General features: G+C 33.1%; 2 protein-coding genes across 3 annotated transcripts; one reads left to right on the forward strand and one right to left on the reverse strand.

The window, feature by feature from the left end:
* Positions 1-9,973: 9,973 nt before the first annotated feature.
* Positions 9,974-240,709, forward strand: LOC140444936 (uncharacterized protein CG3556). Of its 2 annotated transcripts, XM_072536643.1 has the most exons (9): positions 10,044-10,100; positions 105,237-105,280; positions 159,012-159,146; positions 215,606-215,873; positions 219,444-219,691; positions 220,002-220,162; positions 220,216-220,417; positions 221,990-222,337; positions 230,734-240,709. In XM_072536643.1, exons 3-9 carry the CDS (start codon positions 159,041-159,043, stop codon positions 230,793-230,795), a joined length of 1,395 nt encoding a protein of 464 aa, XP_072392744.1. In that variant the 5' UTR covers positions 10,044-10,100; positions 105,237-105,280; positions 159,012-159,040; the 3' UTR covers positions 230,796-240,709. The 2 variants fall into 2 exon arrangements, with proteins under 2 accessions (XP_072392743.1, XP_072392744.1); XM_072536642.1 differs by lacking the exon at positions 105,237-105,280 and having other exon boundaries at positions 9,974-10,100.
* On the reverse strand, positions 90,376-91,870 carry LOC140446266 (uncharacterized). Its single transcript, XM_072538803.1, has 2 exons — positions 91,661-91,870; positions 90,376-91,600 (listed from the first exon to the last, which is right to left on the reverse strand). Exon 2 carries the CDS (start codon positions 91,498-91,500, stop codon positions 90,376-90,378), a length of 1,125 nt encoding a protein of 374 aa, XP_072394904.1. The 5' UTR covers positions 91,501-91,600; positions 91,661-91,870.
* Positions 240,710-271,351: the final 30,642 nt, after the last annotated feature.

Raw genomic sequence — 271,351 nt, forward strand, 5'->3', positions numbered from 1 at the left:
TTGACTTTTTTTATGTTCTTTTTTAATTTAATTTAAGTGTATAAAATCCAATACAATATGAGCATCACGAAAAAGTACCATTGAATTTTATTTGGAAGTTTTCATCTTAAGTGTTCATAAACAATTTGCTAGGAAATGAAAATTTGTTTTTTTCCTTAGTTCTCGATTTGTTACATTTCTCATTTGATTTAATAAAAAATTATTGTAAATAAATTTTTTTGAATAATTATATCAACGACTCACATCCGAGTCGCTTAGCACAAATAAAGAAAATATAAGCAATATGCTCACGACTCGGATCCGAGTCTTTTCTTCTTTTCGCGTAAAATATTACAAATTTATTTAAAATACCCTTTATTTAATATTTACTTTATTTATTCATACATATTTTTAAAAAAATACTAGTCAGCACGGCGGTTGATTTCCATGAAAATGCGCTGAGCAGTGATAGTGTTCGTGAAATGCTTTACAGCAATATATGACAATATTGTTCTTCACTAATTATTACTGCGCTCCATGTTGCGGCATACGTTAACTATTACTCTTTACCTCTTTAATTATAACTCTTTACTCTTTACTCTACAATTAAGTAATATTGTGGCAAATAATTTTCATTTAGAACATAATAAATTATCTGAACAATATCCTCCGATTATAAAATATATCAGTTGTATCTTTGTAACCTCTCTAAACTGGACATGAAGTGAACTAAAACTTATCACTAAGTTTACTTATTTCATTTCCGAATTAAGGACAACAAATTCCGCATCGTACAACGTTAAATGACCCCAGTTTGGGCTAAACATATAAAAAGCGCATTATCTAATTATTCTATCATATTTCCCCTAACAAGGAAATCAACTTCATGACTCATTCGTTAGACCGACGTACATATATGAGAGCAATAAGACACTTCATAAAACAGTGACGTACTACTGGGTGCTTATAATTTAACAAATTATCTCCCGATTTCATATAAATTACATATCCAAATATTATACTTCTTCTTTTGGTGTCTATTCGTTTCGAATAATGGCGATCATTCTGGCTATAATTATTTTATTAACTGATGCTTTAAATATATCAGTTGTTGTTGTGGAGAACAATTTCCTCAGGTCTTTTAACCATGATATTCTTGAAGGATTATTTTCAGTAATCTGTATTTAGTGCCGTTTTTCATTGTGTGTCCCAGATATTCTAACTTTTTCCTTTTAATCGTATAAATCACTTCTCTTTCTTTCCCCATTATTCGTAGTACAGTCTCGTTGGTTATATTGTGCGTCCATGATATCCTTATAATAATTATTCTTTGTAGCCACATCTGTATAGGTATATAATATATATATATATATATATATATATATATATATATATATATATATATATATATATATATATATATATATATACTAGCTGACCCGGCCACGCGTTGCTGTCGCTAAAGTTTTTGTTATATTACATTATAGTAAACAATCTAAGAGGAACAATAAGAGAACATCAGTCACGGAGTCCACTATGCTTTTTCACACAGATGGTATTTGTAAAAAAATATGGTGATCTCCTTATTTGACTTTCTACTACTATAACCCTTTAGTACAATGAAATTATTTACGAACAAAGACGAAAATGTTGATGTTGGTATACAAATTCACTGGATTGAGATTTGAAGGGGAAGTACGTTGAACACAATTAATTAAAATGTTCTTACACTTGATATTAAGCAGAAATCAATAGGTACAAAATAAAAATTTATCAGATTTATTATTTCCATTAAATTTTATAACAAATATAAGTATATTACAGTATAATACAGTAAATAACATGTGACGCTTAAACTCATGAATGAGGTAGGCAAGGCAGACAGTCTTAAACTTTTAAACATTAATATCTATTTTTTTGAATTATAAATACTTTCAATTTCAATTTAATTTAACACCAATCGGTGCACAATGTTTTTGGTTAACCTGTCTTTAGCTAACACAAATAGATTCGACGGTTTCCCAACACGTGAACACGCAACATATAGTTGCCCATAAGAAAAACATGGATTTTCCAAATCTAAACCACAAATGGACATTGTTTGACCTTGAGATTTATTTATAGACATGGCGAAAGCTAAACGAATTGGAAACTGTAGCCTTTTGAAGGATATGGTAGAATCTGATGGTATCATCGGAATACGTGGCAGCAGGACCACTTTTCCTTTAAACTTCCCAGCCAAAATGGTTGCTTCAAGAATGTTTCCGGTGATCTTTTTGATGACCAAACGCGTACCGTTACATAATTGAGGTGGATTCAAATTACGGAGGAGAATAATAGGGGAACCAATCTTTAATCGAAGATTATGTGGTGGCATTCCAGGGATATTCAATCTTAAATTCAAAATTAAATTCAAATTTAAAAATTCAATCGGAAAATTTACACTTTCATTTTCATCAACAACAGTATCGATTGATTTAAAAAACATCAGATCACCTGGTAACAACTGTTGTATCTGGAAGTTAATTTCGTCAACATCAACGTTTTTGGCTGCCAAAATCGCCCGTTGACTAAGCCATTCATGATTCAAATAATTATTCTGTATATCCGGGAAAATACTGTGAATCAATTCATTTTTATCCTGAACAACAGTGCAAAAATTGTCTGGTAGTTTAATGCATTGCGTATTTGGTTGCAGTTCTATTTTACCGTTCCCAATATCTAGTAGTTGTTCGGAAAATATTTGTGCTGATGGATCATTTTGCAATTGTACTCGCATATTTATGATCAATCGAAGTGTTTCAACACTTCGCCATGTTCGCCTTGAATTATACGATATTTCGTTCACTACAAAATAAATTTAATTAATTTTATAGCGTCAACAACACGTGGTAATTATGCTGTTAAAATGTAGCTTATATGACACGTTCGTAGATTTACCATAGCAGCGCCATCTATTGATTACTTACTCAACCCAGTCGAAAGGTATCGACATCTGTTAGAATCATTTGGAGTTAACAGATAATTGTGACTGTCAAATAATAACAAATAAATAATTAGAAATAAATTAAAATATAAGAAAAAAAATCTGAAAAACTTGTTATCATAGCACATTGAAATAATAAGTGCTAAATATTTTTTAATAGAGGTTAAATAAAAACAATAAAAAAAAATATTTGTACAACTATTGAAAAAGTGTAGGAAATTGTGTATCATTTTTGCATTGACATTTTAATTAAATTTTATAATTATGTGATAATACTTACATACATATATTCAAATTAAATTATAAAGTTTTGATCAATGAAGCACAAATAAGTAAAAAACAGGATTAATTTCACTGTATTATCTTCATTATAATATGAATTCAATTTACACTTCAGTCTAAGTAACACGTGGCCGGTATGCTAACACCAAAAAGTGGAAATAATTGAATTATACAGTATTTCGTTCACTACAAAATAAATTTAATTAATTTTATAGCGTCAACAACACGTGGTAATTATGCTATTAAAATGTATCTTATATGACACGTTCGTAGATTTACCATAGCAGCGCCATCTATTGATTACTTACTCAACCCAGTCGAAATGTATCGACATCTGTTAGAATCATTTGGAGTTAACAGATAATTGTGACTGCCAAATAATAACAGACAAATAATTAGCAATAAATTAAAATTGCGACTATAATTTGAGATTTAAACTATCCTATCTCTCAAGTTGGATCGAACTGCACATGGTGTGCGAATTTTATTATAATCGGTTAATTGGTTTAGGAGTCCATTGAAGACAAACATTGTGACAAGAGATTTATATACATTAAGATTAAGATATATATTATACAGCAACCACAAATTATTTTAAATTGTTAGGAACATGTTAGGTTAATATTGTTAGAATGAACTTTTAAAGCGGAGCTTCTATACTGGCGTTGTATTACTTTTTTCTCTATAATAAAACTAGAAATAGGTTACTGTAATTTTAAGGTAAGATCCATTATGTTTAATATATATTTATTATACGTCATTGAGTAAGATACACATATACACTTGCTTTTTACCAAAATAAAATAAAATTAAAACTAAATAAAATTAAATAAAGGTAAATCGAATTAAATAAAAGTAATCCAGTTAAACAGTATTAAAGAAAATTAAATGGCAATTAAAAAAAATTAAGTAAAAGCTATGCTTGTAAAAAGGCTGCTATACCGTATCGTTTCTGCTTCATTTCCCTTGTAAAATATCATAAGAAAATGTTAAGATTCATTCTGCTCATTTTTGACCGTTTTTTGGTGGGGTTGTGGGGGAGTTAGCTTTGCCAAAAGAGCATTACATCGTAGCTCCGTTGTTATTGGTCCGATTGGAGTGTGTGATACGTTAAATGTATAACAAATATATTAGGATAAATGCAACATAGCAAATAAAAAGAAAAGAAATAACGATTACATTAAGCAAGAAAAAACAAACTAGGCGACTACCAAATGGGCACTACACAGCATTTCGTTATTAATAAACGTACAGCGACATACGGGATATCACAGGACACTATGGATAAAAATAGATTTACTATAAGACAAATTTTAATTTATTGACTTAAAGAAGGCCTCTGACAGTACAATATAAACAAATCATCGAATCCTATTATGCGACATAGCAAATGAAAGTAAAGGATATAAAGAATCTATTAAGATAGAAAAAACACCCAAAAATACTACCAAAAGAGCACTTTACAGTATCTTTAGGTATTTCAAAGGCACAGGTATAGGAATTCTTTGAATACGAAAAAGAAATCTTTTGTACACACAATTTTCAAAGCAAGAAGAAAGCTTTTAGTAAAAGATTAAGGTAGATAATAATCTTGATGTTTCGTTATATTGTTATATCGAGACAAAAAGAAAGGAAATATATATAATATAAGTGGACAAAAATGTCAGCTGTGAAAATTGGAATAGACACAAAAAAAGTGGACAAAAATGTCAGCTGTGAAAATTGGAATAGACACAAAAAAACATAAAATCACAAACAATTCTCATCGATCTTCAGCTGTCAGCCTTGTTCAAGCAAAGTGTTTCTGAACAGGAGTTAATTAAATTAACGGGACACTCAAGCTCTCTAAAACCATATCTGCAGCTGGATTCCAGTCATTACCAGTTGATCGAAAATCTCAGAACAACAAATGAATCTGGACCTTCGAGTTCCCAAATACTACAGGTCAATAATTCACAAAATCATGCGTTGGTAGAAAAGAATGGGCAAACTACTATGGCTTATATTAATTGTACATTTAATATTGTTAACAAATAAATAAAGATTATGTTTCATTGATATGGTGCATTAATTGTCTCGTGATATAGTCTTGTCATATCATTCGGGAGAAATTTTGACAAAATCGCTCGACTGACGTCTCGTGATTTAATTGTCCACCACCTTGGTCAGATAAATTGGAATAGCCTGGGACTGAGGGCCATAAACTTGGTGTATCCATCATGAGGGGAGATTTGGACGTCAAACGCCGCGCTGGCTACGCGTGTGGGAGAGATTTAGAGTGTGTAGTGTGTAGTAAGATATAGTGACCTGTGTGCCCTTGGAAACCTCATAGTGTAACGAAATATTTTGCCTACCACATAAAGTATTACTATGGAAGGTAGAAAATTGGGGACAGAAATTACTAGGGTGGAGATAGCGCAAGCAAAACAAATCGAAACGATGGCGAACGGCCACTCAGGGTTTATTTGGATCTTAACTGGGTCGTGGATAAGTGAACGACAAAAATGCGTACTTACATGAGTCTTCTAAAGAAACAAAACACAAGAAGGATCTCAAAGCTATTTAAAATGGACGCCGCCTTGAATAATCTTCCTGATGGGTGAAAGAAAAAGTGTGTTTTAATACGTACGATAGGAAACAGAAATTCATGGAAAATATTTTTCGGTGTTTTAACATATACGGGGTGATTTCAATACATATCAAAGAATTTAAAAATGCTACAATAGCCATTTAGGGTCGGAAGAATCAAGAATTGGTTAAGAGAGGTTGATAAAAAAGATTAAAGACATTTCACTGAAGAGATGTTAAAAAAGATTAGAATGTTAAGGCCCTTATGATCCGAAAGGTGCTTCTCTCAAGCATATGAGTATTTATACCACTCCCAATTTTCTTTAGCCGCTCGTATTATTTGTACCCGATTTATGAAATTTTGTTGCCTATGTATCTTGTACAGCTGGTTCCTAAAAAAACTGATACGACTCTTAGTAATATTTGATCATTTTGAGCGATGTATTTGATTGGTGTGACATTATATTATATTTATTATGACAGGCAAATAATGAAATAAACAAACAAACAACCAACAATGGATTACATAATATGTTAATTAATAAATTGTAATAATTATTAAGGTCTAAATTTTGATATAATTTTGAATTATTGCATTTTATAAAGAGTATATAACTGAGAGTTTTTTCATAAAATAGGGTTGTTGTTATTATTTTTATTATTATTAAGGAATAAAACAAACGACTTAAAAATATATTAAAGCAAGAATTGTAACCAAATTAAAAGATAACTGGGCACTATTAGAGGCAGCCAAAGATAAGCAGAGCCACAGTTTTTCTATTAACAAAAAATAGAGGGAACAAGAAACTCTCGAAAGAAAGCGAGGAACTGGACGACCAAAACTATAGTAAATTTAGGTATGTAAAAATAAAATTAATATTTTGTAATATCTCCATCAGCATTGATAACAACTTGTAGTCTTCGGTCCATCTGCGTGAAGGGAACTATGAAATTGTCTTATTCAGAGAGCTTTTCCCAAACCTGTTGTATACCGTGCTACAGCTCTACAGATTTTTGAGATATAAAATTACGCCGATACAACCATTTTATAATAACCACCCACATTCTCGAATGGATTTAAATCTGGATTGTAGCTTGGCCATGGTAAGGTTTCGATGTCGTTATTTTGGAGCCACTGGTTTATTATATTTACAGTTTGAATAACACAATTATTTTGTTGGAAGAAAACTGGATATAACTGTTCTACACTAAGAAACGTAATGTTTTCTAGAATAGTCAGATGTCTGCCCAATAAACCTGCCATCAATACACCATACCATTCCCATTCCTCTAGATGAAATCCTTTCCCATACATTGGCGCTAAAATGACCAGCTCTTCGATATCTATCAACATATAGAGAATTAAATATATTATTATCTGGTCTATACACCCCAATTTTGCCATTTTTATAAGATTGAAAAACTTTTGTATGTGTAAGTATTACCCTGTCTCAAAAATCTTGATTTTGTAGCTAGCTGATGGTTTAAAGCAAATATAAGTCTTTAGTACTTCTGTTGTGGTGTAAGAGCTTGTTTTTTGCTTCAGTTTGGTACCCAAGACCCGATGATTTAATTCTGCGCCAAATTGTTGTCTTTCTTCTAGGAAACTGTGACATAATTCTTGCAGATTTCGCATCTTCAAAATAATTCTCTTCTAATCTCTCCAAAAGCGTACGATCTTCATGAGCGGTAGATATTTTTGGTCTTCCAGAACCTTGCTTATTTTTTTCGATAGTTTCTTGTTCTCTCCATCTTTTACTGATAATTAAAACTGTTTTTTTGCTTACGTCAAAATGTTTCGCCAAAGCAGATAGTGACCAACCATCTTCTAATTTCATTACAATTCTTACTCTTAGTTTTTTGCTAGCATGTGGAGCCAAGATATTTATTTAAGATAAGTATTTATCTTTCAACAAGCATATCACATATGGCTTCAATCCAAAGATCCTCAAGACAGAGAAATATACGCTAAATGGAATAGAGAAGTTAAAAAAGACGTGGATAAGGCGAAAAATATAAACTGGGAGGCTAAGTGTGATGAACTGGACAGATTTATGGGTGGAACAAAAGTGGCGCAAGCTTGGAAAACATTAAAACAGTTTAAGAAAAATGAGAAAAATGAAGACAACATTTCTCTCATAAAGTTAAATGAATGGGAAGAATATTATACGAAACTGCTGAAAGAGGATAGAGTAGAGTACAGATGGGAAAAGATAAGGGAATTAATAGACAACAGAGACGAAAGACAGGAAATCCCTATAATAACATTATCTGAATTGACGAAAACCTTAAAAGAGATTAAAAACGGAAAAGCCGCAGGGCCTGGAGACATTTCCATAGAGCTGGTTAAATATGGGCCTACTGCACTTTTAGAATTAATAGTAGACCTTTTCAATAAATGTATGTGTGGACAGGAAATTCCTAAAGATTGGAATAAATCTTATATAAGCTCCATATATAAGAGAGGGAATAAAAGAGACTGTTCCAATTATAGAGGTATTAGTGTGACGAGCTCTGTGGGCCGGTTGTACGGCAGAATATAAAAGAAGAGGGTTGAAAGACAGATACAAGATATTGAAGAACAAAGCGGCTTTCGTACCGGGAGATCCTGCCTTGATAATATATTTATCCTACGACAAATAATTGAAAAGCGTGTCGAAAGAAGTAGAGAGACCCATTTGGTATTTATAGACCTTAAGAAAGCATATGATAGTGTCCCGTTAAAGAAAATGTTTGAGGTCCTCAAAAGGTCCGGATTGGATTCGACGTATATCCGAGCGATATATAAATTGTACGAAAATGCAGTTAGTTGTGTAAAAATTGGAACCAGAACCTCAAATGAATTTAAAGTCACTAAAGGCCTAAAGCAAGGATGCTGTTTGTCACCGACACTCTTTAAAATATACGTCCAAGAAGCATTGAGGAATTGGAGAAATAAATGTAGATTTATGGGCATCGAAGTGGGACAAGAAACTTTGTATAATACATTGTTGTTTGCAGATGATCAGGTGGTGGTTGCAACCGATGAGGAAGATATAAATTATATGAATCGAAAATTATTTGAGGAATATGCCAAATGGGGGCTTACTGTAAACATAAGCAAAACAGAATATTTAAAAATTGGAGGAAATACCACAGATCTGAGGCTTGAAAACGCAGTCATAAAAGGCTGCAACCAGTATAAATATCTAGGAAGCATCATATCAGCAGATGGCAGAGTTAAGATAGATGTACAAAACCGAATAACCCAAGGGAAAAAATGCATCCGAATACTGAATTCATTACTGTGGTCTAATAAAATAAAGATGCATACCAAACTTCGCGTATACAAAGCAATTGTAGAACCAATTACCACATATGGTGCCGAATGTTGGACGATGACAAAGAATGAACGAGATAAAGTAGACGTTGTGGAAATGGATTATCTTAGAAGGTCATGTCGAGTATCGAGAATGGAAAGAATCAGGAATGAGAAAATACGAAACCGTACAGGAATTAGAGATACTCTTTCAGATAGAATACAAGGAAGGCAATTACAATGGTATGGTCACGTGATGAGAATGGAGGAGGAGCGGTGGCCAAAGAAAGCCTTAATGTATGTTCCGCCAGAAAGAAGGAAAAGGGGAAGACCACCAAATTCCTGGAGAAGAGAAATTACAAAAACAATGCAATCTAGAGGCTTAGAAGAGGGAGATTGGAGAGATAGGAAAAGATGGAGGCTGAAATGCGGGAAGCGGCAATCGCCGTAGGACCCCCGTTATATGATGATGATTTATCTTTCAAAATACTCTACTAAATTTTTTACAAAATACGCTTTAAGAGTCTTCAATTATCAATTATTTATTAATTCTTCTTCCCCCTGAATAAATATATTTTACTGATAAAAACATAGGGTTCTGTATGCTGCTAACAAAAACTATTTTAAGGATTATCGTATTATAGATTAAAAATTGTTTTTAACCACATATTTATTACCCTTGTGCAATTTATTTGCGATGAAACGATTTCTCGATTATAGCTTTTCCAAAAACAAAATGATCTCATCCAATTTCCGTCATCTTTGCCTGACTATCCCCTTCCTGTATCCCTAAAAACGGTCCGTTCATGATGTAGTAGTCGTAGAGTCTACATGGCTGAAAATGAATGGACTGAGGAAATCGATAAAATCCTGGAAAACACTCGAATCTAGGTGGCGCTTAGGGTTTTCATCTGTTTTCCATTCCAGTCTGTTTCGACCACACCACACATACAGTTCGTTCGCGGAACCCGTTGTCGTCTCTCAACTGTAAGTAGAACAATTAGTTGATTACCTACCTTTTGTTTTCATTAATGCATGACTTTGGGGGATTTATTGGACTTTAGGTCGTATTTAGAGATAAATAATTTTCGTTTTAATTCTCCAAACAGTCGGAATCAGGAATATTTCTGTATTATTTACTAATTTTGAAATTTGCTACAATATTTTATCATTTCGAATCGTTTTATAATGAATTCTTTTAGTTTTAGTTTACGTAAATATTCAAAGTAATATGTAATAAAAAATTGTATATTATAAGAATTTGAAATACTCGTTTATAATAAAATTGTTGCTTCTTTAAGTTAATTAGCCAAATTTTTAATATTTTCTTTTAATATACTTTAATAAAATCGACTTTAGGAAGTGATGGTTATTGAAAATAATTTTTTTAGTGCCAGGTGATACCAAAATAGTTTTATTGATTTAGATGGCATTGAAATAAAAGATTTTCTTGGTTTTTTGACTATAAACGTACTCTATGATTCGTTTAATCAAATGTATTACCGCTCTGTTGTCCTTCGTTCAGGCACTGCAGGTAATATAAGCTACTGAAAAAGGTTAGAGATATATTTAGATATTTTTGATGTTATACAATCCTATTTCACATAAAATTAGACCTTTTAATAATAATATATCACTGAATACTATTTTCTTTTTAGTTTTTAAAAATGTTTACTCAAATTATACCTGGTATTAGATTTTTAGCAATCCTGAACAATTTTCAGAACAGTGTCTTCAAATTTTATCGTCTCGACTCTGTCAATATGTTTGATTATCTGTCATCGAGGATTTTCACAGAAGCTTTAATTATTTTTTTAAACTTAGCAAGCGTTAATAACACCGTTTTTTTTATCTTGCACTATGAATATTCTCTAATGCCTGCTCATTATATAGATATATTAATTTTCCTATTCGTAACTTTCTCCCACCCTCTCTGTTTATATATATTGAATATTTTTATAACGTCTATGTTTTTTTACTGATTGTTTCTAATTTACACATCCTGCAGTATGTAATTACTAAGAAAGTTTTTTGATGTGTTTACAACTAATATTTCGTTATTTTTTACAATTCTTTTACGATTTTTCAACGTAAGTCAAATGCATCTAGATGGAAAATAGTTAAAGTTTTTATTTACTTCGTCTTTTTTTTATTTCTAGTCCCTACTTCCATGAAAGTAATTGGCACTGGTGTCAGAAACACTATTGTGCTTTTTTCATGTACCTATGTACCAACATGACGTGAAAAATTTGGTACTTGACTCTGACAGATGGCAGATGACAGTTGGCAGATATTTTAAAACACGAGTAGATTAGGGTCGTATCTTAAATATCTGCCAAGGTGCATTTAAAAAACAACTAAATTTATTAAATTATGATACATATTGGAAAGATTTTTGATGTCAGCCTTATTATTAATTAAATTTAGATCTTTTTTATGTGAATCATCTCCAATATGCATCTTCTGTTGTAGTTTTGTTTATTTTCCAAAATCTGTACATTATATTTTTATTTAATTTTTAAGTGTATATTTACAGTCTACTTATAAACAGTACATTACAGTACAGTAATTAGTAAATGTGATGACAATATTGACTTGATTTCAAGTGTTGCTACAGCCCCAGAGTTCTACGCCGTAAGTCCATATTAGTTTTAGTATGACTTTGTAAAACAGTATTTTGTTCTCCAATGACGGTTGTGACTTTCTGCCAAATAACCAATTCATTTGTTTTAATTTTATATTGGGTTGAGTTTTTTAGTGCTAATGTATTGCTTCCAGGTGAGCTTTTGGACCAAATGTATCCCAGATTTCACAAAGTCTCTAGCAGGAATGGGCACATTGTTTAGACTAACTTGTGGACAAGTATGTCTTCTTGTTGTAAATGTGATTTGGGCTTTTTTTTTCATTATTGCCTTGAATTTTGCAGTATGCAAGTAATGTTGCAGCTTTTCAGATGCTATGTCTGGGTCTTTGTTTAAAACTAAAACAGCTGTATCATCGGCAAAAGTCGCCACTGTGAATTCATCTCTAAATTATGTCGGCAGTGAAGATTAGGTACAGGAAGCATCGAAGACACTTCCCTGAGGAAGTGTACTTTTTTAATATAAAAAGAATGGCTATTTTCTAGAGAATGTTAGAAGTTCTAGAAAAAACTTAAATACTACTGCATAAAAGGGATTATTGAAAAATTCATCGAATACACCCTTTCATTGGTCCTAGCTTTCGTAGAATTTTGTAAAACAGCTTAATGAGACCGTTGGAAGAAAGTCGCAAAGATTATCGGTACTCCAAACTAATCGCGAATGTATACAATAATGCAACCATGACCGTAAGACGATATAAAAATACAAACTCTTTACGGCAGTTCGGAAACATGCTTTGGGAAGCCAAGAGATTTGCGGACGACATTGTTTTAATAACAAATAACTTCTTCTTCTTCTTTGTGTGCCGTGCTTGTATTCAAGCGTTGGCTATCGTCATATTGACGAGCTGATGAAATGATTCTCGGTCGGCAGCTAGATGAAACAGTTCCTCGGCTGTTCGACCTGTCCATTGTCTAATGTTACGCAGCCAGGACAATTGTTTTCTTCCGACCCAACGTTTTCCTTCGATTTTGCCCTGAATGATTAACCGGAGTAAGCGATATTTAGGTCCTCTCATTATATTACCGAAGTATTGGACCTTTCTCATTTTGATGATGTTAATCAATTCTCGCTCGTTGTGCACGGTCTCTAGCACGCGTTCGTTATATATGTGTGCTGTCCACGGGATTCTGAGCATACGACGGTAACACCATAACTCAAACGCTTCTAATTTGTTAAGATTTTTTATTTTTGTTGTCCGGGTTTCACAGTTCTGCAGTCAATCCAGCTACCCAGATATCTAAAGTGTTCCACCCTTTCCAGGATTTTGTTATCTAATCTTAGCACTGAGTCTTCGATATTAATTTTTCCGACCACCATCCATTTTGTTTTTTTTTTGCTTTGATTGTTAAGCCCTTTTCAGTGCATTCGTGGTTTACAGCATTCAACAGGGTTTGAAGATATTCTAGACTCTCTGCCATTATTGCGGTGTCATCGGGGTATCTCATGTTGTTATTAATTTCACCACCGATCTTAACAACTTCGCGGCGATTATTTAACGCTATTTCAAAAACCGGTTCAGTGTAGGCATTAAACAACATCGGTGATATAACACATCCCTGTCTGACACCACGCTTAATAGAAACTTAAGCTGAAACCTCTTGGTCCACCTTAACACAAGCGGTCTGATTGTAGTAAAGATTTTTAAGCAATCTAATGTCATACGTGTCCAGACCAACTGAGTCTAAGCATTGAAATAATAATGAGTAACAAATAACTTAACATAACAAAAAACTTGAAATAACAAAATAGATTGGATCTATGCTTACTGAGTTACTTAAATAGGATTACTTTATAAATATAAATACTATTAGGTCATATTATTCAAATTGCTAGGGACAACCAAACAGCTGAACTGCAAAAATTATCACTTTAGCATAGGCCGCAGATGGAACTCTATCAGGCATCTTCGAGAGCAACATGCCAAATTAATTGAAAAAGTCAGCGTTTGACCAACGTATGCTTCCAGTCACGACTTACAGGGCCGAAACACTTTAGGCTACAACAATGAAACTCAGAGTAGCTCAAGGAAGAATAAAATTCTCACTATATAGACAGACTCTATATAGTGAGAGATATTATTACTTGATAGGGTAAATAGCATAGGTAAAAAATATGGCCCCAAAATCAACATTTTGAAAACGAAATATATGGTCATTAGCAGAAACCCTCCAGAAAACCCGATAATATGCATAGGTAACGATCGCATAAAACGCGTGAAAACTTTTAAATACCTTGGCACCACAATCAATGACCAATCGGATCCACAACAAGAGATAAAAACCCGAATACAAATGGCAAGACAAGCTTTTGTGAAATTCAGACCGCTCCTATGTAATCAAAACCTAAATTTCGAAATACGCTACAGAATGGTCAAGTGCTACATATGGTCCATCTTGCTTTATGGCATGGAAACGTGGACTTTGAAAAAAACATCTATCAACAAACTTGAAGCAATGAAGAATGATGCGCATACCTTGGGTGGATAGAGTTCGAAAAGATGACGTCCTTAAGAGAGCCGGCGTGGAAAGAGAACTCTTTGAATTAATTAAAAAACGCAAGATTGGTTACCTTGGGCACATATTGAGAGGAGCAAAATATGAAATACCACAGTTAATCCTACAAGGGAAGATCGAAGGTAGGAGAGGAGCCGGCCGCAAACAATTATCCTGGTTAAGGAATATTAAAGAATGGACAGGAATACACAATACAGGCGAGCTGTGTCACGCCGCCAAGAACAAAATTCTAGTAATGAGATAGTCGCCTACGCACTTTGGTGTATGGCATGTTAAGAAGAAGAAGAAGACAGACTCTTAGAGACAGGGTCAAAAATGAAGAAATAAGGACAGGCATTACAGATGTCATAGCAAAGCTGAAGTGAAACTGGACGGCTATATGGCCAGAATGAACGATGGGCGGTGGACCCAAAAAATTACAGTATGGCGACGAGCAGGCAAGAGAAGCAGAGGTAAACAATCTACACGATGGACAAACAACGTCAAAAAAATCGCTTGGAATTGACTGCAGGAAGCTTATGTATCTCCTGTACCAATCATCGTGACGTGCCTGGCATTGAGATCCAACGTCCATCTCTTACTCTCAATGTCGAGCACCCACGTATTTGAGTAGTTCATTTAGTTTGCGGATCCAACGAACCAAAAACATTCTGTGAGGCTCTGTTTGGCTCACAAAAGATATTGATCAAGGACTAAGTAAGTTCTCAGGAGCTAGACGCGTTATCCAAGGTGCTAGATGCATTATCTAGGATGCACCATCGTCGTAGTGGAGAACTACGCTACTCCCTTACCAACCTAACCTAACTAAACCTACAATAAACCAATCTAAATGTAATCTAACCAAATCTACCAAAATAAGGTAATCTAACCTAACCTAACCAAACCTAATCGAATCTATCAAAACCTTACAAAACCAGACTGTCACGTTTCGTTCACTCAACCTAACCTTTATACCTTTTTGTGACCAATAAGCTGTTTTTTTATTTACAATTTGCTTCAAAGGGTTATGTGCATTGAACTGTATTTACATACAAAATAAAAGAGAAACAAAAAGATAAGTTCAAATTTGGTTACCCAGTCCTATGACACGTAAAACATTGAGAATTTTAGATGATTTATGTTCACTTAAACATTCTTTAAAGGTATTGGGTAACTGTTGTTGTTGTTCTAGTAACATAGAAAGTACACTTTATTGATATATGTTGCACTGTTAGCTCTTAATCGTACATATAACACATCAGAAGAGGATCCTTCTTTAATATAAAAACAAGGGTTATCTTTGTATATCGAAGTCTTAATCTAATATGATCACTTGGTCTCTTCTTTTAATAGAAAGTTTCCACGACAACACACTTTATTTAACCTAACTTTTTTCAAGTTTGGATATCCAATGTCCTGCTTTTTTATATTTTTATTTGAATCTTTTGAAAAAACTTTTTTGGAAAATTTCTTATTTTCAATCATTATCTTTTGTTTGTGAATTTTTTATGTATCTAGTGTTTTTTGTTTGTAGGAATTTTATTATTTTGTAAATTTTTCCCAATACGCGGTCAAATGTATTCCAGTGCTAAAAACTGCTGTTATTTATGAAAACTTAGATAGTCAAATAAGATATTTAAAAAAATAAATTCGTGTTCGAAAGGTTTGTCGAGCTTTTCCAATCAATTTTAAATGAAGTCAATAATAATTCACTTGGGTTATTATACACACATTTTTCACCTGCGTTACACCGGATTAAATAATCTTAATAAAGGATACTAACAATCTTAAGTTTAAATATTAACTTAAGAGATAATTAAATTTTTGCAACTTTATTTTTCAGTAAATATTATATTTTAATATTAGTGTTTTTAATAACATCTTCTCTAGAATAGGTAAAAACCTGAAAAATTATTGGGATATCCTTTCTAAAAAATATTTTTAACGCTATCTGTTTTCCAGATAAAGGGTGTGCTAAAAAAATTACATACTTTTCACGAGTTTGTCGAAACTACTGGCAACATATACGAGATATACATACACTACTCAACAATTGAAGTGGATAATTTTAAAATTCCTAAAATTAACATATAAAACTATTTTTAAAATAATTGCCTGTACTATACTCTAAATGCTTTAGCTTTAATGCCAATATTTTTTGCATGTGGTTTTTTCTCCTTATTCTTATCGGCCCTTACTTCGTACAAAGAGAGACATGTTGTTCCAAAAATGAATATATCATTCGTATAAAAGGGCTTACATTGGCTTTACCAGTTGTCAATAAGTCAAGAAATCTATTTATCACAAAAACATTATGCCGCAAAGACATTTAGAACTAGTGCAGCTCGAGCAATTAGTTCGTTGGATCCAACAAGGCATAACTCATCTATCATTCGTATAAAAGGGCTTACATTGGCTTTACCAGTTGTCAATAAGTCAAGAAATCTATTTATCACAAAAACATTATGCCGCAAAGACATTTAGAACTAGTGCAGCTCGAGCAATTAGTTCGTTGGATCCAACAAGGCATAACTCAACAAGAGGTTGCTATGAGGCTAAATGTGTCGCAAAGTGTGATAACTCGTGCATGCAATCGGTATGTAGTAACTGGATCTGCAACATACATGCATGGAGGAGGAAGAGAACGATCTACAACTCGTCGGCAAGACCGTTTTGTAGTTCTGACGGCAAGAAGAAACCTATTATTCACGGCTTTCAGAATTAACAGTATCTTCACGCATGCTACTGAACGAGCGATTTCCAGTCAAACTGTCAGAAGACGGTTACATGCATCCAATATAAGGGCTAGACGGCTCGCTACCCATCCACGACTAACTAGGGAGCAGCGTGCATGCAGATATCGTTGGGCGATGAAACACTGTCAGTGGAATTTCGAAAATTGGAGGAATTGTATCTTTACTGACGAGTCCAGATTTCATTTGTATATGAATGATGGCCGAATATTGGTGTGGAGGGAAAGAGGACAGCGTTACAATGAAAATCTGAGAGTCCCAACCACTCTTTTTGGAGGTGGATCCGTTTGCGTGTGGGGAGGCATATGTTTTGACGGTTGCATGGACTTAGTCGTCTTAATTAATGCGACAATTACTGCTACACGATATCGAGACAAAGTCATAGTACCAATAGTTGTTCCATTTTTTGGTGCATTAGGCGAACAATTTGTTCTGATTGATGATAATGCTCGCCCTCACCGTGTGAGAATTGTCAACGAGTGTATAGAAGCTCATGGCATTACAAGAAGAGTGGCCACCGTGTTCACCTGATATAAATTGCATTGAACATGTTTGGGCCGAAATGTCTAGCCAACAAAACAGGCTTCTTCAACCGCTCCAAACCTTATATCAGTTGGCCAATACTTAATCGCGATTTGGGAACGTATATCGCAGCAGTTCATCAATAATTTATTAACAGATCTTCCAAATAGAGGTAGAGCACCAAGGCGACACAGAGGTGGACCCACATACTATTAATTTTTCTTTTCGGGATATTAGAAATTGAGCAGGAATAGAAATTTTAGGTTATTAATTGTACAATTTTTGTTTACTTTCTATTTTTTTTTCTTAAAGAATTTCTTTCTTTCGGTTCATCTATATGAAAATACGAAGTAAAAATAAATCTTTATTTATATCACTCCATTTTTCTATTTGATCTTATGAACAAAATATAAAATACATATTTTCATAATATCTACTTCAATCGTTGAGAAGTCTATTAAAACTTTATCATTACCTACTTTATACCAGCACCGATTGTTACTTCATCATTTTTAAATCAAAATATTTCAAAAATGGTACACAGTATCGAGTTTTACCAAGAGTATCTTTTTCGTGTAAAATTTAATGATGCTTAAGTTCATTTGGAATTTTCATTAATAATTCCACCCTTAAAAACGTTATGCTGAATAATACTTGGTACAAACCTTGTAGCTAGCGCCCTCTATGAGAGTCAAATATAAAAACAAATTCATGACTTGTGTCAGCTTCCTAAACATATTCGTATAAAATTTCATCACAATCTTGCCAGTAAAAAATGTCTAACATTTTTTTTCTTCATCGTCCTTGAAAACGGATGGCGCTACAAACATTCTGTTACCAAGAAAACCCCAATTGTTTTTTAATTATTTAACCCATCTCATAGACGGTGTTCCTTTTTTTGAAACCCACTGTATAAAACCATTAGTTATTTTCCGATTCCCACGTGTTGGTATCTTTTACTATAAAAATTACCCGTTTCTCGTCTTAAGGAAATCGTAGACGTGGCAAAGAAAGTTAATAAATCATTGTAATATTGATTTTTAATAAACGTTAATTTGATCAAAGCAACATTTGCATTACAATTCGAAGAGAATTTGCAGTAACCTTAATTGTACCCTGATCAATTGTTAGCTCGTTTGATTGGAAACGGGACTGCTGATTCTCTTCGCTGAACATACAAATTCGAGCATCTGTAAAATATCTTCTTGTTTGCTAATACTATGAACTTATTGGAAAGTTAAAGGAAATTGTTTGTTTTTACTTATCAACAAGATTTAAAGTAAATTGATATTATTTATCTAACTTTATAGTAAATAAATGTTTTAATTTGGAAAATGGAAAATAACGACTGGAAAAACGGATCGAAAATTAAATAAACATTTTTATTTTAAACTGTATTCCATCATATTTTTTAATTGTTTCAGGTAAATCTATACAGGTCAGAAAATTTTTATTCGTAGAATCTGAATTTTTAAAGAAACGTAACGATAGTTGACACATCATACATATGAGAAGAATATTTTTAATAGATTATGTTTCACTGAAATACTCACTTTCTCACAAAGTTGAGTACGTTATACGTTTGCAATAAATAAAGACATGTTCCAAATATAAAGATTTATAAAAAGATTTATAAAGAATATTTTATCTTAAAAATAATTGAAAAAATTTCGTTTAAATGCCTAGTTTGTTGATCAATAGAATGGTCCCAATGAACTTTGTAAACCGTAATTATTCACCAATTATTTTGTTTAATATCATACCCCATAAGGAGGTGGTAAAAAGTTTATCTAATCCTTTAAGTAAGATTGAAATAATAGATGAGTTGATTAAGTACAGGTTTAATTATCCCAAAACAACAAACATCTCTCTCTCTTGTCGTTTCCTCATTGCTGAGGATCGTGATTTCCTACAATGCGGGCTGTCAATTCTCTCCATCTCTTGCGATTTTGGGCTGCTCTCATGGACTCGGAAAACGTCTCTCCAGTAGCTTTCTGTACTTGATCTGACCATCGGATAGGTGAGCGTCCTCTACCTCTACGTCCTTCTACGTTTCCGCACACAATTATTCTTTCTAAGTTGTCATTGTCTCTTCTTGCAATGTGACTCGACTGATTGGATCTGTGCTCCGTCCACGAGACGCGTAGCATTCGTCTCCAACACCACATTTCGAATGCGTCAATCCTTTTCCTATCCTCTGATTTTATTGTCCATGTTTCGGCACCGTAACTGAAGATTGAAAAAATGAGTGTCCGTACCAGTCTCATTTTGAGTTTTTTGGATAAAGAGCGGTCCTTCCATATTTTTGACAGTCGACTCATCGCGTTCTTGGCCATCCCTATTCTTCTGCGAATTTCCGTCTGGGAGGAGGCTGCATTGCTTAAGGAAGATCCTAGATACGTGAACTCGTCTACTTTCTCGAATTGATTTAGGGCGCCTGTTGTTTGGAGGATATTCGCGTGGTCCACAATCATGATTTTTGTTTTCTGATTATTAATCTTGAGCCCACACTTGTTGCTTTCGGTTTCTACTCTCTTTATCAGTCTCGACATCTCCTCTTCAGATGTTGCTATCAGTGTTGTATCGTCTGCGAATCTTAAGTTTGAGATCTTTTTTCCTGCAATAGAGATGCCTCCTCTCCATCCATTGAGTGGGTTCCTCATTATGTATTCTCCATATAAATTGAACAGGTCTGGTCTGGAGATAGTATGCACCCTTGTCGTACACCTCTGCTGGTTTTGAAGGTATCAGATTGCTAGTTTTCAATTCTTATTTTAACTGAGTTACCTTCGTATAAGTTTTTAATTAATACTGCCAAATGATCTGGAACTCCCATCTCATGAAGAACTGTCCAGAGAACTTCCCACTTCACACAATCAAATGCCTTTTGATATACAACAAACATACATCAAATTAAAAGAGTTAAATTAAAAACGAGAACCTATCTACTAAATTTAGGAATGTTACTAACTTAGATAAATTAAAAGTCTATTAATTATCAAATAAATTAAGTCAATTGATTATCAGATAAACCGAAAGTCTATGGATGTAAAACTCTTTGAAAATGTTTATTAAAAAGTTCTGTTATATCTTATTGTACACCAAGTATTGTACACCAGCCTTATTGTACACCAAGATGGCTGGTGATCACTGGCTATTGCTATACGAAGTCCCATTGAAATTTCTGTCATACGTCCAGAACCACAAACAACTGGTTCGGAAATCACAATATGTGTCCTTATAAGAAAATAAAATGTCATTTCATACCCTTCTAACAATCCTGCCTATAAATAAGGTTCTTGAACTCCTAAGTGGATCATAGAGCTTCAGTGGAAACGCGCCATCGGGATCTATTTTGCGCTAAGGCCCACCTTATTCCAAAACTTTCCTTGACCTCTTATCTCGTCCATGATGGATCTTCTCCAAGTTTGTACTGGGCGACCTATTTTTCTTCTTCCTTGGAAATTAGACTCTAGGGAAATCTTTGCAATACTGGAATTATTTTTTCTGGGTGTGTGACCATTACAACCCCACTTTCAGCGCTTTATTTGATGTTCTACTCTTTTTTGGTTGGTCAGGTGTAGTAGATCTTCGTTTTTGATGATGTTAGGCTAGAAAATACGTACAATTCGTCATAGACATTTATTAATGAAGACCTGCAATTTATCTGTAAGAGTTTTTCAGATAGGGTTAAGGGTTAAGCATACTGAATGCTTGTTGAGTTTTTCGTATTCTCATACGAATATCGTCCTTTGTACCTCCGCTTTCTGTTATGACACTTTTAAGATACGTAAAGTTTTCCACATTTTCAATCTGCAAGTTGTTGATAGTAAATAGCGTGTTGTTTCTTGCATTTACTCTCATGAATTAAGTTTTAGTAATATTGACTTTCAAACCTACTTTATTGGCTTCAGTGGAAAGTGTTTCCAATTGATCAGCCACATCTTGGAGCCTTTGTCCTAACAGACAGATGCCGTCGGTGTATTCCAGATCGCTGAGGCCTGTGATACCTCCATTGTATCCCTCTTGTGTTGGAGTCTAGTTTGGAGAGAACATAGGCTACTGCTATGTTAAAAAGAAACGGAGAAAGCACGAATTTCTGTCTGACTCAAGCAATTATGTCAAATTTGTCGCTGTTGATTCGATTGTGTGTCACGCTGCATTTCGCCTTAGTGTACGTTGTACGCAGTACGCACGCTAGAAGTCAACAAAAACCATGTATAGGGGTGTGTTCCATTCAACCAATTGTTCCATTATTACCCTCACAGTATTAATGTAGTCTGTGCAGGAGGATTTTGGTCTTAAGCCTGTTTGACTAGCTCGAAATTCAATCTTGTTAGTTAATCTTTTAAGTATGATGGTCGTGAAGATTTTATTTATTGCGGTAAACAAGGTTATTCCTCTCCAATTTTTGCACAGTATGAAATTGCCTTTTTTGGAAGCTTGATAATGTTACCCCTTTTCCAGCCTGCTGGAATGCGGTTTGTTTCCCACACCTCTCGGATTATGGGGAGCAAAAGTTCAGCAGTTAGATGCGGATCAGTTTAAAGTATTTTGGCAGCCGTGTTATCGATTCCCAGAGACTTGTTATTTCTCAGAGATTTGATAGCTGTTATCAAATCTTAAAGCCTCGCAAGATATACATAAGTCTACATTCTGCGGATTTTCGACAATTTCATCTGCGTTTTCCCTGGGCGTGCCTAGCATCTCCTGAAAATGCTCTTTCCATCTCTCTACTTGGTCATTTGTTGTAGTAAGTAATTCGCCTGTCTTGGATCTTTCAATGTTTGAACAGTTGGGCCCATTTTTTGTAAGTCGTCTAGTAATTTGGTATAGCTCTCTAGTTCTGTTTAGCTGTACAGCCGTTTAAGCTTTTTTTGCCAGTTTTTCAGCCCACCTTTTTTTGTCTCTTCTTGCATTTCTTTTAACTGCTTTATTTATTGTTTAATATTCTTGTTGTCGGTTCGCTCTGTCTTCTCCAGTTGTTGATTGCAAAATATCTTTCTTTTGCTATTTTCTTTCCTCGATAAGATCCCAAGTTTCATCTGACATCCATTTTTTTTATGTTTCTTATTTTTTACTCAGTTTATCTTCAGCTATTTCTGTCAAAACATCTGCCAAATCTTTCCAGCTATTTACTTCATGTTCTCTTGTTTTGAGTTGGAGTTCTTCCCTAAACATGTGTCGTCCTGGAGCCGTTTTTATCCTGCCTAAATGCCATTAAAAGAATATAGCATAAACTGACATTTTATAAACTACCAAGCCAAAATAGAACAGATTTGCAATGAATTTACTTGTTAACAGTGCAGATCCTTAGTCCAGTAAATACCCAACCGAATTCTAGCGACCATAAAGTCTAAGAGCGATGCTACTTCGTTATAAAAATAAATATTCGTTCTTTGTCTAAGCTATATAAACACGTTTAAAGGTATGACTTCCAAAGACTGTTTCTTGTTACTCATTTACTATAGGATCCTCATTAACCAACAGTTACTTAGTTTTCTCTTCGTTGATGACTAGATCGACCTGCTTCGACGCCGTTTACTATTCTAGAGAATATTTCTCAACATCTCGCTTGCTACGCACTATTATGTCAATCTCATAAACCTATACTAAGATTCGTGTCGATTTATTATAAATAGTACTGCCATATCTAATTCGTGTGTCTCGGAGTGCCTATTCCAAGCAATATTAAATAGGAGCAAATCCCTTGTCTCCTTCTCTGAGTGCCTCCTTTATCTCAAAGGATCAAGAATTCTCTCCCTGTATCCTAACACTGGCTTTTAAGTTAGACAATTTCATTGTCGTTAATCAGTAAGTTTTTTGGTATATCAAACTTACATATTGTTTGTTATAGTACTGTTCTCTTAATATGCGGCCTTGAAGTCGATGAATAAGTGATAGATTTCAATGCTAAATTCCAATGTTTTCTCGAGGATGCCCGTTTTAAGTAACGGGTATATCACGCCTTAAGACCATTCGCTGGGTATGGCCTCAACTTGCCAAACAAACAGTGAAAGTTTATAGTTAGCACTATTCTCGTAAAGCTCACTGCAAAATTGATCAGTTGTTCCTGGTAATTTAATATTTTTCAGCTTTTTACTTGCTTGGATAACCTATTTAATGGTGGGTAGTCTTTCGTTTGGGTTAAATAAATTAGATTTATTTCGATTTGCTAGGGTGTTATCTGCTTCTTCGATATGATCACCATTAAATTTGGCGTTCAGCCTCTTAATTTCCTAATCCATTTGTCTCATATACTCTCTCGTGGCAATTTATCCTTCTTTAAGTTTGATTAGGATTTTTAACATCTTGTTATACATATTTTGTAAATAAACTAGGTTTGTTTTTATCTTTTCGTTTGAAAATAAATCTTATGCTAAAATGTCTCCCGTAAAAGTCGTTCAGATTGTTTGTGAAACTTATGTAAAGACTTACGCCTCAACTCGTCATGTTTTCATTCAGAAGATGTTAAATCAAACTAGTTCCATTGTTATAAATTTCTTCCCTATTTCTGGAGAATAAAGGGGACTTTTCATATTCAAGATGAATCAGCCGTTGATTTCCTTTTACTCAGGGTTTATTTTAACATCTGCTCTAGAATTCTACAAGTGAACAGAAAAATTTATGTAACGAAGTCATAAATTAATTAGTGTAAACGTGGAAATCTAATTACCAAACAGGCAACTCCAATATTTTTTAGAACAACCATATATGCTGATAAAAATCTGCATTTTTGTTTATTTGTATTATCTCTATAAACATAAAATATTTACTTTTTTAAAAATTGGATTTCCTTGACTATTTCACTCATCTTAAAATTACTTAAAATGCACCCTCTTCACAAAAAGGGGGATATGATGGCGTGTGATAATTATAGAGGCATCACCCTACTTAACGTGGCATATAAAGTATTGTCCAACGTATTGTACAGAAGATTGATCTCTATGCTGAACAAATAGTTGAGAACTACCAGTGCGGTTTCCGACCCAATAAATCAACAACGGATCAAATCTTCACAGTCAGGCAGATTGTTCAACTAACGGAACTTACACTTACAGGCGTAGACAATGTAGTCAGAATCCAAAACGACTTTTCAAGACCCTTCCATTGTAAAAAGGACTTAGACAGGGAAATGAACTGTTGTGTCTCTTATTTAACCTTGCACTAGAAAAAGTAATTTGAGAGTGCCATATTAATACGAATGGCACCATCTTTAATAAATCTGTACAAGTGGTCGGATATGCAGATGACATAGACATTATTGCTAGGTCCACAGAATCGCTGATCGAAGCCTTTCGATCACTAAGGGCGTCTGCACTGAGAATGGGATTAAAAATAAACGCACAGAAAACCAAGTATATGTATTGTACTAGATCAGGCAACCAGATACCTAGACTATTAATTGATGATCTGGAACTGAAAGGTCTGGACACCTTCGTCTACCTGGGCTAAGTTACCATATATAAAACACTAATAAGGCCAGTGTTAACATACAGGTCAGAAACGTGGTCACTTACACAGAACGACCACGAATTGCTTAAACGTTTCGAGAGGAAAATTCTAAGAAAATATATGAAGGAGTCCAAGAACAGGGTTTGTGACGTAGGCGCTACAACTTTGAGTTATACAGAAGCTTTGGGGAACCTGACGCTATAAAATGTATTAAATTAGCACGTCTTCGATGGATAGGACATGTAATTAGGCGAGATGAAGATGCAACGATCAGAAAAGTTTTCGACCGAAGAGGACCAGTAGGAAGACGAGCCAGAGGCAGACCAAAACTTAGGTATCAATATAACATGGAGGATGATCTAAAATCCATCAAACTTAAACCATGGAGAATAGTTGCATGAGGCGGGGGCGAATGAAACATTGTTCTGAAGAAGGCTTTGGCTCATAACGAGCTGTAATGCCACTGATGATGATGAATATACAAAATAAGAACAAAAAAGAATAATATTGCTTTTTAAATTCACTAGTTTACTTTCTCAAAATATAACAATTCCACAGCTACAAAAGTATTCCTACTTCATAAGAAACTACGTATGGCTGAAAAAATAGTAATTTGTCAAATAACTACAAATAATTTTTAACCGTTCCACGTTTAATACATTTTTAACTGTTTTAACCAAATGAACCAACTCGCCAATCTCCACCAAATAAAGAGTCCACAGAGAAGTACAGACATAAAAACGTAAAGCTATAAATCAAAATTATAAAACCGTGTATTGTCTCCAACGAAAGGAAATGTTTCCGCTCTGAGGGTATATTGTTCAGTTCTGCATTTTATAGCATATTAAACAATAATGTTTGGGGCGGTTTGCTGAATTCATCGAAGAGCGGGGCTTGTAGGTTCGTTATCTTTTGATACTCGCAGTTAAGATAAAGCCTACAAAGAAAAAAGAAAATATATTGGGATTTTTATATTCAGTTTGAGTTAAACATTTTATATTTTCTACATCATTTTTTTCTTTATTGGAAAAATAACACAATAACTAAGCACTTAAAATCACACTAGCCTAACATTCAAGCACTTCAATTTTGATTTACAACTATTTGAACTTGATTTTAACCTAAAAATCTGTTTCATCCTAATTTAGCAATGAATTGAAAAAATCCAAAATAAAATTGTTCAAAAAAAACTCAAAAATAGGTCGTAGGTCGCTTCGTGAAGAACAAAGTAATTATTTTGGTCACGCTCATTCAAGTACTCAAGGTACTCAGATGAGAGAAATAACTGCAAAGAGAGGGACGCATGCGTAGTAACTTAAGTACTAATAAAATAAACTAAAATAGCAATAAAAATATAAATAAATACGTTTATTGTCATTATAATATTAACATTCAATTTTAAGATATTTCAAACTTAAAAAATTGCATCTTTATTTTTCTGATGTCCTTCATCTACACCATCTACTGCTTGGACCGCATCCTCTTCGAGTATTTAAGTACTTAATAATTCTTAATACTTAGTAATCTACTTAATAATACTTAATAATTCTCTTCGAGTATTTTAAGTACTTAATAATTCCAGGGAGATTTATATTTCAACAAGAGACCGCAATCTTGTTTTAAAATGGTTTTTAAGCAGTCCTGATCTAACCCCTATCGAGATCCTTTAGCATCAAATGAAAAATGCGCTTCGAACTACACCAGTTCGCACAGTTCCTGAATTAAAGGATAAAGTTCAGGAAATTTGGAATACCTTTTAATCAGGACATTAGTCGCCAAAGAGAATTCAAACTGTTTTCGTAAGAATGGCTCCACACCGTGGTAACGCTGACTAAATATTTGGTCCCGCAGACACCTTACATGGAGTTCCCTGAATCCGCAAATAATACAAAATAAATTTTAATAACCCAAAAGATAATGTTGTTCACCTTTGATTAATGATGTTGGGAAAAATAATGTCGTTTTAAACAGTTATTTAGAAACTGAGTTCAAGAAAGGCCAAAATGATATCACATTATTACTCAGATATTTAAATCACAATGAAATATATTGCAGAAATTTATTATTGATAAGTGACAGATGCTCAGGACAAAACAAAAATGATGTTATGGTTTTTTTCTGTACTGGTTGGTATATTCTATCGGTCTGTTTTTACTACATTTATTATATGTTTCCTATTAGATGTCATGAATATTTACCCAATGACCAAGATTTTAGTCTAAATAGTACCAACAAAAGAAAGTGTTCTGGAGAGATTCCAGGAATTTTGCAATTCAAATTCAGCTGTCCAAGAAATAATATCTGTTAATGATATTAATTCAGTAAATTTGTACTGTAAAGTGATACTGGTAGGAAAGTTTTGGGGAAGTTCTGATTTTTTCATTCCATATGAGTTTTGGGGTGCTAAATCTGAATCTGAGGTTTGCTGACAAAATTTCGTGACGCAACATTTAAAAAACCAGAAGAAATCGTTTTTTTTTGCTTTTTTCCGGTTTTTTGCTTAAAACTCGAAAACTGTTAATTTTTAGTAAATGGTCTGTTTACAGAAATTAAAGTACTTAAAGTTCTGTACAAATGTCACTATTTTGGTTATTGTACAGACGAACCGTTCGGTCTCAAGTGCAAGTTGTCACAGGATAGTTTTCTTGCAAACCCAAAAAACAAGAGCCGGTTTATATCTATGTTAATGGAGAAACTTCACGATGCAAAAATTCATTCAAAGCAAGCTGTGGAAGATGCTGATATCCTAATTATCACAACAGCTCTTGAGATGGCCCCGTCAAATGAACATGTGACAGTGGTGGGGGAAGATATCGACCTACTGGTCATTTTGATTGGCCTTTGTAGCCCTGATATAAAAAATGTATTTTTTTGAAGCCAGGAAAAAGAAAGGTTTCGCAAAGCCTCTACAACCCTCATCTGGCTGCTGAGAAAATCCTATTGGATCATATTGTATTCCTGCATGCGATGAGTGGTTGTGATACTACTTCTGCATTGTTTAATCAAGGGAAACTGAAATTTCTTAAAGTCCTGCAGAAGAACAAAGATTTGCAATCGGTAATTGAAGCTTTCAAAGACCCTAATTTCAAGTCAAGATGAGATTGCCATAGCAGGAAACATGTTTCTCACGGCTCTATATGGAAAAAAAGAGACAAAACTAAACGATTTAAGATATAAACAATACGTATCTTCATCATTCAAAAATAAGACCAACATTTCCTCATTGCCCCCAACTGAAGCTGCTGCACGAGAACATTCACTGAGAGTTTACTATCAGGTGCAGCAGTGGTTATCCGGTCAAGCCACACCTAACGAGCAACAAAAAGACCCAAGTGAGTGGGGATGGCAAAAAACTAGTAGTGGTCTTGTGCCAGTACCAACTACTTTGGACCCTGCACCAAACTCAATACTCCGGTACATTTCATGTAAATGTAAAAAGGGCTGTCAACGCAATTGTGGATGCAGGAAGGCGGGACTCCATTGTTCCCCAATATGCGCATCATGCGAAGGACTGTGTAACAATGTTGAGCCCCCAGAAGACAGCACTGACATAGACGTAGAAGAAAGAGAGAGAGGTATGTTGGATCTGACAAGTTATTTTGTAGTCATTCATCTCTCCTTGATATATGATATGTGTCTCTCCTCTTTTTATTTTCCAGGAGAACGACTCCCGATGCTGACGATGGAGCAATCAGACCATGAGCCAGGACCCGATGCCATCGAAGAACCTCAGTAGGATGCGGAAGGTATGTTTAATCTCACAATCTATTTTGCAATCTTTATCTCTTCTTGATAAATGACTTAACTTTAAACTTTTATTTTCCAGAACAAGCAGAACCAGGACTCATCATTATCAAAGAACCTCAGCCAGGGCCTTCCAAAAGACAACGGCTCATATAAATTTTGCATATTATAATTTATAATCATAATAATATATGATCATAAGTAACGAGATTTTAAGTTTTATTTTGTTACGAGTTCTACCTACGTACTGAATTTGCATAATTTTTGCCTTTTTTCTTTTTAATTGCTTGCGTGGAAAACCAGGTGACATTTATCAAATGACAGCATCCATAAAAATTAAATATTGAAATGTAAAAAGTGGGTTTTGCATAAACTGCTAAAAATTTACAATTTTCAACTGGCACTAGAAACCGAACGATTCGTCTGAAAAAAAAACTAAATACTGAGATTTGTAGAAAATTTCAAGTACTTTAATTTCTGTAAACAGACTATTTACCAAAAGTTGATAGTTTTCGAGTTTTAAGCAAAAAAACCCGAAAAAAGAAAAAAAAACGGTTTATTCTGTTTTTTTTTTTAATGTTGCGTCCCGAAATTTTGTCCGCAAACCCCAGATTCCGATTAAGCACCCCAAAAAACATATGGAATGAAAAAATCAGAACTACCCCAAAACTCTCCTAGCAAAAATACAATTTAACTGAACTATATAGGCAGTGAGGACAACACTAGTGACAAGGAAGATTAAACTTTAATACCTTTACTTACTTTAATCACTGTATATTTCATGAATAATTTTATTTTAAATTTATTATTAACGTTTTGTTTGAGGTTTTTCACAAAAAACCTCACACCCTTACATACCCTATTATTTATACCATATCTGTAAAAACACAGATATGTTGTTTTTGTAAATGAAACTTCAATTGATATCAAACAACTACTATTAAATACCATAAAAAACATAACAAAAATAACTAGACCAATGACGTAAACCACGTAAAAAAAAGGGAGAAAAGATTGTGGACAAGTCACATGTTAACAACTTTGTCAATCTATAATATTATTATTCTGCCATTAAATGCCGTCTTGTGTCGCTAGTTCCGTAACGCTACTCGTGACGACGCTATTTAGTGGCGCTAGTTCCGTGACGCTAGCCTCAGACTATAGAAAAAAAAGTAATACAACGCTAGTATAAAAGCTTTACTTCAAAAAATTAATTTGAAACAACGAAATATTAAGTCATCTCTATAGCACCACGGTTGCCTAGGTTCTCGATCAAACTAATGTCAAGCGAGTTCTCTGAGCACATAGTTAACACTTCGTCACAAGTTAATTACTGGATATTATGCTTTAGAACTCCAATATGTTAGCAGTTAATACTATATCATATAATTAATGAGCACAGTGTCTGACTACTATTACCGGATTACATATAATCAACCCGGTACGTATAGTGATATTATATTACGAGTTAATGAAGTTGATAATGAACCGGTGGACAACCGCTGTTATTAATCGACACTTTTATCAGGTACAGGTACATGTTCGATGCACTGATAGTAGTAATGTTATTCAAGATAATAGTCCAGGCACGATCTGTCGAAAAGCTGACCATAATGGACATTTTCCATAGGAGTCTATTTTTTTGCTGGAGTCACTTCAGGATGAAGCTTATATTAATAATCACGATATGCAACAGTCGTAAACCTTGGGTTTAGTTTTTTATTTAACAAAATCTGAAAAAATCGAATTTTTGTTTTTAAGGCCATATTTTTGCCCATAACACAGGAGATATTCCTCGTACAAAAAAATTTATAAAAGGTAAAAGTTTTGTTTTTCAATTATACATAATACTTGATCAGATAAAAATTGAAATTTTAATGTTTACTACATTAACATTAAAAATAGCAACAATTGGGAAAAAAGTGTATAAAAATGGAGTTTTTCCTTTAAAGTTTTTCGATATTTTATAAATAGCTAACAGCTTTTATATTTCGCCTAGAAGAACCTTATAATACGACCAAAATCGGTTAAAATCGGTTTAATAATTTTTGCATAATAATTTTGCAATCCAGGGTCTGCAAAAAAAATTGCAAATTATGCTGGGCTCAAAATATGCAATTTAAATAGTCTAAAAAAATTATAATTAATATATTACAAATAAGGGCAGAGGAGCGAGCTCCTATTATGCCCAAAAAGCAAAAAAGAACAAAAATAAAAAATATCTTTATAAAACTAATACCAAAAAGTTAAGTAAACATAAACAATTAAGTATATCATACAAAAATTGAATTGTGAGACAATAAATAAATAAATAATGCTGTCCGAGAAAAAAAAACACAATCCTATAAATAAAATAAAGCGCTATCAAGTTTATTTTTAAAGATGTTAACACTAGTTGCCGATATGGTGTCTTGATCTAAATTGTTCCAGATATTAAAGATTCTATTTGGCAAGAAATTCACCCTGGACCTTGCAGTAGTTTGTTCCCTCTTTAATTTGTATCAATGGCCTCTTAATCTTTCGTCTTGATTCAAAGTGAATATGGTGTTTGGGTTCCCAAAATTATGTTCTAAAATACGGAAGGACATAATTAGATCACCTCGAAGACGTCACTGCTCGAATGTCGTAAGATAAGCCATGGATAGTCTATCTTCATAGTTAGGTCTTACACGGCCGTATGCCAGTCTTGTGGCTTTATGCTGAACATTTTTAAGTAGGATCTTATCGCGAATGAGATCTGGATTCCACACTGGTTCAGCAAACTCAAGAATAGGTCTAACGTATATTGAGTAAAGTTTACTAACAGAAGTTAGAGATATACGTGTAAAACATTTACGGATCAAAAACAGTTTCAAGTTTGCACATTTACACACCGACACTATGTGATGAGACCAATTTAAGTCACTATTAATTATCACTTAGAGATCATTGTGGGAGGTTAAAGAGTTTAAGGGATGTCCAATAATAAAGTACATCGGCAGTAATGGGTTGTTTTTGCCGATATATAAAACAACGCATTTTTCAATGTTAAGCGGAAGTAACCATTCTAAGTACCATTTGAATATTGCGTCAAGATCTTGTTGAAGAACATGTTGGTTAATAGTTGGATTTACATATAATTTCGTGTCATCAGCGTAAATGGAAACCTTACTGGATACGATGAGCAGAAGATCACTAGTGTAGACACAAAATAGTAGCGGTCCAAGTACTGATCCTTGTGGGACTCCACTATTGACTGGCTTATCTAGTGAGTGGTCTTCCCCAACACGAACCCTGAAGTATCTGTCGGATAGAAAATCTTCAATCCAAATGTTCAACTTTCCGCGGATACCATAGTGATCCAATTTAGCTAGTAATCGACGTTTTGGAACACGGTCAAAAGCTTCAGAGAAGTCTAAGTAGACTACATCGACAAAATTTATATGACCAGATAATGACCAATCATTTACACAGTGAAGTAAGTTTGTGATCGTTGAACGACCTTTAATAAAACCATGCTGTTGGTGAGGGATGACATTTTTTTGAAGAAGAAACTCAGACATAGCTTCCAAAATAATCGATTCCATGACCTTGCCGAAAATGGGAACCAGGCTGATTGGAAGATAATTATTGCGATCAAGTTTATTTTCATTTCTTGAATATAGGAGTAACCGAAGCCAATTTCCAGGACGAGGGAAAAGAACCTTGATTAAAAGAAGCATTAATTATAAGAGATATAGAGATGGCTACAGATTCTGCACATTGTTTGAGGAAAAAAGAGGTGAGTCCGTCTAATCCAGGTGATGAATTATTTCGTAGTTTCCTTAAATGATGTGTTATTTCATCCGGTGTGAAAGATATATTGTCAAGAGTTTTAGACAAACTTGGGCACATTATTTGAGGAATGGTATCGTTAGTTTCATTTGTAAAAACCTGAGAAAAGAATTACGATAAACATTCCGAAGATTCGTTATTTGCAGAACATAAAGACCCGTCAGCTTTTTGAAGTAACGGTATGGAGACTTTAGAAGATAAAGATGTGCGAATGTACCGATAAACTTTTTTAATTTTACCATCCCAAGTGATTAACAACATTGTTAAATTGTCTTAAACCAGTAGAGCCCGCAAAACTTAAAACTACAGAAGTTTTGAAATCAGACATATCATTATCTATAAACCTTGAAACATTGAAATCGCCTAGTACTATGCAGTCATTATTTAAGTAATCAAATTGCCCTAAGCAATCGAGAAAATATTCAAAGTCTACCAAACTTAACCTATCAGGTAAATAAACAACTTAACTTTTTGAGGATTTGGAAATAGTGAAGGAAAAGAAAAACAGTCCCAATTGTGTTAATCGTCACACCAGCATTAATAGAGACTTTGTTCCACTTCATCGACAATTATTTTCCTGATCTAACTTTCTTTCTGTTAACTACACATCCAGTTTTACTTACTTCTACATTTCTTTCTATTTTCCCATAGCTTAATATCACCTTATATAATCCGCCATACTTAACTCTATTCTTGTCACCATTAATACACTAACATCCCTTTTCCAATATCCCATTTCCCATCCTCTCCAATAACTACCATCTGACTAATCACACAGGTTTTCTTATAAATACTCACACTACATCTATCAATCTCTTATCACAATCAGTTTCAGTATCCCCAGCTTACATCTTTACATTCATCTCCTACTTCCTTTTCTTTCTCTTTCTTTTATTTCTTTTTCCTCGATTCATCTTCCACAAATTTCAAACCAACTTTTATCTATATCTACTTCATACAAGGAAACAATTAGGTAATAACATTCTCTTTACCGCTTCCAAATGATTTATTAATTTCAACTACCTAACTTAAATTTTGCCTTACCCTGGTATACCAAATTTATTTTACATCACAGTCACTCATTGTTTTACATTCTACCACCTCTTTAAAATACCAAAAATTGCTATTGATTTTACTACACACAAAACACAATACTTCACTAAAAACTGCCTATTCACAAACTTTTGCACAAACAAGCACAATGACTTTTGCTCCTACTACATCATTCCACTTGACATTGATGGGTACTAACTGATTTTTCATACCATCTTTATATCAGTTAGCCCAAGACTCCAGAACAGATCAGAGGTAATGTAAGTCGAAAAAACTTCACCAGCTACAGGGGGTCATGTAAGATGCCCCCATCTTCAGTTTTTAATAATCAATAAGTTAAGTCTATTGCATTTACCTTGATAAAACCATGAGGATTACATTTTAATACGGATGTCCTTCGAAAGTTTTTTTAAGTGGCCATACAATGCTTTTTAACAACTTTTTATGTAAGTAGTAAAAAACCAACGTGTTATTTCTATATATTTAAATTTTAACTTGTGTTTTTAATATTGGTATTTTTACTCTCTCTTTTAGTTAACTGATGATGGAATGATTTAATTCCGAAAAGATCTTCTTAAAATAAAAATTTAAGCTTGTAATAAGCAATTTTTTAATACCTTAATACACACGAACACCACGTGCTTTGTAAATAAACAACAACTATATAAAAATATTTTTAACCAATCCGGCACTTGACAATAATAAGATCAATTAGTGGAAATTGTGCGTCGAGAGCCGTAATGTCCAATATTTCAGATGTTATGAAATCTTTTAACGCGAGCACTACACCACCACCCTTCACCTTGTCCACCTCATGGAATTTTCGGTCTTTTCTGTATACGACATAATTATTTGGAAAGAGTTCCATACTCGAAACATCACTGCGTAACCACGTTTCACTTAATGCTATGATGTCGAATTCACATTCACTAACGTTAGCATTAAATAATGAAATTTTGCTATTAAGGCCGCGTACATTTTGGTAATAACATGTAATTTCAACGTGTTGGGATTTACTTGATCTGGAATTGCTGGACACATTTAGTTTAAAGAGCTCTCAGTTTTACTGACTATGGTAGGTCTACCCTTTACATACTTAATGATCAGATTTTGTTCTCCATTGTCTGTTCGACGTTTCAGTTCGGTCCGGAGTTCATTTAATTCATTAATTCATTTAATATAGTGTTTAGGTATTATCTATATTTGAAACTGTATGTGGTGAGACAGCAGTAAATGTTTAATTTATTTCTCTAAATCATTTTGTTTATTTCCTATTGTTGAAAAGTACCCTAACCCCTTTTGTGTTTAAGGAAGAGCCTTTTTCCTTCATCCAACAGGAGGATCCTTCGAATCGGCGTCCATTTTAAATAGCTAGGGGTCCTTCTTGTTGTGTTTTGTCCATTTGACCAAGAGACTCATGTAAGTACCCTTCTTTTTGTTTCTTTTTTGTAGTTGCTCCTATATAATCCCATAGTTTCATTCACTTATGGACCCAGCTACTCCAAATAAACCCTGAGTGCTGTTCGTATAAGTTTCGTATATTTTGCTTGCCCTATCTCCACCCCAATAGTTTCTGTCCCCGATTTTCAACCCCCTATAATAATACCCTATGTGGTAGGCAAAATATTTCGTTACAACAGAGGGCCCAAATTATACAATTGTCTACCGAAGAATTTAAAATATATTAAAAATTTTAAAAAACATGGATATAAATATAATATTAAACAATGGATTGGAAACAAAACAACATAATTCTAAGAAGAACTGATTAATGGACAGTGGTAATAAATAGACTTTTAGGTAATAGTCTAAATAGACTTTTATTACCAACTATAATATTTCTTGAATTTACTGCAGTATATAAATGTGAGCACACATCATGGACTCACATTTACGTCACATTCTAGAATAAAATTAAAATTAATGTATTTTTGTAAGTGCGCATACATTTATATGTATATATTTACATGTATGTATTTACAACTATTTATATTTATACATTTGTTAAACATTTCTTTGTTTGAATATATATTTTTAAGTCTCACGTTGAAGGGGTGCTACTTTTATAGTAGCTCTACTTCAGTGAATTTTTATGTTTATTTAGTATTTAGTATGCTTTTTGTTTCTTGTAATTCATATTATAATGTAACTTCTTATCTAAATAAATATTACTATTATTATTGATTTGATGATTATGTTGGTCCATTTTACTGTGGCTGGTTTTTTAGTAATTTCGTCAAATAAATCTTTTTGTTTTTTTTTGGAAGCCCTTGGTTAAAAACCGATCATACTGAAACCAAATGGCTTAGCATATGAATCAACCTTAGGCACGTATAATACAAAAGGGGAAGAATTTATCATTAAATAAACATGCATAATCATTGTAAAATAGTTAATTTTACTAGAACCTTGATATGAATATTTTCAGCAGCTATGATCATTGTTAATGTTGTATTTCTTTAATCCGGTAGATGTTTTTAAAAAAATAATGAGCAACATAATGCTTTGTTTTCTTTTTTATTTCGGTAAATAAGATTATTAAAGATAATGAACGTCGTCACATTTAGCTGTAGGGTGACTTTTTATTTTCTTCAGTTATATTCAAATCCGAGAAAACGTAATAACAAAATAATTAAATCAAAGAATTAAGAAGTTAAATTACTCGTACTCTTAAAGATAATCCAGACGTAAAACAAACGAAAACAAATAGAGGCAAGATTTTCTTTTCAAGACTGATGCGAGAAACATCGTTTTAGTTTTAGCTTTTATCTCTGCAGAAATGAAATAAGACACTGTCGACGAAGCCTTAATTAAAGAAAAACAGATTTCTATAACGTAGCGAAATGTTTATTTTGCTTTTAAAAAACTTCTGAAAAGGTAGAAGGTCATCTGTTTTTTTAGGTACGGCGTCATTCGCTCTAAAGTTAAATCCTCGTAAATCGGTAAAAATTATATGTCGAGACAGTTTGCCCTAATAGCATTAAAGATTGAAAGTGGAATGTTTTAAATATGATTAAGAGTTATAATACTACATAAATCTTTTAAGTAACAAAAAATGTAATATTTTTAAGAAAAATGAAAATCTTTTTTTCTTACACGGATAACCAACGAGCATCAAAAATTACCTTCGGTCAAAAATGACAAAAACATGAAGCTGTTTTAGGAAATAAAATAATGTATTCATAATTTTATTGCTGGAATTGTATCATTAAATGATTAATAAACATTAGTAAAACACAGTCTTAACTACAACTAAACAAAAACAGAAAAGCGGCAGAGTATGGGGCACTTGAGCGAGACAATGTGACAGTCTTAAATCGGTAAACATTAAAATATGTATGTAAAAACAAGAATAATCATACAATTTCCTACCTGGTAAAAGCGAATTCAAATTTTTACCACTGTGCCTTCTACAACTTGCAAAGCAAACAGCTTGATGAATTACTCGGCAAGGTAATCTAAAATATCCATTTCACCTGCCGTTCATCATGGTCAAAATTCGTAGTGAATTCAGTTTTTTGGTACTCCAAAAAGAATAAAGAAATAAAAGATAATGACACCTGATAATGAGGTCGAAATAAGTATAAGCGGTTTGCCGCTGCCCTGTATATGAAACAAAAATCTAATACCGTCATTATGTTTTAGTAGCAATAGTCGCAGTATAGGTCGTGGAATATTCTACTACGGTTTAGAGTCTTCCACTTGAAACTAGTTAATTTCATGTCTACTATACGATCATTGGAACCTACTAATGATACTACGTGAGATGGCTATTGCTTCCCAGCACTCCTTTCATTTTGCGTTGGTGCTTAAATCTTCCTTGTTTAGTTAACTTGTCATGAAAAGTGAGGGCGATCTAGATTTGAGCTTCTTTGGCACGATTTCTTGTGTATCAGGTAATTGAGGTAATTACCTTTCTTTATTTTGTTTGGAGACTCTCTTGTCTATAAATGTAAGAAGGTATAAAATTATACAGCACAGAGAGCCAAGAAGCAGCAGTGTTTTTTGAAAATTCACTCACATCATGATGATTCTCATAGTTTAAGTTTGATGTCGATCTTTGTTACATGGCTGTTATTCAACCATAGTGGAGAACAGTATTCGGCCACCATGTAGACCAAGCTGAGGTCTGAGCTAAGAATGGTGGCATTTGCTCCCCAGGATCTTTCGCATTACTTGTAAATAATGTTATGTGAGTGTTTATTTGGGCGGCAGTATTTTTTAGTTGTTTTTGAAGTACACCATTCTGTTCATGTCTAGATATTTTGGAAGTATAGAAGTATCTAAAAGGTAATTTAAAATATCCTGGGGCTTAATATTTGTTTGCTTATTATTCAGATGAAAGCAGGTAAGCTCCGTTTTATTCGTATTTGGGATATGCATCCAGTTACTAAAGCAGTAACCTAGTACTGCCAACGACTGTGTCGTTATGAAATCCTCTAATAAAGAAGTTGTTTTTAATTATAATTACCTTAAAAATAATTTCTGCATGGTAACTTGAAGATAAAATAAGGATACATATTAAATACTGGTAATATATGCTGCTCCCTTCTTGTAGTAGGTTGATTACCTACCCAAAAATTGCGTACATAAAAAGTTGTTAGTTGAATGCCCAACATTTTAAATTAAAGTAAGCAAAATTTTATTCTACAAAGAAATTTTAAGTAAAGTCAAATATTTTTTATCCTTTAAGGACCTTTTTTACCCAAATGCTTTGTGTTTTTTAAAAATATATTCGTATTATAAGTAAATCCAAAAATCCCTAACACGTCTGTTTCGGTGTTCCACCTTTGATCCCTATAAATACGCAAAGAAATAAAATCACGTATCCGAAAAGCTGGAACACCTCGTCTTTATATGAAAATATTTCTATTCGAAACGTAGGGTCTTATAAAATTATTCCCATCAACTGTATCCGACCAGACAAGAAGAAAATTGTTTTACAATGGAAAAACTGTCAGAAACAGGAAACATGAAAATTCACGGAATCAAATAAGCTGGAAAGTGACTTTTCAGATCAAGAAATGTTCTTTATTTAAAATCCTGAAACTTAAAGATTAAATTACTGTAAAAGATTTATAATTTCAACTCGGTGAAAAATTATAGTTATATATATATATATATATATATATATATATATATATATATATATATATATATATATATATATATATATATGTGTGTATATACACACAACGCAAAAGTCTAGGGATATTTTTATAAATAGACGTATTTTGTTTATCTGTAATCAACTTAAAAAAAGTAATACAAAATTTGTAGTCTAAATTGTTGTTTAATATGTCAAAAACCATAAATTACAAAAAAAACAAAAAATTTAAGCAACAAAATATATTGCAAATCACCCATGTTTCACATACCACCATAAAATGTCAAAAATACGAAATATAAACTTAAAATAAAGTATGGCCACCACGTTGGTTAATTACAGCTCAACATCTACTATTCATGCTCCGAATCACATTGTTAATGTCTGCTTGAGGTAGTTGTGTTCACTGTTCTCTTAGAGCTCTTTTAAATGAAACTCATTGTAGATATTGCCTATATGTGGAGTTAATTTTTCGTTAGAACATGTCCCATACATTCTTAATGGGATTCAAGTCCGGTGATTGTACTGGCCACGACAACACATCCATACCTTCGTTGTCCAACCAGCGTTATCATGCATAACGGGCACACAACAGGTTCAAGAATAGTGTCCAAATATTGCTGACTTGTAAGAAAACCAGGTGAGAAAATGAGGTGAGTTCTTTCGTCAGTCATGATTCAGCCCCATACCATTAATGTACCACCTCTGTATGCATACACTTCTTGAAGATGTCTTAATCGTTCTCCATTTCCGGGTCGTCTCCAAACTCTTGTCCGACGAGAATCTGGATGAAATCTATATCTAGACTCGTCGCTAAACAAAACTGTGGCCCAGTCATTGTCAGTCCAATTCTGAAACTCTTGACACCAGGTTAACGATTCCTCACAGTACTGCTGCTAATTGTTACATTATGTGCAAGCTGTAATTCATTAACCAGCTCGGGTGCTGTGATTGTTGGCTGCCTTCTGGCATTTAAAATTAAATATCGGTCTTGAGCGACGGTTGTAGAGCGACCACGTCCTGGATGTTGCTCGACTGGACTCCCAGTGTCTCTAAACCGACGCCACAAACGACTTACGATACTTTGGGAGACACCCAGCTGGTCAATAACTTAAGTTTGTCGCATACCAGCTTGAAGGAGGCCCATGGCTCTATTCATCTCGTCCAACGTTAAATGTTGTCGTTTCATGGTAAAAAGACAATATCTTTAACTCAACTAGTAAACAAGAGTGGTATAAAGTAAGTAAAATTAAAAATAAATAAAACATAAAAATGTCGATTTTTTGTCCCTCATAAAAAACATTCTAAAACACGTATTGCTATCAGTTTAACAATTTTTTTTTTGATAAGAAGTGAGTGTCTGTATCAACAATACCACTTACACGTTGGGTTGACGACATCAGGAGTATCACCAAAAATTCGCAGCAAAGAGCACAAAATCGTAAAGAATAGAGGACTTTAAGAGAGACCTATGTCCAGCAGTGGACGTGATAAATCAAGGCTTAAATAAATTTAATTTACAGATAATGTTAATAATTAGAAATAACGTAATTTAACCTAAAACAATTTAACATGATATAAAAAGTATAGGTAATTAATTATAGTTGCGACTAACCATTTAATTTAAATATCTCCCTCGCGAAAATAATTTTGGATTGTTTGCGTTTAACAATAATTTTTTTAAAACGAAATGTACTTAATCATACATTTTACATAAACCCCAAAAAATATTAATTATCCCAGCAAACTGGGAATTATTCGTTCGCACGGAATTAATCACATTCCGTTTCATTTTCCTAATTTATGTAAATTTGTTTTGTCTATTACACGACGCTCGACTATTCAACGCCGCAAACAAATTTACATACATGAAATCGATAAACTCCACATATCCAAAATTTAAAGGGATGTACGTCGTCGATATTTACGTCAATCAGTACTTAATTCTAATTAAGTTTTATTCATATTTATTTATATACCAAGGACATATAATTGATTTGGTGAGCGAGCAAGAGAAACTATAATAGGATTTTTTTATTAGGGGAGACCTCCTCCAAGCTCCTCCATGCCTCTTGATTCTGGGCTGCCATGATCAATTTCCCAAGAACTCTTTATTTTTTTTACGTTGTCGTTCCGTGGTTGACTTTCACTACCGTTGTCTGCTCGTGGTCGCTATTCTAATATTCTTTTAGTCCATCTTTCGTTCGATGTTCTCGCTACATAACTTACTTATCTCCATTTCATTGTAGTTACATGTTTCACTTTGTCTTTGATATTTGCTCCTTGTCCGATGATATTATTAGGTATTCTGTTTCTTTTAGTGATTCCAAGCATGACCCTCTCATGGCTATCTGGGCTACTCTTAAATTTTTTGCTGCCAGTTTTGTTAATGTTAATCTCTCAGTTCCGTTATTATCGGTGACATCCATTGGTCATAGACTGCTCTCTTCAGATTTATGAGTATATTATGCTCAAATATCTTTCATAAATTTTTAAAAGCCGCCCAACCACAACCTATTCTAGGCTGTATATCTTGCATTCCCCTTCAATAATCTCTTGTCTATCCCATTTTCTTCGTTTCCTGTGTTCGTTATGGTTACTTCTAAGCATTCAAATTCTAAAACTTTTTCAAAACTATAAACAGTCTCAGCTCCTTTCATTTTCATAGATTTGTTATTATTTGTTGTCTTCTCTCATTTCCATCTAATGCGTTTTTGTTTGGTTTATTATTAATCCGTATCTTTTCGCTCCTTCTTCAAATTTCTGAAAAACTTTTTCTAAATGCTTTTTTGTTCTCGCTATTATCACCACATCATCCGCGTACGGTATGCACTGTTTCCTGCTATGGCTGCTATTGAAAATAGTCCTGTTCGTGCTTATATTTGATCTTCTTACGATTTGTTATCTTATTCATCGTGTTCCTAAGCGTCATTCATACTAGCCTTATAAGCTTTTTTGTTATTTCCAATGTTCTCATGGCATCATATAGCATTGTTCGATTTAGGGAGTCATATCTTGATTATAATCAGTAAACAGCATATGTAATCCTAAGTTTTGTTCGTAGCTATTATTTTGTATTAAGTTTAACATACTTATTTGATCAGTAGTTGTTCCTTCTGATCTGAAGAGTTTTCTTTGTCTTGTGGGCCCAATAGACTGCATCCTCAAGAATCACTACTTCTAATATTTAAACTTACAGTCAGCGATACCACTATCTTATATTGGAAGATTGTCAGAAGCATGATTGACGTGATTTACCGGCGTACGAATTACTGTGTATTGCATTAACACGAAGAGATCGTGTCCTTCAAAGACAGTAGACTGTTATTCCTTACTGAGAGTTTTATGCAGAGCTGAAGAGTAGATTTTGGTATCCTGGGCCTACATTTAGAGTTGCTAATCGAGACGCTCAGATCTAAGAGGGGAGCAGTGTAACGAACATGCTTATTTCAACGTACCCCATATAACGGTTGCATCTCGAGACGATCATCTGTGTTCTATCTACCGGCGGATAGATCGAGGCGCTTACAAGCGAAAATAGAGGTAGATTATTTCAGATTATTTTAGTATATAATATTAAATTACTATTTACCGATAGAAACGAAGACACGATATTAAATGTGACAGTGGTGTATCCATTTGCAAAACGGTACTGTTCGTTTGGTCAGGATCTCAAGGATTTTACTTGAAGTAGATGAAAATATACTATAAGCCTACATTAGGTCTGGTCGATATGGAAAGAAATTTGGACCTTTCTATATTTAAACGCTAAAGGTACACAATATCTATAAAACAAGGGTAAATATCCCTATCTTTTCGTTAATAATCTTATTAAAGTTCCCAGTTTAATTAAGCTTAACGATCTAAAAATTTAACTGTTCACTTCTTCCACCCACTAAACAATTAAAACAGTCACTAAAGGCTACTTATGAGTTGGAGTTAGTTATAACATACCAAGCATAAAGCGATTAATTTTTACGAGAGAAGCATTCACTTTGCCGGGGAAAAATTTAAATATATATTATTTGAGAAAGCAGTGACTAAAAGTACAATAAATATTTAAATTAGTTCAGTGGATCCTATAGTGTTAGTGGGAGAAATCCAAATTTTAATAAAAATGTGAAATTATTGCCAATTAATGCCAGTTTTAAAGTATGAGAAATTTATGTTTACGTCAAAAAAAAAATCACTCGGATACGTCAATTTTTCAACTTTAGTGAGCAATCATTACCTTATACATGTGATAAATAATTATTTTTCTTTCCTCTCTTTATTTGAATGATTAAATTAATTAAATAAATATATCTAATTTCATACTTACCTTTTTTTAATTTTGCATAAAATTGCAAACTAGTAAAAACTGTTCAAAATCACATAACAATTAGTTATTTATTGTACAAGACGATAAAATTGTACTTTATCTTCGAGAGCGTTTTTTAGTGTCGAGATGTCAGTCGAGACGCTAATTATGCTCGAGAAGATATTGCGGTTTTATCGTCGTGTGCAATACAACATTTTTTTCTATAGCAAGACTTTAAGTTCAGGTGAAAAATAGAATTTCAAAGAAAATTGTAGTTTTTAGCACAAAAATCACAATTGTGTTGCTCCGTTGCTAGGAATATGAATTACTCTGTCAAACAAATGTTACGTTTTGGTTTTTGTGGAGAATATTGTTGCGTTTTGTGTACAAAGTGAATAAATACGAAATGGACGGAAAAGAATTGACACAAGAAAAGAAAAACCTACCATCAGATGTAGAAAATGCAGCGTTGGAAGCAGAAAGTTTATTGTTGCCACAAAAATCTAGGATGATGTATGAGAAAGAACACCAGTCTTTTAAAAAGTGGAAAAGCATTAAGAATATCAATGGCGTGAATGAAAAAATATTTCTGACGTATTTTTCTGAAAAGTCCAAGAAAGCGATGCCATCGTCATTATGGTCATATTATTCGATGCTGAAGCGTACGTTGTTGGTGAATGAAAATTGTGACATTTCTAAATTCAGCAAGTTAACCACCTTACTAAAAAACCTAAGTGGAGGATACAAAGCTAAAAACTCCAAAATTCTGGAGTCAGGTGACATTATTAAATTTCTGACAGAAGCTCCTGATGACGTCTATTTGTTGATGAAGCTTATTGCTATTTTTGGTGTGCATGGAGCGATTAGGTCCGATGAATTGTACAAGTTAGAAGTGTTTAACGTGGACGATAGAAAATCGGTGATCATCGTTTCATTATCTAATACTAAAACCAAGCAGGAAAGGTCTTTTTGTATTACTGACAAGAAAAGTGGACTGAGTTTCTTGGAAATTGTGAGAAAAAATATTGTCTTGCGCCCCAAAAACGTACTTCACAGTAAGTTTTTTGTAAATTAGCGACAGCAAAAGTACACTATTCAACCGGTGTGGATTAACACTATATATAATATCCCCAAGAAGATTGCAGATTTTTGAAACTTGCAAATTCAGAAATGTACATTGGGGCATTGTTTCCGTCGTTCTTCAGCTACTATGTTTGCAAATTCTGGAGCTCATCTAGTAAAAGTTAAACGTTTAGGTGGATGGAAATCGTCATCTGTTGCAGAATCTTACATTGAAGAGTCAATAAGTAATAAGATTGCTGTGTCCAAGTGTATACTTGGCGGACCAGAAAATCAATCCAGTATCTCGAATCAAGTGTTTAAGCAAACGAGTACAAGTTGTGATGCACCAAAAATAGATATTTCTAATAATGTTAATTGTAAAATTTCAGTTGTTTTTAATCCTTAATGTGTTTGAATTTGTAAATTTTATTAAATAAAAAAAAGTTAAAACATTTTATCTACTCTTGCTGTTAAAGTGTCACTTTATCTACCCTTGCGGTTAAAGTGATACTTTATCTACTCAAAACAGTTATTATAGCAACACTTTAACATTAGCTATGAAAAAAAATAGTTTTAATCTTGTCAATCTTCGTTTATTGCGGCGTCAGTATCTGATGTGCTAAAAATATGGGTGTAACTACAAAAAAATGTGTTTGTAGAGAAAATGAAAAATCTTTATTCGCCATTCAAAAGAACAAAAAAAACGAGAAAAATATTTATTTAGAAGTTTGCCAAAATTTACCTACATAATCTAAAAATTTTTTGAAAATTTCAAATATTTTTCCTATTTTGTTTTTGGGCATGAAAATATTTAAATGATAATCACAAACCGAATAAAATAGGAGGAAACATTAAACGGTATTTGTCATATTTAAATGGGGTAATGTGCTTAAAAATCACCGAAAAATACAGTTTTTTCGAATTTAGAGTATATTGCTTTTAAAAAAATGCAGAAAAAATAGATAAAAAATCGTTCTTTAGTCACAAGCAGTTGAAGCTATGTGCTAAAAACATGGAAAATATCAAAAAAAAAAAGAAGTTTGTCGTATTTTGAGCATGTTCTGGTCTGAAAATGGCAAATTTTGTCGCGCTATTAGAAATAACACAAAATTATATCAAAAATCCTAACTAATTACTTACAGTTGGTTTTATATGCTAAAAGCAGGGGCTAAACACCAAAAAAAAAAAAATTGAATTTTGAGTATGTATCGAAATAAAAATCTCAACTATCTCAATTGAGAAAGGTACTCTGCCGAAACATTACGTCTAATATCGCTATACCCCCATATTTCGCATTCCTTTTAGACTCATTTTTTTATAGATAGGACAAATAAGAGCACTATTCCATTGTTTCGGCATTTCTTCCTTTTGCCCTACTGCTAATATCAAGCAAAATATTATTTCCTTTAATCTTTCGCCACCTTCCTTAAAAATCTCAGCTGGGCTACCACCACTTTCTCCTGCACTTTTGTTATTTTTTAGGTCCCTTCTTATTTATTTTACTTCGTTCAAAGTTAGTTCCTTGCACGTCTCTTCTTCATTTTCTTGTCAATTCTCATTTCTCGCGAGTTCCTCATTTCGGTCTGTATTTAATAGATCTTCAAGGCATTCCGCCCATCTTTTTATTTTTTTTTTGTTGTTTCTCCTAGAAGTAAACCTTCTTTATAGAAAAGACATGAAAGTTCTCACCTTGGTGAATCGATATGTCGTGGAATGCCATTTTAGATTCCCCATTTAGGTCCAATTCGCCGTCTTTATACCTTGAAAATCATAGAAGGCACAGATTTAGGTAATAACCTGAATTTGATTTTAAACACTTAAAAATCTTCAATTTTTTTATTTTAAATCTCATTTATTTTTGCAATACTGTAAATTATTCTTTTTAGTTTTTCTGGATTTCTTAACTTCTTGGTAGACATTTTTTACCTCTTTGTTTATGTAAGCTTCTTCTATGTTTTTTGCTGGCTTTTTTAGCTGGTCTCTTTTCTTCTCTCTTCAAATCCTCTTAACTTCTCTTTTTCTAGCCACATAGTTTTATATTAGATTTAGGGAATTTTCTTTATCAGCATTCCTACATATAATAATAGTCTCCCGTTTTATACCGCGTTCGCGGCTTTGGGAGTATAGCAGGGTAGTCTGCTATATCTAGGGCCTATGGTATTCAAGGAAGGTAACATGGCTAGTGCTACGCTTCAACCGCCTATTATTACCCCTGGTTTTACCCAAGGTACTCATTTTATTCAGGCTGAGTCGACCTGGGGCCTATAGAAATTTTTTAAAAATGTCTAGTTATTCTTGCCGGCGGTAGGATTCGAACTCCGGACCACCGGCATGCGAGGCAAGAATCCTACCGCTTGCGCTACGCAGGCATTCCTACATTCTTTGTCAAATCAGGCTTGCATATAGCACTCTTACTATACACTTTTCCGCTACTTCTGACATGGCTGTCTTTAAGGTTTACCATTCTTCTTCTGTTTACTGTTTGATTGGACTCTATATCCTTTTATTTATGTCTTCCTCCTCTAGTCTATTTAGTATCTGCTTCTCTTGAAGGCGCTCTAATTGATAATTTAATCTATATCTATATCTAACAATTTTGGAAATTATTGGTAATTCTTGTTTTAATTTTGCTATTATTCGTGTATGGTCATCATGCCTACCCCTCTGTAACTCATTTAATCGAGTATTGCCTTATCATGTTTGCTTTCTATTAGAACATAATACATAATATATCTGATTTTTTACTTTTTCGTCGGGAGATGGAAACTAAAATTCTATTAATGTTTTTTCCATTTTCATTTAATTCCGTAGGTAAACTTTGTCCCCTTGTTATTCTTCTATATATTTCCTCTTTTCCGCCTTTCGCATTTATGGCTCCAATGATCATATTTCTGTATATTCACACACGTATTACTCAACATTTATAAAAAAAAATAAGCATAAAAGAAAAATAAATTTTTATACTATTCAACTAAGTTATTTTAACGAATGTAATTCTCTCCACATCTGGTCTAAATTATCACTTTATTATCTGTATATTTCCACCCAAATGTAATATGTGCGAAAACTTCACGCCACAAACCGCAATATTTCGCCAGCATTCGCGAACAAATTTTATAGAAGTATAAAAGTATGGCTCTGGAATTCTAAAGACTGACGCGAAAAAAACATCGAGAAATTCTGAAGTTTACCATATTGAAGTCTGAAACGGCCCTTCACCCTGAAAAATTTCACCTGCATATCACCTTGTGGTAAAATTCATTAGCTTCGAATGAATCTAAAGCGGAACCTGAGAGATACGAAGTTCGGGTGAAACAAAAGGGGGAGAAATCCCCATGTAATTTTATATGACTCACAGCTCGTATTCATCAAATATTTAGGCCGACTAGACGCCATGTCTACATAGAGACAACAGAGCGGGGATGTTGGCGACGCTTGTTTTTGTTTTCTTGGAGCTGATGAACTTACAAAGAAGTAGTGCAGTTTTATGTGCGGCTATACGCAGAGAATCAAGAATGATGAATTGCCGTTATTCGAATATTCTGCGAGAGTAAAATAGTTTAAATATGACAATTGTATTTTAATGTTCTTAATATTGTTTTTTTTTTGTATCCTAACATAATTAGCGTACAGACTATTCCATAAATATACGACTCTTTTGAATTCAGTATGAAAGTATCGATTTCATTGGTCCAATGTGCTGAATTGTACAATAGTAAATTCTCCCAATTTTTAAAGTACGGTTGTGGGACTAGCCTATAGAGAATGAACGTGTAAGTATCGCTCTCTAAATTAGTGTCTATTTTTGCCATTTACTACTGCAAATACCAATTTTATTAGTACTTAATTATAGCTAGCAATAAACACACATTTTGTGTAGATTGGTTATATATTCTTCATTGAAAGCAAATAATTCTGCCAAGACCTTTAGGCTTTTGGCAAAACATTATAAACACATTCTACAATATAAGTTTTCCCCTCTCCCGATCCCGCAGAATTCTCCTTGGATTAAAACTTTACCGAAATTTAATGTGTCATTTAAAAAGTTTAGTAAGGCAGAAACCAACCAGGATTTGATTAAGAAATCCTTACTAGAAATTCTTAATTTTAAGAAATTCGATCGGGTACTCTACACTGACGCATCAAAGAGCAAAACGGGGGTTGGCTGTGCGGTTACCACTACGGAAACAGTCGTTAGTTCATATCGAATAACTGCCACATGCAGCGTTCACGCTGGTGAACTGTATGCTATTTACCAAGCCTTCAAACTCTGTACAGCACCCAATCAACGTATTGCCATCTGTACAGACTCCCTTGCCTCTATCTAATCCATCAATAATCTATTTACTAATCACCCTCTTGTAGAAAAAATCCATGACACTTACCAAAATCTTATCATCCACGACATCCATATCACTATCATATGGATTCCCTCCCACAACTAGTATAAAGAAACTCGTAGGAAATTACTGGCAGAATCATTGGAAACAATCCACTACATTTTTACACTAAATAGATCAGACGATTGAGCGGTTCGTTATCCCTGGTATAACTAGAAATGAGATGGTTGTTGCTAGAAGATTACGTATTGGTCACACTAGATTTACACATGGTCACCTAATGAATTCTACACCTAAGCCAATCTGTTACTATTGCCAATCTCCACTAAGCGTTCTACACATCCTTGTGAACTGCCCTTATTACAATAAACGACGCCAAGAACTGAGAATGAAGGACGACATCACAAATATATTATCGAACCAGAGTCAAGTCATCACAGCTATCCAGTTCCTGAAGCTAGAAAACATACTAAATAATATATAACTATAGTAATATTATAATATGTAATTGTACCTTATATATAATTGTATCCACGGTGCCTTGTGCTAATGGCCGAAGCTGTCACAAGTACATTAAATTAAATAAAAATATATATATATATATATATATATATATATATAAATATATATATATATATATATATATATATATATATATATATAAGTTTGTTATTTGCCGACATTTCAGGACAAATATAAACATTAATCTTGATCATTCCGTTGTTTTTGACTACAAAAGCAATAAAGTTATAAATAATAAATCTACAGTATACAGTCTACAGTTTTTTTTGCAAAAGGAAATATGGCGATAGGAGGTCAAAGAACGAAGGTAAATGAACTTATAGAACCAAAACACATAGAAAAGGATACGTGGATTGATTACTAAAAAAGCTTTATGCAGAATTTAATATAAATTTACAGAAAGTTCGGAAAACCTGAAGAACAGAAAAGCAGCAGGTAAAGACGGTATACCAAATGAATTACTGAAATATGGTGGAGCAGCAATGACAGAAAAATTAACAATAATTAATTAATTATAAAACACAATAAAATACCGCAAGATTGGAGAACGAGCGGACTAATTCTACTATTCAAAAAAGAGAAAAAACAGCCAGAAAACTACAGAGGACCTATGCATGAGTTAAAAGAAATGACCAGAGATAGATATCTTTGGAGACGTACAACACAAGACACCACGATGACCACTGCACTCCCTTCGGGAGGTCATGATTGAAGAGAGGGATATTGTGTAACAGCCGAAGTTAATAAATGCTGCATCCTTTATATTAAACAAATCACTTAATTTTTTAAGTAGTTTTTATTTAGAAATAAAAAACTTCCACAATTATTATAACGGTTCCATTTTGTTTTATCTATACAAATTTTTAGTTTTTTATTATTTATATGGACATATAAACGAACATATAACTAATTTTGCCATGCAGCCAGTGAACTGCCACCCGATGTTAATCCTAACATAGTACTTTTCCTTGAGGACAATCGCTGAGCTAAATTGCGAATGCATTTATAAATTACGGTTCATGGAATAAAATATCCGGCATGAGACACCCCAAATGTCTTGCTTTGAATTAATGATATCTAATTGCCTCGAATCTAAATTTATTGCTTTGCTTTCCTTGAAATGTGTATCCAAATAAATGTTCTGCTCTGGAAAATGATCAGTTGCAGTAACGTAGCTACGCTGCAGGGTAAATAACTATATTTAGATATACATCACATTGATATTGAAGCTTGAAATTATGAATACTGAAACTGACAGGTGAAATTAATTAAACATTACAGCTAATAAGTAAATAATGGGTAACTTTAATTTAGTAGAGAACATTTCAAAATAATAATCATAATAAAAAGTGTGGTACAAATCATTCAAAAAATAGCAAATGAATACCAACGGAAAAAATTGACCAAAGATAAAACATTAATTAGATTTTATAAAATTGAATAAAAATGGTTTAACCAAAAATAATTTTAAACAAAAACAACTTAGAAATACAAAATCTACTAGAATGAAAATAAAGTTTTGGGTGAAATATCACACACATCGATTATTTAGATAATTTTTGTTAAATGCCAGTTTAGGATCGTTCGATTCCATGGATTTATATATATATATATATATATATATATATATATATATATATATATATATATATATATATATATATATATATATATATATATATATTTATATTTATATATATATATATACATATATATATATATATATATATATATATTGTTATGATATGTGAATTCGATGCAAGAAAACTACAAGTTGCTCTTATTTACCGGCTAGCTTTATGAAGATAAAAATAATTTTTTTTTTAAGTTGATTAATTTGTAATATTGTTAAATTTAGAAATGCTTTTAATAAAAATTATTGAACGCCTGAAAATAAAAAAAAATTTGACAAACATTTATTCTACTCACCTTGTATTCTCTAAATCTGTATTTTGAATTTAAAATTTTTTTTACTTATTTGTCTTAGAACATGCAGACTCTTAACTCAAGCGAGTTCTGTGACCTGTACTGCTTGATAAAGCTATATAAAATTATATAAAGCAAAAATCACCACACAAGAAGTTTTATTTTTAATGTACTGTGCAATTATTCACAAGTGATCAATTAAATATTACACAACGATATCTTGTATAATATATAAAAAAAATTATTTAAGATTCTTCCAATAAATAAGCCAATACTTAACCGTTTAATACTAATATGAATGGATTTAGATTTATGACGTAATACAATATTGAAGTAAGTATATGAAATTAGTGTTTTGTGAAGTTGCAACAAGAAATACTTGATCTAAGATCTAATACGCGTTTGCCTGTCAAAGTATTTATAACCTCACTTACTATCTTTTTAGAGCGAAAACAAAGGTTTATAATCCTTCAAATTTTTTTTAGTTTAACTGTTTTGTTTAATGATTTTAGTAAGCAAAAGAAACGGTGAATTATATTTGGTTAATATTACAAAAGCGATAATAAAATTTTTGTGAACTTGACTTCAAATTATTTTGTTTTTTAACACAAAGATGATTTAGGATGATATAGGCTGTTTAAAAAAAAAAAAGGTAAGATTATTTCTAAAGAAATTTCAAAACTTGCGTTTAACTTTATTAAAGTTCACTTTCGTCTTTCAGATAATCCCTTCTCTAAAAATTTTATGGAAATCTTCAATAACAAAGATTGCATCTTTCAGTGACGTCTTCTAATGGATTAGGGCCGCAAAACTATCAGAATTATCTCTCCAATGGTTGAGAAATATTTATAAGTACCCAAAATGAATTTTAAATGATCTTCAGTCAAAAATAAACACCAAACGGTCTCTTTATTCAGCGAGAATTCAAATGAGTGGAAAAACTCACCTTTCTGGTAGCTGTGGACCTCTTTATGATGACTGCTAACAATTCCCTTATCGGAAAATATACTGTTAATCTGCAGGCTTTGCTAAAATTTAATCAGAAACGATGGTTTCTTATCGGCAAGGTAATTTGAATATACTTTGTTATAATTCAGGACTTTTTTAAGGTTTTTTTAAAATACTTTTGAAAAATTGTGACTGCTGAAAAAAATCAAAAATTTTCTGCCCCTTCGTAACTATTGATTTTCTATCTTTTATTTTTCATTGCTTACCAGATCTCCAAGCATTTTGACAATGTTTTTTAAGATCTGACAGGATTTTTGTATATTTTTGACATTTATGATTAAAATAAAAATATTTTAAATTTTCATAAATTGTTAAATCTTGAGAATTATATTGACTTTTGAAATGAATTGAAACAAATACTAGAGAATTTAAGCATTCTTTTGACATATAATTTCTACAACAAATGATAATTTAAATATTAAAATTTTTACTAACAAATTTGACATACACCAATTAGTTGCTTTTATTTTGCTTTTATTTAATTTTAAAGCTATCTGAAAGCATTTTTGATATTGAATCACTGAGAATTGTCTTCAGATTACCTGTCCATTAAAGATTATATCATTCTGAACTCTTATTTATGAGATATATCCTATTTCACCTCCTAACACGTTTTATTTTCCGAGCTCTATCCATGTTAACTGTATGTTTACTAACAAATTGAAACTTCTTACTTTGTGAATAAATGACTTAAATATTTTATCTGTTTTAGGACTGTTGAAGATTCTATTGACTTGTATATATTAGAATTTGGATTATAATAAAAATTGTAATTAATTAATAAATACAAATTTATGGTTTTTATTTCCACTCGATCCGAAGTGGTTTGATATTTGCTTTTTGTATCTTTATGTTGTGGCTATATTGGCTTATTCTGTAAGTATCTCTTACATAAATAATATAATATATATATAACGAACAATAACTTAAGTTTAAATCATAATCAATTTCATGATCAACAATTGTTTTTGGTTTAATTTTTTTTTATATATTTTTTTTTTTTTTATTGAAAAGTGTTTATCAACCAACTATAACTCAGTGGCTATAATAACTCACGTATTAAAAGAATCTTATTTCTATTATGCTAAATTTGTTTATAATAAACCAACTGGTTTTAATTATAATAATAATAAAATTATTTTGAAAACATTAATTAAATCTGGTGATACAATATAGTCCTTATTGGTTTGTTACATTATGTCTGTGAATTCTGCTTATTTTTGCTTTTAGTTTCTTTCTTATTGTTGAATCTAGTTTCAACTATTAAATTAACAACAATAATACAATTGTTTGAGTTAAATATATATGTGGTATATTCAATATTGTCATTTTGTTTTATGTTCATACTATTCATAAAAAAAAACTGTTTAGGAGCTTTAATTTCATAACAATTCTCCAAAAATTAATATTTCATATTTGACAATTTTTTTGGCAAATATCAAATATTCATTTTTCTTTGACTGGTTTTTTGCAAGTTGTGTGATTGTTTCTCTGAACGTCGACACAAGTGTATGTTTCAGTGATTTTATGAATGTGTGATGGTTAAAAACAATTAAATTTTTGATTCAGTTGCATATATATGGTATACAATTATGCTGCAGATAGTTTGAATGCTCTCTTTGAAAAAAAATAATAATTAGTTTTGTTCTTTTAATTTTGCATGTGTAAGCTTAAGTTGCTTTGGTTTGTTTTATTAATGCATGTTTTATTTTGAATATATACAAAAAAATATAGAGTTTAAGTTTTATTTAAGCACGTGTGAGCTGCATTTTGTGGTTAGAGTGTAAGCTAGTTTAAATGTGACTTTATTATCATTCGGTTATTTTTAATAAGTTTTCGTTGAGGGTTGAGTTTATATTCTACTTTTGAATCCATTTTATAGTTGTTTTTCTTCCTTGGTTTCTTAGAGTTCTGCCATCTTCGTTTTAAATTTTTCCTCTCCAATCTTTCTTCTGTAATTCCATTCCAAGTTTTATTATTATACTGCATAATTATATCATTATAATCTTTCATAATTCATCATAATTCATATTATATTATATATCATATTCATAATCATAATATCCGCAATAATTCATATTTCATCATTTTTCATAAATAGCAGCATTATTATTATTATTATTCCATCTTCTGTATCCCATTCATGTCCTTTACTTAAAAAAAATTGTTTCATTTTATAAATATAACTTAAAATTAATAATGTCTTCTTATTTCTTCACTTATTGTTCATATTTGTAAATGTCTTTTATGTTAAAAACTCCTCTAAGATACCCACTCTCAGGATATTTCAATAAATAACTATTTTCTCCATCTTCTGTTTCAACTTCATAAGGTCCCTCCAATGGTGGTAAAAGTTTGTTACAAATGTTATCTCTATAATTGCTTACCCTATGTGCTCTAATTAATACTAGTTCTCCTTTTTGAAATTTTTGGTTTGTTCTCATCTTCCTTTTGTTTTGTCTTTTCAAATATTTCTCTCCATTCTTGATGATTCTTAGTTTTACATCTTGACAAATTTGGTCATATTCAGGTTCTATTTCTATAATCCAAGGTCTTTCTGGTCTTATCCTTTTCATTAGAAATAGTGGTATCTCATTAGTCACAGTGTTTGGTAACTGATTTATGTATTGTTCTATCCTTAATAAATGTTGATCCCATACAGTGTTTGTTTTCTATTGATATTCTTAAAAATTTTATCACTTCTTGAATATATCTTTCCGAAGGATTTGATTGAGGATGTCTGATGCTTGTAAAACTTAATTTGGTTCCATTTCTTGTCATAAAATTTTTGAATCGGTCGTTTTGGAAATATGTGGCATTATCCAGTATGCATTGTTTAGGTTTTCCTATTTCTTCAAAATAATTGTTTAAATTATTTATGATAGTGTTGACTTTTGTATTTTTACTGGAATAAAGTTTGATGAATTTTGAAAATAAATCTACGATTACCATGATATGTTTATGTCCATTTCCTTCCGTTTGTATCAAGTCACTCAAAAAATCTATAGCTATTATATCTAAGGGCTCTTGTGCTATTATATTTTTGGGAGTATTCCAATTTGAAAAATTCTTCGATTTTTGTCTTTGACAAGTATGACATTTTCTAGTCAAGTTTTTGATTATGCTTGTATCCTTCTTGGTGATATAGTTTTCTCGAAACATTAACCATATTTTCTTACTACCCGCGTGTCCATTCTTTTCATGTAAATCCTTCAGTATTTCTTCGGCTAAATTTTTGCTGATGTAATATAACTCTTGCTCTCCAATTCTTTTAATGTAAATTTGATCTTTCAGTATACATCTTTCCTTTTCTTTCTGTGTTAAATTTTGCTGATCTTCTCTAATGGCTTGTTTTGAGTACATTCCCTCCTGTTCTTTTAATATATTTAATCCGATTTGAATTTTTCTCTCTTCTCTTGTTCCTTCCTCTTCGTTCCTTGTCAAGGCATCTGCAATGACATTATCTCTTCCTTTTATATGTCTAATTTCGAAGTTATATTCTTGAAGTAGTAAAGTCCCACGATGTATTCTATTATTAAGCAATTTGTTATTCATGATATTTATTAACGATAAATGGTCAGTTTCAATATAAAATTTTGATCCTAATAAATAATACCGAAATTTTGTTACACAAAATAGTATGCTAGCAAATTCCAATTCGGTGACACTATACCTCTTCTCGTAATTTCTGGTTACACGTGACACAAATGAAATAGGAACTTCTTCATTGTCCTGGACTTGTAACAACACTCCTGCAAATTTGTGCATGGAAGCATCTGTCTGTAGAATGAATGGCAAATCGTACCTGGGGTGATAAATTCTTAGATTAGTCCGAAATATGTCCTTTAAATTTTGAAAGGCCTGGTTTTGTTCTTCTTTCCATTTCCATTTTTGATCCTTCTTCAATAGTTGAATTAATGGTAATTCTTTCTCACTCAAGTCTGGAATTAATCGTTTAAAGTAGTTGATTAGGCCTATAAATCCTCGTAAATTTTTCAAATTTTTCGGTGCTGGATAGTTCATTATTTTCTCAATTCTTTCTTCGTCCATAGAAATACCACTTCTGTCTAATTTATATCCTAAATACGTGACCTCTTGTTGATAAAACTGGCATTTGTTTAAGTTAATTTTTAATCCTGCTTCATTCAATGCATTCAACAAAATATTTATGTGTGTTAAATGTTCGTGTGATGTGTGAGAATAAATGAGAATATCGTCAATGTAGTGTATAATAAAGTCTTCGTATTGATCCAAAATTTGATGTAAAGCACGTACAAGAGCTGAACATGCACTTTGCAAACCGTATGGAACTACTTTAAATCTATATATTACCCCATCTATCGAAAAGGCTGTAAAATCCCTACTATCTTTATGCAATGGTATCAACCAAAAGCTATGCTTCAGGTCAATTTTTGTAAAATAATTTGATTTAGTTATTTTTCCAAAGATTGCATCTACACTTTGTGGTGCTTCATATTGTGGTGTTGAATATTTGTTAATGTTCCTGGCATCGAGGCATAATCTTAACTCACCATTGCTCTTCTTCACTACCACTATAGGGTTTATGTACTTTGAATTGCTGTTTTCAATTATTCCGTTTTGTAACATCTTCTCTATCTCCTTTCAAACTTCTTTCCGGTATTTATAAGGAATTGGATATGTCTTCGATTTAAAATTTTCTATTCCTTTTACCTCAATTTTATGCATGTACTTTTCAGCCACTCGGTTTTCGGATTTTATCAAACCATCATATTTTTGCAACAATCTTCCTACATCTTCTTTCCATTCTTCTGCACATACTAAATTTTCTTCCAATTCCATTTTACTTTCTTCTGGTTCATTATTTATAAAATTGTAGTTTGTATGATTTTTAATATTGTTAATTTCCTTTATCTTTAATTCCTCTTGTTTTGATTCCTCGTCTTCTGTATTTCCAAATTTCAGTACTTCTTCTTGAATTTGTAAAGTTTTGTTTACATAATCGATGACCATTCCATTTCTGTCCATTTCGTCTGTCCCAATCAAAATATCATGTCTCATGTTTTCTACTATTATGAATTGCATACTATATTCGGTTGTATCAAATAATACTTTTCCCACTATTCCCTTCTTTGCTTCATATAGTTTTTTGTTGTTTGCACCCACTAGATTAACCTTTGGAATTGAATAACAATATTTTTGAAAATTTAATTCATTAATAACTTTATTGTCAATTAGTGAAACTTCAGAACCCGTGTCTATTAAAATTTTAACTTGTTTTTGAAAGAATTTACCCTGAATTAAAATTAACCCTTGCAAATTTTGATTTTTCTTTTCTTCCCCAAATGTTATGAACTCCCTTGGATGCTCTTAGTGACATACGGCCGCATTTAGCAGGTGCTTTATTGAAAATTTGGTGATTGTGAATCTGTTGTGTATTGTGTGTCAAGGGGTTGTGATGGTGATGATGTGTTGAGTGTTTCAATTGGTGACTCTTGTTGACTGACGTCGGTGTATGATTGATGGTGACTTAGAAAATTCACTTGTCTTTTTTGGTTATTTCTATTTATATCTTCTAGACTTCTAGTGTTATGGTTTCGATTGTTTGTGTAGTTTTGATTTGACTGTTGTTGTGAATTGTTTGTCTGATTCTGTTGAATGGCACTGTTTGAAAATGCATGATTCATATTGCCATTGGAGTTAAAGTTTCTGTTGTTATTATTGTAATTATTTCTGTTAAAATTTCCGTTGTTTTGATTATTGTAATTACCGTTTTGATACCGTCCATTATTTCCATAGTTATTGTTGTTAGTTTGATTGTTACGATTATAGTTTTGGCGATTAAAGTTCTGATTATTTTGGTTGCGGTAGTTATTATTATTATTCCTAAAGTTCGAGTTATTATAGTTGTTGTTACCATTATTTTGTCTATAGTTATTGTTAAAATTACGATGATTATTGAAATTATTGCCGTTCTGATTATTGTTTCTGCTGTAGTTATTGCTCCCATTGAAGTTGTTATTATTGTTATTATTTGCTTGGTCATTGTTTTGATACATGGGGTTTCGTTGCTCATGCATCATCAAAAATTGGCACAGTTTGTCTATTTCTTTAAAGTTGTATAACATCATGATATCTTCCAATGTCCGATCAAAGTGTTGCACGATACAACCCACTATGTATTCTTCGTTAAAACCACAGTCTAAGTATTGAGCTGTGCTGTAAATTTGCATGGCGTACCGGTGGTATGACATGCTACGATTTGGGTTGTATTTGCCACTTAACAGCTCGTTTTTGATTGAACGCTGTTGTGCTTGACCCCAGAAATATTCACTGAATTTGGTCGCAAAGTCTTCCAGATCCACCAACTCATTTTCTTTGTTCGAAAACCATAGTAACGCCTCATCCGTCATCTGGTTTCTGATGAATTCTTTAAAGTCTTCGAAATTTCTGTAAGATGCATATCTGTGCCTAAGGAATTTCATGAAAGGTACTGGATGCTGCTGTTTTATTCTTCCACTAAAATAGATTTTACAATCTCTTTCGACCGTTTGTACAACCGGCCTTGCATCCAATTCCTTCTGTGTCACTTCTTTAAGAGACTCTTGTACTCTCCCAATTTCTTTCTCCATTATCTCTTTGGTCTTATTCATATTTTCATCTATTTCATCTTCTTTTTTCTTCCACTGTTCATTAATGTCTCGTCGAAATATCTCTTCCTTCTGCTCAATATGATGCTCCAGCTGTACTGCCAACACTCCCATTTGTTCGTCAATATCTTCGAATTTTTTTTGGTTATTTTGTTGTTCTAGCTTCAAATTTTGTTCCATTAATTCAATCTTTTTATTTTGAGTTTCATTATTCTTTTCCAGCTGTGCCGATAACACTTCCATTTGTTCTTTGCACTGCTCTTCCATCTTGGCCATTTCTAGGGTTAACTCTTCTTTTACTTCTTCTATCTTCTTTCCCAACTTATCCTCAACCTGTTGTGCCATCTGTTGTATTTTGTCATCAAAATTTTGTGTTATTTCCCGTTTTATTTCTTTTTTTGTATCTTCAAGTTCTTTTGTCATATGTTGTTTATTTTCTTCTGCTTTCTGGTTTATATTTTGCTCAGTTTTTTTTATTTCCTGTAACAAAATTGACATCATCTTGTGAAAGTCCAATTCATCCTTCTTTACGGGCTGAGCTTGGTCTCCACTTGCCATTTGCCTTTCCATTTGTGCTTCTTCTGGCTGTCTTTTCTCCTCCATTGTCTCCTGTACTTCTTCAGTCTCTTTAATTTGTTCTTCGGTTCTGTCTGTCACTTCCTGTTCTTCTTCTACGTTCTTATGTGATCTAGTCTTTCTTTTGTCCATGTTTATTTTTATTTAATTTCAATTCACTCAATAAACTTATTATCTACACAAATTATACTCTTAACACCCTGTATATTATGTTATTAAATGTTTAAGGTACACCACTGGTTAATACTTTGTTATAATGCACTACCTGTCACCGTCCAAATACACAGCCACACGTTGGGCTCGCCAAATTGTTATGATATGTGAATTCGATGCAAGAAAACTACAAGTTGCTCTTATTTACCGGCTAGCTTTATGAAGATAAAAATAATTTTTTTTTTAAGTTGATTAATTTGTAATATTGTTAAATTTAGAAATGCTTTTAATAAAAATTATTGAACGCCTGAAAATAAAAAAAAATTTGACAAACATTTATTCTACTCACCTTGTATTCTCTAAATCTGTATTTTGAATTTAAAATTTTTTTTACTTATTTGTCTTAGAACATGCAGACTCTTAACTCAAGCGAGTTCTGTGACCTGTACTGCTTGATAAAGCTATATAAAATTATATAAAGCAAAAATCACCACACAAGAAGTTTTATTTTTAATGTACTGTGCAATTATTCACAAGTGATCAATTAAATATTACACAACGATATCTTGTATAATATATAAAAAAAATTATTTAAGATTCTTCCAATAAATAAGCCAATACTTAACCGTTTAATACTAATATGAATGGATTTAGATTTATGACGTAATACAATATTGAAGTAAGTATATGAAATTAGTGTTTTGTGAAGTTGCAACAAGAAATACTTGATCTAAGATCTAATACGCGTTTGCCTGTCAAAGTATTTATAACCTCACTTACTATCTTTTTAGAGCGAAAACAAAGGTTTATAATCCTTCAAATTTTTTTTAGTTTAACTGTTTTGTTTAATGATTTTAGTAAGCAAAAGAAACGGTGAATTATATTTGGTTAATATTACAAAAGCGATAATAAAATTTTTGTGAACTTGACTTCAAATTATTTTGTTTTTTAACACAAAGATGATTTAGGATGATATAGGCTGTTTAAAAAAAAAAAAGGTAAGATTATTTCTAAAGAAATTTCAAAACTTGCGTTTAACTTTATTAAAGTTCACTTTCGTCTTTCAGATAATCCCTTCTCTAAAAATTTTATGGAAATCTTCAATAACAAAGATTGCATCTTTCAGTGACGTCTTCTAATGGATTAGGGCCGCAAAACTATCAGAATTATCTCTCCAATGGTTGAGAAATATTTATAAGTACCCAAAATGAATTTTAAATGATCTTCAGTCAAAAATAAACACCAAACGGTCTCTTTATTCAGCGAGAATTCAAATGAGTGGAAAAACTCACCTTTCTGGTAGCTGTGGACCTCTTTATGATGACTGCTAACAATTCCCTTATCGGAAAATATACTGTTAATCTGCAGGCTTTGCTAAAATTTAATCAGAAACGATGGTTTCTTATCGGCAAGGTAATTTGAATATACTTTGTTATAATTCAGGACTTTTTTAAGGTTTTTTTAAAATACTTTTGAAAAATTGTGACTGCTGAAAAAAATCAAAAATTTTCTGCCCCTTCGTAACTATTGATTTTCTATCTTTTATTTTTCATTGCTTACCAGATCTCCAAGCATTTTGACAATGTTTTTTAAGATCTGACAGGATTTTTGTATATTTTTGACATTTATGATTAAAATAAAAATATTTTAAATTTTCATAAATTGTTAAATCTTGAGAATTATATTGACTTTTGAAATGAATTGAAACAAATACTAGAGAATTTAAGCATTCTTTTGACATATAATTTCTACAACAAATGATAATTTAAATATTAAAATTTTTACTAACAAATTTGACATACACCAATTAGTTGCTTTTATTTTGCTTTTATTTAATTTTAAAGCTATCTGAAAGCATTTTTGATATTGAATCACTGAGAATTGTCTTCAGATTACCTGTCCATTAAAGATTATATCATTCTAAACTCTTATTTATGAGATATATCCTATTTCACCTCCTAACACGTTTTATTTTCCGAGCTCTATCCATGTTAACTGTATGTTTACTAACAAATTGAAACTTCTTACTTTGTGAATAAATGACTTAAATATTTTATCTGTTTTAGGACTGTTGAAGATTCTATTGACTTGTATATATTAGAATTTGGATTATAATAAAAATTGTAATTAATTAATAAATACAAATTTATGGTTTTTATTTCCACTCGATCCGAAGTGGTTTGATATTTGCTTTTTGTATCTTTATGTTGTGGCTATATTGGCTTATTCTGTAAGTATCTCTTACATAAATAATATAATATATATAACGAACAATAACTTAAGTTTAAATCATAATCAATTTCATGATCAACAATTGTTTTTGGTTTAATTTTTTTTTATATATATTTTTTTTTTTTATTGAAAAGTGTTTATCAACCAACTATAACTCAGTGGCTATAATAACTCACGTATTAAAAGAATCTTATTTCTATTATGCTAAATTTGTTTATAATAAACCAACTGGTTTTAATTATAATAATAATAAAATTATTTTGAAAACATTAATTAAATCTGGTGATACAATATAGTCCTTATTGGTTTGTTACATTATGTCTGTGAATTCTGCTTATTTTTGCTTTTAGTTTCTTTCTTATTGTTGAATCTAGTTTCAACTATTAAATTAACAACAATAATACAATTGTTTGAGTTAAATATATATGTGGTATATTCAATATTGTCATTTTGTTTTATGTTCATACTATTCATAAAAAAAAAACTGTTTAGGAGCTTTAATTTCATAACAATATATATATATATATATATATATATATATATATATATATATATATATATATACACGAGGCATGTTTTTTAAGTAAGTACCGTTTTGCGATTCCGCCGCCGCAGCGCTACGGTCGGCGTTCCGCGCATGAGCGCTGGTTACCTACATCTCTTGTCTACGCACTGACGCCATTACAATCTGATTCTTCATTGTATACTTGTTTACTCCAGTGTTTAAGATGCCTCCAACAATTATGAGTCACGCTGATTGTGAAGTACGGGCTGTTATATGATTTCTTAGTGCTAAAGGCGTAAAACCGATAGATATTCATCGTGAGATCGTTGAAGTTTACGGACAAAACATTATGAGTGATGGAATGGTAAGGAAATGGGTGAGAGCATTTAAAGATTGCCGCACAAATGTGCATGATGAAGAATGGAGTGGGCGTCCTTCGGTCGTTAATGAAAATTTGGTGCAGAAAGTGGACGAAAAGGTGAGAGAAAACAGACGCTTTACAATTTCATCATTGTCCAACTGCTTTCCTCAATATTCTCGTAGTGTTTTGTATCGCATTGTTACCGAGAACTTGAATTACCGGAAATTGTGTTCACGCTGGGTTCCAAAAATGTTTGCACACGGATTTGCACAAAACCCAACGTTTAGGCAGTGCATTGACTTTCCTTGAGCGGTACCACAGTGAAGGTGAAGATTTTTTAGACCAAATTGTTACTGGTGACGAAACGTGGGTGGCCTACGTCACACCAGAATCAAAACAACAATCCATTGAATGGCGACATTCATCATCACCCAAAAGAGTAAAGTTTAAGCAAACAATTTCTGCCCGGAAAATCATGTGCACAGTTTTTTGGGACAGAAAAGGAGTATTGCTAGTGGAGTTTCTGCCTCGTAATGAGACAATCAATGCAGCGTCTTATTGTGAGACATTGAAAAATCTGCGTTGTGCAATCCAGAACAAAAGGCGTGGCAAGTTGAGTAAGGATATCGTTCTGCTGCATGACAATGCCCGTCTACTTGTGGCTAATCAGACCAAAGATCTCATCAAATAGTATATGACAATGCGCCCAAAAATGACATCAAGATTATAATGGGTGATCCTCCTCCTCTTCTATCCTTTATCCTTACAAAGGATGTGGTGACGTTATGGTATTTAACAAATGATTGCTATCCATTCTTCTCTCTCCTGGACGCGGTGTGCTGCCTTAGACAGAGAGTAACCGGTAGCGCACTTTATTTGGTCTGACCATCAGAGAGGCGATCTTCCTCGGGTTCTTTTACCATCTACCTTGCCTTTAACCACCAACCTCTCCATGCCTTCCATTCGTCTGGTAATGTGTCCAAAGTACCTTAATATATTTTGGCTTATGATTGTGGTAATCTTAGTATTGATGTTGAGTTCTGTCAATATTGGGACATTTGTGCGATTTGTGTAATGGGTGATATAAATGCTAAAATAGACAAGGATCCGCAGTTCTATGGCACAATAGAAAGACAGCCACTGCACAATGAAAAAAAGTGAGAAAATGGGGATATTTCACCAGATGGAACCACAACCAATCAAATCGACTATGTGCTTATGGACAAGAGGGCAGCCAGTAGTATCTCAGATGTGCGAACACGACGAGGAGCATGCTGTAAATCAGACCACCTTTTACTCCAAACCAAATTTAGGTGCAGAGTAAACAAAGAAAGAAACAAAAGACAACAAAGAACAAGAAACGTAAAAAAAGTTCTAAGAAGTATTCGCAAATTAGTTAAGGACGCTAGAACTGCACTCCATAGAGAGGAAATGAAATAATATCAAAACAGCAGTACTGACAGCGGCAGTATCTACCCAGGAAAACAAGAAAAATTGATATAAGGTTGAATGCTCGAATAAATGAACTTTAATAAAATAAAGGCAGATATCGATCACAGTTTTATTAATTAAATCTTGTCCAAGCACTTTCGCTCACTAGAGCATTTTCAGGAGCATTTCGTCAGTTTTGGGCTATCAAACAATCCCAGAATATCATAAACTTAAAATTAAACGTAAAGTTGAATGTAGTGTTATGTTCAACTAAGGTTTCGACGATGAAACCTTATGCCGATGATATTAATATTATTAGTAGAACATCAACAGGAGCACAGGAAACACACGCAGAGTTCAAAATGCAAACAAAAAGGCTGGGTCTGAAAATTAATACAGAAAAACAAAAATAATGATACAGACGAGAAGAAATATAGTTGCACAAAACAATATACATAAAGATGACATTGAAACGGTTAGAAGTGGCAGTGATCTGAAGACCTATGCTTCACTATGGCAGTAAAGCATAGGTTTTGAAAGAAACATCCAAAAGCAAACTCGATACATTCAAAAGGAAAGTACTGCGGAGAATACTAGGACCTGTAAGGGAATCTTTAGAAGTCAACAACAACGAGCCTTATAAAGAAGAACAACGAGCTTTATCAAATTTATAAGGAAGCACCACTGTCAGACTTCATTAGAATACAAAGATTGCAATGGGCCAGACATGTGATAAGAATTGGAGAGGATAGACTACCAAAAAGAGCACTGGATGCTAGAATGCAGGAAAAGAAACCGGTTGGAGAGCAAAGAAAGCGCTGGGAAGACACAGTTAACAGCAACGCACAAACGAGTCCGTGTATGGAGAAGATCAGCCACAGACATGTTAAGGTGGAGGCAAAAAATAAAGGAGGCCAAGGCTCAATTTGAGCTGTAGTGCTGTAGAAGAAGAAGGAGAAGAAAGTGGTTTTATATAAATACCTAGAATGTAGTAAATAATAAATAATTTTATTTCAAAATAACTATCTGGTTTTAAAGGTGGTTTTCTTTTACTATTGCCATATGAGTAATTTGTATAATCCAAATAGACGACAGGTTGTGTTTATGACATCGATAAAACAAGAATGCTAAAACATTTACGTATAAACAAATACTACTTTTCCTCTGCAGCAAATAAAACAACATTTGCAAAATTTTCTTTTTTGTTCGCTAAATATTTTATTAAACCAATCAAAAAATCCATTTAAAAATTGGAATACAAAAATCAGAAATAAATATGTACTTTTATTCTGTGCAAAACAATGTTTTAGTATAATATAATCACTAAAACGCATTTAGTAAACTTCCCATGACATTTTCTCTACGCTCTAATTTTGTTAAAACACCAATCTGGTCAGAATTGCCCATTACTTTTTATTCCAACGTGTACACGATATAAAAACGTTTTGAAAACTAAATGCTTTTGACACTTTTCTTTTTACCTTTCGAATTTTCTCGGTTTTCTTTCCATTCAGGTCCTTTTGTGGAAATTGAAAATGTCTTATAGAGCTTGAATGTTCTGAATGATTGTAGGGGTGTGCCTTAAACATTTATTTTCTTCAAGTAAAACGTGATCCCTTGACGCAAATCGGTAGAAAATACCTGTTATCTTTTTTGCATGACAGACGATATTATTAAAACTTTTTTAACTTAAAACTGAAAGACGTAGAAAGTTTATTTTATATTTATACCATATCTTATATTTTTAGTCTACATTAGAAAAACAAAAAAATCTACTTGTTTTACAAGCCGTCTAATCCGATAGTACTGCAGGCAACCTGATTTATGTTATTCCATCCTCCATTTATTCATGACGACCAGATTTTTGGAACCATGTACCATCTTTGACAAGTCTAGTGGATTGATACCGTACGTCTTCTTCTTAAAGTGTCCTCTCCTCAATGGAGGTTGGCTACTACAATTTTAAACTCTTCTCTATCTTCAGCTGTTCTTATTAGCTGTTTAAAATTTAGCCCTGTCCATTGTCGGATGTTTCTGAGCCACGATACTCTTTTCCTTCCTAGGCCTCTCTTTCCCTCGATTTTTCCTTTCACTATAAGGTGGGCATATTGGTACATTATTTCTCAGTATGTGGCCTAGGTATGATACCATACGAAATTACAATTTAAATGGGAATAAACCACAATTAAAAGTTATATTAATTTTATTGACGTTTAAATTTCCACTTCGGAAATCCTATAAAATTGAAAATGAAATTGAAACGTCAATAAAATTAATTTAACCAATAATTGTGACTTATTTTTATTTAAATAGTAATTACTTTAACATGCCACAAGAAAATAGCTTCAGAACAATATTATGATACCATACGTTTTTTATACCATACCATGGTTGTCTCCAAAAGTGTTTGGCACCTGACATCTATTTCCTTATAGTCATGCAAGATGTTGTTGAGTATTTTGAGTTTAGTGTTTGGATTCTGTGTTCTCAGAATACTTTCTTAGTGAAAGTTATGCTGCTTTTGGATTGAGGCTTCTTTCGGGAGTATTTTGTAGCTAACACTTTTCTGGCAATTTCATCAGCTCCCTCATTGTCATGTATTTTCCGATAACCTGGCACCCCTGACACTGTTATATGTCGTCAGTCGAACGGAATTTCTACAATAGCCTAGAGTCTACCTTAAGACTCCTAGAAGCTCTTATAGGCAGTTGCTTATATATGTGGTTATATTGATCTGCTTAAATTAAAAACCCTTTATATATATATATTAAACCTTTCCCAAGCAGTACTTGAAGATATAGTACAGCTGTACTATAATCTTCTTTGGAAGTTTCTTGAGGACGGTGTTATGTATTCCTTCTGATCCTGGGGCTTTGCTTTCTTTTAATTACCTAATGATTTTGTCGACTTCTGTTGAGTTAGCATAGTCTCCATCTACTAAAAGCTTGTTTCTTCTTTCGATCCTTTCGTATTCTGTGTTGACTTCCTCTATGGTTCTTGCATCCGACATGTTTTGGTTTTGCTTCAAACTGAAATGAAATGCAGTCTAGTATTTGGCCATTATAATTAAAATAACAGCCTGCTACGCTAGCAGCGGCATCTATACGAAATAACAAGAAGTCGAGAAACCTCTCTTTGATCGCAAATTAGGTGAACCGCAAATTCAAAGCCTCTTACTAGAGGCTTTTGAACGACGCTAGAAATAACTTTTTACTCCAACATGCATCTACGGCTCACTCTTGGAAAACACCATATTTTTTGCTCTCTACGTAGAAAAAAGACGTTTAAATAATAGTAAAAGATTGCATTTCAATTGCAGAATGCTTGTTCTCCATTTTCATGGGTAAATATTCCCATATACAACCAACCCTTCTACAGGTTTAGGTCTATCTGTGTACCGGATATAACTCCAGGGTTATGTGCGCAGGATAACGCAGCCAGGGTTGTGTGTTAACTATCCCCTACACCTCTCTTAGAAGACCTTTTTACCTAGAAGAGTAGTTTAGGTCTCTATGTGGATACCATATAGTGAGCAGTAATTATCGATACGGTATTCCAAATTTTATTTATGATAGTACTTCCCGTATAAAGATGTGCAGAGGAGAGATGTCCAACAGAGCCATTATAGCTGCTGTTGGTGTGTCAACTAGAACTGTTGTGATTTTAAAACAAACAATTGTTTACACCTTGCGTCATTTAAGGATAGCACCTTTTTGCTAAACCTTTGGCCATTTTACGACTAATGATATATTATTGGTTTTATTATCACGTTTAAATTATATAAAGTATTTTAATATGATTTTCCTTCTGCGTTTTGTTAAATACATATTAAATTGTTTAAAATGTTTCAAACGTTATTAGCGTACTGTTTTTCTCTTAGTTGCTCTAAGATCCCCGGGGTCTTCTAACGTCTACTATTGCCATAAATTGGTGGCGTTGATCTTGTAGTGTTCCTTCTCCAATTCTTTAACTATTTTTACTTATCTACACCGTACTGATAAAAATCATTAAGTCAAAATGCGTATCTACGATTGCCTTCCATCGTTTATACTTTAGTATAAATATGTATATTAGTGTTTTACGCGTTTCGTGAGATAATGAGTATCAGTAACCTTTTCGGCCGTGAACGTTAGAGGCCTTAAACGTGAGCGATCCAATGTGACTAGTTCAGAGGTTATTTTCTTATACAAGCCGGATTGTAAAAAAAAGACTTACCAGGTTGAATAACATTTTTTTTTATTTTCAGCTTTTTTCGCTCCTTTTAGGTAGTTTTAATATTCGTTTAAAATCATAGTTTTTTTTTAAATATTTATATTTTGTCTTTCGGTCAACGATTTCTTTCTACACTCAGATGCAAAAAAACGTAACAGAGAAAATTTTGGACAAATTCAAAGTATTTCAGTTTTTTTTTATTTTTAGCCCAATTTTGATAATTTTTTTTAACAAACTGTGTAAAAATTTATAAATTTTATTTAGTTTAGTGAGTTTTTTAATAAAATTTTGTATTTGACTTATTATACGGGGTGAATCGAAAGGTGGTTTTTTATCCTAATTTTGAAACATCCTGTGGAATAATTCCGTCAGCAGATTTTTATAAAACCTTAATTTTCAAATGCAACCATGTCTTTTAAATATTATTTTTTTTTTTCATGTGAAAATATGAATTGGTTCATTTTTAGGAGCGAAATGACTTTGCCACCCACAATTTAAGTACGACTTTTCCTATTATTATCATTATCGTTTGTATTAATTTTGTAGCGTTATAACTGCTACATTGCCTGCTTTCTTTCTTATGTTAATATATTTCGTTAATTCTATTCTCCAATTTCCATATCTTCTGTCATAATTCATATTCTTCTATATCCTCCATTTTATCTCTTATTTTTCTATATATTTTCTCAGATATAGATTGTATCAGAATTATGTCGTTACTTAATTGATTCATTATTCTCTTTTCATTTTTACTGATATTTGGTATAAAAACCAGTTGGCGTCCAAATCTATCTTCTTTATATATATATATATATATATATATATATATATATATATATATATATATATATATATATATATATATATATATATATATATATATCTATATATATATATATATATATATATATATATATATATATATTTCAGTATCTACCTTTCCTATTTTCTTAATAATCATCATTTTTATCTTTTACTCAAGTTTCTAAAGAATGAATTTTATTTTCATCTCTATTTCTGTTACTTTGGAACAAGAGGTGCCATCTTTATTCTCTGTTTAGTTTAATGCTAGTGACAAAAACTCCTTTTTGTTGACATTTTCCCCTTCCCGTTCGATACAAAAGTCGATATAATTGCTTTTATTTCTAAAAATGTCGATTTTCTTCATGACTTCTGTAAAAGTATAATAACCAATTGTTGTGTCGTCTCCTGAATTAGGAGTCAATCTCCGGGATACATTTCTCAGGTGCGGGTCAAATTATATTAACATCCAGAAGACCAACCGGCCTGAGAATGGCACTATTATTCCGATAGGAGAGTTGACTCCAGGGCAAGAAAATCCACAACTAATAACATGGCTTGCTAACAACCATAGCAGAAAAGACCAGGATAAAACCTAGGATTTGGTGACAAGCATTTTTCCTTACTATAATGTAACACTGTAGCAAGAAGTCGAATAATTTTTATTTAAATTCAATATAATATTTAAACATGTATTTTTCTGCCCTTTTTGTTTAATATTTTAATAAACATGTGTTAATTTAACTGTGTATTGTTTCTTCTTTTTACTTGTTTGCGTGTGCTGCTCCAGAGTAGGCCATATTCACGTCCTGAGTGAGCTAGCCAGGGAGTGTTTCGTATAACGTCTAATGTAGCAATTTTGCAATTGATACATTAGGGGTTATGACGTTAAAAATTGGTCCCAACGGGAAACGATTTGTCGCTCCAACGTTGTTAGTGATGTTAGTCAGGTTGTAGCAGCAAACTAAGGTTGGCGGTTACAAGTTGACAACAGCAGCTCAACGTTGGGATGTTACAAATTGAGCCTCGAAGGGTTACAAATTGGCACCCAATGAATGTTCGTTGGAAAGTCACAATTTGTAATACGACGATGGGAGCTTTGGTGACTGATATCGAAGGAATGTCATATCGACATCCCAGAAGCACTGTTTTTGAATATTAAGTAAAAGTGACAATATGATCTTGGTTTTAATGAACAATGATAACAATAACAAAACATAAAAAAAAACTTAAATGTAACTTAACCTAAATACACAAATAACAAAAAAAACTACTAAAATATACCTTAATACTTTGTATTGCCTTCCCTAGCCTCTATAACTGCCTGTACACGTCGGCTCATGCTGTCTATGAGGTTGCGAATATCATCTTGCTGGATATTTGCCATTCCTCTTCTATAACCAAGCGAAGTTCGTTAATTGAGGCTAGTGCGACTTCGCGACCTTTAATATTTTCAACAAGCATGTCCCAAACGTGCTCTATTGGGTTCGAATCTGGCGAACCATAATAGAAAAGCATCGCAGATATATTGAGAAAAGGGTACTATGTGATTCGCTTAAATGTCTTTTACTCTACCGGTAGTCAACAAACCCTTAATAAATACCAATTTAGTGTGCGCCTCTCGGGATATTCCTTTCCATACCATCACCAAACCCTTTCCACGGCCAACGCGGGCACTGAAAGCGCACTCCGCAAATCTCTTTCCAGTTTAACGCCATACTCGTTCTCTTCTACCTGATGAGTGAAGACAGTATCTCGACTTATCCGTAAAAAGAACATTACTCCATTGTCCTAAATTCCAATGTAAATGTTCCCTGAAAAATTGTAGTCTATTCTAGTCTATGCAGTGCAAGTAATGCAGTTATCTGCAACTTTGCAAACCAAATTCACGTAATCTTCGACTAACTCTAAATACACTTACATTATTGTCCCGAACCTCTTGAAGCTCATTTCTTATTTGCACCGCTGTTAAATGACGATCCCGTAAAGCGTTGGCTCGTATAAAACGAGCATCTAAAGCGGTAGTTTTGCGCTTCCTGCCACTTCCCGCTTTACGCTTGTTTGTTCCAGTTCGTATAAAACGTTCCGCTACCCTTTGGATAGTAGAGCGATAAGTGCGTAGTACTCTAGCCACATATTCATAATTTCGCTCATCTTCAACCAGAGCAACGGCTTTCGCACAATCTTCGACACTAAGAACCATGATCTATCATAGGTAAACAAAATGTAAGTGTCAATATGACATAATGATAATAGTCACCAAAACCACCTTGCCGTATTACAAAATAACTCCAAAATAATCATAATTTAAAAAGTCCTAAATTGTGGGTGGCAAATTCATTTAGCTCTAAAAAATAAACCAAGGTATATTTTGACATGAAACAAAAAACGCAATACTTAGGAGATATGTTTGCAACCGAAAAATAAGGTTTTATGAAAATTCGCAAACGGAACTATTCCACACGATGTTTCAAAGTTAGGATAATAAAACCACATAAAAAATTTATGTGTGCTAAAAAATCATTAAAATAGGGCTAAAAATTAAAAAAATTGAAATATTTTGAATTTGAACAAAAGTTTCTTTGTTGCGTTTTTCTACATTTGAGTTTATATAGAACTTTTTAAAGCTTCTTCGTATACAAATTAATTTTAACATGTAACATAACTAATTATTTAGTAACTTAAGCTTTGAGTTTATAAAAATTTAAGTATTTTATTTTATTTAATATGTACTACAGCCTTTTGCTGTGTACTTTAATTTTGTGTGAATTAATCAATATGTATTTTTACCAATATGTATCTTAATTTTTTACAAAGAGCCATTACATTTGTACATCTTGTAATTTTTTTTTATTGCATTCTAGAAATTCTTAAAAAAGGAAATAAAATTTTCCGAAAGCTTAAATATTCAAATGATAGTGTTCTTTATATAAGCCCCAGCTTAACTTATGTATACCCAACTAACAAGTGAAATGTATACACATAAAATATGTTCTTCCTTCTAAGGTCAAAAACAGACAACTCATCATTCTTCTCTTTCAAAATCCATCATCATCCAAAATCCCATTTCGCTCTCACTTTTTAGCCAATTATCTTTAAAAATACAATTCATTGTACGAAATTTACACACTAGTAAATTTAAAAAACCTAACAAAATAAATAACTAAAATGAAATGACTTTTATTGATATTCTTTAAAAATATATATTTGTTTTGTACTGTCACAAAAAATGAGATGAAAAACTGATACCTTAAAACTAAATTGCCCTTATAATATTTTAACATAAGAAGTATCGTATTCTAGTACAAACTAGAAACCGTTGTTAATCCACGTCTTTGAGAACGTTAATGCAATTAGTATTAAATTGCCTCTGAAGATCTGTACGATAGGCACACAGTCTTGTAACTTCCTTATCTCAATCTGTAAAGCCTCTTTAATGTAAACTCCTATTTAGAGGTTTAAGAAATGCTTTACAAAGTAAATTTGGAGATAAAAACCTAATTACGTTCTTATTTGGGATATAATCGCTCATTAAATAATTTTCGAGCTCTTTGAAACATTTTGCAGTACAAATATTTACGGGAATTTGAAAGTCAGAAGACTTTGAGAGATTTATATCATTATTTACAGAACATTTACCAACTGAATTTATTGTACTTGTATAGTAAATTGGTGTTACCTTGTATTACATGTGTAAACTACAAATAATAATGAAAATAAAATAATAATTTTTAGCTTAATCTTGTTTAATCCAGTATAGGCAGTAATTTAATAGAAACACCTATCAATTAAGTAAATAAATATTGTTTATGTTCGAGAATAAACCAGAATGAAATGTTTTCAAACGAAAATAATTTCAAAACCATGTTAAGTAGGGAAAGTATGCCTATGATGGCATACCTAACTTCACCTCTCGTTTTTTTTTATTAAAATACATGATCATATTTGTTACTATTTTTTTTTCAAGTTCAGTTGAATGTACCAATTAAGCTGGACATATAAAGGTCAAAGGGAATGTGGATTTTTATATTAAAAAATTAAAATATCAGAAATGTCAAGTGTGCCATCATAAGCACATTCCTTGCCTATGATGGCATGGCTGCACAGTTTATTAGAAAAAAATATGTTTAAGTGGAATTTTTGCATTTTATTCAAAGAGAACAATAATACAACAAATAAAAAAGTAACACACATTAAAACAATTAAGAACATAAATCACAATAAAATATCTTACATTTTTTATCGACCCCAGCGCATTCAGAGTGACACCAGGATTGGCACTCCTAAAATTTAATCCAGCATTTTTTCGACTTTGAGAGGGAATATAGGTCATTACAATACAAGCAAGCGACGTCGGAATCATCATCTTCAAAATTTTTGTTATCGCTCGCGGATTCCTGTTCCTTCTCATCATTTCTCTCTATCCCTTCTTTTGCCATTCGGTATAATGTTTGTTTTTCAGAAAAAGTGTCATCCACAGATTTTCGTTCTAATCCACTGTTGTACGTAGCTTTTCCTTTAGGTTCTATCTTCTGTTTTATCGATATCTGCCTTTTATTTGATTAAAATTCATTTATTCGAGCATTTAACCTTATCTCAAAATATATAAGTTAAAGCATTAATAAACAAAAATAATATTCACCGACACAAAAACCACAAAAACAATGAACCTCTTATTTTACATAAATATTAGTCAACATACAATATACCAGAACATACCATACAACATACCAGAATGATATGCAAGATAAAGTAAATAGGCCAAAATTGTAGTAGAAATAACACACAAATGATTTACGTACGGCATTATTTTATTGGAGTCATGTATATATACTTAAATTACTACTTTTACAAAAGTATATAAACCACCTTCATTGAATATCACTAAAATAACGGTGGTACACCAATTTTCCCTGTCATGCTACATACACATAATAGGATTAACTATTGTGTATTAGCTCGATGTTGCAAAACACTATCCATATGTACCATATTTTGATGATGTGTAGACACATGCCGGGGATAAACACGTACGGACTAACTAAATCATCGACGGGAATTAATTTGGAATTCCGGGATGACTGACGTACTACGAGGTGTGATCAATAAGGAATGTCGCAAGTGAGAAGTGAAGTGTTTTAGGTTAGACGAGGGTTTTAATTGACGCGAAGTGTTGAAGACTCGAGAACTTGCTGAGTTGTAACGACACGCAAGGGGAGAAGTAATTGTCTGGGCGATGGTATATCGAGCAGACATGAGTTATTAATGATGCTCGAAAGGCTGCGAATGGGAGAAAAAAACCAAAAATAAATCTGGAATGATAAACGAGTCAGTCGACGTTTCGGTTTATTGATGTATATTTGTTGCAACTTTTATTTTTCATTCATCATATAAATTCCTGCTATGGAAAACTCTTCCTGATATTAATTGTAGGCGTTTCCGTAGTTTTCGCTAAGGAGGATATTGGTATTAATAATGAAGATATAATAATGATAATAATAGTAATAATGTTTATTAAACCGTCTATGAGCAACATTAGTTTAAAACAATTAATAGTTGTTTTAAACTAATGTCTAATGTTGTTTAAACCATTGTACTAAGAGTACAATAACAACTTTAAAAAATAAATTACTTCGTCGTAGATAAAATATAGTATGAAACTCGTTGCGGTTAATTTTCAGCATTGAATCGTTACAGGTTTAATATACGTTGGAAAGAAGTATGTCAATGAAATCGGATATACGGTTTGGAATAACAACTGACATTTTTTTTACGAGTTTACAACTTGCGGATAAGTTATGGGAGAAGAATATAACTCTATGTGGAACTCTTCGAAAAAATAAAACGTTTATTCCAATTTCAAGGGAGCTTCTACCAGCATCATATAAAACAGATTATTCAAGTATGTTTGCCTTTAGAAAACATCGAACGTTAGTCTCTTATGTTCCAAAACCAAGAACTGCAGTCATCTTACTTTCAAGTGACCATGTCGACGACAAAGTGGCTGCCTAAAATTATTCTACATTACAACAAAACGAAAACAGCGGTCGATACAACCGATAAGTAAGCTAAAGAATATACGGTACAAAGAAAAACAAACGGTTGATCGATGGATATATTCTCTCATCTTATTGATGTCGCAGGTAATAATTTCTATAAATTGTGGCTACTAAAATATCCTGATTGGAAAAAGCACAATATGAGGAAGCGTAAAATATATATTTTGAAACTGGGCAAGGAACTTATAAAGGAATATGTTTTCAGACGTTATACAATAAGCACATCGAATAGAATAAAAAGCATCATATGGCAGATTTATTCCCAGAACTTTTGAATATTACTGAGCCCAGAGTAGAACAAACAAAAAATACAAGGGGGCGGTGCCATGTGTGTTGTAGAGGCAAAGACAGAAAAACTAGTAAAATATGTGTAAAATGTAACAATTTTGTATGTCTAGAACATGCAAAATCAGAGATAGTTTGTGTACATTATACAAATAACACAAGCCGACATGATTTTTGGTGTTTTGAGTTTGACATGTATCCTTAGCTAATACGGGTACGCTGATTCTAAATATGAATTTGGCTTAAGCCCATCACGTCAAAATTTTTCACAAAATTAAAAAAAAAACCTTGTGAGATATTATGTACTAGTGCAAACAAGTACCTTGTTGGTGCTTGTAAAGTTTGGTGATCAGGACAAATCTTGAGCTCTACACAAAGTGTGCTCTCAATGTGTCGAACTACTGAGAAAATAGACAAAAAGGTACAGGTAACTCTTTACTCTTCGGCATTCCTATGGTATGGAGAAAATTACAGTAATACAGAAAATTCAATATCCTAATTTACCTACTGCTAAACGACCTGTATCTCATGAACCAGGAATCCCTATTCCTCCAACTTTTCTTCACGGCATCCAACAGCAATCATCAGATGAAAGTTCAGACGAAAAGACCGATGAAGATGAATTCAATCCTGAGATAGACCAACCTCAAAAGTTTATCCAAACTGAACTAAATGACTTAGTGAGAGACTTGGGCCTATCGAAGAATGCTGCACAAATCTTAGGATCACGACTGAAAGATAAAAATCTATTGGTTCCAGGTACTACATTTTCGTGGTATAGGCATCGTGAAAAAGAGTTCGCGGAATATTTTTCTCAAGAGGGCTGAAGTAGAAAGAGGGATATTTCTGAAGTAGGTATAAAACTGGGAGCTGACAATTACGATTCCATATCATGGCGGTTATTTAATTATTCTTCTAAGAGAACTCTGAAGAGTGTCTTGTTGCACAATGGTAATACTTGTGCCTGTTGCTAACTCCGTGCATCTGAAAGAAACATATGAGAATCTTGAGCTGTTGCTAAATAAAATAAAGTGTAGCGAATACTGTTGGCAACTTTGTGGAGATCTCAAAATAATATCCATGCTTTTGGGTCAGCAGTCTCGATTCACAAATTATCGATGTTTCTTACACGAGTGTGATACTTGAGCACAAAATTTACATTTCGTTAAGAAAGAGTGGCTACTCAGAGAAAGACTAGTACCGAGACAAAAAAATGTGCAACGTGATACACTAGTTGACCCAAAGTTAGTTCTTTTGCCTCCTCTTCACATAAAGTTTAGATTGATTAAGTAGTTTAATAAAGCTTTAGATAAACAATTTGACTGCTTTAAATATATGTGCCAAAAATTTCCTGCACTTTCTGAAGCTAAACTTAGAAGGAATTTTTGTAGACCCTCAAATTCGAACCTTACAATCGGACAGATTGTTCCAGAATACAATGACCCAGGATGAATCTGAAGCATAAAGTTCTTTCGTAGAACTCATAGACGGTTTCCTTGGAAACACCAAGTCTCCAAACTATAAAGAAACTGTAGCTAACATGGTCGAAAATTATAAAAAAACTGGGATGCAATATGAGCGTCAAACTTCATTTTTTGCAGTCCCACGTTGCCTATTTTTTCGAAAATCTTGGAGCTGTCAGCGAGGAGCTGAATAACAGGTTCCATCAAGATATAAAGGAGATGGAGAGACGTTACCAAGGAAGATGGGATATAAGAATGATGGCTGATTACTGCTGGACCTTCAAGAGGGACTCGATCACAAAAATACATAAAAAAAAGACCACAAAATGCAGTGTTCATGGAAAACGAGAACGGTTTAATTAAAAAAAAACAAATATTGTCTATCATAGTTTATACTGAATTCTTTTTTTAAGAACAACTCAATTTTGCAGTGTAATTTTATATTAAATAAGGTTTCAATAAATATTTTCTTAGTATATTTGGCAGTTTCTATGAAAAATTTCAAACACACTTTTCTTGAAAACCTGACGTGCTGGAAGAAAACTAAGTACAGATTCGTGATCAGCACATCCTCTTTACTATAGGACACCTATTCAACTTTCATGAAAATAAAAATATAGGCCTGTGTAATCTGTAGTTGTTATTTAGTCTGTTAGCGTCAGCAGTAGAATGTATTTTGTAATAGATTGTATGCTTTAGTCTAATAAACGTTCGATACTATAAAAATAATGTGTTACTGGTACATTTTTTTTTGTATAAGCATAGTTCACCCATTTAAGAATGGGGTCCGTTCAGACCCCGGCACGTCTTTTGTGTAATATTTTGAGGTCCGTCCGATGAAAGTTAATAAAAGTTTATTTTCGGCCTTTTTATATTTCACTTAATTATTCTTGTTTTGAGAAATGTGTATTATACACTATATTCATGAATAGTTCTCGGAAATATAACTTGTTGAATCATCACTATAAGTTTTATTTTACCATCATCATTCAATCTTCGCTTATTTACTGCTGGACATAGATCTCCCTCATAATTTTCCATCTATTTCGATCTTGTGCCTCTTGCATCCAATTCCTATGACAACGTTTTAGATCGTCAGTCCAACGTGTTGGTGGACGACCTCTACTTCGGTAGGCATCATCTCTTGGTCTCCATTCCAGTATCCGCTTTGTCCATCTATTGTCTGTCATTCGAGCCACGTGACCTGCCCAGTTCCATTTTAGTGTTGCTACTCTCTCTACTGCATCAGCCACTCCTGTTCTTTGTCGTAGCTGGCGATTTGGGATCTTGTCTCGTAGTGAAACGCCCAACATAGCACGCTCCATCGCCCTTTGACACACACGGATCTTTTGAACTGTTCTCCTTGTCATGGTCAACGTTTCGGCACCGTAAGTTAACACTGGCAAAACACACTGATTAAACGTTTTTCTTTTAAGGCATATTGGTATATCAGACGATTTGAAAATATGGTTCAGCTTGCCGAAGGCTGCCCAAGCCAGTCTTATACGACGGAGAAGCTCAACGGTTTGGTTGTCTTTTCCTATGCGAATCTCATGACCTAGGTATTTATAGGCCATTACCTGGTCTATGGATCTTGTTCCTACGCATATATCTTCGCTGACTACAAGATTTGTCATCATCTGGGTTTTAGATATATTTATTTTCAATCCCCCTTCTAGCGAGGAACGGTAGAGCTGATTTAAAAGTTCTTTGGCCTCATCTATCCTATCAGCTATTAGTACAATATCATCTGCAAACCTTAGATGGCTAAGCTTTTCTCCGTTTATGTTGATGCCCTTGTCGGTCAGTTTTGCCCTTTTACATATATATTCCAAAAGCGTAGTGAACAGTTTCGGCGATATGGTGTCCCCCTGGCGTACTCCACGTTGTATCGGGAATTTCTGGGTTTGACAATCACCCACTCTAACACTGGCTGTTGCGTTTTGGTATATATGTTTAATTATATTTATATACCGATAGTCAATTCGGCATTCTGTCAAGGCTTCCAACATTTTTTGTTGATTTACGGTGTCGAATGCCTTTTCATAGTCGACAAATATTAAAGCTAGTGGTTTATTATATTCAGTGCATTTTTCTATAAGATTTTTTATTACCAGTAGGTGATCGTTTGTTCCATAGCCTTTTCTAAAACCAGCCTGTTCTATGGGCTGATAAAATTCCAATTTATTTTCTAGTCGTTTCGTAATTATTTTTGTAAATAGTTACTTTACCATATCAGACCACAAATCAGAAATGCTTATAATTTTTTGCATGTATAATTAATTGGAGTCTACGTTTCTAAGCCGTAGTATGCAATCCTTAGCATATAGTATTAAAGCACATCATAAAGTTATTTTTCTACAAGAAACAGGTTTTATTATAATAGAGAAAGATCTTATGGCTTTCTATGGCAAGGATCTTATGATTTTTGCACGAACTTGTCGTCTATCATCTCAGTTTTCGTAAATAGTACCTAGAAAGTTAAGCCCTGAATTACTTTTCTTGGTTACAAGCTTTAATTCGAGCACGCTAAACTCGTAATACTAGTTCTACAATGTACATATTAATAATTATCTATTATTTCCTTTCATATATACCAATTTGTACACATTTAGTTGAATTAACCAAGCATACCTGAATCAATATGTATATTAATAAGTATACGTTGGCTTATATAAATAATTAAGTATTTAATTTCTGGTTTGTTAATGATCTACACGTTAGAGCTTATCAAAATACTCATAAATTATTCGGTTTGGCGAAAGCAGAATCAACATGGTGTTACAAGATAGCCTACCGGAACGGTTAATTTATGTAAATCCTGGTGTAATTGGAATTTAAATGTGACCTATATTATTCCAATTGTATCTAGCACACTAAATAAACGTTATTTATACTCCTACTATGTTACATTTAAAACAAATTGTTAGCTGTATACTGTCATAACTTGGAACGTGTAGTTTACCTCTAGTTATTGTTCGAGCAAAGAACAATTGTTAGAGGGAAAGGCTTTTACATTTCAATATTTACTATAATATATAAATTGATTTTTAACATTCCTTATAAAAATCATGAATGTGTTGCTTGTGTGAGTCCATTTCAAAAGGTAAAAGAAATAATAAATTAGACTTACAATCAATTTAATTTAACTATCAGACGACCGGTTTCGCTTTCTACAATATGCAAAGCATCTTCAGGTCACGATACAAAGTTAAATAAATGTTGAAAATAATAAACCCATATTAGGGTGTTGTCTAATAAAGGTAAAACAAAGATAGGTGATATAAATTATATAAATTACAGTAATTATGCCAATATTACATGTCTGTGGTTTTTCAAAATGAATAAAATGTTTAAGCAGACAAGGTAAGACCCACAAATTGGTAAAATAGTCTATTAACACATCAAATAACTTTGATATCTAAATTTAAAATTAAAAATTTTTTGACATTTATTAATATCAGCTTATTTCATAAAACTAGATAACTTAACTTACAGCTTAACTTACAGCATTTAAAATAGAAGAAGAACTGTCACACTTTAACCTACATTTGTCAAGTTTACCTCTAAAATCTGATATATAACATAAAAAACTCATTGTCTCCAAGTGATGTAGTTCTTTTAAAATCCTCCCCTTTTTAAATTTAATGTCTGTTTCGTCCCCCCGTTTTTTTAAGTGTTTTCTGTGTGTTTTCTGTGTGTCTTAAAGTGTCTCAATTTTAATTTTTAACTTTATATATTGGACTTTACAACAATTTGCCAGATATTGCAATTAACTTTATCAAAGAAATTTGATAATTACAAGCTGATATAATTGCACACCCACACAATTTGTACATCTATTCTTATTCATTGTCTCACAACCTTCCAAAACAAAAATAAAAATCTCAATAAATAACACACATTTCATAAATATATCTCCAGAATAAATATAAATAACTTTAAAGAACTTAATGGTATAGAACATTACTTTCATCAAACAAACAATTACATTTACCTATCTCTACTTCATTGGATAAAATCTGTCTCCTCAAGAACTTCCCCGTTTACTGTTAAACAATTACAATAGTTGACTTGAGTTCTCCAATCAACAATACAAGATAGTTTGAACCATGTTCTTTCAACCATCAATTAATAGAGTACCGGCATGTAAGTAATGTTTTATTTATTTGTTTATTTATTAATTCATTACAGTTTAATAGACTATTTTACCAATTTGTGGGTCTTACCTTGTCTGCTTAAACATTTTATTCATTTTGAAAAACCACAGACATGTAATATTGGCATAATTACTGTAATTTATATAATTTATATCACCTATCTTTGTTTTACCTTTATTAGACAACACCCTAATATGGGTTTATTATTTTCAGCATTTATTTAACTTTGTATCGTGACCTGAAGATGCTTTGAATATTGTAGAAAGCGAAACCGGTCGTCTGATAGTTAAATTAAATTGATTGTGAGTAAGTCTAATTTATTATTTCTTTTACCTTAGTCTTTATAAAGTTGAGAACAACATTTTTTTAAATAAATATTTAATAATAATTATTATTATTATTAAGGTGAAAGGTGACAGAAAGAATTATAAAAACTAGCAAGGGCTTAGTGTAACCAACTCGATCTGTAGAAGATCAGAATGGCTTTCGTACAGGTCGTTTTTGTATAAACAATCTGTTCTGGCTAAAACAAACAATAGGAAAACGCTTGGAATACAATACGGAGAGAAACATAAATTTTGTAGATCTGAAAAAGGCGTAAGCTCATTAGCCAAGCTGTGACAGGTGCTAGAAGACAAAAAAATTTCTCCAACTTATATTAATGCTGTGGGATAGTTGTACGACAATATGTCAAGTTCTGTAAAGATTATACAAAAAGTGACAAAAAAGATAAAGCTGGTCAAAGGACTTCGCTAAGGGTGCTGCATTGCACTCTTCTCTTATAGATATATGTGGATGGGGTTTTGGATATTTGGAAAAGAAAATATAAACCCAAGGCTGTTTAAATTAAAGATCATAAACTGTAGAGCTTGCATTTTGGGGATGATTAAGTAATACTTCTAGAAGATCAATATGATATCCATTTCAATACGAAATCCGTTGAGAAAAATGGATGAACAGTCTACTTAATGCAGTTTATCAATGAATCCAACAAAAACAGAGTATGTAAGAGTGAGAGGTGAAGGAAAGCACTTAGAACTAAGAGGCACACAAATTAACAATACTGATAGCTGTAAATATCTCAGTAAAAGTATTACAAATGACAAAGAAAAAGCTACTAGAATTGGTCATTGTAATTTAGCAATACGTCAACGGAATAGTATACTCTGGAAAAACAAAATTAGGATATACAAATGTATCATAGAAAGTCTTGCTACATATAATTCAGAGCTTTGGGTAATAAAGAAAAAAGACGCATTCAAAATAAAAGCAATGGAACTGAATTATTAACGCAGATATTGCCAAATAACTAAAAAATGTAGAGGAAGGAATACTGAAATCAGAGAGCGTATGGGTATAGGCATTGACATCCTGGAAACTATGGAATGCAAAAGGCAAAAAGAGAGTATTACAGGAAATACAAATATTTTTTTTCATAAAAAATATCTGATATGATCTTAGCTGTACCTAGTGATATGTTAGAAGACTTACTTTTTATATTTAACAGCTATGATCCATATATACAACTCACCATCGAAGTAAAGATTAAAAACATTCATTCTCATCATTCTCTCTCTTGTTGCCGACCAGAATGTAGCTTCGACTTTTAAATAATTTTAAACTGTTTGTCCTTGTTTAGTGTAGGGTTGCAATGCAGCCTCCTCCCATACGGAAATTCGCAGAAGAATAGGGATGGCCAAGAACGCGATGAGTCGACTGTCAAAAATATGGAAGGACCGCTCTTTATCCAAAAAACTCAAAATGAGACTGGTACGGACACTCATTTTTTCAATATTCAGTTACGGTGCCGAAACATGGACAATAAAATCAGAGGATAGGAAAAGGATTGACGCATTCGAAATGTGGTGCTGGAGACGAATGCTACGCGTCTCGTGGACGGAGCACAGATCCAATCAGTCGATTCTCGAAGAGCTAAACATTCAGACCAGACTCTCCTCTCAGTGTCTTGCAAATGTTTTAAAGTTTTTTGGCCACATTGCGAGAAGAGACAATGACAACGTAGAAGGACGTAGAGGCAGAGGACGCTCACCTATCCGATGGTCAGATCAAGTACAGAAAGCGACTGGAGAGACGTTTTCCGAGTCCATGAGAGCAGCCCAAAATCGCAAGAGATGGAGAGAATTGAGAGCCCGCATTGTAGGAAATCACGATCCTCAGCAATGAGAAAACGACAAGAGAGAGAGAAAGTGTAGGGTTATGTTCAACTTTATGTTTAGTTTTATGTGTATGACATTCTGCAATTGTTGGATACCCCAAAATTGACGAAATGCTCTAGGGAGTGACAGTATTTGTTCAAGATTTAATTAATAAAACTGTGCTCGATATGTGCCTTTAATTTTCAAAGTTCATTGATTATTTGCCCACTTTCATCTGTACATAGACATGTTTGAGGTTTATACCCACTTTTAATCTTTTTTAGGTATTCGTAAGCCCCTCCAATTTCGTTGTCTTTGAAATTTTCTTCCATGTTTTCTATTTGTCCATTTTCATAGGTTTTTTTTTATTTCTACATATTTTATCTGCTTTCCGTCTTGCGACTTTAAATGAGGTTTGGCTTTTTCGTGTTTTTCTTGTAATATACATTTTGTATGCTTCATTTTTTTCCTAAATGGGTGGAAATTTCTTTCTGGGTGGAGAAGATTCGAAACTCCACAATACTAGAACGTCTCAGCAAGACTACTGAGATCATAAAAAGCTGGAGTATTTCAGACATGTAATAAGAGATCCCAAATATGGGTTGCTACAAAATATCATGCAAGGAAAAATAGCAGGCAAACGCAGTCCAGGACGAAGAAGACCCTCATGGTTGAAGAACTTGCGAGATTGGTATGGTGTTGATACAAGTATGCTATTTAGGGTGGCAGTGAATAAAATTAAGATAGCTATGATGGTAACCAATGTTCTGAAAGGACATGGTACATAAAGAAGAAGAATTTGTTTCCTCTATTGCTTGTCTGCACTCGTCATCGAACCATGCTCCTCTTCTCTCCTTTTTCTTGTTTCCTAGGATGGATGCTGCTGCTGTCAGTACTGCTGTTTTGGTATTATTCCATTTGCCCTCTATGAAGTGCAGTTCTAGCATCCCTAACTTATTTGCGAATTTTTCAATTTAATTCTTTGAAAATACCTAATTATTCATTCAATTAACGCCTCCGCTGAATCCCTTTATCTTCCTGTTGAACTATTTTTAAAAAATAATTGTCCTTAATACATTTGATTAATATTCCTTATGGAATTTTAGCTTAGTATATTAAATTGTTATTACAATATTACGTTCTGGTCCAATAATATCCATATTTCACCAAAAGTAATACATAAACCATCATGCCGTTACTTTTCAGAAACCAATTTATGTTAGATACTATCCAGTCGTTAAATATAATTGTAACAGCATATCACTAGATGGAACAAATGTTAGTCGATAATGCTTTTAGAAATTGAGAAACAATTTATCAAGCAGGTGGAGTTGTATGTGCGATCAGATCACGGATGTCGATTCTGGCAATGTTTACAACCAATCCCATTTAAGTAAAGTAATTGAACAATGAGCGTATCATGGGGCAGTAGAAACTAAAAGGAAGGAATAATGGGTTTAAGTAATATGTATACTGGTAATATAATTGTTAGTTTCATAAAATATTAACGTTTATTACACTGAATTTGATTTATTATGTTATATATATATATATATATATATATATATATATATATATATATATATATATATATATATATATATAAGAAAAAAGAAGTACTTGTGACTCGTTTGGAACAAATATATAATTGTTTTGGATGGGTTGGAGTCAATAATAGGGCTATTGGTTAACTATTTTTTTTATTCTCGAGCTTTCAATTGTGTTTACAATTATTATCAAGAGCTAAAAAAGACAAAATACTTACAAGGTTGTAATATATATATATATATATATATATATATATATATATATATATATATATATATATATATGTTCGGAAAGATTTCCGCGGTTAGTACAATTAAACCTAGAGCTAAGATTAATACTATTATAAAAATTAATATTAAACTCACCAGTCTTCCGGGTTGAACCGCGTCGATATCCATTGGGCCGAGCTTTCGATCTCCTCTCTGATGTCTTCTTCAGGGCTTCCGAGGTCCCAGTCTCCCGAGCCCCCAGACACTACTACACTCACTAGTCACTGGCTAGGCCACATGATCCAGCAGAAATATTGAGAAGGAAAAAAAATTACAACAAAAGACTATTTCTAGAAATAATTAAAACTACTCAAAACATCTTAAACAAAAGACAAGACATTGAAAATCCTAGTGTTATATACAGTTATCTTCATTTAATGAAAAAAATAACTATATAGAAGTTCTTACAATAATTACACAGATTAGAGGGATTATTCAAGTTCAAATGAAATTTTTTTTATTTGTGTTTGGTTTTTCCCTTCTTAATTAATTAGTAAAATAAACTCTGTTGTTTGTTTAATAAGTGCAAACGAAACATTTTTACATGTTATGTTAAAATTTGCGATAAAGGTATTTTGTAACACTTCCGTTAAATTTTAGAGACGTCTAAAATTTTAGCGTCCGCTAAAATTATTTTTGTATTCTGTAATATGCATCCATTAAAATCACAATCTAAACCGTTAAAATTCCCGCTAAAACAGAATATTTAGGAGGATGTCAAAACTTGTCCTCTTATTTTTAGCAGTCCTTTAAATATCTTTTGATTATTAGTTTGTTATTTATATATTATAGTGCAGATAAACAATTAAAAAAGATACATGTCTTTTTATGATATATTTGGCGAAGCTTTAGTTGATAAAATAATAAATAATAATGAAAGGTAACTCTCAGTTTACTTTATAATCCATGTGTTACACCTATAACAAAATTGAAATTTTGTATTCTTTTTGTAGAGCTTAATTCATATTACATCAAAAGATAATCCGAGATAATGATCAATCCTCTTTCATAACACATGGACTTTTCCCAATTCATTAGGATTAATTTTAATTTCTGTTAGAATTTTATTTTCTTTTAAATAACTTTCAAAATCAAAAACTCCCTTTGGGATTTTGTTGTTCGTGGATCACGAGACATAATAAAATTTTATTAAAACGAAAATAGAACCAACGCGAACACAAATAAACTGAAATATATTTTCAATAATAATAAAATAAAAAGTCCAGCAGACAGTCAACTTCTTCTTCTTTCTTTCTTTCTTAAGTTTTTGACCTCCGACACTTAGTTTTTGGTCAATTTCTACATTACAAGTAGTTTAAACATGATCAATGTGCGACGGTGCCGTATCTGATTGAAAACCTTTTAGACGATTCCTCTAAAAAAAATATTTATTTAGCGGTCCTCTACAATATTTCTTTATAGAATGTCAATGTTACCTAAAACTTTAAGAGGACCGTTAAAAGTTAAATTTTAGAGGCCTCTTAAATTTAACGGAAATGTTACAAAATACACCCCTACATAAGCATGGGCACTTCCTCTGTCCAACTAACCTATTTGAATATAAAAAATAAAAGAGATATGGAAACCATAGCATTCTGTTAATTTTATAGTAATATCTTCACAAGGGTAATTCTGTTGAAGATGCAACAACTTCATTCATCCATTTGTATTATTACTCACCTAGTCAATAAAGCCCTTTTATATCCATATATATATATATATATATATATATATATATATATATATATATATATATAAGGTAAGGTTTTTTATCAGCAAACTTTAAAATAAACTCAACTGCGTTTCTCTGTAAAAAAGTAAACTTTATTATTTTTTGTACAATAATAATTATTAACAAATACATTACCTGTAAAAAAGAAACAACATTTAAAGCTTATATTCTAATTTTACAAATTACAGGCAAAAGTAATAATGGCCAGACAATTGACAATGGTAAGATTAATGAATTGTCACTGTCAAAACACCTCACAAGTATGTCTAACATAAAAACAAAAAGAAGAACTTAATGTTTTGACAGTGGCGTAACAAAATGAGAATATAAATAGAAATATTATTAAAGGAAAATAAAACAATAGTTTTTCTTTACATCTTCCCCCCTTGGAGAAGAAATTTTAAAACAAATATTGAACGTTCACTAAATATTTGTTTTCAATACTGGAGTAAGCTTAGTGATATGAAAGAAGTTTGATTCTGTTTTCCTATGCCCAGTATCAATTTCATAAATTGAATTGGAAATCTTTAATATTTTGTATGGTCCAATCCTTAATTCATCTAACTTATTTCTATTTAGGCGGTTACCGTTCTCCACATATACTAAATCCCCAATGTTTAAATCAATTTCCTTCCTATGTAAATCGAACTGCTTTTTATTATAATTATGTGATTTTTTTGTATTTTCTAAGGCAATTGTTCTATCTAGTTCGAGATCAGCATGTGCGACTTTAGATGATAATTCATGTGGCAGGATGCTTATATTTTCTCCTTCTATTAAATATTTTGGTGCAAATTTTGTGATGGTATGTTCAGTTTCATTATATTTCTCTACACATTTTTGAGCAATTGTTGTCCATGCTGTTTTCCTGCCACCTTCATTTATTTTGCATCTAATTTTATTAACCAATGTTTGATTTAATCTTTCATTGATACCGTTTGAAAATGGTGCATCAACAGCAGTAAATATCATTTTGATATTATTGATCTGTAGGAAATCTTTGAATTCTTTTGAGTTGACTCCAGGATATTGATCAGTCATAACAGTTTTAATTTTGTGATCTTGTGTTACCATTTTAATTATCTTTATGAAGTCATCAGAGTTTTGTGTTTTTGATGTCAAACAATAGGCATATCTTGAGAAATGGTCTACTAATAGATGAAGATATTTTTTTGTTGAATGAGATCCTCCAAAACCACCAATGGTGTCAATGGAGACAATTTCAAATGGATATGTAGCTGGTCCTAATTGTGACATTAAACCATAGTTAGGTTTCCGTCTTGATTTATTTTTAATGCAGATATCACAGTTATCACATATTTTCTTAATGTTTGTAGTCATATTTTTGGCTGTATAAAATGGTGATATTTTATTTAACATCTGGTTTGTTCCTAAGTGACAGTAAGTATTGTGTACATTTTTTATCAATGTTTTACTTAGAGCTTCAGATAAAATAATTTTGTCTTTTCTGTTTGACTTTTTATAATATATATCATTTTTGAAACTGTATTTAGTTTTATTATTTTGCAAATCAATATTTGAGAGTTGGTCAATTTTTATATCTTCCAGATTGATCAGGTTTACTATTTTTAATACTTCATCTGTATTTTCTTGAGATTCTAAAACTGGATTTCTGCTTAAACAGTCTGCTTCCTGGTTATATTTTCCTGGATTATACTTTACTTTAAAATTATATTGAGATAAGTAAAATGTCAAGTCTCCCAATTCTTCATCTGTTCTAGCTTTTATGTTTAAATTTTCTAAAGGTTTGTGATCTGAATATACTATAAACTCTTTTCCAATGAGCAGATGTTGCCAATATTTTATAGCTTCTTTTATCGCTAGACATTCTAAATATATTGCCTTCTTTTTCTTTTGATTTTCCATTAATTTTTTTGAAAAATATGCCACTGGCTTGCTACATCCATGTTCATCAATTTGTTTTAATACAGCTCCTACTCCTTTTATGCTGGCATCTGTATATATATATTAATTGGTAAATCAGGGTTGAAAATCCTTAATATTGGTTCTGAACAAAGTAATGACTTTATTTTATCGAAAGATTCTTGACACTCCTTAGACCAAATAAAATCAACATCTTTTCTTAATAAGTTGTGCAGAGGGTCTAAAATTATTGCAATATCTTGGACAAACTTATGATAATAATTGATTTTTCCCAAGAATTGACGTACATTCTTTCTAGTTTCTGGAACAGGGAAATTTTTCACAGCAATCAAGTAGTCTTTTAAAGGTTTTATGGAACTATTTTCTATTATGTGTCCTAAGTATTTTACTGATTGTTCTGCAAAGGTACATTTAGAAAATTTTAGTCTGAAACCTTCATTTAATATTGCATCAAATAACTTGGACAAGTGTAATATATGTTCATCAAAGGTTTTTGAAAAAATTAGGATATCATCTATATAATTGACTGTAAAGTCTGAGAGTTTATATTTTCTTATAAGGCTGCTTAAAATCCGTTGAAAAATTGCTGGAGCCGTCTTCAAACCAAATGGGAGACAAGTCCACTGGAAATGACCTTCTTGTGTCACAAATGCTGTTTTTTCTTTATCTTGTACTCTCATTGGAATTGACCAAAATGCTGAATTTATGTCTAAAGTAGAAAAATATTTACAATTGTTAGTTTTTACCATTAGGTCCTCGATCAATGGAAAAGGTTGTGATTGAGGAACAACGATTTTATTTAGTTCCCTGAAATCTATGCACAGTCTTGTCTTTTTGTCCTCTTATTTTTTGTATGCTAGTGTCACTGGAGCTGCAAATGGACTATATGACTCTTCAATTAAATTATTCTTTAAAAGTTCTGCTATCTGACTTTCTATTTCCTTTCTATCTTCAATGGTACATCTATATGGACGTTTGGAGCAGTATTTATCTACAATTAAGTCAATATGAGCTTCATACTCTCTTATAATACCTACATCATATTTGTCTTTAGCAAATGCTGATTTATATTTATTAATCAGTTGTTCAATTTCTGATTGCTGATTTAAATCTAAATGGTTAATTGCTATTTCAAAATTGTCAGTATTTATACTCTCATTAAAATTTATTTCATATTTGTATATATCACTAATATTTTCTTTAGATGCATTTAAATATATGTTACCTGGAAACTCAGGAATACTCATATTATCAATAATTGACAAATTTTCAAATTCTTTAGAGTTGTTGTATTGTGTGATTCTTAGATCTTCATTTTGAATTAATCTGAAATTCCTAATACAATCTATCATCATCATTTTGGCTTTACAACCCTGTGTGGGTCCTAGCCTCCCCAAGAATTTTTCTCCAGTCGTCCCTATCCATCGCCTTCCTCCGCCAAGCACGTATTTCCATATTTCTCATGTCTTCATCGATGTTATCTAGGAATCTTGTTCTGGGTCTTCCTCTTCTTCTTTGACCAATAGGTCTATCAAGGAGCGTTTTTCTAGCTGGGTCGATTTGCTCCATCCGCATTACATGGCCTACCCACCTCAGACGTCCTATCTTTATGTGTTTTACGATATCTGGTTCCTGGTATATCCTATAGAGTTCGAAGTTGTATCGTCTTCTCCAGACACCATTTTCATTTACCGCTCCATAGATGCGCCTTAGTATTTTTCGTTCGAAACATCCTAACATGTTCTCATTGCCTAATACAATCTAACCCAACTAAAAAATCATAATTGAAATTTTCATTATCTACAATAAATACATCCATTTCTTTTTCAATATCATAGATTTTTATCTTAAGTGTTACTATACCATTTGTTTTTTTAACACCATTAATTGTCCTCAAGTTTACTATTTGATGGTCACCTCTATTATGTGCTTTTATCTGTAATAATTTTGCATTAATCAATGACACATTTGCTCCTGAATCATATACTCCATAGATCTCTAAAGTGTCATTCAATAGTAACTTGATTCTAATTAGTGGTGGTATTAACAGTTTTTTGGATTTGTTTCATTTAATTCTATTTCTAATTTATGGTTGTTGACAGTTCTTACCTGCTGATTTTTTGAAATATCTCTTTTGCTTCTGAACCAGCAACTTGATTCCAGGTGGTAGCGTAAACCTTTTCCTTCTTTTTCACAAATTTTGCAGGCTTGTTTTTTCTCAAAGTAACATTTTTTGTTTGTTTTTGAAGTCTTAATTTTAATTAAGTGTTCTAAACCTCTAATTTCATTGAAGAGATCTTCTGTTTCTTTCAAAGTGTCTCGATCAATTCTATCAGCTATATAATTTGGAAGTCCAATAGCTATTAAATCAATCATACTTTTTTTATCTAATGATTTGTTTATTTGTAGTATGAGTCTTTCCTTTTTAAGAGCATATTCTAATAAGGAACCATTTTTGTATTTGAACTGAAAAGCATACCTCACTGGAGTCCACCCTTTGTCTGCATATGTGTCACAAAATTTGTTTTTCCATTCATCCCAATTAGAATTTATTGAATATTTTATAAGCATTGACCTATACCAATCCACACATGATCCTTCTAAAAATAATCTTAGAAGTTCAATTTTTTCTGTATTTTGATCGATTTGTAATCTTGTGCACTCATTTTCAAATGTTTCCATCCATTGTAAAACGTTCACATTTTTACCTGTAAATTTTTCTATCACAAATTGTTCGGATATTTTGTTTTTATTAAAGGATTCAATACATTGTTTTTCATTTGATTTTGTAACTCTCTCCAAGATCTGTTCTAATGCATCTAGTGGGATACCAGTTGTGGATGTTAGAGATTCTTTCCTTTGAATATCTTGTTGTTCTAAAAGAAAATCATTGAATTGTATATTCCCATCTTTATCCATATAAACTTGTAAAATATTTTCATCTGCAATCCAAACTTTTCTTGTAGTACCCCGTTTTGTTAGAGCCCTTTTTACTTTCTGAAAAGCTGCTGTCGTCTGGATTTTTTCATGATAGGAAATATTTTGCATATCATGGGGCATTGCAAAAATTTCATTTTCTTCATTCTCAATTGTGGTTATGGTAATAATATTTGTTTTAGTATCTGTTTGCAATGATTTAACAGTAAATTCAAATCTCAGTTTTGCCATTTTGATAATTAAAAATTATTATACCTTTTTCTGTTAGCAAAAATGTTGTTTTGTAAGGTTTTTTATCAGCAAACTTTAAAATAAACTCAACTGCGTTTCTCTGTAAAAAATTAAACTTTATTATTTTTTGTACAATAATAATTATTAACAAATACATTACCTGTAAAAAAGAAACAACATTTAAAGCTTATATTCTAATTTTACAAATTACAGGCAAAAGTAATAATGGCCAGACAATTGACAATGGTAAGATTAATGAATTGTCACTGTCAAAACACCTCACAAGTATGTCTAACATAAAAACAAAAAGAAGAACTTAATGTTTTGACAGTGGCGTAACAAAATGAGAATATAAATAGAAATATTATTAAAGGAAAATAAAACAATAGTTTTTCTTTACATATATATATATATATATATATATATATATATATATATATATATATATATATATATATATATATATCTTTTAGGAATATGACCGTTTAATTTAATATAAAAAAAAGTGCACTCGTAAGTGAATGGGATGTTTTCGGTTAATTTGGAGATAAAAAAGACAAGAGTTGTGCTACTTTATCTATTTAATGAAGAGGTTTCGCCCACTGTTTACTGAGCATCATCAGTTCATCTAAAAGAGTGTTATTAGCGATACATCAATATGAGAAACAATTAAGTAAATGATCTTACCTTTAAAAGATCTGTAGCGTTAAAATGGTATTAATGTGAAGAAACAAAAAGGCAAACATCAAAATTAATCTAATAAATACATCAGCAAAAAAACACAGAACGCCGGAAGATTCCCAATTTATGTAATTTTATATTAATTTTTTAATTTAACTTTTGACAACATTGATTGATTATAAAATTTATCAAATATATATATATATATATATATATATATATATATATATATATATATATATATATATATATACCAATATTTTGTATTGTCACCTTTAGTTAAAACTACGCCCATGGAGCGGATTTAATACAGATAGAACAGGAAAGAGGGGAGATATCCGAGTGCCACCTGATGCGTACTCTGGAGGAAAAGGATAATCAAACAAAATGGCTGATTCTTTGTTTGAAAAATTGGAAAATCAACGGAACGTCTCAGGTTTGGTAGAATGGTTTCATTTGGGAATAGTTGGAGTAATACAAGGTAGAAAACGTATTCACGTAAAAAGATACCTTCCAAATGTTTGCCTGCGGGAAGAGGGAGCCGGGAGTAATTACCCCAAGGATTTATTAACGATGTCGCCTCAAATGTTTGTTTGATGGTTTGAGCCTGTTGCGTAATTACTCATTTTGAACCACAACGGGGCTTTAGATTAGATTCACAAAGCGTGTCCCTTGAAATAAAGAAAGATTATTTGCTGTAATTTAAAAATAAATAATAAGTTCGGGATTAAATGCAGTGCTAAAAATAGGAAAGTATTTTTATAGGTATATATATATATATATATATATATATATATATATATATATATATATATATATATATATATATACGTTCAAATTATCGGCTAAAGTGGTCTGTAATAAAAATCTTTCTTTTTTCTAAATTACTCAATATTTCGCCATTTATTTAAAAGCTTCCTCAGGAGTAAACTAAAAACAATTTGAACATTACAAAAAATGGCGTACAAATACATTTTAAAACACTCACAGAATTTAAAAGATTTTGCAAATAAAAACTGACATGAAGTATTTGAAATATTGAATGTCAAGATTAAATTGTCTTAAGCACGTTCGTTACAGCTATACGATAAAAAATTAAAATTATTTCAAATGTAAAAATAAAAATAACAATAAAAGAAAAGTTAGAAGAATAATATTTATTTGATGAATTATTAAGGTTAGTTGTTATTAAGATGAATGTTGGCTATTTTTAATATTTATAAATTTTGTTTATTATGTTACAATATATGTTACTTAACTGTCCAGTGTCCGTTTTATAATTTAAAGTGTTTTTATTTTTGTTAATGTAATACATTTCAAGAAATAATCTACTTTTGTAGTTATCAGTCTGTGCCAAAATATGAGCTTTGTTATAGTCTAGCATACGACCAGTGTTTTCATAGTGCTCAACCACTGCGCAAGTACTTTTTCTCAAGCGGCAATCACTTTAATGTTGTGTGATGCGTTGTTTTAGCCATTGTGATGTTTGACCAATATAGCCATTTTGACATCCTAAACACGGTATTTCATAAACGACATTACTTTTATATAAGGTTGGTACTGGGTCTTTGATTTTTGAAAATAGTTGTTTGCTGTTCATGGTATTATATTTAGCTATACTAATATTAGGAACATTTTTAAATATGGATATGACAGAATGAGTTAGACCATTAATAAAGGGAAGTTTTTTGTATTTGATTGATTTGTTATTAGAATCATGGACGGGACCGTCATAGAAATTAGTGCTGTAAATCAGTTTTTTTTTTAAATTTGTTTAGGATATCCGTTGTTACGAAAAATTTTGTATATTATGTTCAGATTTTTTTGTAAAAAGTTGTCATCAACAATGGACATTATCCTGTTTTTCATACCTAGTACGGTATTATATTTTTGACGGGTGGTATGGTTTGAATAGTAATTTATATACCTGCCTGATGCTGTCGGCTTTTGGTACCAATCCAATGTCAAAATATTGTCATTTGTTCTTATTACTCTTGTGTCTAAAAATGGTATACTAAAATCTGTCTCAGTTTCAATTGTAACAATAGTCTGTACAGGGTAAGATATGCAATGCTAACCCTATGGGAATTTCGCCAAGACGTTGCCAGGTTTATGCAGTGAGCGATGGCGTTCTCTATTGTCTATCTTTCAAAATAAACGGAAATAAACCAGTTTGTCGTTTGCTAATAATTTTACATAATACAATACATTATTTGTTTCTAATAATAACTTATCAACTTTCATCTTTTATTGGTAGCAGTAGTATAATAAAATGAGCATTAAGTAAACATTTGTTTCAAAGTTTAAAATAATTTCGGTAATTTCTACTAACTGCCAAATTTAAAATGTTATTTATGTCCCTGCGGTGCTAATTACTGCCATAATGTGTAAGGAATTTGTAATTTTGGTTGATATCAACTGCAAATACTTTCTTCTAAGTTATTCAGTAATTACGGTTTGTTTTATTGCACGCAGGATCTACCAGTGGATTTGTTGATGGAGCTGAGCTCACGTTTTTGGTAAAGAAAAATACTTAGGACTATCACGACGAAATGGATGAACCAACCTTCGAAGATTGGTTCGAAAATAACTGAATGCTAAATTTGCCAAAAAAAAACTGTTGTGGTAATGGACAATGCCTCCTATCACAGCAGAAAGTCAGAACAAATTCCCAACAGTTCAACAATAAAAAAGATATTCAAGAATGGCTTCTGTCATCCTATCACTGTGAACTCAATCCCATCGAAATGGTTTGGAGTGAAGTGAAACGGTATATAGCTGGACGCAACGCGAATTTTAAAGAAGCTGAAATGCGAAATTTAATTACAGCAGCGTACCAGGTCCTTACGCCAGATAAATGGAAAAACTACGTAAACCACGTAATAGTAACAGAAAAAAAATGTGGTAAATTGACAATTTGTTGGATGATATCGAACATATTATTATAAATATAAATAACGGAGATAGTGATGACAGTGACGATAATAATGATGATGATGATAGTGAAGCAGAAACTAAATGTGACAGCGATTGGCAGAAAAAGGAACTAAATATAATGGTGTACAATTACGGTTACTTACACGCGAAATTAAATACAATGACTTCTTTTATTTTTAACTTATTGATTAGTTTTATTTTCTGATATTTCTACGTTTTTTTACTGCCAACATATACAATGCGGTTTTTAAAAGTCCTTCCCCCTTATACATAAATAAAATGTTTCTTTATATTTTAGTTTTATTTTATTCGATTTTATTTAAATCTATAAACAAATGGTTTGTATTGCTAGCACATACTGTAGAATTAAAACCAAACTGCTTGTGTGACATAAATAAAAGGCATTTCTTAATTTCTATTTTATTTTAATTTAACCCAAGTATGTTGTACCAAATATTATTTATGTTTGAGAACCACTGACAGAAGGAAGCCAGGCAGGGTCGTTAGTGGGCAATAGTACTTAAGCTACCCTCAACACAAAAGATGGATTAGGCTAAGTAGTAAGAAGTGACGTTTATTTTGTGCATTTACCCTGTAGAGACTAGTCACTTTGAAACTATCTATAGGATCCAATTGTAATTTTAAACCCTATTGAATTATCTTAAGATTATCCTCACGCTACTAACTCTCGGATGTTAATGCGGTTAAAAAATGAAAAAATAAATATATTTTACTTAAATTAAACAATTTCTAAATTACCCCTATAAATTTCAGAAATTTGAAACATTTGGTATATTGAAAGCAGCGTGATTTAATGAATTAATAAAAACGGCCTTCCTCGGCTTTCCAAGATTCTTAGGAAACAAGAAATTAATTCTTGCATTTAGATGAGTATCTCATCATAAAAAATCAGACTTTTGAATTAATTTGCGTTGGACGATTTTTAAATTACTCACAAAATGGCCCGGCTTAAAATAAAAAAAATGTTAATCTTATTTTGTTTTATTTAGTATTTATTGTGACAAACTAAAACATTAATATTATACACAAAAAGATATTCACGCTACCACTAAAGTTTACTTAAATGTTTACAAAACCTTTTATTCTGGAAATCAAAATGCCATAAAAGATTTTTTAACAGAAGAAATCCACCGAGGCTTTCCAGAGGCAAATTATGGCGAAATGAAAGTTATTGTACTAAAATTTATTATATTAGAAATTTGATGGAAAATTTTGAACATTTTTTGTAAATCGCAAGGAAAATTCAAGTTGATTCTGATTATTTCTTTGTGCCTTTTAATTAAATGTGAGGCTGTTGTAGGGTTGTAATGAAGTATCAATATGGTTCGTATAGTTCACATTGTTATTGTGACGCCTAACACATACATTACGCTTCGCCGTTAAAAATTAATTGCTTATGTGAAATGTTATACCTTAAAAGTACGTCATGATCCTACCTACGGTTTTGACGATTTTCTAGTCCTCTGGAACTGGCTGGTTTGGAATTTTTGAGCAAGCAAGATGCACGTTCGCTTTATGTGAAATCCTATAACATCGACCTCGTGTTTAAATATTACAATATATTGTCATATATCAATTTAATCTGCATATTATTACATAAGGGTGATTCATTTAGAGGTACTTTTTTGGTGGGGATTTGATTGGAATTCGTGCATGAATACTGTCAAACTGACATTTCGCTTTTGTTCAGTATTGTTTGACATTTCATGATGGACAGACTTAGCCCTGCACAGCATCTAGAAGTTATTAAGTTGTATTTTGAAAATGGGAGTTCTGTGAAGAATGTGTTTCGTGCGCTTAGAACAATTTATGGTCCACATAATCGGCCTACCGAACGTTCAATTCGCTTTACGAGTAGTAAGTTTGAAACCCAGTTTTCATTATTGGATAACACGCAACCAAATAGACCACATTTAAGAAAATATAACGGCGGTAACGGATAGTGTACTCAAAGTTAATGAAGAATCTATTCGTCGCCGTTCTCAACAGCGTGGCTTGTCATATGCAACAACTTGACGTATTTTACTTAAGGATCTGGGTTTAAAAGAATACAAAATTCAATTAGTGTAAGAGCTGAAGCCGACCGACCTTCCGAGTCGTCACTGTTTCAGTCGATGGGCTCTTGATAAGCTTTCAGAAGATCCACTGTTTTCGAGAAAAATTTTGTTTTCAAATAAGGCCCATTTTTAGCTTAATGGGTACGTCAATAAACAAAATGTCCATATTTGGGGTGATGAACAACCCAAAGCGGTTCAAGAGTTGCCATTACACCCTAAAAAAACAAGTGTTTGGTGTGGTTTACCGGCTGGTGGAATCGTTGGTCCATATTTCTTTACAACAGAGGACGGCCAGAATGTTACTGTAAATGGAGACCGTTATCGTACCATGATAACGGACTATTTGGTACCTGAAATTAAAGTTCGTGGTCTCGGCGACATTTGGTTCCAATAAGATGGCGTTATTTGCCATACACCCCGTGAAAGCATGGCTTTACTGCGAGAGCGATTCGGTGAACAAATTATTTCACGCTTTGAACCAGTGAATTGGCCGCCTAGATCCTGTGACATCTCACCTCTAGACTCTTTCTTTTGGGGCTACCTAAAGTCCAAAGTCTACATGAATAAACCAAATACGGTTGAGGCATTGGAGGCCAATATTACTCGAGTCATTGGTGAAATACCAATCGAAATGCTGGAACGAGTCATCGAGAATTGGAATTTCAGAATGAACCAACTTAATCGTAGTCATGGCCAACATTTAAAAGAAATTATCTTTACAAACTAATTTTAAAGAATGGTTCTTTTGTATGATTTTAAATATTCTCAAATAAAATTTATTTTTTTTATTGTTTTTTTTTGGTGAAAAAAGTATCTCTAAATGAATCACTCTTTATAAACCTTTATGTGATAACCGCATATTTATAAAGATAGGCGTATCATTACATTTTACTCGTACAAAACCGAAATTTAAATTGCTCCAAATAATCAAAATTTTAGAGGTTTCTCCCCAAAATCCACTGCAAACACGTGACTGAATTCAGCGATTAATAGTATATCCCAAGAGGTGTGACTTGGCCTGTACGCCAAAGGCGACTGACCCGTTATTATATTGGATTACTTCTAGGCCCAGAAACAAGAACAGAAACTAAAAACGATCCTTTCTAATAGGGTGAATACAGGGTGTTGCAAAAAAGTTTTTCATAAATTAAATCACGTATTCCGGGGACAAAAATAAATTGATTGAATCCAACTTACCTTAGTACAAAAATGTACACAAAAAAAGTTACAGCCCTTTGAAGTTACAAAATAAAAATTGTTTTTTTGCATTATTTCCTACTTGACATTTTGTAATAAAAATGGACACTTTACTCTCTTGTTCTGAAAGCATTTTTCATACAAAAGAAACAACAAAATCTAAGCGCACAGAAAAATTTTAAGGGGGATGTCCAGCCCTAAATCCCCCCAAACTTTTGAGTACGTTCAAATCAAATGAATTTTGTGGCATCATTAGTTTAACACATTATTTTTAAATTTTTATGCCTCTTATCACTTTTTCGAAAAACTAGTTTTTTCCTAGTTTGCCATAAAATTACAATTAGTTTCTACGGATACAATAATTACAAACAGTTCCATCAATAATAGACAATAATTTGAAGCTATGTTTTATTGTGTGAATAAGATTAATATTAAAATTTTTAATATTATAATTTCCTACACATTTCAGAAAATGGCAGATATGCATTTAACTTTGGTAAGTTGGATCACATTAAATTATGATCTCAATAAACTATCGGGAATATCGTAGGTGAATGTCAAGGAAATAGTGCAGCAGCCGCAAGGCGTTATGCAGTAAAATACCCTAATCGAAATACACCCGATAGACGATTATTTCTGATCATTGATCGTCGTTTACGGGAAACAGGTACATTCCAACCGCAAGTTTCTGGCAATAGTGGTCGTCAAATAATGGATGCAACTGATGAAGACATTTTAGAAATCATTGAAGAAGTCCCTGGAACAAGTACAAGGGTAATAGCTGCTCAACTGAATGTTCCTCACGTAAGGGTTTGGAGGCGTGTGAAGGATCAGCTGCTTAGACCCTATCACTTAACAAAGGTGTAAGAGGTATTGGTTGAAGATTATCCTAAAAGAATTGGATTTTGCGATTGGTTGTTAATGGAAAACCCTCGAAATGTTAATTTTATTAGAAATATTTTGTTTACCAACGAGGCTACTTTCAGTAGAAATGGAATAACAAACCATTATAACGAGCACATTTGGGCCGACGAAAATCCTCACGCCAAAAAAACGACTCATCACCAAAGGACTTTCAAAGTTAATGTTTGGGCAGGAATTGTGAATAACAATCTAATAGGCCCGGTATTTCTTCCCATTAGTTTAAATGGTGATAATTATTTGCAGTTCTTGGCAAACGATTTACAAGAGTATTTGGAAGAAGTGAATATTGCAATAAGGCAAAATATGTGGTGTCTTCAAGATGGCGCTCCACCGCATTACAGTAATGTAGTCCGGGAATACCTTTGCAGGCAGTATCCTGGTCGGTGGATTATAAGGGGTCGTGGCGCATCTATTTCTTGGCCACCCAGAAGTCCAGGACTTTTGCTTTTGGGTGTTAATGAAAGAGAAAGTGTATTCTGTAAAAATAGAGGACGAACAACAATTAAGGGTTAGAATATTTGAAGCTGCAAATCAATTTCGTCAGAAAAATATGATTTTTCAGCGCGTTCGGGTTTCCTTATTAAAACGATACCGAATGTGTATTGAAGAAAATGGGGGTCATTTTGAACATTTATTGTAATATTTTTTGTACTTGTTAATTCGTTTAAGCCCTTTATTTAGTTGCACGTAATTTTTTAAAGGAAAATGAAAAGGGCCGTAACTCAATAAAAATTATTTTATAAAAAAAATAATTGGAGGCAAAAAAGTTTTAAAAATAATGTTTTTAACTAATGATGCCACAAAATTCATTTGATTTGAACGTACTCAAAAGTTTGGAGGGATTTAGGAGTGCACAGTCCCCTTAAAATTTGTCTGTGTGCTTAGATTTTGTTATTTCTTTTGTATGAAGAATGCTTTCAGAACAAGAAAGTAACTTCTTGTCCATTTTTATTACAAAATGTCAAGTAGTTTAGAAGATAATGCATAAAAACAATTTTTATTTTGTAACTTCAAAGGGCTGTAACTTTTTTTGTGTACACTTTTGTACTAAGGTAAGTTGGATTCAATAAATTTATTTTTGGACCCGGAATGCGTGATTTAATTTATGACATACCTTTTTGAAACACCCTGTACAGCTAGGTTCCATAATCTAGACCGAGTTTAACACTTCTAACATTTGATTAACACCTAAAATAATATATAGATAGTTTAATTTCGAGCGAAGGCGATAAAAATCATTATAGATAAAAAGGCAAATCCAACAAAAATATGTGGCTAATTGGCTATGCCAAAGCCACTATACAATAAAAAAAAAAACAAAAATAAGTACAAAAAAAATCAGTGCAAATGTGATAGATACTATTATCATCTAACGTCAGTAAATTTGTAAAATTTATTGGAAATTTCATAATGTTAGATAACCAAATTTTGACAAAAATGATCAATTTCTACTTTTTTTAACGGGCATCTAAAAAATATGTTGTAAAGCGGCAATTTGATCAGATAGAAATTTATTATTACCCAACAAACCTATTTTATGTTTATTCCCTGAAATAATGCATGATTGCAGCGGATTCGACTTAATATCAGAATAATTGAACGATTACGTGTATTCTCAAACCATGGTTTGTCCCTTATTTTTGGTTGTATATTCTTAAAAAACTGTCCTTTGTCTCCAAACTCATATTTTATCTGCCACTTTTCCTTAAGGTCCTTTCTAAAAGCAGTTTTTAATTTAAACCCACTTGAAATAAATATATGATGACTACAAATGAATTGAACCCAGTGTTCTTGTATCAAATCTAAATCAGACCTTCTTATAGCAACAGTTGCTATGCTGAAGCTGCCTTGCTAGACAGGTTTGCCTGCAAGACTCTGATTAGAGCTATCCTTTGATTGTCTTAAAGGATATCCCTCCAAGTGTATAATACACCTTGAAATAAGTAGCTTCCAATGCTTTATACGTGACCTCATTAATTATGTAGACTAAGGTTTGCGCGTCCTCCCCGATCTTATGTTTTATAAATAACCAGTATTCCGTCTTAAGGTCTATATTTTGAGTCTTTAGATAGGTCCTGATTGTTACTGCATCAGCATCTTCCTTCGGGATGCAGGGTAAGGACCATGGAGAGCTTGGGTATATTATTGGTATCAACTATGGTTAACTTTGCTCCCTTACATCGGCTCAGATGGGCAGATTACCTGTTAGCACAGATTCCCTGTACCAAACGATGTTTTATGAAGCTGCAGAAATTGATTTTCACCTTCAGTAGATGCCTAATCAACTACTTGTTCCAGATTGTTTATTAATCAGGTCTAATTTAGCCTAGTGTTGCCCAAAATCGGTCTTGGTCTTGCAGTCTTGGTCTTGTTCTTGCGTTTTTGCAAGACCAAGACCAAGACCGCCTAATTTTAGCAAGACCAAGACCAAGACTGACCGTGCAAGATTTAAGCAAGAACAAGACTAAGCCTGCGAGACTCTTGCGTCTTGGAGTTAGGATTGAGTGTGGTTTTCGCCAGTATAGTAGTAAGGGTATATGCTTAAAGACTCTATGAGACGCAAAAAAATATGTAATAAAAATTTGAAAAACTGGACTTATGCGCATTACAAACAATACCATAAACATACATACCGAATCAAAATATTCATTAAAAAAACACATTTGACACGTGCTCAGAGGTCATAATTACAATGTAAAAATAAAATATTTTGTACATTCTTTTCCAGCAGACGACTTCATCGCTCTGAAATTAATTGTCCATATTTTGAGAATAGCCGCCCTCTAATCAGAAAAATAATATTCTTGCATTGCGACGCCGACAGTAATATCGTATCGATATTTTTTTAAATATGTCACCCTAGCTAATAAAAAATATAATTGTTACGGACACCCACTTAATAATTCAATTTTTTTCCCATTATAATTTAGTCAGGAGGAATCTAAATAAACAAATCTTATCGGCCTAAGACTATAAATTGTTTCTGCTGAGTGTGCGATAAAATCATTCGGTTAAACAAAATTTGCTGAAAGAGCGTGGCTAATATTCAAAAGTACCGAGACAAATTAATAAGAGATAATGTTAGTAATGAAGTATTTAGAATAACGAAGTAACGATATATAATTCTCGGTTTGTTATTAGATACTTAGGGTATTGGATAGTAACGAACACAAAGTAACTAGTAGTATAGTAGTTACGTTTTCGACATCACTTAACTTTATTCCCAATTGAGCTTTCCATTGAGTCTAATGTAATAATTGTTTTTCATCTAATCCTTGTTGTTTCCGGAGTGACAAGTTTACAATTTGACATGAGGGACAAAGATTCAAATAGTTCTAGTCCGAGTAGTGAGCGTTAGAGTTATAGATCTAAAAGACCTAAAAGCAAATTTGATGAGTTTTTCCAAATAATTCATGCATTCCAAATTGCTTTGTGTAAATTGTACCTACATAAAAAGGTTAAAATGAGAATGATCAACAGAAATACGTCAGATTTAAGGAAGCATCTAATATCTTTTCACAAAAAGGAATTACAAATATTTCTTCCCGAAAAACCAAAATTCGGTGGAGATATCACAAGCCTTTTAATAACCTCTAAAAAAGGTGGACATGTAAAAAAATATAGTTATTACCTTATTACCAATTACATAAATGTACCTACTACTTTATTTTGGTAAATTAATGTATTTATTAAGTAGGATCTCCTTAATTTAAAATAACTTCTTTTGATTACCATTGCTTTTTTAACTATTCTTTATTTTTTCAAGTTAGTTTTTTATATAAAAGTAGAGATAAGATTGGTAAAAACATTTATTTTGCTTTAATAAGTGGATTATAGTTTGTTATCTTATCACCTAAAAAATCCGTGCCCTTGAGACATGTATGTGGATTTTTTGCCCATCATGTTCATCAATCTCTTTCTAGGCAGATAATGTTCTTTAAAATACAGGCATGCTTATGTCATTAATTTGTTTTTTTTTTGTTTTAACTATGTTTTAGCACATCTAAGCTTAGTAAATGCAAACATTTATTAGGAAACAGATTCACTTCCGTGGGGCCTAGTAGATAGCTGAGTTAGTTAGAGCATAGGCACGGATCGCTTAGATCGTCGCTTCAAACCCCACCCGGTGTCAGTTGTTTAGACATTTATTAATTTGGTTAGTCTTTATTATGGCTATGTTAATTCAAGCTTAAAATGTACTTACTCTGTTACGTTGTTCTAAGATCTAAAGTAACGTTTAATAAATAGCAATAGGCTAATTAATGGGTAACTGCAAGACTTGCAAGACTCTTGCTGCAAGACCAAGACCAAGACCCGGTGTATTGGCGCAAGACCAAGACCAAGACTGTCTAAGTCTCGTCTTGTTCTTGCATTGGGGCAACACTAATTGAGCCTGATCTGGTTAAGTATCAGGATAGTGTCTATGTGCCACCACCGTTCTGAATACTTTTCTTACGTTACTATATTACTTAGTCTGCTGTTTAGAGCTTCTTGGTTTTTTAGCAACTCTTTGTTGCGGGAGGGCGGAGTGGTGGTATTTGTCCCGAGTTCTCCTTTTATTCTCGAGTTCTACCGATTCTCCCGCTATAAGAATTTGCTGTGGTCCATGTACCAGCAGCCATTTTTCCTTTCTGTTCAACCTTTTTTGTTGAACTCCCGAGACGCTTTTTGTAATACTTTCCTCAGAGTATTTTCTTCAAACATCTTTTGGCTTAGTATTTGGAGTTGTTTCTCCGATAATTTGTGTTCTGAGTTAGGAGCTTAGATTATTTATTCATTTATGAGTCCTTTTCTGAGCTATTAGCTCTATTTTATTTTTATCATTGTTGTTCATATTGTTCCTACGAATTGAGTTGAAATACTGTCAAGTCCTGCCTTATTGTACTAAGGATAGAATTCCTCAGAGGTCGCCAACTCTCTGGGGATAGAAAATATTCTTCTTCTTCTTTAAGTGCCTCTCCTATCGGAGATTGGATATCATTAGGGCGATTCTAATTTTATGTACTGCTGTTTTGAATAATTCGTTAGTGGTACAGCCAAACCACTTTCTTAAATTTCTCATCCAGGACATCTTCTACGGCCTGGATTTCTGCGTCCTTGGATTTTTCCTTGAATTATATTTTGTAGGAATGTGTACTTTTCTCCTCACATCAGGTGGCCTAAGTATTCAAGTTTTCTCTTTTGTATATTCAGTATAACTTCTGGATCGTTATTTATTCTGCGTATTACCTCTTCATTTGTAATTTTATTCACCCAACTTATTTTTAGTATACGGCGGTAGCACCACATCTCAAAGCTTTCAAGATTTTTAACATTCTTCTATTTAAGAGTCCATGCCTCCAAATCGTAAAACAGCGTACTGAATACATAGCATTTTAACATTCTAGTTCGTAGCTGAATACTAATATCACGATTACGAAATATTTTTTTCATTTTTATAAAGGTAGACCTGGCAATTTCAATACGTCTTTTTATCTCGTGATTTTAGTCACCTATTTCATTGATGAGGGTTCCCAAGTATTTGTATTCGTTTACTTTTTCGAGTTGGGTACCGTTTATTGCGATACTAGTGTCATGTATTGGATTCTTACTGAAGGTCATATATTTGGTTTTTTTGACGTTCATCCTTATGCCGTAGTTATTACATATCTCATTCATACTTTCAACTAGATGTTGTAGATCTTCCGCTGTTTTTGTCATTATCACAGTATCGTCAGCATATCGAATGTTATTGATAACTTCTCCATTGACTATTATCCCTTCGTTAGCATGTGAGAGAGCTTCTTGGCATATTTGTTCGCTGTAGATGTTAAACAAGATCGGTGACAATATACAACCCTGTCGTACTCCTTTACGTATTTCTACGTAAATATTAATAATGTTTAAACATTTCTTATTGCATTTTTTTGTTTGTTTCAGGTGAGTAAAAGCTAAATACATATTCCAAAACATAATATCAAATCGTAAGTACAAATTTATTATTTTATTGGCTGATAATTTAACAACTGAAAGTATATCGATCATCATCAAACAGTACCAGAAATTTAACTACATAGGGTTATTTTCCAAGTCTAGTGGACCAAAATATTAGAGTGAGCCAGAAAATAATATGTAGAAAATTCTACATTGGAATTTTACATTTTGGAAAACATCGCTGCGCATATTTGAAATAGTAGCCCTCAGTTAACTACTTTAATATCCTTAAAAACATGTTTAAAATAAATCTCGAATTATTAGAACGAGACGCGATTCTTGGTTGAGAACCAAAATGAAATGGAGAAAATAACTAATCAATAAAAAATTATAAATCTTAACAATGTCTATAACGATATGATGTCCGATAATTAAAAAAAAATACAATTAAAAAGATTTACCAGCACAAAGATAATTTTAGTTGCATCAAAAATTTGTTTTTTTACGTTTTATGACCTTAATAACTTTGGAAACAAACATTAACAATTGCCTGTAAACGACAACTGACTTAATTTACGAAACACTTGCTAGTGGGTGGCAATATTTCTTTAACACAAAAACGCGAGCGTGTCAAATTCAGGGCAAGTTGTGGTGGCGGCTAAAAAACTACTAAAATTGTTTAATAATAAGGTGGATATGGTATGTTCCGAATTTAATAAGGTATGCAATAAGGGATTAAATCAGTCTTAGGTAAATCACTCATTTAAAAATTATACTATTTTAAATAGAACTAAAAAACCATGTATTTTGTTTGAGTCAATTTATCGTTATATGGATTAAAATCCATACATTTTTTCTGGATTTAATTATGGAATGTACGAAAGCAACATGTTACCAAATTTTACAGATATATCAATCAAATACACAAATACTTCTTAAACGTGTGCGGCACGTCCACTGCATGAGGGCAACCCAATAAATGTCCTAAAATCACCGAAATTATTTACAAATTTGCTTTCCAAAAAGACATAATAGTTAATTTAAAAATAACTATTAGGGCAGTTAAATAGTCTATGTAGACGGTTGGTTTATACAGAGTTTCCAGAAACTCTCCTGACAAATGAAGACAGAAGATTCCTCACATAATTTTAAGACAATTCAACCCAGTTCACTTAGTCCGAAAATGCTTCCTAAGGGAGCTAGAGTTCTTTTAAGATGGTGCCTTGCAATTCGTTCTTTTTAAATATCTCCAGAATGTTTCTAGTTAGAAAAACAAAAACTGGTACGATTATTTAACATTTAAAGTTATTTTACATTTTTACATAACAACAGTTATTTTAACGCATAACTTGTTTACGCATTATCTTTTGTTTCAATAAATGAAGCACACAATTCGTAAAAACAGTTTGGGAAAAGAAGCAAAAAGTCAAATTGTAACAAAATTTTATTTAAAGGATTTTAAAAAAAAAGTTGTTATTACGATTGAAGGAAATATTAACCCAGATATTACTACCGTCCTTTTAAAAGGCAGTGTAAATTATGCGTAATTTAGGTTAGTACAGCTACCAACTGATAGATGGCTCTAGATGGAGTGTTTTCAAGAGCCAGCATTCGACAAGTTTTAACGATTTTAGTGCGCGCACATGCTGTAATTGTGAGGTTATCTGTGTAAATTGCCAGGTTTTGGACTACAAAATGGATGCTTATAATTGGAGGTAAGTCTAGAATTAAAAAACTGTTATTTCACGGCATTGGCATGTGGATTATTGTATAATAGGGACTTATGTACGTATATTCTTGGCTCGAATAGTTGTCACGTTGTTTCAAAGGCTCGCCGCTTCGGATTTCATTTTGTTCTTTTAAAAGGACGGTAGTAATTAGTACTACCAACGTGCGTATTGTTTCAGGAGGCCTCTCAAATTACATGAGCTATTAGAAGAGCTTGATTCTGATGAAATCCCAGTCCCATATTTCCCCCAGAAAATGCCAATGATGATGTCACCAATTGCGACTCCGGCGATGAAGAACTAACTACAATAAATAATTTACCGGGTAGTCAGTTGAGAAACGATGTAGAACTTGTTTTTGACAACGCGACTGAATTACCACAAGATTCTGTGAATTCCAGCCTACCAGAAGAAGATTCGGATGATGACAATATACCATTGGCTTTGTTTCTTTCCAAGGAAAAGCTGCCCCATCAATTAGAGAAGAGAATATCTGCACACTGGATTCAAGGAGACTTGTATCAACACCCTGATTGTACTTACTGGAAAACTCAATTTGGACCGAAAATGACTCAGTCGCCGATGGAAATTTTCAATTTGTTTTTTGATGATGAAGTCATCAATTTGGTTACCGAATACACTAACATCTACGCAGGACAAAGAAATCATTTGAACGACATTACTCAAAATGAGATTCGATGTTTTATAGGCGTTCTTGTATTGAGTGGTTATGTGGTTGTGCCGAAAAGGTACATTTACTGGGAACATCGTGACGATTCGCACAACGCAATGGTGGTAGCTGCTATATCTAGGGATAGATTTTCCCACATAATGAAAGTTTTGCATGTTTGCAATAACTTGTCATTAGATAAATTTGATAGATTTGCCAAGATGCGACCCCTGTTCGACGTAATAAACAAAAAATTTATACAAAATTTTCCCCTTTAGAACAACATCACAGCATAGATGAGGCAATGGTTCCGTATTTTGGTCGCCATCCCACAAAACAATTCATCAGGGGAAAACCAATCCATTGGGGGTACAAAATGTGGGTAGGAGCCCTTCGTCTGGGATACATAGTTTGGTTTTCTCCTTACCAAGGTAATTCCACTACAATACCTGAACAATATAAAGTCCTTGGATTGGGTGCATCAGTAGTTCTATCCTATGCAGATAGATTGAATGAAGTGTGGCCTCAAAGGCGATTCCATCTTATTTTTGATAATTATTTTACTTCTATTCATTTACTGCATGAGCTAAAACAAAGAGGCATATTTGGTACAGGCACTGTAAGAGAAAATCGCACCATGAAATGCCCTTTACCCTGTTCATCCATTATGAAAAAAACTGAACGTGGTAAATACGAGTATCGTCTTGATAAAAATACAGGAATAGTGGTTTGCCGCTGGCATGATAATATTATCGTTTCTATTGCTTCCAATTTTGTACCAGTAATGCCTTGCTTCTCTGTAAAAAGATTTTCACAAGCAGAGAAAAAACATATTCAAGTTCCTCAACCAAATATTGTTAGAATATACAATAACTTCATGGGTGGCGTTGATCGAGTGTCCATAAGAGGAAAGAAATGGTATTTTCCCCTTTTTGCTCATTGCGTTGATATGGCTATTCAAAATGCGTGGCAGATTCACAAAACTCAAGACGGTAAACTGGATCAACTTGAATTTAGAAAATCTATTGCAACTAATATTTTGGAAACTTTTAAAAAAGAAACAAAACGCGGACCTTCTAAGCGGAATTCGAATTCGGTAGCCAATTCAAGATATGACGGTATTAACCACTTGGTTCTTTATCAAGAAAAGTAATCGCGATGTGGATATTGTCACAAAAAAGTCCAGTTTTTGTGTGAAAAGTGCAAAATACCTTTACATCCAAAATTTTGTTTTAAATCCTTTCATTCTTTGTAAATTGATACTAATAAAATATATATGATATCTGGTACCGTATATTACTACCGTCCTTTTAAAAGAACATGTCACAACTTGACAGGTATCGTCATAAAAAAATATATGATTGTGTTTTTTGGTTCCATATGCTATAATTTTCATGAAAATTCGAAATTAATTCAAAATGTTAACAATAAGAGTTTCAGTAATATCTGGGTTAAAGAATACTTACAAACTCTGTGTGGTTTTTGTTTTGACCTCCAACTCCATCAGAAAAAATGTGAAACTGTTTCACTTCCTCAGATACATGTTTCAATATAATCCATTATAAAGGAACATACCTCGTTAGGGCTCTTTTTGCCTAATCCTTCGTGATATACGTAGAAGTAGCTTTTACAGGTTTTAAGATCATGTATTTTAAACACACTAACTGTAATTTGAATTAGGTAAAATGTATTTTGGATATGTGTTACTGGTAGAAATAGATTTTGCATATAGTCAATTCATATTCCTCCTACCGATGGATCCGATGCATGATAAGGGCCTCTAACTCATTTATTTTAGCAAAAAACTTTTTTGATCTACGTACACGCACCATCTTTGCAGCTATTGCTACCCTCTTACCATTATCATTCAAATATTGGGACTTTATTTTGAAATCAAGTTCTTTGCATTTGCTGCAGGTGTCAATCTGAGGCCTGCCGAAGCGTAACTGATAGAAATCGGTGAAGACAGCTCTATAAAATCCAAAATGTAACAATAACAGTCGATGTAGGGATTTTTTCTTCCCGTTTTTTCTTTTCATTTTTTTAACATTTATAATTTCAAAATTGTATCCCAATTTAGGTTTAATAATCTGGTTTAATTCAAATTCTAATAAGTAAATACCAGCTTATTTAATAACTCCTTTTTTGGGTAAAGAATATGGGTACGTACACTTCGTTTTCTTTTTCTTTTAACTTTTCTGATTTTACTAATAAATTAGCGTGTACTGTAAGAATTTAATTCAATTTTTATTTTATTTATACCTACAACATACGACTTCTGATTAGTGTTGTTGTCGTTCATATTAGTTTACAAATTCTTGACGTAACTGCATTTTATCTCAAATCTTCCGCTTCCTCTCTTATAAATAAATAATTCCCAACCAAAGTTCGGAGTATATGTGAGAAATGTATTATCCCGCAACTGAAAAGTCCGTACCTGAGTTATAACTCATGAAAAGTTGTCCAAAAAGTTGAAAGGTACGTATTTCGCCTTCTTGAAAGTTTTGAGAAGTTCAATGTGGAGTATAATGAGTTTTAACGGTAGAAATTCCCGGTAACTTTTTTCGTAGAAACTCATCTACATAAAGCTGCTTTACTTATTAACCCTAATGTAAAGATTATGGTTTGAGTTTAAACCAAACCTGATTTTATTTAAAAAGTTAAGAGGTTTTGCCGCAGACGTGAATTAAAGAAATTATAAAACACTATTTTTAGCATTATTGAACGAGATAGGAGCATAATTAAAACTAATAATAAAATCTAATTTTTGTAGCTGGTATTGTCGGCACATATTTTATCCCTTCTTATTGCTAGAATCCAATTTTTTTTCCCAATATCTTTGGGAATCCTGTGTCCTGATGTTCTCGATGAGCACAAAGGCACAACACAACATTGAGGCATTTTATTTTCTCAAATTAAATTCACACAGCCAAATAAACGCAATATTTACTTACAAGTAAATTGATTTGAAGAGTTGACGTGACCTCCAACTACACAAGCGCCACCTACGTTGAGCTTTTCAGATTAGCAGCCATTATTGCAAAAGTGGATTATACAACAAAACAAATTAATATTGAATGTAAATAAATAAAAACAAAATAAGAGTTAAACAATAATCTTGTTAAAAACAATTTGAGCCGCTTGTATACTTGTGATAGAAGTGTATTAGTTTTTACGGCCTGAGAAATAGAACTCACAGTTGAAATATGTAAATTTAAACCTGCAGCTACACGTTAAAACAAGAATGTATATATTAAGCATTTACAATAATATACAAAACATACATTTACATACTTCTCTAACAGCAGTCAAGGGTAGAATGGGGCCGTTATTGTCACGTTCGTTCAAAATAATGAATCAAAGAAGCTACCATTCCTTTTCAATGACTATTTAAATTCTTACGTGACATTTTTGAAATAAAACACACTAATTTTGTTCTAAAAATAACAGATTTCCACTAGACATATTTAAAATATGTCTAGTGGCTGTAATGCCAGTGTACTCGGCAAAGTGATTCTAAAAAAGAAGACACCTACCGCCTAAATATTTCGTGTTGGTATCATGTGACCTTTCGGACTATGACGCGGATGACGTACAACGGTAAGTAAATTAGATGAAGTATAGATAACTTATACTGTTCAACGTCAAAATGCATGCACATGGATATTGGGATGAATGCATTGCACTGTGTATGCATATACTCTATTTTATATAAAAACTATTATTTATATACTCTTTATAAAATGCAGGAATTCAAAATAATATCAAAATTTAGACCTTAACAATTATTACAATTTATGAATTAACATATGTAATCAATTGTTGGTTGTTTGTTTATTTTAGTATTTGTCTGTCATAATAATTATAATATAATGTCAGACCAATCAAATACACTGCTCAATATTATCAATTCTTACTAAGAATCGTATCAGTTTTTTTAGGAACGAGCTGTACATAAATATAACGAAAATTTATTTATTAATATTAATAAAATCATTAAATTTTTCTATCCCAACTTTATTTTAATTAATATTCCAATGACTGCGCTCTGACGTTTATAAAGTGAACAAAATACGAACTCGCTATATTATAAATAATCGAGAAATGCCCTCGAGTCAATCCAGTTTCTCGTAATTTTCGAAAAAACAAAACAAGTGCCCTTAATGGAAATTCGAATTTTTATTGTGCTCGAACACTCATGCCAAGCAATGTTTGGGTTAAAAATATCCTAATTAAAACAGAAAAACGTCAATACAGGGTGGTTTATATTTGGTTTTGTCTCAATGCTACATTTTCTAAATGCGACAACAACGAAATACGTTAGCAGAAAATCTAGTACAGGCATTTGATTATAACTTAAGTATAACAAATGTAAAGACAATTTATTCACACTACCTGGTAATCGGAGAAGTAAGGTCCCTCTCACTAACACTCTCTTTAAGCTCCCGCATCGTAGACTCTATACCTGGAAATCACCGGCAGACTCACCTGGTAAAATAATCAGAAACCAAATAGATTATATCGCTGCACCAATCAGGTTTAGAAACTCCATCAAAGCCGTAAAAACTTACCCGGGTGCGGACGTAGCATCAGACCACAATCCGGTGGTATGTAAGTTTGAAGTAAAGTTAAAAAAGTCAAATGTAAAGAACAGGCCCGAAACGCTAGATGTTAGGAAGCTTTCCAACAATAATATTAAACAACAGATGCAGGAGAATTTAAATACCGAAATATCAAAAATCCTTAAAAATAACAATGAACCGCTGGAAAAGTGGAGTGAAATTAAAAAAGAGATTAGGACTTTAAGCACTAAGTTTTTACTACCTGATAAGAGAAAAAAGAAAGACTGGATGACTGCAGAAATCCTTGACATGATGGAAGAGAGACGGATATATAAAACTAAAGATACTGCCAAATACCGCGAAACCCATAGACGAATTAGAGCTGAGATAAGAAAAACTAAAGAGAAATGGTTCTCGGAGAGATGCGAAGAAATCGAACAGTGCGAAAAGGTATACGACTATCACAATATGCATAAGAAGATAAAGGAACTCACAACAAAGAAAAGCTACAATATTTTATCGAAAGGGCTATGCGATGATAATGGAAATCTACAACTAGACCCCGACAAAATAGTTAGAATCTGGGAAACTTATGTGGAACAACTGTTTAATGATGACCGTCCTAGTGGGTATACACTGAGCAATGATGATACTGGCCCTTCTATTCTAAAATCAGAAGTGGAGAATGCTATAAAGGGTCTTAAAAATAACAAAAGACCAGGCAACGATAACGTATACGGGGAAGTATTGAAAATGCTGTGCGAAACAAACAGTCAATTTCTAGACTCACTCGTCAGACTCTTTAACAATATTTATAACAGCGGGGAGTTTCCTGAAGACTGGCTAGAGTCAACTTTTGTTGCCATACCGAAAAAACCACAGGCAAAGTCTTGTGATCAACATCGGATGATAAGTCTAATTAACCACATTTCGAAGGCATACACCAAGGCTATTTACAACAGAATAAGCGAAAAATGCGAGGATAACATTGAAGATTCGCAGTTTGGGTTTCGGAATTCTCTTGGGACAGGAGAAGCACTTTTTAGTCTACAGGTACTCATCCAGCGCTGCAGAGATATGAACAAAGACGTGTACATATGCTTTATAGACTACGCAAAAGCATTCGATAACGTAAAGCACGAAAAGATAATTGAAGTTCTCCATAAGATCGGAGTCGACTACAGAGACATTCGAACAATAGCGAGTCTCTATTGGGGCCAAACAGCTAAAGTGAAAGTAGGATCTACATTGACCAATAAAATTGAGATCAAGAAAGGGGTACGACAGGGCTGTATATTGTCTCCTATTGTCTTTAATATAATAATTGAGGAAAGCACAGAAGGCATAAAGATAAATGGAGAAATAATTAATAACATAAGGTATGCTGATGACACTGTGATTCTAGCAAGTAACATGGAGGAACTGAGTTGCCTAATGAGTAAGATACAAAAAACAAGTGCACAATACGGACTCAGACTAAATATCACAAAAACCAAATGAATGTTAGTAAGCAAAACCCAACAACCACCACAGCAACTGATATTAGACAATGAAAGAATTGAACACGTGGATTCGTACATCTACTTGGGAACAACAGTTAACTCAAATTGGGATCAAGCCAAGGGAAATACGTATAAGAGTAGAAAAGGCAAGAGCATCGTTCACTAGCATGAAGCAAATTTTCACCTCTAAAAGCCTCGCCCTACCTCTCAAAATTCGACTTCTGAAATGTTATGTATTCCCTGTTTTGTTATATGGAATGGAGGCGTGGACAATGACCGCAACATTGATGAAAAAAGTAGAAGCCTTCGAAATGTGGGTTTACCGACGTATATTACGTATATCCTGGACTGAGCACGTGACCAACGAAGAGGTACTACGCCGGATAGGTAAAGAGAGAGACGTAGGAATAAGTATAAAGAAAAGAAAGTTGGAATACTTGGGTCACGTTATGAGACATAATAAATATAGAGTACTACAACTGATCGTTCAAGGGAAAATAGACAGCAGAAGGGGTTCAGGGAGGAGAAGACACTCGTGGCTCCAAAACTTGCGGCAATGGGTCGGATTGTCATCTGCTGAACTATTCAGATCTGCCGTAAATAAAGTCAGAATAGCCATGTTGATTGCCAACGTTCGGAACGGACAAGGCACATGAAGAAGAAGGTCCCTCGCGATTAGGGGACTGTGATATAAAAAAACAGTTTGAGAAGTTTAAACTTTATAGATATACACGTCCAATTTTAGTAATATTGGTGTATTTTTTATGTATTTTTGACAGCTGCATTAATTTGACATATTTGGAAAAATGACATACAGGGTGCGCCAACCTATGGTTGTAATAAAACTTTACATTGTTGTGATGTGAAAGTGAAACAGATTTCAAATTTAAAATCAAATACAGGGTGTTCCATTTAAAAAAAAACATAAGTTTGGTCTGCCACCATCTTATTAAACACCCTGTAAGATTGTAACTAGTTTTAAAATTTGGAGTTTAAAGCTGCCTACAATTTTTGTCAATAACTTTTTTTGTAATTTTTAGTATAACAGATCTACTGAGGTTCCTCACACTAATCAATCACCCATATATTTAACATCTCATTTTAGTTCGTCTATTATTATTTGATATAGTTTATTTTAATTATCTTAAATATTTCTATAGCGCCACGTCTTGTTCGTTTAATGTCGTAGAAATAACTATAAATGACCGTATATAACGGTATTTGCCCGTATAACAATGTTTCATTAATGTTAACTATTCCAAAGTTTCTCAATAATTACGATTATTAAAGGACTTTATGTGTAAGTAGTTCACAAATGTACTTGTACGTAAGGGGTGCTAAATCATGTAGAGTTGAAAGTAAAACAATATAGCTTTTGCATCCCTTTATTGATACGTTCCGTTATGCATGCCCATATATGCCATTCAGTTCAATTGTCTACAAACTCAAATTACCCATGGCAGGGAGAAATATATTTTTTAAAGTAACAATAATTTATTGCAATCTAATCTACTAAAAAGCTAGCTCTAATAATATAAAACGACTTTATAATTGTATGGACGTTGGTGAATATAATGTTGAACATTTAAGTAAATAGTTATAGCTGATGGGTAAACTGTTCATTGTAAAGTATCGACTTCTTTAATGTAAGATTCACATATTTGTAAGTCTTTATATACATTTAAATTTGCCAGTAATTAAATTATTTAGGGCACGTGCATTAAATTCCAAGTAGATGTAATTAGTCCACATGTACCTCTAAAGGAGGCACATGTGGACAAGACAATATTTTCTACAAGGCACATATAGACACAGGTTTTGATGGAAATAAGATAACATTTTTTATAAGTGCTATTTTTAATATTTATTTAACACAATACCTACATTGAATTATCCAATATTATACCCATGAAACTTAACGGAAAACCTAAAAAAGGAGCTGGATCTTGCTGTCCCCATTTTTTTCAGGAGCTGGTTATTTTCTCATATTATCGTTTGCAGAAATATGACTCTCGTCCTTCTGATCTGGAAATACAAAATATTGTCGCGACGTCATTTTTAAAAAATTTACTAAGAATTTTGACTCTTCTAGTTTCTTTTCGATCTGACCAACAAAGAATTCTAGTGTTTTTTTTGTAGCAAATTTAATGAGAACAAAATCCCCTTTCTGGATATTCATAAGATCCAATCCAAAATCTTTACCATCTTCAATCTCATCTTCCATAAGACTATCATCTGATTCTTCGCCATAATTCTTAATTTCGCTTTCTGATGCCTTCTCATCAAAAACTTTTTTCTTTTCTATATTGCTTGCCTTTCATTCCTGAGCCCGTTTCTCTTTTTCTTCATTTTTTCTTGTTTCATTTTCTAATCTTTTTTTTCTGGTGTAGTGGTCAGAATAGTTGAAATTTTTTTTCTCTCTTCCTTTCTTAGAACTATTCTCACGGCCTTTGGGTATGGACGAATTTGTTCCGGAGTAAGTTTTACATCGGAAATATTTACAATTTTGGAACTTTGTTTTTCGGTAGTTAAAACAGGTTCACAATTATTATTGACTTGTGGTTGAACATTTGCCGATAATGATGTAGAAGGCATTTCAGAATTAGAGAGTGTACTGCAATTTAGACAATCATCAGTTGTGGTATCTCACTGCGATGCATCACTGACTTCCGTAACTAAATTATAAGGATTGCAACCAGTGTTTAAAAATCCAGAAATAATGTTTTTTTTTATTAAATCCTTCGTCAAAGGCTGGAGCTGTTACAGCATAACAGTTGATACATTGACTTGGTATAACCATATTGACCATCTCAAAGGTAAACTTTCTAGTACCTTATTTTTACTCAGACAATTAAAACTTGTTACAAGTGTTGATACCTTGAAAATAAGGTACTTTTCTCATTTCCATTCATTTTTAAGCTATGGTGTTATTCTGTGGGGAAACTCTTGCAGTGCCCTAACAATATTTAAATTGCAAAAAAAGCAATAAGAATAATTGCAAAAGTTAGCTACTTGGAATCTTGCAAACCGTTGTTTATTAAATATAAAATAATGCTCTCGCCAACATTATGGCTATATAGCGTTAATGTAGAAATACATAAAAACGCTGATACTTTAATTAAACACTCTGACTTACATAACTATAGCACAAGAGGTGCAAATAACATCAGAACAGTTAAGTATCATTTGAGTAAATCACAAAAAAACTGAATTGACTATAATATATACAATGTCCTATCTAAGGATTTAAAACAACTTTCGATGAATAAATTTAAAGTAAGTCTGAAAAGATATCTTTTGAGATTTGCTTTTTACTCTGTTAGTGAATACTTTGATCACTTCAAGGCAGTAACATGAACATGGATGTACTCACTATGTTGGCATATGTCTGATTTTGTATAATTTATGTTTTATTTTATGTTATGAGCATTAATGTATTTTCATCTCCTATTTTATTTTGTGTATGTTATATATTATCTTTTTTACTTATACATATATCCATAAGTTGAATCCTGTACAAGAACGATCCTTAAAAGGGCCAAATACACACACATCTAGAGGTTGCAAACGATGCGTTGTATGTGGAGGAAACGTTAAGAGTACTAAACCATTTTCCCTGTAATACAATATAATATCTAACGTTGCATGTGTATTATGGTTATCCAAAAGTATTAACAAAGGTTTTCCTTAGAAGCATACATATTTTTTTAAATATTGTTTACAACTTCGAAAAATCCTTCGTTGGTCATCCAACACTTGGAGAAGCAATACCAATGCTGCCTTCTGGAGCTCCAGTCAGAAAGGACTCTTTAAATCGCACTCGTGGGAAGATATAAACAAGTGGAATAGCATTTCCATTGGCAATTGTTATTCCAACAAACCTCACTTGTTCACCTCTCTCTGCTCCAACGGCTTGTTCCACTTGCTTACAGCCCTTATTTGCGACCACTTTTGGCATTTGCAGAACAGTGTTCACTCCGCTTTCACCTACGTTCACGATTCTATGACTAGTAAATTTGTACGTTTTGTAAACAGTCTCTAGGTTATCATAAAACATGTCTACGTTAACTTTATTAAAACTGACGTTTCTGGCTAGACTCGTAGACTCCGGTTTTGGCAAAGATAAATTATGATTTTCCGACCATGACTTTGGCATATATTTTCAAGCTTTGGAGCATACTCATATGCAAATGTTCGAATTTGAAAGTAGGTTAATCCATACTGTAACCTAGAAGATTAAAGAATATAATTTACTAGACTTTCCTCTCCTTTATTAAAAAAATCTGCTGCATTTACATGTTTTTGATTCAGTTTTTATAATCTTTTATGTTACATGGACTTTTTCAATCCACATCTCTCTGCTACGTTTCTGATTGATCCGTTACCATTTTTTATATCGCAATTGGCCTGAACTACTACGTTCTCAAGAATATTACTTCTACCAGTTTTTCTGATGTAGGTTCTCACCATTATTTCGAACTGTAAGGTAAAAAAAAAAAGATATTTTAGGTTGTTTTGAAAGAACCTATGGGATACAAGTGGACATTGTGCACTTGTTCTCCTGTATGGTGTCCACATCTGCCCTGTCTGCATAGTTTTTTAAAAGTACCGGATATGTTTTTAGGTATGACTAGAACAAAACTGTAGAAACTTATCTGATATCAAATATGACAATATTCAAAATACGATGCACTTTACAAGGAAATACAGAATGTCACTAAATAATATTACAATCTCTAAAAAACTGTTTATTTACTTTCACGCGGCAAAAGTAACACAACCTCGTCACAAACATATGGCAACTGACATTTAATTTATTTCTTGGCATAGAACTATATCACCAGTGCCACCTAGGAGAGTGAGTTAGAACCACTTGAAAAGAAATCTAGACGGAAAAAATCGACTGTTCACTTGTGCCTCTGTCCACATGTGCCTCCCGTTTCCCTTATGTTGCAAATTTCGTTTTAATGTAGTTTTGACATGACCGGAAATTGACAGCTACAAAACATAGGCGTTACGTTTAGTTTTTAGTACTTTAAATAAACTGATACTTTTTCACAAAAATAGAGTAAATATCGAAAAAAATATGGATGTTTAAATTCTCCAGCAAAGTACCTGCCTAACAATGTGTTAAAGGTTGAGGTGCTGAAAGGGAGGGGACTGACAATTGACAGATATCTATAGCGTTAAAAAATGAACCCTTTAGAATAAAAATCGATCTGTTTTAGCATGTTCACAAAATCCAATGAATATTGCCAAATATCCGGGTGGACTCTTTTGAGTGGCCAACCCTGTATTAAAAATGACTAAAACTGACAAAATATTCGCAAACATAATGGCAAACCAGTCTTTAAATCAATGAACACGACACAATAAAATCCTCTTGCAAGAAAAAAATTGCTCTAGGAATTTACAGCATTTTCTGTCAAAAATTTCATTTCCAAAATTGCATAAACTTCATTATATGCTCACAAAAACACACAAAATTATATACTAGAAAACTGAAAAATTAAAAGTAAAATTATTTTACAAAATCTTTTTTTAAAATATTTATAATTATGGCAATCACATGCAACTTTTTGGTATTATTTCATAATAAGTTTTGACTAAATTATTTGATAACCACTTAAAATCCGGACAAAAGGTACGGGCGTGAAAGCCCGACAAAAGAATGAGTACTCGACTCAAACAAAAACCACTTTAAAAATAATTGGGAATTAATTGATCAGCATCAGCATTTTTGGGTCAAATATTGATTGGCTGTAAATAATAGTGGTGGCTCGTTTAATTATTATCACAACCGGTCTGTGTATAGTTGCCAGATATAACGATTCGCTGGTCGCTTTCATCAGCAGATGTATGTTTAGGCAGATATATCAATATTTAGAAATCTAAAAATTGGGTGCAAGCGGTTGGAAGCGTTAAAGCTGATATACTATTTTAGTTGAAGTGTAGCATAACAAAGATGACACTTTCAAATAATCTTTTTTATATAATAGAATAAATAAGTTAAGGTTTCATGATTTTTTGCTCATCGTCAGGTTCCCGATAAGGTTATATAGAAGATCTTAATAAGATTATATAGACAACCAATAAAAGGTTGCTATAATTTATAAATTATGCCAATAATAAATTAAATATTAAATGAAGAAAATAATGTTGACATCTGTGCACTACAAGAGATAAAGAAAAAGGGAAAATGCCAAATTATGTTTGATAACAACTCATTCTACAGTGTTGCTGCAAAAGAAACCAGAGCCAAAAACGAAGTCGCCCTATTAGTACACCAGAAACTTGCAAACCAGGTGTGTCAAACAAAATATAATAGGGATGTCAGAAGTCAAAGCTGTGATCTTCTATAGAACTTCTGCAGCACAAATAAAATTACGAAGAAAAGAACAATATATATATATATATATATATATATATATATATATATATATATATATATATATATATATATATATATATATATATATAAAGGTAAAAGATATCGGCATAGCTCGCAATAAAGAAAGAAAAATATAATAAAATATGTGTATAAGATGGAAGGCAACCGTATATACGTATTTCTGACTATTGATCGTCTTCAGTACGGTGCAGCGAAGTTAGAAAAGGAGCATTACAGGAACAATGCGACCAATTTGTGGCAATAATGTTAGAAGACTCTGAGGTTTCCAGAGCAACAACCAAAAGAAACCTTTTCCAAAGGTTCCGGTCAAAGTTTTTTTGATGCAAATGTAAAAGGTTTTGTGGCGACAATAAATGGTCCTGTAAACAAAGAAACAAACAATGTAATTCAAAGTGTCATGGATCGCTGACATGCAAAAATAAATGAAGAAATTTGGTTCTAAAAATTTTTGTGTTTAAAACTTATTTTTATCTGCATTTTTAAATACAATTAAAAGTTTCTTTATGTGGGTATTAGTATTTTTATTTACATCATTTACATATGTAATAGCCATTATTTTTATTAACGTATTATAACATATATAACACAAAGAAGAAATGCTCTTAGCCATCGTTTCAGCATCACTAGATTAGTTGACAATCAATGGCTGGCATTTACAGGACAACAATTGGGTGGGAGAACAATTTACTGAAACAATTTACAATTTTTATCTTTAATCCTACCGATATTGATATTGATATTAAGAGAATTGGTATTAAGAGATTAAGGGAACCAGAAACAAAGGAACAAACTGTAAAAACTCTTACTGAAAATCTACTTAATGTCCAAGAACTGAATAAAAGTAGTTATAACATTGATCAGAAATAAGAAAATATAAAAGTAGCAATAATTAAAACAGCAAATAAAAACTTAAAAAAACCAAAGAAAAGAAAACATAAAGACTGGATGACTGAAGAAATACTACTATTAATGAATGAAAGAAAATCATTCAAAAAAAAATCCAATTAAATATAATGAAACTGATCGATTAATTAAAAAGAAAATAAAAGAAGCTAAGAAGAGAATGTTACATGAGCAGTGCCAAGAACTAGAAGAAATTGAGAAAAAATGAGAATGAGAAAAACACTTCAAACTACAATAGGCAACTAAGAGATGAAAGTGGTGCACTTATAACAGATATAAACCAAAAAATGCAAAGGTGGACACAATATATAGCACAACTTTTTAAAGACAAAGAGAGAACAGAAGCACCAAAAGAATTTAAGGATGATACTGGGCCTGACATTATACGAGAAGAAATTGAATATGCAATGAAACAAGCTAGAGGTGGTAAATCTCCCGGGTCTGATGAAGTTCCTATCGAATTACTCAAAACTGTGAATACTGAATCTATTGATCTTCTTTTGGATCTATTCAATACCATATATAGAACAGGTATAATAACTAAAGAATGGCTCCAATCAACATTCATACTGCTACCAGAATACATAAGAAATTAGATGAAGGCATAAGTAATACACAAATGGGATTTAGGAAAGGACTGGGAACACAAGATGCACTGTTTGCAGTAAGTGTTCTTTCGCAGAGATGCTTAGATATAAATCAGGAAGTATATGTCTGTTTCATTGATTTTAAAAAGGCATTTGACAGAGTGCAGCGTAATCGGCTTAAAGAAATTTTAGTAAATAAGAACATAGAAAGTAGAGTCATTAGAATCATATGTAAACTCTATTGGAACCAAACAGCATAAGTGAAAGTTGAAAATGAACTGACCGAGGATATCCATATTCGCCATGGGGTCCGCCAAGGTTGTATTTTATCACCTTTGTTATTCAATTTATACAGTGAAGCTATCTCAGAATTAGGGCTTGCCGAGGTCAGTGAGGGCCTTATAATAAACGGTGAGCCACTTAATAACATAGGACATGCTGACGACACCGTCCTTCTAGCAGGAACACTAGAACAACTGCAACACCTTGCTGAACAACTAAATATATATTGCAACGATTATGGACTAAAAATTTTTATGAGAATTATTAACAACCAGCTAACCTACAAAATGGACAATTACCAACCGGTTAAACAGGCTGGCTTCTGCAAAGGATATAGTACATCAGACCATCTGCTGACAATGAGAACATTCATAGAGAAGGCAAATGAATACCAACTACCCGTATTTCTTGCCTTCGTCGACTATGAAAAGGCGTTTGATAGTATCGAGATGTGGGCCATAGAACAAGCTATTAATAATTGTAGAATAGATTCGAGATATAGGCAACTAATACATAATATATATATATATATATATATATATATATATATATATATATATATATATATATATATATATGAAAATGCAACTATGATGGTACAACTAGATGAAAATACAAATCCCATCCCCATTAAGAGAGGAGTGAGACAAGGAGACGTAATATCGCCAAAGCTTTTCAACCTTATACTTAAGAACCGCAAAATACCCCAATACTTGAGGAGCAAAGTTTTCAACCAATGCATCCTTCCTATCATGACATGGATGTCAAACCTGGACCCTAACCAAGGCAAACATGAATAAACTAGCCACAACAGAAAGAACAATGGAAAGAGCAATGTTAGGTATACGACTGTCAGATAAAAAGACGAACGACTGGGTAAGATCCAAAACAAAAGTCGAGGATATAGCAACAAAAATTGCCAAACTTAAATGGAGCTTCGATGGCCACACTGCTAGACAAAAAGACCAACGTTGAAATACTACAATACAACATTGAAGACCTTACGAAAGTAAACGACAAAGAGGAATACCACAGATGAGATGGGTTGATGACATTAAAAGAATAGCCGGAACAAATTGGAAATATGTTGCTCAGGATAGAGACCGATGGAAGGAGTTGGGAGAGGCCTATGTCCAAACATGGATGACAGAAGGCTAAGAAGAAGAAGAAGAAGAAGATGGACTAAAAGTAAATTTGAAGAAAACCAAGTTCATGGTATTTACGAAAGAACAAAACATCAAAGTTAAGTTAGTACTAGATAATACAGAAATTGAACAAATATCTTCGTACAAATACCTTGGAGCATGTATCACAGAAGATACTGATCAGACAAAAGAAATAAGATGCTGCATTGAAATTGCACGGTCAACTTTTAATAGAATGAAAAAACTTTTTTGTAATCGCGATATCAATATATCGCTCCGAATAAGAATGCTAATAAGAATGTTATATTTTCTGTACCCTTTTGTATGGGGTTGAAACTTGGACACTTAAAAAATCCAACATTAAAAACCTAGAAGCATTCGAAATGTGGTGTTACCGACGTATTTTGGAAATATCATGGATGGATCGCAAAACAAACGAACAAGTTCTCGAACAACTAGGAAAACAATGCGAAGTTTTAAATTCCATAAAAATCAGGAAATTGGAATACTTGGGGCACATCATAAGAGGTGAAAAATACGAACTACTAAAATATAATGCAGGGTAAAATCAAAGGCAGAAGAAGCGTAGGAGGACGTAAAATCTCGTGGCTACGCAATCTCCGTGAATGGTTTGGATGCAGTTCAACTGAACTATTCAGGCGCGTAACCAACAAAATTATAATTGCCAGAATGATTTCCAATCTCCGATAGGAGCGGAACTTGAAGAAGAAGAAGAATCCTACCGACCCCGCCTTATCTTGCTTGATCCGAAATACAAGGAAGTAAGTTAAGTTGTGGTGCCAAGAACGTGACGAGTAGGATCAGAAATGGAACTGGGTCGTATTTAGTGCAAGAGTGGAACTCAGCAGCTATTACTTAAATATTTCTCCGTCGAGCTAACATCGCCAATATTTCAGGACTAGCAAAATCACCAGACATTTCTCCAATTGAACAGATATGGTATATGATAGCAGAAAATTGAAGATATTGCCTGATCAACTGATTGATTAGGATCACCTCCGCAATAAGATTCAGAATGATTATTTGATTCCAAGCAATCATTACAGAGTAGAGGAGTAAGGATTACCTTATTTTCTATTTTCACGAACTTTAATCAATCCTTACACTAGATATTCATATTTTATTACCAAAAAATTTTAAAATACATTTACGTTTACGTTACTAATCATAACAAAAATTAATATCTCCTAAGAATAAGAAGTAATCAAAAAGACTCCATGCTGAATGCTTTCAATAATATTACAAGCGTAAATCAAACTCAAAGAGTCCGTTTGCTCGGTAAGACTTTGGCCCACTTTACGTTAAACTTTAAGTTTAAGTTTGAAGTTCCGAGTTACACAAACTGCAATAGTCGTGGAATGCGGGCGAGTTTAGAGAAGTGAGAGCAATGAAGACGATTTTTAAAATAAAGCATAAAGAACCCAGGAAGTATTTTACTGAACATAAAAGGGATAATGTAACCGAACATAAAAGAAAGTTGGTTGTTTAGAATCGGGTTAGTAAATTTGCAGTACATTTAAGATAAAGCAGCTAATAAAAAATATATCTTAAAAAATATTTATGTTTATCAAAAGTTTCGGCTTGGCCGAAAACCTTATAATTCATAGCCGCTGACAAATTTTATTATTTTTTTTTTCATTTTTCTCACATTCCTTAGGGGCATTTCAGGTAATGGTTGGTAAACTTTCTTTTTTTTTTTTTATTCATCTTTTATTTCTGAGCTCAATGCTTTCTTTTCAACGTTTAACTTATTTCTTTTCTTTTGCAACCTTTTTTCCTTAGCTTTATAGCAAATAGAAATTGTAGCTTTGGAAACTGCTACACGAAAGACTTCTATGAATGAGCGGTCAAACCATCTCATCAGGTATTTCAGCCACGAGTTCTGACGTCTTCCAACTGATCTTCTGCCCTGCACTTTACCTTCTAATATCATCATCATGCAACCTCTTCTGTCCACTGCTGGACATAGGACTCTCTCATTTTTCACCACTCTTCATGGTTCTGTGCTTCTTGTTGCCATTTCTTGGATATTCGTCTAATGTCGTCCATCCGGCGTGTTGGTGGTCGTCCTCTGCTGCGTTTGTCTTCTCGTTGGCGCCAGTCAATTAGTTTTCTGGTCCATCTTGTGTCTTTCAGTCTCGCTATGTGACCTGCCCAATTCCATTTCGGCTTGGCTATACGTTCGACGACATCACTGATACCTGTTATTTTCCTTAAGTCTTGATTCCTTATTTTGCCACGCCGAGAATTGATCTTTTCATGCGCCTTTGTGCCACGCGCATTAGTGCTGTTGTTTTTGTGAGCGTGAGAGTTTCTGCTCATAATAGGAAGAACGCATTGATCAAATGTCTTCCGTTTCATAGCTATCGGGATGTTGCTCTTAAAGATGTCTCTTAGTGAACCATACGCCGCCCAAGCAAGTATTATTTGTCGTTGAAATTCGCAGGTCTGGTTGTCCTTGCCTATTCTGATTTCATGACCAAGATATATGTACTTTTCTGTCAATTCTACCACTTGATTTTGGATGATTAGGTGTTCGCTGGGAACGAAATTTGTCATAAATTTTGTCTTACTGATGTTCACTTTTAGACCTATTGTTGAAGATACGTTTTCTAATTCTTGTACCATTTGTTGTGATTCACCCAGATCTTCTGTATTAAGTACTTTGTCGTCGGCAAAACGCAGATGATTGAGCATTTCTCCATCTATTTTTATTCCTCTATTTTCCCACTTTAGCATTTTAAAGGCGTATTCGAGGACCGTTATAAATAATTTAGGTGAGAAAGTGTCGCACAGTGACAGAGAGTTAGGTGAGAGAGTGAGTATGATACTTTATTACGAAAACCAAGACGAAGTCTTGGTTTTCGTAATAAAGTATCATACTCATAAACTATTCAAATATAGTTTGAAGAATTTAACCGTGGATGCACAAGCGGTTGTAACGACTTTCATTTTTATTGTTCAGTTTGGTCAACTTTAAAATCGTATAAATTCGTTGCAGGACAATAAAAAAAAGAACTGATTGTCCTTGAAACTGAAAATTTTTGCTTCTAAAAACCACACGATATATGTTTAATCTGGTAATACTGTTTATCATAAGAATTATCAAAATTTACGTAAAGCTTTTAGTGTACGCCACGTACAAAAAATGTAGTCTAAATAGTATATTTCTAAAGGTAGATTTCTTTTAACCCTTTGAGACCCTGTGTACATGTGTATGTACATAGCTTTTATTGTTTTGTTAAATACCAACTACTCGCTTATCTATAACGAAATAGCATTCAGTCACTCAAATATTTATTTACGATCCACATTTTTAACTTCTGCTTCCATCTAGTGGTCAACAGGTAAAGTTGTCAGCGATTTTGTTGTAAAGTGTCAGCTGTTTAGTTGGTAACCGATACTGCTAGTTTTTGTTTTACGAGAAATTGTTATCTTTTGTGAAACGAAATCGATCCAACTTTTTAAGTGTGATTTATAAGGTAAGTAGTTTTTTATAAAGTACAAAACATTGCCATAAAAACGATAGTTTTGAAATAAACAAACATTTTTTAGATGCACATGAGCATGTACAAGTGGTCTGAAAGCATATTTCCGATTGTACATCTGTATGTACATATGGTCTAAACTTGGGTTTTGTTGATTGCAGATAACATGGATTACAAAAGAAAAAAATATGATTTCGACAACCCAAAACATCTCCAAGAGTTAATTGACCTGATAGAGGACGGTAACGTATCAGAAATAGACAATTTGGAAGTTCCCGGAGGAGAGAGTTCTGACGAGGAGGATGGAATTCTGGATAACTGTGAGAATAAATCTATTATAAGACCAGGGGTTGATGCTTTGACCAGACCTGACACTGAGACACTGGAAGAAGGTGATGGCAGCGAAAATGATAATGAGGAGTTAGGGAGAACTTATGATTCAGACGACGAATATATACCAGATGAAGTTGCAGGTTACTCGGGTACAAAAAAATTAGGAAGTAAAGTATGTTTCTCAGAAAAGGATTGTTCTAAAAAACCAAAACAAAGAGAAATTAAAACAAAAAAGAGAACCGTAGAGTGGACTAAGGCATCGATAGAGACTCCTACATTTACATGGCATCCTACTTCCCCAAATACAAGTCTTACAGAGCCACTGTACCCAATTCAGTATTTTTTGAAGTATATTTCAAATGATTTGTTTGAAAATATAGCAACATTTACAAATGTATATGCCTTACAGAACGGAAAAAATTTTAGACCAACTAATGAGAGAGAAATTAAAATTTTATTTGCACTTCATATAATGATTGGAAATTTAAACAAATTTCCCAAAATTAGGATGTACTGGGAAAGAAGCCTTGGTATTAGAATGTTCCTAGATAGCATGTCTAGGGACAGATTTTTCCAGCTTAGAACATGTTTACATCTAGTGAACAATTTGGAAAGACCAGCAGGTGATACAGATAAATTTTATAAAGTTCGTCCTATCATCGACGCTGTCATAAAGAGATGTTTACAGCTTGAACTTGAGGAAGTACTTAGTGTTGACGAGCAACTGATTTCTTACACAGGAAAACTTTCCGTAAAACAATATGTGAAGGGGAAGCCCTGTCCTTGGGGAATAAAATTATTCGTCTTGTGCGGAAAAAGTGGTCAGGCTTTTGATTTTGTTTTTTATCAGGGTAAATCTACAGAACTGAATGCAGATAATAAAACAAAACATGGATTAGGGGCATCTATCGTTCTTCAACTAGCCGAAAGAATTTCCACCAGTGAAGGCCACAAATTATATTATGACAATTATTTCTCATCCTATGAACTACTTGAAATATTATTGGCCAAAAAAATATATGCTGGAGGGACTATTCGAATAGATTTTACAAACCTCCTGTGTTACCAGACAATGAAATGCTGAAACTACCGAGAGGTTCCGTAGATGAAGTCGTCAATAAAGAAAAAAATGTGGTGCTAGTCAAATTGTTAGATGCAGGTTGCAGGTAATTTAGACATAGTTAGAAGATGGGACAAAAAAGGCTCTTGTTACGTAGATGTTAACCGACCTGAAATTGTCAAAGATTATAATTATGGAATGGGCGGAGTTGATCTAATGGACCAGATGATTAATTATTATCGAATATTTATTACATCGCGAAAGTGGACATTGCGTGTTATTATGCACATGATAGACTTCGCTCTCACCAACAGCTGGCTGGAATACAGGAAGGACTGCGACAAATGTAATACAACCAATAAGAATCGAATGAAATTTCTAGACTTCAGAGTTAGAGTTGCCGAAAGCCTAATAAATATGGGCAATTCAGTAAGTAGAAAACGAGGAAGACCAGCATCTTCATCTCCTAAGCCTTCTATTTCAACATTTAAAAGACGAGGAGAGACGAGACCATTTTTGGAAATACAAACGGACAATTTTGGTCACATACCGGAGTTTGATTCTAAGAAGGAGGCTACTAGGTGTAAAAACACAGATTGTAATGGACGTAGTCATGTGTTCTGTATAAAATGTAAAATACATCTGTGTTTAATTAAGGCTAGAAACTGTTTTGCAGCTTTTCATGAACAATAAATATGTAATAATAATTACTTTGTAGTAAATATATTTTTAGTGTTGAGTTTATATTTAAGACCATATGTACATACATATGTACAATAAAAACATTTTTTTTTAAAAAGCGTACACAAGTTTTTTTCATTTTATCTTACTAATTGAAGACTTTTGAAATATAAAAACACATAAGATTTTTTTTTGAAAATAAAAAAGTCAGGTCTCAAAGGGTTAAATAGAACGGACTATAAGCTTTATTAGCTTTTCTTAGTTTTAACTGACCGCACTACCATTAAAAATATTACGAATTCAATTAAGATCTAGTAAAAGAATTCCGTTTAAAACGTAGCAAAACTTCCTTTAACCTCGGGCTTCTTAAAAATCCTTTAAAACTGCATAGTTCGCGTTTCTCGCCACTAAAACTTCGGAATACAAAAGTTTTTTTTTAATTTCCAGTAATTGTTCTGCTTCTCCATTACAATGATATACTTCCCCTATTATCAAGACTTGAGGTAAATTAATCCCCATTGTGTTGGTCCAGCATTTAATTAAAAGTAATTACGTTTCGGTTTGATAGTAATCAAGGCTAAGATTAAGGTCTCAATAAAAGGAAAATCAAAAAGTAGTGAAGCTATAAAGTTGTGATTGAGCGGCAAACGTTAGCGAAATATTCTGCGATCAAATACACTCTTGTATCATTATAATTATAGTTTGTAAAACCGTGTTTCAGCAATAACACGTTCTGTATATTTTTCTGCATGAGCTGTTACGTATAATTATATTTCTCTTGTTCATACGTACTTTCATGATTTTATTTAAAGGTGATAAACATTTTTAAAAGAAAGTACAAAAACAAAAACATTTAAAACGTTAAAAAGCAATCGGAAGAAAAAAAAACGTATAAACTAAGAAACTATATACTAATACTATATCCAAGTCCTTGAATATACACTTGAGTGCAAAATAATCGACTCAAAATTATTTTGCTAAAGCATGTCTCCTGTTTCAATCTTAAAAGTGTTAATTTAAAAAATATTTAGTATATAATGATTAACCTCATTATCGAGTTTTAAAAAAGTTTTGTTTTTTGGTGAATCGGATGACGTATTACAAATAAATAATGCAAGACATAGAGAGGGAGTCAGAAATTGACTCATTGAAATCGTCACGCACCGACTTAACGCGTTCGGTTAACATCGTACGCATTAATTTCCATAGCAACCCACTAATACATTAGTCACTTAAGTTCGCAAGTGCATTACAAATGGATACCACATTTGTCAAAGCAGATCAAGCAGTAGAGCATTATTGAGAGAAGGTCTGAGTCAGAGCGCCATGGTAAATCGACTAAATTTAAGCCAATCTGCCGTGTCCTGACTGTATCGTAGGTACCAAGATCCTAATGATTATGCCCGCCGGCAAGAAAGAGGCCGTAAACGAATAACAACGGAGAGAGATGATCGATTCCTTGTATCGAAATACCTTAGAAATCGACATTTGACTGGTGCTAATCTCAAAGAACAGTTTAGAGAGGTCCGAGGTGTGGTCACCAGCATTTGGACAGTCCGAAGGAGATTAAATTCAGCCAACATGACACCAAAAAGGGCAGCTACGGGTCCCAAGCTAACTGCAGCCCAGAGCAAAGGCGATTAGAATTTGCTCGCAAACATCTGGATTGGGACAATTATCAATGGAGTCAAGTATTATTCTCCGACGAAAGTAGGATCTGCCTACATGGCAACGACAAGAGGCGTCGAGTCTATAGAAGGCCAAGAGAGCGATTTGCTTAATGTTTTATATGATGAATTGTGTCATATGCAGGCGGTTGTTGTATGTTTTGGGCAGGCATTTCCATGGATGGGAAAATCGAGTTGGTTTTTGTGCCTGGTTGAGGACGTGGAGGAGGTTTAACGGCAGATCGTTACATCAGAGACATTTTGGAGGAATATATGGTTTCATACGCGGGATTTATTGGTGATGCACGAGTCACCACCACCTATCTGACTTAGATCGGTATACCTACAATAAATTGGTCTGCGTTGAGCCCGGACCTAAATACAATAGAGCATGTTTGAGATGAGCTTAAACTAAGGGCCAGGGACAGAAATCATGAACCAAGGAGCATAATGGAACTTAGAGCTGCCCTTAATGATAAATAGGAAGCAATGTCTCAAGAATTTATTAGAAAAGTCTGAAAAATAAAGAAACTCATTTTGTAATTGATGATTTCTCTGTTCATAACGTCTTTCTTGCGTTAGTTCCAATGATGAATATTTAGAAAACTCTGTTCGTATTGCATATTGTTTCTATAATGCGTAATCCAAATAATGCAATAGCAGTTTTTGTAAATTCAATAATAAATTTATTGTTTGCACATTACATCATTTTATTTTTATATTTCTTACATTGAAACAGTAAGGTATAATCTCAAATATCGCTTTTGAGTTGATTTTTTTGCACTCAAGTGTAGTATGAACGTATCGCATAAAAACAGATAGTGAATTGCCCAAACAAAATGGAATTTTTAAAAATTGATATTAAGCGCTGGGAGTAACCAACAATGTGTATTTAATTGATGATTCTTCTACATTAACATGATAAAAAGAGCTTTTGGGATCCAAAGTTAAAAAATAATGTTTATCTTTAAGTTGACGAAGTTTATCTTCAATTAATGGGATTGGAAAATTATACCGTAAAGTGATTTTGTTTAATGAACGATAGTCTACACATACTCTACACACAAGTCATTAGTTTTCTTTTTAATTAAAACTATTGGTAAACTATACTCTGAATTACTTTTACGGAAAATATTTTTAATATTTTAATATTTTTATCTAACAAGTCATTAATTATTTTTACTACCAGCATTTTTTTCAGCATATGTTAACCTATGTGGTTTATAATAAAAAGAAACATGATTTGGATCTACAACAATTTTCATTTCATATTTAGTCATAGGTTCATTAGGTCTTTGTGGATTTACACAATCAGTCATAAAAATATCAACTATCTTTTGCCGATCTAAATTATTTAAATTAGGATTGATAACAATATTAATTTCATTTTTATCTATCTGGTCAATATGTAAAACATCATTGTCAATATTTGTATTTTCAATTTCTTTAGAAGAAATTTCTACTTTATTTCCTGAAAAAGATATGGTAAGTTTGTCATTCTTCATAAAATCTCTACCTAACAGACATTTATATGATACGGTTTTATTTTTGATAACATACTAAAACTACTTTGGTTAATACCCTGGAAAGTGTTTTCAGGAATATCTTCTTCTTCTTCTTATGATGCCCTATCCAATTAGTGGATGTTGGCGACAATTCTAGCATACTCCTCTCGGTCATGTGTGGCTCTAAAGAGTGCATGGGCATCGAGGTTTGTCCAATTCCTTATGTCTTTAAGTCATGAGTATTTATTTCTTCTGATGCCCCGTTTTCCTTTTATCTTCTCTTCCATAATAAGCTTTAAGAACTGGTACTTGGAATTTCGAAATATATGACCCAGATAAGCAGTTTTTCTTCTTTTTATTATTTGCAGCAGTTTTCGTTCTCTGCCCATTCGATTTAATACTTCGACATTTGTTGTGTGATCTGTCCAGGGAATTTTAAGTAGTCTTCTAAATACCGACATTTCAAAGGCCTCCAATCGGTTCATCACATTGGTCTTTATTGCCTTAATCTGTTTATCACAATGGCAATTATGGTCTAGGTTTCTACACCATATAGCAGTATGGAGCAAATGTAACATTTTACAAAGCGACATTGAAGCGTTAAGTTAAGGCTGCTGTTGCTTAGCAAGGTTCTCATATTAGTAAATGCTGTTCTGGCTTGCTCAATCCTGCTACGTATCTCTATGTCTGGGTCTAGATCTTCAGTTATCCAACTACCGAGATATCTGAACTTGGGGACCTTTTGGATGTTCTTATTGTTTACTCTAATATTTAATTGCATATTTCGTGTTCTGCTAACCATCATTACCTTCGTCTTGTCTATATTAATTTTCAAGCCCAGTCGTTCAGGAATATCAGAAAATTCAAAATTGAAAGTTTTTACAGTATGTAAAGTTATTAAGGATAGAACACTACCTTAATTTACAATACAATCAATATAAATAGAAAAGTTGTCCTTCAAAAGACAAATTAGCAACATATACCCACTTGCATTATGTTGTTCCACAAAAAGTGCAGTGTTACTTTCTACTTTGGGTGGATTCATCCTCTATTCATTCTTAGGGCAATTAGTTCTATGGTGATCCATTGCTCCACAGATATAACATGAACCCTTCTGTCTAGTTGGTTAGGTACATTGTATTGCAGATTGTCATATCTCATTACAGTTGTAGCATCTAATAGCTTTGATTCGTATAGCTGGATTATTTGTAAAAGAAGTTGGTCTTGGCTAGTCATATTTTGAACGTTAACGATAGGTTTCTCTCTTCTATCGCTTATTCTACCTCTTCGAGCACTAACAATTCTTTCATAACTCACAATGTCTTGATACAGGGTGTCTTCATTATGATGCTCTTTTGACATAATAAAATTACTTAATTCCTTACTCCACAAACCAATAGCAATTTTTTCTATTGTTTCTTTAAATGACAGTTTAAATGACAGTAAATAGAAACATTCACATTTGGATTTTAACTATACTCTTGCATCTTTCTCCATAAATCTGTGTTATTTTGTGAAAACAGAAACGTTTTTCGGAAAGCTGTTTTGAATTTGGACCAATCTGTGATTAGTCCAAATACCATATTATGAGTATTCGGATTAACATTTACATTATTGCTATTCTTTTGGGGTGAAAGAATGGGTGGTGGTGAACCCGGAACGTTATTTTTGAGGTTATCCATAACGAAACACAAAAACAATAATTTCCTTCTTTCCCAATAATACAGAGAAAAATAAAAAATAATACTTAATCTCGTTCACATAACTTTATGCCAACTTCATGTCTATCTGTCTATCCTCTGTCAGCTATCATTACACCTTGACAGAGCGTCAAATTCAAATTCATAAAAAGGCGGTAAAAATAAGAAGCCTAAAAAACAAAGAAATTACAAGATATTTAAGAAAAAATTAACCAAAAACTTAAAGCAATACAAGAACCTATAAGACAACCATAAAAATTTATTATTGGGAGCAGCTAAGGAAGTATGTGAAACAAGTAAAAGAGACTCAGCAAAGAAAAATACAGCTGGGTGGTCCGAAAAAATAAAAAAGCAAGTAAAAGTCAAGAAAAAAGCATGGAAATAATATCCGAAAGATAAAACAAACAAGAATTACAGTAACTATAAAAATGAAAGAAAAAATATAAAAATTTTAGTAACGGTAGCAGAGGTAATTGGGAAAAGTTTGGATATAAAATGAAACGTGTCACCAAAAACTATTCTACAGAACCCTAAAGACGATAAAAACAAAAAAAAAATCGTGATTTATACGTAAATTACAGATAAAACTGTAGAACTAATAATAGAAACAAAACAAATACAATCAACTCCTGTTTATCCGTGGTGTTGAGTGGCACTGTTGTTACGGATATCAAAAATCGCGGATAAGCCGTAACGTGAAGTCAAATACATAAATGCAAAAAAACAAAAATGTAGTCTCACCTAAAGCTTTACTTTACAATGTTCAATGAGTACTTATATTTCACACTTTTCGGACGTAGTCTGTCACTTGTTTATGCTTGTTTTGAGTGGAAAACATCGACGCATCGAAACAACAACATGGAAGCATTGTTTTTTAGGCAGCATCAGTTTTTTAGCAAGTAACGCGTCGTCCTGATCCTCTAGGTATTCCAGACTCCTGACACAAGGCCGCTTCATGAGTTACTCGTCCACCAGGTACAAGCCTCTTCCTCGTTATCTCCTTGGCATTGTCTTAGGATGTCTTTATCCGTTAAATGCTTAATTCCTGGGTCGGTAGTGTCGCAGTCTAACCACTCTTGCAGGTTTGCTGCGTCCGCATACTCTTCCTTAGGAAGTGAAGTCATTAAATTTGTAAGGACAGGCAGTTCATTTTTATCTTCTCCAACTGCTAATTCGACACCATTTTCGATGTTTAGTAACAGTTTTTTCCATGACTTCACAATTGTTAAAGACTTTCAGACTCTCACGCAGATGCGATTTGTAAATAGAGTCGAGAATAGTGAATGACTTTTATAACTCTTTTAAGTCATATCCATCTTCAATTTTTGAGCAAAGTAACTTTGTTGTGTAGTTTCCTTTCATAGACGCAGTGACGCCTTGGTACACAGGTTGAACTAATGCAGTATGGAAAATATTTTTTCGTCAGCATACTTAAGCATAAGCACTTTAGGATGTAATGTCGCGTTGTCAATCAATAACACAGCTTTTTGTGGCAAATTGTTTGCTCTTAAATGTTTTTTGACTTCTGGTACAAATTTTACTTCTTGAAATATTTTTTTATCCATCCACCCTTTCCTTTGGGTGAAGTAATCAACAGATCCCGTATTGGTCATCTTATTACAAAGATTACTACTTGAAATTTCTAATAGCGCTAAAGTGGTCGATATTCCTCCAAATTCCCCTACACTTATATCTTAATTATACTACTATACTAGAAAACACACAGGAAAAGATTTTTAAAAATGGCCATCAATGTATAGCATTCGCAGATGATCTAACACTATTTACAACAAGTAAGAAAGAGCTAAAGAAATTAATGAGCAATATAATAAAAGAAGCAACAATTTTTGGTCGTCTCATAAATGAGGAAAAGACAAAATACATGATAATGGGAGAAACAAATTAAGAAAAAGAAGACAATTCCACATTGGAGGTAAAAGGAGAAAATTCATGCGCGTTTAAAAGAGTTTCAGAATTTACTTACCTGGGTGTAAAAGTAGATGAAAAGGGATATGGGGAAGGGGAGATAAAAGCAAGAATCGAAAAAGCAAACAAAAAGTATGGAGCATTGCGTTCATTAATGAAATCCAAATATGTCTCAAGAACAACAAAAATAAAAATCTACAAAATAGTTATTAGACCTACAGCTACATATGCATGTGAAACATGGGTGCTTAAAAAATCAGAAATAGACCTTTTAGAAAGATAGGAGAGGAAAATACAACGAGCAATATATGGAGGCGTGAAAATAGATGGACAATGGAGAATAAGAAATAATAAGGAACTTGAAGAACTATATAATGAACCAAAAATAACGACGGCAACCAAAGCATAGAGAATCCGATACTTAGGACACATCGAAAGAATGGGAAAGGCGAGAATGCCAAAAATGGTTCTTTTACGTAAACCAAAACAAAAAAGAAGAATAGTAAGACCAAGAAGGAGATGGAAGGACAGCGTATATGAAGACTTAAAAAAAGTAATATTGTAAACTAAAAAAAAAGCTTTGGACAGAAATCAATGGAAGGAAGTGGTGAAGAAATGTATGGAAAGAATATAAGGAATATTAAGCGTAGTACTAAGTGTTTTATATAAACAAATTTAATATTGTATATATTATAGTAGTATAGGATATAGCATTATATATAATATGTAATAGTAATTGTAAGGAAAAATTAAATCTTTCAACCCTAGGCCTTCAAGGCCTGTTGAGCTTAATAAATAAACTAGAAATTTTATAAATAAAATAACAAATAACACTGAATTTTCATTGCTATTAATATCGTAAACTCTTTCAGGAGATTCTGAAATAAATTAACATATTGCGAAACATTGCAACAACTGAAGTACGACATGGAATTATTTTTTAACTTTTTATGATAAAAGCATTTCGCTTTATTTAAATTTAGTCGTTTAAAACAATACAATATTAGATAAAATCTCACTCCTTTCTGCATTACTAAATGAATACCTCCACTGACGTTATTCGGTCTCATACGTATTTGAAAGGCTTAATAAAGGACGTCAATCAGTATCTCTTGCTAATATTTAACAAAAGCCACGAAAATGACAATGTAACACAGCCAACAACGCAATACCCATTATGTTCGATACAAAATGCCTTATTTTCCTGAAATACGTTCCTTTAACTATCAAAATGAACCCAGAGATAGACTGAGCCAGTTAGTCCTTTTAATAGAACATTTGAGGTAAGCGTAAAGCCAGTTGCTAAGAAACTTTATAGCTTCATTAGTTTCCTGTGAATAGAGCCATTATCTTGAACGAAAAATTTAATTTACCAGCACAAACTAGTACTATATTTTTTATTGTTCTTCTTATTGTTACCTTCAAACCAACTCGTTTGGATTTAATAAAAGATCAAAGTTTTTAGTGGTTGATATACTAAATTTTAGGTGTATTTTATTGAAAAACTTAAAATTTAGGTGTTTAGCATGTTTGTTTTAAAAAAGAAGGAGTCAAATAAAAATTAAAGAAACCAGATTAAAATATCACAAAATATCTTTATATTTTATAAAATTATGTTAATATTGCCATAAACACACATAAATTTAAAATGTTTTAAAGAAGCTATCACTCTTAAATAGTAAGCTCAAAACTTTCAGTAGACGCAGGTTGTCTAGGAGACCGGTGGGGGTCAATGACGGTCAATTCTAAAGCCAATAGGAAGCTTTTGAGTTTCTCAGGCTCTGTACGTTCTTTTAATCGGTACATTTATCGACTCGACTGTGTATCATTGCAGTGTTGATGCTCGAACTGTAAGTTTGTAATTTGTAAAGCCGGTGCAGTGGACCGTGTGCGTCTAGAGAAGAAATAACTCTCCTAAATAAACAAACGTTCCTAGCTGATCCCAGCCCTACTACGTCAATATCACACAAGAACGTACCACTAAACTCAATAAAAAAAATATGGATCTTAACAAACGTAGAGCAGGACACAAAAGGGCTTTTTCAATATTTAACAAATTAAAAAAATACGGATATAATTCTAAATGACCAACTTGAGACAAACAGTTCTCCTCTCCTCAACTTATTCCGTTAAGGACTATAAAGTTAAAAGGCATACCAGTGTGAGAGCATTATACACTTGGGAATGCACATCCCACCCACCCTTAAACCCTACCCCTATTATTTTCACCCAAAATCCCCACTAACAAACAAACTGTTAACTTTAAAGATTTAAAGAAAAAATAGCTGGACACAGATCCACACGTCATTAAAGCCCATTAGGCAAAGGCCCGTCAGACATGCCCTTCAGGCAAAACCCTTCAGGAAACAGCCCTTCAGGCCCATTTGCCTTAGGCAAACGTGAAATCTGAGCATTGAGGCCGTGTGCGACAAAGAAGGGGTTGATGGCCAGACCCATCGATCACTCAGCCGACAAGGAGACCAAAACTAGTTTTTGCCAAATTCGCGACTGTTTGATCGAGCACACAACTTCCGAACAGGGGGCCGTCAGCCTGCTGCCGACCCCCTGATCGGACACACATTTTTTTCCGGGACACAGAGCCCAAAGTCATGCAAAAATTAAACTCAGTAAAGTAAATAGGGAGAAAAGCTACACTAAACTACCCCTACAGTCAGGTGGCCTAACCACAAGTCAAGAAAAACTGAGGGTATTTTCTTTTCCCAAAATCGCCCGCCGTAACAGTTCATAGCCTCCTCTGCGTATGTCAGACGTAGAGGATGGGTGGAGGAAAAACCTGGGGGTCAGATAGGTACCGAGCCAAAACGATTAGCTCTTTTGGAACGTGACCGGTCTGATCTTCGGACATGGGGGTCCCACTGACTAGCAGTGGTACACTCATATTCCTAGGGGTTGGGATGAACTCATGTGTGTGTGTGTGTGTGAAAATAGATCACTTGAGAAAGAAAATCACTACGGGAATCGCTGTAGTGATAATAAATTATAATAAATTTTGTGGAAGTGTTAAAAACAAAAGTTTTCAGTGTTTTATTGTTAGATAAAATGAATCTCCACGGTCGAATCGATTACTTACAAATGAAATGTTTAATAAAAATAAAAAAAACTCACACAACAATTCTGCTTTGTGGCTAAAATGTAAACAAAAAACCGTAAATCAAATTCTAGTATTTAAAGACCAATATATACATAATTAAACCGTTGGAAATTTGTTGGCAAAAACCATTTTAAATGCAGACATGTAAAAAACGTACATAAACATGAAAATCAATATGAAGCAAAAAGTGAAGGGAAATAAGCACACATTTACATCAACAGGAAAGTACTGTCCCCAAACATACTAGAGATTCATTTGATTATCTGGCTTAAATAGAAATACCATGTCATCAAAAACAAACCACTACTCTTGAAAACAAATGAAAAAAGTAAATTATTAAAATTATGTTACGTTGATGTAACATTTTTTTTATATAATTTATTGTAATCGACAAAAATATTTTTAATGAAATAACATTCTGTTTTGCAAATCATTACATGAAAAGTAGAAGTTTTTATTGCTTGCTTATTCGTACTTAAATAGTTAACATGCAATTCAAAACTTGGGATACTTTGTAATTGTAGAATAAATAAATTAATAAAAGTGAAAAAACTTTTTGGGAGATTGGGAAATTCTACTTCCGTGATTATTCGTAAAATCCGCGTTGAAACGGCCAGAGCATTGTTCTTCCAAATGAAAAAAGTATTATGTGGACGGAATACTAACAATAACCTGAAAATAAGACTCGTCAAATGTTATATCTTCGCGACATTATTGTATGAGTTGGAAGCTGGACGCTCACTAAATCGCTAATAAATAAACTTTAAGCTTTCGAAATGTGGGTGTATCCAAGGTTGCTACGCATAAGCTGGATTGACAGAGTCACAAATGAAGAAGTATTTTGACGTCTAAAAAACAACCTAAACCTACAGACATATTTTCACCCATCCTTATAAATTAATAGGGGCTCTTTTTTAAGTTGAAATAAAACAAATTTATTTAAAACATTTTGATTTAAAAAAGAACTGTAATAAATGAAATCCTAGAAAAGTTATTTTATGCTGCCGATTACATTTACGTTCGAGGAGAACAAAAAGCAGATTTTTTAAGACAAAAATGTCGATTGACGTCTTTCCCATAATTATTGATGTTTGCAAGTTTGATGGTTCACCTTACGCTGCTAGAAACTTTGCTTCTCATGCCAACCCATGTCACACCACTGGACTATTTTCCTGCACCAAGAGAAATGTGGATCACCTCCGCCAATGGTGTTTAAATATAATATTACCTATGTAAATTAGACTTTTTTAAATAAAAGATTAAAACGTATTATTTTAGTTTTATTAAAAAACACTATTTTCCTTTTTTTTACATATTAATTTTAATGCAAGATGATTCGCATTTACGATTTACAGCAAATTTTATAATGATATTAATCGTTAGAAATACATTTATTACTAATATGATAGTTAAAAGTATAATCGATGAACCATATTGGTCGATGTCATCATTATTAGTTTTGTACCATTTTGAATCACTTTCGGTCTTATTTGGGGATATAAGCTTGATCTTGTAGAATGCTCCTACTGATTTTGGTATTGCTTTGAAAAATACTGGAAGTTGTCCATAATTCACCATTTCATGATCCATTAGACATCATTAAAACATATCGCCTGGTTCTTAACGTTGTTTGGAACGTTTGTATAAAGAACATTGTTAACAATAGCTGTGAGGATGATGAATGAGGTTGTTAGTGGAGGCATATTGTCGGTTGAATTATTTTTAACGGGTATTGTGTTGTTTTTGGTAACTTTTTTTCTGACAAATGAAACTCTGCAAATCGTTTTTCAATTGCAGTTCTGTCTTCGTACCACTGTATATCGGCTTTTAACTTTTGTATTTTTTCGTAAAACTCTTCTAATCTACACTGTATGGAAGACATTGATGAAATGAAGCACGTTTAACGTAAAGAATAAATATATATTAATTTTATATTTGCTTGAAATTTTCCTATATACTATAGTAATTATATGAAAGAAGAAGCAGAACAACGTCCACCTCCACCTTCTACGTAGTTGTAGCGAATTACTGGCTAGCGCCGACTAGCGGATAATAGTTGAACTAAATAAATTAATAAATTCTAAATTAATTTAACAGTGGCGAATTACTTGCGGCGGCCATATTGTGACGTCACGTAACGTCAACGTGTATCGTTCTCACTCTTACTCACACAAAACGGTTTCTCTCTCGCACTCATTGATTTTCCTATGCCTGGCGGAATCCCCCTATATCTACTTTTATAGTTTTAAAATTAAAACAATTATTATTTAAATGAGAATAATCCACAATTAAATGTTAAACTAACTTAGTTTATTGACCTTTTAATTTTCACTTCGGAAATCGTTCTCAAAATACAAATATTAGTAAATTAAACAAATTTCGTTTTTGTTACTTGATGAAAAATTCTTCTAATAATTTAATTTTATCTGACTCATTTATATTGACAATTCAGACATACATTATACATTTTAAAATAGAAGATTTTAAAATGATATTACCAATATTGTTGAGTTGCGTTTCTGGGACGACTTTACTGGTAAGATAGTTCATTCGATTACATGAAATCAACTTTAACTTGAAAATATCCACCAGAAAAAATCATAGCATGTAATTCGTCTTTAAAAAGACAAACACATGCCATGATCACAGTAAAAATCTCCTGTTAGTGATTCCATAGTAAATTATAAGGGAAAACCCAGAAAAAAAACCTCATTTAGTTTACTTTCAATAAACACCAAATTCTGATTTTATATGTTTGTTATTTAAAAAACATAAAGGATCCTCTATATGTTACTGACTTACTAATACTGGTATTTTCCTTTTATCAACTTCCTCTTTTAATATGGGTAACCAGATCCTACTACATTCTGCCAAGAAATTTGCGACACAATTGTTCTCATTTAGCATAATTACATAGAGCCGCTTCTTTGATTTTATTTTTTTTACCATCCGTTTCTTTTAGGACTATACTTGAATCATTCCATTGAACCCTATGTTCATTATCTCATGCGTGTTTACATATTTGAGATGTATAAAATTCTTTATTTTTAATATAAGATTAATGTTCACTTATTCTAACATTTAATGGCCTTGATGTTTCACCTAAATAAAACTGATCGCATTCACAAGGTATTTTATAAATGAAATTCTTTGTCCTTTCTTGTTCATAGTTAGGTTTGGTTTTAGACAAAATAGATCTTAATGTGTTTTTTGTTTTGAATGTTGTCGAAATGTTGAATTTATTTCCTATCCTCTTAAGTTTTTCTGATAATCCTTTTATGTATGGTATTCTTATTTTCCTCGTATTATTCTTTGTGTATGCTGTAGGATCTCGTTCTAAGTTGTTCTGTTCTATTCGGTTGATTGTTCAAAATTCCTTATTTGTAAACGATAAAGGATAATCATTTTTTAATAAAACAGATGTTAACAAATGTTTTTCCTCCTAAAATAAATTTTTTTAGAACAAGTAATTTTAGCTCTATCGTATAAGGATTTAATGATTCCCTTTTTATTATTAATATTGTGATTTGATTTGAAATTTAAATATCTGTTGGTGTGTTAGTTTTCTATACACCTTAGTCTCATATCCAGTATCATCATCATCATCATCATCACTGGCTCGACAACCCTTTTTGGGTCTTGGCCTGTTCCAGGATTCTTCTCCATTCTGATCTGTTTCGTGCTTTTTTTCTCCAGTTTTTTATTTTTAAGGTTGTTATATCATTTTTTATTTGTTCTAAGTATCTCAGCTTTGGTCTTCCTCTTGTTCTTTTTCCGACTGGCATCTGTTTGAATATTTTGTTTGGTATTTCGCCTTCTTCCATTCTTTCTACATGTCCTATCCAACGCAGCCGTCCTATTTTTATGAATGTTATAATATCCGGATCCTGGTATATTCTGTATAGTTTAGAGTTGTATCTTCTTCGCCATATTCCGTTTTCTTTTGTGCCCTTATATATGTGTCGCAAGCATTTTCTTTCGATGGTGGCTAACAACGTTTCCTCTCTTTTAGTGAGTGTCCAGGTTTCTGAGACATATGTGAGTACCGATCTTATGTCATCGAATGCGATAGTCTGTGGACTAGTACGCATTTCGATGCCCATCGCCCCGCCTCGCATTTTCCCATTGGCTCTTAACCTGGAAATCCCTATTTATCGCTCGAACAGCGCATATAAATATTGGCGATTTTCAGGTCAGCCAGGTCAGTCCCTCATGGCTCTCCGAGAGCTTAGTGCTCTCGGGGCTCTGCTTCCTGCATTTATTTTTCATACTCTGTGGCTGAGAATTGTTTCAACTTAACTTAATGTTTTTATTTTGACGAAGAAATTGTCATGTAAGAAATATCTTGCCTTTTTTAAGGCAAGACACCGAAGATAAATATTTTCCAAGTCCATAACCCGAAAATGGAGATAAGTAAAGGAGCTCTCGACACTTATTAGGGTTTTATATATTAGGCATTTTGTCTTTCTTACGACGTTATCTGATCTTAGTTGCATAATTAAGCCATGGTAACACTTATTTACAAGAAATATTCGCCTCCTCACTTCCTCCGCAGCCATATTATCAGACGTGACTAGGGATCCCAAGTATATAAAGTTTTTTACCCCCTCAATGTTGTATTCTCCTATTGTTATATTTTGTAGCTGCCTTATTTCTGCGTTTTTACTTAACTGCATATATTTTGTTTTGGTCTGATTGATTTTAAGACCACTATTTTGTGCAGCTCGTTCTATTTGGTTGTATGCCTCTATCATTTCTCTTCTTCATCTTGCGATTATGTCAACATCATCTGCAAATGTTAGTATTTGCACGCTTTTATTAATGATTGTTCCTCGAGTATTGACTGTTGTGTCCCTCAGTATTTTCTCGAGTACGATGTTGAATAAGATGCATGATAGAGCGTCTCCCTGGCGTAGTCCCTTTTTCACATCTATTGTTTCCGTTAATTCATTTTGTATCCGGATTCTACTTTCTACTTTTAGAGATTCTTTTATCAGTTATATTAGTTGTGTTGATATATTAAATCCTTTCATTGCTTTTATTAAGAATTCTCGGTTTATATTGTCATATGCGCTTTCAAAGTCTATGAAGAGATGATGTGTGTCGATGTTATATTCACTTGTTTTTTCGAGGATCTGTCGCAGAACAAATATCTGGTCTTCTGGACTTCTGTCTACAGAAGCCACTTTGGTATTTGCTAACTATTTTTTCAGCGTGTGGTCTAAGTCTTTCATAAATGACGTTGGACATTATTTTGTATGCTGCATTGAGCAGCGTGATTCCACGGTAGTTTCCACATTCTAACCTAATATCCAGTATCGTTCTTAGAAATTAAAACATCTAGGAAAGGTAGTGTGTTATTATATTCCTTTTCCATGGTAAATGTTATTGTTTCTTCTTTATCGTTATTATTCAGGAATGTGTCCAACAACTCTGATCTATGAGACCATATTGAAAATACATCATGTGCATATCTCCACCATACTGAGGATTTTTAATTTTGTTTAGAAATAATATTTGTTTCAAAATCTTTCATAAATATATCGCCTAATAACGGAGATAAACTAGGGCCCATTGCTAGATAGTTAGTATGCCTAAGGGGGTTCTTAATTCCAGTAATCTTGAGTTGTCTGAGTTCAACGAATTCAAAAGTATTTTCAGATATCCACACTTTTTTTTGGTCCGGTTAAGTCGGCTTTAACAGTAGACGATGTTGAAGCAGGAATTTAAATTAACGGAGAATGTATCAATAACATCAGATAAAAAAAGCAAAATGTATGATGATCTCTAAGAAGAAACAGCAAATTGTAAGAATCAGTGTGAATGGTCAACCAATAGAAAAAGTAAAACCATACACCTTCCTTGATCCGAGCGTCGATTTAAATTGGAACTATTCCCTAGAAATAAAATGTAGGATAAATAAGGCAAGATCTACATTTCAAAAAATGGCTAAGCTATTTAAATGCCATGATTTATCAGTACCCATAAAAATCAGATTACTACGTTACATCTTTCCTATACTATTGTACGGAGTTGAGTCGTGGACTCTCACGGACGCTACCTGCATGAAAATTGAGGCTTTCCGACCACGTTACTAACCAGGGCGTTTTATTAAGAATGCAAAAAAAAGTGGTTAACCACAATAAAAACAGCCAAAATCGAATACATCGGTCACATTATGGGATACAGCGAAAGATATCGGTTGCTACAATTAATTCTACAAAGAAAAGTAGAAGGAAAACGTAGACCAAGAAGGCAAAGAATTTCCTAGCTGAAAAATCTACGTAGGGGAAGGTGGGGTAAAATGGGATACTTAACGTTTGAGGCTGTATAACACCGAAACTATGTATTGGAGGCTACAAAAGCACAAAAAAAGATTTTTTTTATAAATGTAAAAAAAAGTTATATGCAAAAATTTGACACCAATACAATTTCCCATTTTACCCCCACTGTGTGGGTAAAACGGGATACACCGTGGGGGTAAAATGGGATAGGATTTTTCTATGTTATTTTAATTAATTTTCTCTTTTTTTATAAGTTTAATTTTTTTTATTTTTATGCAAAATACAACAACTTAAGCTCAAAAATTCAATAGGAACGAAAAAGAGCAATTAACTAAATAAGAAATAACGATGGGTTAAACCCAAAAAACCCAATATTAATAGGAATAATAATACAGAACATGTTTCTTAAATATTAATAGGAATAATAATACCGAACATTTTGCTTAAATATTAATAGGAATAATAATACCGATCATTTTGCTTAAATATTAATAGGAAAAATAATGTAGCGATCATCATCGCTGTCAGCTCCTGCACAAGCCTCATGTCCCCATTTTTTACAATTGCAGCATTGTATCCAGCCTTCAACTTTTTTGACTAAAGAATATGAATTGTTGCAATAGAAGCATTCCTCATCTGCACTACTGTCACTGTTTTTAATCTTCTTGGAAGTATTTTCTTTTTTTTTACGGTTTTCTGCTTTAGTGACTTAATCTTGGTCTTTGAGTTAATGGCCATCCAAGATTAAGAGAGATGGGTTTTTTTTGATGATTGAGTGTGATAAATAAAATTGTCAAACCATTGTTCAAACAAGTTAAGCTGCATCCAACTAGATTTATCAGTAACGACTAAGGTTCCTGGCGGTGCACCCTCTGAGAACTGCGGCTTCATACGAACTCTGGGAATTATGATCATAGGAGGAACAAATATTCCACTGGAACGCATGCAGATGACAGCAGTAGAGAGCTCCCCTCGTTCTGCAGATGTTAGGGTGCCGACCTGTTTTCTACCCTTGACAGCAATCACTTTTGATGGACGACCTTGAACTGTTGTAATCCCGGTTTCGTCAACGTTAAAAATACGGGAGGGTGGAAAGTTCATTTTTTCTGGAAGAGGTTCCAAAATGTCAAAAAATGGAACTGCTTCCTTGTTAAAGCCTCGAGCACGTGCAGCTGATGTTGCTTCAGGCAAACGGAGCGAAATGTTATTCCGTTTCAAAAAAGCGCGAAGCCATTCCCACCCCGCCAACTTGGTGTTTTTGTTGAAATGATGTTTAATGTTGTTTTTCTCTGCCATCTGATATGCCAAGCTAGCGGTTAGAACGAAATGTAAGACCGAACATCATAGGTTCCATATTCTTTGCATATGTTACCAATTGCTGCTCCAACTCTAGAGGAAATGTAGGCAGTCGGCTCCCAAGTAATTTAGAATGACCTGTTGTGGATTTATTTCTTCCTTTGAACCTTCTTTCCAATGTTGATTTTGGAACTCCATATTTTTGGATGCTTTTAGAAATCCACAAGTTCCTTTTTCTAATGCTTCCAGAGCGCTGGCCATAGATTTTTCAGACCATTTTTGACACTCAGTCTTTCGTTGGTAATTTCTAGGCATCTGAAACAAAATCAGTTCTTCTAAGTTTATTCTTATATTACCCTAAACAAACTTGAATATTTTTTGATTTTAAAAGTGTTTTAACTATAGAATTTTCACATAAGGGGTAAAACGGGATATCCCATTTTACCACACCCGGTTATTTCCCGTTTTACCCCACATGCTGTTTAAAAAAAACTTACCTTGTATGCTCAATATGACTTGGTTCACTCAAAAACATTCACATTATGCGCAGGGCACTACACATCATCTGAGTTCAAAAATTATTTCAAAAACTTGTTTAAAACAAAAGTTACAGCTTAAAACGTGGGACCCGAAAATTACATCAGGCACCTGTCAAAACACATATTTTGGTCTAAGCACGAGGTCGGGTGTTTGAACTACGGCGCGTTCGAACTACAAGCCAAGGCGCATTAGACGAATGTTTTAAGTATTTTTCACCGCGGCTGACGTCATTGGTAGACCGCTAGAGGCACTATCCCGTTTTACCCAAGTATAACATTTTACCTCACCTTCCCCTACGTGGTTCAACACAACAACCACAAATCTTTTTAGAAACGCAGTTTGCAAAATATAGATTGCCATGATTGTCGTCAACGTCCGAAACGGATGGGCACTACAAGAAAAAGAAGAGTCGACATTAGACTGTGACTCGCAGTCAGTCACGATCTCTATCAAAGTATTTTTAAACAATAGATAGGTGTTTTAAAAAGATAAAAATATATAGTCAAAATCCTTCTTTCGTTCGATAATCTTTTGTAAAAGTCATATTTCGAATATTTGTTCTTTATACCAACTCCTTAATGTTTATTTAATTTTTTTAAGTATGAGCATAACTTCCTTTTCTTCTTAAGTATTTTATAACTGTGAATTTTGGGTTTAATGGGCAAAGTTGATCTCTGCCCGTAACTATCAAGACGGTCCCTCGCCTCAAAATAGCAACGGCAGAGATTGCTACGAATTGTAGAGATGTAATCAACAATAATTGGACCCTTACTCAGACCCGAAATGAGATACATTAGCTCAAAGTAAATACAAAATGAGGAGAGAGTGTGGGAGCAAGAGGGGGCCAAGAAACTATATTTGGACGCCCCAAAATAAACTAAAGAATAATGAGGTTTCGAGTTGTCACGAATAGGTGTTTGGTGTCTGTAACTTTTAGAAAACAATCAACCAACTCGATGAATTGTAAATGACAATGCTGAAAAGTGAATAGTGAAAAGTGACTTACCGACGTATTGTCGGTAATCTTTTTATTGTTTTATATAAGAATAAATGTTGTCCATTGTTGAATAAGTTGAAAACAAAACGAATTTGATAGTTATGAAAAAAGTTATAAATAAAAATGTGCACTATATCTACTTCTTTCAATATTTTTGATTTTAATTTATAAAATAAGGATATTATCCAGGTTGTTATGATATTGAAGTGGCACATGAACCTAAGAAATGAAAAACATCATCCTTACTTTCTCTGATGATGAATGAGCAAATAGACGGTCTTAATTAAAGACGTAATTAATGTACAACTTTACATCAAATGTTAAAATTTAATCGCAGGGTTCGTCTTTGAGTTCTGAAATATCTTTGCCTTATAATAGTGTTCAATACATACAACAGAAATAAAAGATACGAAAATGGTTGCGTTTCGATTTAATTTGAGTTTCTTACCACTCCCTAACACGTGTTTCTGGGTCTACCCGTCATCAGAGAGAGTCTGTAAGAAAACTCTTTCAGAAGAGTTTCCTATTTTGTTATTTAAATTATATTGATTCTGGTCGGTACTAATAACGGTTGTATCATCTGCAAAACATATACACCTTAAGGGGTGGGTATAATGAAATATATCGTTGAGATATAGAAGAAAAAATGTAGGTCCTAATATAGGCCCTTGGGGAACTCCATGTTCAACATTGTGAAAATTGGAGTAGTTATTATTTAAAAAAACGGCCTGTTTTCTGTTTATTAAATACGATCGAAATAAATTAAGAGCATTTCCCCTTATGCCATATTTGTGCATTTTGTCTAAAAGTAAAGTGTGTGAGACACAATCAAAAGCCTTAGATAAGTCACACAATGTTAAAGACACGAAGTGACCTCTCTCTAGGCCATCAACTACTTCCCTTACAATTTCCTGAATTGCTTGAGTAGTGCTGCATTTTTTTCTGAAACCATATTGATTACAATGAAGTATTTTGTACTTTTCTATGTACTCTATTAAACGGTTATTCAAAATACTTTCAAAAATTTTACCAAGAATGGGAATAATAGAAATAGGGCGATAATTTTCAATTTCTTCTGGAGATCCTTTTTTGAGTAGCGGTAACACTTTTGTTACTTTTAATACATCGGGAAAGATTCCTTCGATAAGGCAAAGATTATAAAGTATGACCAGTTTATCAATAATAATATCCAGAGTTTCTATCACTAATTGTTTGTTTAAGAAGTAAAAATCAGTGCATTTTGAGTTTTTCAAGCTGTATAATGTATTCCTAACTTCAGTATCACTAATAGGTGTTAAAAACAACGAGTGGCAAGGGGAGTATATTCCCTCCAAAAAATTCATGGCATCATTTTCATCTGTCTCATCTAACGAGTTCAATATATTTCCCGCTACCGAAGTAAAGTAATTATTAAACTCGTTTGATGAAATATTACATGAAGTTACTTTTTTATTTTGAGTTTTATTCCTAAGATAATTGATGACTTTCCAAGAATCTCGAGATATATTATCAGATTTTAAGAAAAACTGCTCATATGCCAGTTTTTTCTTTATTGATATTGTTAATTGATAGTGTTTTTTTGAATTGATTTTACAGAGTGTAATCACTAGTAAGGTTAGCAGTAATTTTTATCTTCGAAAGGTTTACTCGCATTTTCCTTAGTTCATCGTCAAACCAAGAAACAGGTGCCTCAAAATGAATTCTTGACTTTTTTACTGGAAAGCAAACTTCAGTTAATTTTACATATGTGTCAACTATGAACTCAGCTAATTCCGTTGCTGTTATTGAATTGTTTATTAACGACCAATCCACAGATTTAAGTGATTGTTTTAACATTTGGATGCCTTTACATGTTATGTGTCTTCTGAATATCCTATCATTGTCAATTTGATCAGATTTTATTTTTAAATTCAGGAATTGAGCACAATGATCAGCAAGGCATGGGTCTACAACACCACACCCAACTATTTCATTATCTATATTTGTTAAAATATTATCTAAACAACTTGCTGATGTAGCAGTGATTCTTGTAAATTCATCAATCCTCATAGTTAAACCAAAAGAAGAAATTAGATCGGAAAAATATTTTAATTCATTTGAAGTGCCTTTGAAATCAATATTGAAATCCCCAATTATAATTGTTTGAACATAATTATTAGAACAGAATATTAATAATTTTTCAAATAGGCCTAAGAAAATTTGGAAATCTGCGTTACCTGTTCTATACACTGATACTAGAATAGTTTTTATATCTATAATTTCCAAAGCACAAAATTCACCTTCATATTCACAAGATATACTTATTATTGTGTTTTCCTGTTGTGTGAGACATGCCATGACATTTTTTTATATAAATGTTATATATATATATATATATATATATATATATATATATATATATATATATATAGGCAAAATGCAAATAAATTGTAGCAATATATTATTACTCAGTCAAACCCAAAATCAAATACCTCCATTTCCGGTTTTATCCCTATAGCTAAAAACACCATTTTCCCTCCCTATTTATGTCATGTACACAAAAAACTACAACTAATAAAAAAAACGAAACTCATTCTTTTTCAGATAAACTAGATAATTCTCCACATGCTCTCGAGAGGACTTTGCCGGAATCTCTAGGGAGCTTGGCTCGTATATCGAGACGGGGATTCGGAAAAGTGTTTTGCAATACGTCATGTTTTAAAGCCTCGAACAATGAGGAGGTTTTTTGATCAAGGTTTTTCGGGACCTGTGGAGAAATTTTTAGGAACTTATTTGTCAGTGGCGTAGTGCAATATATTTTAAAACAAATAAACTTCCTAATTTTACGTGTAATGAAAAAATGTGAAATATTAAATATACTAACATCATCATCATCACGTAGCGCTACAACCCTGGGTGAGTCTTGGCTGACTGTATAACTTTTTTCCAATTTGTTCGGTCTTCCATCAACCTAGGGTCAAATGGAATGTTCATTTTCCGGAGATCTGCTTGGATGTTATCTCTCCATCGCATTCTGGGACGTCCGAGTGGTCTTTTGCCTGTGGGAATCTCCTCCCATACCAGTTTTACAAGTCTCTCGTTATGCAGTCTGTGCACGTGGCCTGCCCATCTTAGTCGCTGTGATTTAATTTCTTGGACAATATCGGCGTCATTGTAGAGTGCTTTTAATTCGATATTGGTTCTGATCTTATACTGGTTTGTGGTGATGTCATGGTGAGGTCCGAATATTTTTCTAAGTATTTTTCGTTCAAAGCGTCTGAGCTTTTCTTCCTTTGCTTTGGTCATGGTCCACGTTTCGCATTTGTATGTTATTACAGGTCTGACGATGGATTTATAGATTTTTATCTTTGAACTTCTTGTAAGATTTTCTTGTAGATTGGATTCTGTCTTTTATTTCTTCAGTAACATCATTGTCAGCTGTGATTACGGCCCCCAGATACTTAAAACGTTGTACTCTTTCGAAATTGAAGGTGTTGACCGTCACATTTTGTTCTATTCTGTCTCTTCGTGTCGTTCTATTTATACACATATATTTCGTCTTCTCTTCATTAATCTTCATCCCTACTTCACTTGTTGCTCCTTCCACCTTGTTGAAGATGTCTTTCGTGGATAGGATGAAGTCTCCAACGAATATACTAACAAGTATACTAACAAGTATCCAATAATAAATCAACATATTGACTGGCAAAAAATCAACCATAACCGTTAAAATCTGATTTTATGTTCGTCACCGTAGTTTAATTAGGACTTGGTTTACGGTATTCGATTCTTTTTAATGAAGGAAAGCAACAATTATTTGATTTAATATTTTCTGTTAACTTATAAACGATAGAACATCGCAAGCCGATGAGAACAAGACTAAACATGGGATGGTTAAAACAGAGCTCACGAAATAACAGGTGGGTCGTTAAAAGTCTATACCAGTAGTTCCAAACGGGGGCGGTACCGCCCACCGGTGGGCGTTGAAGAGAGATAAGGGGGCTTTTTGGGTCCAAGGAAAGTTTGGGAGGCGTTAAGGAACAGCTGCCGCCCCCCTAAAGTAACTCATTGCTTCTTTGCTTCTAACAACTTCTAACAATCCGAAAATATAAACGAAATGCACAAAATGCATTTTGGTTATGCACCGTGCAATTTTTTATTTATCACTCAGTCCAACACTGCAACAATTTCGACGTTGCAGTCGAACGTAGAACGTTTCAGTTTGGTTAGTATAATTCCACTTCCAGTAGAACCTTTCTGCTTTAAGTGAATTTTGGCTCCTCCTTCACGCAGCGGCATGGTCAGGCATAACTTAATCATTCGAGATTGTTTCGCTAAAGCAGGTGGTGAATTTTCTGTGCGTTATTTGCAGAAAGTTGCAGTGCATTTATTAGAAATACATTTTATTGTAATACATATTTGTCACAAAGGTAAGTATCTACTTGGCATTTATACCACTTACTATAATTCTTTAATATGTTTCCCTATCGTAATTTACGAGGTATTTGTAAAAATGTAATAAATCTAAATTTGTAATGTAAAATATTCAAAAAGTACCAACTTGCACAAACTGGATCAAAGTAAAAAGTTAATTAGGACCTACCTACACTGAGAGAAGAATTGGGGAAAAAGTACAAAAAATCTTAATAAAATTTACTATACTGATCATAGACTGCCAAAAATAAACTATTTACTGAATATAAAGTTATTTTTATAATATGTGTACAGGATGGTAATTTTTAATAAGTTGTTTTGTAATTTTTCCTCAAATTCTTCTCTCAGTGTATATTTATTTACTTGTGGCATGTTTTAAATTTCTTGACTACTTGCTTGGATATTCCGCCACTCTGAAATATTGATTTTACTAACTAAAAAAATATTTAAAAGTTTATTATTTAAAATTATCAAAGCGGTGGCTACAGCATACTTATTTTTACAGATATACCTACAGTATGTCCGATCCAAAGAAAAAGTGCAGACAATACAATGTCGAATATTTGAAGTATGGTTTTATTCAGTCGCCTTCTAATAAGGCATTACCGCAACTTCACGCAAAAGTTGAGCCATTCTCCGAAAGTGAATATTTAATGAATATTGTCACATACCAGGTTTAACACATATAACTATCTTAAGTTGTGTTTGGTGAACATTCGTATTTTACGTGAATAAATAAATATTAAAATTAAATATTCAGTCGCAAATTAGTATACTCGAAAATTCATAAATTCCTAATTCACTAAACAATTGACTTTTACACGGTGATTATAGAGCGATAATATATCTCCCTTAATAATTCGGCTTATAAACAGATGGTACACCTTCAAAGCAATTTCATCGCTTTTATGTTCTTTATTAGAAAATTCAATATGTAAATTGGATCTTCAAAATGACTGAACACCCAAAGAAATTATCACGCAACTTCTAGAACATTAAGTAGTTTCAACTTTACCGGCCACAGATACGCTAATGATCATTTAATATCATCCCATCTTACTTTAAATATAAATCGACAAAATAAAATTAGTTTTTAGATGAATAAGTTGTAAATTTTTCTGCGATCATTAAATTTCGTATTATACAGTAGACTCCCTCTATAACGAGAACTGAAATGACAGACTAATTACCTCGTTATAAGCCGATCTCGTTATATCAGACAATAATAATACTGTGCATACATATGAATCTGTAGTTTTCTAAACCATTAACTTCCTATAGTGAAGCCATTCGGAGCAATATAAGATGCTAATAAATATTGTTTGAATGGCGTTTTTGAAAAAAAGTTATTTACTTTTATTGTCAATGAAATATATTAAAGCATAAAAGAGTTGTTTACTTTTATTATCAATGATATACGTTAAAACAAAAAATCTGTACTTATATTTTTTTCCAACTACATAATGTATAAAGCGTATTTTCAAGGATATCATAAACTATTGCTTCTGCAATTTTAAGAACTCTGTCATTTTTAACTGCTTTAAATGGTCCAGTATCATTCTATCATATTTTCTAAAGATGTGAAACAGTTGTATTTATTCATTGTAAAGAAGTTTATTGCGAGCTGCAGTTAAGTTTATTGAGGGGCTGTTTGAAAAGGTATTTATTTATAGCCACGACCCGACCAAAAACGTAAAAAACACGTTTTTGGATCTTATTTTCTCTCGTTATAACCAAATTTGCCTCGCTATAGACGGTTATAGTTCAATAGAAATTTCACGGGACATCTAATGTATCTCGTTATAAGCGAAACCTCGTAATAACCGTGTTCGTTATAGAGGGAGTATACTGTAATTGATTAAGTCATGATACGAGTACTATGACTAACAAGATAGGATCTTCCCGTAGCACAAAATCGGTCGTGTTCGCGCATGCCGTCATTGGAGAGTAGAATTTGAATTCTTGTTAAAGTTAAATGGGATTTGTATGCATTCTGTGATGAAATTATTCAATTAGCAAAATAATAATAATAAATAAAGGTTTAATAATTACAATAATCGTAGACAAAAGGATATATCCAAACTATTTATTAACGATTATTTATTGATACATACAAAAAACTGACATTACGAACGTGCAACTCTCCAATTACGTCACGGCTTATGCGCAATATCTTATCTTCTTAATCATAGTATCATGGATTAAGTTAAAAAAAGGGTCAAATGACATTTATTGATCTATTGATCTATTTATTGATCTATTGACGAACTGTGAATCTCCAATAATAGGACTACATTTTTTTTATGAAAAAGTGTTTTAAGTTTAATAGGTGTCTCATAGTAAATGGGATGTGCTGATTACGAATCTGTACCTAGTTTTTTCCAGCACGTCAGGTTTTCAAGAAAAGTGTGTTTAAAATTTTTCATAAAAACTGTCAAAAATACTGGGAAAATATTTATTGAAACTTTATGTAATACAAAATTAGACTAAAAAATTGAGTTGTTCTTAAAAAAACAATTTAGTATAACCTACGTTAGTTGTCTATTTGGTTTTTTTGAATAAAACCGTTCTCTTTTTTTCATGAAAACTGCGTTTTGTGGTCTTCTTTTTATGGATTTTTGTTATCGAGTTTCTCTTCAACGTCCAGCAGTAATCAGCCATCATTCTTATATCCCATCTTTCTTGGTAACGTCTCTCCATCTTGTTTATATCTTAATGGAACCTCCTTTCCTGCTGCTTGCTGACAGCTCCAAGATTTTCGAGAGAATAGTCAACGTGGAAATCCAGAAAATGAAGTTTGACGCTCATATTGCATCCCACTTTTTTATAATTCTCGGCCATGTTGGCTACAATTTCTTTATAGTTTGGTGACTTCTATGACGTCTACGAAAGCTTTAGATTCATCCTGGGTCATTGTATTCTGGAACAATCTGTCCGATTTTAAGGTTCGAATGTGAGGGTCTATAAAAATTGCTTTTTTAAGTTTTTCTTCAGAAAGTGCCAGAAATTTGTCGCACAGATATTAAAAGTAGTCCCTTTGTTTATCTAAAGCTTTGACAAACTGCTTTATCAATCCTAACTTTATGTGAAGAAGATACAAAAGAACTAATTTTGAGTTAACTAATGTATCACGTTGCACATTTTTGTTTGTCTTGGTACAAGTCTTTCCCTAAGTGGCCACTTTTTCTTAACGTAATGTAAATTTCGTGCTCGACTGTCCCGCTTGCACATAAAACATGGAAATTTTGTGAATCCAAACTGCTGACCCAAAAACATGGATATTATTTTGAGATCTCCACAAAGTTGCCAACACTATATGCCAATACTTTATTTTATTTAGCAACAGCTCAAGATTATTTTATGTACCATTGTACAACAAGACACCCTTTAGACTTGTCTTAGAAGAATCAATAAATAACCGCCATGATGTGGAATCGTAATTGTCAGCTCCCACTTTCATGGCACTTCAGGAATATTATGACAATACACCAGTGAGTGCTCTTGAGAAAAATCTACCACGAAAATGTAGTACCTGGAGCCAATGGATTTTTATCTTTCAATCGCCAAGTCATTTAGTTCAGCTTGGATAAACTTTTGAGGTTGGTCTATCTCAGGATTAAATTCGTCTTCATCCGTTTTTTCTCTGAACTTTCATCTGATAATTTCTGTTGGATGGTGTAAAGAAAAACTGGAGAAATAGGGATTCCAGGTCCATAAGATAGAGATTGTTTAGCAGAAGGTAAATCAGGATATTGAATTTTGTGTTTGAATTTTATTGAATTTTTTGAATTAAAACCCTTGATATCGAAGGAGCAAAAGTAGCAGTCGTCTAGATGGTTTTTTGGTTCCCTCCATACTATAGGAGTGCCGAAGGGAAAGAGTTACGTGTACCTTTTCTTCATTTTCTCAGTAGTTCGACACACTGAAAGCACACTTTGTGTGGAGCTCAAGGTTTGTCCTGATCACCAAGCTTTACACCGAAGTAAGCGTAATAAGCTTTCTTTATAAGGTCTGTTGTATTTCGTTGATGCTTTCCTATTGTTAAATCACCACACACGTAAGAAAATGTATCAGGACTGTTTTTACACTTTTTTGATGACATTATGGCGCGATAAACACTCATAAAACAAAAAACAACCCGATGCTACAAACAACTGACGCTAACTAACTCTATTTTCGCAATACACAACTACCAATGCCGTCAAGTTGACGGCATCGGCAGTATTGCCGTTCAAATGAAATTACCATATGGTATTAAAATATTTTTGTTTGAAATATAAGTATTCTAAAGAAATAATGTTAAAGCAATTTACGAAATATCAATAAGGTAATTGTTCGAACAAGGTTTTTTTAGTTTTTTTCTATCAGATGTCGCTATTGCGTCCATAACGAAGCCATTTTATTGTTGCTTCCTAAAAGACAGAGAAGATTATTTTTCACGTTAAGAACGGCTATGAATAACTGTTCTGATGAGACTTATTAAGTCGAAATACGTATCAACAGATACATAGACGCTTTGTACGTGAAATCAAATCTTTGCTGTCTTTTTCATAAGGTTTTTTTAATTTTGTGAAAAATTTTGACGTAATGGGCTTAAACCGATTCATATTCAGAAGCAGCGTACCCGTATTAGCTAAGGACATAATGTTAAACTCAAAACAACAAAAATTATGTCGGCCTGTGAATTGATTTGTTTCAAAATAAGTTTATTTTCTTCTTTACCCCATAGCTTGTGTTTTTGTTACATGTTCCTTTTCGTACACCTCCTCTTCCTTCTGGTTTGCTATTCTGTGCTATCAGCAAGTTAGTATTTGTTTAGTTAATCTAAACTAGTTAGTTTAGTAATGCTAAATAAAATAATGGCAACAATTGGGACAAACTCTACCTGTTCTTTGAAATACTTTTATAATCGTTAACATATAAAAATGATTTGCAAATATATTAGTTCATTAAATTTAATAGCGTTTATTGTACTTGACTGACTGTATGAGAACCAATCCCTAAGATTCATCTCATGTTAAGCCACTGTCACACAATGAGACGAAATATTTGCTTATAGCTGTTATGACTTGTAGACTAGATAAGAACTCTCAACGAGAAGATGGAAAAACGGAAAATGGAGGAACCGAACCACTTAACCGATATCGCTCTATGAAGCTAAAAATTTTTCGGCGCAGGAAAAAATATGAATATCATTTTCATAACACGAATCACTATAAATAAAAACCTAAATAAAAATTTATGCAGCATATCTAATCTTATCCAAATCCATAAACCGCTGCTTCCGTCACTCCAGAAAAGTGTAAAAAATACATGGGACACTTTAATCATAGCTACAGAAGAGTTTTTAGTTTTGCAATATTATATAACAAAAATATATTACATATATATTTTAGAACACACTAAATTTTCACCTAAATTTAACATAAAAAATACAATAGAACTAGTTAATAAAATACAACATTTTCAGTTACCTAACAACTCCAGATTAATTTCATTTGACGTAAAAAATCTTTTTCGTATTATTCCTCCTACAGAAACTTTTATTCTAGTAAAAAACCTTTTAGACCAAATTGAAATTTACATAAACTAGGACTACTTTGAATTTAAAATAATCAAATATATACAAATAACAGTGCAGGACTTTTAATGGGCAATCCTCTAAGCCCAATGCTATCAGATATTTTTATGGATCATCTAGAGATTTCAATACATCTCATATTCAAATAGTTTTGATATTGGTAAAGATACGTAGACGACGTACTGGTATGTTTCACAGGAACTAACAGGTAACTCGACCAATGTTTATCGTATATTAATTCACTTCATAGTCATATTGAATTTACAATAAAAACAGAACAAGATCAATCGATAAATTTTTTAGATTTAAAAATTGTCAGACTTAAAAACAAACATGACTTCTCCATATTTCATAAACCTACCCATACTGACACGACTATACACAATTCATCATCTCATCTTACATAACATAAACTCACAGCCTATCATAGTATCATTAATAGACTAACAGAACTTCCGATGTCAAAATACAACTTTGAGACAGAATTAAATAGCATTAAGCAAATAGCAGTAAACAATGGATACAACAAACAAACAATTCATAAAATTTTAAATCAAAAACTACAGAAGAGAGCCCTGAAATTAGTATTTCCACCACCAGAGAAAAAACCCAATACCTTCTGCTCGATTATATATACAGGCAAAATATCAACAAAAATAGCCAAACACATGGAAAAGAAAGGAATAACACCAGCTTTCAAAACACATAACAACTTAGGCAAATATATTAAAAACAACAAGAGCCAAAATAAAAAGCACTTACACAGTACTGGATATAAACTTAAATGTGGCGACTGCCCAAAAACTTACATCGGTCTAACTGGTAGAAATTTTAATAAACGAATAGCAGAACATAAAAGGGCTTTCAATAATAGAAAAACAGATTATACATACGCACTTCACCTTCTAGATCATAACCATTCTTTTAATGACGAATTTCAAATTCTTCACAGTCAAAATAAAGGCCTTAAGCTATCTTTGTTAGAATCTATGGAAATTAACAAATTAAAAAAAGCATAGATATAATTCTGAATGACCAACTTGAGACAAACAGTTCTCCCCTTCTCAACCTATTTCATTAAAGACAATAAAGTGTAAACGCATGCCAAAAATAGATCACTTGAGAAAGGCACTCTGCCGAAACAGCTGTAGTGATAAGATTTTATAATAAATTTTGTAGAAGTTTTGAAAACAAAGTTTTCAGTGTCTTATTGTTACATAAAATGAGAGTAAGCTATAAGAGAATAATTAAATAATTATCAGCCTACGGCATCAGAAATTTGTTACATATGACTTCATAGCGTCTAAACTTATTACTTTATTTGATCATAAATAGAATAGATCATAATCAAAAGAGCAAATAAAACATACCGTTTCTTTTTTTACAGATTTTTCATGGTGCTTTGCTAACAACAAAATGGTTTACCTTCCCCTAGTAGTTGGCTTTTCGCTGGTTGCTTTTGGATATTCCCAAGATTTAGAACTTCAGCAGCATGCATCTACTGTAAATTATGTCTTTAGAGGTAAGATATATAATAGCTACATTTCCATTTTTTAATAAAATGAGTAAAGATGTATGTCAAACTAATTTTAGGAAAGGGTTAAAACCTACTCAAATATTTTTTTTTGTTTTATTTAATTATAATTCAACTGTTTATCAGTTCTTTGTTTCGTGTTTTTAGACTTTGTTGTAGTTGCTCAAGGTTCTTAGCTACTTCTCGTAAATGACGACAAGGAGATGACGAAGTGAAAATTCGGAGGGTGATACTAACTGTAGGTTTCTATATATTCTAAATTTTTTTCTTAAAGTCACACTTAACATTATATGAATAGACTTGTTCTCCAAAATTTACCTATTTTTCTATTCTATGGTATATTATAAATATATTATGATCTTGTATGTTTTTATCTTTTGCGCAAGCTACTTTCTTATGTCGACAGCGATCTAGCTGCCAAGACATGGCAAAATTCTAACGGATTTTTACGAAAGCCTCTCTGACGAACGTTCTCTTCAGACTCATCTTAGAAAATAACTGAAACTCATGCACTTCTTACCAATGAAAATCGTATTCGAGCAGTTAATAATTACAGTTCAAGAACTTATAAATCTTAAAGATTCTAGTCCTGGATTCAACGATGTTCCAACTATTTTTCTAAAACATCTTCCAGAATCAACCCAATACAATTTACTTAATGTATTTAATTCCATAGATCCATGGAAGGCTTCCATAGATGAAACTCAGTTTGGCTTCAGAGGAGGCATGGGTACAAGAGAGGCATTATTTGCGTTGACGGTACTCTTGCAGAAATGTCGGGAATATAACAAGAGTGCATATGTATGCTTCATAGACTTTAGGAAGGCCTTTGACCGAGTGCAGCATATGAAGTTAATAGATGAATTAAAAAACATCAATTTAGACAAAAAAGACATTGTGTTTATTAAAGGTATATACTGGAACCAGAAAGCAGTAGTAAAGGTGAACGATATAGAAACAAATAATATACCGATTGCGAGAGGGGTTAGGCAAGGATGCGTCTTGTCTCCGACGCTTTTCAACGTGTACTCACAGGTCATATTCAGAAAAGCCTTATGGGAAAGAAAAGAGAGAATAAGAATTGGTGGAGAAATCATAAACACCATGAGATTTGCAGATGACACGGTAATTATGGCCGAGAGTATAGAAGAACTACAAACTTTATTAGAAGCAATAAATAGTGAATGCATTCAAATGGGACTTGACATCAACACAGATAAGACCAAATTTATGATAGTAACAAGGAGTCCAATAAATAATGAACAACTAACTCTTGGTGGACAGCAAATAGAGAGAGTGACAAAATATAAGTATCTGAGAGCTTACATCAACACAGAATTAGATCCAGACCAAGAGATCCGGGTACGAATAGAAATGGCAAGGGCAGCGTTCTTAAAATTCAACGAATTGTTCTGTGACAAAAATCTGAATACTGCGCTGAGACGTTTGTTGAATGTTACGTCTGGTCGCAACTATTGTACGGGGTAGAAACATGGACACTAAAAGCGCAAATAGTTAAGAAGATTGAAGCCTTTGAACTTTGGATATACCGGAGAATGTTCATGGACTGCCAGGGTCACCAATAAGGAAGTGCTGAGAAGGATGAGTCGAGACAAAAAATTGATGAGATCGATAACAGTACGCAAGACTGCATACCTTGGACACATACTGAGAAATAATAAATATAGTCTTCTGCAGGTCATCATGCAGGGTAGAGTCGATGGCAAAAAGGGAATAGGTAGAAAGAGGAAGTCATGGCTGCGAAATATTCGAGACTGGACAAACATGACTGTAGACGAATTATTCCACGTTGCAAAAGACATAGAAGCTTTTAAAAATGTGGTCGCCAACCTCCGTTAATGGGGACGGCATAGGAAGAAGAAGAATTTAATTCCATATAGATAAAACAATGTTTTCTTTAATATGGACTAAATCCTACATTTAACTTCTCTTGATATACAAAAAAGCACAATGGGAGCATACACACCAATTTCACTTAACTTTGCCCAGTGCAAACTTCGTTAATAGTAGAGTAATGTGGAAAAAGTTACTGATTACACAGCAACATTGATTTAGACAGTCAATCAACGGTTAATAACATTCTTGAATTACCATCATTTGAACTAAGTAGTAGAACATTTTATGAATGGAATATACGGGAAAACTGTTACTTAAAAATCTACTAATTTTGATAGTATGTCAAAATGTTGACAAACTCTGTTCAGAACAACAATGAATTGTTTTTACAAAAATAACTGATATAAATATCACGCTAAATTACGTTAAACGAAAAATCAATAGCTGTCAGTTCTTAAAATAAATTTTAGGAATGTATTTGGACAACAAACCGATATAGAAACGACATATAAAGCAATTACTCTCTATGAGAAACTAAACATTATTAAACAGAAAACTGGTTTGGATCAAGATACAATATTATAAGTATAAGAATCGTTAGTCCTGTCTAAACTGGATAATGGGTACATTATCAAAATTCATAATAATAAGAAAGCTGAAGACACTTCATCTAGAAATCTAGAACATCGACGAAATTAGGCTTTGACTTTCCCGAATAATTTTACCCAAATATCGCTGATCCTCACATCCCTTGGTAAATCAATATTCCGCAATGCAATCTATATTTGACCCGATAAAATAAGTCGGAAATACATCTCTCAATACGGAAATCTGAAATACATAAAATCAACTTTATCAAATTTACTGGAATGTTATCAAAAAATTCTCTAAAATATTTACAGATGCTTCAAATCTAAAAATGAAGTTGGAAAATAACTAATATTTTTTTAAAGAGCTCGGTTATCATCACAATTTAGAAATATGAATTTTCCAGCAAAATTGCACATAAATATCACATCGTTAACCACCTAAACGTAAACTTTCTTAAATGTAACTTTAAATTTACCGCTAAGAAACAACAAAATGCAAAGTTCCATTAGAGAGTGAGAACCTGCCGGCTACTAAATGTTTCATAAATACGAGCGCAGTAAAGGTTTTAATATTAAGGATCTTGAAATGGGTTTCGGCGTCTTTGAGTTTAACTCGGTAGGATTTTAGATATGATTTTTACGGAAAATCCTACTGATTGCGCCAAGTAAATATTATATTCTAATTACTAGGTTATATGTTACTTAATCTAAAGTTTATATAAAAGTTATAAATGTCACCAACTAGATTTCTTACATAAATTTCTAACATTTCCGTCGATATATATATATATATATATATATATATATATATATATATATATATATATATATATATATACATATATAAAATGAATGGATTCCTTAAGAGAGAAGGTGGTTTTCAGAATTACCTTAGTTTACAGGGCTTTCCTGTGTCTGATATATAAGTAATAGTTTTGTTTTTGTTGTAAGTATACTTAAATTTTAACATAATACTCCTGTAATATACCATATACTAATTACTGACTGTTTATATGGTGCAGTTTTCATCAGATTGGTTACATCTAACGGCACTAACGTCCCAATATTAAATTTACTATGTCAATCTCAAGATGGCCTACATACTAAAAATAAAGGCCTATCCATACATCTTAAAAACAAAGGTGTACAATACTTGTATTCTACCAGTTAGCACCTCTTAATGCCATGATATTGCCTAACAACGGCTCAACAAGCCAGCGCTGACAAACTCAAAACAATACAAAATCATGCGAACAAACAATGTTCAGTGTCTTCCTGAGAGGTAAAATTAGAAACGAGGAAATTCCAAGACGAACAAAAGTTACAGATATTATAAAAGAAATATGTAGGATGAAGTGGTTCTGGGTAGGTCATGTAGCGAGAAACACATAACAAAAGTCTCACACATATAACTGAAAAATCAGAGAATGAAGATCAATAGCTATGAAGAGAAGTGTAGGATGGCCTCAAAAGAAGTGGATAGATGATATAAGAAGGGCAGATAAACAGTGGATACGAATTGCGCAAAGTAAAAATTAGTGGAAGGAAGTGAAAAAGGTCTATGCCCAGAAATAAGTAGATACATGCTGAAGAAGATATATATAATACCGGTCAGTGGAATGAAAACAGGCTCGTTTAAAGAATTAAAGGCAGAAGGACCACCAGCCCAGGGGCTGGAATGAAAAACAGATTAAACACTAACTTATCTTTAATGCTAAGATTAAATAGTAATTTCTGATAACCGTCCGAAAACACTGTGATATGGGATATCTCACTACACTTTTCACTGAGGCTATTTTCACTATTATATATAATTACAAATAGAATTGCTTAGCGGAATGTCGTTTCTATGTTTAAAGCGAACTACTGGCAACTCTGCTAGTTTGAATAGATCAACTGTTTATATAAAAACTATAACTGCGGATTCAGAAAACACTGGTTACTATAAATGATTTACTTGATAATTTCTATGAATAGTGCGATGCGAGTGTAACTACTTAGTTACAAATACATATGATATATAAGCGAAGAGAGTATTTGCGAGCTATATATAGCAAGTTTAGCTTACGAGATTTTGCGACCGACTTTGGTAATAGCTTGTTATGAACTGACTGGTAGGTAATATCCAAATTATGTAGGCAGGTAGTGCAGGGCTCGTACCCCTAAAAGTACCGTTAAATATCTTTCTTTATTCCTTCTAAGAATTTCAATATCGTCATGGTTAAACATTAATATCAAGTGGAATGGAATTTCACCAGTCAGAAAATTTAATATGTTAATTTGGGCAAAAATTTCAAGTGCATGGTTATAACAACAAATCTCTCTGGTTGTTTCTTTAACTATAGGATAGAAAAAAATAAAAATATGTTTTATTGTCAGTGAAAATTATTCAATTTTATGGACAAAGCTTACAAAAAAAAAGAAAATACCAATAAAAATCACTGAAATTTTGTGATTGATTTTTTTGTTTCGTTCACATTTGACGGTCTTTGTCATACCATCTTCTATGGCTAGGTTCTTTGCTTTCGCCCACTACTTCTTTTGCAGCTGTTATAACTGCTTCTTTTAAAACCCTCCCCCTGTCTTCGATATTTCTGACCTGATTTTCATGCATTTTATTACATTGTTCAATTATATTTTCTATTTTCGTTTTATATCTTGCTCTTTTTTCATCATCAGAAGACAAAAAATCAAAAGCATATTTGATATTTTTTTCTGTTTCCTTGGCGTTAATTTTTGTTTATATTTAATTGTTTGTTTTCATATCTGGATGAACTCATGTTTCTTTGTGAACATTATTGTATGCAAATTCTGTACTGCTGACCACCTTTTTTGTCTGCTGTCAAATCTATAATTCTTTCCTCGTTGTCGTTACTGATTTCATGCAGGCTATCAATAAAATACTATCAAACGTTTATTCGCCAACTTCACGTTATCGCTTCGTAAATATTTCATTAGGATTCCACCTACTCCTTTTCGCTAACCACCAGAATAATTAAGTTAATTAACGTGTTATCTTTCGGCACCTCTCGCAAGCAACGCCTCTGGCTGATACAGGATGAAAGTTTCATGAGGTAGCTGAGTGTTTTTCTTTTCAGTTTAAACATAATGCAAGATGAGAAATTGGAAAACTTTTAGGTACGTAAATATAAAGAAACAAAATAGAAAACTTGGTATTTAATGGGCTCATAAAATTAGCATCCTGTAATTGCACATTTATTATCAAACAGGATGAGAATGTTTTTCAGTTAAAATAGAGGCTTAATTTTCATGTTAACAGTTTATTGCATATTATATCTATTTTTTTTTCTATTTTTACTATAATTTATTGTAAGAAATGTTTGAATAAAAACTGCGCATAAAATGTTTAGGACAATGTTCCTTTAGAAATAGAGCTTGAATGATATCTCGTAGCTGCTATTTCACTTTAATTTCGGAAATATAAAAAGATGACAGAACTATTTGTTATATTTTTGTTAAATATTTGTAATTTTTTTCTTGGTCAAAAGAAAATAAAAGTATTTAACAAATGTAGTAAAGCTTTATAAATCTAGCAATAGACATTCTTCTTCTTCTACTGCCTTATAAAATATGTACGTTGACAATTAACATGGCAATTCGAATCTTGTTGGCGACTTGTCCAAATAGTTGGATGTATGTTAGGCCGAACCACTGGTCTAGGTGTGCATCCAAGAGTTGCTTCTCCTACCTGGATTTCTCCTCAATATACTTATCTTTGGAGAATTAGTTCTGGAATCGGTATGGACTACATCTCATAACATGACCAAAGTTTTCTAGTTTCCTTTTTTTGTTACTAAAAGATCGGTTCATTCTGAGAAAAATGCTAATACGCTTGTTAATACGCGGTTTCATACGCTTGTTTTATATTTATAATAACTGCGTATTCCAATAATTTTATTACTACTGATTGATATGATAAGGACAAATTTGCTGACAGATGTTAAAAATGCTTTTGATACGACAGATCGTTCGCTCCAGAGTAATTTATATAATAGTCTTGAGTCTTGAGATTTGTAGTGTCCATTATCTTTTTTCGCAAATTATTAATACAGGAATATCAAGTCTGTCGATTCCCTGTAATAGATTTCTTAGCTTTTCTGCTTCGTATAATGTTTTTACATTTCTCGTATATATTTGGAGTTTTTAATTTTTATTAAACTTCAGTGACTAAGGGAGTAACACAGTTTAAAAAAGCAAAAGGTATTTGGGTAGATACATAAAAAATACTAAAGATACATATAGAAACCGAAATTCAAGAGTATATATAAGATCATTTGTATACATGCGTAAAAGAATACATGGGTCGGACGTGAAGAAATTTAAAAAAAAAATAAATAATGAAACATAGAGCCATATATAATAATAAAAATTGTAGGCAGTAAATTTTTAGAAGTAATGGTGACGTTTCAGCGCTGTTGTAGGTATAGTGTATGAAAAATTCCATAGGAAATTACGACAAAGCTACTTGTATTGAAGAAATATCTAGTTATAGTATGACGGTAATGTAGGAATATGATTAGTATTGACATTTGGGTTAATTACAATAAATAATTTTAGGTTATTAGGAAATAGTTGTGTGACAAATACATTCTTCAAACTACTCGAGCGTCGTTTATATACTTGGAAATCACACGCACATACTAAAGAGAAGATCATATCAAAACCATTATGCAAGAAACAACTAAAATGCATCAAACTATTAATAAGCGCCAACAACAATGGATGCCTGATGAAATATGTCAATGACGATAGAAGAGAAATTCAAATCTAAAATATATCGACTGGTCCAAACATAAAACTCGATTAAATGGAAAGAGCTATAAAGCTATCAAAAGAATCGCAATAGGAAAGCAACCGGCCCAGATGAAATAACAAGCTACTCGACGATAAGAGTAAACATTATCTTCTAAGCCTTTTCAATTAAATATACGAAACAGGACATACACCAACAGACTGGCAACTGTCAACATTTGTAATGGTACCAAAAAAAATAAATGCCAAACAGTATAGCGATCATCGCACTATCAGTCTGATGAAACATGCACTGAAAATTTTTCTAAGATTACTGCACTTGAGAATTTACAACAAAATAGAAGTACAACTAAGTGAAACACAATTTAGTTTCAGAAACAACCTTGGAACCAGAGAAGCACTCTTCAGTTTGCAGATCATGGTTTAAAGATGAAGGGATATCAAACAATCTGTATACATGTGTTTTATTGACTTTGAAAAGGCATTTGACCGAGTAAACCATGACAAACTTATAGGTGTCTTTCAACAGGTAGGAATTGATGACTGAGACCTCCGTATTATCAAAAATTTGTATTGGCATCAACGTGCAAACATACGTATTGGATAAAACACGACGGAAGCAGTGGAAATACGACGTGAAGTGAGGCAAGGATGTATTCTATTGCCTCTACTTTTTAATATCTACTCCGAATTTAGTTTCAAAGAAACCTTAGTTAAAGTAGTGCCGAAAAACCAAGGGAATTAATGTCAACAATATCAGATATGTAGACGACACGGTACTTATTGCCTCCAATGAAGAAGACCTGCAACGACCTAAGACCTAAATAAAGAAATAAGAATACTTACTGAAAAAGCCAGAGCCACCATTTATTTCTATAAATTAAAGAAAATTCTAACTAATAGAGATATTACGTTAAACCTTAAAATCAGAATAATACGCTGCTACATATTCTCCACATTCCTGTATGGTATAAAGAGCTGGACCCTTACAGAGACATTAATGAAAAAATTTGAGGCTTTGAGATGTGGATTTATCGACGAGTATTAAAGTCGTTAAATTTTATTACATTTTTCGGTGTTGGATAAAATTCTGAATTCTGTCTAATTATTTCAGCAGATTATTGAAGTAGTGAACACGTATTTTAGTGTTGTGAGCAATATAGAAGGAGAGAGCAGTTAAAGTAAACGATGCCCAAATTTTTCGATGGGAGAAAAACCTATTATATATAATGTGTATTGTGGACTCCGTGAATAAAATAAAAGTATATTGATCAACAATGTAGTTACTCTGTGTAGTGATTTGACTAAAGTGTCGACAAGAACTGTATGCAAAATTCTAAAAAAATTTAAACAAAGTGAAGGCAAATCAGATAATGTATCTCTTAGAAACATTAAAACTAGAGTTTAAAAAGGCATCCAGCTTAAAGATGACATCAAATATGCTATTCGGAGGAAATCCCATACTTTCTATTTTCGGAACGAAATACCAACCTCAAAGAAAGTTGCAGTCGAAATAAATTCCGATGATTTAATACCCAAAATTTCACGACGTGTTTTATTGCGAACATTAAGGCAATGAACATCAAATATATGAAAAGAAGATGTCCTTATAGAAAACGAGGAAATTATCTTGTGGCGGAGATATTAATTACAAAAAATTCAAGGGTATCGTAGTGAAGGGCGAAAAGTGTACTATTTAGATGAAACTTGGTTGAATCAAGGTCGTACTGTCTCATTTTAAAATTAAAAGTCCTCGATAAGCCTTCATTGAAAGTTTTTCAACAAGTTTAAAAAGACCAGTGTAAAGGACGGCGGCTCATAATAACACATATAGGCAGCGATTCGGCTTTTTTGGACAATAGCTTGTTAGTTTTCGAATCCAAGAAAAACAACGATTACCATGAAATATGGACGCTCAAAGATTCGAAGGTTAGTTTGCAAAGATTCTACCAAATCTTGAAGCAAATTCTGTCGTTGTTATGGAAAATGCATCATACCATCAACTGGCTTCCTCAAAAAATATATGATCCGATGATAACATATTGAAAGTACAATTATAAAATCTCGTGTGGATACATATACCCGAATTCAAGAAATATGCTGTCAACGAAATGACTCGTGAAAACAACATAATTGTACATTGTCCCTCTCCTTATTATTGTGCCCTGAACACTATCGAGTTTATATGGGCTTAAATAAAGAACCAAGTGGCAAGAGAAAACTTGAGTTTTAAAATGGAGGTAAAAATCTTCTTAGCTACCTCATCATCATCATCATCATTTAACCCGGATCTATCCACTGCTGGATATAGGTCTCCATCAGTCTTTTCCATGTATTTCTGTTTTGTGCTGTTTGCATCCAATTTTTGTCGATCCGTTTTATGTCATCTGACCATCTTGTTGGTGGACGACCTCTACTTTGATGTGCTTCTTGTCTCGGTCTCCACTGTATAATTCGCTGTGTCCATCTGTTATCCGACATTCTAGCTATGTGCCCCGCCCAGTTCCACTTAAGGGTCATAATTCTTTCTATGGCATCTGTCACTTCTGTTCTCCGTCTTATTTCCTTGTTCGTGATCCGATCCCTACGAGAAATGCCTAACATCGATCGTTCCATGGCTCTTTGGGTAACACAAATTTTATTTCTTACTTTCTTGGTTAGTGTTAATGTCTTTGCACCATATGTAAGTACTGGCAACACGCACTGATTAAAGACTTTTCTTTTAAGACACATAGGCCGTTCTGATTTAAGAACATAGCTTAGCTTGCCGAATGCCACCCAAGTGAGTCCTATGCGGCGGCTTATTTCGCACGTTTGATTATCTCTTCCTATGCGTATCTCATGTCCTAAGTACTTATATGAGGTGGTTTCTTCAATATGCATGCCATTTACTGAAATCTTTTCGCTTAACACAAGATTTGTCATGATTTGTGTTTTTGTGTGGTTGATTTTTAATCCTACTTGTAGGGAGGCTAGGTATAGTTTCTCCAGTTGAGATACTGCATCATCGATTCTGTCAGCAAAAAGGACAATATCGTCAGCAAACCTCAAATGACTAAGCATTTCTCCATTGACATTAATTCCTTTTTCACTCAGATTTGTGTTCTTAAAACATATGCTCCAATAATGTTGTAAACAATTTTGGCGAAATTGTGTCTCCCTGTCGCACTCCCCGTTTTATTTTAAATACGTTGGTCTTTTTATCTGCCAGTTTCACACTTGCTGTCCCATTTTGATAGATGTATTTTATCATGTTTATATAGCGATGATCTATACGGCACTCTGTTAAGGCTTTTAACATCTTTTGATGACTTATTGTGTCGAAAGCTTTTTCGTAGTCAACAAATATCATGACTAATGGCTTGTTATATTCAACACTCTTTTCTATTAAGTTCTTAGTTACTTGTAAATGATCATTCGAGCCATATCCTGCTCTAAAACCTGCTTGCTCTCTTGGCTGATAGAAATCCAACTTACTTCCTAGCCTGTTGGTAATAACTCTTGTAAATAGCTTATATACTTGTGATAACAAGCTAATGGGGCGGTAGTTTCTAAGGTCGCTGATATCTCCCTTCTTATGAAGTAAGATGATTTCCGCGTTGTTCCACTGCGTCGGTGTTATCGCTTCGCACAGACATTTATTGAACAGTTTAGCAAGTGTCAGTAAGAGCTTATTTCCTCCTAGTTTTAGGCTTTCGGTCATTACCCTGTCTTCACCTGGGGATTTATTGTTCTTTATCACCCGAAGTGCATTTTTAATTTCGTCAACAGTTATGTTCGGCAGTAATTCTGAGCCTTGATTCTCTATCTTTGGTAAGGGGCGTCTTTCATCGGATTCACTTGTTTCATAGAGTTGTCTGTAGAAGTCTTCCACTGTTTTCACTATTTCTTCCTTATCAGTCACAATGTCACACTATAAGAGATGAAGATAAAATGTGTGAAATTTTGACATAAGAGTCAGAAAGCTCTTCAACGAGTTGTCTTCATACAATGATTAATATTTTGACTTCCTGTGAAAGTCGAACTACTTTATCAAGATTACTTTCGTATATAAGTAAGTTTATTTATTAACGTATTTTTTAAATTAAAATTTTCTCTAACTCCAATATACTTTGCTCTTTTTAAAAAGTTAAGTCCCATATCATGTATAATATATTAAGATTAATTGTTAAAATTCACTGCAACAGTGTAAACGACACACTACTGAATGCTAAATTACGAAACTAATAAGCAATTTATCTCTCTCTATCTTCTGGCAACATTGATCTACTATTCCTTTCTACCGGTCCTAAGAACACGATGTTGTGAGGTATTACTTTTACACAGAATAGTATCGTACTTTTAGATTCGTTTTCTATATATAAATATTGTATATAAATATGATATACATAAATATTGATGTTATTAAATACATTTTATTGGATATCTTAACGAATACAAAACGATCATTAATCTATGATAATTTTGCTGCATGTGAATGATTAAAATATAAATTGCTAGAATATCTATTATTGCAATTTGGCAGCGATGTCGTCGCCGTATTGCATGAAAGGGCAACGATTAGTGACAGTTCATGATGGATGGGAAAATGGTTTCATACCAAACGCTTAGACCTAGGTGTTGTGCATGACTCCAGCTTATCCTACATCCCCCATATCTCATCTGTTGTCTCAATATCACTTCAACATATAAATTGCTAGAATATCTATCATTGCAATTTGGCAGCGATGTCGTCGCCGTATTGCATTCACATTTCTGAGAATCTACTGCCTACAAATTTGATTCTCAACTATATATATTCTGTATAAATTTAAAAAGTGTTGTGTTTTGTTTTATTTTTGAATTTGAATGTGCTTCAACTAACCGGAAATTCAAATTCCAATTGCATAATTATCATTACATCAAAATACTTTTAAATATAATTTCATTACAAAATAAAACTTTAATATTCTGTTTCATACTTGTTTACAGTTTGAAATTTCTCTTAAACAACAGCTAGACGACATGATTAAATTACCAAGAGAAATGTTTTTAGTTATTTACGATGAGGATTGTCAACGACGTTGCCTTGCAGCTCACATCCAACTTTCAGGACCAGAACGCGAAACGTACACAAACAGACATTTTCATTAAGCTTATATACTTCCACATCTTAAGGGAAACAAAAATACGTAATATTTTTTGCAAAAATGTTTTATCTTATATTTGCAGACATCTAGGTAGTTGTTGTACGAGTATTTTATTAAAGTTTCGGTTTGCATTAGACAATTTTAACTTTGTTTTAAAATTATGTAGTTTCTAACTGCTGCACGGCAGGTTTCTGTTTCAAGTTTTGATACATACAAAAGCAAACAAGATATTTACAATCATTTATATATAATTAATTTATATATATATATTATATATAATTACAATATAATTTTTGCTTTTTGATATATCATTTATAAAGATAAATATACTGTTATTTACCTTTACACCAATTTTAGAACATCATCTTTTATGTCCTCCGAACAAATAAATTCAGATTACGTTTTTGAGAGGACGCAATTTTATTTTTTTATTATGTGGGGGTTGTTATTATAAGCTTAAGTTTAAGTTTGTGGGGTCGCCAACCTTGTTCCGCAGTCGCCATCTTGGATAAAGTGGGGCAAAGGGTTTTCGCGCTGTATCTCGTAAATTAGCAACCTTGCAGAAAATTTTATAAAGCGTTATTTGTAGCAAATTAAATTATCTAAAACTTTATTACTATTACTTTTTAACGTGAAATTTAAAATAAAAAAGTTATAAACAAAAATAACTAAACATTTTTGAACAAACTTTCTTTTGGACCTTATAACTTTTTTCCTGATTATTTTTCGTTATAATATCACAAGAGAGAAAATTTTGTCGGCAATATTTTTGACTAGTATGAAAGTTTGTTGCTTGGCAATTTTCGCGAATTAAATTTTGACAGTTAGATTTTGTCAAAATTTCATAAGCGAAAATTGGTAAAAGACAACAAACTTGAAAAATACCAGAAGAAAATTTTGCTAGTAAATAATTTTCTCTCGAATGATATTCGACAAGACTATTTCACGAGGTAATTAATGTACCATATCAACGAAACATAATCCTTATTTATTTGTTAACGATATTAAATGTACAATTATTATAAGCTATAGTGGTTTGTCCATTCTTTACTACCAAAGCATGTTGTTCTGAGATTTTCAATCAACTTCTGGTGGTGACTGGAATCTAGCTGCAGTTATAGTTTTAGAGAGCTTGCATTCGACTGACCCGTTAATGTATTTAACTCCTGTTCAGAAACACATTGCTTAAACAAGGCTGGCACAGCAGAAGATCGATGAGAATGGTTTGTTCTTCTTCTTAAGGTGCCGTGCATTTCTGCGTAGGCGTCCACCGTACATCGTCTTGTCAGGTGAGATGTTAAATAGTCAGGATTAAATAATTCTGCTTTTAGCAGCATTGCGAAGCATTTCATAGCCGTGGATTCCTGTTCATTGTCGAATATTGCGCAGCCATGACATTTTTTAACGTCCCAGACCTCTCCTACCCTTTATCTTCCCTTCGAGTATCAGTTGCTGAAAAGTATATTTTTCTCCTCTTAATATGTGTCCCAAGTATGCAGTCTTCTTACTTTTTACATAACTATGGTTTGTTGTTTTATGTTTTCTTGTGTCTATTCCAATTTTTTCAGCTGACATTTGTGTCCACTTAGATACGGTGTTGATTTCAAGTGGACAGTTTTTGATCCATCCTTGCAGTTAGAGTAAACGGTAAGAAAGAGTCTTTCTGATAAAATCTTTGGTCCCCTTTTTTCCATTAATTGCAAAAATAATTTATCTGGGCACAAATTTTCGTGTGATGAATTTCTGACCAGACATTTGCTGCTTGCCAAACTTTTCGAACCGCCTTGATTTGTTTTGAAAAAATGCTGTTCTATTTAAATCAGCCCGTAAATGCTCCTATAACATCAAATTCCTACTATAAAAAGTAAATCTTGCAGTTTGCGACTTGATTGTTTCTCCAAGCAAGTTCAAATGAGCAAAGGTGAAAAAACTTTTTTTGTGCTCCGTCGGGGGTTTCCTCGTCGTAGCTTTGAATGATTTTTAATAGTTATTCGGTGGATAATGCTTTTGAACTGAGATTTCTTATTTCTGGAACACTTTGAAGCTGCTTCCACTTGGTATCTCTTGCACATTTAAAAGATATATCTGTGAAAGGGTCGATTTTTATGCCGTACTGAGTAAAATATTTTTCTTGTACCATTTTTGCTGTACTATTCCACATTGACTTTACAAACGACTCTTTATAGTCTTCGCCATTGCCTTTTTTTATGTTAAAGGCATAGTACTCAAGAATTTTTACTAGTTTCGTTATGGTAGTACATCTTTCAAGCGTAAAATTTCTCACCCGTAGGAACTCCGAAAATTGGGTCCAAAGAGAACCTCTGGACCTCTGCGATCTTTTTGGGACATTTTTCGAAAGCAATTTTTTGATTTCTTTACCTTCACTTTTATTATATATATATGTCCAAAATTGATTACGTCTTAATGATGTTTGTTAAACTGACAACAATAAAATTACAGGACACCTTCGTGACAGATCTGTCATAATTTTGTGGCTGAGAAATCACGGGCAGAAAGAAGTTTTGTCATTAGGAAACGTGGCGTTGTTATGACGTCTTATCAGGTAAAAATAGTCTAGTGAAATAGTCAATAAAATAACATCAGATAAATATTATAAAGGGTTTTTTATGGAGTAATAGTCACTGGAAATTTGTGTAATTTACTCTGGTGAAAGAAGGTCGATAAACTTATTATCGATCTTTTTTCCGACCACCTATGAAACAGAGCTTAAAGGCGCGTTTTTTAAAGTGGTATTCCCATTAGGCCTCGAAAGTGACCTCTTTAGTCACTCAAGATAACAAGATATAGCGGCTCTCATCCAAGATACCAAGATATGCTTGACCTCAAAAATGCCTTTAACACAGCATCATGGGAAAAAATAATGTCCAGGATGAGAGAATTGGACTTTAGTGAGTACCTGATCAACGTTGTCGACTAATACTTTACTGACAGTTTATCTCAGAGTGTTCCGCAGTGTCCGGAACATGCCAGATGGTTAGATGTCTAAAAAAGATTTTCCTCTTACTGGAGTCTAGTAATACGGTAATTAAATTTTTTAAAAAAGTTTATCCTAATTTATAGGCCTCTCGCATCCTAATTTTTCCTAATTTGGAAGCCTCTCGCATTTAGTCTAAATCATAACCAACTAGGTAAAATAGTGCGCACACCAACAATTATAAGTCGCTTTATTACGTCATTTCTAATTCGATCCTATCTGCAAATGAATAAATATCTCCTCATTGTATCTATTTTTACTGTTTATAACGAAAAGTCCACAGATTTAACATAAGAGCAAAAGAATTTAATATGGCAATCTCATCTCCGAAAACTAAAACAATAGTAGTCAGCAAGGAACCAACCACATGTAAAATAGATCTTGATGGCAACAGTATTGAACAAGTAATAGTGTAACGATGTTCTGATCATTTAACAGTTCGAACCGTGGGAGTGTCAATATTTGCGCATCCACTTCTACAACGTGACGGCGAAGTGGGATTCAGAACGGCTATTTAAGGCGTGTGAATAGCGGAATTAGACAGTCTTGTAGCTGACGCTCTAGGCTCCCTGACTCGCCGGTGAAGTGAACCTGCGAGCCAACCCGGACAGAGAGATTTCCGTATTGAGGATCATACTCTGTCCTTAACCAAGCGAAACCCATCGGTATTGTGTATTGAACATTACCGTGGATCTGCACAGAGCCAATCCGGACAGAGAGATTTCCGTATTGAGGATCGTACTCTGTCCTTAGCCAAGCGGAACCCATCGGTATTGTGTACTGAACATTACCGTGAGTCTGCTATTTAATTTCTTTATTAGTAATAAGCAGTTTCTTTTCTTTTATAGACGTTCGCCGGGGAACTCATTCATCGCGGGACCCAGACGGGAACGTAGAATTCATTTTATTTTTATTTTATAAGTATACAACATAGAATTCCTTTTTTATTTTATTTATTGTATTTATTCTAAATAGATTTATTTTTATTTCAAACCTGTGATTTACTGAGTTTGTCGCCCCGAAAGAGCTACCCATCACAATAGAAATAAAGTACCTGGGAATTACACTGTCTAGCTATAGAGACCTGGACAAAGAAGTAAGAGATCAAGTACAAAAAGCAAATAGACTGGCAGGACGCCTTAATAACACTATATGGAGAAACAGACACATTAACACAGAGATGAAGTCAAGAATTTATAAAGCCAGTATGAGACCAGTAATGACATATGCCTCAGAAACAAAATCCGACAAAACCACAACGCAAAGGCTCCTGAAAACGGCAGAAATGAGAGTACTGAGAAGAATTACAGGAAATACGCTGAGAGATCGAAAGAGAAGTGAAGACATTAGAAGAAAATGTAAAGTACAGTGTATAAATGAATGGACACAAAATAGAAAAAAAGGAGAATAAACAAGAATTGATTATAAAGAGGAAGAATAAGAAGATAAAGGAAATTTAAAAATCCATTATTTCCTACATACTTCAAATCTGCGTATTTTTCCTAACTTTCCTTAGTCCAGTGTATAAATTGTGTAAATACAAACTGTATTTTAATAATAATATCGTCTATCATTTTAATCATAAAGTTCATAGAATAACATTAAATGAAATGTTTTAATGATTTCGATCTAGTTTCAACACTACCATCGTATTTAAGTTGATTTCTTCCTTAGAACGATAGGGACGTGCTGCTGGATTTTCTTTCACTTTGTGTTCTGGCTCCTCGAATGATTCGTGTGTAACAGGAATGAAAGCACCTCCATTTTAATTTCTCAAAGTCGATTTAAATTCAACACCAACGTTTAGTTTATTAGAAGTAGCAGGATCTCCTATACCTATTTAAATTGCCAAAGAGTCAAAGGCCTTCCATGTGCGTAGACATCAGCTTTGCGCTATTTTTGGGAATTAAAACTATTTGCTTTACAACTGTTATCCTAATTTTTTTTATTTAGCTTTACGTGTCTCGACAGCGTAGGTCACTGACACAGGTACAATTTTATTACATTACATTACAAGAATATACAGTAACATTACAATTAATAAAGAAATACATTAAATATTGGTACAATTATTAATTATCAAATTCTAAACTACGTTTCTTGTTCTAAATATCCTGGTAAAGCTTGGTTTCATAGAGGAAATTAGTAAGGTTTTGAAATTGATCTGGCGAACTGAGAATATTTTATAGGTTTTGACTCAAAAGATTATTTTTTCTTTCGTTGTTAAAGGTGTGACAGTCTACGAGAATATGTTTAACAGAGAGAATATTACCACAGTGTGTGCATGTAGGGGGATCTTGGGAAGTCATTAAATGTTTATGAGTTAGTCTTGTATGGCCGATTCTAAGTCGACGAATTAAGATTTTGTTTTTTCGTGTCATGGAAGGAAACTCACGCTTTTTAACACTGGGATGGATGTCACGAAGCTTGGAAGGGATTTTATTCCACTGATCTTGCCAAGACATTTGGATGATATTTTTAAAATGCGACTGTAAATATGTATGAAGTTGTATGTTTTCAGTCTTCATATTAGAAGACGAGGCTTGTTTTGCAAAGAGGTCGGCTAGTTCGTTACCTGGGATTCCTACATGAGAAGGAATCCAGATCATGGTTATGGATACTCCCATTGAGATTAAACTATTGAAACAGTTTTGAATAGCTTGAACCAAAGGATGTACCGTGTACATACTTTTGAGAGAATAGATAGACGCTAAAGAGTGTGTACATATTGCTACTTTTTTATATTTTGGAGATAATAAGTTTGTAGCTTGGAGAATAGAGAATAATTCAGCAGTATGTATGCAGCAGAAGAGCGGAAGATTACAAGATGTGATTAAATCGGTGTTTGAAGTTACAGCACATCCAACAGCTGTAGGACTCTTAGAAGCATCTGTATATAAAATTCGGTCAAATCTGTTGTTAGCAATTAATTCTTTAAAGGTTTGCCTTAGAAATTGTGGATTTGTCTGATGCTTATCATAATTAGTTAACGAGAGATTAAATCTGCTATCGATTTATTCCAGGGAGGTTTAGGTGATATTAATATTGGAGTTGTGACTGAAAGATCGATATTATTCAGATGTGGTGAGAGATACTGTGGCATAGACTGAAGTTTAATGGGAGAAGTAGAGTTTAAATGTTCATTACTTAATAATTTATAAGCTGGGTTTTCGGTATTAGCTGAGATTCGAGACGAATATTTTAAAAGGAGTTGCCGGCGACGTAGCCAGAGGGGAAGTTCATTAGCTTCTCTGTATAAACTCTCTGCGGGGCTCGACCTAAAGGCTCCACGGCATATTCGGAGTGCAGTGTTGTGTACAGAAGTAAGAAGTTTTAAATCTGATGGGCTAGCTGACATATAAATGAAACTGCAGTAGTCTATTTTAGAACGAATAAAACATCTATAAATCTGAAGCAAGGAGTCTTCGTCTGCACCCCAATGATGATTAGACAGAGTTTTTAATAAGTTAAGATTTGTCATGCACTTAGTTTTGAGATCTTTTAAATGGCATTTACAAGTAAGTTTACTGTCGAATGTGAGTTATAAAATCCGCATACTCTTTACTGTAGGTAGACAAGTACCATTTATGGTAATTTTAGGAATTATAGTACTGGCTGTCCTGCGAGAAAACTTAATGATTTTTGTCTTTTCAACAGAAAAGTTAAATTCACTTACTGAAGTCCATTCAAGCAATTGGTCAGTAGCATTCTGAAGTAGTTTGCAAGTGGCAACAGTGTCTTTGCCTCGGCACAAAATTATTGAATCATCTGTATAGAGTGCAAACTTGACCGTAAGCTTAATTTTATTACATATATCGTTTAAAACAAGAATAAAGACTGTAGGACTCAATACCGAGCCTTGGGGAACGCCATCAGTTTGTTTGAAAGTCCTAGAGATTTTGCCATTTTCTCTTACGTTAAAGGTTCTATTTGTTAGAAATTGATTAATAAATGAAGATATATTTCCAGATATACTGTACTCCTCGAGTTTAGCTATAATAAGAGGCCTATACAGAGTATCGAATGCTTTTTCGATATCAAACGAAACAGCTATTAGGTCTTTTTTGCATTGAAAGGCGTTAATGATTGATGTTTGGAGGATTTCTAGATTGTCTGCTGTACTTCGGTGTGATCTAAAACCTGATTGTGCCAAATTTATTATTTTATATTTTTCTAGAAACCACAGGAGTTTTTTATTGATCATTTTCTCCATAAGTTTGCACATTGTACATGTAAGAGAAATTGGTCTGTAGGAATTTAGATCAGTTGAATGCAAGAGGTTTTTGTGATTTTTAAATCATTATTTTTATGAAAACTCACATCCCAACTGTAGTGTAAAACAGAGTTCCTCATTTTGTGAGAGAATACAATTTTAAAATCATTTATTATTTTTACCGCAATAAGAAAGGTTACAAATAACCATAAGAACAGAAAGTAATAGCAAATGAAGAAGTAAACGACTAAAAATAGGAAAAATAATTCGTTGTATATAAAAGTTAAGATGATTTTAGGTATCTTCATATCATTTCATTGAACACGTACCAGAAGGCATTTATTTATTATTCGTAAAACTTTATTTTGGAATTTTTGGAGAATTTCTTAGTTAAAATTATTGGTCCATAATTGTATCCCAATAGTCTACAGAGGTTTTACCACAGATTTCTAAATTTGTAGATTCTATATACTTTGTGGAGTCTGCTTGTGTTATTTAACTATCATTTAAGTAAACTGGAGGACAAGATTCACGTTACATTATAAATGATATATGTCACGACTTTACTTCATTTGTTTTTAATGTTTTTAGCCATTGTTGAATTTAATTCAGATTTAAAAGTTTTATGCTGTTCTTTGCCGGTTTTAGATGTGATGCAAGGATAGCTGGGTCATTAGCATATGTGATAGTTGGTAAGTCAGTAGTAAAAAACAAATATAAAACAGGTCCAATGTCGCAACCTAGGGGGACACTGCACTTAACTTCGAATAGCTCACACCTGAAGTTTAATTATTTACTAGATCCTTTTGATATTTGTATACTACCAATATAGGTCCTTTCCATAGAAATGGAAAACTATGAAAAAAAATATGACACATTCAAGACATCAAATTAGTTTACTTAAGAACAAAGGCGGAAATATTATTATAGATTTAACAGAAAAAATTAATAGAAGGAGTAAATACATAAAAGAATTGTTTGAGGACAACAGAAATAACATTGCTCATGTAAATGGTGAAACGGGACCTGAAATCCTAAAATGTGAAGTAGAAGCGGCACTCAGATATTCCAAAACTGGAAAGGAAAATGGACCTGATGAGGTTCCTATTGAATTGCTAAAGCTCTTGAATGGTGACTCAATAGGTATAATATTGCACTTATTTAACAAAATATACAAAACTGGTATTATACCTTAAGAGTGGCTGTTGTTTACATCCGTTACACTGCCAAAGAAATCCAATGCAAAAGAATTTTCAGAATATCGAACAATATCTTTAATGAGCCATCTACTAAAGATATTTCTAAAAGTCATCCACACTCGAGTTTATCAAAAGTTGGATTCAGATATTAGTGATACACAGATGGGGTTCAGAAAGGGATTAGGTACTCGAGAAGCTCTCTTCGGTTTGAATGTTCTTACACAAAGATGCCTAGACGTTAATCAGGAAGTATATGCATGTTTTATCGATTTTGAAAAATCGTTTGACAGAGTACGCCATAATAAGCTAAGGGACATTCTTGAAAGAAAGGACATAGATAATAAAGATCTGCGAATAATTCTCAATCTATATTGGAATCAGAAAGCTAACATCAAAATAGGAAATGAGATATCACAAGCAATAGAAATACGTAGAGGAGTACGACAGGGATACATTTTGTCACCGCTGCTATTTAATGTTTATAGTGAAAGCATCTGCCAGGAAACCCTTTTGAAAGCAAACGAAGGAATCGTAATCAATGGAGAGGTTGTAAATAATATTCGATACGCAGACGACACTATACTAGTCGCAAGAACAGTAGAAGAATTACAACGATTACTTACAAATATAAATACAATTATGGCATAAGTATCAATATCAAAAAAACCAAGTATATGGTCTCCAGTAAGAACATGACACAATAAGCACATATTAGTATATAAAGAAAACAAATTGAAATTGAAAAAGTACCAAGTTACAAATACTTGGGTATTTCAATAAACGAAACTGGAGTCCAAAACAATGAAATAAAAAGACGTATCGAAATTGCCAGGGCCACTTTCATAAAGATGAGGAAATTCTTCTGCAACAGAGATATAAGCATCCCTCTCCGATTAAGAATGCTAAGGGGCTACGTATTTAACACGCTATTATACGGTGTAGAGGCCTGGATTCTCAAGAAGAACAATATAAAAAAAAAATCGGTTGCCTGTAAAGTCGGTTTTACGGGCGAAGATTTTACGTGACAACGTCTTTTTCTCGGTAGAATATTTATTGATATGAATATTATTAAATTACACAATAGGAACAAGGAATTGAATGAAAATAAGAATTGCATTACCGATTTATTAGGTATTTTATATATTATTTATATTTTATATATTATATTTTTATATATTATTTTATATATTATTTATTTTATATTATATTATTGATCTTATTATTTTCTACAAAATTTATTTGAAAATTTTTTCGATATATCGATTGGTTGCGGAGATATCGATCATTGAAGTTATTGTTTGCTACCAGTATTTTATATATTTATTTTTTTTTCAGTTATAAAAAATTACTTTTTCCAATTGTGTCTACCAAGTATGGTCACATGTATTTGCCTACATATTAAATAATAACAAGTACAGATAATGTTATGTGACGTTCACTTCTGATTATATATATTTTAATATTTTTAATTTTAAAGAATCAATTTGAAAATCAAAACACTTATTCAGATCGAAGGTTCAAATTTTTGCTAAATAAATTTGAAATTAATTAAAATTTGTAAATGTAAATGGTAAAGTTGAAAATTAAAACATTTACTAAAATTGGAATTTGAAATTCTTGCTAAACACAGTTAAATTCTAACTCCGCGCGTAGTGATTGGTCGGTTTAGTTCGTTTGTTTGGTCGCCCTGTTTTGACAGGTTAGAAGTTATAATTTGTTATTTTAAATGTTTGACTAGCAATACGCGCTGTTTCTTCTCAATCGACTGAATTACGATTGATTGCAGAGTGATTTAAACTAATAATTTACTTAACACTATCAACATTTGTCAATAGTATGACATAACCTATAAACTCAGTTTCTCAACTTTTGTGTCAATCTAACAATTAATCAATCAATCATAGTTTACGATAATGAAATATTAGTGTACAATTACTTACCTTTATTGTTGTAGTTGTTGTAAATGACGAATCTAAGCACTCCACATTTTCACTACAGACACAGCTGACGATACTTTCAACGATTTTCAACTTTAGCGATTCAACGCGCCTAATTCTCTAGTGCCGCGCGCAGCGGACCGATCATGTTTGAGTAGGAGAGAGACGCAAAGCATTCGCCGGTCCGGCGGGCCTCTCACTCGTTCGGCGACTCACTGTTACAGACGTGAGCGGGCGTTACACTTTTTCTTAAATGACTCCGAGCCACAACCTAATTTAAGACGTTGTCACGTCAATATTGAAAGTTTCGAGATGTGGTGCTACCGTCGAATGCTGAAGATAAGTTGGGTTAAAAGAGTTATAAACTTTGAAGCAATGCGAAGGATAGAAAAAACCCAGAAATTTTGTTGACGATTAAACGAAGAAAACTCGAATATTTGGGTCACGTGATGAGAGGACATAAATACACATTACTTCAAAATATATTGCAAGGAAAAATAGAAGGAAAACGGAATCCAGGCCGTAGAAGAATGTCATGGTTGCGTAATTTGAGAGAGTGGTTTGGCTGTACCACTAATTTACTCTTTAGATCAGCTGTAAACAAGGTCAGGATAGCCTTGATGATTTCCAATCTCCGATAGGAGTGGCACAAGAAGAAGAAGAATATAAGTCCTATAATTCATCAGTACTTGAACTTTTATTACATATATTAACGGAGAAACCAACAGAGTTTAGAGAGAAAAACACACGAGCGGAATGGTCACCAATAATAATATCAAAATAATAATTAAAAAAACAGTGTGATTTTTAAAAAAATTGAACATTTCTGGGACTAGAAGATATATATGGAGAAGTATTAAATCATGGAAGTAACAGTCTTCATGCACAACCATCAATTATATTTCAATTATATCTTAGCAAAAGCCAAACATTATCTGAATGAAAGGCAAGATATCTTTCAATCATATTTAAAAAGAGAAAACACAAAAAAATGAGATAAACAACTATCTTGTGAGAAAAATCGAGAGTAGATCATTTTTCTCACTGATCCCAATTATAAAAAAAAATTTGCTGATGATCAAGAACTACATCTATTTTTACACCTTAACAAAGCCTATGAAAGTATCCTCCTGACTAACTAAAAAGGTATATTCAGATTAATTAATAATTGATGGATTCGACCGTTACTTGATGGAAATTCATTTTATGTAACAATAAAACACTGAAAACTTTGTTTTTAAAACTTCCACAAAATTTATTTTAAATTCTTATCACTACAGCTGTTTCGGCTGATTGCCTTTCTCAAGTGATCTGTTTTTGGCATGGGTTTACACTTTATAGTCTCTAATGAAATAGGTTGAGAAGGGGAGAACTGTTTGTCTCAAGCTAATCATTCAGAATTATATCTGTGTTTTTTAATTTGTTGATTTCCATAGATTCTAACAAAGATAGCTTAAGGCCTTTATTTTGAATGTGGAGAATTTTAAATTCGTCATTAAAAGAATGATTATGATCTAGAAGGTGAAGTGCGTATGTAGAATCTGTTTTTCTATTATTGAAAGCCCTTTTATGTTCTGCTATTCGTTTATTAAAATTTCTACCTGTTTGACCAATGTAAGTTTTTGGGCAGTCGCCACATTTAAGTTTGTACACACCACTGTGTAAGTGTTTTTTATGTTGGCTCTTGTTGTTTTTAATATATTTGCCTAGGTTGTTATTTGTTCTGAAAGCTGGTGTTATTCCTTTCTTTTTTATGTGTTTGGCTATTTTTGTTGATATTTTGCCTGTATATGTAATCGAGCAGAAGGTACTGGGTTTTTTCTCTGGTGGTGGAAATACTAAGTTCAGGGCTTTCTTGTGTAGTTTTTGATTTAACATTTTATTAATTGTTTGTTCGTTGTATCCATTGTTTACTGCAATTTGCTTAATGATATTTAATTCTGTCTCAAAATTGTATTTTGACATAGGAATTGCTGTTAATCTATGTAACATACTATGATAGGCTGCCAGTTTATGTTGTATGGGATGGGATGATGAATTGTGAATAGTCGTGTCAGTATGGGTAAGTTTATGAAATATGGAGAAGTCATGTTTGTTTTTAAGTCTGGTAATTTTTAAATCTAAAAAATTTATGGATTGATTTTGTTCTGTTTCTATTGTAAATTCAATATGACTATAAAGAGAATTAATATACGATAAAAATTGGTCGAGTTGCCTGTTAGTTCCTGTGAAACATACCAGTACGTCGTCTACGTATCTCCACCAATATAAAAACTGTTTGAATATGGGATGTTTTGAAATCTTTGTCTCTAGATGATCCATAAAAATATCTGATAGCAATGGGCTTAGATGATTGCCCATTATAAGTCCTGCACTGTTATTTGTATATAATTCATTATTAAACTCAAAGTAGTCCTGGTTTATGCAAACTTCAAGAAGATGTAAAATTTCAGATGTAATGATTGGATTTGTACTATTTTGGTCTAAAAGGTTTTTTACTAGAATAAAAGTTTCTGTAGGAGGGATACTAGGAAAAAGATTTTTTGGGTCAAATGAAATTAATCTGGAGTTGTTAGGTAACTGAAAATGTTGTATTTTATTGACTAGTTCTATTGTATTTTTTATGGTAAATTTAGGTGAAAATTTAGTTTGTTCTAAAATAATCTCTAACAGTTTTTTTGAAAGTTTATATGACGGAGCTGTATAAAAAGACACTACACTACAAGTCTTATTGGGTGATCCGGTTTGTTTAGTTTAATGAACAGAAGATCCAACAGAAAAGTATCAAAAACAAATTAAGCTAGCGTTAGAAAATTCAAAATCAATAGTAAATTAAATAGAACAGAAATACCTCAGTATCATGAACCCACGGCCTCCTAAATTATACTTTTTCATTCATAGCCAAACACATAAAAAAGAAAGGAATAACACCAGCTTTCAGAACAAATACCAACCTAGGCAAATATATTAAAAACAACAAGAGCCAACATAAAAAACACTTACACAGTGGTGTGTACAAACTTAAATGTGGCGACTGCGCAAAAACTTATATTGGTCAAACAGGTAGAAATTTTAATAAACGAATAGCAGAACATAAAAAGGCTTTCAATAATAGAAAAACAGATTCTACATACGCACTTCACCTTCTAGATCATAATCATTCTTTTAATGACGAATTTAAAATTCTCCACATTCAAAATAAAGGCCTTAAGCTATCTTTGTTAGAATCTATGGAAATCAACAAATTAAAAAACACAGATATAATTCTGAATGACCAGCTTGAGACAAACAGTTCTCCCCTCCTCAACCTATTTCATTAGAGACTATAAAGTGTAAACCCATGCCAAAAACAGATCACTTAAGAAAGGCAATCAGCCGAAACAGCTGTAGTGATAAGAATTTAAAATAAATTTTGTGGAAGTTTTGAAAACAAAGTTTTCAGTGTTTTATTGTTACAGATTAATTAATATTCTATTATAAATCATTAAAACGTACCTTGCATTTGTCGTAGTGTCTTTGTTTATTCTGTCTCCTGTAGCTTACATAGCTCTAGTCCTAACTTCATTAGGTACACAACAGGAGAAACTGTTTATCCTCGTTAGCCAATGCGATATGTATGAACATGTTTGCACACTGCATACTGTAAAGTTTAACAGGTAACATTTTCAAGATGTCTAATGAACATTAATTAATTAATTTCAAAGTCAAATTTATATCTTGCTTTAAAACAAGTTTAGCACACAAACAAATCAGTTTTTTTCGGTTAATATTAAGTTGTAGTATTTGGCAAACACTAACAAAATCACATTTTTAACTAAACTAAAGTTTGACGTTTCAGTTTCCATGCTGGAAATGGTTTTCAAAAAAAATGATTGTTATACAAATGCATAGACATATAATCTAAATAGACTGACTGTTGCAATATAGGCCCGTTCCCCCAGTGCAACTTCATCCTCCCATCTTTTCCGTGGCCTTTCTTTTGGTCTTGCTATCTAGGGCTCTTATCGGCAATCTTTCTGTCTCCATTCTTACTACATGACCAGCCCAGCAAAGTCTCTGAAGCTTAACGAATTTTGAGATGGGTGTCTCTTTGAACAGTTGGTAGAGTTCATGGTTATACCTGGATCTCCATATTCCGTTTTCGTTAATAGGTCCGAATATCTTTCTTAGGACTTTTCGTTCAAAGACTTCCAGTTTCCTTTTTGTCTCTTCTGTCATCACTCATGTCTCGCATGCATAACATACTATCGATCTGATAATAGTTTTGTAGACCCTGATTTTCGATCTCCAGTGTGTGTTTTTGGAGTGAAACACATGATCGAGTGAAAAATAAGCTTTGTTTCCCTTTACTATTCTTCTTTGGATTTATGGTTCTTCTGTTCCATCCATGTTTAATGCAACTCCTAAATATGTGAAACTTTCTCTCGTTTCAATATCGTCCTATAATTCAACTGTGCGTCTGTTTCTCCTAGCTCTTGCTTGTGTTAACTTTTTTGTCTTTTGAATATTTATTTCTAGTCTGGTCTCTTTTGCCTTTGTTTTTAATTGTGAATATATTTCTGCCGCCTCTTCTGTTCTGCGAGACATGATGCTGATATCATCGGCATAGGCGGCAATTTGTATTGATTTATTTGTTAGGAGATTACCTCTTCCTATATTCAGCTATCTTATTACATATTCCAAGGTCAGGTTGAATAGTGTCGGTGCTAGCCCGTCTCCTTGCTTTAATCCTTGGACTATCGTAAAGTTTTAAGTGAGCTCATTTTGGACTCTAACAGTTGCTATTGACGAATAGATGGTTGTTTTTACCAGTCGGATGTATTTTTGGGGGATATTAAAGCTCTGCAACATTTGATATAACTTATTCCTATTAATTGAGTCATAGGCTTGTTTGAAATCTATGAATATGTTGTGGACGTCGATATCGTATTCCCACGATTTGTTTAAAATTTGTTTCTTGTGAATAGTTGGTCAGTTGTAGATCTTTGAAAGTTTGATCAAATCGGTTTGATATTCCCCGACAATAATTTCAGTTAGTTGTTGGAGTCGTTTGTTTAGTATGTAAGTAAAAATTTTGTACGCCGTGCACAAGAGGGTTATGCCGCGATAATTTTTCCATTTCAGTTTATCCCCTTTTTTATAAATTGGGCATATAATCCCGGTTTTCCAATCATTAGGGATCTTTTCATCGTTCCAAATCTTGTTCATGAGAACATGCATTTGTGCAGGTGATCGCCACCTAATTTGCATAGCTCAGGGGGGACGTTGTCAATACCTGGAGCCTTATTGTTCTTTTGTTCTCGTATTGCCTGTGTTACCTCTTTCATCGTTGGGGGTTCTATATTTTCGGTGTCTCCCTCATTGTGATGCATGTCGATATGCTCTTTATTTTCTTGTATCCTTAATGAGTTTGGAAATAGGTTTTCCAGACTGATTTTATTTCTTTTGGATCACTGGTTATTTGCCCTTCTTGATTTCTGCATAGATTTGTTCGGGGTTTGTATCCTTCTCTTAAATTGCGTAGATATCTGTACGCCTGTCTTATATTGTTGCTTTGAAGATTTTCTTCCATTTTCTGTATATTGCCGTTTTCATATTTTCTTTTCTCTGTTTGGCATATTTTATCGGCCCTCCGTCTTGCAGCTTGGTAATTTGCTCTTCTTTCTCTGGTTCTTCTTTCCATATATTTTTTATGTTCTTTATTTCTTTTCTGTATGGCCTTATTACACTCGTCATTGAACCATTCCCTTTTTGTATTTTTCTTTTTCTTGCCTATGATTTTTCTTGTTGCGTCAATAACTTTTGTTTTGATTTCTTCCCAATGTTCTCCGGTACCTAGACTGCCTGTGTCTGTCAGTGTTTGTGTTATTTCTCTCTCATAGTTCTGTTTGACATCTTGTTGTTTCATTTTTTGTATATCTAGCTGTTCTGTTCTTTGTTCCTGTCTTTCCTTCCTGTTTTTTTGAATTCTGCATTTGTATTTTATCTGTACTAGGAGATGGTCAGATCCGCAGCATGCTCCTCTTCAGCTCTTTACATCTTGTATGCTTGTTGCGGCCCGTTTATCTATCAAGACATGATTAATTTGGTTGGCGGTTGTTTCTCCAGGCATAATCCATGTCGCTTTGTGTATGTCGGGGTGTGGGAAAAAAGTCGAACTTATGATCATGTTTTTTCTACTGGCAAAGTTGATAAGTAATTCTCCATTTTCATCGGTATTTTCATGGAGTGAATGTTTACCAATGGTTCCTAAGAAAAGTTCTTCTTTGCCTATTTGAGGATTCATATCTCCTAGTATGATCTTGATGTCGTTTCTTGGTGAGCTGTCATATACTTCTTCTAGCAGTTCGTAGAAATCTTCTTTTATTTCCATGCTATGTTCTTCTGTTGGGCAATGTGTTTTATCTTATTGTAAGTATGAAAGCTACTCCGAACTCTTATTTTCCGCTCTCTTTTCCGCTATACAGTATTGTATGCGTTTTTGTGTCTTTTATTCCGTGTCCTAGCCATTTAGTTTCTTGTATTGCTGCTAGTTCTATTTTGTATTTTCTGAGCTCGTTAAGTAATGATGCTTGTGCTGCTGGTTTATTCAATATCAGGACATTCCAGGTACCGAGTGCGTAGTCCATATTTCTTTGCTTAAGTCGTCGTCGATAAGACCAATCTATTCGATAAATATAATATACTGTATTTAATAATGCCAGGCAAGATATAGATATGAAGTAGTTCCGTTGATCATCGAAATAAAAATAAGGAGAAGATAAAAATCCTAACTTAAGCATCTACGCCGCTGACTGGTCAAGACATCATCCAAAATCTTCAGAGAAACTATAGGCAATTGGATCGCTAACCTTCGAAGAAAGACCATGCATTTCCTGAGCACGATAATATTATATCTTGGTGCACAATGTGGACAGTTTCAGACTGAGTTCTTGGATATAATTCAGAAAATAAGCTTAGGCGAGAGACGCGCATTGTATTTTATATTGAGATAATATGGTTTATTTTATTTATTAATCTGTACCTTGATCATATATACGTACATTTTTCTTGTTTTAATTTCTTATAAAACATTCTCAACCCAAATTATTATTTGATAATTAGACATTTTATGATCTCATTTCTTCTCCGTCTTATGTATACCTTCTGCAGCAATAAAGCTCTTAAAAGATTTATTATTTTGTTTTTCGCGAGTTGTTGTTCATTTTAATTACAAATTATTATCACAGTTCTTTGTGAAAGCAATGTTTTCATAAAGTTCATTAAATAGTTTCCCTGTAGAATCAAAACAAGTTTATTTTCATTATTAACTATCAAGCTAAACTTTTTAATAAAATCCAATATTCTAGAACAAATTGTCTTGAAAACTGACGTAACAAAGTGAGTACAGTTAAGGGAATTGTATCGATTCAGGATAAGTTTGTTTTCTTATTTAACTTCAATGTACATGTCAAAGTAGCAAGTGTGTGTGTTTTTAACCTAAAGAGTTTCAAAGAAAAAAACTTTGAACCATAAATATCTTTCGGGCGAAAGATCCTTTGGCATTTAATGCTCCCTCGGGAAGTTTTGACGAAGGTTGACTGGAAACAGGTGCCGTGAATTTATTTTATTACACATTTATCGAGTGCGGGTATGTTAGTTTTGGTTTAATTGGATTTAACCCAAATCTAGCCTGCTGATATTGATAAAGTAATCCAGAATAATCATTATTCTTTAAAAAAAAAGTAAATAACTTTCTTATTAAATTCTAGTAAAATAATCATAAAATAAAATAAGATAATATCATAAGATAAGTCATTGAAATAATAGTAATTATTTCAATGACTTATCTTATGATACTATCTTGCTTTTAGAGTTTTTGTTATGATTGAGAACTAAACTTTTTAATTTCATTTTTTAATACTACTTCTTCTTTACTTGCCATCTATGCAACGGAGGTTGACAATCATCATTGCTTTCATGATCTTAAATGTGGCTGCCCTGAAAAGTTCGATAGATGAGCATATATACCATTCCCGCAAATTGAGCAGAAATAAGATTGTTTTCTCCACTTTTTCTTCCCTGGATGGTTTTCTTTTTCATATAGCATAACATGTTCAGCCGCTTTCTGGTTTTGATGGTTTTAAATATTTGGTACTCTTATACATTGTTCTCGACTTATTTTTATGTAACATAATTAATCCATGATATTCTCAGGATTCTTTTGTATACTCACAATTTAAATGCTTCCAGTTTCTTAGTTGTAACCTCGTTCAGGATCCACGCCTTCATTCCGTACAGTAGTATCGAAAAAATATAACACCTTGCCAAACTACCTCTTAAATCCTGCTTTAGATCTCTTGTACAAAGCACCTTCCTCAGTTTGTTTAAATGAGTACGTGATTATTTTATGCGCACTCTACGTTCTTTGGAGTAATCATTCCTGTGATTGATTATGGTGCCGAGATAAATGTAATTTTCTACTTGCTTAAGAGCTTTTCCGTTAACTGTTAAACTTTCATCATTATTTTGTGATGATTTTGAAATCCTCATGAAATTTGTTTTCTTGGTATTTACTGAAAGGCCATATTATATTACGTAATCTACTATCTACTACTACTGGCCGATTCTCATTCGCTTCACTGTCGAATGGTTTAGTGGATGTGAGTTCGTGCCCCAGGTCGGTGTAGAGAAAAATAAAAAAGGCTAACGCAGCAGTTTAAAATTCTAGATGAATCTGCGGCTTAGACTAGAATATGCTGGTGTCTGATCGGCCTATGGAGGAGCAGTACTGCAAGAGATAAGGACTTGCGGCTCGGTGATATTCCTCCATAGATCCCTACCGGAAGGGCGTGGCGCCTAAATACCGGTGTGTATATATATTAAGTACCTTCAAACATGTACCTCTAGATAGCAGTAATGATGGAATAATAATTCCGAAAACGTTGTGTGATGTTGCCCAATAGGGTTTTTATATTACACCTTTTATAAAGGAATTTTTAAATAATTTTTTTGTGATACATGGCATACCCAGTAAGCTACAGGAATTTAGTTTCCTTGTGGAAACTAATTTATTGTTTTAAAGTTGGTACTGTACTTTTTGAAATGTGTATCGAGTATTTTTCGCGACGTCAGGGAATACTAAAGTTTTTTATCATTAAGGGTCAGAGCAGAATGAACCTTAGATTTTGGTGGATGCACATACGTTAATTATTATGTGAGCATCCACCAAATCGCAGTTTTGAAATCGTTCTCTTGTACTTCCTTTATTCTATTAATTTCAATTTACTGACCTGAAATACATGTACCAAAACACAAGAGGCATACCATAATTACAAGACAATTAAAAACGAAACACATGCACGTGTTGTAACGAAATATTTTGCCTACCATAGAAGTATTAATACAAGGGGTAGAAAATTGAGGGAAGAGAAACTATGGGGATGGAGAAGGGTAAGCAAAATAATCGCTACTTGTGCGAACGGGCACTCAGGCTTTGGTAGGAGAGCTGGGGTCGTGGATAAGTAAAAGACAAGAGGGTTTAGATTGGGGCAACTACAGAAAAATGAAATAAAGGGTCATAAATCTCTTGGAACAAACAAAAACAAAACGAAACAGGAAACACCTCAAGAAATTTAATATAGGGCGCCACTTGAGGTGCCTAATTATACCTATTACAACCAGCTAGTTGTAACTGGAGATATAATTATCAGAGATGCAAAACATTCAAAATATTTTTCAAATTAAACTCAAAAAGGGTTAGTTAAAAAAATAAACAAATGTTAAGAAACAAAATTTACAATTGTTAATGGGCGACAATTTGTAGCAGAAATAAATTATTACAAATAAAAAAAATATCTTTTTAAGTGAAACTATGCATAGTGGTTAACCTTCTATAAAAAACAAAAACAAAAATTTCAAATATGATTAGGTATTTACCAAATGTCAAAAATAGTGCTAACTATCATACGTTAATACTAAATTTAAAACAAAACTGACAGCTAAAAGTCAAACCATAAAAATTTACTACTTTAAACATTACAATTTTTTTTGTATGAAAGCAATTATTACGTTTATTTAAAAAATTGTCTGCTTTACTTTTAAAATCTGACCACAAAAAAAAAGTTACCTGAGTTTCACTGTATAACTTTCAATAACTGGAACAAAAAACTACATCTTCAAACTGTAAAAAAAAATATCCCTAAACGGCTGCTTAGGACATTGAGGTTTGAGGTGGAAACTGACACATTGGACACACCATGTAAACGCTTCTTAAAAACTGGACAATGGAAATGTTGATATCTTTATAAACACAATACTTGAGTACGATACCACTTCTCTAACATATGTGTCGGTTTTCTTTTTGACCGACCTCTAAAACGTCTTCATTCTTCCGTTATCTCTGTCAACCTCATCAACTGCACTTAAAACTCAACACTGCTACTATACTGCGCAATTAAAAGAAAAATTAGGACTAACACCGAAACCACTGCCTCTAACAGCGGCTTCACTGAGAGTGACGAATTAATCTAAAAAAATTGCTCACATCAGTTAGAATAAACAAACCACTTTGGGTATAAACAAAACACAACGGAAATTAAGACGTAGATTAATTTGAAAACGCAATATCGGGCGGTTTGAACAAAGAAATATCGAAGAATTTGCGCCTGTGACATAAATAAACAATACAATGATTCATGATCGACGGCGGCGGCCTAAAACGAAGGAAAGATTATATTGGTTATAAATTGAAGGATACGAACTAAGACACATTGAAAAAATTCTTCGTTATTATAATGCATATATAAGGGGATTTCAATTAACACATATAAGAGGGGACTTCAAAATAAAATGCTACAGTGTAAAAAAATAAAAAATGATCATTGGGAACGTTTTTCGAAAAAAATGGAACATTTTCTACGGTCTGCAAAAGAAAATATGGCGCTTCATAAGAGGTCAAAGAACGGAGGTAAAGGAACTAATAGAGGAACAAAACACACAGAAAAGGATACGTAGATTGACTACCTAAAAGAGCTCTATGTAGAGGAAAAACAAACGACTCTAGAACTGGAAACACAAATGAAGAACTTAGTATAAATGTACAGGAAGATCGGAAAATACTTGAAAACATAAAAAACAGATAGGCTGCAGTTAAAGACGGAATACTAAATGAATTGTAGTGTAGTGGAAGATCGTACACAGATGCAAGATTCGTTATAAAGCAAATTACTAAGAAATCATAAGAGTATAATAGACAACCATTTATGTGTATGATTGACCTAACTAAAGCGTTTGACAAAGTAAAACTCAAAGATGTACTCCATCTTCTGTATAATAGAGAAGTTATCCTAAATATCTATCATAAACATTCACCAAAACAAAAAAATGGAAGTCAGAATAGAAGGACAACTTACAGTACCTATAGGAATTTGCAGCGGAATAAGACAAGGGGATTCATTGAGCCCCATGCTCTTTAATGTGATCATGAATAAAATTATCAAAAGCGTTAACAAAGCAAGATGATACAGAATGAGGAGCAAAGAAATAAAAATACTCTGTTACGCAGATGACGCCTTGATAGCCCAAGGTGAAGATAGTCTGCATAGACTGGTCCACAGATTTTCCATAAGAGCAAAAGAATTCAATATGACAATCTCATCTCAAAAAACAAAAACAATAGTAGTCAGCAAAGTACCAACCAGATGTAAAATAGTAATTTATGGCATTAGAGTTAAACAAGTAATGGAATTTACACTGTCTAGCTATCGAAACCTGGACAAACAAGTGAGAGATCAAATACAAAAAGCAAATAAACTGGCAGGATGCCTTAATAACACTATATGGCGAAACAAACACATTAACACTGAGATGAAGTCAAGAAGTTTTAAAGCCAGTATAAGACCAATAATGACATATACCTCATAAACAAGATCTGGTACAGCCATGACGCAAATGCTACTGGAAACGGCAGAGATGAGAGTACTGAGAATAATTACAAGAAATACGCTGAGAGATCGAAAGAGAAGTGAAGAAGTTAGAAGAAAATGTAACGTACAGTGTACAAATGAATTGGCATAAACTAAAACAGAAGAATGAAATAACTACATAAGCAGAATGGAGCAGACCCGTGTTGTCAAAATAGCAAGAGATAAGTCACCAATCGGCAGAAGAAGTATCGAACGACCGCGCAAAAGATGAAGTGACAATCTTCCATAGAAGTATTAATCCGCCAATGACAAACAGAATTGCTTATAAAGAGAAAGAAGAAGAAAAAGAAGAAGAAGAATTTCGAATTCTGCTGATGTGTTTTTAATAATGCGTACTTTTGTTCGTTGTTTATAATATGGTTGTTTTATGATCTAAAGTACATTGCAGTCCATTTTTTTGCTTTCAATACTTCCATAAGCTCTTAAACCCTGTAAGGACAAGAAAATATAGTTCTTTCATTAAAATATAGTTTTGTTCTTTATTTTAAATTATTTTTCTTTGTATACACTAGCTCAGCATCACCGACAACCACTACTTTAAGCTTTTTTTCTAATTTTCTTTTATGGATGTCTGAAGCATAAGCTGCACGTTCCTCTCTGCATATACATGCACTAACTGTCGAGGACAACTTTTGAAGTTGTTTCTTAGCTACGTGTAGTTGGCGTTTAAGTTTCTACGTCAACCAAGTTTAGAAGGTTATGGCTAATATTTTTTTGGAAATACTACTCGCTTTATTTGGTAATTATGTTTGTTTATGACAAGAATGTGATATGTACGTCGTATTAGTTAATACAACAGTTTAAAATTGGTAAAGTTGTGTGACTAACATCTAACAATATATTTGTTGAATTAGTTTACTAATAGCATTGATAAAATTTGGTAATCTTTCTTAGATATTTACTAAATAACTTCAGTTTACGGACGAGAAACTCGAATTAATTCTTCTTAAAATTAATTTACCAGTTAACATCAGCAACCTGTTATCTTATTCAGACAAATCTATAAGTATATTAACGAATATTAGATAAAGAATTGAAAATTTTATTTTATAAAATAAACGTCTCAAATAAATTCAAATTTCAATCCAAGAATTTAAAAAAAAACCTTTATGAAACGCCACTGATAAAAGTACATAACTACGAATTCATATAAATTGTTTTGACCAAATATTAATTTGCAAAAACGTCTCGTGAATTCGTCTGTTGTTACAGTTGGCTCACTGAAAAAGACCGCATAATATTACCCAGTAAAATGTACAGACAGCTATCAAAATGTAAACCGATATTATTTTGATTTTCTTATTAGTTAACGACGTATTTGATTTACAACTCGTACAATTCTAATATCGTATTACATTTATTAGTCACGTTTTTTTAAATTATGGTATACAGCCAACCCCTCGAAATTTCGATTTTACATTTTAAAATAAAGTACTTAATTTTTCAAATCTGGGAGATGCATAAATAAAAGTGTTATAGTTATATTTCGTTCAGTTACATTTAAAATACAACAAATAATTTTAAAAATTCAGTACAAATTATTTGCTATAACAAGTTCTCATTCCATTGTTGAAATACTAATCCCGGAAATGGTATATCTACATCGACAGAAAAAAAGTCGAAACAGATTATGATTAAAAACAGCGAAAATCAGGTCAAATGTAATTTGCTGTTAGCTGCTGTGGCATTGATTGATGTTGATTATTGGGGATTTATCAAGTTACTTTCAGATATGTTTATAGAGAGCTGAGTCGGTCCAGTTTGTTTGCCAAATTTAGATGAATCGAGTACGTTGTTAGGTAAAATAAACCCTTTGTGCGACGAGTATGGTTAGAGAATCTGATCGGATTAGAACAGGAAGGGGACCGGGATCCCAAATGGAAAAATTTGTCATCTGTGTATAAAAGGTTTAATTGAATTTTGATCCATATAGGATGAAGTAAGAAATCTTGAATTTACCTAAGTAACTGCTAGTGGTCCTGCAAGTGACAATAGTAGTTTCGTTGATTTTCGCTTCGTAATAAACTTCAAATAATTGGGGAATTATAAGTTAGAAAATTCAAAATTCATTCATTAATAAGTCACAATTAAAGGTTAAAGTACGTTTATTGACGTTTCAATTTCCACTTCGGAAAAAAATTGAAACGTCAACAAACGTACTTTAACCTTTAATTGTGGCTTATTTCCATTTAATTAGTAATTACTTTAAAATGCCATAAGAAAATAGCTTCAGAACAATAATAATTCTTATTGTAATAAAAAAAAATTTAATTAATATAGGAAAATAAATGTGTAAAAATAAATAAAAAGTGGTAAAGGAACAGGAAGCGAAATAGAAACAGATGAAGAAATGAAACGCAAGAGAAGAGACCAGGATGAATATTTTAAAAGAAGTAAAATGACAAAGCGTACACCTTCTAAAAGTGACACAGAGAGAAAGGAAGAGAAAGAGGATGTCATGATTAAAATGATGCAACAACTAATGGCAAGAAATGAAGAAATATTGGATGAAATAAAGCAAATAAGAAAAGAACAAATTGGAAATAATAAACAACTACAAGAGATAAAAGAGGAAAGCAGAAAATGAAAAAAAACGATGTGAAACAATTACAAGACAAAATGGAACAACTGGAGAAAACAAATAAAAAAAAAGTTTGATTCTATCGGGTTTAAAAATAGACACAAATGATGATAAGAAACTAATAGAAAGCATAAAAACATTCATATCACAAGATTTGCAGGCGCAACTAAAACGCAGGAACGTAACAAAAATAGGAGAAACAGTTTATGGCATAGAAATACAAACTTTCACGGATAAAATTGAGGTACTAAATAGGAAAACTAAATTAAGGTATCGTAAAGATTACATCTACATAAATAATGATTTGACAGCTAAAGAAAAAGAAATACAGAAAGAAATAGTTAAAATAGCAAAGGAAAAAAAAGTAAAGGAAAACAGACAAAAATAGGCTATAAGAAGTTGTTCGTGAATGGGAAAGAATGAATATGGGATGAAATAAAACAACAACTTAAAGAAAATACCAAAGAAAACTAGTGGAAGAAAAACAACCGGAAAGATATGATACCGAAACGGCAAGGCAAACGAATACGGCTATGGAGAACGGAAACATAAACACAAAAGAAAGGCAACAATTCAAGGATATAATAAAAATTGGGACTTGGAATGTGAGAGGTACTTATGAGCAGGGAGCTTTAAGAAACTTAGACCAAATTATGGAAAAATATACAATAGATATCTTTGTCCTGCAAGAAACCAAACAACTGGGAAATGAAATAATAAAAATAGGAAAGAGCACACTGTTCAAGAGTGGGGTAACCAAGAGATATTTTGGAGTGGGATTCATGGTGTCGGAGAAAGTAAACAAAGCAGTTGTAAATTTTCAACCAATATAAGACAGAATATGTTACTTGAGAGTCAGAGAAAAGTATAGGAAAATAAGTACCATTAATGTACATGCGCCCACTGAAGATAAAAATGTAGAAACCAAATCAGAGTTCTACGAAAAGCTAAGCACCCTAAGAGGGAATAAACAGAAATACGATATAAAGTAACTATTGGTGACATAAATTCTCGAAAGTCGTAAAAGTAGAAATATATAGAAGAATAACAGGAGGACGAAGTTTACATAAGGAATCAAATGAAAACGGAAAAATGTTAATAGAATTTGCTACAGAGAACAAAATGAAGATAACTAGCATAAGGTTTGATCACAAAGACATTCAAAAGGTAACATGGACTTCTCCCGAGGGTAAAATAAAAAATTAGATAGATCATGTCCTAATTAAAAGCAAACATGATAAGGCAATAATCGATTGCAGAAGTTACAGAGGGGCCCCTACCAACAGTGATCATACACTAATAGTAGCAAAACTAAAACAAGAACTGCCAATAATACCAAAACCTGTTAGAGATAGATTAAATTACCTTGTTGTAAAGGGACTAGAGGAAGAAATAAATAAAAAAATTGGAATCCAGTCAAACAGGATATAGATAAAGAATGGCAGACCATACAGACAGCCATGTCGGAAGCAGCGGAAAAGTGTATAGAAAGAGAACATATAAAATGGCGGCAAGACTGGTTCGATGAAGAATGTAGGAATGTTTTGGCAAGAAGAAACAGGGCAAAACTACAAAGAGATAAAGAAAATACCCAAAATGCGATCGAAAACTATGTGGCAAGAAGAAGGGAAGTAAAAAGAATTTGCAGAAAAAAGAGAAGATAACAGCTAGAAAAGCAATTGAAAAACATAGAAGAAGCCTACATAAACAAAGAGGTAAAGAATTTCTACCAAGAAGTTAAGAAATCCAGAGAAACTACAAGGAATAATCCACAGTATTACAGAAACAAAGAAGGCTTACTTCTAGGTGAAACGACAGAAAAATTAAACAGAGGGGCAAAATATTTCGAAGATCTAATAAATACAGACCAATAAGAGGAACTTGAGTGAAATGAGAATTGGCAAGAAGATGAAGAAGGGGCGTGCGAGGAACTAACTTTGAATGAAGTACAAAAAATTATAAGAGACCTAAAAAATAACAAAATTGCAGAAGAAAGTGGTATTCCAGCTGAGCTTTTTAAGGAAGGTGGCGAAAGATCGAAGCAGAGGATATTTCACTTTACACTAATAATTTGGCAAAAGGAAGAAATACCGAAACAATGGAATAGTGCTCTTATTTGTCCTTTATATAAAAAAGGAGAGAAAACGGATTGCGAAAACTATAGAGGTATAGCACTACTAAAAGTAGTCTATAAAATACTTGCAAAAATTATTAGAAAAAGATTAATAAAACATGATAACAAAGTGATTGGAGAATATCAGGGAGGTTTTAGATCAGGAAAAATAAATACTGATCAAATAAGTATCTTAAAATTAATACAAAACAATAGCTAAGAACAAAACTTAGGATCACATATGCTGTTTATCAATTTTAAACAAGCATAGGTTTCTCTAAATCGAACGGTGCTATACGAGGCCATGAGAACATTAGAAATACCAGAAAAGCTTATAAGGCTAGTGAGAATGACGCTTAGAAACACGATGTATAGGGTAACAATGAAGGGAAGCTTTCCAAGACAGTTCACAGTAAAACAAGGTGATCCGCTATCAACGAATTTATTTAACCTAGTATTAGAATAAATCGTAAGAAGATCAAATATAAGCACAAACAGTGGTAATACTAGCGTGAACAAAAAAAAACATTTAGAAACAGTTTTCCAGAAATTTGAAAAAGAAGCGAAAAGATACGGATTAATAATAAACCAAACAAAAACGCAATATATGGAAATGAGAGCAGACATAACAAATAATAACAAATATATTAAAATAAAAGGAGCAGAGACTGCCTATAGTTTTGAATAAGTGTAAGAATTTGAATACTTAGAAGTAACCGTAATGAACACGGGAAAAGAAAAAAAAGAAATGGACAAAAGATTAATGAAGGAAAGCAGAGCGATAGGGTCTCTAAATACATTACTGAAAGCAAAAAATGTGTCAAGAACAGCTAAACTGCGAGTCTACGAGACAGTAATCAGACCAACAGTGATGTATGCCAATGAAACGTCGATTATGAACCAGCAGGAAGAAAAGAAAGTAGAGATCTGGGAAAGAAAGGTACTCAGAATAATATGCAAACAACCAAACCTTCGAATATTACATTATAAACTGCCGGATGTGATTAAAATGAAAAACAATTTTAACAGCTTTAAGCAATATGTAAGCGATTTTATAAAAGATCTTGAAACATATTCGGCCAATGAATATTTATTGAGATAGATAAAGGTTGGAGGAAACAAAACTTGTTTTTTATTATTTTATTCAATACATTTGATTACAATTTTTGTATCTTGTTTATGTGTACGTATTTTTTTAGTGCTTTAGTATCTCTTGTACTATTTTTTACCCTGTTTATAAGTACTTTCATTCTATATTTTTATTTCTTGTATTGACACTATTCATTTTAATTTGAGTCATTTAAATCGTATAGTTGTTTAGCTGTCAACCAATTCTTGTGAATAAAGATATTTCTGTTCTATTCTATTCTATTCTAAATCTTGCTACAAAGGAGCAGATATTATAAAAGGCAATAAAAAAGCTTAAGAGACCTTACATAACTACTTTTTCTAACTCTAAAAACGTAAGAGCGGATATATTTGCTGTGCTTCTTACAAGTAATGAGATGTATCAGCTTCCACAAAAAATTCGTATAAAATTTCATTACAATGTTGCTAGCAGTCTTGGCAAAATCGTAAAAAATGTGTAATATTTTTTTTTCTTCGATGCTCTTTATTTGAAAACTGATGGCGTTACAAAAATGTTTATTAATCAAACCCCAATTATTTTTCAGTTTTTTACCTTTCCCAAAGACGGTGTTCCCTTTTTTTATACACCCTGTGTAATAGGTTTTTCAATATTTAGTTTACAAAAGTCTTTCCTAAATTATTTGTGTATAACCTATTTGTTTCAAAAATATAATTTATATTGGCCTAACATTCCATTGAAATATCTCCATTCATTAACTACCAGTATTTGCCATCTATAATGAGAATTTAAATTCCGCTTTCAGCGGAAAAGGCTTCCGCTCTCAGCCTTCCTTTTTAGTTTTCTAATGACACAGCAGTATTTAGAAAATAAAAGAGAAGAAAATTGAATGCTTTCACGCTAAACTCTGGACATTTGTATCTAGATTTGTTGTTTGCACATCTTGTCGTTAATTTCTTATTTTTATAGGTCATAACCCCTGGAGCTGTAATATGAGATATTTCGTCGTAATTGGATTTTTGTATCTAGTTATATCTGAAAAAGATTTGTTTCAAGTTGACGTTTAAATTATTGACAATAACAATAGGCTACAGGGATGTAAGATAAATTTTATCTTCTGTGTCTTCTTCACCTATATAGACGGTTTGTCTGTATTTTAATGTGTCCAAAAAATGTGTTTACTTGGACATTTTACAAATACCGATTTTTCTGTGTTTTTATTTTACTATTCTATTTTATTCATCTTTCTAGAAGTACCAAAATCTTGGTCATACTTTATTATTATTATATTAGGCAATTATCTTATGTTTGAATATTAGAGTTTCTGACAATGTAGAGCCCAAATTTGACTGTCAGATGACTCTTATCATGATGCTTACATTTGTTGTTAAATGTAGTTATGGTGTATGTTTCACAGATGGGGAAAGGCTTTTTAGGACACAATCGATGATATCTCTTGACATACACGTGACGACTGATCTTCGTACCACAAAAAGAAATGGGCTATTTTACTTTGTAGGTTATGTACCCCTAGCCTAGATATCCATAAATGTCTTAGATAATATGCTTTAGAAGTTGACACATTAGAAGTTGGTATACTCTCTTGCAAGTAGAAGATGATCGCAACTTTGCTGGGGTCATGACACTCATTCTTTGCTGTTCTCACGGCTTCTTCCTTGCGCAAATGAAATTATTTTTCCGTCTAAGCCAAAGGTTTTTTCTTCTGATTTAAATTTTAATAACCCAGTCTTGACTATGGCTCTGTGTTCAGGAGACATGACCTTACCCTAGAAACAAAAATAAGGCCTCTTAAATGTTACGTATACTCAGTGCTTCTGTACGGAGTAGAAACGTGGACATTAAAAAGAAAACTTTAGGCTTTTGAACTATTGTTATACAGAAGAATCATGAAGACACCATGAACAGACAAAGTCACAAATGAGGAGGATGAACAAAACCGCGGATTTGGTCAACAGATATGACCTGTAGCATTGAACTCGTAGGTCTAGCTTCATTTGTTGTTCTGAGATTTTGGATCAACTTGGTGATGGTGTTGACTAGAATTCAGCTGCAGATATGATTTTAGAGAGCGTTTTGGAGTGACCCATTAACTTAATTAACTCCTGTTCAGAAACACTTTGATTGGACAAGGCTAACACAGCTGACGATCGATGTGAATAGTTTGTTATTTTATGTTTTTTGTGTCTATTCCAATTTTTTCAGCTAATATTTTTGTCGACTTAGATACGATGTTGATTCCAAGCGGACAGTTTTTGAGCCAAGATCCATCCTTGCAGTTGGGGTGAACGCTAAGAAAGAGTCTGTCTGATAAAATCTTTGGTCCCCTTTTATCCATTAATTTCAAAAATAATCTAACTGGGCATAAATTTCTGTTTGATGAATTTAAGTCATTATGGTGTACACTAAAAATACTGGATACCCTACTGATCATGGAAATAGGATACCAAGATCCGACAGAGTGAGAGAAACACAAGACTACAAGGCTCACTTGGTCGTAAACATGCGAAATCCTTGTACAAGAGCGCAGAAACCAACAACTTTAAGAGTTGCAACGTGGAATGTTAAAAGTTTGTTCTCTGCAGGAAAACTGGATAATGCTGAACAACAAATGAATAGACTAAACATTGATGTTTTAGGAATTAGCGATACACAATGGCTAGGATCTGGGAAATGTTCAACACGAAATGATGGCGTATTTTATTACTCCGAAATCGACAACAACACCCATCGTTACGAAGTTGAAATCATCATTTCAAAGTAATGGTAAAACTCTCTGATTACCTGTAATTCTTATTCAGAGCGCTTAATATTAATACAAATTAAAAAAAGACATAACTTAATAAATCTTATTCAAGTCTATGCACCAACAGCAGATAAATATGACAATGAAATAGAACAATTCTACAACGATTTCGAAGAAATGCTGAAAACAATAAAAAAGCAAAACATTAACATAATAATGGACTAGACAGCACCCTAATACGAGTGTTTAAATTGTTTAGATTGATTGGCTGCTACTTAATCGTGGTGGTAAATAATTCATCGATAGGGTGAAGAAATATAAATGAGGATGTTTTTGTAAGAGATAAAGATAATGTTTTTAAGAAAATCTTATACCAAATGTCACAAATAGAAGGGAAAACAATCATTCTGGTAGAAGACCTAAATGCTTAGACAGGAAAAAATTTGTTACATGAAATCTCTTCATACGTCCTTTAATTGTACTCTTATGGCAACATATGGAAACATACTGAGTGTTTAAAATTGCAACGACTTTGGCTAATTCTTACAGGGCTGCCGTATTTAGAATAACTCTTATTTTTCTTCTTCTTCGTTAAAATAGACTTACAGAGGCAACATATTCAAGATTTGTTTACTTTTCTTTGATTCTCGTTCAAGAAAATTTTATCTGTAAATGAATAAAATTAACAGGTGTTTTGCTTTTTGGAAAAAAATGTTAAACGTTATATAATTAACAACTAATTGAGAAGTTTCAAGTCTCTATTTTAATCGAACTGTATATTATTCCACTCCAATGGAACTTCAATGTCCTTCAAGTTTTTATTGGCATATTGCACTATAGTGGATATAAATCAATAAATAAAATTATAATAAATATATTTAGTACTCTTTACATGTCCATAAATTAGTATAAATATTAATATTTCCGTGAGTCACAAACGGTTACTTTGATATTATATCTATGTATGCGATACAAATCAAGGCCAATCAAATTAGAACGTGAGTTTGAAAGCACGAATAATTTATAACCACATTTATTCCTAGTTTCACAAACAAGAGAAATTTCAAATTTCATTATGATTATATATTTCAACTCGTGGAGTTAGAATGTCCCTTTATGTTATTAGAGCAGTGTAAATTTATACTTTGCTGAAGTTTGTTTACCAATTCAAATAATTACGAGTATAGGTGTGTCTAGTAAAGAGTATAATTTCGTGTTAATTTAAGTAATGGTTGGTTGTGGAATATACACATATTTGCAAATTTAAAGGAACGGGAGTCAATTTGTATGTTTCCATAATTTATTTTCTTTCTCAGAGTGCCTCTCTCAAGTGATTTATTTTTGATATACGTTTACACTTTTTAGTCTTTAACTGAATAAGTTGAGGAGGAAAGAACTGTTTGTCTCAAGTTGGTCATTTAGAATTATGTCTATATTTTTTAATTTCTTAGTTTCCATATATTCTAATAAATATAGCTTAAGGCCTTTATTTTAAATAAGAGAATTTAAAATTCATTATTAAAAGAATGGCTATTGTCTAGAAGATGAAGTGAAAACCGTTTTATGTTCGGTTATTCCTTTGTTATAAGTTCTACCAATTTGACCGATATAAGTTTTTAGGCAGTCGCCACATTTAAGTTTATATACACCACCGTATAAGTGCTTTTTATTTTAGCTCTTTTGTTCTTAATATATTTTCCTACGTTGTTGTTTGTATTAAAAAGTGATGTTGTTTCTTTTCTTTTTTTTTTTTCTCATGTCTTTGGCTATATATCTTGCCTGTATCTGTAATCGAGTAAAAGGTACCTACTGTTTGTTTTTAAGTCTGATAATTTTTAAATCTAGAAAATTTATGGATTAATTCTGTTCTGTTTCTATTGTGAATTCAATATAACTATGGAGTGAATTAATATACGATAAAAATTGGTCAAGTTGCTTGTTAGTTTCTGTAAAACATACCAGTACATCGTCTACGTATCTCCACCAATATAAAAACTGTTTGAATACGGGATGTTTTGAAATCAAATTTACAGAGATTGGCGTATAAAATGTAAAAAATTTATACAATTTTTCCGTTGAAGCATATGTTATAAATTATGAAAACTCAAGCATGAAACGCGTTCATGAAAAATAAAACTATTTATTACGGAAATTAATTGTTAGTACCACAAAATATGGTAGTTAATGCAGGATGAAAAATAAAAAAAACAGTATACTAGATATCTGAACTTAAATAATTTGCAAACAACCAAAATATTAGTAGTATAACTAACTTCTTCTTCTTCTAAATGTCCCTATCTTCTAGAGATGTTGGCGACCATGGCGAACGAAAAAAAGCAACTCCATAAAAGAGCTCTTCCTGGATACGAGGCCACCACTTAACACCACAAAGTATACGAACACTGGTCCTAGTATTTTAAAAGCAGAAGTAGAGAAAGGAATCAAACAAAGCAAAAATGAGAAATTTCCAGGCCCTGACCAAATACCATCAGACTGGCTCAAACTTTTAGACGACGACAATGTCTCAGAACTAACAAACATTTATAACCACATATACGAAACTGGAACACTGCCTCGAATATGGTTGAAGACATTTATCCCACTTCCAAAAAAAACCCAATACATCATCATGTAAAGACTTTAGACTAATTAGTCTCATGAGTCACTCTATCAAGCTACTTCTTAGGATAATTCTTAATAGAGTCAAGTAAAAATGTGAAGACACAATGGGAAATAAACAATTCGGTTTCAAAGAAGGATAGGGAACAAGAGAAGCTTTGTTTTCAATGCTAACACTACTTCAACAATCATGGGAAGTACAGAAATCAATTTACGTCTATTCTATAGATTTTGGGAAGGTGTTTGATAGAGTTCAACATTGTAGGCTGTTCGAATATCTAGAAATGATTGGAATATATGATAAAGATCTGAGAGTTTTGCAATATTTATATTGGAATCAAGAAGCTTGTATTCTGGTAGACGGCAAAGAAACAGACAAAATTTGTATTCAAAGAGATGTTAGACAGGGTTATGTGTTTTCCCCTACTTTGTTTAACGTTTACTCAGAAATAATTTTTAACGAAGCCTTTAAAGGGCAATGTGGAGTTCGAATCGGGGGAGAAACTATTAACAACATCAGGTATGCAGAGGACACCGCGATCATTAATAAACCAATAACAAAACCATTTTAAATACCTAGGATGTTGAATAAACGAGACACTAAATCCGGATGAAGAAATTAAAACTCATATAGAAATTGCAAGAGGAGCGAAACTTAGATCTATTCTGAGCAATTATCTTATGTTATGTGTTTTCTGTATTACTGTATGGATGTGAAACCTGGATTATAAAGGTTAAAATGATGAACAAATTAGAAGCCTTCGAGATGTGGTTATATTGTAGAATGCTCAGAATATCCTGGATTTAACACATTTCAAACAGAGAAGTCTTGAACAGAGTAGGTCAAGGTGAAGGCGACTTAATAAAGATGATAAAAAAGAGAAAACTCTGGGGCATATAAGGAAGCATATACAGGATAATGCAGTTGATACTCAACGGAAAAATCGAAGGAAAAAGAGAAATTGGTAGGAAGAAATACTCATGGCTCTGAAACCTTCGTCAATGGACTGGCTTATCAGCAGATGAATTATTGCATGCCGCGCAAGATCGAGAACGATATCGGCAAATCGTCATGGAAGCTACCCACGCCTAAAACTTGGACATGGTACTCAAAGAAGAAGAAGATGATGAGGCCAAAGTAAGCCAATTTTCTGTTCTTTATGGTGTTAATAATTTCTTTGTCTTTTCTTAGCCTCTGGAGAATAGTTATGTTACTTGTGTGGTGTATATATGAGCCTCTCAACATACGTCGGTAGCACCACATTTCAAATGCCTCTAATCGTTTTATGGCATATTCTGTAAGGCTTCAGATTTCTACTTCATAGAGGAGGACACTTAAGACGTAACATCTAAGAATTCTTATGCGTATATTGACACTTAAAGATTAGTTGCAGAGAATCTTCCTAAGGCTGTTGAAATAACTTCTCGCTTTTTCAATACGAGTTTTCATTTCGTAGTTGTGACACTAAATCCGGAGCATGGAGCAATGGAGCTTCGCAGGACACAGTGCCCGACTAAAGGATAAGAGATGGAACCACGAAATACAACAGTGGAGGCCATGGTTAGGAAAGAGAAGCAGAGGAAGACCACAAATGAGATGGGCTGATGATATTAAGAAGATCGGAGGTCACAACTGGAAGCAAGTGGCGCAAAATAGAAGACACTGGATTGATTTGGGGGAGGCCTATGTCCAAAGTTGGATTACTTAAGGCTGAAGAAGAAGAAGAAGAGCTGTGACCCCAAGTGTCCTTAATATTGCAGCGCAAATAGAATATTTGTTTCCACTCTTTCTATGGTGTAATGCCTATTGTAATTTGGGCGTTTATGTTGGTGTTCTTACTAATGATCATTATTTTTGTCTGCTTGCAATTTAGTTTTAGGCCGTATTTGTTACATGATTTTAAAACGTTATCCATCATCCTTTGTAGCCTCTGTGCACTATCTGGCAGCAACACTATATCGTCTGCATATCTAATATTGTTTATAAGCTGACCATTTACAGCAATACTATCTTCTGATTCATCCAAGGCCTCTCTAAAGATGTTTTCAGAGTATATATTAAATAATGCCGAACAATATGCAACCCTGTTCCCTCTCCTTTTTCGACTGCGAAGATTTAGGACAGTTCATTTTCTAATCGCACTGTTGCTTTTTGTTGAAGATATAAGTTTGAGATCAGCCATATCCTTACCATTGAGTCCTGATCTTTTTAGGATATAGATTAGTTTCCCATGTAGGACTTTATCAAATCCCTTCTCGAAATCAATGAAACATGCATACACATCGCAGTTAACATCCCTGGCTCTCTGTATTCAAACTTGCAAACTAAAAAGTGCTTCCCTCGTTCCGAGTCCTGCTCTGAATCCAAAGTGAACTTCACTCAGGTGTTCTTCTAATTTGGTGTATATGCGCGAGTGAATAATAGTAAGAAGTACTTTAAGTATATGGCTCATCAAACTAATTAATCTATGTTCTTCACATTTTCTAGCATTGGCTTTTTTAGGAAGTGGAATGAATATTGATAGTAGCCAGTCTTTTGGTAAATAACCAGTCTCGTAGATGTTATCGAATAGCTTTGTAAGATCTGTGATTTGGTGTGCCTCTAATAGCTTTAAAATTTGACCATGCACCTCATCAGGTCCTGCTGATTTCTCATCTTTCATCCACTTAATGGCCATAGTTACTACTTCATTTGTTATTTCTGGGTCGTATTGATTGCTTATTTCAGTCGGACTTCTTGCTGCATCTTCTTGCATATATTGTTTCCATCTTTGTAATTTATCTTCAATGGTAGTCCAAATCTGGCCTTTAATGTCTACAGCTATGCCTGTCTTGTGTTGCTGTCTGGTGTTCTGTACCTCTTTAATTTTTTTGTTTATATGGAAATCGTCATGTTTATATTAGTATAAGTAACAACGTAATTAAATAACTAAAAAAAACGTAAGTAATCTTTAATCTTTAATATTTTTTATAACACACTGACCCAATTAAAATATTCAAAGGCAGCAACAGATACGCCTATGCTATGCCCTTTAATGTTTTCCTTTCATCCAGTTTCTGGGCTTTCATCGTTCAAATATTTCAACGTTCTCGGACCGTTAGTTATGACATTTTAAAAGGTTGCCATATTGAAATTCTGCAACGCTAAGTTGGTTCTCTAAAAGCCAAGGACTAACTACATCAAAGTTGTTTTAGTTCCCTAAAATATCCTAAAAGTATGTCACGTAGGATTTTTTCAAATAACTTAATAAAAATTATGATGGACCTTTCGTTCTTACTCTTAGTTGGTTCTTTTGAAATATTGTTTAGCTGCAGAAATAAAAGAACAGTTGTTTTGAAGGTGTTAAGCGGAGTAACGAGGATGGATTTAATAAATTTAACTGTAATGTTTTGGAATATTATTGCAGTGAAAAATAAACAGTTTATTATTTTAATTTACGAAGATTTTAAAACTCCTAAAACTTACTGCATAAAATTTAGATACATGCAAAGATTTAAGGAAGTCAGCCTGATAATTAAATTAGATAAACTTACAAACACTACTACACGTCCACTATAAAAAACTAATATGAATGATATAAAAAATATATTAATGGAATCTACATATTATTAAAAATTTGGTTAAACACAGGATAACAAATATATTTTCACTTCATATCTAGCCACGGTCGACCAGAAAATTAAAATAAGTTAATGTGCAACAATACAATACACAATAAAATGGTTTTATGGGGTAATTCTAAACAACAGTGTGTAGATTTATTTTCTGTGTTTTTTGAAGAGAGGCCAATTCCTTGCGCACTGTCAGTTCATAATTTGTTAAAAAATTTTGAGAGTTGTTATTGCTTCAAAACTTGCAGAAAATGTCACGCTCAAGAAGTGTCACCAAAAAAAGTTGAGGAAAAAAATACCGGGATAGAAGAGTTGCTAGAGAGTTAGATGTCAGCAATGTTACTGTAAGGAGAGTATGGAAAAAGCATTGTTACAAGAATTTTAAATATTCGAAAACGCAGCAGCTTTATCCAGACTACTTTCGAAGAAAGGAGTTTTGTGAAACTCTAATAACGAAGGCTAATGATGAACCCAAGTTTATTAAAAACCTTTTATTTACTGATGAATATTCTGTTTAGTTCTATCAAGGTGGAACCCGATTCTTTCCGAATCGAGTTATCAGTGGAACAGGCGATATTAAGTGGCCTGCGCGATCTCAAGATCTTACACCCATAGACTTCTTTTTTGGGGACATTTAAAAAGCATCATCTACTATCATCCCGAGGCTAGAGCCCAAAATTTGGATGAATTAAGAAACCGAATAAGAGAAGTCTCCAATTCTGTTAAAGCAAAAACTCTTTCATCTGTCCGTAGAAGTTTTTATGACAGATTGGGATGCTGTTCAGCCGTAGAAGGTCAAACATTTGAATCATTTCTGTAGGGTATAAAGAATTATTTCTTATTTTATTAGGAATTATTTTTTATTTTTAATAAGAGTATATTTTTTGATTTATCTTTTTAAAGAAATACGCTTTTATTTTTAATTCAACCACAAAAAATTGTTCACATTATTAAAAACCGATACAAATGCACCGTCTTATAATGGTCAGTGTATTTTTATCGACTTTATGTTATAAGAAATGAATCGTGTATACGTAAGCAAAACAAAATCAACGGACGGAGTTGCATATCCCTTGCGTTGTTATGTGTTACTAAATGGTTTGCTAGTTTTCTGTCTAGGAATCTAAGATGTCAGAGGGGATCGGAGAATTACAACTACCTCGTACGATGCAATGTTGTTAATTTTAGCGGTTTATGTAGTTTGCAATATCTAATCCAAACTTAACCCGTAACCGGTGACGTGGAGTCGGAGCGACTCTTGCGATATTAAAAACCGGTTTAAATAAATATTGAAGCGGACGATTCTGGATGACCTGCAGCTAAGTACCTATCTAAAAATAGTTCATAAACCAAACGTTTTTGTTTAATTAATTTACGTTTAGCCGTTTGCAAGAAGAGACGTTATTGGTTTCAGCGAGACTCAACGTCGAGCGTTTTATATTTCTTCGTATAAACTATAATGGATCATTGACTAAGTACGTCACGATCGGTTAGTGTTACAGATCCGAAATTTGAAGAGAAAGTCTTAGATTGGTTCAATGATTTGGACTCTGAATATAGTGATATTGATGATATTGACAGTGATGCGGTAATAGAAAGCAGTCATGAGTCGGCATCTGAGCAATCTGATACTGAATCTGATCCAGAAGACAATATTCCAGAAACTTTAAACCAAGACTCGTCCAGTGACGATGAAAATAATATATTGGCGTCAAGATCTTCAAACTACTTTTATGGTAAAAACAGATTTAAGTGGCCAGCTAGTGCACCAAAAAATATTCGTACTCAAAAGCATAATATTATTGTACATTTACCGGGGCTGCAAAAAAAAAGGCTCGGTCTCTTGGTTTTTCGGCACCTCCAAAGGAAATTTGGAACTGTTTATTTACAAATTAAATATTAAATGTTGTAGTCGAATGGACAAATGTAAAATTGGCGAGTGTTAGGGTCAAATACAAAAATGAAAATAGGCCGGAATTAAAAAATGTCGACCAGGTCGAAATGGAAGCATTTATAGGCTTACTGATTTACACCTCATTATTTAAGTATAATGATGAAGACACAGAATGTCTATTTGCTACAGATGGAATGGGCAGAGAAATTTTTCTGTCCGTAATGAGTACCAACTGATTTCCAGTTTTATTGACTTGTTTACGTTTTGATGACCCTTCCACAAGAGAACAACGAAAAGCGGTAAATCCACTAGCATCAATTCAAGAACTATTTGAATATTTTATTCAAAACGGTCAAACGGAGTTTTCTGTTGGTGAATATGTATGCATTGATGAAATGTTAGTTGGTTTCTGGGGTAGATCACGCTATAGAATGTATATTCCAAACAAACCACGAAAATGTGGACTTGAAATTGTGATATTAACAGATGCAAGAAACAACTATGTGTATAATGCGTATGTATATGCAGGCCAAGATTCCAACGGAATGGGCCTTTTAGTAACTGAGAAAAAGATTGCTAAACCTACTCAATCTGTGTTACGGCTTTCTAAGCCATTATTTGGCAGTAATCATAATGTAACAGCTGACAATTAGTTCACGTCTAAAGAACTAGTTCAGTTGTTGAAATCTAATGGCCTAATAAATGTGGGAACTATGAAAAAGGTTAAAAGACATATTCCTCCTGAGTTTCTTCCTCAAATGCACAAAGAGATTGGTTCACTTAGATACGGTTTTATAAAAGACATTACTCTTCACTCGTGGAGGGATGCCGGTTTTCAACATCCCTTCACGTAGAGTCTTGTATGCTAACAGTGTCTCTTTCAGCGGTTTGTACTTGCTGTAAGTCCAATTGTTCCGCTAGCCTTCGAATGCTCAGTAATAGAAACTTAAATGGACTCTTAAATGTGATTTAGTCTGGCCTGTTGAATAGTTTGATAGAGTGAAATAAAACAATAACTTGTTTAGCTAGAACTGTAATTAAAAAAGGGCAAGAAATAGAAACTTATAAACTGTGAGTGAATAACTAATCGTAAGGAACCTAATTAGAAAATTACAGTTTACGAACGAAAACACCATAACACTTCACATTAAGGGTTCCCGATATATTGTGTAACTTGCGATTGTGAACGTGGAGAAAAACTCTCCGAAACTTGAAAAGTAGGTCTAAACCCTACAACTATTGCTAATTCACTGGCTTCCCCTAGCCACTCCGAAATAATTGTCTATGCATTTTGAAGGATCTACCGGTTTAAGGTCAATATGGGCGAAGATTAACATTCTAAGAAATAAGTCAATGCAGGCAAGGAATTTATTTAGGTAACAGATGCGGCGGAAATATTTTTATTTTGTTTTGAAATAGAATTATTTGGTTGGAGATTATTGTACTCCAACAACTCGTATGTTCTAAAAAAAACAAAGCTGTCATACTAGTATCCTTCATGCATCATAGTATAGGCGTAGATGAAAAAACATAAAAACCAGAAATAATTAGTTTGTATAATATGACGAAAGGCGGCGTTGATGCTTTGGATGATAAATGTATGGTTTACAGTTCATCCAGAAGAACGTAACGTTGGCCAATGGCTATATTTTACAAAATACTAGATATGAGTACAGTTAACGCTTTCGTTATGTATCAGTGTTATAGAGAATCTAAACCCTTAGACAGGAAAGATTTTATGAAGGTATTGGCTATAAGCTTAATTGAAGCACACATGAAACAACGAATGTATAACAGCAAAATCCCGGCAGAAATAAGAGAAAACATAAAGCGAATACTGTGCGTGGTTGAATCTCCTTCTATTCAAGAAGATCGATTAGCAGTTCGAAAATGTTGCTACATTTGCCCATCAAAACTAAATAGGAAAATATCTTATTTATGCGTCTGTTGTAAAAAACCCATTTGCTTGACTTGTTCTCATAAAATATGCAGAAACTGTAACGTTGAAAACGAATAAAAAATAATAATCCCCTTTTTTTGTCCTTATTTACCCCCTGCATGTTCCGTTACGTTTACACAACTGATGATAATTTTTATTACCATAGATTATTCAATATTTGTTATACCTAATATTAAAACTATTTGTACATACTAAATTTAGAAATATTAAAAAAAAATAAGTTTTGCGACGTAACACCGTACTTTATTTATTTGCAACTTTTGGCAAAAATGTTAATAATAAGAATAGTTAGTAACAGAAAGAACTAAAAAGGGAATAGGATATTGCAAAAACGCCTAAAGAACAGATTATTATATACAATGTGGTAAAATAATTATTTAAATTTGAATGAGACTGTAGTATCACTACAATACCTTGGTCACGTAATTGGCCACGTAATGAGAAAAATAAGATATCAACTTCTGCAGACTATCATGCAAATAAAGATTTTAGGAAATCGTAGGTGATGAATATCATCACTGCGCAATCTCAGAGAATGGTTCAAATGCTCATCTAACCAGATTTTTAGGGCAGCAGTGAACATATTTTAAGTAATCATCCTTCGAAAGAAGATGGCGTGTTAAGCAGAAGATATCTTTTTTAGCCAATCCATTAAATGTTCATATATTTATTTCTCTTATTTCGCATATTGTGTGCAAAATAAGTGTAGTCTCATTGTTAAAACGACTAAAACTAAACGTTAAAATGGATATTTGGTTGATACCTACTTAGAGTTCTTTAACGTTCACTTTTATTCTATAAATAATTTTGTCATGTCCTTGTCACATTACCGTATTGCGTTGCCATCTTCGTGTGGTTATCATGGTAATTTCAATTTAGCTTACATCTGCCCGAAGCAGGCCTGCGTTCACCCAGTTCTTAGTATCGGTTGAATATTATATAATGTACTACAATTATATTATTTGTGAGGAAACGGATCGAAATCTCATACCATAGGTTTTGAAGACTGGGCTTTATCAATAGAAATTTTATAGTGACCTATTAATGGTAAAGTGATCCATTTTAACGAACTCGATATTTTTTGGAGAACGGTTTATTTTACATAAAAAGTGATAATAAACATTTTTATTCAAAATCTCCTCAGCTACATTTTTTGTTAAAAACATTTTTTTCTACGACGCACAGCTTCTTGGTAAATCGATTTTTTGCGTTTTTTTCCCTACAAGGGAAATTTTTGCATACTTTTTGGGGTCCGAAAATTAATATTTTCATAAAAATTCAGCTTGTTTAATATTTAATATTCATATTTTATAAAAAGTTAAGCTCGCATTTTACAACTCATGCTGTCATGCTTAGTTACAGAACATTAATCAGATCAAAATTAGATTATGTATCTACTGTGTATTCTACGGCCACTAAGACACTGCTAAAAAACTTGACATTCTTCACGATCTCTCTTTACGTCTAATATATGGAGATTTTCGCACAACACCAATCGAATGTATTTATTGTGAAGTTGGTGAGCCGTCCCTAGAAGACAGAATACTTTATTTTAGTGTAGCATACGCCGCAAAAATCAGGTCTAACTCAAAAAACCCTACTATTCAAAACTGTTCTATTGAAGCGTTCCCAAATCTGTTTATAAATAGCATTTAAAGGATTAGAAGCTACTTAAATTGATTAAACTACACGTTCTCAAAAGGCTTTCCCTCCTAATCGTCCTAAATTCCTCCATGGCAAATAAAGAAGCCTCCGTACCAAACCCGCCTCATTTCTTTCAACAAATCCACAGTAAATCAGATTTTCCTTGAATGATATGCTTCACAACTACAAGAATTATACACATATATACACAGATGCATCTAAATCAATTGAAGGTACTGGTACTGCAATCATAACCCCAATATCGACAAATAAATAGAAACTCCCTTCAGAGTACTCCATTTATTCTGCTGAAGTACACGCTCTATACCAGGTCAACCTTGTTGTCAACGCATCCAATATTACCGATTATATTGTACTCACAGACTCTCTACGGGTACTCTAGAAGTACGGGACTCTCAAAGTCCCGTACTTTCAATCCAATGTTCATACCGCTCAACAGAATGGAAAAAGTACTTTATTTTTCTGGATACGATCCCATATTTGAATTCAAGGAAATGAAGAGGCAGACAACGCTGCAAAAGAAGCTGTACTAAATCATTTACCAGTGCGGACGTGAAAGCATCGGTCAAATGTAAAGTGCGATATATGTATGAAGAAAAGTGGAAATTGTCATCGGCCAAGCTACGTAATAAAAAAAATCGATAAAACACTGGCCCATATTACCAATAAGTCGGAGAGACCAGGTAATATTAACGCGACTCCGACTGGGTGATATGCGGTTAACTAATAGATATGTGTATTCCAACAAACAATAACCAACATGTGACAACTGTGAAGAAAAGTTAACAATCAAACATATATTAGAGAAATGTCCAGCATTAACGTCAAAGCGCATCTTGTACAATATACCTAACAAACTAAGTGATATTTTAGGTCTGCAGTGCAATATATCAAACCTAAAAAGTTTCTTAACTTTAACATATATATTCATACGTAAACATATATATGTAATACAAGTTATTGTTTGCTACTATTATTTCGCTAATAACCAATTTGGCTGATGTGATTTTGCTATTAAAAAAAAAGAACCTCACGCGTAGTGAAATTATTAGTAGTGATATTTTAGAGCAGTTTATGCAAAAAACTACGATTATATTCTTTACACCCAACTGAAAATAGATACCGCCTGAACCAATAGCCTATTATAATTACTTTCGTTAATGGTCAGATGCTGTTCATTGGATAAATTTTATTTTGCATCATAAATTCAGTTTTATTTTTGGAAACCGTGGTACACTGATATTCCATTTGCAAAACTAATTTACTATTCTAAAGACGTTCCAAGTGTTCGTGATGAACTTATAATAATATATAAAAGAGTACTTCCAACAACGTTGATGATTTTATTATTTATATATAAATACCAGCTTTCTATATAAAATTGTACTTTTCCCTCCTTTCAAATTTCAACGCAGCTATTACAAAAATTTGAAATGTTATACATTTAGATGAAGCCCCTCGGCAACTCCAAATAATTTTTCTCTCTGTTGCAGAAACCACAGAATCTCTGCGTTCGACCACCACAACGTCCGATCCCCAGGAGAAGGACAAAGGGCCCGAAACGTCTCGAGTCCTGAAGGCGCTGTCGTGGCTGGTAACACAGCGGGAAAGTGACTGGGGATGGCGAAACGACACCCCCAAAGTATTGACGGCCCTCCAACTCGCCCCCAGAGAGGAGTCTCCGAGGCAGACCGCCGATCCTCTGGAGATGCAATTGTCCCTCAAGCAGATGGAGGTGGAGATTGTCGTGTTGTTGTGGAGGTAATGTTGTTATTGATTTAGTGTTGAAACTATCGACAACTTAAATTACGACAAAGTTTACTTTAAACCTTGGAAAAAGGAATGGTCAACGATTAGTCAAGAAGTATGAAATATAATTATGGGTTCGTATTGGTATTATCATCGTCTATATTAAGTATTTGTGACAGATTCTCAAAATAAAAGATATAATATATAATTACATGCAGGTTAGAATGCAAAAATTGTGATAACTAGCATTTTCACAAGCTATTACTAAATTAGGTGGTATGTTGGGTATTAATTTCTCTCTTAGCCATTTCTCGTAATTTACCGAATTTCTTTCGGAATGATAATCTCAAGATGTGATCCCTGATTTGAATATCAACAAACTATTCTTAATAAAACCCATTTCTACTCCAGCTTGAACTATTATAAGCCTTTGGCCTTTAGAAATAACAGAACAAAAACTTTTGTGGAATCGTCTGTCCAATTTTTCTAAAAAATATATCCACTGTGTGTAGATGATTCATCAAAATAAACGATTGGTCTATCTTTCCTTCTGAAATATTTTATCTGTCTCAAATAGTTTACTCTTAAAGTTCTTATTTCCATTTTTTCCACCAAATTTTTACGATTATTTTGTGTTTTTCTCCATCTAAATTGCATTTTTTTAAGGACTTTTCTTAATGAAATTTCTCACATATGGATTTCTAACTCTACTATAGTTTTCATTTTTAACCATTTAGCAGTAAAACGCTACCTTGCTGTTTTATGAAGATCATATATTATTCAACGAATGTCCCTAATTTGATATTCAGAAAGATTCGTAATTGTCGATTGCTTAACGAAGTTTTTTCTTCGTTAAGAAATCTGGACTGAACTGAAAAATGTAACTTTTCCAGTTGTTTCCAATGACTCTTTACTCTGGTTGAAAATTCTTTTAACGGTAGTATAAGATATACCTGTAAAAAAATACAAAATCACTTTATATTTATTTATATTTTTGCATTTATTACTACTTCTGTCTCTTTGTCATAAAAATATTCATAAAGGAACCTGGATAATACCTGGTACTAATAAATTTAATCAAATTGATCACATATTAATATCTAAGCGGTGGGCAACCTCCGTAACAGACATTAGAACTTATAGAGGCACAAATTGCGATTCGGACTATTTCTTGATTATATCTAAGATAAAAAAAAGAATATTAATGGTAAGAAAAGAGAAAGGCGCCAAACATAGAAAATATATGTTTAAGAATCCTAAAAAGAAGAATGAGTACCAGCAGAAAATAAAAGTAATATTAAATGAAAGAGGAGAACAAAACAATATTGAAGAAGAATGGAATGTCATCCAAACGACAATTACAAATATAGCAAAGGAAACATTGGGTGAAACCTCAAGCAAAAGAAACAAGGAATGGTTTGACCAAGATTGCAAACAAGTAATAAATAGCAAAAATATAGCTACACAGAAATGTTTACAAAGGGATTCCCGATTGCATAGAAGTGCATATGAAAAACTCAGAAAAGATACAAAGAGAAGATGTAGAAGGAAGGAAAAAGAGAAAAATGTTGAATAGAAAATACAACAAATTTCAGATTATAACAACAGAAGAGAGACTAGAAAATTTTACAAGGAAACCAAGCAATACACCCAAGGATACATGACAAGATCAACAGTTTGCAAGGACAAAAATGTGGCAGTTATCAGCGAGAAAGAAGAAACAATGAAAAGGTGGAAGGAGTATTTTCAAGAGCTGTTAACCCCAGAAAAAGAACAAAACAAAGATGAAGAAATAATTCACCACACAGCAGAACATCTAGTTGAGCAATCGACATTGGAAGAAACGATAAACTCCAAAAACATCTAAAAAATAACAAAGCACCTGGCACAGATGGAATAACTGCGGAACTGATAAAGAATGGTGGACATGCGCTATGGAGGCGTATCCATAAACTAATCGACCGCATATGGCCACTAGAAGCCATCCCAGAAGATTGAAAAGTATGAATCATACTTGATATGTACAAAGGGGGAGACAAATGACTCTGCAAAAGTTATAGGGGCATAACAGTTTTAAATGACGTCTACAAGATATTATCAGGAATTATATACAGCCACCTGGAATCGTTTTCGGAGAAGATGATTAGTGAATAGCAATGTGGCTTCAGACCAAAGAGGTCAACTATAAACCAAATACATATGTTAAGAGATATACATGAAAAATCTGTGGAATATAACATACATATTTACAACTTGTATATCGATTTCAAACAGGCGTTTGATGGAGTAGATCGACAAAAGATGTTAAAGCAACTATCTATGTTAGGGATACGCAATAAGTTGGTTTAACTTATACGAATGACACTGGAGGGTTCCAAAGCTATGGTGAGGATAGATGGAGATATGTCGCAGGCCTTTGATATTGAAAATGGAGTTAGACAAGGTGATCCCTTATCAACAACACTTTTTAATCCAACTTTAGAAGCTGTTATTAGAAAAATGGATATAAACGGCTGTATTAATACAAGATCAATGCAAATATGCGCATATGCGGATGATGTTGCCATAATAAGCCGCAACAAAAGGGTATTAAGCGAAAAAGTTATAGAACTGAAACGAGAAGCTGTTACGTTTGGTCTATATATAAATGAAAGCTCATGTTGATTCATGAAAATGAATCAACATTAGAATCTGAAGGTAGACAACCATACCTACAAATATGCCTTCACTTTTCCCTACCTAGGCTCACTAATAAATGACAACAACAACATCAGTCAAGAAATACAAGCACAGATTCTTAGCGGTAATAAGTGCTTTTAAGCATATAAAGACTTAATGAAACGTAATTTACTGAATCGTGAGTCTAAGTTTAGAATCTACAAAATAGTAATTTGACCAGTGGTCACATATGGATGTAAAACGTGGACCCTCTCAACCACTGATGAAAATCAACTGAGAATATTTGAGCGCAAAATACTAAGGAAGATATTTGGACCAACCCAATGCAGCGATGGTTCGTGGAGAATTAAAATGAACCACGAGCTGGATGAACTAATGCAAAGCGCAGATATTGTTAATCACAAAGACTAAACTGGCTTAGTCACCTAGAAATAATGCCAGATAATCGAGCTGTAAAAGTAGTCCAGAGATGGAAGCCCCAAGGAAACAGAACAAGAGGAAGACCCCGTTAAAGATAGATAGACGACGTAGAGAGGGATCTTAAAATCATGAACATGAGGCAGTGGCGAAGGAAAGTATCCGACAGGACAGAATGGAAGAACATTCTTAAGCAGGCCAAGACTCACAACAGATTGTAGCGCCATTAGAAGAAGAGGAAGTCTCTTTGACATCAAGTCAAGCTTTTCATTCAACTTCCACATACGTTAAACACCGAAAAAACTATTTACATTTGTTTAAAAAGAATATCATTTCAAAAACTAAGTTAGGAATTACATGTAATTAGCATTTCTAATGAGATTTTTACGCATGATTAGTGAAAACGAAATTATCTTAATATTTCATGAATTTGATTATTATGCTAAAGGTCAGTAGATTTATTGTATACATATATATTTGTTTTAGACATCATGAGGTTCCAATAACTCCTCCAAAATTAGCTCAATACTGCCTAGCTCTGTGTGCAATGTGCTACGATCCCAGGCAATTCCATGGCCATGATCTTATTGGCAGCCTCCAGCATCATGAGCCTATCCATGACATAGAGTTTGCTTATGCAACTTTAGCCGCCTGTACAGCTAGAGCTCATGTTAGGAAGAAGCAAATTCGAAGATTATTGGATATAGCGAATACTGCCAAGGACCATAACATAGGTAAGTTAAAGAATGTTATTACAGATACAGTTTACCTCAAAATAGTAAATACGGTACTTCAAAAGACGGTTACATCAGCAAGACCGTACTTCGGCATAGAAATCAAATAACTTAGTTAATATGGAAATCCAGATTGGTCAATTTAACCACTGTAACCTTCCCAAAGCACGAAAATGCATACACATCATAAAATTTAAGAACCCGTTGATCAATTTTGATCTTTTTGTTTAAATCGATGTCTCAGACGACAATATATATGTATATTTTAATTGGAATATTTATTTAGTAACATTACTTTCTTGATTTTTAGATACAGTCGCAATGACAATTTTAGCTTTAAGGTGCATAGTAAAAGATCACAGACATAGGAATTTACAGCACTCCCTTAGAAGGCCTAGTATAAGCTTAGCCCGACAGCAGCAGCAAGACGGAGGTTTCGGAAATTTGTATAATACTGCTCTTACCCTCCAAGTAAGTCCACATGATTTATGATTGGAGCCCCATTAACTACTATTAATTTTTAGGCTCTACAAGATATGAACGAAATAAACAACCACTGGAACCGTACTGCTGCCAAAACTTACGTAGAATCTAAACAGGATCCAGATGGAGCATTTACTGATCCAAACTTAACTGCCGAAGTTGTCTTTGCTTTGTCTGAAAGAGGACTGGGACATATCAGAAATATAGATTGTGGAAAGTTTGATAGCGATTTTGACAATCATGGTATGTGTAATATTTTGCTATAGATGTCATCAGATGCCACCAATCACGCATCTCGATGTGCATCGCCCTTCCTTCTGGAACAAATAATTAAATTTAATTGGTCGAGAAATGAAAAGGTTTCATATAAAAGTTAATTTATCTTTAAATATGGGACATTTTTCGGATCTCAGTCAGTGTGTGTTTTACCCGTGTAGGGTAGCTCCCTAGAGCACTTTGCTCGAAGGGCTCTGTTTCTTTCTAAGACTCTGAAGCTGAGTTTTTTTTCTTCTTAGAAAGAATGTGTTTTACTTCCACCACCTAATAAAACCATAATGGCATTGTCTCTTCAAGAGAATGCCACAACAAGAGCGTACCGGCCAACTACGCAATATAACACCATATTGCGCAATAGTTGGACAAATTAATAAACATGGAAACTTGCACCAAGTTGCAATCAGTTTTTCATACGTTTATTAATTACACCGGAGACGACATGGCGCCCAACCTTCAACGAACTCTACCACGACTTCGAGATGTCAGAGTTCTCATGCTCCGCGATCGAAAATCTCAAAAAGTTCCAACACGATGCCTGCATCAAAACCACTCAAGAAAACAGCGGGGAGAAGCATCGGATGTTAGTATACCAAACTAACATGCCGATATCCACCTTCTGCAGCCCTGAAACCGTCGATGTGCCATATCTCCGACGAGCCAGCCTACTTGATGCTAAGTACCTGATGCAATGGATGTCTCCGCAGTAGCCAGTCACTGCCTGCCCTACCATTATGTGGTCCAGAGCACCACGGAGGCCCAGCCAAACTCGCCTACGACACACCGGCGACATGCAGATGGGAAATGTACAGCTAGAGAGGACGAAGCCGCCGTAGAACGAGAGCACGTCGTCGAGGATGGACCTGCAGATGCTGTCAACAACACCGACCACCGCCTGTGAGTGTTTTTGTGCAGTGTAAGTGCGCGCTACGCGAGTGTACGCGAGTGTAGTGTGTGTTAGTTTTTCATACGTTTATTAATTACACCGGAGACGACGGAGACGTATGTAATCTTATATTAGCTAGAGTGTAGTCAGTGAATAGTTTCTTAAATTCTCTTATTATATCTCACATGACTGCTTCGGTTAATGCATTAAACATAAAATTATTATTAATGAAAAAATAATACAGATATAGATACTATGGGTACATTTCCAAAACTCAAGCAATCGTATTATTGCCGCGGTTGTGAAACTTTTGATCTGTCAGTAGCATATGGATCAAATGATACATCACGTAGTAATTTAGATCTGATATCGCCATTATTTCTTTCGTTAAGCTTTGTATCTAAATCCAAATCTAAAAGCAGTTTCGTTTCGTTTCGTTTTGGTCAGTCAGACTAGTTTCACTTCTTCTTGTTCCAAGTTTGTCATAGCTTGTTATCACCACAAACCAATTTTTATAAATCATGATAAAAAGTAGTTTCCGATATTTAGATAGTGTAAGCTCGTCGTGAAACAGCCTGTATAGAATAGAACATATTTAAATACAATATACTGATACATCTTAAAACATATTAAACCTTGTTATATTTTGTGTTTAGTTGAAATAGACGGCCTAACCAAATCGCTTTCCAGCCACGGAAACGATTCTGAAATCCGGAATGTCACCGTCACCTACACACTTTGGGTTGGTTCAAACATTACAGAAAACGCAACAATAAGCGTAACTGCGCCTAGAAATACTTCGTTCTACAATATAATGCAACTTGCCATGGAGATGGACCCTCATTTTGCATTCGAAGCATCGGAATGGCCTAACGGACATTACGTCCACACTCTTGCCGGTTATAAAGAAGAGCCCATGGGCTACCACTATTGGCTGTTATACAGACTACCAGAGCTTCCTGACCCCTTAACACCCCCAGCTAATCAACTTGTTGCACCTGTCGGTAAGTAATAAAAATATATCTAAGTATTCTTCGTATAGTTCCCAAATATATCTAAGTACAGATAAACTATCTCATATCAGTAAATCATTTTAAGTAGATTTTTTTTACTGTGATACTCTCCAAAAACAAGATATAAAGTGAAATATTACATTTATCAAATCCGTATTAGTCTAGAGGCCAAACTAGCTCACCGTGGCCTTATCAATTCTGATAGGTCCATCCAAGTTTGTTGTGTATTTTTGGCTGCTGATTACGAATTTCGAGGGTGGATTTCTATGCTAGTGGTCAAACAATTGTTATAAAATATTTAAATATTTACTACACCTACTAAGGATTTCCACAGTTTTCACTGTCTTCCTTCACTCAGCCGTTTTCTCCAATTTTCCCTGTCATTCCAGTCTCCATCTCGCAGGGTTCTTTTCTCCATAGCCTCGTCGATTTCATCTCTGAATGACCTTCGGGGTCTTCCTCTCTTTCTTCTTCCAATCGGGCTCCATTCTGTGATTTTGTTTATCCAGCGTCCTCTGTCAGCTCTTCTGACGTGGCCGTACCAGGATAGTCTCTTTATTTAAATATTTAATTGTTTAAAAATACGAGATATTATAAAATTAGTGCAAAATGGTTACAAAATAAGTATTTTTTGAAGCTTTTTCGATCATATTTAGCTTCTACACATGCAAACGAGCTTTATAGTTTTATAGTGAAAGTTCTTCTTCTTATTCTTCTGGTTCCTATCCGTTTCGGATGTTGGAAATCATATTGGCAATCATGACCTTGCTCGCTGCGGCTCGAAACAGCTCCGTTGAGGTTTTCTTAAACCATGTTCTTAAATTCCGCAGCCATGATATTCTCCTTCTACCGGGTCCTCGCTTACCTTTGACTTTACCTTGCAGTATAGACTGCAGCAGGGAGTAACGGTGCTGATTTCATAACGTGTCCCAGATATTGCAATTTTATGCGTTTGATCGTAAACACAATCTCTGGTTCTTTCTTCATTCTTTCTAGAACTTCCTTGTTCGTGATCCTTGCTGTGTTAGTTACACCCGTTATAAGAATTTTGCCGAAAATGTCAATTTTAGGACGCTAAAAGAGATGCAAAGAAGTTTGCCCCCTTTACCCGTGGGCTTCGTCCTAAAACCCCCTCGTAAGGGGGTTTTAATCATTTTCTGTGATTATCGTTCCCAAGTAAGTATATATTTTTACTCTCTCAATCTGCTGGCCGCCTACCATTAATATTTTGTTTGTATTGTTGTTCTTGCTAATTTTCATGAATTTGGTTTTTTTTTATGTTAAGAGAGAGTCCGTAATCTCCACTATATCTTAATATTTTGTTCATTATTCTTTCTAAATCTTCCAAATTGTCGGCTATTATGACTGTATCGTCGGCATACCTAATGTTGTTAATTAAACTTCCGTTCACTTTTATGTTGTTTACCAAAGCTTCTTGTATGATTTCTTCAGAATAAGCATTAAACAATAACGGCGATAGTATGCAACCTTGCCTGACTCCTTTCCTTATCTTCACTTCTTCTGACACTTCTCTTTCAATTTTCACATTTGATCGTTGGCTGTAGTATAAATTTGATATCAATGTTACATCCCTCACATCCAGATTCTTGTTTTTGAGTACTTTTATAAGTCGGTCATGTTTTACCTTATCGAATGCCTTGTTGTAGTATATAAAGCATACATAAAGATCTCGATTAACATCCAAACATATTTGGGTCAGCACGTTAAAAGAAAATAGTTTCTCTCTTGTGCCCACTCCATTCCTTAGCGTGTATTCTATTATGGATAATTTTTAGAAAGGTTTTTAAAGTTTGTGGCATTAGACTGATAGTTCGATAATCACTTCATTCTTTGGCATTTACTTTCTTTTGTAGGCAAATAAATGTTAATGTCAGCATTTCACGTGGAATGATTCCTGTGGAATGGATTGTGTTCAGCAGTTGGACTAAAAGATCTATGTTTTTTTCATTGACCAGTTTTAGCAATTAACTTGATATTTCATCTGGACCAGCAGCTTTATTATTTTTCATGGATTTTACTGCATGCATAACTTCTGTCTTTGTTATTTTGGGCCCCTTGTCTTTACTCTGATTATCTTCATATATATTTTCCTGTCTCTGGTTGTGGAATAATTCTTCTATATATTTTTCCAGCTTCCTAATTTTTGTTCTGTCTTCACTAAAATGTTTCCTTGTTTGTCCATTAGTATGCTTGAGGTTTTTTGTTTTGCTACCCCAGCTAATTCTTTAACTTTCTTATGGAGATTGAAGGTATCATATTTATTTTGTAAATCTTTTATTTCTTGGCATTTTCCAGCGAAATGAGCCTCTTTAGCTTCTCTTATTTTCCTTCTTATTTGATTAGGCAGCTGTTGATACTGAGTTATGTTGATATTCTTTTGCCTTCTTCTGTCCTCCATTATTTTTAAGATTTCTTCTGTCATCCAAGCTCCTTACTTGTATCTGGTTGTTGTGAGTTCTCTGCGATTTGATTCGATAATTGCATTTTTAAAGAATTTCCACTGTTGTTCTACATCATCATCAATTGATTCCGGTGTGCATTCTAGGTTTGCATTAAATGACTACTGTTATATCTCTAGATGTTGTATTTTGTAAGGTTTTTTGAAGGTGATCGTAAAATTTTTCAATTTCTTCCTCTATTTTATTGGCGGTTGGCGCATAAATCTGAATAAAGTTTAATTTTCCATGTGTTGTCATCAATTGTATTAGCATAATGCTTTCCGATATTGGTATAAAGCCTACAACTGATTTTGTAACGTTTTTACTGACGTTATTTACTACTCTATATCAATGTTGGCTGTCGGTACTACTAGAGTAGAAAAGTCGACCATTGGTTGTATTTAGTTCGCCGGAGTCGAGCCATCTTGTGTCACTTATTCCCAATATGTCGATCTTAAGTCGCATCATTTCTTGTTCTATGTTCCTTAGTTTACCAGGCTCATACATGATTTTAAGATTCCATGTCGCTATTTTAAAAGTTGAATTTTGTATTTTTAGTACGCAGGGATTTCGTTGGTTAACGACCTGAGGAGCCCTGTCATCATTGTTATTTCTTCCCCTGCCGAATCTTGGCATCCTAGAACCATGATTAGTACTGTGATCGCTACTGATGTTGTGTAATAATGTAATTCATACACTATTATTCCAAACATATAACTTTTACGCAATATTTTCGTAAGGGATGGGATTTTTTATGAAGATATGTAGATTTTCTATAAGGATTTTTCGGAAGATTAAAAAGTTACGATTCATCATATGTAATCCCGTAAAATATCTTAAGCATTCAATAATAGTTTTTCTCGTTATTTTTTGGGGGTGGTTTTTAAGAGTTGCAACTCTTTAATGAGTGATAAGTTATCTAATGAATAATAAAAGAGGTTTAGTACATTGTGAATATACCAAAAGTCAATTTTAACCCGGCGTCACATACGTAGATTTTTCTGTCATTACTACATATGTGGGGTGTGACAAACCCCAATTTCTAAGAAAATCAGAATTTTTTTTTGGCAGTTTTTTTATATGTTTTCTAATTTCATGGTCTGAAGTGATCATCTAAGGACTATTTAAGCAAAAAAGAAATAATCAGAACACCTTTATTCAAAAGAAATTAAAAATAAACTAATAATAGGCAATTCTCCATAAGCAAAAACCACAACTTAACTGAACAATCTTACCAAAAAATATAAACACCATATGATCAAAAATACAATAGTAAATGAAAATCTAATAGTAAGATAATACAAGGAAAAACTCTGCCCGGTTGTACAGTAAAAGAAAAAAAATTAATCGCTATTTGAATTCATGCAATTTTGAGAACTTATGACAGCATGCTCCAGGCACAGTAATGATTCACAGTTTGAACAGAAATATTTAGTTTTCCGATCTCGGCTTCTTGGACATACTGAACATCTTCCCATTAGTTTTGGAATCGTGGCAGATGGCACTGCAGGGGCATCTTGGCCAAAATGTGCAATGTTTTGACGAATACTCCTTGGTATTCTTGGATTATTTTTTCTTTCAGATATGTGGTCCTGGATCAATTTAAAGCCCAACATTTTGATAAACAATCTTCTGGCAAGTTTGAAATCTTGATTGTTTTCTCTGTATATCACCAAAGCATTTATGGCGGCTGTATTCAAGAGAGAAAACACGATAGTAAGAGGTCATCTCCGTGAGTTTCTAGATACGTTATATGATGCAGACAGTTCATCCACTACATCTACTCCACTTTTAGTAAAGTTGTAGAAGCTTATTATTTCTGGAAAATTTTTATCGCTAGTTGCTTCATCAATAGCTCCATTATGGTGCATGGTGGACAACAGTAGGACGTTTTTATTTTTTTTCGGCACATACGATAAAAGTGTAATATCTTTCTGAAAGCCAAATAAAGATGTCATTTGTTCTCTGTTCTGAACTGTCAAAAATTTTGCTGGGATGCATCGTTTGTTCTTTCTCAGCGTGCCTACTGACGTAAGTTTATGCTCGTTCAGCAATTTTATCATTAATTCATAACTATTGTACCAGTTGTCAAAGGTCACATTTCGGTTGGAACCAGAAATAGGTTGTATTAGCCTCTCTACTATATCTATTGGGGAATTACTAACACTGTAGGGACCTTCTGGCTGTTTTCCTGCATACACTTCCAAATTTAAAACGTAGTATGAACGGGCATCAACTAGGGCTTGCACTTTGATCCCATACTTTGCAGGCTTGTTGGGCATGTACTGTTTGAAAGCACATCTTCCACGAAAAGACTCCAACTTCTCATCTATCGTCACATATTGAGAAGAAGTGTAGGCCTGCTTACAATTTTCAATAAATTTGTCCAGAATTCCACGAACTGGAGCTAATTTGTCAATCGCCAATCTGTCTTTACGATTCTCGATGTTATCGAACCGAAGACAGACCATCAGGAATTGAAAACAATTTATAGACATCGTATTGCGGAATATATCGACACCAGTCCCATCTGTTTGCCATAAGTCTCTCAAATTCTGACGATCAGAATGAAACATACCTGCTAAATAAAGAAGTCCGATAAATGCTTTAATTTCACATTCATTGGTTGGTTTCACCATGCATTTATTTTGATATGCAATTGATTTTTGTTGAATTTTGAGATTGGTCTAGCGCACTATGTCTTTGATCATTTGTCGGTCAAAAAACAATTGCCAACAATCTAAAGCACGTTTAGCATTTTTTGCATAATGCTTCACACCCGGCAAATGAGTAATAATGTTCTCTGATCTTGTTCAAACCGTTAATTATTTGAAGGAAGTTTGTTCCGTTGTGTTCCGTCTTTTCCGAGATACATTTCTTCGTTTCTTGGAGGTCCGTCAGTGCTTTTATTTTTCGTCTCATTCTGAAGTTCTGTTTTTGATGTCTCCATGTCTGAATCTCCGTCAGAAACTACATCTTCTATTGCGATATTCTGCTCCGAGTCGGTGTTGTGGTCGCTTTCAGACTTTCAGAGATATGGACAATATCGTCATCGCTTCCCGATTCGATGGCATCGTCATCAATTTCAGCCCATAGAGCTTCAAGCTTTTTCTGTTTCGCTTCGTATGACATGATATTTTAGCTAAAAAAATTAAACAATTGAATATGCAGATTCAAATAAGTCAAAAATAAAAACTTACTTATAATGTCAAAATTGCAAACGCGAGTACATAGGTGGGGTTTTACATACCCCAGAGCGTTTCAGGCGCGTGTAACTTCACTCACTGCTTACAATGTACTGAGGTAACGCCTGAATTCGATGGTGGGGACATTTTTGGGAAGCTATTGGGGTGGACGTGCGCATAAGTCTGCGTTTGATTTATTTTAAGAGCGATATTTGGGAGCTGGGGTTTCTGAAACCCCACATATGTGGTGCCGGGTTAAGCAGCTAAAACTTTTTTCTCTATTTGTTTTTGGGCATAAAATCATTATTAAAAACTTAAAAGGAACTTTATCCAACCTATTTGAACATAAATTGATATTAAAAATAACTAAATCTGGACTTTTTTTATTTTTTCATACAAGGGTAGCTTTTACATACAAATTGTCAAAATCACACATTAAGACAATCAAACTTTCGAAGTGGAGGGTCAGATGAGGTGGTATACTAATTTTCATAAAAATCTATGCCGTCCAAAAAAAACTGAGCTTTCACCTGATTTTTACCTTTACGCATTTTTTACGATTTTGCCGAAACTACTGACAACATTGTAATGAAATTTTATACGAATATGTTTTGGAAGCTGATACATCCCATGAATTTGTTTTTATATCTGATTCTCAAAGAGGGCGCTAGTTACTCGGATCGTACTAAGTATTAGTCAATATAACTTTTTTAAGAGTATAATTATTAATCAAAATTTCAAGTAAACTTAAACATCATTCAATTTTACACGAAAAAGGTACTCTTGGTAAAACTCGATACTGTGTACCGTTTTCGGAATATTTTGATTTGAAAATTATGAAGTAATAATTAGTGCTGGTATAAAATAGTTAGTAATTAAACAAAACTCAGAAGAAGAAAATTAAATTAATGACTAAGAACATAAAATAAAATTCAATTACAGTAAGTGTTCAAAATGCCCTCCGTTTTCGCGAATACACAAGTTTATTCTTTTTTCTAAAGATTCCATTAACCTTCTAAACGGTAGGGGATCAGCTATGATGTCATTAAATTGACGTTTACTTCTTTCTTCCAATTCTTGGCGTTAATTTACCTCTATAGCATAGACTTTTTCCTTAATATACGACCAAACTGCGTAATCCAAAGGGTTAAAATCGCATGACCGAGGAGGCCAATGAATCGGAGCTTCTGCACCTCTACCAATTCATCGATTCGGAAAATGATTACTCAACCAATTACGACACCTTCTATCAAAGTGTGGTGGAGCTCCATCGTGCATAAAAAATAAAGATCTTCGCTCATTTAGCGTTAAATCTTCTAATATCTTGAATAAGGAATTGTTTAAAAAATCAAGATACATACCACCATTTAAATTTCCAGGTAGAATATGATAACCTATTAATTTGTTACTTAAAGTTGCTGCCCAAACATTAACTTTAAATGAGTGTTGGTAATGTGATACCCTTTTGACTCTTGGATTCTCATCACACCAGTAGTGTGCATTATGGGAGTTAAACATACCTTGTCGCGTAAAGGTGGCCTCGTCCGTAAAAAGAATGCATTTTAAAAAATTTGGATTGTGGGCTGTCCTTTGTTGCAATGTTTCACAAAAATCCACTCTAACCGGTAGATCATCTGGCAAGAGCTCTTGGACTTTTCTGTAATGATAAGGATGTAATTGCTGTTTTTTCAGTATCCGCCAAGTACTTGAAGAAGAAGTATTTGTTCGTCTTGCTATATTCCTTACGCTAACTGTTGGATCTTGATCAAGTAAATTTAAAATATTATTTTCTTTATTAATTGTTCTTGTTGTTCATGGTCTACCAGAATTTATTTTATTTGGTCTCACATTCCCAGTTTCTCGACAATGTCGTTCAACGGCTCTAATTGGTTTCTTACTTGGTAAGTTTCTTCTAGGAAACTTTTCGGCATAACGTGTCACAGCTGCACTAGAACATCCTAAACATTCTCCTACGGTTAATAACATGTCAGTGTATTCAACATTTGAGTACATTTTGATTTGATTTTACAAATAACAAGGTTTCAAAACTCTAATTATTGTTGATTTATCGTCATCACAATCAATAAATATCAGATTTCCATGGCACACTTGGAGAAAATAGAGGTATACCTATTAGAACTTTATCATTACTACCAGCATCAATTATTACTTCATAATTTTCAAATCAAAATATTCCAAAAACGGTACACAGTATCGAGTTTTACCAAGAGTACCTTTTTCAAGTAAAATTGAATGATGTTTAAGTTTACTTGAAATTTTGATTAATAATTATACTCTTAAAAAAGTTATATTGACTAATACTTAGTACGATCCGTGTAACTAGCGCCCTCTATGAGAATCAGATCTAAAAACAAATTCATGGGATGTATCAGCTTCCAAAACATATTCGTATAAAATTTCATTACAATGTTGCCAGTAGTTTCGGCAAAATCGTAAAAAATGCGTAAAATTTTGTTTTCTTCAACGCCCTGTATCTTAAAAACGGATGGCGTTACAAAAATTTTTTACTAAGCAAACCCCAATTATTTTTCAGTTTTTTACCTACCCTAGAGACGGGGTTACCTTTTTTTGAAACACCCTGTATATGTACTAGACATAATATTTTGCGTTATTAAATCGATATAAAATAAAATATATCATGTAAAAGATATTTTTTAACTAAATAATATGTATTTTGTAGCTAAAATGTAAACGTGTGTATTTATACCTAATTCTTTTACAGGCGTGGATGATCTTCTGATCGAAGAAGGTGACCACTATCTCTTCTGGTACAAGAAACTCTAAAACTACAGTGAAATTTATATTTTTTAGTTTTATAAACTCTTAAACCTTTCGTTTGACTTGTTAAATGTGTGCCATGATCATATCCTCCTGATTTTATTTCGATGCTTTGTGATCGTGCGATATGGTCGTAAAATTTTTGAAAGCTTTCTCGGCTTTTGGCTTGGCGTGAAGATAAAAAGAGTATTAACGTTTCTAAACGCATTATTTCTTTGTAGATGTTTATATTAAGTCTATATCTAAAGAATCTGTTAAACGTACATATAATATGAATTATCCGGTCTAGAATTTGATTTAGAAAAGGTGCATATTAATAATTGGTAAGAAATCATAGCTTTGTCTAACAAATATATTATTAAAAATAAGATAAATTTAATTTTGAGTGTGTTTGATGACGTAAAAACTTATACCATTAATCAGTTTTTTGCATGTCATATTTATTGGGTCTTTAAAATTGTGGGAGTTTAATCGCTCAAATTGTGGTTAGTATCTGTAAATAATTTGTGACATAACACTTATTCTTCTTCTTCTTCTCCATATGCCGCCCCCATTAACGGAGGTTGGCGACCACATTTCTAAAAGTTTTTTCTGTCTTTTGCAACGTGGAATAATTCGTCTACAGTCATGTTTATCCAGTCTCGAATATTTCGCAGCCATGACTTCCTCTTTCTACCTATTCCCTTTTTGCCATCGACTCTACCCTGCATGATGACCTGCAGAAGATTATATTTATCATTCCTCAGTATATGTCCAAGATATGCAGTCTTGCGTACTTTTATTGTTATAACACTTGTTAAAAGTTAAATATTTGAGCTCTACGGTTATATTTTAATTTGACTTTTATACAGATATAGAATAAAATATATTAATTAACCATAAAAATCAATGTATTGGGTGTTTGATATCCCAAAACGAATTTTTTTTAACCAATTATTCTTATGCATTTTGTCTAAAATAATATCAGCTCAAAGCATGTAGTTTTACGATGTACTCTGCAAATCACAAAATTTATTAAAACATCCCGAATAATTATGTAAAAACGTATTCCATTAGATTACTTTTAAATTAAAATATGTGTAGAGCTCTAAACTATAAATAAGAAATCATTTTAGCGATTTTTATAGTGACTTTATGCTGCTTGCATATTGATGTTTTAGTGACACTCTTAAAACAAATTTATAATTCAGGCGTATTACCTCAAGAGTGGTTAACGTCGATTTTTATTTTTTGTCTCCCCAAAAAGAAAAAAGCAAGAGAATGCAGCGATTACTGCACCATTAGCTTAATGTCTCATGTGCTAAAGTTACTACTAAAAGTCATTCATAACCGAATATATCACAAATTGGACATAGACGTTAATGACACACAATTTGGTTTTCGCAAAAGCCTAGAAACGCGTGGAGCTCTTTTTTCACTTAATATACTAATACAAAGATGCATGGACGTCAATCAAGATATATACGCATGTTTTATTGACTGTAATAAAGCATTCGATAAAGTAAGACATAAACATTTAATTAATGTCCTGAAATCAAAGAAGATTGACTACAACTACCTCAGGATCATATCAAATTTATACTATAAACAGAGAGCAAAAGTACGTGTTAACGAACAGCTGTCAGAAGAAATTGAAATTAGACATAGAGTGAGACAGGGATGCGTATTGTCGCCGATTCTTTTTAATGCCTACTCCAAAGAGATCCTAAAAAAGGCTCTTGAGGGTGAAACAGCTGGAATAAAGGTAAATTGAGTTCCAATTAACAACATTAGATATGCGGACGACACTGTGATCTGAGCCGAAAATATTGAAGATTTTCAGAGACTGGTGACCAGAATAGCGGAGTATGGAAAAGAGTACGGTCTAACAATAAATGTCAAGAAGACGAAATTTATAAGGATATCCAAAATTCAAAGAAATAACATGAATATTCTAATAGACGGAACCAACGTTGAACAAGTGGACAAATATGCATATCTGGAAACAATGATTAACTCCACAAATGATTACATTGAAGAGATCAAAATCAGAATAGAAAAGGCTAGAGCACATTTCAACAAAATGAGAAAAGTGCTATGTACAAGGGATTTAAAATTGGAACTAAGAGTTAGGTTGGCGAGATGTTATGTTTTTTCGACTTTGTTTTATGGAATGGAGTCCCGGACCTTAAATGCGACATCAATGAAAAAAATGGAATTATTCGAGCTGTGGGTGTACAGAAGAATTCTGAAAATATCGTGGACAGAACACGTCACAAACAAAGAGGTTCTGAGAACGATGAATAAAGAAATAGAAATTTTAAATACAATTAAAACAAGAAAATTGGAATATCTCGGACATATTACACGTGGAGAGAAATACACCTTGTTCTCTCCACGGGTATGGAGTTCCACGTGTTCCAAAAAATAGCCCTTTTTTGGAAAAAAATGTCTGCTTGTACCTTCATATCGGAAAATGAGAAATCTGCACCAGGTTTTAAAGCAGCAAACGACAGGTTAACTGTTTTATTTTATTGTAACGCTTCAGGTGATCATACGTTAAAACCAATGCTGATTTATAAGTCTTTAAATTAACGGTCTCTTAAACATAAAAATCAAAATGAAACTACCGGTATATTGAAGCGCAAATAGAAAAGCGTTGGTTACGGCAACATTGTTTATGGACTGGTTTACTAACTGTTTTGTGCCGAGCCTTTAGCAATATTTAACATCAAAATCGCTACCGTTTAAAGCACTTATTTTTATCAACAATGCTCCTGGACATCCAGAATCGCTCAACTTAATAAATTCACATGTGAGAATTGACTTTTTACCTTTACTTAAACGGCATTACCTAAGGCGTACATTCAGCCATATCTTCAATTGTATTGAATTAGATCCTTCATTGACCGTTACCGATTGTTGGAGACAATCTAATATTTCTCACTGTACATTGGAGGCACATTGAAAAACAGACAGAGTCTAGTCTATGTTAAAAGCAGGAAAAGGAGAAGAGCCATTTTTTTTTATTTTATAACAGAAGAAGGTTAATATAGGTTTTTAAATAAAAAAAGCAAAAAATTTGGTTTTAAAGTAATCTAAAATGGGATAACCTGGTAAAAATCTAGTAGAATAATAAGATACCCAACAAGTCCAAATATACAAGGTAACTATGTTATCTTTAGCACTTTTAAAGTAACTATTTTCATAGAGAATTTAAAATTGAAATATAGCACGCTAGATATAAAATACTGAAGGCTGTTAAAGTGTATCTTATTGGTCTAAACATTGGAACTTTTTTTGATACATCTGTATTGTTTATCTATATCATTGGATGTTGTTGACGTGTTAGTAAATATAGTAAATATAGCACATATTTCTACCTCAAAAAGATCATGGCAATAAACTTTAAAATATCAAAAAAAGTTTCGTTGGATGAAGTGTATAAAGAGTACATCCGCAAGACACATCTGCAGACCTAAAACAAAACTTTTTGAATTATTTTTTAAACTTTGACGCACTGGAGAAGAATACAGGTTGTCCTGAAATTGTTTTTCGTATTTTATTCAAATGGTACTACAGTCCATCTAATTTACTTACCGTTGCACGTCATTATCATTGACAGAGATCGAAGTTGACATAGTTGCCAAAGTATAAAAAAATCCTGAATCCATTTTAAATCAAATAGGTCACATAATTATTGCAAAAGTGGATTATACAACAAAACAAATTATTATTTAATCTAAACAAATAGAAACAAAACAAGAGTTGAAAAATAATCTTGTTAAAAACAATTTGAGCCGCTTGTATGCATCATATAAAGATGTAAAATGGAATACTTAAACGAAAACAACACTTTTTTACTTAATAACATTAGTCAACACCGCAACTGTCAAATAAGTGTTACCAATTTATGCCAAAATATCACCTTCGCTCGATTACAGTTACAGTGTGTTCCGAACAAATGTTCTTAATAAAAACGCTTTATAATGCATTTATACAAATTAAATGAAACATATTATTGTGTATTTCTTTAGGTTAACATTAATAGAAATCTTTAAATATTATTTCTACGCGTATATAATAAAATATGTCTAGTGGCTGTAATGCCAGTGTACTCGGCAAAGTGATTCGAAAAAAGAACACACCTACCGCCTAAATATTTCGTGTTGGTATCAGGTGACTTCACGGTCTATGACGCGGATGACGTGCAACGGTAAGTAAATTAGATGAAGTATAGACAATTTTGAATTAAAATTAGAAAATGCCAATAGGACTTGTGATATCCAAAATATGAAAACGGTTTTAGGAGTATCAAAGCTCAAATGAAAGTACATTTGATTTCAAATTCAACAACATATCAGGGGAGGATAGATATCACTCTAAATAATAAGGCTCACTTTCCAATTTAAAATGGTTTGTAGCCATTTTTGCAACAATAAGTTAAAAAGATAATGTTTTAAAATCATGTGTGTTTAAAGGAGACATTTCTTTGGCCAATGCGAAGATATTTTACTAATAAATAATAAATGTGTGGCACATAACATATAACGTTTAGTATTTATGTAGTAGTAACTTGGTAAACGGCGCAAATGAAATTAAAGAACTAAAAATAATTAATTGTAAACCATGACACAAATACTTAGCGACTTTAAATACACAGGACATCAAGAAGAACCAAGAGAAGAAGTCATTCAAAATGCCATAATAAATAAATCTTCTCAGAGTAAGTGACCAAAATGAACTAATATGATTAGAAGCAATCATGAATGAATATACGAATTTTTGCAACATTATAATTAAATATGAAAAAACATCAGAAGAATGGAAAAGAAGGTTACGAACGTCTATCTCTAAAAAGGATCTAATCGCGCCAAAAATCGTAGGGTAACATTGTTAAGTATCTCACTGAATCTGTAAATCTGAAGTTTGTAATATGTGTCATGTGCTTGGTCGCCCATTGAACAAGCAAACTGTTAAGCTGTATCAACAAATATAGATTATTGCAGGATACCAGGAAAAAAATTAAAAGTGCATACTGTATACAAAAATTTTCCACTGCACTACACTAGATATGTAGCCAATAAAAGTTAACATGTATATTTCTTCAGTTGACCAGAAAGAAGACATTTAGCGGTCTTATCTCCAACTAGACTTCACTAACTAATTGTCAACTGAATTAAAACTTATCACTTTATTCTATCTTTGTTTAGCTGTTTAACTGTACTTTATTTGTAATACTGCACTACATTATCAATTTCTCCATCTTTCTTATAGGCTTCATGCTCAATTGCGAGAAAAACTAAAAACAGGCCAAGCCTGAGCAAGAATCTACCGCACTCTCATGACTGTCAATATCCTAGTCCTCTCATGGTACAATCTGGACCTCCACAATGAAAGCAACCGTTTCCCACGGCCGCTTCTCTGAGATGGGAAATCATCACTTAAAAATCATTCCCTTGCCCGCATCAGCTTCTTCTTCTTAAAGTTCCATCTCCTATCGGAGGTTGGATATCATAACGGCTATGGTCACTTTGTTGGCTGCTGCTCTGAAAAGTTGTAGTGAACTACAGTTAAACCATTCTCTAAGGTTCCTCAGCCAGGAGATGCTTCTTCTTCCTTCGATCCTTCCTTGCATAATAATTCTCAGCAGCTCATGTTTTACTCCTCTGGTTATGTGACCCAAATATTCTAGTTTTCTTCTTTTTATGCTGTTCATAATTTCTAACTCCTTATTTAGACGTCGTAGTACCTCAGCATTGGTAATCCTTTGAACCCACTGAATTTTTAATATTCTTCTGTAACACCACATTTCGAACGCTTCTATTTTTCTTATGTGTTGTTTCTTCAATGTCCAAGCTTCCATTCCGTATAGTAAGATAGAAAATATGTAACATCTTAGAGCCCTCAATCTGAGATGCAACTGAAGGTCTCTGTTGGTAAGCATTGTCTTCATTTTCACAAATGCTTGCCTTGCAGTTTCAATTCGGACTTTGATTTCTCTGCTTTGGTCATTTTTGTCATCAACCCAGGTTCCCAGATATTTATATGTCTCTACATTTTCTATTTGGGTTTGCTCTATCATTAATCTTTCATTTCCATCAGCGAAAAGATTATAATTTATTTCCTGCGTAAATATCTAGGCGGAACTAATATCAAAGAAAAGAGCAAATTGTGTATTATAAACAGACTCCAAAATATTCAGAAAATGCTACAATAATAAAAAACGAAGAAAATTCTGCTTCAAAAATTTAAAACCGTACAAAAATTTAAAAATGACACCTATGTCATTATGGTTGCCAGTTCTGTTGGTTTCGTGCTATTGGATCACTTGCAGAACTCAGTTAGGTTTAGAGACTGGTTAGAATGTGGCTAAATGTATGACTGTACGTAATTTTAGGGAGCTAACGAACACAGATATAAGATCAAAGTGACAAGGCGACGACATAGTGGTAGTGAGAAAACGCCTGTAACAGAGGAACATAGAGGAACATTCTGATACAGCCAATTAACAATATTTATTATTCGCTTAAAATTTTTAGGAGTTGCTAAGTAATATACTATATAAATCAATTTGGGACAGCCTGTATTTAATAGATTTATTTTGACTTTGTTCAAAAAATTCTGTTGAGACCGTCTTTTTTATGAATGTCAATAGGATATTGGATATATCAGTAGAGTTTCTTTTTAGAGTTTTGTAACAAAACAGTGGTATTGTTTAAATTTTGTTTTAAAAATGACTTTCGAAGCATAATTTATAATGATTGTGATTTTCGTTCCAGAATAAAAACATTTACTGTTCGAAGAATAATGTATTAACCACGGCGCGCGGCGTGGTAAAAGTGATTTTTAAAACAAAGCCCTGAGATACATTAAAATATACAAATCTAATGTATTTTTGTGGAATTTTTGTACTACCTAAAGTAAATATTCATCCCCAGATTTAGATTATTGTTTATACTTCATTTTTTGTACTCAAAATATCTTTATAGTCCTTTGTAATGTACAATTTCATTCCTTTATCCGAAAAATAGTAATTTGGTACAATAATGAGGATTTCAGATTGCATGTGGAATTAAAAAATGCCACAAATATACATATATATTATTTAATCATTAGTACAGACAAAATATTGTAAATAAAATTTACAAAGTATTAGTTTATCAAATGCTTTTGGTTATTGATTTACATATATTATAAAGTCATAAAACTAATTGTTTAAAAGTTAAAATTTATAATTGACCTAAAAAGAAGATTGCACTAGTTTGAAAGGACTGCAATAATTAGAAATGGTGCAAGATTTTCGAATACGCTGGTGAAATACTTACCTTAGATCGATGATTACTTTCTTCTTCTTCTCATTGCGCCGTCTCCTTTCGAAGGTTGGCGATCCAAATGGCAATTGTAGTTCTGGAAACTGCTGCGCGAAAGATCTCTGCGGATGAGCGGTCGAACCATCTCCTCAGGTCTTTCAGCCACGAGTTCTGGCGTCTTCCTACTGATCTTTTGCCCTGTACTTTTCCTTCAAGTATAACTTGAAGTAATTCATATCTTTCGCCTCTCAACACATGGCCCAAGTATTGCATTTTCCTCTCTTTGATTATTCTTAGTAATTCTTTTTGTTTACACATGCGACGAAGTACCTCAACATTAGTAACTCTTTGTACCCATGGAATCCTCAACATTCGTCTGTATATATACATCTCAAAGGCATCTATTCTTTTTTCTACTTCGGAGTCCATTGTCCAACTTTCACAGCCATACAGTAAGACAGAAAAAACGTAACATCTGATCATTCGGATTCTAAGCTGTAGACTAAGGTCTGATCTTGTAAAAAATGTTTTAATGCTCATGAATGTTTTCCTTGCTTGTTCGATTCTTGACAGGATTTCTTTAAAAACTAGAATAAGCTACAATAGCTGATACATGAATCAAGGAGGAAGTGGGAGAAGGATACTTCTTTGTATCCTTGCATCAAGCGAGAGATTACTTATCTTAGGCGTTTGGTCGAGATACTTTATACTTAATTATGTCGTTTTATAAACTCCCCTAAGAAGGCCTGTACTATAAATGCTATAAAATTTCTTATGGAAATATTGTTCAGACAAAAAACTACAAAATATTAGTAAAGAAACCAAGATGATGGAATAACTATACTGTCAAATAAAATATTGTATATATAATGCAGCAAAAGAGGTCATAGAGTACAAAAAAAATGTATAAAACCAAGATCCGGAGTGGTGGTCACAAGAAATAAGAGAGTTGGTAAATACCAAAAAAGATGCCTATCGAATATGGCTACAAACACAAACTGTGACTAATAAAAAACGAGACGTGGGAAAAAATGTAAAGAAATAAACAATTTTTGGGTGTAAATCGAGTATCTAAAGCATGGAAAATTATAGGAAACCTCAAAAAATATCAGAAGGCATCTGACCGGCTCAAATTAAAGGACATGATCCACTCATTATACGCAAGAGAGATACCATTGGGAATAATCAAAATCATCGAAAATATCTTCCAAAACAACACAATAACAGTAAAAGTAAAAGAAGAACTAACTGACCCTATTGAAGCTGGCAATGGGATAAAACAGGGGGATTTCCTGAGTCCTCTATTGTTCCACCTGATTGTGGATGAAATAATAGAAAAGTAAAAACTAACAAAGGATACCAAATGGGACATAAACAACTTAAAATAATCTGCTATGCAGACTTTTCTCTGCACGTAAAGTAAGTGAAGATGATTTACAACGTATGCTACACCAATTTAATATAATTGCTAGAAAATGTAACATGTTAATTTCCCCAAAAAAAGGACAAAATGCATGATTATAACAGCAAATTTACTAAGATGTAAATTGGAGCTGAAAGGTCAGATAATATAACAAGTGATGGATTTTAAATATCTAGGCATAACATTATCTAGCTACGGAAAGCTCGAAACAGAAGTGGAAGATTAAGTGAATAGTGAATCATAAAAAGAAGAAAAGAAGAAGAAGTTTGTCATAGACTTCAAAACTGATCCTTAAAGCAAATGAAAATGGAGAAAGCCACAGGACCTGTAAATATCCCCATTGAATTAATAAAGCTCGGGCTGTCAATACCAATAGAATTTTTTACTGTGATCTTTAACTAATGTCTAATTTAACAAGAAAATATTTCAGAAGATTGGAGCTTGTCGTATATAAGCTCTCTCCGTCAAAAAGGAGACAAAAAGAATTTCAAAAATCACAGAGGTATAAGCGTTATTATCTTGTTGAAAAGGTTGACGGTCGATTGATAAAAGAACGAGTCTAAAAACCAATATGAAGAAATAGAAGATCAGAATAGATTCGTTGTGGATATTTGTACTTCAACAAATTATAAAGAAAAGAACAGCCAGAAATTCGCTACCTCACTTAGTGTTCGTTGACTTAGAGAAGGCCTATGATTATGATACAGTACCCTCAAAAAAATTTTTTGAAATATTGACGAAGACAGGCCTAAGTAATACATACATCAACTCTATAGCGAATATGTCCATAAATGAAAAAAATGGCGTTAAAATGGAGAATAAAATTCAGAAACATATCCTGTCACAAAAGGTTTAAGGCGAGGATCGTTATCTCCAACTCTATTCAAATTCCAGGAAGCAATGAACAACTTGAGGAGAAAATACACGGGGATTGGAATGAAACTTTAGAACAAGTTTATAACAAATCTTTTCTTCACAGACGATCAAGTGATTATGGCAAACGACGAGGAAGATATGGATTACATGATATTTTAAAAGTTAACCGAAAAATACGAAAATTGGGAACTCAAGATCAACATTAAAAAAACGGAATTTCTAAGAATAAAGAAAGAAGAAACAGTACTGTTTTAACATGGAAATGTTAAAAAATACTCTTAATTCTTTTTTTCTGATGAAGCTCACAAACAATTAGCAAAATATAAAGACGTAAAGAAAAAAGGAGTTTTATTTACTAATATACAACAGACCGCATACTTGCTAATTCACTACATAATATGGCATCTATTTTTTTCAATTTTCGGTATAGTGCTGTTATAAAAAATTTTCTGCCTGCATAAATCCAATTTGACCTAAAAATTACGGAGATGTAACAAATGTCTCGGTGTTTTTTTAAGAGTACTCTAATCGTTTGATTTCTGTCGCGATACTGTTAGAAGTGATAACTCTCTTAATCTGCTGAACATTATTTTTGAAAGTACCTTTACTATTTTTTTGGTTGTTTTTAGAGTCCGTCTTTTTAAATTTCTATTAATTGAGTACAGTCTGGTCACACCAGTAGGGGATGAAATGGATCCGCACCTACAGAATCTCATCCAGTACGGACAGATAGAGCTTACTAAAGAGAGCCTCCAGTAAGTCTCCGTGACAATTATTTTTAAACACGACAAGTTTTGATAGGGTGTGTATTGTATCGTACTCAAACACGTTTGAGTACGATACAATACACACCTTAGCATATTGCTTTTCTCTTGATTTCCTAGCAGAAGGTATCACGAGAACTGCAACAGTACGGTGGGGGTAACGGATTTGTTTTATATCTCGGCTCAATTAAAGCTTACTTATAGGTAATATTTCCTACATTTGAGACAAAACAATAACAAGCAACAAATATACAGACGTATTGTACATATATAATTATGCTCTTCTCTGTTTTCCTCTTTTACCACTGGCTGGTGTCATATATTTATTAATCAATTAAGATTGTTGATTGCATATTTATCTATAAAATATATTGACAATAACCAAAAGTATTTGCCATGTTTAACAAAAATAATTTTACAATCAGTTATTTATAAAAAATTTAATTAGTTCGAATAAAGTTCGTTTTTAAGTTGTTTGATTTTGATAATTCGATAAGTATTTAATGAACTGTAGTTTTGTAAGACGTATTGCTAAACTAACTACTAGTACTATCGTAAAAAACTTTTTGTCGTAAGAATTTCCTGTGAAATTTTTAGATATAAATAAAAGTATTTATAAAGATGCATTTTTATGAGACAATACTTTCACTTTGTTTTTGTAAATGTTTTTATAGATGTAGCCTTCTAGACGATATTCGTTTCTTCAATTGTTAATAAGGAGCAAAAGAAAATTGTTAAAAATTGATTTATTTTTATTATACCTGGCTTAAATATTACCGACAGTAAAAGTATTCTTAAGTTTACACTGTGTTTAATTTCTTACTTGTTCTATGTTTTATATCTTCCTAGTTATTTTGATATAAAGAGTATTTGGCAAAGAAATAAATTTGAATATTTGTTTTGTGGATAATTTTGAACAGTCTTCATTTTAGCATTTTAAGAATTTAGAAGTTAATACATATGAACCGAATATATTCCCATATTGGAATAAAAGGCAACGAAATTGCTGACCATAGTGCTAAAGACGCGATAGTAAGTGATGTTTCCGAAATTTTCAACACATTCGTATCGACGGACATAAAAGCTTGTATAAAAAAATCAGTTAAATGGAGTGTGTCAAATCCAAAGTTAAAATAAGTGAAACGCCGCATTGAGACGTGGAATGTGTTACCAGAGGCGGCGTATGGCGTGTGTGACGTGGACCACAGCCCACGACCTCGCAGTCCGAGGAGCCTCGCGCCATGGAGATTTATGTATTACTTAAACCTAAGCTATGAACGCGTAGAAAAAAGTGCTATCGCTCGCGAGAAATCCCCGCAGCAATGCACGTCACCGCTGGCCTAAAAAAGGGTATTCCCATTATGCCTTTATCGGACACGAGATGGGAAAGCAGAATCGAGGCAGACGTAATAGACTAGGCGGGATCTGTAGAAATTCAGACCATAATGGACATTTTCCATAGAAAGCTATTTTTTTGCTGAAATCCCTTAAGGATGTGCCCAATATCGATAATCACGATATGCGCCAGTCGCAAACCCTGTGCTAAATTTTTTATTTAACAAAATCTAAAAACAATTGAAAATTTCTCATTTTATTGCTCCTATTTTCGTTTATAATTCGGAAAATATTGATCCTAGAAAAAAAATTATAAGAAGTTAAAAGTTTCGTTATTCAATTTTACACAATATTTCGTTAGCTAGAAATTGAAAATTTAATGTTTGTTGTTGAAAAAATACCAATAATTGGAAAAAAAAGTACAAAAAAATGAAGTTAATCCTTTAAATGTTTTCGACTTTCTAAACTTGACTTAGAAGCTCCATATTCCGCCTAGAAAAACTTTTTAATATGTTTAAAACGTGTGCTAAAGTTTGTTAAGATCGGTCTTATAGATTTTGCGTAATAATTTTGCAATCCAGCGTACTGGAAAAAAATCGCAAATTTTCAAATTTATAGTAGGCCCTAAATAAGCCTCTCACATAGTTGAAAATTTTTTTTACATATAAAGGAAGGCTCAAACTTTCAAACGCTTTTTGTAAAATTCAAATCGGTTTACTAGGAGAGCCTAGAAATTTTTTTAAAGTTTTAAACATTTTTTAGGCTTATAAACAAATTGAATAACTTTACGAGCTTTAAACATATCAATTTCAAAATTTATAAGGTTATGATACAACCTCAGCATTTTTTTATCAAGGAAAAAGCAAAATTGTTAAATTTCTTTCAACAAATAATGATATATCGCAAGAAGCAACCAATTTTAATGAAAAAAGTGCCACTAAGGAAGAAATTAAACGCAGCGGATGTAAAATTATATCGGCATTGTATATGGGCCACTCAAAGTGCGATTTTACATTGAATAAAATTCGCTACTTCTGCTTTAAAAAAGGTTGCAAAAATAAAAATTTTCAATTGTCCATGGTCCACCAACACAATCTGCAGCTGAGCAACACTCCCTTCGTGTATATTTCCAAGTACAGCAGTGGCTTGGAAATAACCTGAATACTACTTTGTTTTTAAAGATGCGTCTCTTAATGTTCTTTAAGTGTATAAATTTTGAAATTGATATGTTTAAAGCTCGTAAAGTTATTCAATTTGTTTATAAGCCTAATATATATAAAAAATGTTTAAAAGTTTAAAAAAATTTCTAGGCTCTCCTAGTGAAGTGATTTGAATTTTACAAAAAGCGTTTGAAAGTTTGAGCCTTTCTTTATGTGTAAAGAAATTTGCAACTATCTGAGGGCCTTATTTAGGGCCTACTATAAATTTGAAAATTTGCGATTTTTTTCCAGTAGGCTGGGTTGCAAAATTATTATGCAAAACCTATCCGACCGATCTTAACAAAATTTAGCACACGTTTTAAACATATTAAAAGGTTTTTCTAGGCGGAATATGGAGCTTGTAAGTCAAGTTTAGAAAGTCGAAAACATTTAAAGGATTACTTCATTTTTTTGTACTTTTTTTTCCAATTATTGCTATTTTTCAACAATAAACATTAAATTTTCAATTTCTAGCTAACAAAATATTGTGTAAAATTGAATAACGAAACTTTTAACTTCCTATAATTGTTTATCTAGAATCAATATTTTCCGAATTATAAACGAAAATAGGAGCAAAAAAATGAGAAATTTTTAATTGTTTTCAGATTTTGTTAAATAAAAAATTTAGCACAGGGTTTTCGACTGGCGCATATCGTGATTATCGATATTGGGCACATCCTGAAGGGATTCCAGCAAAAAAATAGCTTCCTATGGAAAATGTCCAATCCAAAACAGATCCCGCCTAGACTATAAGTCTAAGTCCATATCCATACTATTTCAATTTGATGATGTAGGACGCTTGGAAAGTTTGAAAAATCAAACGGATCAATCAGACACTCTCAGTGATTGTAATTCAGTATTAAACGAAATGCTTAGTTTAGAATTTGTAATATCTTCACATGTATGGTATGAATTTTTATCGCGTGTTAATGTGATAAGCAAATTATAGCAATCTGTACAAGTCATTTGAGCGTTGCCCTTAAATATTTGCATACATTTTGTGACTGGATCTAAGCATATCGGCAAACTGTATTTAAAAATACAGCATAGAAATACAATACATTAGCAAGAAAAGGATAACAGAAGGTCAACTCTACGTCAACCAATCCCCTGTAGAAAGAGTGACGCACTACAACAACCTCGGCACCATAATAAATGAAGAATGGACCAACAACCAGGAGATTAGAGCACGCATCGGAAAGGCTAGATCCACCGTCAATCGGATGGTGGCCTTCTTCAAGAGTCACAACCTCTCTCTTGATACAAAAGTAAGAATGTTGCTATGCTACATCTTCTCTGTTCTTTTTTGTGCTGTTGAATCGTGGAGAACGAAAATATTTGCAGAAAACTGGAACCATTTGAGATGTGGCTATATCAGAGAATGCTTAAGATTCCGTGGACTGACCAAGTCAAAAATGGGGAGGTCCTCAGAAGAATGAATAAGAACCGACAGGTACTGACTACCATCAAATCTCGAAAGTTACAGTTCTTCGGACATATTATGCGAAATGAATCCAGATATGCTCTCCATCAAGCCATCCTGCAAGGAAAAATATTTATAAAACGAGGTCCAGGAAGAAGAAAAACATCTTGGTTAAAGAACCTCAAAATCTCGTTCAATACCACATCTGCGCAGCATTTTCGCGCTGCTGCAGATAAGATAAAGATTGCCATGATGATCGCCAACATTCGTAACGGATAGGCACATCAAGAAAAAGAAGTATTTCAAAAATGCTTGTCTGATGCTCAACAATTTATTGACAGAAGCTGTTATAATCTGCCGAATGAATTTAAAAACAAAATATTAGCGAAAAGAAGGGTCTTTGCTTGATTCAATTATTACCAATATGGATTTGAGATTTATGGCTTTAAATCAACATAATTAAAATTTTGGTTTTCTGTATGATATAAGTAAATTAAAAAATATTCCACACTAACAAATATTAAAAAATTGTCAAGATTTACATACAGTTTTACGAGTGGGCGAAAGCAGTGACTTTAAACCTTACGAATTATATAAAGAATTACAAATAATGATCCCCAATTTACCTAACTTTATAACAGACGTGAATCAGTTGCTTCAATACATTACAGATAATAACATAAGAAATATACCCAAACATTTACATCGTCATTAGAATATTATTAACAATACCAATTAGTACAGCTTCCACTGAAAGGAGCTTGTCAAAATTAAAACTCATTAAGAATTATTTATAGTGTATTTTTATGTATGAGAGAGTAATAAAACAATAAATTATGTATGCAAATCCCTAAACTGTTGATACGGGTGACTCAATGAAAAACAGATATTTGTCAACAAGTTTACAGAAGTATATAGGAAAACAATTTTAAATTGAGTATGACCACCAGGTATAAAGGTTGGAGCAGAATAGAATACAATAGTTGTGAGGCTTACTAATCCCTAAATAAGGTTGCCAGTGTCGGAGTGATGGAGGTTAACAGGTACTAATGAATTTGCAAGAAATGTAAGATGTTTATTTTATTGGTTATATATAACCAATAAAAGTTTAATAAGTACCTACCTATTTGCAAAATAAAGTTTAATTCTTTAAATAAAATAAAACGTTTTATTTTATCTATTTGCAAAATAAAGTTTAATTCTTTGCCTATTTGCAAAATAAAGTTTAATTCTTTAGATAAAATAAAACGTTTTATTTTATCTGAAATGAGTGCATTCCACGAAGTAAGGGTTTCAACAATCAAACATTTAATTCTTTAATTCCAGGAATCTACGACAGTAATTGACTAGATAATTACCTTCTAAACTTATTCCACAGAAAATGTGATAGTGGGTTTTTCCATTTTGTATATAGGAAGGTCCAAGTGGCGTATTCAAAATTCTTAACAGTTCACTAAAAGTAGGTACTTCAGTTGCAAGGTGCAGTTTATTGTGTATACTAGTGTTATGGAAAATTTGGAAGTGCCGTGTAAACGCCGAAAAATTGGTCCTCTAACAGTTAATGAAAAAACATTAATATTTAATTGTTTTAAATCATTTACAGACAAACGTTTATGTGAAAGTGTTGATGAGACCGTTGAGTTAGTTAGCAGTATACTTGGTGTTGGGAAATCTACGATTTACAGAGTTATTAAAGAAGAGAAATGTGGTAGTTTTCAAATGCCACGTAATGCTCCAGGGAAACCAAAATTTCAAATAGAATATCATTTTAAAGAAGGACTTCGACGGAAAGTGCATGAATTCTTCTTTAGACAAGAATTTCCAACATTGGATAAAGTTCTTGTCTCAGTTCGAGATGATAAGGATTACCCAGAAATGAGTCGAAGTACATTATGGAAACTTTTAAAAGAAATAGGCTTCCGCTGGAAAAAGAATCCCAGAAAGTCTATTTTATTAGAAAGAAGCGATATTGTCATATGGAGAAGACATTTTCTAAGAACCATAAAGGAAATGAGAAACCAAAAAAGAAAAATATTTTATCTTGATGAAACATGGATCAACGAGGGTCATACACCAAATAAATTTTGGCAGGATGAAACTGTTACAAGTCAAAGGCACGCTTTTGTAAATAACTTATCTACTGGTTTAAACCCACCATCAGGAAAGGGACGCAGGCTGATAATAATACACATTGGCAGTTCAGACGGTTTTGTTAAAGGTGGTTTATTAACTTTTGAATCAACTCGTACCGGTGACTACCATGAAGACATGAATGCTGATTTTTTTCAAGAATGGTTCGAACAAATGATAGATCTTCTTCCTAAAAACTGTGTAATAGTAATGGATAATGCAAGTTATCACTCCAGACTTATAGAAGGACTGCCCACAACCAAGTGGTTAAAAAAAGGCTTGCAGAATTGGCTGAGTTCAAAAAATATTACGTACCATCCCGGATCTATAAGAAAGGAACTTTATTCGTTGTGTGCCCTTCATAAAGAAAAATTTAAAAAATACGAAATTGATGAAATTGCCAAAAATCGTGGAATGACAGTACTTAGATCCCCACCATATCATTGTGAATTAAACCCGATTGAACTGGTATGGGCACAGATAAAGAGTGAAGTTTCAAGAAAAAATACCACTTTTAAAATTCATGATGTTAAACAGTTGTTTTTGGAGGCCGTAAATAATGTAAAACCTGAAAACTGGGAAAAGGCAGTAAATCACACTATTAAAGAAGAGGAAAAATGTGGAAGCTGGACAATATTACTGATAAAATGATCGAGCCAGTTATTATAAATCTTGGTTCTGAAAGTTCATCTTCTGAATCTGATTTGGATTTGTAACAAGTAGCTGTAAGTTTTATATTAATATTTTTATTCATCTATTTAACATACCTTAGACGGTTTTAAAAACTCTTTTTCTTTTTTGTAATTTTTAAAAATTAAAAAAAATGTGAATTTTTTAAAACCCTTTTTAATGTAGGCCAGTCAGTTCTAATAGGTATAGTGTGTGATAAAAGAGGTCACTTTTGTTTACATACACATAACACTTTATAACACTGAAATAATTCATTTATTTTTTACAATTATTCAAAGTAATTTTTCAATTAATCTTGAGCACGCCCATGGAGTGGTCGGAGCTATCAGTTAAAATTATGCTAATTACTCTCTCGTTCATAAAAATAAACTATAAGAAGTACGATGTCACAGAAAAGACTTTCTGTGACATCATTTCTTTTCATCTTCAGGTCATATGCTTTGCATGTTATAGAAAGCGAAACCGGTCGTCCGATTAGTTAAATTAAATTGATTGTGAGTAAGTCTAACTTATTATTTCTTTTACCTTTTGAAATGGACTCACACAAGCAACACATTCATGATATATATATATATATATATATATATATATATATATATATATATATATATATATATATATATATATATATATATATATATATATATATATTAAATTAAATAATGGCCAAATATATGGCCTAGGAGGACAAATTCGTTAAACTTCCCGTGCTCGAATCGGTATCAATAAAGTGTTATGATCATTTCGGCCTATCCCAGCCTCATCAGATACTTGGGCTAATATAAATTCAAACTCGGAAAGTCCAACGAATGTCTCCCAAAACTTCACTACAACAGTAGTTAGCTTACAAAGGCGCCACCTGCTTTGGTGGCCGTGAACGAAAACGATATGATAATGTCGTTTTCTGTATCCTTTGCGCTATGCGAAATGTGTAAAAGATATATTATAGGTATATTTTTGAAATAAAAACTTTTATAGCGACTTCTAGCTTATTTAGTTGTGCATTTTTTGGATGGGGAAAAAGCATTGAATACGCGACAGATTTTTGCGACCAACATCGCTACGCAAAATGGATGCAAAGTCGCACAGCTTGAGAACAGCTCGATGGATCGTGACAAATGAGGTCTCGTTGGAAAGAGGAGAGGGTAGCTAGTACAATGACAGTAAAAAACAAACATTACGGTATTGCCAAAGGGGCATTATATCATATTTACGTTGTAATTGGTTCAATTATTTCGATTAAAACAAAATGAAACAAATAGGAGTGTTTACATATTTTATTACACAATATATACTTCATATAACAAATTAACAATCATTTTACGTCTACATCCATCTGCTTTATAATGGAAACATATTTTTGAGAAGGACAAAATATTTAAGCCTTAGACGTTCATTTAAACAAAAAACAATAAAATTGCCCTAATGGGTAATTAAATAAAACAGTCCAACATAATAAGTAACGAACAATAAGGTTTTCTTCAAAGGAATTTTAAATAAAAGTGTGTTATAGATTTTGCCAAAATAAAACAATCAAAAGATAATACAATTAATGGTCAAATCGATAATTTTAATGGGATATATTTTATAACTTTATTATATAATATACTTATTAGTAGTTGTCGTTTAAGTTAACTGCTTCAAGAATTATGGAAATAGGCATACTAAAAAAATATCCTAAAGATATTACCTATTTTAATTTCATACTGAATTTAATATAAAGTTTACGACTGTTAAAAGAAAAATAGTAAATACTCCAACAAGTTTACTAACGCAAAAACTAGTTTTACTCTGTTTATCTTTGAGAACTCACTGAAGAGAATTAAGTGTTGTCAGTAATTTTTGATTTCATCGTTTCGTTTGTGGATTAAAGTCATCAAATAAGTTCAGGCGTCATGTTCACGAGATTTTGAACGCAGTCTAAAATACGAGTAATAGTGGCAGTACAGTCCCTACTTATCTTTATACCGTTTATCTTGGCAACTTCTTTAAATTTTAATAATACGTGTTGATATTTAGCACATTATAGTCTAATGTAACATATTCGATGGCTATATAATATATATTTTCTGGGGTTGTCTAAGAACTATTTCGTCTATCAACACAAAAAAGTCATTTCCATAGTAGTCGTAAAGTTATATAATTCGTATTGAAACTATTTTTTTAAAATAGCTACAATACTTTTATGGGGTTATCATCAAGTGGATTTGACTTTTAATTTTTTTAGTCCGAAAATTATTACATTTTGCACCATTAATGAATTACCTACTCACTTTTGAATTTTTACTTTGATAAGAGGAATTAAAAAGTGAAAATACATATAACGAAAAATGTTGAAAACATTTACAAATAAAAAGTGTATTTTTATATAAAACAATGAGATATGATTTATTTTTTTAACAGAGGGTAGATGTTTCAGGTGATGTTATAATCGACTACTCTAAGGTTTCCCCGCTCAGCCAGTCCAAAAATATGCTCTAAGTGTCTGCGACATCATACCAATTTCGTATTTTTCTAAAACTAAATTTATTTCTGACCACCTTCGACTCACAATATTGGAGATAAGTGTAAGTTTTAAGAGGAAATATCTTGATCCACGTAAGAGATACCCCAAATAAAAATTTTCCATTGTTTCATCACACTCAACAGTTCTCGACCCATTCCAGCTCATCGGAATACCTCCATATTGGTAACTTGGTATATCCACGATATCTTAAGTATTCTTCTCAAAATCCACAGCTTACATGCTTTATAACTCTACTTTTTACTTTTAGTGACCCTTTCTGTTCTCCATATAATAATATTGGCCACACGCAACATAACACTTAACCACACGAAGACTAAGATTTCAAGATACCTCTTAGCTACACCTACTCTACTTTAACTTCCTCATCACAATCCCACTTGCTTGAAAGAGTGATTTGGGGGGATTCAGCTCTTTTAATTTGTTGGTTATCTATGAGAAGGTGTGTTTGCTTGTCTATGAGAAGGTTGATGTCTGATTCTGAGGCATATGTCATTATTGATCTTACACTGGCTTTATAAATTCTTGACTCCATCTCAGTGTTAATGTGTCTGTTTCTCCATATAGTGTTATTAAGGCATCTTGCCAATCTATTTGATTTTTGTACTTGATCTCTCACTTCTTTTTCCAGGTCTCCATGGTTGGACAGTGTAATTCCCTGGTATTTATTTCCATTACTTATTCAATACTGATGCTATCAATTTCTATTTTATCTGGTTGGTTGTTTGCTGACTACTATTGTTTATTACTATTTAATCACATAAAGTCCAAAATTTATTTCGTAAATTTAGCAAAATCTGCCTTAGCTATGCCTAACTTTAATTTCCCCATAACAATCCCAATTACTTGAAAGATTGGCCGGAGTGAACCAAACTCTTTCAATTTATTGGTTATCTATGAGAAGGTATGCTTGCTTTTTTATGAGAAAGTTGATGTCTTATTATAATCGTAGGTTTAGTTTTAATAAAATTAATATTTAAGCCATATTCCTTCTTTGTGCGATTTATGCTTGCAACCAGAGCTCGTAGATCTTCTATTTTAACAGAAGGACTAGCCTTGTTGTTTTTTTAACGAAGATTATTAATTATGTCCTCTTTACTTCTAATTTAATTTCTTGCAGAATGATTGCAAGAGTAATTTGAAATATTTGCTCTACATATATGTCACAAAGCATTGGTGATATTATGCAGCTTTGTCCAAAATCTGTTTACAATATGTTTTAATAATCCAAATATTCTTGTATTATTCAAATAAAGAATCAAATTGAATAATGCTCGGAAAAGATGGCCCATCATGTGCAATAGGATTCATGTCTGGTGAATTTGAGGTCTGTTTCATTATTTTAATATTTTCGTATGCTAGCACGTTTTCCACTCCATGTCAGCACTTTACTACTGGCTTACCATCTTACTAACTAAAAAAATTCGTGGGATTTATGTATAAAATAAAGAATAAACTTCCTCTAATCCGGCATACTGTAGCTTGGCATGATTTACAACCTGGCACGACTTTGTGATGTGAACCAAAATGGAGACATTCTCACATCTTCGATGGTGTGCACCTTTCTTTGCTATCTCTTTGCTATAAGTGGATATCTTTGAAAATGTCTAGCTATCTTTGCTATGCTCACTTTTTTATTGTTTGAGTATTTTTAAGACTTTATATTACGACTTTGGATTAACTGTTGTCAACTATTTTATATCTATTTAAGTAAATATACAAGGCTCATTCTGGCTTATCCCCTAAATCACAACTTCTAAAATAAAATAAATAAAATACAATCCCTTTATCAATAAAACCTCAGACTGCATCCTACATTTAGCCATTTGGCAATTACGACCGGGAGTTGTATTTTAGGGGTTGCTATTTAGAGGATGTGCCAGAACTAGCTTTGTATATCTACTTATTTAAAAACAAAATTCCTGAATAGGTTTTATTATTATTTTAAACCTAGTTTTATCTTTCTGAAGCCTTATTTAATTAAACATGGTAACTCTCTATAGAAAGTAATTAAAAGTTAAAAGTTTAGGATGTCAAGTCGAATACGGTATAAAAATTACTTACAATAGAATATTTGGATATCTGTAAAACACAAAGGTATTTTGTTGAAATGAAAAAATGCTAACAATATTATAAATATTATTTAAAACCGTAAATACGTAACTTAGGATGTATGCTATGGAAATGACTTAGAGATATATTGCACAATTCAAATCACAATTGAAGCACTGTTGAGCAAGTTTTCTATACAATGACAAATACATTGAATCCATTCGAAAATCATACTGAGTATATTATCGAACGAAATCTCATTACTCTTTACTCCATTATTATTTACATCATGGGCGGTGATATGATTTTAATTTTATATATACCATGTTGGCAAAAAATGAATGGATGACACAAGAAATTCTAGTCCTGATGGAAGTTCGACGGCAACACAAAAATAGAAATATTATCGAATACCGTGAAATCAATAAACGCATAAAAAGAAAAATTAAGCAAGCCAAAGAATCCTGGCTTGAGAATTTATGTAAAGAAATAGAAGACCCCCAAAAAAAGCATGACAGTTTCAACCTCCACAAGAAACTTAAATATACTGCCGGAATTAGAAAACAGAAAAATGCTCACATACTTAAAAGCGCGGACAGAAAAATTTGTGATCACGAACAACAGTGCAAAGAATGGGAGAGATACATCACTGACCTTTTTGACGATGCTTCTAGAGAAAATGCTCCAAATACTGCCTGTGACAACCAGTTAGACAGAGGTCCCAGTATACTGAATTCGGAAGTCAAAAAGGCAATACAGCAAGCCAAAAACAATAAAATAAACCACCTGGACCAGATCAAATCCCTGCAAGCTACTTAAACTTTTGGATGAGGAAAGCATTGCCTGCTTAACCACTTTCTTCAACAAAATTTACAACGAAGGAAAAATACCAGATGATTGGTTAGAGTCACTGTTTATAACATTACCAAAGAAAAGCAGGCCCAAAAAATGCAGCTATTTTAGACTTATCAGTTTGATAAGTCACACACTGAAGATGCTCTTACGAATTATACAAAACCGAATATTCCTTCTATGCGAAAGTAAGATGGGTAATAAGCAATTTGGATTTAGAAACGGTCTAGGAACTAGAGAGGCACTATTCTGTATGCGCGTTCTATTACAAAAAAGTTGTGAATTCCGAAAGAATGTTTATGTTTGTTTCATCGACTTCGAGAAGGCGTTCGACAGAGTACAACACGATACACTTTTCGATTGCCTACGGGCAGCAGGACTTGACCACTATGATATAAGACTGCTGAAATACTTATATTACAATCAAGTAGCCTCTATCCAAATTGAAGACAGTCCGACTGAAAAAATATCTATCAAACGTGGAGTACGGCAGGGTTCTGTTTTGTCACCCACTCTTTTTAATCTGTACTCTGAACAAATCTCTAGGGAGGCTTTGGAGGACAGACAAGAGGGAGTAAGACTAGGTGGAGAAGTAATCAACAATATTAGATACGCTGACGATACAGCCATTCTTGCAGAAAATTTACAAGATCTCCAAACATTACTAAATCTAGTCAGTGAAGCAAGTTATCGGAGAGGCCTAAAAATCAACATTTCAAAGACAAAGTGGATGGCAGTTGGAAAGATCAATATAGATCAAGGTCTGATTTCTCTTAATAGAGAGGAGATCGAAAGGGTAAATAATTTCAAATACCTTGGCAACTGGTTAAATGTAAATTGTGACTCTGATGAAGAGATAATAACCAGGATCGAAATATCACGTAAGACTTTTATGACCTGGAAACCAGTTTTATGCAACAGAAACCTGTCGATGAATATTCGTAAGAAGGTCCTGAAATATTATGTGTGGTCCATCCTATTGTATGGTTGTGAGACATGGACGTTAAAAACCACAATGCCAAACAAGTTAGAAGCATTCTAATTGTGGTGCTATAGACGAATCCTAAAGATATCGTTGGTTTCGTACACTTCCAATGAAGATGTTCTATAAATCATCAATTCAGAACGTCTGCTCATAAACACCATAAAGAGGAGAAAAACAGAATACTTCGGCCATATAATTAGAGGACCTAAATACCATCTACTTTGCCTTATAATACAAGGAAAAGTGGAAGGAAAGAGATGGATTGGTCGAAATAAACTTTCATGGCTGCGTAATATTAGACAATGGTGTGATTCCACAGTAGAAGAATTATTTGGCGCAGCAGCCGACAGAGAAAGGTTTCAGGAAATTGTAAACATGAATCAACGTCTGAATACGGACACGGCACCCAAAGAAGAAGACCACATTGTGATACTCTTGTGATATTCTATTCTTGTGCATAATACATTTTTTGTTATTTTTGTATATATTCTTTGATATTTTTATTATCTTACTCTCGATATATCTTCTGTGTTAGTATATACCATTTTTTTTATTGACACCTTATCAAAAGCTTTCTCTAGATCTATAAATTCAAAATACCTGTGTACTTTTTTTCTGCTTCACTCTGAATATATAGTCTTGTATGCTTCTATCCTTCCCAAATCGGCTTTGGGATTATTTTAGTCTAAAGGAGAGTGTTGTACCTCGGACCGGTTTGTACTTCAGGTCTTTTTTGTCTTTTTACCCACTGTGAATATTTCTTGACTTTTGCTAAATAAGTAGTTCTAAAATGTAGTCACTTGTGTCATTTTGGGCTAGAATATTGGGGTAGTTTTTTAGTCTCTGGTCATATTGTTGGCAGAGTTTGGTGACTTCTTCTTTGACGAATACCATTTTGAAGTCTCGAACAATCGTCTTGTTTGGAACGTACCATGGAGCGCTAGTTCATCATTCAAAGCTTTTTCAATTGAAATCTTTCAAGAATGTCAATAGTGGATCTACATCATGTTCTCCATAGCTGATTTCCATAACTCCAAAGGGGTTTTAAAATAACTATATGTTAAAATGTTGTTGTCGATTGACAATTTTGACTTATTAACGGCCTATTAACCAATACAGTATGCTGAGTTTAAGGCCCAGCTTTTTTCACCTGGTAAATATGTGTTTACTCTTCTAGTAATTCTCTGAATTGTTCCCAGTTTGTGGATTTGTTAGTTTATATAACAGATGGTATTCTGTGAAGAATTTCTGAATATGCTTCTATTAAAACAGCAGAATAGTCAGAGGATAGATCATAACAAGAAGAATCCGTCAAGTGATTGTTTGATAAACCCATGGTGACACCAAAATTTACCAGATCTGGTATTTTATTTCTATTGGTGGGCCAATAGTTAGGTTCACCCACAGATATGTTTTTAAGATTGTTGTGTTATAGACACATAAAGTTGTTTTCCTTTTGTAGAAATAAGTCTGGAACCCCAGTGTATATGTTCAGCGTTGTAGTTTCCGCCTGCCAAGAATCTGTTTCCAAGAGATCTAAAGAACTGTGTGAATTGTTGTTTGTTTATATTATGTCGTGGTGGGTAGTAGATGGCTGATATTTTTATTGACCCTTCCTAATCTTCAACGGATATACTGGTAGCTTCAAAATAGTCTTTAGTGGTTTTGCTATACTCTTATGTTTTTTGATGCTTAATTAATTTCTTGATTATGACTGCAGATCTGTTGTCGGCCGTACCGTCTGGATGATTGGTGCTGTATATTACATAATAAGCACATTTGAAGCAACTATGGCTAGTAAAGTGAGTTTTAGATATAAGCATTATGTCAATGTTATTGTTGATTATGAAGGCTTTGACCTCTTGGGCATTTTGGACATTTTCTTGGGAATTTGTCTGTCTCATGGTTTACGCTGCACTTGACAAAGCATGGCCTGTGATTGCAATATCTCTTTGTATGTTTATATCATTGGCACCTAGTGCATTGTGGTATGTCTTCTCTATCGGGGGGTTCAAATGGTGAAGTAGAAGCTGTAGATTATATATGGTTTTGTTATTTAGTGCTAGTTTAAGTTTTTCTCTAAGTTGAGAGACTCTTGAATAAAAATATTTCAGCTGTACTTTAGGAGAGAAGCAAAATTGGACATAACATTCCCCAGGCCTTTTTCCGCACTCTTTGGTAACCATCAGGTGAATATATCATAAAACAAGACTCGTCTTTAAACAGAAACTTTTCTCTAATCTTCTATATCCCAATTTGCATGAGCCCGATGGAATTCCAAGCGTTGTCTTCGATAAATCGCGTTTAATAAAGCGGCTGTTGCAGGTACATAAGATGATAAATATGTTAGCTTAAGCTTACGTATGGTATCAGGTGAAACTATGTTACCATGAACATCTGCTAGTTGCTAGTAAAAGCACTTGAAGTTTTAGAAACCAATCTTCCACGGCATTTGTTGCCCTTGGTTTTCCCTCTTCAAATTTTCTTGAGTAAGAACCAATTTTTCGAAATCTTTATAAAGCATCTGATATTGTACTTTGCGGAAAGCCAAAAATTTCTTCGATTTACCGAATGAAACGCTTATCATTATGCAGAGCAACTACTTAAGCTACTCGATCTCGCCTCATTGTAAATTAATATTTGTTATTAAAAACACTGTTCTTTCCCAAACAAGCAGCCAACAATATACCAAAAAAAAAAATACAATTAATTTTACAAGCATTATTGTATAAGTAAATGTTCTAAATTTTGAGATATAGATTTAATTATTATACAGGGCAGTTCAACAAAAGTAAAATGAAAGACCTTGAAATTTCACGTGTCCGGTTAACTTTACGCGGTACTGTACTTCGTTCACGTGAAAAATTTCTAACCTTATATGATGACTCTGCTCCTGGCAGTATAAATGTTCAAAAGTAACTGATAAATAAATTTATATTGAAAACCTATATTTTTAATACAGCCGCCAATGATGTAAAAAAATGAAATGAACACTATAAACAATAATAGATACATCTAAAAGGAACGTCATTTTATTCGTTAAAACAGCATATTTACAATTTCCTAAAAAGATTAACTCACCCTGTACGCAAATATAGCAGTTTTCTAAAAAACTTCAAATAATCACAATTATTTAGGATATCACATTTTATTACTTTTAAATAATAAACAAAAACAAAAATTTATTGAGACTAGTTCAAGATAATACAACGAACCTATTAATGTGTAACAAAATTTTTTATAAACCCAACTGGATTGAATTTTTTATAAATCCAATTTTTATTGGAAAAAATAAAACACTGTAATTTAAAAGAAAATAAAAATTATTTCCTTGCTAACCGGTGAGAAAAATTGCACTAAATAGTCCAAGCCTAATGAAACATGTGCAAAATATGTGGTCTGTTATAAAATGTTAAATCTAATGCCATTTTTCAACAATTATAGAGTAGCCAGTTTAAACCAAGGTACCATGGACCACAACCCCATCCTATTAGAACTAGGAACGTGGGAAGAACAAAGTATAATCAAAAGAATTAAAAAGAAAACAAAGTGGACGAACTTCAAAAGACTCGTAAGCACTGGAATAAACATAGTTCCAGTGATAGACAACACACGAGAAATAGAAGACAGAGTCCTAGAGTTGGAAAACATCATCCAACAAGCACTCAGAAACAGCACTACAGAAGAAGAAGTAGAAATGCACACGGGAAGATTTAAGAATATACCGCAAGAAATAAAATACTTAATAATAAAAAGATCAAAGCAAAGCAGACAGCAAGAAGGACAAGGAACCAGGCAGACAAAAATAGAGCAAATAGGCTAAACAGAGAGGTTAAAACAGCACTACAACAACACCGCAGTGAAAGCTGGGAAAACCACATAAGAGACATGGAGGAGCAAGGACCAAATATGCAAAATATTTGGAGGCTTCAGAGAATACTGAGAAATGACAGAAAGCCAATCCCTCCATTATAAGGAGAAAACGGAATAGTCTACACCACAGTGGAAAAAGCAGAGGTAATGAGGAGTACTCTCGAAAGAGAGTGTACATTAAATTACCACCCAGACAAGGACATCGACTTCATAGAAGAAGTCGAAATTCAAAAAGAAAGACCCGAAAACCTAAACGAAATCATCCCTCCTACATCACCGGAGGAGTTAAACGAGCTAATTAAAAACAGCTCGCCGAAAAAGGCACCTGGTCCTGATCAAATAACGAACAGCGCTCTAAAATCCTTACCAGCGAGAGCCATAGTGTATTTAACAAATATAATCAATGCGACGTTAAGATTAAAGAAATTTCCAAACAGATGGAAAGAGGCCCATGTCATAATGTTACCAAAACCCGGAAAAGACAGCACATTCCCGCAAAACTACACGCCGATAAGCTTACTACCTGCAATCAGCAAGATTGTAGAGAGAGTAATACTCAGCAGACTCCAAGCTGAAACAGACAGACTAAACCAAGCCCGAAGCCCAATTCGGTTTTAGATCAGAACACTCCAGTGAGCTACAAGTACTCAGACTAACAGAGTACATAGCAGCTGGATTTAATGATAAACAATTCACAGGAGCTGCCTTCCTAGGTGTAAGCAAAGCTTTCGACAGAATCTGGTATAAAGGACTGATCTACAAAATAAGAAGATACGGTTACAGCGGAGCAATGACAAGAATAATCTCTTCGTACTTAAGCAATCGTAGTTTCAGAGTTCGAATAGGACAAGTCCTATCCGAACTCGGGAACCCGGAGCCTAGAGTGCCACAGGAAGCGGTACTGTCACCTTTACTATACACGATATACACAGCAGACATACCTAGAACACCAGGTACAGTACTAAGCCTCTATGCCAACGACACAGCGAATACGGCCAAACACAGAAATGTAGACATAGTGGTAAACAACATATAAACAGCGCTAAACGACATAGAAGAATGGAGTTTAAAGTGGAAAATCGCTATAAACTCCAACACTCTAGCACCAACAACCAGAAAAACAAGTGACTATGCAAGACAATTCCATCGAGTGGAGAAAAATACCTCGGAGTAATCATGAACAAAGGCCTAACGTTTAGTAAACATGTAGACGTTACAGTACAAAAAGCCAATATGGCAAGAGCATTAATAAGAGGCCTAGCAGGAAGAAAAAGCAAACTTAGAATGAAAACAAAAATATGATTAATAAATAGTATAATTCTTCCTATACTAACATATGCATCTCTCATATGGGGACACATATGTAATACATAAAAAAAGAAAATACAAGCGGCACACAACAACAGCCTAAGAGAAGCAGTCAACGTACCGAGATACGTTGCAGAAAGATTCCGTTTTAGAGAGCTACAACAAATCAGTGTGACTAATATAATAAAAAAAAGAAAAAAATTCGCGGAGATAGAGAAGCATCCCAGTCACATATTGCGAGAGATTATGAGGTACGTATGAGATACATTTAATTTCTAACTCATATTGTGGCTTATTCCCAATTAAAATAGTAAATTTACTACAAGATCATTTTGTAACTGATATTTCCTCCCTGTATACAATTTGCTTACATCAGCTCCAAATAAGTTTCTGGTATCACCTTTCCCAATAGTTGTGGAGATATTTACAGAAAGCGTAAAGTTGCTACAAGGCGTTGTTCAGTACTGACACATTCACGCATGACGGTACCTTTTTTGGAAATAAGTAGACCAACTTTTTCCATCAACAGCGAAAAAGTGAAGTTGTCCATTCTGAGGTAGTTTTTATAATCATCCTCATCAATGACATTGAGCAATTTCGTGTCACAATAGTTTACACGATCAACAAATAATTTCTTCATCCAACATTATTTCGGCTTTTTTTAATGATAAGGATAACAAGCACAATGCTGTCATTTTCCTTCTCCTAATCATATTTTTCGTAGCGTTTACTCCATACATATTTTGGTTAAGCGATGTACACCGTCGTGAAAACAAACTAGAACTGAAGTTGGACCGCTAGTTGGATAGCAAGTCGGAGCGTGAGTGGAGACAAATATCCAACTAGTAGTCCTATTAAGTGAAACCGCAAGTCGGAAAGTGAATGCCCAGCTTTATTTTGTTGGTCAGATATAGTTAATTAAAAAACTGTATTGTGTAATTTGATATTGAACTAAAAACAAATAAGAAATTTAAAATTTTAACCTAGTAATTAATTTTTGGTGTATGAATGACCAATGTTGTTCCTTCAGATTTGCGTTATACGGAAAAGGTGGCTGTGGTTATACTCAAATTTATTGAACTAGTCTCAAAAAATATATTTTGATAACATTGATATTTTACTACGCTATAGATAAGCCGTACAAATGGAATATTCAAGGCCATATATATTGGGAATGAGTGCACATTGTTTCGCACCATTTTTTTACCTACCTACCTAACTATAATATATTGGAGTCTATTTCGCGATCACTTACCACATACCTACACGATAATATTCACAGTTAGTTTAAGTCTTTAGAAAACTTCTTCATAATAGATAAATACAGAAATTAGGTATATTTAGTAAAATCTTCTAATATAAGTAGTTATTAACAAAACAAAACATGAGACTAGAGAAAAGGAAAATCTGATAACTAGCAGGCGATATATCTATTCTAAAATAAAACAAGGAAGACTAACAGGAAGAGCAGTTGGCAATTCTGGACCTAAACACTGGAATTACGGAATTAAGATTTAAGATAAACTATATAAAAATAAATATGTATGAGTTTTCACAGATCAGATGTTCATGCACTCGGCTCGCATAAAAGAATTCAATTATTGGAGTAATAATAATTGCAGCAGTCTGAGGAAGCCAGTTATCAAAGGGTAGAGGTTAATTATTATTGCTGCTGGTAATGAGAATGAATTCGTTAAAGATTCATATTGAAGGTGAAAACCTCAATGTAAATCCAGTGATTATCACTACGGTATGAACTTTGAGAATTACCAGAAATGGTTTATGGATAAACTTCTAATGAATTTACTTCCAAACAGCGTTATAGTATTAGATAATGCACCATACCAGGATAAACAAGGGGATAAACAACCAACCAGCCTCTATCCACAGGATACAGGCTGGTTGGTTTGACTGGAAGCGAATACGCGGGGTATTTTTTGATCAAAAAATCGAGGAAGGGCTGAAACAGAAGATATACAAGAGTGTGGTGAGACCTGCGTTGGTCTACTGTGGTGAAATGCGGCCTGTAGAGAAGATTCAGGAAATAAAGATAGAGGTATCTAAAATGAAAATGTTGGATAAGACTAGAAGGAGCAGGATCAGGAACGACTTAATTAGGGAAAGAGACTTAATGGTTTAGTCATGTCAGATATAGAAATTAAAACTATGTGGAATGAATGGAAACTCAAAAACATTGCAATACCTAAAAACAAACCAACGTTTGATTATGCAAAATTAAGAAAAAGAGAAATACATTAAAAAGTGATCCAACAAGTCAACTCAAATCTAACTGAAAAAGGAGACATCAGAAGATGGCAATGAAAAGTGGAGCAATATTCAGAAGGCATTACTAAAGACTACCTGAAAAGACAAATAAAAAACAGAAGTGGATATTTCAGAAATTCTAGAAGAGAGGAGAAAAGCCAAAGGGAGGAATGAGCCAAAGTATCAAGAAGTACAAAGTAGAATCAAAGTAAAGATAAAAAAGGCCAAGGAAAAGTGGTTAACAGATCAATGCATAGAAATAGAAGAGCATGGCTGAAAATACGACAGCTTTAATATGCATAAAAAAATAAAAGATCTAAAAAATACCAAAAAGCGAGGACACTATGGGATACTCAAAGATGATCATGGTAAACTCATTGCAGACATCAAAAAGAAACTAAGATTTTGGCAAGAATACATAATGAAACTATTTGATGATGATAAAGGAAGGTGGAGACTCCCTATTGAATGCGATACACGAACTAATAGTGAACATATGGAATAATAAACAACTGCCACAAGACTGGAATACCGGAGTAATTATTCCACTACATAAGAAGGGAGATCAGCTTCAATGTGAAAACTACCGAGCAATAACGCTACTGACTGTGGCATATAAAATACTGTCAAATATTGTGTATGACCGATTGAGACCATATGCGGAACAAATAGTTGGGGGATATCAATGTGGTTTCCGCAGGCAGAAGTCCACAATAGATCAGATCTTCGTCTTGAGGCAAATCTTGGAAAAGACTAGTGAATTTAATATAGACACACATCATCTTTTCATTGACTTTGAGAGTGCCTATGATAGCATCCATCGAGAATTTCTGATTCATGCACTGAAAGACTTTAATATTCCAACTCAACTCATTGATATCATAAAAGAAACACTTAAAGTACAAAGCAAAATTCGAATTCAAAACGAACTAACAGATACAATTCATGTGAGAACGGGCCTACGACAGGGAGATGCCCTATCCTGTATTCTATTCAACATCACATTAGAGAAAATAATTAGGGAGTCAAAAGTCAACACCAAAGGAACAATAATAACAAAAAGTGTACAAATATTGGCATTTGCAGATGATGTTGATATCATAGCCAGAAGCGAAAGAGAGATGATAGAAGCATTTAATGCGATAGAAAGAGCGGCACAAAACAGTGGCCTAAACATTAATGAAATAAAAACCAAATACATGAAGGTCAGTAGATCGACAGGCCAAAGAAACCTACAGAATCTGACAATAGGAGACTATAACATCGAAAGCGTGAAAAATTTTACATACCTAGGTTCACTAGTTACCGCAGATAACGATGTCAGTGAAGAAGTTAAGAGAAGAATACATATCGCTAATAAAACATATAATGGACTAATTAAACATCTAAGATCTAACAACATCACAAGAAGCACCAAATGCAAAATATACAAGACCCTGATAAAACCGGTCCTTGTATATGGATCAGAGACATGGACACTGTCGAAAAGCGATGAAAACCTATTAGGCACATTTGAACGAAAAATCCTTAGACACATATATAAGGGGGTAAAGGAAAATGACATATGGCGCAGAAGATATAACTTTGAACTGTACACAGCATACAACGAACCCGAGATCATAACATCCATAAAGATCGGACGTCTGCGCTGGATGGGCCATGTTGAACGAATGTTGGAGACTGAAACACCAAAACATATTATGAAACACCAGTAGGAAGAAGGTCAAAGGGAAGACCCAAACTTAGATACATGGAACAAGTGGAGCAAGATCTGAAAACACTTAAGATTACCAACTGGAAAAACAAAGCAAGGAACAGAACAGAATGGCGGAAAATCCTAGAACAAGCCAGGACCCAGAAAGGGTTGTCGAGCTACTGATGATGATGATGATTTGATGATGATAGAATGATACAAAAAGCCCCACAGGAACAAACAGAACCGTAATAATAATGTGCGAATTAGAACAGGCAATTAAAAATGCAAATATCTCAAAAACAGTAGCCCCAGATCAGATACCCACTGAGTTAATTAAATGCATTGACGAAGAAACACTGCAAGTACTTTTAGATCTGTTCAACAGGAGTAATACCCAAAGATTGATTGCTGTCCACGTTTGTAACACTACCAAAGTCAATACATGCGATAGAATGCTCCCAGTATAGAACAATTTCCTTAATAAGCCACACTCTTAAAATATTTCTCAAAATAATACATGGAAGACTATACAAAAAAATAGAAGAAGATATAAATGACACCCAGTTTGAATTCAGAGGAGGACTAGGAACGAGAGAGGCTCTGTTCGCTTATAACGTTTTTGCGCAAAGACGACTAGATATGAACCAGGATCTCTATGTCTGCTTTATGGATTATCAAAAAGCTTTTGATAGAGTACGACATCAGAAACTCGTAGAACTGTTAAAAGAAAAGAATGTGGATAGTAGAGATATACGGGTTATTGTCAATCTGTACTGGAATCGAAAAGCAAAGGTTAGAATCGAAAATGTCGATACAGAAACTATAAAAATCAAAAGAGGTGTTAGACAGAGTCGCGTGCTGTCCCCATTGTTATTCAATCTGTACAGAGAAGCTATTTTTGAGGAAGCAATATCAGAGGAACAACAGGGTATATGAATAAACGGAAAAATCTTGAACAACATAAGATTCGCAGACAACACCGCTGTTTTTGCAGTCTAGAAGCACTACAACGGTTAGTAAATAGATTACATCAAGTCAGTATAAAATATGGACTACAAATGAACGTTAAGAAAACCAAGTGCATGATTAATTCTAAGCAACATACAGTAGGAAGGCTAGATATCGATGGAAAACAAGTAGAAAGAGTGAAAAACTACAAATATGTGGGAACCTGGGTAAATGAAAACAATGACCAAGGTAGAGAAACAAGGACACGCATTGAAATTGCAAGACAAGAATTTATAAAAATGAAAACAATATTTTTTAATCGAGACCTTCCTTTGGAGCTGAGGATAAGAGCCTTAAGATGCTACGTGTTCTCGACTTTGTTGTATGGAATGGAAAGCTGGACACTAACAGTGGATAATATAAAGAAGTTGGAATCATTTGACATGTGGTGCTACAGAAGGATTTTAAAAGTACCATGGACCCAACGAGTTACAAATGACCTGCCAGACCTTGTCTGGCAGGTGTTAAGAAGGCTACAAAAGAATTGCAAGGTCATACAACACATCAAAATAAGAAAGCTGGAATATTTAGGCCGTATCACCAGAGGTGCGAAATATGAGATATTAGTGCTCATAATTCAGAGTAAAATCAAGGGTAAAAGATCCATAGGAAGACGAAGAATTTCTTGGCTAAGAAACCTAAGAGTATAGTTGTAGCTCAGTAGATATTTTTAGAGCAGCTGCCAATAAGGTACGGATAGCTGTGATGATAGCCAACCTCCGATAGCAGATGGAACTACAAAAAAGAAGGAATGAAGGATAGAGCTGTTAAAAGTTGATGAAAGGCAAGGTAGAGGAAAATCGAGGAGAAGATGGAAAAGATTTGAGCGAGAAATATTTAGGTAAAGAAAACCTGATGGACAGAAATAAGTGGTGACGAATAATAAAGAACAGCGACACCTGAAAAGGTAAAAGCTGAGGAGGAAGAATAAGAAGAAGAATAAGATCAAAATTAGTGCTGGTGACTGACAATTCAGATTTGGACAACAGAAGGAAACAATATACGGTTGATTAATTCAGATTCAAAAATATTTATTTTGATTTAAAGCTTGATTTACATTGAAATATTTTTAACTACAAGCCAACATTCAAAACGTTCAAAGTTAATATGGACAGAATGTTTTATTACCTCCATCCATCCAGAATTCTAGACATCACATTACGAAGTTTATAAAGATTTAAAAGTTATATATTTCTTGTTGGTAAATTTAGTGTTGAAGAGTGGAAAAGCGATGTGATAACGATAACAAAGTATGAAGAAAGATTCTTAAAAGCTGTACATTTTATAGACAAAATAACGGATATTATAATAAATTTAAAATAGTTCGACTCTCTTTTAAATACGAAATAATTTTCTAAATAAACTGATTTTATTTAAAATATGGGTCATAGATCATTAGAAGAATTAGGTATAGTGGCGGCTCGTGAAGTAGTGCCATAGAGCCATGGCACTACCTTACTAACTATGCAGAAACATATTTTTTATCTTTAAAACATCTTATTGCATGTTAATTATTTTGTGTGTATTTCTTATCTTCATAAATTATATGAAATCTGGCAACTGTGTGCGCAATACAATTCTTACAACCGATGCTAGCAGCCCACTGCGGACCGGATAATCTACTGGTCCAATATCATAGCGGCTCCTATAAAAAGAGAAAGATTTTTCGAGCATCCAATGTGAAAGTTAAATATAAAAACCCAATTAAATTCAGCTTATCATGATACTCTAATTAAACATAATGAACAGGTGGATAAGAATCGATATGTCTTGAATCAAATTATAAATTGTATAAGGTTTTGTGGAGCTTTTGAGTTAGCTCTTAGAGGTCACGACGAAAAAGAAATTCATATAACAGATGCATATTAGAAGCTGGTCAATTTTAGCGCCGAATTGGACAACGACTCAAAAGTTCATATTTAAAGTTCCAAATCTTTTAAAGGTACTTCAAAAACAACCAAAAAATGAACTTCTTTGTGCATGTTGGATGTTTAACACGAGGAAATTAAGAAATAAATTGAAAATTCTCCTTATGTTGCAGTGATTGCCAATGAGACGCAAGACGTTTCTGGTGAATTTCAATTAGTTATAATAGTTTTCTGATATTTGTGTAAACGGCGACCAGTTAAGAGATTTTGGAGATTTTATGTGTTGGACGCACATGATGCTAATTCCATCGCTGAATGTATTTTAAATGTTTTAAATCCCTTATTAAAACATACTCCGAACAAATTAATTGCTCAAAGTTATGATATAGCATTTGTTATGAGTGGTAGATTAAATGGTGTGCAAAAAATTATTAAGGAGACATATCTTCTTGCAAATTACGTTCATTTTCTAATTTATTTGGTTTGTGCTCAATCTTTTCTACGTCTCCTCAAAGAACAAAAATTTTGGATGAGGTGGTTACTCGCAGGTTGCCAAGATCTTCCCAAACACGTTGGAATTTTCAATCACGGGGTGTTCATACTGTTCATGAAAATAGAAAAGACCTCATTGCCGTTATGGACATTATACAAAGTACTTCACGTGCTTTGTCATCCATTAATCAAGCAAATTGTTATAAATTAAAGCTCCAGGATAAACATTTTGTATTTTGGTTATTTATTTTTAATAAAATATTGCCTCACGTTGAAATTATTTTTCATCAATTGCGCAAAAAGTATGCACTAATTCTGTTAAAGTGAAAAAAGATTTGGAGAATTTTGAAGCAGCAATTCAAGGTATAAGAGAGTAAATGGACGTCAATACTGATAAAATTAGATAGAAATAAACACGTCACAAAGACAAACGTATAATAATAATGATGTACGAATAAAAAAAAGGCACAAATTGAAAAGGACAGGCCCAGCAGAAAACGGGAAGCCTTAGAGATATGCGATGCGAGTTTTTTTTGCAAATGAAAACAAAGTTTACCTTCTCCGGACATTGAGTTGCTTCTTATTTATTTATGTCATAGAAGTTTTCTGCGTATTAGCATCAGTTCCCCAAATCATTTCTTAATGAAACATGCAGACAATTTTAATTTTTAAACAAAACTCGGCTTAAAACTGAATTACAAGTCCTGTATCAGCGAGACGAATTAAGTACTACCTCTGGGGCTGTTCCGCTATCAGTTTTATTAAATGATGAAGGTTTAAAATGTACATTTGAAGAAACTATTAAACTTTTAAGTATACTAATTACCATTTCTATGTCATTATCTGAAGCAGAACGTTGTTTTTCGATGCTAAAACAAATTAAAACATTCCTTAGAAATACCAAGAAGGAAGAACGACTTGGTACTTCAGGTATGCTATCTTCAGAAAAACATTTTGTAAATGGTATTAATAATTTTAATTATAAAGCGATCGAAAACTTTACAACCAAAAAAGAAAGAAGGATGGATTTCATACACTCTGGGCCAAATTTAACCGGCCACCTTAAAAATGGGTAATTTTTGATTTCTTATATCTCCTAAACCTGTTGTCCGATTTAGATGAGTTTTTTAATATGTTATAGCCTTATTCCTTGACAATATCTTTATAATTATATTGTTGCTAAACAGGTAAATTTTCATTGTATACCGGGTGTACGAATCAAACTGTGTTTTTTTCTTAAAGTTTGCATCACCCTGTGGAATATTCTAGCATTTGTAGAATACTGAAATTAAATCGCAACTATAGCCTCATGCTTTCTCAACATTTTGTTGTTTGATTGATTCGCTTATGTTGGATAATACAAATGTTAGGCGCTTTAACAACTAGACATGTTTTTTATCAATTTTTATTTCCGCGAAAGAGAAAAAATAATCTTTTTGAAAAAAAAGTCATTTGTTACAGTAAAAATTCAATGAATAAAATCTTCGAAGAAAATTCAAATTAACAATATTTTGAAAATCAAAGCCTAATTGAAAAAAAAAAATTGGTATCAATAATGGGTGTTGCCGCCTCTAGCCCTTAGGACTTCTCGGAGCCGATTTTTCAATCCATTCGTGATATCCTGGATATCAGATTGGAGGATATTGTGCCACCCCTCTACCGCAGCTGTCTTTAGCTCTTCAAAGGATGCAGGGGCTGGTACTCTTGCTCTTATCCATCTTCTGAGGTTGTCCCAGATATGCTCAATTGGGTTAAGATCGGGACTGTGTGCTGGTCATAATAGAACTTGAATCCCGACCTCTTTAAGGTACTCACGGGTAGATCTTGCTGTATGGCAACGTGCATTGTCATGCATTAGTGTGAAGTTATCACCAATGAATGGTGCAAAAGGCATGACATGGTCTTGGAGAACTTCTTGCACGTATACTTGGGCATTCACACTGCCTTTATCGAACACATCAAGATCAGTACGCGCTTCGTAAGAAATACCTCCCCAAATGATTATTGACCCTTCTCGGTAAGCCACTGTTTCGGTTATAGCGCATGCAGCAAACCTTTCATTTTGACGCCTACAGACACGTTGGCGTCCATCTTGACCTTTTAGGTCTATTCTGTTCGCATCTGAGAACAGTATATTCTTCCATACCGCCATAGTCCAGTTAGCATATTCTCGCGCAAAATGAAGTTTAGCCCTACGGTGTTGTGGGAGCAGTTGTGGTGCGCGAGCTGGACCAAAAGCCCTCAAGTTTATTTCTGACAGTCTTCTTCTAATCGTTTGTCTACTCACACTAACGTTTCTCGCCTCAAGAAGAGACCTTCGAGCTTCAGGAGCAGTGCAAACAGCGGCGGCCGGCCAGGTGAAGTAGGTGAAGGTGAGGTTCACCAAAAAAATATAATTAAATTGAAACAAATAAATAAAAAATGAAAGCAACATTATTATATCTAAATTCTGAAATCAATTATTAATTCTCTTTTAATTAATCTAAAAATTAAAAAGACAACTAGCTTTATTAGTGGTACGTACTTGACGGTCAAGTCCTGACCTGTATCACTAGCCGTGTACTGAATCTTAGTATTCAGGAATAGGTGAATATAATTTTTGAAATTCGAAATGCATCTGCATGAGCGTTCACGGTTGCCATGGCAACGTGACGTCAGCCTATCCTTAGTGATAGCTGAGAAAACTGGTGAGTGCAGTTCCGACTATAAATATATGATTCGTCTTCACCCACTGTTGGATGTGTATTTGGTATTCCTATTTTTCGGAAATTTCTCTCAGCGACAATATTTTGAAATTTAGTCTATTATATAGATATTTTTTATATAGTATAGTGTATAGTATAGTATTTATTAGTTTAGTTTAGTCACAGTATTAATTTTATTTGTTTAGTGCACTTTATTAATACATTTCTCTGTGGTTTGTTTTGGATTTCGGATATAAAGTGTTCTCGTGGATTTCGTTTGAACAAAAATAATTTTAGACAGACATAAATCCAATTAATGACTTCTTCTTCTTCTTCCTATGCCGTCTCTATTAACGGAGGTTGGCGACCACATTTCTAAAAGTTTCTCTGTCTTTTGCAACGTGGAATAATTCGTCTACAGTCATGTTTGTCCAGTCTCGAATATTTCGCAGCCATGATTTCCTCTTTCTACTTATTCCCTTTTTGCCATCGACTCTACCCTGCATGATGACCTGCAGAAGACTATATTAAATGGTGGCTAAATTAATGACTTGGTGTGTAATATATTAGAGACTCCGTTTAGGCATTGGAAAAATGAAGATAAATGGGATGTTCTTTTACATGGTCGACCAACCAGTATTTTAAACATCTGCGTCTGATCCAGAGTGGTCGGCTGCAATCAGCATCTGACTCAGAGTGGGCGGCTGAATCGAAACTCACCAACCCGTTTAAGCAGGCGTGCTGATTTAATCTCCAAAAAACCCTCAATGAAATGTCAAGGTTCAGAACTAAAATACCCCAGGCAAGCAGAACGAATCGTATCTAGTATAAGTGCCCTAAAAAACTGTTTTCAAGTTATTATGCCCTAAACTCTATACATTTTTTTAACAAATTTTTAATGAGTTTTGGGCGCGACGTAGGTACCAAACCTCCTTTTGGTCCGGCAAGATTTCCTCATCTTCACCACTTTTTTAGGCCACGAGCCGCCGCTGGGTGCAAAAGCGATTTCTCAATACTTTAGTGACAATGAAGCAGTCATCTCGAAGTGAAGTGCATCGTTTTCGGCATTGACCTGGCCTGCGGTTGTACGATCTTGTCTCCCGAAATCGTCTGATGGCATCTTGTACCGTAGTTCTGGGTACATCGAGTTCACCAGCGATATGACGTTGACTGTAACCAGCATCAACTAAAGCCACTGCCCTAGCAGCATCAGTTGGAGCGAGTGGCATTTTTAAAATCACTAACAATAAATAAGCACTAAAATTTTAACTTAAACACTATTCGCTTACAATGATATAAAATTACAAGTTTAATTGTTAATTTTAATTACAAATTGTTCAAGAGTTGTTATTAATACGGAAATAGATTTGCATCAATGTCGTACAATGACTATATGTCAAAAATCCTTCAATTACACAAATTTAGGAAACAAACTGTCACAGGTAATGTAAACAAAACAATAATAAAGGTGGTGGGGTTAATTTTGCTGGTGAGTAAAATCGTCTGTATTGATGAAAAACATGGCTAGTTGTTAAAGCACATAACTTTTGTATTATCCAACATAAGCGAATGAATCAAAAAACAAAATGTTGAGAAAACATGAGGCTATAGTTAGGTTTTAATTTCAATGTTTTATAAATGCTAGAATATTGCTTATTATTCGTACACCCGGTATACAATAAAAATTTACCTGTTTAGAAACCATATCATTATAACTATGAAACAGAACCCGGAAAAGGATTAACTAAGGATTCGCCAAACCGGCGTCTTTAAATAAATACTTAGGTAGATTATTCAGTCATATTTCGGTAGTTTCCCAATAA

The sequence above is a fragment of the Diabrotica undecimpunctata genome, chromosome 7 (assembly GCF_040954645.1).
Source record: "Diabrotica undecimpunctata isolate CICGRU chromosome 7, icDiaUnde3, whole genome shotgun sequence".
NCBI classification, from domain to species: Eukaryota; Metazoa; Arthropoda; class Insecta; order Coleoptera; family Chrysomelidae; genus Diabrotica; species Diabrotica undecimpunctata.

Excerpts from the sequence above, each read along its gene's own strand:
- LOC140446266 (XM_072538803.1), bottom strand. The coding sequence starts at position 91,500 with ATGGCAAAACTGAGATTTGAATTTACTGTTAAATCATTGCAAACAGAT.
- LOC140444936 (XM_072536642.1), top strand. The coding sequence starts at position 159,041 with ATGGTTTACCTTCCCCTAGTAGTTGGCTTTTCGCTGGTTGCTTTTGGA. Across the intron at positions 159,147-215,605 it reads TGTAAATTATGTCTTTAGAG|AAACCACAGAATCTCTGCGT; the intron begins GTAAGATATATA and ends TCTCTGTTGCAG. Across the intron at positions 222,338-230,733 it reads TCAACTTGTTGCACCTGTCG|GCGTGGATGATCTTCTGATC; the intron begins GTAAGTAATAAA and ends ATTCTTTTACAG.